Consider the following 288,358-nt stretch of genomic DNA (forward strand, 5'->3'; position numbering starts at 1 on the left):
AGAACCAATTTGAATGATTGGTTTACAAATCAGACTGATCCAGTTCTTGAGTTCAACTCTGAAACAATCCAGTTTGGATTATTTTCAATCTTTCAAGCTTTTAAATTTTATGAAATTCATCTGAAAAAGGTGCTTTACAGTGACTCCTCCTGTATCTTTCTGAAGGGCGCCTTCAGCAGACTGGATCCCACTGGTGCGTTTGAGAAGTTGATGCTAGAGAATATAGCTGTGGGTCGTCTGGGAACTCCTGCAGAGATCGCCAATCTTGCCGCCTACCTCTGCAGCGATTATGCCAGCTGGGTGTCAGGCGCGGTGAGTTACGGTGACCTTGTGTAAAAAGTGCTTTGTCTCTCTGGGCGAGAGCTCACCTAGCATCATCCCCACAGGGCCTCTCCATTTACAGCCAACTGGAAACGGAGCCAAAGGCACACAGTCCACCCCTCTTTCCCTCTCTGAGTATCTGAAGGAATTTTGTGAAGAATTGGAGAAAAAAATAGTGCTCTAGAGATCAATACGGAATTATATGGTCCGGCGCATTACTGTAATGGCCCTATACTTATAAAGTTAAGCAGCCCTGACAGGGCAGCTAATATGTTTTTTCACAGTGAAAGACAAATTTCCATCTCATATACCTCCTTTTTCTCACAGATCATTCGGATGGATGGCGGTGAATATGTCTCCATTGCTGGCGAGTTTAATGGCTTGAAAAAGGTGATTCCCCCCACCCACCGCCAGCCTTAAAGTCAATCAATTAGCAATTAACAATGGGGTGTTTTTATTACTTTATTAATTATATGTTTACCTTGATTTTATTTTCTAGGTCACACAGGAGCAATGGGCCATTATGGAAGCAATGATCAGAAACACAAAAGGATCATAAACATCTGAAACAGCAGAAAAACTAATGACAGTTCTAATCTCAATCTCCCATTGTAGCACAGAGGATCATCTATTTTGAAATATGATTTATAGATTGTGACTTAAATTGTCCTGGCACATACAAATATCCATCCAGTCACATGTTTATCACATTGAGGGCTATAATGAATTGTTGTGTGGAGTTTTTGAGATGTGCTGAAAATAGATATTGTGTACCTGTCTGCCATTTCTGCCTTAACAATCTATTGTAACAATCTCAGTTGCATAAACTGTAAACATGTAGGTTCAATTTTTACCTACACACTTCCCCTGTACTCTGGGATGGAATCCAGCATTCCTGCAATCCTAAGCATTTTAGAGAATAGATGGGTGGATAAATTGTTCCTGTCCGATTTGATAAATCCCACAAAAACATGTTTCGAGACGTTATTGTGTTTAAAAGGATATAAAAACACTCAGCCTGACCTTTTATGGCAACATGTGTTAGAAGTCTTACAGTATCGTTCAACAGCCTTATGATGTAATGATGAAGTAGATAAGATATTTTGGTATACATTAACTTGTTTCATGCTTAGAAATTCATTTTCATCTGTTTCTTCCTAGTGGTTTCCAATTCAGAATACATTACTGCTTGTGGTGGGAGCAAAATAAGTCTTTTTTGTCTTGGGCTCTTGACAGCATCTGAGAGTATATAAGAGAAATAAAAAACATGGTACCCTTAGGGAAAATGGTGTTTTCTTTTGACATGCTCTTGTTAATGGTATATAGTGAATTATAATGCTTGTATAATACAGATAATCACATATAAGTCTTACTCTTTGTTGAAAGTGCGACGTTCAATTTTATGTTTACACACACACTACCGTTCAAAAGTTTAAGGTCAGTGCGATTTATTTTTATTTTATATACATATATAAGTTAAACAGTAAAATTATGAAATTACTATTTAAAAGATCTCATTTCCATTTGATTTGGTGATGCAGATTTGGTACTCAAGTAGCGTTTCTATCAGTGTTGAAAACAGTTGTGATTCCTGTTATTTTTGTTACATTTTCTGGATTCTCTGATGAATAGAAAGTTCAAAAGAACTATTTATTTGAAATGGAAATCTATTGTACCAGTGTAAATGTATTTACTGAATAACATTTTTATTTTATTTAATAAAAACCTATAGACTTTTGAACGGTAGTGTAATCATTTAACATATTATGCAATAATAGATGTATTTAAATGTTTAATACAGTATGTAATGTAATATTTGCTGGGCAAATCCTGAGTCTTGATGGTTTTAGGCCTCAATATGTCCTTATAATCATAAGTGCTAAATATCAGTTAGCCTTAGTGGCATTTTCAGGTCAAGCCTAAATCACTGGATATTTCTGTCAGGGTGCTAAAATAGCTTATAAATTGGCATTGAAATCCTGGTATGAAAACAATTTTCTGTCTACAGCGCTTGAAGGGAAAAAGCATTTCTCTTGAATGCCATTCATCCTTGGTGTTCCAGTCCAAAGGTGTCTAATCGAAAATGCCATGCATAAAATCTTGATATAGATATGAAAAAATGTGAAAATCAAATGCATTTTCAATACGCCCCTATCCTAGTTGATTTAGTTTCTCTCAACATTCCAGCTAAATAAACCGCTTTAGCCAGAGTGTTTCTGTTTGTTCACAATGACACAAGTTTTACGTCTTGCGGTGTCCGCTTTGGGAAGGTCAACTGTTCAATTATAAGATAAGATCATGATCTGTTGAAACTTTAAATGGGAAGGAGAACTCTAATGAGAATTGCTTTGTGTTTTTTTGCTACAACTCTCCAAGCCCTGCTTTATGTGCACGTACTGTTTCAAAACCAAGCATTCATTTTGAGAATGATTTTATTGACTGAGCAAAATCACATTTGCATGTTGTGATTGTTGCAACACATCACACCATGAATTTCCTGAGATGTTCATCATTTACACATATTGTTCCAAACCTGACTTTCTTCTGCGAAACACACAAAAAATATTTTTTATCCATACAATAAAAGTCATTGGGGTCCAAAACAAATCAGCACTGGATCCCATTGACTTTCTTTGTATGGGAGAAAGATACCTGTCCACAGAAGAAAGAATCTCATGCATGTTTAGAATTAAAATTAGACCAATTTTTTAGGGAGTGAAGGATTCATGACACACAACTGGATGTGGGTAATCATTCAAGAAGTTTAATATTTTCTTACACAGTGTCTGTGGTGTTTAGCATAGAGGAGAATGTCCTTTTTTACAGTGCAAAATCTAACATTAGAGACAGGACTGGGGCGATGCATTACATTTGGCATGTGCTTGCAGTCAAAAATACCCCACTAGCAGGGCCTGCCGTCAGCTACAAACATGCATCGCAAAAGTAAATGCAGTCTTTTGGAGTTTTATACGATCGATCCCACCAAAAGCATTCTTTGAGGACATTATTGCTTTTGTCTATGATATTCAATACTTACTGAATAGGTATTTTGGTATTGAATTGAGATGGGGATACGGTAGTATGTTAGGGTTTCTTCTTTTGTTGAAGGAATTGTGTTTGTGTATGGAGTGTAGCTTGTAAGTATCGTATGTGTGCCATTGTTAAAAAAATCTGTACACTTAGAAACAGTATAGAAACAACAAATTGAAAAGTATGTACCACTGGGTTGCCTTTCTATGTGAAATACATATTCAAAATGAAAGAACGTAAGAGGGTTCTAGCTACTTTACGCATCACAGGTGTGCTGAGGACGGGGTTCTGGGATGGTGTGAGTACAGACGGAGCCGTTCACATCTCCTCTGCGCACAACACCAGCGCTAACTCTGTTCTGTAGAGCTTGCCTCCATCAGACAGAGCCATGATGGCGCTCTTATACGTCGGGATTTTGCTGACTTCAAGAACCTGTCAGAGATCAGAAGAATATCTTCAGTGATTCTTTAGAGCATCTGTCAATTTGGCATTAGTAATCAGTTTCCATGAGCCTCAAAGGCTTTTTTCAGACATACAGCATTTAAAAAAAAAAAAAAAAAACTGTATAAGTATATTGAATTGCATACTGTTTTTACTTTGCTACATTTATGAGTTGTGAACAAACCCTTGGTATGAAATGGCCTGAACAGTTGGTGTCAGTAAGATTTTTTTTTTTTACTTTTATTCAGCAAGGATACATTCCATTTATTTAAAGTGACAGAAATCTTTGTAACATTACAAATGGCTTTACCATTTTGCATAAATACTGTTCTTTGAACCTTATTAATCAAAGAAAAAAATATGAGAAAATATGCAGCATGAGTTTCAGCATTGATAATAAGAAGAAATGTTTCTCGAGCACCAAATCAATGGATGTAGAAGGATCATGTGACACTGAAGCAATGTAATGGCTGCTGAAAATTCAGCTTTGCCATCACAGGAATACATTACACAATATTACTGTTTTTTTCCCAGTCATTTTAATCAAATAAGATTAAAAAAAGAGATTAAATTATTTTTTGACAAAAATATCCAAGAGTCCAAACTTTTGAATGGTAGCAGATAGTTATTGAATTTAATTTATTTATGTAAGTTTTTTTTTTGTTTGTTTTTTTTTTTTTGGACAAAACTAAAAAGTATTTTCCAGGTTCAGGCTCTGTTGTTTCCCACAGAAAATTTAATAATTTTGTAAAAAAAAAAAAACAACAAATTGGATTACTAATACATGATTTTAAGTTAAGAGGTCATCTATACGCAGATTCACAATTTTCAACTTTAAAATGTAATTTTTCTCAGCTGGGAAAATGGACCCACATTACTGATGACTCATCCTGCACTACTTAGATTTTTGTCCAATCAGATGTTCTCTAGAATGAAAAAACCCCTCCCGCATTCACAGCTAGCAAGTTGCTAATCATGTCTCAGCTGTGATCTAACTGAAGCCAATTGGTTATTTAAAAAAAAAATGCTTTTCTATATGTATTAATTTTGTTTGTTTCTACTGTCTGAGGGACTAAAAATGTCATCTGTGGTAATCTACAGATTTCTAGCTAAAATCGCACTGATCTCAGACAATTCCCCGTTTTTTTTTTTTTTTTGGAATGATAGTTTCATGATGACAGTAGTTTCTTCTTTAACATCAAGTCTTTCTATCTTCTAAAGCTGAACATTTGCATGCAATCCACATGCATCAGCAGGAGATTAGATTTCTCACTATATTATCATTTATGAATCTGCTTCAGGAAAATAGTTTGTGCTCATCGTGGGCTTCAATTGAGAGTCAGAATACATCAACAGATCTCAGAAAATGAAAGCATGAAACCTCCAATCAGCTGTTTTTTTCTTTATAGATGTGTACCTTGTTATTTTTTTCACAAAGGTCTTTAAGGAGGGCGTCAAGCTCATTTTCGTCCATGTAACCATTCCTGTCCTGGGAGAGGTGGAGAGCACAGTCAACATTAACGAGCACAGATGTGTGACAGCCACTGAGGAAACTCAGTGTCATGCCACTTTACTATCATTTCCTGTATTCTCTATGCAGACATTAGGGACGCCTCATGCAATGTTCTCTAGGGAGAGATTGGAAATCAGGGCATTAAGGATCGGTTTTGCACACAGAGTCAATGCAATGACATGCTGGGTCTCGAGGTGCTCATTTGGTGCTTTGAAGAAATAAAAGCAAGAGAAAGTGGGCCTGTAAAATCCGTTAGATAGCTTGAGACATTTAGACATGCTCCTGAAAAGACAGTGTAGGTACTATATGTATTCGATTTGGTTTAAAAGAAAAATTCCCCCTCAAATTCATTTTTTAAAACCCCTTTTTTATTCACCACCATGCCCTACCAAATTTATCATTTAATCTTTTTTTTTTCTTTTATTGGTAATAAACAAAAGTAGATTTGATTTGTTTTGACTTCAAAATATTGGAAAAATATTTTATTGGAATTTTATTTTACTTTACGTTACACAGATCTTGATCATAAAATAACACTTCATAGCAACCTGGGGCTGAGAAGATGCTGCAGAACAAATAGTCACACATTGTAAAAATCTATTATATACTTATATAATGTTTTGAAGGTAAAATTAACTTTAAATAATTTTTGAGTGAACTAGTAACTACTGTATCAATAATAAACTTCATTATGACTTTCAGGAGGCATAGTCCCAGAGCCGATCCTACCTATATACAAAAAGTATGCAAGCTGCGTAAGGGACCCTGAAACACCAGGGGGTCCACTTGCTCTCAATGGTGATTCAATATTAGTTTTGTTTTTGAATTTGGCCAGCAGTTACGAAAACCGTTTATGTCATTTCTTTTAATGCATTGCGCTGTTGCACTTTCTACATAAAAATCAGTTAAATCATGTTGCGTGAATGTCATACAGTGTAACAAAAAAAAAGGGAAAGAGCAAACAATATGAGGCCAAACCACATGTCTGCTAAATGCAGACCATCAGTCAGTGTGTCTGTAATGGAATGCTTCAGAGCTTTGAGCACATGCTGTCACCTCTAATGTAGCATCATCACTCTGTGTTTTCTAATAGCCCAGAAGCAGGTATGTTTGCACTTGAGCAGGTTTCCATGTGAGTTCGGAACCCGAACCTGGCGATCAATAAAGATCAGGGATGCTGTCATCAGCAGTGAGGAACTTGCCCTATTCAGGGACACGGTAATACATCACAATGGAGCCAGGCCCAAAAGATTCAGTGGTGTTGGAGATGATATCCAGACTGAAAGAGACTATCTTTGAATACTAATGGCTGCTTTCCTCGGGTCTTATACAATTGGAGACACTTTGGCTGATCGATGCATGCTTGGTTATGTATAAAATCAACTTGTATTAAGTTTAGGCTTGAGGTATTTTAAGTCTGTCGGGCACAGAGGATTTTTATTATTAAATGATATGAAGGAGTGATTGATCAGTGCAAGAGACTTACCTGATCATATAACTCAAAGATCTTGTTGAACTCTTTTCTGGCCATTTTTACCCCCTGAAGAAAATATTTGTTCAGTTGTAGGTGGTTAAGGGTTAATCCGATCCATTTACAGGTTAATTCCTAATGCTGACATACCTGAAATTTTAGTAAAAAATTCTCCTGGTCCGGTAAAAGCCTGTTTAAAAAATAAGAGAGTGATTGAGTTAAAAGGCAGCGATAAATATTCATAATGAAATTGCAAGCTCACTTACCGTGCCATTTCTGACAGACACAATTTCCCATCTTTATTAGAATCAAATATTTTCAGCTGTAAAAAAAAACAAAACAACAACAACAAAAAAACAATATATTCCCTCAAAATCATAATTTCTGATGGGCTGTGCAGTTCACCCTGAACTTACCGTAGTTAGTGTGTACTCCTCTAGTTTCTTCTCATCATATGGTTTTTTAGCCCTCTGAAGCAGGTCTTTTAAAAAATTCTGAAAAACATTAGATTCGGAGTCATCAAGTAAGTTTGGGGTCAGTAAGATGATTTTTTTTACAGTTTATTTATTACTTTTGAGGATGCTTCAAATAGATTTTGAACAAAAACTTACAAACCTTTAATAACAGAAATACTGTGAGATATGAGGTTGTTAATTGATGCGATACACTTATATTGAAGACATCATCATGCATTATTTTTTACTTTTTTTTTTAATAATTGTGCAAAAATTCCTGGTGAAAAACCCATGACTCTGTAGAGAAATTTCCTCCAATCAGAGAAACACAACAAATAAATTGCACTTATGTGAAGCACTGCGAATGGTCAGTTTATCTACACACTCAGCTCCCTAAATATTTGTATGCATAATATGCAGATTTTGCAATAAAGGTAAAATTCTGGTCATTTTTAATTTGATTGTCATTTGCAATGCTTCATGGGATTGTAGTTCTTTTTCTCTTTAAAGCCTTGTACTTTTTGTCTTTTTGTCTGATTTTCAAATGGTAATGTTGTCATTCACCTTGTATCTACGAAACAAAGACTTATGGGAAAAAAAATTAATGAGAAAAATATTTCCATAACCAGCATTCATGACCGGAACTGTCCATATTATGTTTATAGTGGAGCTGCCTCCAAAATGCAATGTCCATATTTCACAAGAACTCTCAGAATTTGCTTTTCCTGCCATTACATTAGTGGGTTCAAAAGCAGTCCAGTGTTGACAGATTGCACTCATCAAATCACTGACTGTAATTCTGGCAGAAGTTTAAAGAAACCTCTCCCTATTTTAATTTAAATGCATAAATCCTCAGTGCTTACTTTACACAAGCTCCTTTGAACGGTGCATGTGGTTATTAGCATTGGGCCCAAAATCAAATCTTTTGTTCAGTTTGTTGTCATACCCTCCAGTCCACATGCTAGATTTGCTAGACTTCTTGAGAAGGAAACTCCAGAGCAGGTTATAATATGTCTTAAATAACAATCTTAACTTAAACTTGAGGAATAGTTCACCAAAAAAATAAAAAAATAAAAAGTGGATGGGTTTGTTGAAATTCACCAGTGGATCCTCTGCAGTTAATGGGTGCCATCAGAATGAGAGTTCAAATTGCTGATTAAAAACATCCACAAATAATCCACATGACGGTGTGTTTATTAGAAAAAAAAACTCTTTTAAAAATTTTAAACGGTCACTTCTGGCCAAAATACCAATCCAGAATGACCCTTCCTCCAGTGAAAAAGTCCATCCCTGTTGCCCTCTTACATTAAAATCCACCAACCATTTTTGTTTAGAATAATTTTGCTTGTAAACAGTGCTTCATCTATGTATATTTCTCACCCATTTTAAACAAGATGACATTTTCACTGATTTTAGTTTGCAGCAACACATAAGGGTTAAAATATCTTGATGGATTTATGACAAACACAGATTTTGACTTTACAAGATGTTAATTGATGGTGTGAAGTCATGTGGATTAGTAGTGGATTGTTTTTATCAGCTGTTTAGACTCATATTCTTATTCACTGCAGAGGATCCACTGGTGAACAAGCTACATTTCTCCAAATCTGTTCCAGTGGAGAAAAAAAACAAAAAAACTCTACAGTACATCTTGGATGGTCCAGGGGTGAATACATTTTTTCAGTAAATTTACAATTTTTTGGTGAACTCTTCCTTTAAGTAACTTGATACTTCATGATTTTTTTCCAAACATATGTGAACAGATTATGAACTCCAAAAATGAATCACGCGAAGTATTTTTAAATATTAAGACTGCAGTACACTTTTTTTTTTGCTTTATTGCATTTTTTGGTTTTGCTGAAAGTCAAACTGACCCCAAATAGAACCAGAAATGTTACTGTAGTCACATTTCTGAAAAGTACATGTTGACTTGTTTGTAAAATACAGAGTTAAAGCTGTAGTGTGTCAGTTAAGTCAGAGCATCATACATATTTTAAGGGACAATAACAGGTTTAAAATGCCTATTATTATTTTTACACCTACAGCACTGGGGTCTCTATGGGTCATACATAAAGAACATAAAAAGTAAATCTCAGCAGACAAAAACATGAAGTTACTCAACAAAGAAGACTTTGAAAGATCAAAAGGTCATTACCTTGAGTTCGTCAGCTTCGATGTATCCACTGTGATCAGCATCATAATTTCTCCAAGCCTGGTGGAAAAATGAATCAATTTAACTTTTGGAATTGTTACAGAAAGCTGACGCTGATCTTAAAAATTTGCATTTATATTTTTTAAATGTCTTAAATCTCTTATGCTCACCAAGGCTGTATTTATTTGAAAAAATACAGCAATATCAGGACCTATTATTACAATTAAACATAACCATTTTCTATTTTAAAATGTTGTTTATTCCTGTAATGATAAAACTAACATTTTAGCACTTCATATAACTGCAGTTCTCAGTGTCATATGATCGTTCAGAAATCATTCTAATATGCTGATTTAGTGCTGTAATCACTGTAATTGTATACTTCAAATCCATGCAGTGGTATCATCTATTTCTAGTTTGTTTAAACTGTGTAAATTTCAGACTTACCTCCATAAATTCTGCACAGGATTTCAGCTGTTGCCTGAAAAATAGCAAGAAGTTTTCCTCTGTAGGTAGTATTTGAACCAGCTGTGAAAGATGTAAAGACAAAAATCAGATAAAAAAAAATGTATGCACTTTTTGATTAATGTAATGCGCATAAATTCCTATGGGAAAGACAAGTTGACTGTCAGCTATCAATGGATGACAGTTTGAGGTGTCAAGGGCTGCTGGATATCTGCTAAGTGATAGTATTTCTGAAATGATGCTCTCAGAGAGCCGCTGACAGCTGCATTGATTGCTGAAACTCCACATGCTTTCACTACGGAGCCCCGCACATGACATGCAAGAAAAAATAAATAAATTGTGCGCACGATTTACTAATACGTTCCCTCAATGTACAAAAACGTGCACACGATTACTATTGCGTTCCCTCGATTTACTATTGCGTTCACTCGAATTGCTAAATCGTGCACACAATTTATAAATTGCAGAATTTTGTGCTTTACTAACATGTCAAAGCTTTTTAATTTTGGAGTCTAAACACGGCAGTTTGTACCAGGCATTTGAACAGTCAGAAAATCTCATTATATTATTTATTTAAATAAAAACATATGTATTATTTGAACACCCTAACACAGGGTTTTAACTTTCTTACCTCAATGATACCTATTTTCCCGTCAGCATTTTGTTCATATTTCTCCACAAAGGCTTTCATCTTGTCTGTTAGTTCCTGAAAAAAAAATTCTAATAATCATGCATTCTAAAGAACTCATTCTGTAATTCTTAGGCATTTTAACAAAAAATACAGTTTGCTACAGACTTCAGTGGCTATAATCAAGCTTTCGGCTGTTACAATCCATTTCTTCTGCCTTCTAAAAGCCACTGATGTGTAAAAACAAATACACACAGACAGATGGGATGTGCTGCTATCTTCAGCCCTCATTGCACAATGCTGATTGTGTTTTCTTACTGCTTTTGATGCAGATGAGAGGAGTTCTCATTCCTCAAAAAAAATCTGCCCATCTCGGCATAGGACACTTTGCAAAAATCACTAAAATGTGAAACACTTCAATTCATTCACATGATGGGGTAAGGGTTTTGATGACAGTTAGGCCCCAGACTCCAGAGTTGACTACATCCACTAAGATGCAACCCACCAAGTTTGCAAAACTTTTGCCTGTTATTTGTCTTACTACAGGTTCAGTGAGAATCAATAGGTTGGCTGAGACAAATGAAGGCATATCCTCAGACAGTCATCTCTGAGAGGGCATTGCTCTGCTGCAGGGCAGACGTCTAAATTGAGTATACTGGAATAAAACGCTTTCAATGTGCTTAAGCATTAGATACAGAAGATGTGGGTCATTAAATAATATGAAATATTATTCATTATATTTTGTGTATATGTACAGTATATTGTTTTGTGTAAGTGTGTGTGTGTGTGTGTGTGTATAAATCCATCTAGCTTATAATTATATTATACATTTAAAAAATTAATAATAACTTGTATATTTTTATACAGTATTTGTATTTCCTTCAACACAAAATTCCAAATACAGGCAAAATACCAGTAAAAAAAAAATTGTTGCACAGTTGGTATATATATATATATATATATATATATATATATATATATATATATATATATATATATATAAATAGTCACATTTTGTTGAAGACCGACCTGAAATGAAGACCGACTCCGATTTTTTTTTTTAAATGTGCCATTGAGAAGGTGATAAGCTACAGCTTATTGACTTTATAAGTCATTTTTAGGAGGGGATGATTTTTCTCAGGTTTTTTTTATTGTTTTATTTTTGCATATATCTTTCACTTGGATGTTAAGTAGCACTGAGTAAATACAGCTGAATAAAACAAAAACTGTTTCTGTCTTCATTTCAGGCTGAAAAGCAACAAACTCTCTTTCGTTTAATACGCAGAGGGTTCTGTGTGATTGGTTGAAAAGCCATTGATTGAAGAACCATAGTGAAGTCCTTGTCCTCTGTGGTTTCTGTCCGGAAAAGTGATCAAAAGGATTTAATCCAAATATGCCTGCTTTAGCTGACATAACAGTGAGGGAGGGATAAAATCTAAACAATTTAAAGGAACTGAAAAAAAATGAAAACGAAATTTAGTTTAGTCGAACTGCCCTCTTTCAGATAATGATAAACCAAGTCAGTTTGCAATTTTAGTGATGATTAGTAGTAAAAGAAAAAGTTAAAAACATAAAACCATGTATTAGTTTCATACTGAGTCATGTTGTTGATTTGTTCATTGTCAGCTCCCAGGATGCATTGCAGCATGAATACATTATGCGGTTCCTGATCAAGGATTATTGTTTGGCTGCTTGCTGTCTTCATGCTGATGTTGTTGTTTTTGTCATCTCGTGTTAGCTATTTGATGGATCTTTTTACTCATTTGATGTTTGTAGATTGTCACCATTATCAGGGTTTGTGTGTTCAGATCCATGTATGTCTATAAAGACATTTTCTTCGTGAGTATTAGGCAAACTGACTTGAAGTATAGTGGGCACATATTTAATCTTGTACATGAAACCTGGAAACATGCACTGTCTACAAGTCTGAATAAATTAAATTGTTATATGCACAGGCCCATGAGAGACATTTAGGGTGCAGTAAAGCACAGCACAATATCATTAGAGGTGTGAAATGACCCAGTGGCTGCTTTTCCTCAGTGCTGTCACAGTCCATCACTTCTTTTTTATTCCTAATAGGGCTGTAACTCAAAGACATGGGAATCTCAGTAAAGTACATCCACTGGACACCACCTCAGAAACAACAGGGAGGACATGAAAGTCACTGCTTTACAATGTCAGACCAGCTGCACACCTTGGATCTTGCAGTTATAACATAAATATGGTGTTGTTGTAGAGGTTTATTATCAGTACTGGTAACCTGACGGTTACTTGCTTGTGTAGAAGTGTAAGGTTTACATGGTTAGCCCCTGGTGATTGATACTGTAACTATACCAATTTGGTTCAAAAAGCCTCTTTTATCATAATGGACATTTAAAACGAGCATTTTTTACGAACAGATTTTATTGAAGGCAACATATATTGGTAATATTTTATATTAATATATTTTATTTGAACTTTCTTAGTGCATTTTATTTATGCAGTATTTTGTTTCGTTTTGTTTAGTATTAAAGAAGCCCTATTGTTGTGCCATCAGCCAATCAACTTCATCAATGTGTCTTATTATTATTAGTAGTAGTATATTACTATTTTTATCATTTTACTATTATCTTATTTTTTGTTTTTTATTACCCGATTTATTCTCTATGAAGCAAATGAGAGGAGGAGCCAGCAGCAGATGTGCATGGACCCAGATGGACCCAGACTCTAACGTGCTGACTGAGACAAACTGGAACAAAGTCTCTGTCCTCTGTCAGAGCTTTTAACAGGTTTGTTAACAAGCCACTCCATCATATGATACAGCAAATGCAGAATTCATAATTTAATTTAAATGCTAGGAAACAAATGTGTAATGCTACTAAAATTACATATTATGCATATTTAATATTACATTACATACCAACTTTATGAAATAAGCATATTTTACATATTGTAAATTTTTTTGCTTTTTACTCTGAATCTTTATGTACTTAGAATACATTTTCCACCACTTTAAGGATTAGCTTCCTAGTTAGTTTAATTTGCATGATATTTACTAGCATCAACATATTCTACACATTTCTCTAAAGAACTTCAATGTGGAAAAGCAGTTCAAAAACACAAACCAGTAACATTTTATGAGCGTGACCCATATTGACTTACTGACATATCTTCTGAATTCATATTCTAAATGAAACTGGACTAACGCAGGAGTTTTGTCCAGTTCTGCCCATATCAGTCATGCAAATCAAACAAAAATGACCACCAAGAGCCAATAAGATTCAAACAAAATGTGTGTGTGTCTATATTTATAACTTAATTTTACATTTTAAGAGATTTTTTAAACCTGTGCAAAATGCTTAAAAAAAGGAAAAGATTTGGCAATTTTGTCATTTTATCCTAAAGTATTTTATTCTTGGTACCCAATAATTGATACTGACAGCTTTACTTATGACAGCTTTATTTAGTTATACTACTTCTATTATTATTACTATTATTGTATTGTGTTATCAACATAATATCTTCTTGGGATGTGTCTCATAAATTCCAACCAATATGCAGCAGAAAATTGAAGAAAACCGTATGACTTACCAGTCCTGCTTGTTTTCGAGCTTGTTGAAGTTCTCTGATAAAATTCTGCAACTCCTTCCCCTCGATATATCCATTACCTGAGAGCATTTACACCCCAAGTCAATGACACAACACAGTTTCAATTCAGATGAAATTAGTCTGTCAAAATGCATATTTTAAAACCATCTGAAATTATTAACAATGTTTTTTTTTTGTTTGTTTGTTTTTTTGGTCAGATTTTTATATCCTCAAAGGAAAAAAAAATGGTAGATAAATAAGACAAATAATTTTAACCAAACTTTTGGAAACCAGTTGCAAAGCAGGTGGCAAGAATTATCCCAATATTTTTTTTCTTCCCCCAAAAAAATTTAAATCATGGAATCCACAAAATGAGGAAATAAATTACCATCGATGTCATAATGATGGAATATATCCAGGAACTGAGATGCTGAAATCTCTACTCCTTGCAGGTACGCGTTTGCCATGTTTTCTCCGTGTGTCAGGCTGATGCTGTGAGTCCGGATGCTGTGAGAATGACACTGTGATGTCTCCAGTATTTAAGTGAAGTTCCGCCCCCCTCCCCTCCCCTCCGCGGACGCCTAGCGCACCTCTTGTCTCCGCACACCGCAGGTAGCGCACGGCGAGCACTGGTGCCTGCTGCTGAGCTACACAGATGTGAGACGCATTTAAATCAGGACTTCTTTCTGCTCGTATGTCACAGACTCCAACAGAGCCCACTGACACTAATAAAATAATAATAATAAAAAAATTGCTGTTTCACAACCTGACGTGCATGAAGTTAGCTTTATGGAAACGGTGACCGTGCGCTCACAATGAATACAAATGTGCGGATAATTCGCTACTTGCCTCGACTTATTTTGAGCAGGAGGTCTTTAGAAAAATTGGGCTATTTTTTTTAAACCAAAAATATAAGATTTCCCATATTAGTTAACAGCCGCAGCGCGCATATTTATGTCTCAAAATTACTTTCACCGAAATGACAATTTCTATAACAATAATTTTGCGTGCCCTACTGCGATAAAGCATGACGTTCGTTATTTATAGAGTTGCACATTACAAAAAAAAAAAAAAAAAAAAAAAAAAAGGTTCAGAAAAGGTTTTGTGGTTTATCAAAAAAGACTTTTACTGTGCTAGTGATAGCCTATACCAAATAATTTGTTTTCTGAGGCCTGTCTGAAGTTTCCTTCGTATGTGCATGTAATAATCTCTAAAATGTTTAACAGTGATTAACATTTTTTACCTATATATATATATATATATATATATATATATATATATATATATATATATATATATATATATATATATATATATATAGTATATATATATATATAGTATATATATATATATATATATATATGTGTGTGTGTGTGTGTGTATATAATTTTTTCCCCCTGAAAGTTCTACATGTAGCCTAGTATTCTCACACTAATCCTTGCATCTAGTTGGACATTTATTTGCATATTGTTCCTAATCTTGCAAATGGATTCCAAAAATCAAGATGCAAAAGGAAAAGTGAATTTACCTGGGTGGAAAATTGAGTCTAGATTTTTACTTAACTGATTTAGCTTGGGTGGACATGGAGGTTTGGTTTAGTGAGTTTAGTCTCCATCTTTTTTTGTTTTATATTTGTTTGTTAATGTTTTAATGGTGACAGAGCTTTTCTTTAGATATACAGTAGTTCATTTTTTTGTTCAGAATCAAAAGTAAACTTGTCATGGGATTGCAGTTCTCAGACACTTGTCTTTGTATTATACCGAAAGCACTATCGATAGCTTGGACTTCACAATTCAGAGATGTCTTTATCCAGGAGGACAAACTTTTTTGTATGCTCTTGGATGTATTTTGTGTTTTTACTGATCCTAGCACTGAATTTATGGAATTAAGTTTCCTCTTGGCTCTAAGGACATCATTCCCTGGTTCAGTTTTGTTGTTAGTTTTCTCTAATTTTCAGAACATTAATTCATAAAATTGAGCAACGACCAATAAGATAATTGCTCTCCATATGCCAATTAATGAGGCTCTCCCCAGTAAAACGATGGCTGGGGCTCTAGTCCTCTGTCATGGCATCCTGCCTGGCAGGTAGGCAGGCAGACTGACAAATAGATGAACAGTTCACCACACACAGCCACCCTCATGCAATTATTCACTTCCCTACTAGTCTGGCAGAGTGAGTGAAATGATCTTAAATGATCTTAAATTAGACAACATGATGCTAATGGTGCTTCCAGATGTTATCACAACACAACATTAGTGTTTCTTAGCACTTACTGAGCGAGAGGCATGACAATGTGGCATATGTTTGTGGTGTTGGTCACTATTTGCTCTATAGACACACAGATGCATTGGCTGACAGTTGTAGTGTGAACCGAAGCCATTATGAAACACTCCTGCAGAGAATTGTTATGAGGAGCTTACATCACACCTTAGCAAGTAAACAGTGGCACCTGCACAAGTAAACAACTCGTCTACACCTCAGATGCTGAGATGCTGCAATCAGAGTTAGATTCATTGTAAACTGATTTCAAAAGTTCAGCTTCACTAAATTGTGTTAATCTGGCCGATATGCCTACTGTAGAATCAATAGAGAACGGGAACCGGACGTCACACTGCGGGATTTTAGTACATGGGACCTACAGAGACTTATCAAAATCATTTATTCATTTTATATTATTTTATGTTTATAGTATTCAACTTTAGATCAAGAAAGCTGAAAAAGCACACATATTCCAAGTCGGCAACATCTGTGTAACTCAGCGGCAGATTTGAATCAGTGGTGGAAGAAAGTAATTCCTCAAATGTGGGTTTCGTAAAAGACACTCTGTGGTTGTTTCTTATTTATTTACACTTGTACCATAACTGTGGTATATAAGCAGTATAATAAGAAAACAAGTGTGATATGGTTCTATATCATAATCCTGCTTGTGTGATATTGCCCATATAATAACTTAAGGTCACACTATAACTTTTGCCTCAATTAATTCCTTATTTGATGCTTACTTATAGTTTATAAGGTAGTTGTTAAGTTTAGGGAATTGGGTAGGATTATGGATGTCATGCATTATATGTACTTTATAAGCACTAATAAACAGCCAATATGTTAATAATAGACATGCTAATAAGCAGCTAGTTATCACAGTGAATTGGACCTAATATTTTTGCTTTTTTAAACCCAAAGGGAGGCTTTGCCATTCCTGTTAGTTTTAACACAGCTGTATATTGGTATGATCTGCATAACTTATAATTAATGTAGAAGCAGATCTTGAAAACTCTCTTCATAAAAATATGCCTCAGTGTGTGTTATTCATAGAAGAAAATTTGATCTATTAAGCAGATCACTTGTTGAGGAGCAAGTGGGAAATGGGAACCATTTTTGTTATTATTATTTATTTATTTTTGCTTGTCTTGATCATACGCCTATTTTAAATTATCTCTTACTTGCGAAATTTACCATGTTTTTCATAATAGAAATGTCTCACAAAATTATTGTGACATGAAAACTGCTTACATTCATATTTTCCAATCATTTGTGTCTCACTCAGCCGTTTACAAAGTATTTCAACATTGCTCCCAAGTTAATTGCCAGCTATTTTTAGGCAGTTTGATTGCAGCAACATAAAGAAGGTACTTTTTGACTCTCAGATCCCAAAGATGCAGCAAGTAGCCTTGTGCACTATCAAATCAGTGACAGCTGAGGTCTATAAGCAACCCCACAGACATTTTGTCCTGGGTATTTTGGAACACCTTCTAACCGTGCTGGCATTTGAGGAATAAGTAGAATCTCTGATTTCTCTGATTATGCCACAATAAGCAGTTTCGTCGTTGCTAATAATGTATGTGTGAGCTTAAATGGTCGAACTTCAGCCTAGTGAGAGATTTAACAGTCTGAGAAGAGTTTTAAGATCCGCCTTTCTAGCAGAACATTCAAAGACTGTTCAGAAGGGACCTGTATTTCATGCTGACTCCAATACACAGGAATGCGAATGTCTGCATTCAAATGAATTTGGGCCCGGCGAACTTTTGGTTTCTGTTCTTGACATTCAAAGAAAATCAAAGAAGGTTATGCCGGCAACACCAACACCGTCAAAACTCCTGATTAGGTAAAAATCCATTTTATTGATATATGAATACTCAATATAAGATGGTGCTAATTAGAGGAATGAGTTTTTGACCCTCAGAGTTATACATTAGAAGAGCAAAAATGAAAGTTTTTGTCAGTAAATGAGTCATTCAAAATATTTTGCCCTAAACTGGTATTTTTTCAGAGACATGAATAACGCAACACCTGCATATAAACCACTCATCGACAGTTCAAATATTGAGATAAATGAGATTTGCTGTTTTATTGGAAAATTGATTTCAAAACATTCAAGTCCACCAGTGTTTAACGTGGTCAACAATGCTTCCTCTCAAGTTTTATCATCTCATTCTGCTAATTTGAACATTAGTCATTGATATTTAGATTTTGATAAATTTCTTATTAATGTTAGGAATCTGTCAAAATAGAAGCATAATATGAATAAACTGATCAGTTACTTCTAAATCGTTTTATTATATTATATTATATTATTATTATTAGTTGTTTGGTTCATGATGCATTGAAAATGATAAATCTATGTCCATTCGCTTATGATAATGAAAACTCAATTGTGCTAAAACAAATGGGGATAAGAATGGTTTAAATGGTAAACAGTTTTGAAAAGGGTAAATGCTTATGAAAACTTTTGGAATGGATCATTTACTCACACTCATATGTTTAACACACCTTTCTTCTGTAGAACAGAAACACAAAAAATATTTGTAAATTTTTTAAATCCATGAAAAAAGTCAAAGGGGTCCAGTGTTGGTTTTTGGACCCCAATGACTTTCATTGTATGGACAAAAACTGTTGAAACATTCTTCAAAATCATGCTTAATAAAATAATATTGAATAGCAAATATAGATATCGGTGTAGTTACTGCATCTAGTAGCAGCAAGGGGTAACTGCTGATGCTAACCAACTAAATATTATTACACAGGGCGTAATACAATCATTGATCTTGTCACATATACAAAATTTATCACCACTAGCTATTTTTTGCAGTGCCTTTTTAAAAATATACAGAGAATGCCCTGGCAGAAAATTACCAGTACCTTTTCCGTTATTGCATTATACAGCATACAGACATTTTCTTCAAGTCTGGCCTTCCTGTATAAAGCAATAGAGCATGTCTGACAACACCAAGATTATTGGTTTCATTTTCAGGAAAAGCAAGGACTTTTTTTTTTTAAGGTTAACTCTGAATACAGTTTTAGTCACTTTGAATAAAATGAATAAAAGCATAGCTGTTAATGTAAACCTTAAAACACGACACAATACCTAACCCAAAACGCCTGTGAAAATTAAATATAGAAAATTTCCTTATATCAACATGGTCCTTTTCTTAAAGTGTAGATTTTTCAGTTTCCAGACCCTTAAATACATGTTCCACGTGAGCTGTCAAATGTTTTAAAACTCATCTGGTCATTTCAAGGGAGATTTATTAACAATGTAAATAAAAGGTACAGTGAGGAGTTAACACTGGAAGTTTTCAACCATCCAGATAAAAAAGGCTAAGCATAACATGGAGCCTTTAAGATCTGTAGTGTACATTCACATGACTTCCAGAGCCTTAATTTCAGCTGAACTGATTGAAACTACATGGCATTTGAGTAGATGCTGTTGCTGTTGTTGATGGTCTCCACTTGGTCAGAGCGAGCGATGAAGGTAATGAGCATGTTCTGGAGCATCTCAGCTCTCATCTTGCTGATATGCAGGACCTCCTCATGATTCACTTTCTCCTCATGACTGTAGTCCAGAGAAACCTTGTTGGTGATGAGTGAGAGACCCAGGACCCGCAGTCCGCAATGCTTGGCTACAGTCACCTCAGGAACCGTGCTCATGCCTGAGAGGGCAGCAGGAGGAAAGGAGAAAGAGAAAAAGACTCTTAATTAAATGGCAGTCATCTCTGTTATGGCACAGTAGGTGATTCATTAATAAAGCAGACCGGGTCTGGGTCTCACGTAATACTTAATGAGGACTATTGGGGTCTTGTTGGATACACAGGAAGAAGGACTCACAAAGTAACCGAAATGGGCCAGTCACTGACCGTTCTAGCCAGGGGGGCCCACTTAGCATGTACCCCACGGTGCTGCTGTTTGGTAATCAAAGCCTAATTATCTAAGACATCATTCAGCTCACCGAAGGCCAGCAGTGAGTATAGTTTATGCCAATTATATGGTTAAGAGAGTTATTAAGATCACTGATTAACCTAATCACACTGATTGAAGTGGGTTACTCTGGCCCTTCAGGTGGACCTAACCTCCATTAGTTAACATTGCAGGTCCCCTCTGCTAATATGGCACATTATTATTAACCAGCTATAATTTTCATGAAAGACCAATTAAAGGAGAAGCACTACACACAGATTAGAAAAAAAGCAAGTTAAGAGAGGACATCTGATACAGCAATGAGGAACTGACTATACACTGCTGTGATTCATTTATTTATTGTACATACTGCTATAGAATTTACTGATTTATATATGAAATTTTAGTTTCTGTAATTTTTTTGTTTTATTTTTTGTGCTTTTGTCATTTTATTTCTTAATTTCTTTTTTTATTTACTTATTTCAGTTATTGAATTATTAGGCACATTGTCTAATTAAACATTTTCACATTTTGTTTGTTTTCATCACCAACTTTATTTCAATTAAAGAAAATGCTTAGTAAAATGCTAATTTAATAACAACACTGCATCACACTGCAGCGGAAGTGTTTCAGTCTATTTCATGTATCCAGTTAAATAATCAAATTAAAACAATTAACACACAATCCTGTTCCTCTTTAATTTTTTTTATGTGTTTTTTCCTTGTGTACTGATTGTCCATACCAACAGAGTCACTCCCCAAGATGTGTAGCATGCGTGCCTCAGCGATGGTCTCAAAGTTGGGTCCACTAACCATACAGTAGACACCCTCACGCACAAAATTAGAGTAGCCCAGCTCAGCAGTGATGTCCAAAACAAGTTTCCTCAGGTCTTTGCTGTATGCGTCAGACATGCAAGGAAACCGGATCCCAAATCTGAGGAAGAGATTATAAAACAGAAAATAGTACTGTCAAATATTTCATACTTTTAATCACATTTTATTCTGCTGTTTTCTGACCCTTATCTGCATACCGTTCATCATTGGGTCCACACAGTGGGTGCTGTCCAGCAAACCCTGGCAAGTTAATATGGTCTTTAATGACCATGATGTCTCCCACTTTGAAATCCTGACAAAGACCTCCCGAGGCATTTGTCACAGCGATGGTCTCCACACCCATCAGTTTAAAGATCCGTACGGGGAACGTGACCTGGAAAAATTCCCACAGAAAATACAAGATGTTACTTACAGCACAGAAAGTCTCTGACTAAAATTATTAAATTAATGATTTTTATTAAGCCTTTGCCTCTTAGGTTCAGACATATTTAATGGAATATATGGAAGATAAAGATGTAAAAATAGCATGTGGTATGTGCGGTTTGTTTCTGCATCTTCTCAAATTTGGACAAGAAAAGAATCAAAAGTACATAAATAAAGCAAAACAAGGGGCCAACACGGGGTCATTGACAAGGTGAACTAAGCAGTCACCACGGGGCACCACCATCTGAAGGGGGCGCCAATTAGTGTCCAAAGGGTTAGTTAACCCAAATTTTACATTTTGTCATCATTTGCTCATTCTCAAGTTATTCCAAACGACCAAAACCCCTATGAGATTCTGTTCTGTTGGCACCAAAGATATTTTGAAACGTTTTGGCCAGGAATATTTTGAATAATCGTGTCATTATTCATAAATATACTAGAAACTTTATAAACATTTTGACTTAGTTCACATAATGAATGATTGAATATGGGTGTGTTTTATTAATTCTTAAACATATTCATCTAATTGACTTCAAAATGTATTTACTTCTCAGTTAAGATCTAAATTATAGTGTCAAAATGGTCTTAAATGGCCCTGGACCAACATTTATTTATGTGTTTAGACATTTGTTTGTAACTAAATATGACAACATGCACAGGCCTAATTGTGCAATGGGTTTCCACTCAAAGTTTTAGGCAGGTATTAAATAAGCTTTGGTGATTCTTAATGGGATAAATATAGGATTGTAAAGCAGAGAGCCATTAAGGGAGGTGTCAGTGCAGGCAGGAGATGAATAATGAACTTGCGGTCTCAGTACAGCACAGCTCAATGTCACAGTCTGTCAGCTTGCTCTCCAGCTGATGAACCAGGGTGGACGTGCCTTGAGCAACATGCCCATTACAGCTATACACAGATGGGTCACCACCGGGGTGGACCCAAGAAAATACACCCCAATTTGATACCCTCTAAATCAAAGCTGACTTCTTTGCGGAACTCTCAGAGATCATATCGCTTCAGTCTTTAACTCCCCTGGAAGAATTGGTCTAGGTGTTGCATTATAGGTCTATAGATGGTCCGTTGATTACCTGTCACCAGCAGCCTGATAAATGTGCACAATTAAGGAGTAATGAAAATATGTCTATAAGACAATTTTGTATGTCTTGGCACTGTGTCATGAATTGGCATACATTTCAATTTCATACAGACAAGAAGGGAGGAATTCACTAAGAATGAATTGCGCTTGCTCACTGATAGCATCTGTAGTCTTTTAGCACTTGATTCACTGATTTATGCACATTAGATATGAGAAAATTACAGAAATTCTGTTATGCCTGATTTCTGCAAGCAATGTAAATTGTGCCAAAAATAGAGCTGAAATAAATAGCAATCCCACAACTAGAATAATCCCAATGAATTACATTTAAATAATCATCGTCTGCTTAAACTGAACATGGTTTAGTGAACAATAAGCAAGAATATTTCACAATCATACATTATTAAATAAATAAATATACACATTGTGTACACATTAAATATTGATGAGTTGAAATTATAATTTTTTTACTTGTATAACTGAAATTCTTTTAACTTACACTGCATTTTTAGAACGAGACATGAGAGATGAGACCCGATTGTGACGTTTAAATATGTGTCTGCGTTTTTTGTGTGAACGTCCCTTTAACAGTTTAAACAAGTCCTCTAAATGCATCTGAACCCCATAAAGCTGCTTTACTTGCTGCAGAGAAACAGAGGTCATTGAAAGACCTAAACAAGCTCGACTGTCCAATTACCCTCCACGGCACATCTCTCCATAACAAAGAGTTCACTGAAGCAAGCCATAATAACTGTTTGTGTTACCAAGGGCAAACGTGAAAGCAAGTTAAACTGTAAATGAAATGAGTCGGGTGCACTTTTAGGGCACGGGGAGTTGGCATAGAATTGCACAGTGACTCACAGATATGAGTCAGCTAAAGGGAAATGAACAGTGGACTGAAGGTACATTTACAAACAGGCTGTCACAGTTTGACAAAGGATTGAAAAACCAGATTGGTCGAGCTCCTGCTTATTATATGAGGAGCTTCAAAATTTCAGCTTTTGCGCAAACAAGATGTGGGGCTTTTTCTTTTAACGAGCCGTTTTAGGAGGGTGTGAACAAGTCTTAACTTTTATAAAGAATATCTCTTTGGATTTGACACTTAATCTTTGCAACTTTACAGATCTTCTTTATGCACAAAGAGCTTGAAACACTCCAAAGAGAAAGGAAAAACTGAAATCACATCATAATTTCTAACAATAAATACATGAATTGTTTTTTTAAATGAATAAATGAATATTACAAAAGCTCATAACAAAATTGCTAAAGACTGAACTATATATTAAACATAATTAGCAACTATATAAAATATAATAACTGGGAATATGAAAGATAAAGCTAATTCAAAATATGAATGAACATAAACAGTTCTAAAATGCGTATTATTATCAGCATCAAGCTAAATTCATAACCTTTCAGCACTTTACTTTTAGGTTCACAATTAAATAAAATATTGGGCTGGTTCGTCCACACAATATTTGTCTTTTTAAATGCAAAAAGGTAAATTAAAAACGCATGTACTTGTCAGACAAATGTTAGGAAGTTGCACTAGCTATGCTAATTACTCATTTATTAATGGGTGAAAATATAACAAAAAATACTATTTTCAACATTTGCCTGTTAAGATCTGAGAATCACTAAGTGTATTCTTGCATCCTGTTTAGGACGGGTAATGGGATGCAGTGTCAGTGTGTTTTATATGCCACAGCTATTAAGACATTAAATACAAAATAGTGTTTTGAAAGGCTGGAGTTTGCTAATGCAGGGTGTTTATGGATTTAATGCCCTAGCAGCATATTAAGAGTGAAAAGCTCTTGACTGGCTGAAGAGGGCATGTGGCCATGACAACTGATTGTAATGCATTGTCTCATGTTGACAGGGCTGCAATTACAGTGCCAGTCTCACCCCAGGGCAAGAGGTTGTAGATTCCTCTGTAATTCATTAAAAAATGGCTTTCTGGCCCCATGTGCAACAGATAAATTATTCCCCTGGACAGACTTTGATGGAGAGAAAGCCAAGAGCTCACATAATTCATGCTGCTTAGTTGAAACATACAGCACTATACGTTGAAACACCGATGCCCCCGAAATGGGGTTTGTGAAATAGATTTTACTTCAAGTAAAGAAGCCACTAAGTTTGTTGCAATTGAAGCTGTGGTATTACCTGCAACAGAGGCATCAAACCGTTTATTTGAGCTCACCTTACACAATGAGTAACCCTCGTAGAGATGAAACCTTCCTTGCATGAAGACACATGACTTGCCTTTGATTTGACCAAACACCAGGCACCCTTCATGACCAGGAACTATAAATAAAAAGACAAACATATAAGTAAGTAAATAAACAATAGGTAAAAATTTTTGCAGGTATTTTTATATTATAATATATAAATATTGTAATTCAAGTACATGATTAAGTCCTAAGATACCACCATGAGGAAAGAATTTCACGAGTAACACGAATACCAAGTAACACTAATACATTTAGTCTGTAAATATTTCCCTGTGACACTTTTATATTGATTTGCTTTATAGCATCATGTGATGTATGAATCGGTTTGATGATAAAATGCACTGTATCGGGCTCTAAAGCTGTCTTTACCTGATTAAGAACCTGCTGCTGTAAAGCATTTAGTCTTTGCTGTCTCCCTAATATATTGAGTCTACCTAAGGGGTTACTCATCTAATCCATAACCTCTCCGTAATGAGTAAAAAAGGGTCAGATGCTGCCATTGATAACAGAAGCCATCTAATGCTTTTCCATAATGTAACGTTAAATGACTAATGACTGATCCCAAGTCTCAGAGGTCCTGCTGGCTTGGCTGTATTTCAAAGTTCATCAATTTGCATTTGCATGTTCACTTTGCTCATTCAACATCGGAAAAGTTGATATCTGCTGCTTTGGGATGACTGCTGATGTCATCAAGGATGGCATTAGTGTGACTGATTGAGTATCATTAGTGTGCAAACAGGTGGAGAAAACATTGTTTTCTACATTGATGAGCAAATAGGAGGCTGCAGTTTGTTAGTGGCTTCACGAACTTACTTTGACATGGAAACGAGCCGCCTGAGCCAAGTGAATTGGAGCTTATGTAAATATAACCTTGAATTTTGGCTGATGCGATTTGTTTGGCCCTAAAACCTGCAGCGTAATGAGGTTCTACTGGAATAATGGCTCTGTTTTTCCAGGGGCCGATTCCTCTTTTCTTGCATGAGCATTGATGAATGACTCTGAGAAAAAAAAAACTCACTCAGAGAGGTAGGTTATTACACTCACCGTGAAATTTATTTCCTGCAACATTGTAAAAATGAATGAGACGTTTCAGTGCATGCTGCCTGGGCAGATTGTCTATCTATCTATCTAATATATAATATATAATTCTAATATACATATAATTATATACAAAAATATGCACTAAAATAATATTATTAACCATGTATACATATTAATATTATATCTGTATAATCACGTTAAAATTAAAAAAGATTTTTTACCTGTAACAGTTACACGTGAGTATATATTCTATTCTGTACATCTTTAAACTGTCTTAAACTGTCACTACATAAGTTAATTTGTTGATAGGCCACATTTTCAAGAATTTAAGTTTTTACATCTATATGGTGTATAGTGACACTAAAGTGATTTGATTTTTGATTTGACACTTGGTGATTTATATGAATGATGCAATGGGCAATGTGAAGAATTTATTATTTAAAAAATGAGCACTGAGCACAGAGCATCCATAGTTCTCATTATTCAACCTGTCAGTCATTTCTCTGTTGGTCTCCATAAACCAGCTAATTTAAATTATGAAGTGGATTAGAAAAAGAAGGACAACACAAATGGATTCTAAGACCCTTATTATACTTTCCTTTAATTACAAGTGCTCTTATTCTTCAGCCATCATTCAAGTACACACACACACACACACACACACACCTGCTACAGGTGGTGCAAATATCATGTGATTCTTCAGAATGCTTCTCAAGATTATTCACCTCGCTGTATAAATATTTAAACCTGTCCAAGATATCATAGCATGAACTCCCTGTGGCAGATATTAGAGCCTATTTTTGCTCCAGTCATGATATTTTATTCATAGGCAATAGTTATTCATTTTATAGCTCACATTAGCAGGAGCTGGACATAATTTGTTAACCATACAATACAATGAGGGACAGAATGAAAACCTCTTGCTTTCAGATTCGCTCCCTGCATGAGCAACAACTCTTGTATCAGCTAGCAGCTTTTTTAACGACCTAACATGCTGACTGAAATGACCACACTGTGTAAATTACCAACTACACAAAACAAGAAAGAAAGAAAGAAAGAAAGAAAGAAAGAAAGAAAGAAAGAAAGAAAGAAAGAAAAGAAAGAAAGAAAGTGGTGTAAACTGTTCCTCCGGTTCGGCTCTGATACGTTTCCATGGATCCATTACCTGTGCTGACTGGGAAATTGGGAATGTCCTCATAGCGGAAGGTCTGTTTATTTGAGACACTGTCTGCGAGAAGTCCCAGTCCAGAGCCGCACACGATAGCTATCTTTGGTCTGTGTCTCGTCCTGCTCAGCAGCCATTCTGTAGTCAGTTTGCAGTCATCAAAGGAACAGCAGCTGAGTCAGGAGAAAGAAAGAATGATGGCCAGATACATTAGAACAGGTCACATTGATAACTGCTCAAATGATGTCAGATAAGAGGCTAAGTGGCAATAGTCTTCTAGAGTCTTCTGATTATTAGTCAGTGCTTACAATGAGAAACATGACAATCTTTCAGAATGCAAACTCAACATCACAATAAGTTCAAAGCATCAAGATAAAAAAAAATTATTGACTGGTTTATTTTGAAATGTTAAAACAAACAAAAGCAATATATTCATATTGTATTCATATTATATTTAATTTGTGGAATCCCAGATCATTTGAAAACCATTCATTTGTTAATGTTGTTTTTAGAATAAATAAATAAATATTCATTAGAACAAGATACAAATCCAAGTTTACTTTAAAAGCATTTAACAATATTAATATTAAAATATGATAGTTTTTTAAAGATCATTATCTTGTGTATTTGATGTAACAGAATATGCTGACATGCTTTAATGTTAGAAAAACACATAATTTTTCAAATACTATACATTATTGTAGGTCCTCTATGCCACAGCTCTCTCAAAAACATCGCTTTCTATCTAAAGTCCCTCCTTCTGACAAGTGCAGTCTGCTCTGATTGGCCAACTGACCCAGTGCATTGTGATTGGCCGATCACCACAAGCACTTGTCGGAAATGTAACGCCCCTTTTCATAACCGCGAGCTTCATCTTTCAAAATAAATGTAAGGAAAGTTAATAATGTCCATAGTTTTACCATCAGTTCAAGCCAGAAAGGGGAACAAAGTCATGTGACAGACACAGTGATGAAGCTCGTATGTGTTTGCAGTACACAAGCCTCAGATGGGTAAGACATCTGACTCCACTGTGAGTGACCTTGTCTCTTTCTCTCTCTCTCTCTCTCTGTCTCTCTCTCTCACTCTCTCTCTCTCTCAATCACACACACACATGCGCTCTCACACACCCACACACACACGCAACGCACAAAACTCCGCATTTGAACATTCAATAGCAAATACTTAAACTAATAATAATTCATACTGACAGTAGCTGATTCAGAAGTGCCAGATTGTCTTAGTAAAGTCAGAATTACCCCCTCTCCTAGGTTCATGAAACGGTCATCCATAAAATGCGTTGCTGTTCTCTGGTACGTAATCTTAAAGATTCCTAAATGCAATTACTTTAGGAAGGCTAAATAAAGTGCTTTGCCTAAATACACACAGCATCTCCCTGACATTGCTGCTTCAACACTAACTGCGGTTTCTGAAATCATGCCTTTTTTCTTTGTTTGACCATTTTAGCGGCATTACACAAATATTTCCATATAGTGACGTAGACATATATATATATATATATGTATATATATATATATATATACATACTGGAAAACAAGAAAAATACAGATTAATAATAATAATAATTATTATTATTATTCTTTTATATAAAAAATTTGATTTGTGATCAGATATCAGTACACAATACAAAATACAGAAAAGACCTTCACATTAATATATAAACAATCAAGCTCTACTTTGACAGCTCACAATAACTGTGCTGTAGAAGACCACATCATTTTTATTATGTCTCAAGATTTCCAGTCAGTTATGAAAATCTAATGCCATATAATTCACACCGGAAATTAACTAATATGAATGAAACCTCAGAGACTCTATTGATATTTGAAAACTGGCTGGTTGCAAAAATCTGAAAATATAAACCTGACATATTTGTGGTTGAATAGATACAGCTGAATAAGTAAAAGCTAAGAAGACAGTGAAAATGCAAATAGTGGACACATTCAGAGTTTCTGAATGGAGTTTTGAAGAGTCCAAAATGCAAATTTACAGCATGCGATTTTCAAGGCTCCATGTAATTTGCATCTCATTTAAAGATAATTCTGCTCAATATTGTGACTCAGCTGTGTTTGTCAGGCCTGATATATTTTTATTGACCATTACAGATTTGATTAAATGCATAAGAGATCTAAGATAACAGCTGTGAATTAAAATTACATTATCTATACTGACTCTTTTAGCTCAGTAGTAAATGTAAAAATACTTTTTCATCTGTTAAGTTTTTAATAATAATTGCTTTATACATTAACTTTTTATGTAAATTATAACAATGACATAAAACTAAAATTTACCATGAGTTTTCCTTGGTGTGCATGATCTCAGTCAAAGGTGGTCACTGGCTGATAGCACCTGGAAAACGTGTGTACTTGTCTTATCAGAACAGATAAGAGACAGAAAGAGAGAGAGAGAGAGAGAGAATAACCTCTCAAAGGACTTTAAGGTCTTGTCTCATTGGCTGCGTAAATGTATAGTGGGAATTCTCCATATTTTTCTAAGAAATTATATGACTCCCCTTTGAAACTTTACCTTCAGACACACACACACACACACACACACACACACACAAATAAGAATACATTTTCCAGTAAGTTTTCATTTTCTGCTACATCAATAGAATTACATTTTCCATTCTAAATCAATAGAATAGATTTTTTCCCCAATGAATTGTCAAATATTTTGCTTTGTAGAAGCTGTACAATGACCATAGCTTGAAAAAAAAATAATGAAAACACATAGTCTACCCACACCAGTCAATAAGACTGTCAGAAGGGGCAGAGTGACTTATAGTATGGTAAATATGAAACATGTTTACATGTTTGTGCACTTTGCTGAGCTGTGCCATTACTGAATACATAATAGCTTAGAGCCTCAGGGTCCATTATAAATCGCCAATGCTTTTATACTGGCTTGGAAAAGTATTGGCACACTCAGTACTGGAGCAGTGCAACTCGAAATCTTTATACTCTGATGCATTTACAGCAGTGTCTGAGACATCATTTCTACACAGAGATATTGAGCTGATAACTTACTGTAATACAGAAAATAACCTAACCTGAACATTATATCAGAAAGCACAGTTAAGCAAAATACCTAACTTGTTTTTCACAAAATTACTAAATAATGACTGTTTTTGTAAATGTATTTACAGCTCAGTATCAGGGCTCTTTTTGTTCCAGGGGTCCAAGGTAGTTGCTGTCAATGAGTAACATACCCAGATGTTAAATTATGTAACAGTTAAATGATGTCCACATCACACATAGCATAGATTGACCACAGGGACAGAAAAGTGATTACTCATTCATTCAACTTCACTGAGTTCAGATGGTTCAAATGTTATCTTGCTCTTTGTCAAGCATATTTCCAGCTGAAAACAAACATAGGAAACGGAACAGATCTGTGTGAGCTTAGCATACACACATAAGCTAACTATTAACCTAACTCTGTTAGCAAGGTCAACTCACTAGCAAGTGAACTCAAGTTTCAACTCACAATTATGAGAAACAAATTCCCAATTACCTTTTTTTTATTTTTTTATTCCATTGCAGAAACAAACTTCCATAAATTAGGGTTGTTTTAAATATAAATAATATTTCAATATTTTCATCATATGTCTTGGTGAGATAAGACTATCTCTCTGTTGATTGATATGGTCAGATTTGTCAAGCAAACACAATCTGACCCTCTGTGTTGCTATTCGGCTGGTGGCCCTGTGGGGAGGATGGGTGAGACTGGTCGTGACAGTTTGTCCAGACGTACAGTCTGCCAGCTGTCTCACCAACATGTGCTGGCAGCGCAGTGGGGTCCCACCCAAACAAGCTTCTACCAATCCAACAGGAGAAGGGAGTGTGAGCATGAAGTCAAGGTAAATCAATGCATAACAGTATATGTTGTGTTGCACGGGTGTGTGTTGTGTAAAGGATGATTTGGTGTTGATACCAAACATGCCATCTGTTCACTCATCACCACATAGCTGGTTAGTTGGCACTGCAAGTGAGAAAGGCTCTATATTAAGTAACTTGACAGTGTCTATTAGCATGCAACAATAAAAAGTCACTCCAAACACAACAAAACAATGTTTGAATAAATATGAATTTCAAAACACAATTTTACCCAACACTAACTTTTCTCCATGAAAGTGATTCTTCTACCATGCTGTGAACCACATTATTTCTATTAGATTTTAATAATAATGCATGCTTTTTAAAAACAATAAATTATATGATACATTCCACAAGTAAAATTAAATCTCTTTTGGACATCGCGTAATATTGTGCTACATGAGTGCATTAATCTGCGCTCACAGAAGGAAGTAATACAGGTTTGGAACAACATGAGCGTGAGTAACCGGTGACAGAACTTTTTGAGGTGAATTATTCTTTATCCTTTGTTCCTTTTATCTGCTGGGCAGCCCTGGCTGATGTCAAGTCTGAAAACTCTGGACTGTCCTTGCTGATTTTTCCACATAAAAAAGCAATTTGTAACTTAAGATAACTACTAATAATGACAGTTTACTAAGTGTCAATAGATTCTTACTTTTGAATCAATATTTGATATATTCTCCCTCTATTCCTCTTTCCTCCACCTCTCCTCAGACTTTGGTGCTTGTTTAACTGCAAAAATCTCTGGGGGGCATTTTAAACAATAATATTTCGGCTTTTCACTCATATTGTATTTAGATCTTCTGCCGATATAGTGCATCCTGAAATCAAGGCCACAGTGTGGGCACATGCAAAATCAGATATTGCATATCCAACCCAGTTCAGAATAAAAAACAAACATGAGTAAAAGTCAAATTTCCTTTGTTGTCCATAGATTAATCATCAAGAAGTTTCTTTACCAATGAACTTGACAAATCAAGACTCAATTACATTTCAATAGTGCAAACTGCTAATGCAAACAGGGAAGCACATCCAGATCCATAATTCTGTGCATCACATCAGGAATTTCTCAGCTGAGAGCTCAGGACTAATATAATCATTTATTAATAATGATCTTACAGCCATTGTTAGACTGTACATGATTCTGATATTATTTATTACTGATTTAAAAATGTGGACATTTTCTATAGATCTTAGTCAAATTCTGACACGAATGAAAAAGAAGCTGTGGATTAAAATACAGTGTTTCAATGGATTATATTGTTGTTTAACAACACACCGATTGTTCAGCTGACGAAACGTCTTTCAAGAAAGAAATTTCATTAGACAAGAGCTCCACAAAGAAGTTTCAAAGATTTGAGTTGTAAAAAAATTATGTGCCATTTGTAAAGACCATAAGATTACCTCCACATCTTTGTTTTCATCCGAACAAAATTCAAAATGGTTTCTAACCTGATTAAGATATATCAAAAAAACAAAAATGCATGGAACCTTTACATTTACATCATAAATAAGATTGAAAATAGCCTGTAATATTAATTTAATGTAGGATCTAGAAAAAATCTTGTCGTGATCAAACCAGAAAAATGTAAAATAAATTAACAAAAAAAAATTTTTACGTTTGGGCTCATAAATATGAGATCAATATTAGATCTACTGCTAGGCTATATGATGGTGTCATATTTAAAGCCAGGACTGAAATCTTTGATGCTAAGCAGTTTTGTATAGTCAAAGGTTATATGAGAGGAGAAGGAATCAGATTGTGGATTTGTCATTTCATTATTGTCCTCCTTATGCACTGACACACAAACGCACACACACAGAAGTGCTTGAGAACAGCAACTCCAAACTTCAATCATGGAAACATATTTATACTACTCAAACGCTAGACACCCATTTTTTGTGACACAGAAAATGTCTTGTGTAATGTCAAGGAACACATTTTCCCCCAAAATGCTTAATGTTCCTTGAATTGATTTTTCTCCTGGTAAATCAGACAGGGAAATAGGGAAATTACTTTTTGACAAGTTACATGTGAAACACCACTTTCTATTCATCTCTGATTACATTCAGTTGCAAATGAATTCAGATGTTCACCTCATCTCATCCAGTTTAAATATTTTTAATGCAATTAAAATGTAATAGGGCTGCTGCAGTCTACCAAATTATATTTTACAATAAGCACTATAAATATCAGATAGTTATAGACAGATAATATTTTCATAGTTATAGACAGTGTTGTGTGTGATTCATATGCTGTAAATAAGTTTGGTAAAAGGGAATTTGGGCACTGGCAACAGTCTTGATCCATGAATTATATGTTTGTCATGCAACGTAATTGTCAAATCTGTCAAAAAGCACCTCGCCATCATGAAATATGCATGAGAGTGAAGAAAACGTGATAACATTTCCAGTAAGTGAAAGCTTGTTATTTACGTTTCTGTGGGGTTTAGGGAAAGAACATTTTAATGAACTGACAACAAGACAGCCCTATAAATCCTTACAAGTATTAAGAAATAATAGTGTTTTAGAGATCTGTCTTAAGGTTTTCTGAAGAAAATGTGAGTGATTCTCGCCAAGGTCTTCTGATAGGTTGCTAGGGTGTTGCTAAGGTATTCTGAGTAGCCTAATTGATAGGACTTTGCTAGAATGTCAAAAGTCTTAAAGGTCCCATGACATGGATTATTTCCTTTTCTTTAAATGCTTTTTAATGTTTTCTTAGGTGTACTTATATTGTTAGTATGATTTTTACATTTAAAATTTAGAAATAAAAACATTTTCATATCCTGATATTAGCCCCCTGGCTTGAATGCTCTGTTTGAAGGGGCGTGTCTGCTGTGATCTCGTCATTATTGCAACACGTTTTTTCTCACAAACTGCTTTCACCACAACTAACAGCAAACACATGAATACAGTCAGAGCTTTGTTGTGCGGCATAACAGCGTCATTCATTGTAACGGCAGTTTGGGCAAGTGTGCAGATATACTCGCGGTGTGTGACAGCTCCGAAAAAAAACGGGAGCGTTTTTAATCGCTCTCTGTAGTTAAATCACAATTTAAATAACAGATTTGTTTCATGCTACAAAGAGTAACAAACGTGAAGTTGATCGTATAGTCACTGGCTTGATTCACTGATGCATAAACAGTATTAAACGATTTAGAAAGAAAGTCTGTGTGAACTTGAATGATTAGCTACACATCAGAAACCACTGATCACAGATCAAGCATTAATGAACACTGTTACTCACTGTTTGTGGCGGTGCTGTCGAATCCATATCATAAAAGTCTGTTTGTAATGCCTGTGCTGACATTGCGACTTAATTGGATGCAAATATTTGGGCGGACAATGCAGGGAAAGGGGAGGTAACATTTCTCCGGTTGCACTTTATTTTACAGTACATGTACTAACATACTTATAGTGTACTTACAGTGTATTTATCTAAGAAAGTTCTGGTAATACAAGGCAACTACATGGGGTAGGGTTAGGTTTAGGGGTAGGTTCAGGGTTAGTACCTAGTTATTAGTTATTGTAATTACTATAACTATAAGTACATAGTATGTACATGAGGAACAGGACTGTAAAATAAAGTGCTACTATTTCTCCTTATAACGTCACAAGGAGGAGATTCAAGATCAGTCCTGTTGAGCTTCCATTTTCTCAAAGGCAGAGAAAGATAACAAAATCTCGATTTACACCGATTAAAATTTCTAGAAACTTGGGGGCCAATATACAGGCTAGGGGAACTCATATTAATGTTAAAAAAAACCTCAGAAAGTGAAATTTTCATGTCATAGGACCTTAAAAAATGTTAATGAGGAACTCATAGTGTAAAGGCATGTAATGAAAGTTCACCCTATTGTCTAAATGTATTTTATAGAAATTATTTTTGAACAGGAGTTCTGACCTTGTAATGTTTCAGAATATTGAATATCCAATGCATAGAAGCAAGTACCCGCTTTAAAATTTTTTGATAATCTGTTACACTAGGATGTACGTCATAATAATACGGAATGGAAGATGTGTTTTTACTTCTGTTTTATAGGGACTTTAAGATTTACAAGAGCTTTCTCCCAAGCACTTCTTCTCATTAACAGTTTTATAACATCAGCCTTCAAATAAGAGGAATAAAATGCCAGGATGTAATAAGAAAACAGTGTTTGGGTGATTCTTCTTCCTGTATCCAAAGACAAAGACATTATATTCTTGGTTTTCACCACACTAATAAAGAAATTGGTCTCCTCCTCGCTCCAAAAGTGTGGTGCTGTGCTGCGTCTCACCATGTTAACCTCGACTTGTTTACTTCCGCTATACTGCACGCGGGTTTTTTTATGCGCCGTCTCTACTCAAAAGACCAATATTCCTTGCGAAAAGAACATGCGCAGAACACACATTTTGATGGGGATATGCCGAAACACGCTTACAAGACTAAATATTCGGGTTAAAAAAGGGTACCCCAGGTATAATATCCCGGTTTTTAAAAACCGGGATATGAGCATATCCGTGTTTTTGTCGGTGTTTACATGGCCATGCGCGACCGGATTATTGCTAATATTCCGGTTTTGATCAGGTTATTGGCTGCATGTAAACGTAGTCATAGATTGTTTCTAGAAGAGCTGCTGTTGAAAATGTGAATGAGATAATCTCCCTCCTTCATCCTACATAGCAGGGGTCACCAAACTCGGTTCTGGAGGGCCATGTTCTGCAATTTTTAGCTCCAACCCTAATCAAAAACACCTGAACAAGCTAATCAAGGTCTTAATAGGTATACTTGAAACTTCCAGGCAGGAGTGTCGAGGCAAGTTGGAGCTAAACTCTGCAGCACACCGGCCCTCCAAGACTGAGTTTGGTGACCCATGCTACAGAGCATCAAACTACTTCAGGAGGTTAAGTCTATTAGAGTGAGTTAAAGCCTGCTGATTGAAAACTCAACATGAAGAGTCACAGGGGCTTAGCTTGGGGAAAGTTCAAGAAAAGGCAAATGCTGTCCACTTAACTGGTTGGATATTGACAGTGATTGAAGAATGATATTTTACATTTGAGTACATAATCAGTTATTTTTATCCTATGCATGTCAATCGCATGCATTCTTAGAATGTTGAACAAAAAGAGCTTCTGTATTGCTAAAAAGTGGGGAGGGGGAATACATATGTAGAAATCCATTTGAAAAGTCACCATACATACCAAATATAATATCTATTATATTTATGATTTATGTAGAATGAATGAACCACTATCCATGATCTACTAACTAGGGGATGGAAACATTGATTTTAGCAGTCTTATTATGATATAAACACACTTAGTTTTGAGAATCCTCTTTTTCTCATAAAGAGATATTCTGGGGATATATACAGGAATTAATATATCAATAGGTTAAAATAGAATATATCAATTCTATTAAAAATAGAAGATTTTGACTCCTTGGCCTCATACAAAATGTTGCTTCTAGGCAGTTATTGAGTATTGCATGTTTTATACAATCAATGTTTCTCATTCTGAGCTCAACAAAGGTTTGAAATACAGTAAGGACAAGTGAGTGCAACAATCACAGGTTAAGGACCAGATGTGACTGCAGAGATCTTTTTAACTGAAAAATGTATTTCTGTGTAATCAGATCAGAAAATACCCACCAGCTTTAATGGTCCACTCAGACTTTCCCATCATTTTCTTGGTGGCAGATGGTTTTGGTATGCCTCAGGCAGATGGTTTTGGCACGCCTCAGGCATGTTTGTGCCGCAGGTGAGCATCACCTCCATCTTGAAGATGAGAGAATGCTCATTGTGGAGATGAAAGGGTTAGATTTTGAGTGTTGACATGCTGTCGGAGGATATCATTGGAGGGATGACAGTTCAGTGATGGGAGAATAGACGATCAAGCCTTCCTCATCTTGCTACCTGTTATCTGTCGCTGGTGTGTCATGAAAACATGTACTTCCATAATCTCTCTTCAGGGATTCCTCACTAAAATGTTCCTCCCTCTGCAACAGATCTGTACAGGGACATGTTTTTTTTACCTTCTCATTGTCCATATGGCTATAAACCTGAAAAGAAATCCCTGTGGCGACAAATTAGCAATTATTTTCTCATGATATGACCATTATGAGATATGGCCAATAAGATGTCAAGCTAGAAACATACATCAGATGGTCAGATGTGTGTGACACGTTACAAATTGTGAAAAACTGGCTCTTTTTCTGTCAGTGGTCTGGTGGTAGAAATTCATTTCGTCCCATCCCTTTTCGGTAAAAAAAGAAAGAAAAAGAAAAGAAAAATCTATAGTCATATTCTATAAAGAAACTGACATTTACTGTACTAAACCCACACTGAGAATATTCACTGGCATAGCAATGTGGTCTCCACTACATAGGTCATGAATATGGGCCTTTTTGTTTTTGTTTTTCAGTAACAATAGTAGTATTTTATTCCCAGTATAAATAACTGATATAAGTGTTAGGAAAATCAGAGAACATTTGGTCCTCAGGCAAAAAACAAATGCAAGTAATTTTGGTTCAAGCTTTTTCAAAAGGAAGTCCCTGCAGGCAGCTGAGGCACATGTCATCTTTTTGTACTTTTGACCTGAGAGAAATCGAGAAGTGTCATTCCTCTAATGCCTGACAAGCTGAGAAAGGTTAATGGTCATGTATTTCGGGAACATGATTCATTCTGTTTCACCTTATCTGAATGAGAGACTCACGTGGGTTTGCATATCTTTGAATTCATTAGAGCCCATTAGCGACAGGGCTTGTTATAGGCTGATCCATTGCTATATTCGGGATGTGGGGGGCTTTTGTTCTTCAAATGCCAAACGCTTAACGAGTGTGCACCACAGCTACACTACCTTGAACAGAAATCAGGTTTTTAGAGAAAATAAAATGAGACAGAGGATAGACAAGACCAGAAAGTAAAGAGGAAACTTTCAGATGTTTGACAGAATTACTAAATGACAGGAGAATATGATTTGGTAAATAGATGAATATATTTACCATCATTTAAATTATTTAAATTGGAGGATGATAATTTAGGCCAACTCATCAGTATAAAACAAAGCATTTGAGTAACAGTGTAATGCACTGCATAGATGGGTCTAAAAGGCAGTCAAAGTTGTTTTGCATCTATGACAGTGTGTAGTTTCCCCTCAGTCATACAGTGAGTTGTGCTATTGGGAGTGCATTGCTATTCTAATATCGGTGGTGTTTGCAGTGCTGACTTTCCACAAGCAGATGCTCTCTCCTGCCACATCTGCTAAGAACAAATACAGAAGTGATGATAAAATAGCATACTTTGCTTTTCATAAGCCTACATAAATTAGTTATTATATTATATCGACTCAGTGAAGTCAAGTCAGCTGGACATATATATTAAAAAAAACACCAATTCACATTCCTTCACCTTTTGACCCAATACTTTTAAAGCACTGGTTTCATTGCTGATGAAAAATTCAGATATTAAATTTAACCCTGATATAAAGGCTTAAACCAGTGAAAGCAACTATTACAAGTACATCACATGAACCTGTCAATTTTCGAACTTTATGACTCCTATTAATCTTGCCATCTGCCTCCCCAGCCTTGTGTTTTCATGAGTGGTTCGCTTCAGATGGGAAAAGGCCTACACAGTGGCATCATTATGCCCGCTCATCCCAACTGCTTTTTATAGGTTATTGATTTTATAATAATGTACGTTGTAAATCTTGTGAGATTATAACAGTGGTTTATCTGGCACTATCTCTGAATTTATTACTTGCAGGACCTAAGAGCAAAATGAAAACTGAAAACAGGGAGCCAACGAAAGGGTAACAACCAGTCTAATTATCTTTCTTTCAAGGCATCAGTTATGGCAACTAAGCTTTAGCTTTCATTTACACCTCTTTTACACCTAAACACTTTATATTCTTTATAAAACTTAAGACTCGTCCACGCCCCCCTAAAACGCCTAGTTTAAACATGCCCCCACACGTCTATATCACGAGGTGAGAAGATTTGCATAACGCTGCCCAAATGTTCATGCAGAGAAAGAATGCATAACCTTTGATTCTCGCTGAAGTATTGTTGTCACCGGCATCATGTCGTGGAGACGCTGTTTCATTGTGAAAGCGAACAGTATGGCGGGGGGGGGGGGGGGTAACATTTCCATCACACGCTTGAGGTATTCGGCCAATCACAACGCACACCTCACTGTTCAGACCGATGCGCTTTGTAAAAAAAAAACTACGTGTTTCAGAAGGCGGGGCATAGAGGGGAAACAATAATGTACAGTATGTGGAAAATAATGTGTTTAATAACTTTAAACCGCATAAACACATTTGGCATATTTTTTTACATTCATATTTGTATAAATAAACATAACAAGATAAAGTCTTCATTTAATGTTCATATATACAAATATGAGCATTAAAATACATTTGTATTTGTACTCAAATTAATTAGTGATGCCTGAAGCATTTTCACAGCACCCATAGCAAGATATATTTTTATTTTATATTTATTTTATTCATGCTATTTTAAGGATTTAATGTGCACCTGTCATGGACTAATCACTACCGATTTTTTACAATTTCCATTCAGTAGGTTCAAACGTTAGCGAGAGCATTCATAATCTGTTTTTCCCTACCATCTTGTCGTACAGAGACGTCATTTATTTTTCAGGGAGCCAAGACAATAGGAAGGCAAATAATCAAATCAGTTTCCCTGAGGTTCCAATCAGACTCTAAGCGATGGTGGGGTGGGGGAGGATCCAGATGATGCTGATGATAATAACTGCATGATTTTTGACTAAAGGTTTTTACAGGGAAATTATGGAATGATTTGATTTCCATGCTACATTTCCGCATGGTACAAAAAAGATGGGCCTTAATAAATCCTACCCTGTGGTGAATTATAATTGGTAAGCAATAATTTGGAGAGTTTTTTCTTTTGGGTAATCAAAATCAGACAACCACTTGGAATATTAAGTGCAAATTGGAGCTAAAAACCAGTTTTGTTTTTAACAATCAACTTCATTGTCCTCTACCCACAAGTTGATTGAAGGTGCATTTACTAATTTCCTCTTGAAAAAAAACAAAAAAACAAAAATGGAAGCCTGTCTGAGGGAGCATCAGACGAACACGAGCAGTATGGCAAAAGCAGCAGGTGAATGTTTTAAGTGACAACATCTACCAGCCGGAGAAGGTGTGTGAGGCCATCCGCCAACCTTTTCTCCACAGGTCACTGCCATGTCAGACGCCACCGACGAGGTGTTCATGGCAACCGCAGCCTAGGAGAACAATAGACGCACCACAGAGCACAGTGGATTGGTTTCCAAAAATAGGCAAATGTGCCACAAGCTGATAATTGTGTGTGTTCAGCTTCATCCTATTCAAGCCTTAGATCTCTCATCTTTCAACAAGAGAATGCTCATTTGACACAAAGCCAAATACACTACAGAGGACAGGATGAGAGATGGAGAGCCCTTTGTGTCTAATTCAGAAGATCAAGCTAGACGAAGAGACAGGAGAATTAAATGAAGCAGTCCAAACTAATACCTCAGGTTTCTGAAGGTGAAACATGTGTGTTTACTGTGTCCAGCACGTCAAATTATTGAGCTGCCACACTTCATCAAGAGCCTCCTTAATCACTTGTTATTTGACTAATGATATGTTGTAGGATTGTCTCCTTCACAATGTCCCGGTATCGGGGGGATGAAGTTGGAAAAGAACTGTGAGATTATTACGATGTTTGTTTTTGAAAATGGCAGTGCATTGGTGCATCATCCGTCACCAGGATTTGTGAGCATCACATCACGGTTAATTGATCATGGAGTATGTCTCAAATTTATTCTTGATTACGGATAGAGGAGAGGGAATAATTGTAATGATGCAACCACGGAACAATGCAACTCACACATTCTATTTCTTTCTTTGTCTGGTTAGAAAATTCGCAGAACAACAGTAAATGTGACTGCACCTTTAGTCAGTGTGTGAAATTCTGTGAATTATACAAAAGACATACATTTCGCAGAGGGTCCAAGTTGGTTACTCAGATTAGTGAGCATTAAAAGGCCATCGTCTATTATCAATAGTGCCTACAGAATTTATAGAGTAAACCCTGGCTAAACTGGTGAGCTCTTTACTTCAGCAAATGAATTTCATGAGAATCCAGGAATAGACATTAATGCAAGTAATTACATATAGTACATTGCCACCTGCTCTGGATTATGCAATCACAATAAATTTGTGTTCCATTCTATCTGACCTGTTGTATTGCATTAATCAGTAATCTGTAATATTACTTTGTTTACAGTGTGACATTCAGATGTATGATAAAATAGTCTACCATTGTAAAGTAATGACAAATAGTTACCAATTATGTGAGACATCTATTATTTGCTGTATTTACTTGGTTTTATGTTTTGAAAATAGTAGATGTACTGTATGTGGAAAAGGTGTATGTGTGTATTTAGGCATAATGGCTGAATATGGAACATTTATATCACAGTGCGATGTTAATTAAAGTGTTCTGTTCTAAATAAATAAATAAATCATCTTTCTCATAATTAAATCTGTTAAATCAACTATCTGTCTATCTATAAGCTTGTTGTTCATTTTCACTGTATTATCTTCCTGCCTTGTTCTTATCCTTACTGACAGCTCAGGCTTATCATGTCTGAAAAATGTCCAGTGTAAAGTGGAGGAAGCCTTCTGATCTAATTATTTCCCCTGCTAATCTGAGCATGCACAGGTGGGCTGCTGACCGTTATGCCATTAGTTCATCTCCATGCATTCAAGTGACTTGAATTGTCACCCACTTTAATAGGGGGCATGCAGGACACCCAGATAGTGTCAGTCATTTGTCATAATTTGGTTTAACTTTGGACTGTGAATTGTGTTCGTTGGGTCATCAGCATTTGCCTGATATAGACATTGATGAATTAATGAGCTGGCATGTGCATCAGAAAATCATCTAGTTTGCAAGAGAGATGGAGTATTTAGAGTGTTTTTCAGAATAATAACAGTCAGAAATATTAATATTTTAGGGTTTATCTAAAAGGGTCTAGTAAACAACCCACTGTGCTACTACCTTGCCGTGGTAGGGTTGCTTGTGTGTCCCAGTGACTCTTGGCAGCTATGCCGGGAGATATTGATAAGCTGAAATAACCAAAAGTTATCAAAGTATTAAGAAACCGATTTGCTGTCCTGACCGAAGACCACCAAAATACCAAATTGGAAACCATCAAGATGGTGTTTCTAGAGACAGCTACCAGTGTCCTGGGCTACAAAAAGAAAAAGTTCAAGCAATGGAGAACACCTGGCAAAAGATAGAAAAGCCACAAAGCTGGCCATAAAATCACCAAGACTTCTTAAAAGGGAAGCATACAAGGCCAAAGATAAAGAGGCCAAGAGAAGTGCCAGAAATGTCAACAGGGCCTTTGTAGAGGAGCTAGCTGGAGAAGCTGAACTGGCTGCTGCAAGAGGTGAGATGAGTGTTGTGTACAAGATCACCAAACAACTTACTGCTATCGACCAATAAAAAGCTGGTACAGACGTGTTTCATGTTGTTAATCTAATTTAAATTGTTCCACTGAACAACACAAGGGTGAGTAAACGACAGAAGAACTTCCCATTTAAAGTTAAAAAGAAAAAGGTCTGATAACACTTTTTACAGCAGCATGCTTAATGTTTTTCTGGTTACACACTGTGTTTTGCAATAATGACGCTTTACAAACTGTGACCACTTTTGAAAATATTTGTAATATATTCACTCTCATTGCAAGTATTTTAAAATAAATGTATGCTGATATGTCCATTGATGTCAGGCTAGCTATTATTTGCCATGACCCCTGCTGTTGAGTCACTGAACTGGGAAAACCCCCTGAAAAGGCCTTTATTTAAATGAACTCAGCACAACCTGGTGTTTAGGCTATACAAGTTAAATGTGGAGGATAAGTCATGCAAAAAGGTTCAAGAAGTGATAAATATGATCAATCGCTTCAAAAGAAGATATATATATATTCTATTATGAGGCTTTATTGACACTGTTATGAAACCAAATGTTCAGAAAAGATTGTTGTGTGAAAATTTGGAGTTTTAAGAGACTGCACGCAAACTACATTCAAACGGACTTTTGGTATGACCCAATTTAAAAACAGCATCAAATATTCCAAAAGGATTAATGCGGGTATATTTTTAGTTCGTTGTAGTAAAATGACTAAGGGTTTCCTGTAACAGTGGGAGCTAATGATCTTTCACAACCTTCATGATGGTCTTTATTAAATAATGCCTTCTAGTTAGGCTGATGGAAATTTTCAACATGTGATTAAATACCTTATATGGAGATGATACGGCAATTAATTCATCTTATTCTGTGATGCATTAAAATGAAGCGAAATAGATTAGCATGACAGAACGTTGAGCCATTTACTGCATTAACTATTTGATTAATGATATTGAATTCAATTTAATGATTTTTTCAAGGTTTTTGCATCAAATCCTGTACTGTGTGTTCATTGGGGTAATGCTGATATAATCTCTCTATAGACTATTAACATAATATGTTTAAAATAAAGAGGATGGGTAAAACACTTAAGAAAATAGAAGCAGTAGTAGATTCGTGGCACATTCTGCATACAGTAAATTTCTAAACCCTGCTGGCCATGATGAGGATTGTCCTGGTAAATGGCTCTTTGTTAATCCAATTCCTGACACCATGCCAAAAAAATAATTCTTGTCGTCAGCCTGCCACCTCTCTAAATTTGCATCTGACTGTGCTGGCACATTTCAATTCTGTTTAGCATTAGTAGGAGAGAAAATGTGTTGTTACTCATTTCTCCAAATTAAAACTAGGCCATGTTTGCCAGTTCCTCTCCAAAACAATATATTCCTATCAATTTATTTGGATCACCCAAAATATTTAGTCAAGATCTTTTAGCAGTTACTGTATGTGCTTTCAATCAAAATGCACAAATTCTTAACCAGCCACACTGTTTTAGTCTACAGTGTTTTTGCCATTTAACCTATGTGTGGCAATGATGCTGAATTATAATGGTTTAAAAAAATCTGTGGTTGATGAACACATTGTATGTAAACCATTATAAGTAATCATATATGTTATGAAGTAACATTACGTACTATGTTCCAGAATACTATTAATTAAAATAATTGAGAACAATCACAAACTGTCCATCGAGCTCCCTCTAGTGGAAGAATAAGAGAAGAATATTGTAGATTTAAAAGTAATGTTTATTATTTACATTAGTCATATACAGAGGACACCAGAATTGTCACAAGATCAAAAGTCCAATTACACAAATGTGTTTTCTTGAGCAGTAATTGTGTTCATGACAAACGTTCCAGCTATGTAATAAAGATATATTTAAACTTTTTTAACACTAGCTCAGATTTTATTCATCAAGAGTGATTTGTTGGTAAAAACACTGTGACTCATTTAGTTGTATAATCACATGCAGGCCATAAAAATTCAAATCAATCATTGACACGCTGCTCTTCTGACGCCTCAAACTTGAAGGTACAAAGGATGCCCCAGTGATCGCTGATGAAATAGTCACACTTCAGCTTCTCTAGACCAATCAGGGTCATGCTTTCTGGCCGTAGCTGGGCACCCTCGGCGGCTGCTCTGAGGAACAGTCTGTCAAAACGCAGGCGTATAGAATGAGGGATTTCTTTGTTATCATTAATGGATGTGTCCCAGGTGTATTTGCTTTCCTCTGGTTCCCCCAGCATCTCCCACACATCAAAGATACCATCCGGCAGCCCCCCGAGCTTCTTCACCTGTCATAAAACACAGAAAAACAAACAAACACACCATATTTTGACATAATATTGCAAAGGTTTATGTAAGAGGACGTTTAAGAGGAGAGTGGCAAACATGCTAGGATCATGCACAACCTCCCAATCTCTAAGGTTGGTATCTCCTCCAAATATAACTGTGTGGTCCTCTGGAGCTTCTTTGATCCATTTCCAGACTCTCCGCAGCTGATTCAAGCGTTCTTGAGAGTTGGACTTACAGCTCTCCAAATGAGATGTCATAATGCACAGTGGATGCCCTAAAAAACTCACCTAAACGATTGTGCAAATGAGTAGCAGAAACAGGATAAAATTTTTACGATTTAAATCACATTGTGACCTTTATGATCTCAACGGCTCGCAACAAGTTTCTTACGTGTGCTATCAGCAGGTTCCTACCCATCTCTGTGGTGGGGTACTTCACTATGTTGCTCTGGAGCAACTGCACTCTGTCCTTTCTGAGCAAAATGGCAGTGAAATAGCCATCCTCACTTCCTGAAACACAAAGTGATCAAATATTCATACCAGAAGAACTGCATTTATAAAACTGAGTTTGTATGCAACATTAGGCATACCTTGCAGAACCTGATAGTCTTTCATAATGTTCTGTAGTATCGTCAAACAACCAGGAACAAGCTCTTGTAACAGTACTACATCTGCACGGTACCTGTATTAAGATGATAATTCATCCATTAAATGATTTTGTAAACTGATTAGAGCATTTAACGGTTAAATGCTCAAAAGTTTAAGTGGGTTATATTTTCAAAGTTAAATTCTTATTGTGTTCTTTGCATATTAGGTTAAAACAATAAACACATTTGTAGGTCAAAACATTATTTGTTTGAGCATCTCATGCTTTTAAGCAGTCATTGTTTTTAAAATTATGTTATGTGCTGCTAATAGTGCAGAAATCAAACACTTCATTTTTAAATGCAAATCTAAATTATTAATTAATCAATTTGTTTACAACTATAGATTCTCTAAAGCTGATCAGTTTTTGGTAGTTAAGTGAAGTGACATTCAGCTAAGTATGGTGACCCATACTCAGAATTTAAGCTCTGCATTTAACCCATCCAAAGAGCACACACACAGCAGTGAACACACAAACCATGAACACACACCAGGAGCAGTTTGTGGTTCGGTGCCTTGTTCAAGGGCACCTAAGTGATGGTATTGACGGCCCAAGATTCGAACCCACAACCCTAGGGTTAGGAGTCAAACTCTCTAACCACTAGGCCATGACTTCCCCACTACTTAATTTATTCACCTCTATGAATGTGCAAGAGAAATCTATCATTTTTAATGTTTGATCTGCATTCTTAAAATATCTGCACGAAAAACATAATGGTGAGTAACACTTACTTTCCAAATTGTGACAGTAGGCCTTTGACCCGGTGAGAGATATTCTCTGAATCGAGGCAATCTATATTCCAGGATAACACAGTTAGATGACTGTTTCTGGAGCTGGACTGGGTTTCCTGTTCATCAGTCGACTGATCTGTGAAAGATCTTCCCCAGTATGCCTGTTGTAAGGGAAAACTAGAATGTTTTGTCTGGGTTGACTTGGATTCTGTTGGTGGAGAGTGTATACCCTGGATTGGAGGGGTTTGTGTTGACAGCGTTTGGAAAGACTGGAGTTGAGGAGACTCAGTCTGGGTTGACTGGTCGCAGGCAGACTGAGCTGATGCTTTCTGTGAACCGCTGGGCTCTTCTCGATGAGCGGAGCTTGCCTGTGAAGTTGCAGGCAAAATGATTCTTGTTTTTTGGCTCTTCTTTTTGTTCTTCGATCCTGCAGAACTTTTTTCAAGGTGCTCAGGCAGGTGTTGTGAGGGTGATAACTGTTCAGCAGTGACTAGAGTGCACTCACTGTCTGTTTTCATTTGACATGCAGCACTCTGTCTCTTTTTACCCTTTTTGTTCTTCTTCCTAGTTTTCCCCTTAACTATGGTATCCACAAGACATGGTGCAGTGTCACTACAGTACACAGGGAGCTCTCTTGAGCAGGTATGACTGTATCAGGAAAGTAGGTCAACGTCAAATGTTTTGCTTATACACAAGACATGGTGCATAAGCAAACAGTTAACAGTAATTGGCACTGTGGCATTAATAACAGATAATAAAAACTCTTAATTCTTCTTGTTGATACTGAATAATAGCACACATTCAAACAGTTCTTACCTTGAGCAGGTTGTTTCATCCATTTTAATAGGGAAAATCTTCAATACAGGTTTGTGTTCTTCTTGAATATTTTCTGGCCTCTTCTGGATTCAGTTCGTCTTCTAGGGTTTGGTCCTTTGCAAACAGTGACTATTGTGCAGTCAAATTTAATCTGACATGAACAAGTTTTTTTCAGCATATGCTTATGAAAAGCATAGTTAACCCATTACAAAGCATGCATTATGCCCAATATAACAATAGCATGAAAATTATGCAACAGGTTACGCCTAGGTTTATAGATAAAGGCTGGCTATGTGATCGTCTCATTTCTTAACAAAAATTTGATTTACCTCGGTCGAATTAATACGTTCACGGAACACGGAATCGGTGTAAACGAAAAATATAATTCTATACAGAATTGGCCTACAGTAAAATATTTTAGAAGTTATTAACTAACAATTGTGAGATATAAAGAAGCAATTAAGAGATGAGGAGATGAGGAGATGAGATATATTTCACACTTACTGTCAGCTGTTCTTGCATGAAATATTATCCCTTTCTCTAGTCTGAATTCTGCAGAGAACAGCTGTTTTTGCGTTTCGATTTCGTCCAATCCGTGTCACGTGATGGTGAAGTTTGTCCTTTTAAACCACAGCGCTGCAATGGCAAAACAATCAAATATCAGATCATTAATATCATAACTTACGGTATAAACAAATTAATGTATATTAATTTTTATTAATTATATCTTATTAGGGAGGCTAGGAAAATAAACATCGAATTATTTGGTCCAAGTGTCAAGTATAAGTCTACCAAGTGTACACGAAACCTATCGTAACGGACCAATCAGAGAAAACCCGCCCCTTTCAGCTACAGATACCATAGACATATATAGGTCTATGATAGATACAGTCGGCATCTAGTCATAGCTGGGGGCGTGGCGAGGGCGGAGTCGGCGTGGGGGAAAACACTGCGAGCATCGTGTGTCAATGGCAAAATGCACATATTGAGCACTCATTCCCAGAGACACGTAGAACAATTGTTGTCTCTTTTAACTTTAATATTCATATACACTAGTCCATATCGATATTTGATTCATTTTACAGTCCTAATATAGATGTATTCATTTCATTAAAAAATAGCCAAATCCCGTGACGTTCTGCTTTATACAGCAAGCTTTTTTTGACTGGATTCCGCGATTCAATCGTTTCGCAAACACAGACGGGGTGAATTTATGAATGAAAGTGTACACGTTCTGACACAAAACTAAGTTGTTACGTGTCCACATGCTTTTTTAAGTGGGTTTATGTTCGACACAAGGCTAACGTTACAAAGTTTTGCTTCAGGTAGAATGATAAGGCTAATTATATATGCATTCCACTTTCTGAAACAACCTTACACAGTTTTGATAGCGTTAATAATGACCATGATGTTAATATAGCCTGTCTGTGATGAATGCCGACTCTACTCATACACATGCTTAGTCTTGGGATTGCAAAACTTCCCTTGATCATCCTCAAAACGTATTGCTTGTAGCCATTTTGTCATCCTTTCCGGCTCTGTATGTTATTAGGAAGGATGTAGAATTTCAATTCATAATTTGTTAGTTTATTGGAGGTACAGAAAACGACACAGCAACTCTTCGGCGTGATTGTCCCGTTTATTTCAATTGTCGCCAAGGCAAATGTCTTCCCCCACGGGGTAAATTCACATCACGTGACGGGGCGTTCCCGGGGGCGTTCCCAGACAACCGTCTGTATCTATGGTTTGAATGATGACTATGATGATTATTACTGTTATTGTTGTTTGTGTGGCTAGATGTTTATGTGATATAATAATACTGATGTATTATAATGAAACTATAATAATATAATAATAATAACTATCATAAAATTAAAATAATAAACATTCTTAAATTCTTTAATCTGGTTGTTTGGGGTTGTGGTCGTTATAATATTGTTAATATATTATAATTAATAATTCTTATAGAATAAACGTAGTTTTAACAATAGTATAATTGTGTAAAATCCGTAAATACGAAACAACAACAACAACTACACGACGCTTGGATGAGATGTGTGTTTCTGCAACATCCCAGAAATCCCGTCACGTGTCTCCCTCCGCCCTGCTCGTCTCCTACACACTCCTCCGCGCAAACATACTCACTCAAAATCTCTCTAGCAGTATCAGACCTCTACCTCAACATCACTGGTGCGGTACCAGACCTTCATCCCAACATAACTCCAGCAGCGTGTATCCAGCGCGAGTTCGCTATGGAGTAGCAGAACGGAAGCTGATTCTCGATGTCATGGAAACAGATGCTTGGATGAGAGCGTCACATCCCACTGGTACAGCTACAGACGACAATAGCGCACCCTCTTTCTGTTGACTTTCTATTTTGGCCCATTGTGTATGGTGATTTGCTTGTTTTATGAAACTAAGTGTGGCAGTTGTGCTAGATAATGTAAAATAAATAACATCGCAGATAATATAATGTATTTCAGAAACACATGTAGATCTGTCCAGAGGTATCTAAGCCCTCGTGGCTGGTTGCTATGATGGGTGGAAGTCAAATCACAAAAGGCCCAGCCACAAATAGGATTTAGAACTGCTTTGAATGTTTATTAATTGATTATTGCTGCTGTTGCATTGTTATTTTGTCCTGTTTGTTTGTGATACCCTAACATGTGTTGTCTCCTCTGTCTTTAACTTAAGTTTGAAGAAGGAATGACTGTCAGAAGCCTTTGCTGTAAAAAGGCAGCAGTGGCATAATGAATTTCTCACCAATTCTCTTGCTCGCGTTGCTCTTCTGTATCAGAGGAATGTATATATTTCTGCAGTAACACCAAGACAAGGCTGCACTGCCATTCTAGATTATATTTGGAATCCATAAATAGTATTTATTTTTTTAAAGAGCTGCAGTTCTGAAGTATGTTGATGTTGATACATGTAACATAACATAACGTGTATATATATATGATTTTTTTTAAATGGCATGGTTGAACCTTTAGAAAAATTCTATATAATTTTATTTAATTTTTTTAAGTTTGCATATGTGTTTATGTGTTTTTTTTTGTATCATATTTGATACATCAGACTTTTATGGGTAATATAGTATTATAGAGGGGACAAAAACATTTTACAATTTAGTTTTAGTCCAGTAGCTTTAGATCAGTAAATGCTCATCCTGAAAGATTTGTAATAATATTAAAGTTGATAATACTATTGACTGTGAATTAGAGGGCAGAAGGCATATACTTTTTTCTGCAGTCTGCCATCTAGCTTGTGCACGTTTTTTTTATAAGCATTTGAGCACACAAAAAACACTTGGAAAATAAAAGTTTATTGGAACTCAGCTCGTTTTTTTTTCCAGATTTTGGTTGTTATGGTGCAGTGGCTGTATAAAGGGGGTTTTGTTGTGTTTTATGTTGTTATATCAGAATTTAAAATTACAAACCCAAATATTTATTTCATTGTGTATTTGTTGAGCTTCGTTGATACAGTATCGGGACAGTGCTGGCAGGCCGCAATCTACTCTGAGAGCGTAGTGTCTCCGGAGCTGAGGAGCAGCAGTATTCTGAGGGTTCCAGATGTGTTATCTCTGGCCCAGTGTGCAGGGGCCTGTTGTGATCTCCCAGGCTGTAACCTGGCCTGGTTTTTTGAGCGCCGCTGCTATGTCCTCAGTTGTCAACACAAAGAGAACTGCCAGCTGCCAACTATCACAGTTTCCTTAAAGTGGTGATATGATGCTTTTTTAAAGATCATTATTTTTTGTATTTGGTGGAACAGAATCTGTTGACATGCAAAAAACATAATTTTTCAGATACTGTACATTATTGTATAGGTCTTCTATGCCCCGCCTCTCTCAAACGCATAGTTTTCTACAAAGTCCCTCCTTCCGAGAACGCAGTCTGCTCTGATTGGCCAACTGACCCAGTGCATTGTTATTGGCCGAACACCCCGAGCACTCGTCGGACATGTAACACCCCTTTCCATAATCGCGAGCTGAGCTTCTTCTTTCAAAATTAATGTAAAGACAGTTAATAATGTACTTAGTTTTACCATCAGTTCAAGTACACAAGCTATGGAAAGTTAAGACAGCTAACTCCACTGTGAGTAACCTTCTCTCTCTCTGTCTCACTGATGCAAGCGTGCACACGCACGCACACACACACACACACACACACATAGCAGAGTCTTAACTTTGATAAAGAATATCTCTTTGGTTTTGAGACTTTAGTTTTTGCAACTTCAGGGATCTTATCTATGCACAATCAGCTTGTAACACTCCAGAGAGAAAGGAAAACTTTAAATTGCATCATATGACCCCTTTAAGCAGTGCAACGGTTTTCAATATTACTGTAATAATAAGAAGAATTTGTTCTTAAGCACGAAATCAGCAAATTATTATTTTTTTAAATATCAACATAAAATTGGCAAGGCTGTTGGCAGGGTTATCAGCTATGAAAGGAACTGGTTTTCATGATCAATTCATTATCAGAGCTTAAAAATGTCATGATTCTATTTTAATGTTGTGGCGTCATTTGGAAACATGGTGTCTTAAATGTACTCTCACTCCAAGCCAAGTGCTTAATCAGTCTTTCATGCCTCATCTGCTGTGTGAAATCTGGAAATAACACATCATTATCCTCTTGGAGTCACTTTTTTCTTAACTCTTTATTCACTTTTACCTTTTATTGCTTTGTCCTGGTGTAAGGTATTCATTCACAATGCATGTATTAAAATGGTTGAAAATTTTCAAAAAGCAATTTTCTCTTATCATTAAAGGTTGAAGAAGTCCCACTGAACATCTCATCTGCAACTGTTGCACCTAACGACCTGCAGGATATCAGCACAGAGCAGGGCTGGACTGGGACAAAAAAAGGGCCCTGGCATTTTTGCTCAGACTGGCCCACCACAATCGGTCGGACACAACCAACCAGTACACCATCCTTGCGGTCGCTGTAGATATGAATTTCTACCGTTCTATCCCCAAAAACCCTTACAAAGCTGAGAACTAAGTGCCGTGGACCAGTGTCCCAGAGCAAGTGGACCAGTGTACTCATTCTCTCTTGACTGACTCCCTGGTGATCAAAGGTGCTCTCCTACACTGCTAACTAAACCTGGCTTGACTATAGAGAAGGACAGAGAGACAGAGATAATTAAATTGTTGGAAGAGATATTAATAGTACACTTAGTAAGAATCCATTTTGGCTATATAGTCCTGTATTCTTGAAGAGCAGGATTTCTAGATGGACAATGTGCTCCATGTTATAAAAGCTAGTTAATCCTTTAGAACACAATAGAATGTGGATGTAGAATTCTGCTAATTCTAAAAAGAAATGTTTTTTCCCCCAATGAACCAGACAGCAGAAAAACTAGTTTACAATTGCAAGTATAGGCTACTTTGTTTTAAAGAGCACAAACCCCTCTTTAATATGACACCAAACAACAATACCTCTCATTGTTGACATACTTCCCATAAAAAAAAAGAAAATGAAACTATACTACCAAATTACTAACACAAAACGTCCTAATAATATATATGATATTCATATTATTCACTCAACATTAATATTGCATATTAATGATATTGTAAATTAATTAGAAACATGAGAAAATATCTACTTCGTTGAATATACAGCGAAACAAAAATATACAGCTTTCAAAATGCAAGGCGAGTTTTATTCCCCAAATATCATGTGTTAGCTACCTCTCTTCCAACGTGTAACTCGTCGTGGGCGACTCTCTCTCTCAGCCATACGCAGCCATTTTGATTAATAATTAAAATAATCAAATGGCATCATTTTAAGTTTTTCTAGAGAAGGACTGAACGGCCGTTATGTGGTTTAAAGGGTTAACATTAGAATAGTCAGCCGAAGTTCAATTGAATAAGTTAACTCTCCAAACCTAGCTACTACATCACACTATCCTCCTGCACCCGCCCTGATTAACACTCCCTCCCTGTTAATCATGTAGCTACCATGCTTACCGTTTCTATTACACTCTCCTGTTCACTCTGTCTCTCCTTGACTTCACTATTAGACACCTGCTCCTCCTGCTGCCATGGCTAGTCACCTCCATGTGCTATATTCAGCTGTTTTTGTAAAATGTCGTCAGCTACTGTAGGCTTGGAAACTGAAGCTACAGCAGTAAACATGTCGGTTATTTTTGCAGATGTTGAATTTTTATTTTTTTGGCCCGCTACTTCTCCGCACCCCCCTAGCTTTTGCTTCTCAATCCTAAAGATTTCTGTCTCTGAGCCACTGACTGCATCTGACACAAGATACAGAGGGGGAGGGGTGGAGCCTGTTAAGAGATGATTGGGCCAGCCCAGTGTCATTATGGAAAATGAACCAATGGGCCGCTGTCCCTGATTTATGGGCCGGTCGTTGGCCAATTAAAAAAAAAAAAAATTATATCATATCGATATATATATATATATATATATATATATATATATATATATATATATATATATATATATATATATATATATATATATATATATATATTTTATATCTATGTGCGTCGGCCCACCGGGAATTTGCCCGGTATTCCAGATTACCAGTCCAGCCCTGCCTGTGGTACGAGTGTCTAAACTTGTGTGTTTTGTTTTGGAATGTTGTAGAGGGAGACGCACAAAAGTGAGGAAGAAAACCAAGTACACAATACTAGACAATATGGATGAGCAGGAGAGGATGGAGCTGCAGCCAAAGTACAGTAAGTTTCAGACCCGATTTATTTTATGCCACAGTATTTTTTGCTGTGAGGTAAAAAGACAAACACTCTTGAAGTAGTTTACATGACCCTGGTCATCATAGACAGACCATTAGATTCGTAATTGCAGTCACTGCATTCACTTATCTCAATTTGTCATCTTCAGACATTAAACACAGGAGCACAGAACACAACTCCAGCCTGCTGATGTCAGAATCAGAGCTGGACAGTGAGCAGGACAACCTTTTTAACAACGGGAAATCTCGAAACAGAGCAAATGGAGCTGTCAGAAATGGAGACACTCTCAGCCTTTGTCCTGTGGAAGGTTGAGTCTCACATGGACATTTCTTTATAGTGGATATTTACAATGCAATGGTATTGTTGAATACTCCACAAATACAGATTTAGACCGGCTGAATGAATGGGCTGCTAAACTTATCGACTATTGAATGCAGTTAGTCTTGTAATGGAATATTCCCCTTTTCTGAATGATACTGTCAATTACCAATCGTATATTCATTTTGAATATAAAAAGATCTTGCATTCAACTCACATAATCGCAGTTGATCTCACTATGTTCTTAATAATGCTTGTATGTTCAGAGACGCAGTGCAAGCAATTGGTTATTTTGTTATTTATATGATGCTTCTATAATAGAATTTGGGGAGAAGTTGTAAATAACTGATGCATAGAATGGCAAAATCATAAAAGTAAGAAAATGCCATTCTTCTTTATGCACAACATTTGTATAGAATTTTCTGAATGTTAATGTGCCTGATTGAAATGCATTATTTTATTATTTTTGTTAAAGTTTGTTGTTATACTGATACTGTACACTGGTCTTTGTCTTAATAGCATTTTGGATTTTGAACCTTTTAAAAATGTCTGCTTTAGTTAGAATTGCAATAGATGCCAGTTGTACCAAAGCCACTGATCTATATTATAGATCAGTGATCAAAGCACATTTTGACAAGGAGATGCATTTCTCCTATTTTCTTTTTTGTTTTAATGCAGCTGGTGATGCAAAAAATTCAAGACATATGGCCCTTTACAGAGGTTAGACTGTTTTATAACCAAAACAACCATTCAATATTTATAGTATCCGTGGCAGAAATCCAATGAATCTGAATTCACATAAACAACAGTGTGCATATTAATGAAAAGGGCACAACTATACGATCAGCAGAAATTGAAATGTCCAGATTTGAAGTTTCTTTACCAAGGCTTTCAGCTGTATATTTAGTCATTGTACTTTCATGTGCTTTTATCTGCAAAAATGTCACTCCTAAAGTAAGAAAATGAATATACTTTTAAACATATTTTCATACATATTACAGTTCAAAATACAATTAGGTATATCAATATAGAAATAATATTTTCAACAATTAAAAAAATAAAAATTAAATCATTTAAAACAGAACAGTTGTTGTTGTTTTTTAAATACACTTGCAATTACAACATTTGGCCACAGACAAAACTTGTTAACTTGCTTGACTAATCTCTATGATTTAATTCCTCAAATAAGAACTGTCTATCCAGAAGCATGAGCACCCAAAAACATCCCATCACAGTCAATGATTCAATGGTTCATTACAAAAATAGAACACTCAGTAAGTTTCCCCCTCACTTAATTGTGAATTGGGATTTCTCTTTCTCTTTTTCTTTTCAATCTAAAATTAAAGGGTTGGTTCACCCAAAAATGAAAATGATGTCAGTTCGATTTGGTGAACTGGTTCAAAAAGATCCGGTTACATCGAATGATTCGTTCACGAACCGGATATCACAAACTGCTTTGTTTTGAACTCTCTCTCACAACTTCACGGAAGAGAAGACAATGCTGAATAAAGTCGTAGTTTTTGTTATTTTTAGACCAAAATGTATTTTCGATGCTTTAAAAAATTCTAAATGACCCTCTGATGTCACATGGACTACTTTGATGATGTTTTTCTTACCTTTCTGGACATGGACAGTATATCGTACACACAGCTTCAATGGAGGGACAGAAAGCTCTCGGACTAAATCTAAAATATCTTAAACTGTGTTCCAAAAATAAACGGAGCTGTCACAGGTTTGGAACGACATGAGGGTGAGTTATTAATGACAACATTTTCATTTTTGGGTGAACTAACGCTTTAAATGTAGTAAGAAAAATAAACTATTATCTAAAAAAAAATCTCATCTTACCCAAATACACAAAACTAAATATATCTTGCTTCAAGGATGTTTACATATTTTTACATAAAAAAATAAGCTTTTTTTTCAGTGTAAGCCAATCTTATTTTAGAGCAACTAGGTTACATTAGTAACTTATGATGGAAGGACAATTTGTACACATTTTTGCAGCAAATATCCAAATGATCCTGACAGTGAAATGTCTCTCCATAGTCATTATTCAGTTAAATCTGATTAAAAAGGAGAATGTTACATGAGTTTTATAGATTAATGTTTGTATGATTGTCCTGAATAAAGACATAGTTCCTGCCAGTAACCCTAGTCTTTAAAGCGAGAGTCCCCCCAAACACATGTACTTTATTTCTAGATACTCATCAATGCCATATTTGGATCCTTCTCTGCCCAGTCCAGACTGTTTGATTCCACCAAAAGAGGCTTCTGTGGTGGAGATCAGACCTTCGTTGACCCCAACCATGCCCACCTCCATCTGCTCAGCCACCCGCCAGATCTGACTGATGTCTCTGGAGTAAAAGTAACCTGATAAAAGAAAACAGTTTGGAATGTAATTCCATAGAAAGAGCCAAGTGATAAAAGTTATGTAGCTCCCTTTGCTTTACTTGACCCTTCAGACACATAAGGGTACAGTGGAGCTAAAGGACAATAGGATTTTTCTGGTCCAAAAAAACAAAAAACAAAAAGTATATAAACCAGATGATTATATGATACACTCCTGAACAAAATCTTAAGACCATGGGATGCATCGCAATTTTTACACATTTTGCACTAGTGGATCATAACCGGGTTGTAAGTGCTGCTTCAAAATGCCAAAAGAAAGAACAGGATCAAGAGACAAAAAATAGAGAGTAGGCAATTTATTGAAAACTGCATTTAAAGTCAAACAGGCTGTTCATCAGCTGATCAAAAATGTAAGACCATTGCCCAAAAATAAACTCACAACAAAACTAAAAGTGTCAAAAAAGGACTCAGTAGTGAGTAGCCCCACCGTTCTTGTTGATCACTTCAAACACTCGTTTCGGCATGCTTGATGTGACTGTTTCCAGGAGGCTGGTGGGAACGTTGGTCCATGTGGTGAAGATGGCTTCACGAAGGGCATCCACGGTCTGGAACTGACGTCCGTTTTTGTAAACTTCCCTTGCCATCCATCCCCAAATGTTCTCAATGGGATTTAGATCAGGGGAACACGCAGGATGGTCCAAAAGAGCAACGTTATTCTCCTGGAAGAAGTCCTTCGTCAGGCGGGCGTTGTGAATTGCAGCGTTGTCCTGTTGAAAGACCCAGTCATTACCACACAGACGGGGCCCCTCGGTCAAGAGGGATGCCCGCTGCAACAGATCCACATAGCCAGTCGCCGTTTGACGCCCTTGCACAACCTGAAGCTCCATTTTCCCATTGAAGGAAAAAGCACCCCAGATCATGATGGAGCCTCCTCCACTGTGCCGCGTAGAAAACATCTCAGGTGGGATCTCCTTGTCATGCCAGTAACGTTGGAAACCATCAGGACCATCCAGGTTAAATTTTTTCTCGTCAGAGAATAAAACTTTATTCCACCTTTCAATGTCCCATGTTTGGTACTCCCTTGCAAATTCCAAACGGGCAAGTTTGTGTCGTGGGAGGAGACGTGGCCTTTGAAGACGTTTTTTGTTCTTGAAGCCCTTCTCTAGCAGATGACGTCTTATGGTTATTGGGCTGCAGTCAGCATCAGTAAGGGCCTTAATTTGGGTCGAGGATCGACCTGTGTCTTCACGGACAACCCGTCGGATCCTGCGGCTCAGTGCAGGTGAAATCTTTTTGGGTCTACCACTTGACTTTTTTGTCCCATAACTCTCAGGATTTTTTAAGAAATGTAAAATGACTGTCTTACTGCGTCCAACCTCGGCAGCGATGGCGCGTTGTGTGTGACCTTGCTTGTGCAGCTCAACAATCCTGCCACGTTCAAAAAGAGAAAGCCTTTTTGCCTTTGCCATCAGAAGATCTTGACAGTATGACTGCTTGAAAAACAAAGACATGAAAGCCATGTTTTTGTGCAGATTTGACCTTTTTATGGCTATGGTCTTAAACTTTTGATCAGCTGATGAACAGCCTGTTTGACCTTAAATGCAGTTTTCAATAAATTGCCTACTCTCTATTTTTTATCTCTTGCTCCTGTTTCTTCTTATGGCATTTTGAAGCAGCACTTACAACCCGGTTATGATGCACTAGTGCGAAATGTGTAAAATTTGCAAGCATCCCCTGGTCTTAAGATTTTGTTCAGGAGTGTATATGCAATCATATATCAGATATCTGCAAACCATATATATATATATATATATATATATATATATATATATATTAAAAAAAAGGTTTCTTATGCTCACCAAGGTTACACTTATTTGAAAATATTGTAAAAACAATAACATTGTCAAATATTATTAAAGCTGCGGTAGGTAACTTTTGACGCTCTAGCAGTTAATAAACAGAACTGTTTGCGTCTTGCGGAAGAACATCGTAGCCGGAACTACTTCTCTCTGTTTATGTCTATGAAGAATCACAGAGGTACTGGGTTACTCCGCCGCGGTATCCCAGAAGCAATCTAAAATAGCTGAATATAAACACTTATTATACGTGCACCCTAGTGATTCAGGACAAGCTAAAAACACGGTTTGGAAAATAGATTCATGGTGTACTCGCTTATTATATACATTTTTCTACATTTTGAACACAAACAAAGTTACGGACCGCAGCTCTGATTGGTTGTTTCTTACCGGGAGCGGATGAATTTCTGCAAATGGCAATAAGACCAGTGGGAGGAGCCAGAGGAGCCAGAGGAGCTTGATTTTTTTCACAGATTATCTGTCTCATATTCTACTGTCAGGACATAATGACAGGTTTAATAAATATGTAAAAAATATATTTTTACAAAAGTTACCTACTGCAGCTTTAAATACAATTATAATATATTTGTTTTTGTTTTTTTGTCAACCATCACCAAGTGATTGAGATAATACATATGTAAAGTATTAATTTGATATATAATAGAATGGAGCACACACACATATACATTGATTATATATATATATATATATATATATATATATATATATATATATATATATATATATATATATATATATATATATATAATCAAAGACTTTTTCATGTAGAATAATATTTTAGTATCATAAATACATAATCAAAATAACCCCTTTGTTTTCGTTGTTTTATAGTGTTTAGGATGTAAACTAAATTAAAAGTCTTTTAACTCCCCTTTACCCTCCAGTATTTCAAGATTGGTTAATTCGCATTGTTGTCAAATGATTGTGTAGTGTAATGTAGTCTGTTGTAAATGTTTTCAAGAAGGAAAAAGTGGGCAAACTCAAAACTGTCCAACAAAACTTGGTTAATTTGCAAAGACGGACAAACCTGCTAAACCAACAGGAGAAGCATTGGCAATGGCAAGTGCCTCCTGTTCTGTGTTGAACCTGGTGAAGAAACCGAAATCAGCAGCAGACACAACCAGACATCATCAGCCAAAAAATTTAAATGAAATAAGAAATATTTTACATTTTTAATAATCAAAATGAAACCAAATTTTTTTTTAAACAACTGAAATTAAACTCAAATATTTTATGCTGATAATATATGATGAAATCGTTAGATAAATATATAAATATAAAATGTTTTAAATTACTAAATTTGAGGTTATCATGAAGTCATGTAACACAATAAATAATAAAAACTCACTTAACAACAGGAATAAGGGGTCCAAAGGTCTCCTCTCGCATGCAGAGCATGTCAGTGTTGACACTGGACAGCAGGGTGGGCTGCATAAAGGAGCCCTCCAGTCTCTTCCCACCTCGAACTATGACTGCTCCCAGTGACACAGCATCTGCAATCTGGTTCTCCACCTGAAAGAAACAACAGCTGATCAACACCATTAAACTCATCATCTTAACCACATGATATGTATGTGTGCTTGTTGACAGTGACATTAGTGTTTGCATCCAACAGAATCATCAGTTGCTGTATTTGCTTTGGGCATGAGGCACCTTCTCTGCAGCACGAGTGTTGATGAGTGGCCCCTGAGTGGTGGTGGGCTCTGAGCCGTGGCCAACCTTCAGTTCGGCATCCATAGCCTTCGCCAGCTTCTCCATGAAAGCATCATGGATGCCACTCTGGACCAAAAAGCGGTTGGAGCACACGCAGGTCTACAGCAGAGAGACACATTACAGGTGAGACATGGAAAACAGCTGTTTACAGTTACAAACATGTCAAATACACCCTAGTATTTACACGGTACTTAAAAGGTACTTCAAAGAGTACCATGGTTCTGAAACCTTACGAGTACCTGGAGTACACTACTTCACTCACTATTTATGAAAAACATTCACTTTTCTTTCTTGAAAATTGTGCAAAGGGTCAATGTATGCGGGTCAAATTTCTCCCCAAAATAAACAGAAAAAAATAAGCAATATTTTGCATAAAATAAATTTATTTGAAGGGAAAGTTCATCCAAAAATTAAAATTCTGTCATGAATTACTCACCCTTATGTTGTTCCAAACCCATATGACCATCAATACTTTCTCTACCGTTCAGTCTCCACCATCATTTACAAGTGTACAACAAAGCATGCGTGTGCATTCCTCTGCTTGTGAACAATGTTGTTCGGCGTCAGAACGCCTGCGTCAGCAGCATCATCATACGCATGCATTGTGGTTCTCCCGTGAATGGTGTTGCTGTGGCGTTGCTGTCTATTCAGGGTCAGAATGCTCTCGGATTATATCACAAATATCTTAATTTGTGTTCCGAAGATGAACCCTAAGATGATGGTCTTATGGGTTTTGAACGACATGAGGAATTGTGACAGAATTTTCATTTTGGGTGAACTACCGCTTTAAGAGTGAAATACACTAACCTGGCCTGAGTTCCTGAATTTGGAAGCCATCGCTCCAGCAACGGCTTTATCTACATCAGCACTGTCAAATACAATAAAGGGGGCGTGTCCTCCCAACTCCATGGACACCCTTTTAACAGTTCCTGCAGCGTGTCTTAGTAGTATCTGCAAAAGGATTCACTTAAGTGAGTGTAAAATTATAGTGAACATTAAATACTGACTGCACAAAGAAATTTTTACCTTGCCAGTGGCTGTGGAGCCAGTAAATGAGATTTTGGCCACGAGAGGGTCTGTGCAGAGCAGCTCCCCAACAGCAGGGGTCTTTTCTCTTGAACAGGGCACCACATTAAACACCCCAGGAGGAATGCCAGCCTGAACTGACAGCTAGATAAGAATACAATGCATTATGCACTCTTTCATACACATTACTGTTCAAGAGATCATTCTAATATGAAGATTTGGTTCTCATTATCAATGTTGAAAACAGCCATGCTTTGTTAAATACAAAATAATAAAACAGTATCACAATGTGTTTTACAAAGTATTTTTCACTTTAGAAAAATGTAAGGCATCCTCGAATAATTAATTTATTTCAAAAATGTTTTTCAAACATTTTAATCTTACAAACCCCCAAACTAGTTAATCTATAAAGTTTGCCTATCTTGCAGACTGGTAAATGTCAAATCAAGCAGGCTTTCATGGAAACAGACAGACCTCAGCAAGGGCCAGCGCAGAGAGAGGCGTGTCCTCAGCCGGCTTCACCACCACAGTGCAGCCCACCGCAAGCGCTGCGCCTACCTTCCTGGTGATCATGGCACTAGGGAAATTCCACTGTGAAATTGGAACATTAAAAATAACAACTGCGAGCTGACAGTTTTAATTTAGCTCATTGACCCTATGGTCTGATGGTGTTCTGTTGTCAGAATGAAGGAGGAAGTCTCACAGGTGTAATGATGGAAGCCACTCCCACCGGCTGCTTGAGTAACAGGATCTTGCGGTCCTTGGCTGGAGGTGCGACAATATCTCCATACACACGCCTGGCCTCTTCAGAAAACCACTCCAGAAAGGAGGCAGAATATGTCATCTCACCAACAGACTCCTTCATAGGCTTCCCCTGCACACACATTTGAGTGAACCAATACTAATATCTGAATCCTGGTTAATAGAAACGTTAGATGTGCAGAATACCTACAGACTCGGCTGTGATCAACTTGGCAAGATCTTCCTTGTGCTGATTGATCAGATCAAACCACTTCCGCAGCAAAATGCTTCTCTCCTGCAAAGAGCATGCATCATCCCATTCATTTAAATCTTAATTTTTTTTTATTATTCAAATAGTTTTTTCACATTACAATAATGAGAGGTGTGAAGGAAAATTTGCTTAATTGTCATGAAAATAATCACAATAGTCACAATGCAAAACATAGCACTAAGTAAATGGTCTTTTTACCCCTAGGCGCCTTTGAGTGCCATGTTCTGAAAATACCAAGGTATTATCATTCGTTATCAGGTGTACTACCCCAGTACATTTTTGAAACTGTAGTAAACAAGGTATTTTGTAATTTTTAACTTCGTACGTTCCTTTAATTAATTAGATCTAATGAGCTATATACTACTGTCGTGCATTTCCCACAAATCACCTTGGCTGTGTGACTCTTCCACGGGTGAAACGCTTTGTACGCAGCATAGACAGCGTCTTGAGCTTCCTTTGTACCGCAGTCTGACACCTTCACGATCTCTTCTCCCGTGGCTGGATCTAACACGGGGAACGTGGATGCAGCGGAGACCCAGCGCCCTTCTATGAAGGCTTGAGTCCGCAGGAGCTGCGCTGACACACCGAGGCTGTAGGGCCGCTGCAGCATCATGGGTAAGCCAGAGAACACCTGCCGGAGAATACACCGACCTCTTGAGAGATATAAACTGCCCATGGTAAGAACTGACAGGTCTTAAAAAAAAAACCGTATATGTTCGTCAGTCAGCAGGTTGAGGCTTGCAGGAGTCTAAAATCAAGCTCAGTCCAGTACAGAAAAGAGGGTGGTTGCTGTAAACACGCGATTTTAAGCGCTTTATCAATTTTCTCCTTATTTAGATTATACTATCGACTGTAGCATGCACTACACACACACATATACAATTTTATCTTAATTAATTTCGGCTGTCACTCCAAAAATACAGATTAAAAATATATATATATATATATCAAGTAATAATTGTCCAGTGGATTGCGTGTTGCAAATCTCTTTGCATTTCACTCACTGCGAGTGTAAAGCAGGAAGTACAATCCGACTTCGACAGACGGTAGTTCCTTTCTTTTACTGTCTATGGTAGCGACGTCCGATTCATGAACGAATCATTATTGAGTCGGATCTTTTCAAACCATCGAAACGATTCGTTCAATAATCAGTCCGGAATGAACCATGTGTTATATGTCCGATTCATAATGAGCCATGAACCGAACTATTAACATAGACAGTAAAAGAAAAAACTTTTAACGGATTAAGACAGGGATGACGAGCCCTTCCGAGAATGCAACGCAGGGTTGTTACAATCAGCAGATGCACAGCTGATCCCTCTGTGACAACTTTACTTACGCGACATATTTATTTATTATACATATTTTACATTTACATATTCTTAACATTTATTTCAAGTTCCTTTACATATAATAAACAACTGTTTATCCTACACAGAATCTCATAATTTAAAGAAACTATCATGTCCTAAGATCCTCATGGTCTCCTCAAGGGAGGAGAACAAAAACGTTATTCGATTATTATTTTTTTTTTTTTTGCTCTTCTTTTTTCGTGTTCCTTTAAACAACGACATCAACATGCATTATTGTTCTAGATCTTGACATATGTTACAAGCACTCACTATATTAGTACACTAAATTGCATACAAGTGAACAAATCAACAGCAACTGGTGATGTATTAAATATATGTATTTATATAAAACATCTACATAATGACAGTATTTCAATAAGAGTTTGTCTGAAAACTTATGTATTCATTTGAAAATTTAGAGAACAGCACTAGAAGTCCCTCGAGCGAAAAACGAGGCTCCTTTATCATGGAGTTTAAAATGAAATATTTTTCGTTGGTTGTAGATGGTCTCTCCTCCCTGTCGCCACCAAACTGACATCTAAAAAGAAGAAAAACCCAACATCAAAAGAGTTAGCTCACTTCAAAGCCATTTAATACAGTGATCTTTAACATGAAAATGCACCTGTCCATGTATGTCCCTGCAGTAGCCTGTTGGTAACCCCTCTACATGTAAAGCCAAGTTACACTGATGAACTAGTCCCCTCTGCAGCAGGTTTGATCCCTCTTCATCATCATCTGCATCCTCCTCACATCTCACCAGAATAACCATATTTCCCTGGATATCATTAGACACATATAGTTAATTTATCATAATACAGTATGAAACCAACTGCATCTGACATTATTTTAGGCCCTCACACAAAAAACACTGACTCACCTGTAACTCAGAGCACACGGTGGCTTGGCAGTAGAGGGTAAAGTCTAGTATTGCTCCAACACTAACTCCTAAACTCAGGAGCACACTGAGATCATCTATGAGTAACACTGGAGGACCCCATGATTCACCAGCATCACCATCTCCTCTCTGACGCACACAACGGTCCACAAATCTGAACAGACCTTCCAGTCCAGCACCTGGGGTCCTAGAAAAAAAAAGGCACATAACACTAAAGGGAAAAAAATAATTGAGATCGAATGTATTTAAAATAGATTTTCATAAATTATATGTGCCTGAGATAACTCAAGGGTTGCGTCTCCTGACTGGTGTCCTCCTGTAATACAACTCCGATAGAATTCTTCAGTCCTTCAAGAAACACCAACTGGCCCTTCTCTCTTGCCTGGGCCAGACTCACTCCCTGCCCAGAAACATTACGATCAAGACATGTGAATGTCATCAACAAAATGTCTAAACAGAGCAAGGTGATATAAACTTACCAGCCTCTGACCGACAGCACTGTAATGACTAAAGGACTGCACAAGACCCAGAAAACACACCTTACAGCCAGCTGGAAATATACAAGTTTAAAATTAAAGGAAATAAAACAAATTAATACATTCATTTTTCTCACTATAAACAATAGGTCCCTTACCACGTAAATAGAAAGACAGATGGTGATGAATGAGGAATGATGCATCAGCTCGTCTGTCTGACACCAGGATAAAGTCACTCTACAAGTGCAAAGAACAACGGTTAGAGTCAGTGACATTGTATATGTTTCTCCAAGCTTGTGATGAGATGTAATTATTACCGATTTGAAACTGTCTGGAGTGGCATTGAGAATACTGTTCAATTCTGGGAACATGTTTGTGATATAGAAATTAACTTGACAACAGTTGAGCAGGATATGCTGCTGTCCCCTCTCTACTACTCCAGATCTTCTTCAGTATTTCTCATGCTGGCAAGAAAAACAATTGTAAACAAAAGCAAAGCATGTAGCTTTAAAGGCGCACGCATTCTTGTGTTTAATGTTACATGCTAATTTAATATTAACGTTGCGTAAGTATTTAAAGTTTCGAAAATAAGAAGAGAATATGTACCTGTAGAGTAACGTACCTGCACCGCCTGCAATAACATCGTTTTTTTTTTTATATATATATATATATATATATATATATATACAAATAAATATGAAGAGGTATCCTTTACTGTCTATGGAGGTATCTCGCGTTTGCCTATTATGCTAGTCAACGTGGGTACGGAAGCCGCATGAAGACAATCTTTCCGAAAATGCGTTTTGGTAGTAACCCATGAGGAAAACGAATGAATAATTAATTTTAATTAGTGAAATAATATTCTTTTCCCCCTTAAAGAACAAACAAACTAGTAGATATACCAAACCTTAAAAATATTTATTTTGACCAGAGATAAAAATGTAGCTGCAAGTGCACTAAAGACAGGCCCAGATAGTGTTTCATTACAAAAATATATATGTAAAAATATACAAACAAGAAAACTCGGAAACAAACTGTTGATCTTTATGTATCATGTGCCTGGGTCTGCTTTTAGTTAGAACTCTAAGCATTTGCTTCCAACACACTGAAATACAATTAATTATGCTCGTCAAATTTTACAACAAAATAAAAGTGTAAACATAACTTGTTTAGGCCTAAAAACGAATTTCAACACATCAATGTTTTAACCTATAAAGCACTGTTAATGAAATCCTATACAACAGACATCCTTAATGTATAAAAAGCAAGAAAAAAACGGGGAAAACATTGTCTTGACCAAATTAATCACCCATCATTCAATAAATAGTATAATTTCGGTTTAGAAATTTGCATATGTACAGAGCAAAAATAAGTTTTGCAAAATAATGGTAATGCAAGCCCTTAAAATTCAATTCATGGAATGTTAATCATCAGCTGTGTACCTCGAAAACATCAAAGATAATGCAAAAATTTTTTCTATGAGAAGAAAATCTATAGAACATTTTAAACCTTGATATACAAGCATGGACGCAACTGATGATATAACTTTACTTAAGGACTGACTGTACAAGCTGCTAACATCTATAAAGCAGCTGGGAAAATTTACAGGGAAAGTCAGATCAGGCACATGGACCAGACCATGAAATGCAAGCAAAGACATGTTGCATATTTTTTAGAGCACAAAACACTGAAATGCAAATCGTGATTTAGTGTCAGAACAAAACAGAACAAAGGAAATGATGCAAGATAAAAAATAAAAAAAATGTAACAACCATTGAGCTCTGAAAGTAGTCACTTATCTTTATAAACAGCTAAAAGTATTCTAATACATGAGTCTGTTACTAAGTAAATACATAGCTAGCTACGGATTATCACACCACCCAATGCCGACTGCATCAATAAGACATGTCTCACCCTGTATGAGCAGGTCAATGTTGCACAAAGCCATAACGTAAGTCAACTTATCTTGAAAAATGTCTAATATTGTTCGTTATATAATCTATTGTTAACCTTCATTCTAAATGTCTTATATCACTATTTTAGGAATGTTCCGAGTTCAAGTTAACCTCTACCTCTAACCTCTAATTGCATTTGCGATTACAATTTTGACTTGACCTTCAGTTTTGTTTTTTAAGACAAATCGTGGTTATAATAATTCTCAACACTCCACCAGGCAATCAGCATTAAGCTAGTAAACCCAGTCATTTTTGCACAATATTTCCATGGTTCAATGACCTTGAATATCTTTTAAAAAGGCCAATTTTGCATCTCAAATAAAACATTTCATATTAATTCCTTAATGCAGGTGATTTTACAAAAATATCAGCTTCACCTCCAGAAAACTGTCCCAGTTTATTTTTTATCAAAGTGCAAAGTAACTTGAATGTTTTTTTTTTTTATAGATAAAACTTTACTAGTCAAAATTGTGTGTACCCAGAACATTCTTTTAAGTACAATATGGTTTTGACTTCTAGTACAGTATGCATTAGAGGTGCATAACAGGGCTTGATTGAAAAGCATTATCACTAAAACTTCCATAACTTGCACTGCTGTATATTAAAAAGACACGTCTGGTCTTCCTATTTAGTCAATCTGAGCTACTCCGCATCGCTGAAGCCACCTAAATACAACTCAGGCTACATCTTTGTAGAGGTTTGTACAGAAACTGAATGCAATGAGGAAAAAAGAAGTATAAAAACAAAAGGTTATGATTTACAATAAATAAATACAAATGTCACACTCCAGGCACACAGATTAGAGTGTATGTAATTCCTGAGTGTTTGCTCCTATGGCATACTCTCTGAGCTGGCTGTAATATCTGCAGTCTCCACTAGCGTTACTGTTTCTCCTGCTGTTGAGTCAAGGGGCTCCTCTTTAATGATGATGGCCCCTTCTGGCAACATGACAACTTCCTCTTCGCCAACCACCTCCTCCTCTTCCTCTTCCTCTTCCTGGAGCACCACTTCCTCTTGGGGCTCTGTGCTGGTGCCATTGGTCTGCCCGTTGGCAATAGCCTCTAGTTTAAGCCTGTACTCCTCAGCTTCCTGTTCCTTTCTTATTAACTGCTGTCTGTACTCCTGGGCTTTTCTGTTTGCTTCTTTCAGCTGCCGTTCCAGTAGTTCCCGACTGTCCTTCTCAGTGGGCTCCTACAGAAAACACCAAATGGTTAACTTTCAAATTGATTTTGCATTCCAAAGAGTATGATTTAAATCAGAATCTCTGCTCGTCAGACCTTGTGTTTAACATCTGTGTGGTTGACGGTTGATTCAAATTTCCGCTTCCGTGTTGGGACTGGTTTGGTGTCCTCTGTTATGATCTCCTCTGCAATCTGACCCGCTGGCACTGCAACCACTAAATATATACAACAGGTATGTTACAATACAAATACTGCATCGATGTCTGTAAACTATAAATCTACTCACTTTGCTGCCCCTGCATTGTGACAAAGAATTTCTGTCCCAAGTTGCCAGTCTGCAGGTTTCCCTGTTGGTCGGTTACTATGGTGATGACTCTCTGGCCATCCTCCCCTACAAGATGCTGGATGGCAGAATCTACCGAATCAGCAGCAATCCCAGTCTCTGCAGCTCCTGCTGGGATATAGCAGCAGTTTGTTAACAAAAGAGAAATACACAAATATAGCATAATAGCGGTCAATTAAATACTGCTGCAAAATGAATATTCACCAAGCATGAAATGCAAGAAAAATTGTTTTTAGTGGGTAAATAAAATGCCAGTTGGTTGGTAATTTTGTTATGAATTGCGGACCAATTTTAAGCGCAATTTAAGTCAAAGTCACACGAACCTTTGCATTTTCTAATACTGTATCCCAAGGAAAAATGAATCGTCATAGGTTTACAAAGTACGCCTAAAGTTTTGTTTTTGTTTTTCAAACATGTGGTAATAATTACACTACTGTTCAAAAGTATGAGGTCGGTTTTTCATGTAGTTGAAATAAGTGTCTAATGCTCACCAAAGCTACATTTATTTGACAAATAAAATACATACAAATAAATAAACTGTTTTATTGTGAAATATTATTACAATTTTAAATAACTTTTCTATTTTAATATATTTTATATTTATATATTTAATTGTTAATGTATTCTGGTGATGGCAAAGCTGAATTGTAAAGCTGAGTCTTTAGTGGGTACGTTTACATTCAATTGGACTGAATTCATTCCGACTGATGAATCTGAATGTAGTGTTTACATGAATGCTAAATAAAGTGATCAGGTTGATGTGTGCATTTATATGTCACAAGTTTCAAATGGGAAAATATTTTTTTTTTTCTACATGCGCGCACACACATAATTTCTCACTGTTTGCACATAATAAACACTCTCCAACACAGTTTCTTAATTTGTTTTTAAAAGCAGAATTAATATTTACCACCCCCTTCAATCAGATCAAAATCTCATTCCGATCAATCTCAATCGGATCGATTAAGGTGTTTATATGAAGGCTTTTTAATCGGATTGAGCCATCAATCCAATTACAAACAGATTATTTGGTTGCATGTAAATGTAGCCAGTGTCACATGAGCCACCAGAACATTCTCTAGTATGCTGATATGGTGCTCAAGAAATATTAGTTTTTAATATCAATGGTGAAAACTGTTTTGCTGCTTATAATTTTTGTGTGACTGGTAATAATATTTTAAGGGTTCTTTGATTTAGAGAAAGTTTTAGTGTATGTGGGAAAACTTCTTGCACTAAGCCAACACATTGAATATACTAGGGGCAAAATTACAATTTATATGGAAAGAACAGACGGAAAGAACAGGATGGCACAGCCATTGTCATATTGACAATAACTTTTTTTTTAATAAAAAAATATGTAAACCAATTTCAATAATGTTGTCATTCATTCACTATTGACAAGCATGGAAACAAAACTGAACTAAACCCATACCTGCGTTAGCCTTAGCATTAGTGAGAACAATATCAGAGAGATTGACGACTCCAGAGGAAGAGATGATGAACTGAGGGCTGGATGTGGCGGGTGATGTGCTGCCTAGGATAGTCCTCTCTGGATTCATATTAACTTGGTTCTGCATTCCCTCCTAGAACAATGATAAAAAAACATTGAGGTTTAAGACTGCAGCCTGATTTTGCCTATAAACTCTAATTACACAACAGCTGGTGCATTTTACTTTGTGCCATGATATCAGATGATTTTACCTGTAACAATAGCATCATCTCTGTGTTTCCTCGGTCCACTGCAATGTTAAAAGGCGTCTTCTCAAACTTGCTGAGGGCATGAGTATCAGCGCCGTATTTGATCAACAGCTCCACGACTCCCCTGTGCCCATGTTCTGTAGCCCAGTGCAGGGCGGTCATTTTCAGCATGTCTTTGGCATTGATGTCTGCTCCACTCTGTTCAGGTATAACAATTATGATAACTCAACAAAAAGTACGAAAAAAATCCAATACTATTCTCCATTCATCTGTTCTTACCTTGACCAACAGCTCAACGATGCTTGAGTGGCCCTCTGCCGCAGCCATGTGGAGGGGGGTCCGATCCACTTTAGTGCGGGCATCTCTACTCACACCGGCACGGAGAAGCACCTCAGCAGTGGAGTAGTGCCCGTACTGCGCTGCTAAATGAAGCGGTGAGGTTCCCAGCTAAAACATATTACCATAGTCACATTATATTTAAATCTTGGTTATAAATGGCAGACAATAAGCAACAAGCAGTAAACACGACTCACCCAGTCTGTAGTAAAAGGAGCTCCATTGGCCATAAGTGACCTCACTTCATCATCCTGTCCTTTGCGTGCTGCCTCCAACAAACGCTTTCCCAAATCCACAAGCGACATCTAATCATGCAATCAGAAGCATCAGAATATAGTGAATGTTGAGACTGAAAATGTGCTTCCATTCGTGGGGTGTTTAACCAAGGTGCAGTGTTTCAAAGAAAATGCCCAAAAGATGTAAAGCAGGAAATGGGTTCCAGTTATACAAACTGTATGCTGAATGACACTGTGGTTATATTAGTCATAAGACTGTGTTCCATAAGGACAGAGTGTTTTTAAGCGCCAGGAAGCGGATGTGTACATTAACGTTAGACAGAATACATTATCAGTGACAGGACGGGAAATGGTAATCATTTTATAATAAGGCAAGTTCCAGTGAAAGGTTTCATGCTTTTGTTGACAAAATTACTGGACGCACATTTTCACGCACAGCCAGGTTTATTTACTTTATGCAGTGTTATTATTTAATATTTAAATAACAGTTTAGTAATCTGTTTCACAATAATTATAACAATAAATATATTATCCTTAGTTATACCTAACGAGATTTTAGTAACATAATACAGTAAATATGTATTATTTTCATGAGCACGCTAATAATCTGGCAAGTTAAAAACATATGACTAAATTTATCATCTACAACAAGTTGTGTTTAATTTTCGCTTAAGTTTTTAAGTTAAAAAATAACTCTTCATATTGTCATGTGATCGTCTAGAGTTCCTATATCGCCAATATCCTATACAATATTTAATTAAAATATCTTTTTACTGACAGTTATCAAACTCCTGCAGTCAGTTGCTAGTAAACAGAATAAAGCAAAACTTCTGCTGCTCACCTCGCCACAAATGTCTCCCGAAGACTTTTAATGTATAATAACACGTTAGATACGGTGGAGACCAGGCGTATGCTTCGGCTATTTAATGCGATTTAGTGTTCTATCATACTTTTCAATACTTTTTGAAAACAAACATAACATAGATGGGGATTTTTGTCGTCAAAGATGGCGCACGAACGGTACCGGAAATACAAATATTTGATTGGTTCTTCTTTGGTGGTGTTTAAAAGTTGAGGTGTTTGTAGTGCCCCCTACTGCATAACCAGTGGGAGATAACTTTTCTATGCTTTTGAAAATTAAGAGATTTAAGCAAATACGTTTCCTCCAATTTGTTATTTTACAATTTAAATATCTTTCTTCACGACAGGAATCCTGAGATTGCTAACTTTTCCAACGATTAAGTTTAAAAACCACAATCTGTTATGTGCAATTTTGCATTAGATGATAATGCATTGTGTCACTTCAGAGAAATTGTTATTATTTTGCAATTGTAATATTTATATTTCTGGAAAAATAGATTAAATATTTTTAATGAATATAACATTTTGCATTAAAATATATTCTGTTGTTGTTGTTTTTCTCATCAGTATATACACTAATAATAATAATAATACAAAATAAATAATCATCATCATCATCATTTTCCAAATGAGGTAACGTTACACTGGATTATGTTTAATACACAATTTACTGCAAAAGTGCACACTGATTTGCTTTTAAATCTTCAGCACTGAAACCTAAGGGAGAAATTTAGATGGAGTAAAATAAAAAAAATTGGAGTAAATTCGTTCGCATAAACCGCTCTATTTTCATCAACAAAGCTATGAAAGAAAGACAGATATTATATTGTTATGCCCACGCCGTTCATCAGATATATTGTATATATCTCTGTAGACCGTTGGTGGCGCTGATGGTCTCTGGTTTGGAGGATTTTCTCATTAATGGGGGAACTTCAACCACACCTCAGGGATCTGGAAACACAGAGTCATTTCACCCTCAGCTCTCCACCGCACAAGAGTCGCTTCACTCCAGCTGATCACTGGGACTCTCGTTTACCTCAAGGTAACGTTTTTTCTTTCAATTTCAATGTATTCTTGAAAATAGAATAACTTTCCGAGTCTCCATTGAACTTTATCAATTCATTTGAGCCGCTAACATGGCCCGGGATCGATCGAGCAGGGTTGTTGTGCCAAACTTTCAGTTATAGTTGAGTTTGAATAGGACCAGCGCCTATGTGCTTGAGTAATAAAGACTAGAAAGATAAGAAAGATAAAGTCTAGTTCACTTCAGTCGGATGACTCTCTCTGACAACTTAACCGTCGAGCTGCTGCTGCTGACTGGTCGATGAGAGGGGAAAAAACGTTTTTAAACTTTTACACACTGTTTTCCTGAAAACTCCCTCTGGAGCTGTGCTTGCGACTGAGTGGTTGGTTTCTCTGTAACGTTTGTCAACCGTGTTTACGCGTTTACTGAATTCTTTATTCTAGGTTTGTTTTAGTAGCTGTCAATTTAACGGGATGGTTAACTGATTTTCCGTTTATTTCACTTGGTTGGAACGGTTTAGCACTATGAAGTGTACTCCTTGTCCAAGAAACGAGTGAACTGCCTTCCTAGACAGCATAAAGAGCCTTTTTATTACTGTCTAGTTAGGGAGTTCAGCTCACTTTAAGACGACTCCAAAGATTAGTTTGTGTAATTAATTTTTATTCATTAAAAGAAACGTCCATGGTACTTCTTTTTTACGATATGCCATCTTAATATTAATATATTTTTTTAATTAATTGGGGTGTCGTGTTAATACCAGTATGAATATTTTAATAATTCAGCATAATAGTATATATCAGTATTACCATGGTGTTACAATATGATAAGGTAATATCATATCACTTCATGATGGTGCTGCTATAGTGCATTTTCTTTTACAAAAAAAAAAATCACTTTTTAAAAAAAAAAAAAGTTATATGGAGTACCACAATGTAAATGAATAAGATAACTGTTCAGTTCCATATTAGCCAGATAACACCCATACGTCTGTTAAAGATCGCTTAATCTGGAAAGCATCGACTGTGTACAAACATCTGAGAGATATCTTTTAAGATGTCATCTTAACATGCATTCTAAATCTTAAACATCTTAATATCATTTTCTAAACGTCTATTTGACATCTGATAGGAAACGTCCCAGAGACAGGCGGCATGTGAGCAAAGACACGTGCTATCGTGGTATTTATCACAGTGCCAAAGAAAGAAATTACAAGATTATAAAATGGCAGTCCGTATCTTTAATTTATGATTAGATATTAATCATTCGTAATCCGTGTCATTCAGTGTTTTGTATGTAGTATGTTAAATGTATGATTTATGGAGTGCTTGTGTGATGGATTCAGGTCTACTTCACTGAAATTCATTTTTCTTTCTTTCTTTCATTAAACAGACTCATCTGTAACCGCTCTGCCTCATATAAACCCCACAGTCCTACAGAATCAACTCGAAATAAGGGGCCTTGAATAACTGAAGGAATAAGCGGTCTTGTATATAGACTTAAAGCAAAGACATCAACAAGGATTCTGTCAGTGATCAGGACAGAGGTTCTTGGACGAGCCACAGCTTCTATCGCTGGGTGTTGAGGATTAGATTCTCTCTCTATCTCGTCTGTAACCGGCCTGCAGGGTGGCGAGAGAGAGGGGGGAACCCAACCGGTGCTTGCCGGAGATGAGTGCATTCTGGCATAAGATCGGCTGCTGCGTGGTAGCCAAACCTCCTCCGGTAAGTGTCTCATTTGGAGAGATTTATAGTTTTGTTTCCCAGGCTTCCACCATAAGCCGTTTTTAATACAATAAAGCCTAGTTTTCAAGAATCTACATGAATCACAGGTACTGTGACATCAGGCTCCCTTTGAGAACAACATCTGGACTAATTTCGTCAATTAGGCATTCCCCGTGGCTCATGCGAGTTTTGTGTTCGCTAATCACGCGAAGAATTACTCCCGCTGGTCTACCATAGAAAAGAAACCTTTCAGCTGGTGTGAATGTGACCCAGATAGTCTTAAGAGTTTGTGTTTTTGAGAGTGAAGCCAGACGTGAAACAAAGATGGACAAAGAATTCTCTGTCATTGAATGGATGAACATGTAGAATTATGGATCCAAACCACTGCATATTTGACTTCTATCAAGAATATAGACCACAGTTAAAAAGCTCATTGGGAGTACATAAAAAAATAATAAAATAAAAAGTATATATTTTTTATTTGGCAAGGATGCATCAAATTAATCAAACGCAACAATGGGGACATTTACAATGTTGCAAAAGATTTCGGTTTCAAATAAATGCTGTTCTTTCAACTATTTTTTTCTAAGAAAAATTAATAATAAAAATTGTTTCTTGATTTCTGAAGGATTATGTGACACTTAAGACTGGAGTGATGGCTGCTGAAAATTTAGCTTCGCCACCAAATAAATACATTTAAAATATATTAAAATGCAAAACAGTTGTTTCAAATGCTAATAAAATGTAGCAATATTACTTTTTTTTTTTTTTTTTTTTTTTACTGTTTTTAAATAATTGCAGCATTGATGAGCATAAGAGACGTCTTTAGAAAATATAAAAAAAAATTGTACAGACCCCAAAACTTTGAATAGTGGTGTTTCATGTGCTATTGTTTTTTTTAAGTTCACAAAAATGAAAGTTTTATCATCATTTACTCCCAATCATTTCTAACTTTCTTAAGTGGAAGCTTAACATGTTGACTCTTCAACTTCATCCAATGAAAATACGGTGACCACTATCTGTCAGACTCCAAAACAAACAAAAAGCACTATAAAAGTACTGCATATGACTCAGACACTATATATGCCTATACTGTATTACACATACTGTTAGTCTTCTAAAGCCATATGATTGTTTGATATAGGTTGCTATTCTCTGTTGCTATTGTTTTAGCTCTTAAACCTTACTCACGGTCGTGCATATTCAAACGTGGCACCACAAAATTCATTGTACCAGGCTTGACCTCAAAAGTTACTGTTTCTGAAGTTCTGATCACGATGTGGCAAGTTTTAAAAGCAGTTTAATGTAAATAACGACTTAAATACCAGTCTGTTCCTCACACAAAACAATTGAATGGCTTTAAAAGACTTTGAATGTAGAGCATGAGTCATATGGAGCTCTTTATGGTGCTTTTATGATCCTTTTTGGCACACAACAGTCCATGGCGGTCTACTTTCATTTCATTGCAAAAGAGCAAGTTTGGATGTTCAGACATTCTGCTAAACATCTCCTTTGGTATTGTATGAGCAAAAGAAAGTCAGAATTTGGAGGAAAAGACTAAATGATCGCAAAAATGTATTTTGGGAGTGGACTATCCCTTTAATATTTCTGTAAGTAAAAGAGTGGTGTTTATTTTTCTAGTACAGTTTTGCATATTTGACGGATTACTTGGCTTAATTCAGTCTTTGTTAGTCCGTCTGTTTTTATCTGGATTGGGATTCTGAAGCAATGATGAGTGACCCAGGTTTACCGTGGTCTCCTGTAACAATGACAGGGGGTTCTGAAGGGAAGCTGGCTCCTCAGAGCTGGGAGTGCTCATTCTTTTCCTCCCTCCTTCCTCTTTTTATTTTTAGGTTCTTGTTTGTTCTATTGTTGGGTGGGGGGTGAGGTAAGACAGCAGTGGGCATCTGTAACAGACCAATGCTACGTCCCAGTTGCAAGAGCTAGTTTCTCAGACTGATTTAGATAAAATGATTACATTTAAAGTGCCCCCTTACATCAGAGAAAGTGATAAGGACTCAAGCATGTGGCAAGGGTTTGCTTTGATATGGGCCATTGACGATATAAAGATTCTGAAAGTAAACACCTTTCAAGGATGTCTGGGGTTACGTAAGACATGTTGCCGGTACTGAGTCAAAGCGTCAGTTTAAGAATGAATATCACTATTATTTAGAAAAAAAATAACTTTGGATATAATAAAGTAAAAAATCTTTTTATGTTCTTCTCATTTGTTATAATCTTCATCATCATGCATAAACTAAAACTAAAAATTGATAGTGCTGTTTTATTCAGAATTGTATTTTAAAGCGTTTATTAGATGTGGCATATTGACGAATATTTAATTAGAAATCTTATTGCTGTTGTTTAGAAAGAAAGAACAATTCATGTGATAAGAATGTTGAAATGGAAAAGTGTTGTTATTATTATGCAAATTCATAAATATGTAATGATTAGTGACTCACTGCGAGTAAGGATGGTTCATACAAATTGTGATTGATACTAGAGTTCAATGTACATGGGTTCGGTTTGCATATCTGCCTTTACACTAACCAAATGATGACATCGAACAAACTCTGGTCTGTTTCAAAAACTGGAATGCGAGATTTCAGTTAAGTCTAGAAGATGTATTTTGTGATTGTCAGTATTAATCCAGTGCTGTATTTTCTGTAAAATGCACTTTGTTCACTCTGGACAGACAAGTAAGGGCACGTATGCCAACACCCCTTACTATGGCACATGATCTCATCAAATAATTATTCAGGTTGTTGATACAAGGTTTTTTTTTAGATATACTTATATAATCTCTGACTAACTCTCCCGCAAAGTTATGGGAAACACAGAAAAGAAACTATAAACTGTATAACACTTGAGGATTTTTAGGAGCTCAGTGAATCCTGCTCATCTTCAGGAATGGATTCCATAGGGAAACATTAGTGTAATGTCACCCAGACACTGGTGTGGTCACACGACAGGCTTCGTTGACCACTCACTACACTTATATTTTCAACTCTTTGGGTTTATGTCATGCTGTTTTACCAATTTGCAGATCAAGTGCTTTGTATTTTTATGCTTGACCTTTGTTAATTTAAGCACCTATGTTCACAGAAGAAGAAACGAAGGAGAATTGACCGGAGCATGATCGGAGAGCCCACAAACTTCATTCATCTGACACACATAGGCTCTGGTGAAATGGCAGATGGCATGCAACCGGTAAGACATGCTTTATTCTGTTGGTACATTGAGACTCTCATTTTAACATTAGGGCATGGCTATAATTAATTTACAGTGACAGAATCCTTCTAAATGGATTCTTTACTGAAACACTTGCTCATACCAGATTGGATCTTTGTACATATATACCTGGCACCCACTACCTTTTCGATTTTTTTTTTTTTTTTGCCTTTTTCTCTTTTATTTTTCCCTCAAATATGAACATGTCATGTATAAATGCTTGATGTTGGGGGTTCCCTGATAAAGTGGTCAGCCTGTGCTGCCAAGTTTTTCAGTTTGTCTTTATAATAATAAATAATTACAATTACACAATAATAATGACATTTGGTAGTAGCACTAATATATATTTTTATGTAAGGACATCATAGATGTCAAGAATTCTGATGAGCTTGGGAGTAGTAATATTTAAGATTAAATTTAAATAAATTTAAATTCATGCATTTAGCAGACACTTTTATCCAAAGCGACTTACAGTGCATTCAGGCTATCAATTTTTACCTATAATGTGTTCCCGGGGAATCAAACCCCCAACCTTGTGCTAGCTTGCTTGCTAACGCAATGCTCTACCAGTTGAGCTACAGGAACACTAAGATATATTTTATTATAGTTACTATTTTTATGTAAAGATTTAATGAGTTATGCAATACAATTTCAATGTTTTTTGTTACACAGAGCCGCAGAGAACGGTTCATTATTGAAGATGAATCGCCTATTTACATTTTTTTTTTAAGTTGTCCAAATGAATTGTTAGCAATGCACATTACTAATCAAAAATGATGTTTTAATATATTCACGGTAGGAAATTTACAAAATATCTTTATGGAACATGATCTTTACTTAATATCCTAATGATTTTTGGCATAAAGGAAAAATCTACAAATTTGACTCATACAATGTATTTTCGGCTGTTGCTAAAAATATACCCCAGTGACTTAAGACTTGCTTTGTGGTCCAGGGTCATATATACGTACACACACACACACACACACATATATATATATATATATATATATATATATATAATTGCTTAGGTGTCAGATCCGTTTAATTCACAGATCAACTGAATATGGTAGACATGCTGCATGTGTAACTTGTGTTCCTGAAGTGGGACGTTCATTGGGCTGTTGTGTTGTCAAATAAGAAGGTGAGGTGTTACCTAATCCTGCAGCTCACACAGGGTCTGAATACCTGGGCAGAATCGAGCAGACTGCAACTTGCTCAGAGGAATGTTGGCGGGCGTCCCGTCAGGCTCTTTAAATGAGGAAATGTTAGTCAAGGTCTTTGCAGTGGTCACTGATTGATTGATTTTTTTTATTTTTTTTATTTTATGTTGATGTTTGCCAATCTATAGCTTCATGTGTGGTTTGCAAAAGGTATAGCTCTTAGTGGAGTCAACACCTTTTAAGAAATTAGCTTTATATTCAATGGCGGCTTTAGCACTTTTATCAAAGAAAGGCTGGATCTGTTAACAATACAGCACTGATAGCTGAAACTTCTAGTGATAAGCGATATTGTTTGATATGAACCTTTCACAGTCCATGTGCTGAACACAGGTGACTGACCCGCTGGCTTTTCCCTTGTGGTTCTGTTCTTTTGTGTTGCATTGAGAAATTACGCATGAAACAACCCAGTGAAATGGACTTCCTCCTCGTTCTGCTGTGAGATCCTGAGACGCATGATGTAACAATGGGTGTGACGCTGTGAAGAGCTCTGTGTGTGTGTGTGTGTGTGTGTGTGTGTGTGTGTGTGTGTGTGTGTGTAAAACAGGCTTGTTGTTGCATGAAGGATGTTTTTTTTCTTCAGCTCCACCTTTTGAAGTGTGAATTTATTTTACTGTTTGTTTCTATCTATATGAACACTATGCCATATAAAAAAATATTCATTTGCAGAGATGACACTCATTATTTTCAAGTTTTATTATTATAATATATAATATAGTAAAATGATATTATTATTATTTGTTATTTTTGCTGTATAAAGTATTTGTGTATATAGTATAAACTAATTAAATTTTTAATTTGTATTACATTAATAATATTTATTATTAATAAATAGTTTGTAGTTGTTGTATTAATATTATTATAATTTAAGTATGAGTAAAAAATATTTATAATTATGGTAATGATATTAGTATTCATTGTAGTACTATTAATTTTTCTACGTAAAGTATTGTGTATATAGTACTAAAATTTGGTTGACATTCAAATTGGATTTGTTTTCATTATAAATAATAGCAATAATATTAAAATAATATTGTCATTATTATCACTTTAATGGTTTTATTTATTTATTTTTTTACTTGTGTGTGTGTGTGTGTGTGTGTGCTTCTTTAATAGCAGTAACATTCAATAAATTATATTTTGTTTGACTCAGAAGAAAGTTGTTTTTTTTGTGTGTGTGTGTGTATCACATTCTTTAACCTCACTTGAAGATAAAAATTTTCACTTGATGACCACTTACTGTGCTACTAAAAGTATAGCTGTGTTTGTTAAACTGGATTTAATATAAATAATTATGCATGTTTTCCATGCCAATAGCGTGATTGTGTCACTTCCTTTTGCAGTCTGGCCCGATACAGGAACAAATGAGATCCAAAGTGCCTCATGCTAATGGACGAAACAGCTTGTTATAGCCCTTCACCTGTGAGTATGAACACACACACTTTCCTTCTCCTCTCCATCCTCTCTCATTCACTCCGTTTTAACCACAGACCCTCATCTGTTCCCCAGGCGTCTTTGTTTTTTTACCCGAAGCCCCGTTAAGTGTCCTCAGCAGAGCCTGTGCAGCTAGCAGCACTGCACCGGTGACGAGGAGATCAAGCGCACATCCTGGTCACAAAATCGACAACCTCCTTGCTGCAGCTACCAACATGCAGGTTTTTATGCTTTGGATCCTCAGGAATGTCTCAGATGAGATGTTTCAACACCCCCCCCCCTCCCCTCCCGCCACCTCACTCTAAGACTGTTGTTAAATTTGGACCGGATTATATGAGAAGAGTGTGAATGTGTGCCGTGTGCATTTGAGGCACTGGCTGTGCTTGCTGTGGAAGAGGAGAGGCACTTATCGCTTTAACACAGGGGACTATTTGACTGCCTTCCCAAAGTTACAACTGGCATGTTTGTCATAGACTGTCATTGATAAGGGTGTGCGCAAGTGTGTGTTTGCTTTTGTTTTGTAATGGAAATGTATGTGCACCAATACCATTATCGTGTGCATTATACAAAACAATCCGGTATGTGTATTGAAGATTAATATAATATGAAAATATGGAATATTTTTTTTATTTCCACGTCTGATATTGCATTAACAAATAATGGCCTTTATGACTATAAACAAAATTAATTTTCAAGTCATTCCAAACCCATATAAGTTTCTATAAGTTTTCATACAGTGATTTTCAGTTTAACATCAATGTGGAGTAACACAACAATGTTTAAGTTGTTTCTAAAAGTGCCCGTATTCCAAGTTTTCCAATTGATTTATTTGAGTAACAGACCAAATGTGCCGTTATTCATTGATTATCGTCCTCTCAAGTGAAATGTTAATGTGAGAATTACATGCTACAGAAACATTGAGTCGATAATTTGGCAAGTGATCATAGGGCTTCAGGTGACAGGAGTATAAAATGATTTTGGTGGACCATATTTTGCGCTTATTTTATTTTTGGGGGTAGGGGAGCAACTAACAGGCTTCTAAAATTCTCCACTGTCAAAAGAATAACTGCGTTTAAGTTTGGAATGATGTAAGGATGAGTATCATTTTTTTTTATGTCTTTAATCCTTAAGTATTATAAAAAAGCTATTATCTGTTAATGTGAGTGGAGACTTTGAACGGTTTCTTCCTGCCGGTAGCGAGCCACTGCCCTTTGTCATTTAAACCACACTCTCATTTTCACACATCAGGCTCCACCCCACACAAGCTCAAACGCACACTTTCTGTGTTTCCAGTCCTCACACGGCACCACGATTAAATCACTGGTTCACACACACACACACTTTGTATACTTTCTCTGTACTTTGTTTTTGAATGCAGCTCAATGAAGCACAATGTCGGGCTGAGATTTTAAACACAATGTTTTTGCTTGTAATTGTGATGTTTTATTTTGAATGCATTGCTTTGCAAGATCCCAAACTGTAATTTACTTTAAGTGTTTGCTGTAATTTGTTAGGGTATGTCATAGGACAAAAATGTGCGTAGCGAAAGCTTTCAGAATGTGCATGTTGCTTTAGAAATCTAGAGTTTAAGCCTATTTTTAGTGGAAATGCATTTCATTCTGAGCTGACAGTGTAGTGAAACATGCAGATGTCTGCATCTCAGCCAAAGACCTCGACAGCTCCCTTAACTTAATTATACATGTTGCTTGCAGATTCTCTCACTTTTTGGTTTTGTTTGTGTGACTGTTTGGGCTTTTTTATTATTTTTTATAAGTATCTGTATTTTTAAAGCCATAATGTTTGTGCAAAGCACTCATTAGGCTTTTTTTTTTTGTCTTTAATACTTTTATTCTTTTATATAAACATCTTTTAGTCTATTAGTCCAACAGATTGATTTTGTGATCAGATGTGAGCAGTAACAATGTTCTGTTCATATGGCATGATGTTATGTTTTTATTGTGCTTTGGTTTGTAACAATACAATTGTACAAAGTGCAGTCTGTTGGGTTTTTATTGAGATATGCAAAGTAATATTATCTAATGTGTATTTTTTTTAAGTGCATTTTTAAATGACATTATTTTACTTTGTGTCTGCATGACTTTAATAAAAACTAGTTTTCTAATTCAATTCTGAAGAAAAAAAGTCACTTGTAAGATGTAAACTCCGAATTCAGCTTTTTTTTTTCTTCCCAATTCCTTGTTTGCATCTTGCAGTTCAGACTTTTTTCCTCTGAATTCTGAGTTTACATATCGCAGTTCTGTTTTTTTCTTCCGGCCACGGAGAGAAAAAAACAAAAGAATGCAACTTTTCATCTAACAATTGTCATTTTCTCAGAATTGCAAGAAAAAGGCACAATTACCTTAATTTTTTTACTCCACGGCAGAAACAGACTTCCATATTGGCTGCAAAAAGGAGTACAGGTGCCTTTACATTTGTTTTCAAACACTCATAACTAATCCAATAAATATAGATTTAAACAGGATTTTCTTATTACTGTAAATATATGAAGGGCATTTAGTGAGGGCTCATGGACTTGGTGTTTTGTTTTCCTTGCCATACATGTTCGTACAAATGTAAGATTTAAATTTAAGAGCGAAGAAATCAAAGCTGATCCCTAAATTATGTTTTAACATCTGCTGTAACAGTCATTAGTAAAGCAGCTCATGGAACACCGCGTGAAAGTTTGCATAAGACACCCACAAAAACAATGGACCCTTGGCACAAAGCTTGTTTAGGTCTCAAGCCTAACAAAGCACATTGCATTTTAATTTCCTTTTTCTCACAATGGCTTGAAGAACAGTAAAGCAGACTGTGGGGGACTGATTGTGTACACCTTTTGAGATCTTTCAGGTGCTTACATTTACTAAACATGCCTCCTTATTCAGAAATTCAACATTTTTATTAAAAAGATAGGATACAATGTTTCACAGCAAACAATATCAGTTTTTAACAGGGTTGAAATGGCTAGGGTTTTAGTATATAATGGTTTATTTTTGTAATCAAGATTTAAAATATATATTAGATTAAAAAAGAAAAATATAAGAAAAAGTGTGTTTTTTTTGCATTGAATACTAATGCATCGATTCAGTGAATTATTTGCTTAGACAAATCCAAGACATGAACTTTAATTTTTACTAAACATTATTGACTTGCATTACCCAACATCTGGCACATAAAGCGTTACAACGGGAATCTGTTATTTAACCTTCCAGTAGTTCTCGCTCTGTTCCTGTTTGTGACTTCAGAGGAAAAAAAAAAAAAAAAGTTTCACCTCTCAGCTACCTCACTTCCTCCCTCTGCCAGAGCCGGTTTCCTGAAAGGTGAAGGAATATTTCCATAGCGACTCTCAAAAAATACAAAAAATTCGCTTCCCACTATTTCCTCATTACAATTAACAGTGAAATCACAACAGTAAATCACAGCAGGTGTTTTAATATAACCCTTTATTTCCTTAAATATCATAGACGAGACATACATGTAGTATGTGCAGTTTGAAAGCTCAGGTTGTTCAGGTGTGGCCTTGTATAAATATTTGCACATAAGAGTCTATTAAATGAGAGCACATTCAATGGGCCACTTTACAGGCAGCAGCAGCTGAATATTAGAGAGCATTTCCCTTCCATATTCCAGAAGAAAACCAAGCACGGTTATATTTGCAACAAGTATGTACAAATATAAACTGAACAATGCGGCTTCTTACAGCAATATTACACACTCCGTTTCTAATAGCGTTCTGATTTTGCAATAAGTTTGAGCATTGCTGCATCTGTGCTAAAAACTTTCACACGTGATTAAACCCTCAACTACAATGCATTTTACAGAATATATAAAAACAATTTCAATAAAATAAAATCAGTACCACTTTACAAGACTTATAAAAACAGCCAGATAGTAGTTTGAACCATATACATTTGTTGGTTTCTACAGGTTTCAGATAACGTACAATATTTTGGATCCATTTAGTGCAAATATTCAAACTAATATTTATCCTAATTTGGGTATGTTCGCTGTAAGGCAAAAATGAAATGTTTAAATAGAAGTATTTCTCATGCCTAAACATAATAAGTTTTGTGAAAATTAATTATTATCAATTAATGTGATTCTCTACAGTTTGCGAAACATAACAAGTTTGTCTGTTTTTGTGTAACAGTCTAAAAGCCATGACGTCAAACAGAACTGTCCTGACCCACCTTGCAGCATGACACAGCTGTGTCTCTCTGAAGCACAACACTGTCTTTGTATTTCATCAAAGAGCCGTGTGGCAGGAAGCTGTTTTTCTGTCATTAGGGCATTTGCCCTAAAGCTTGACCTTTAACCCCAGCCAGCTCCAAATCTCACATGCATGTCAGTCACCCCAGTCCAGTGTGAAGTCTGTACAGTATGTACACCTCTGCTCTCCTTCCATCACAAACCTTCACCTGTTCATCTGCTCATCATACCTGCAGAACAAATCAAATCATCTCCATCACCGGTAGCACTTTCTATTTAGTCAAAACAATTAAGAATTAAAAGTAGATCTAATTTATTTAGAAAATATTTCAATCTCAATGGATACTTTTTGATGTCATTTATTTACAGATGATACAGAAGGTATAAAGCATTCATTGTATTGATAATATTTATGAAATACACATTTAATGGTACATTTCATGTCCGTTATTTACAGAGAAAAAACGAGATATGATACGGAAATAGTGAGGTGGTCAGGAAATTCTACAAGTCTCATAAAACCAACATCACTTTCACTGGTATAATTTTAGTATTTATTTAAAATAGTAATACAATCAAATGTTTTCCAGAAACGTATTCATTTAAATGATCGAGAAATCTTTATTTTATGAAAACATCTAATGAATATATTTTTGAAATGGAATAATTAGGATCTATTCATAAATGTTTTATTTTAAAAGGTTCAACAAATATTTAACGAATAAATTTTATCAGGAAATGTAATTGTTTAATGAAAAACATGATTACCAGTGAATGTAATATGAGTCAAACTTTTATAATTCCCTTACCCTATTTCTTCCTCTTTCCCCTCAACACTTCTGGTCATTTATCATTAATTAATTGACATTTCATAATAGACATTTCTTTAATAGAGAAATGACTAGATTGTATTATAGAAGCTGGACTCAAATATAAAACAAGCCTTTATGGAAAGAATGTATGTGTTTAGTGCAGGTTTAGATTAATGACAGCGCACTACTGTGGCTTGACGTGGACACTCACTGTCTGATGCAGTCTGGGATTTGCAGCTGGGCCACAGGAACAAACTCTGCCAGTTCCTGCAAGCTGTGGATGAAGCGCATCTTCCTGCTGAATTTCTCACTGCAAGAGAGAGGAAACGGGTCAGTCTGAGAGCGTTAGGTATTGATAATGATAATGACATTTTGAGCTGTGTTTGCTGAACTAATGTTCATCCACGCTCACCTGATGAAGGGTTTGATGACGGTGATTAACGCTCTCACGTACCAGGCTGGGTGAACCACGAAAAGCCCTTTCAAGTCTTTTCTTAACCTGCAGAGGGTTTATCATAAAAGAAAATATATTTAATACCTCAATCAGAAAAGCAAAGGCAAATACCTATGTACTGGCACATTAAACTATTTTGTTTCCAGTGACTGGTTGGTTCTCCCACTGGAGAAGCACGATGCCAGCAGAACATGACGACACGAGGGAGCAATCGCTGACTGGCACCAGCACCACCCTGACCCGTGTGAAACCACGTTGAATCATGGAACACAGACAGGCAGAAACTTGGGGACGACAGTCTGTTTAGAACATATTCCACTGATTTAAAAAATCATCGCACATTGAACCTTTTTTCTGTTTGTTTTTTGTGCATATGTTATTTAAGGGTTAGGGGTTGTAAGGCTCAAAGAGATTATTCTGATTGCTACAAAATAATTTATTCTGATCTACTGTGGGGTCCAAAAGTCTGAGACTGTTAGTAAAAAATAATCTATGAATCTTTAAATCAAATAAAAAAAAATTCCAAACAGTCTCTCTCTCTCTCTCTCTCTCTCTCTCTCTCTCTCTCTCTATATATATATATATATATATATATATATACATTGGTTTTGTTTTATCCCCCTTTTTTGCTTAAAAAATTTCAAAGTGCATCTTTGTATACCAGTGGAAGCCATACGGAAACAACCATTCACTTATCTGATATTTGGTAAATACTTCAGTATTTATAGCCATTTTTGTTAGAATACGAAATGCTAAATGTTTATTCCAATGTGATTTTGATCTCAGATTTTAAATGTGATGTAAGAAAAGGTCAGCGTTTCCTCTGAAACTGTGAAGAGTGTAGCTTAATTGGCTTTATCGCAGGAGTTTCCCTTTAGATTCACTGGCATTTCACATTGAGTTAATTTTTCTCCTCGCAGTTCCTCTTTGATTGTGTGAAGTCATGCTTGACTGTTTGTTTCTGTGGTTTTTTGTTGCCGTCTGTACAGTCAGCAGCTTATGAGTGATCGCAGAGGAAAATTCATCCAGTGACGCAACAGAGCCAGCAGGGATGACAAATCGCGTCCCACACTCCTCAGTTCCTCATTTCCCAAATTGATCTCACATGATAAGCAGACCTTGAATTTCCAGAGTTTACGAATTCCTCACATAAAACATTTATGAGACTGACCTTCACCTGGAGGAATGAAATACATCTGCGAGACAGCTATGCCAGAAAGTATAGAGAAATTAAACATTAATTTACTATGGAAATTCTTTTGCTGGTCAATAATAGCAAAACAGACCCTTTTAGGATCAACCTGATTCTAATCACCCCGTCGGGTTTATTTTAGGATAATGACTGGCTGACTGTACATAAACAAAGTAAATAGAGATTTTATAAATAACACTGACGTCCATTGAGAACTGCCACACTGGCCTTGAAGAGCCGACACAAGAGTTTTAAACCTTAAGCAACTAATCCGCAATGAAGCATGCAATCTAAAAATATAGCAACAACAGCAAAAACACATGACAGCTGAGAAGAGGTCAAAGGTTATCTGAGGAATGTCTGGAAGAACTCCGATAACATGGCCTTCTATGTATGAGTCCACAGCATTCCTATCATATTTCATAAGAGGGGCATTAAGAAAGAGAGTGGAGGTGGGTTCTCATGTTCAACAGGAACTAAACTAAAGCGAGACTGGCACAGGCAGAGCTTACACACAAGCTCCCTCTTCTGGAACTGATGGGAAGTGCCACTGTTGTTTCATAAGACGTCAAAAAACTGTTTTGTGGCTTGTTTTAGTGCTTGTTTTTTTGTCTACACTAGAGTTCAGAAATACAGTAAAACAGCAATTGTGTGAAATATTATTACAATTATAAGAAATTGTTTACTGTTGCAATATATTTTAAAATGTAATTTATTTCTGTAACTGAATTTCAAGGGTCCGTTACTCCAGAATTCAGTGTCACATGATCGTTCAGATATTTGTATTATGCCGATTTGGTTAAGAAAACATCTTATTATAAAAAAATGTTAAAAACAGTTATTCTGCTTAATATTTTTGTGGCAACGGTGATACGTTGTTGTTTTTTTCCCCCTCCCAGATATACACATTTAAAAATTAGTCTTGCTCTTGAAAGTGAACCAAACAGGGGTGCTCAGGGGTGCATACATATTTTTGACACAATCTAGAATGAGAACATCCCATCCCCAAATTTTAAAAGAAAGTAGCTTTGTTTTGTTTTGTATTCCAGGCAGCGTCTCAAAATCTGCCCTGTCACAGCTTCCTGTTTCCAAAGTAAATATGTCAAAATAAGAAACATCATTCGTCAAACCATTCCGTGGAGTCTTTAAAAACCATATGAAATCAAAATTTAACCAATTGATTTTTTTTCCCATCACAAAGTTTGGTTTCATAATCATAATCAAAGAGAAAATAAATTAATCAATAATATCATTATATAACACCGGAAATAAAATCCTGATGGATAAAATTAAGTCTCGCCCTACATAAGTTGCCTGCTAAATATTGTGCATTACTCAGAAACACATCACATTACAGAAGTTGAATGTGTAATTTGTTGTTGTCTTCGGTTATAAAACTGATGATACATCATAATAACTACTAGTATAGCTCACCGTCTGTCGATGGACATGTAACACTGTCGAAGCCACTTAATCCCAGGCATCTTATTGCGAGGGGCCATTCCACACAAATACACCAATATGTAGTTCTCAGACACCATCAAGTCCAACGTGCCAATAATGTACCTAAATCCAAATAAATCATTAATAAACATTTAAGTCATTGCAATATAAATTCATACCAAATCAACCAGGTTTTACCTGAAGAGATTGTCCATTACATATTCATAGTGTTCTGTTGTATTTTCTGGAAGGTAGCAGGAGGTGAACATAATGATGGCTGTCGATCCGTCCCCAAAATATCCTAAAAAAGAAGGTCTAATTTAGTTGGTAATTTCATTAAAGCGTGTTCCTCTCAGCTTGTTCCACGAAAGCTCACCTCCGTGGGAAAGAACCTGAAGGTATGGCTCCAGAACGCTCATGTTGACTTGGTAGTCTTGGCCGCCAACATGAAATCGTCTCCATCGTCGCCCATTGCTGTCCACCTGATCCAAGTCCAGGTGTCCCATCTCTGCGTGCTCCAGTAAACTGGCTTTTCTGATTGCTGCTTTGCCCATCCTGGGAAGATCATCTGCAACGACCACAGTACTAGTGGTAAACCAGTGCTCTGTGTAGATTTCTCTGTCTCACATTTGTGAAACCAAGACATGACACAACCCTAATCAAAATAACTGAATACCTTCCCACTCTAAGTCGTGCATGCTGTCTGGAAAGTTGTAAGACTCGCTGTCTGAGGGTGTCTCTAAGGCCTCCAGGTTAATGTCTATCTCTAGGTCATCATCAGGAGATGGTGAAAGGGCAGAAGCATCAAACTCATCAGATTTCATGCTCCGGTCAGTAGAGGTTTTGTCCAGTGTTAAACTAAGAGTTGGCGCCACTAGTCGTTTCTTCCTGACGGTATTACCAGTAAGAGCCAGGCTAGTTGGAGGGACTAGAGGAAAGAAAGAAAAAGAGAGGTCAGGCATTACAAAGACAGTACAGTACTGTATATTCAATACCATTCAAAAGTTTAAGATTAGCAAAAAAAAAAAAGAAAAGAAAATCTACCTCAAATAAACTATTTATATTCATCAAAAACTATGAATTTGTTTTTAGAATGGTTTACAAAAATTCTTTTTGTGATTAAATGATTTTAACTGATGAAAATAAGGAATATTTTTTGATCCGCATATTTGACTGATTTTTGAAGGATCATGTGACACTCAAGACTGGGGAAATGGCTGCTGAAAATGCAGTTTTGATTTTAAGAATTCAATATATACAGAATATAATAAATAGAATAAATCACTTTTTGTTTTTTCAAAATTGTAATAACATTTCACAATATTAGTTTTTAATGGATTTTTCATAAAAACAGCCTTGAAGAGTATAAGAGGCTTCTTTCAGAACATTAAAAAAATCTTAATAACCCTAAGCTGAACTGTGGCGTGCGTCTCATATATATATATATATATATATATATATATATATATATATATATATATATATATATATATATATATGAGACACATTTTTATAAGAAATATTTTGGCTAGTAACTAAATGGAGAAATTAGGTTACCAGGCCTGTTTCCCTCAGTTCCAGGGCTTTCCTCTTCATCTCCAGGACTCTGTGTGTCTTCAGGAAGAGGTCTACAAAGATCACATTATTTATTCCCATGTGCATTCGAGATGAACATAAATAAGGTGCATGAATCTGTTAACACAGTTTACCTGGGGAACTCCTCATCCTGCCATTCCTCCCGGAGCTCCATGTCAGGGAAAGCAGAGGTCTTCCCGTTTTCTGAATGCCTTCAGGAATAAATAGAAAATTTAAAGAAAGGCAATGGCACTTCTTGGTCAACATGTATTATTTGTTATTAACAATGAAATTCTTGGCAGGACAGTAACTTACTCCTCAGTTTTGTCAAAACAACATTCCAGGTTTGTTTGCTTTAATCACGGAACAGGTCAACACAAGATCAATGTATAGAAAAGATTTAACCTCCAGCAATTTGGAAATGTTTCCAAATATATTACTGCCGTAAATGACAGAGATTGATTTAGTCTTTGATGTTCTATTAATGCTTAAAACTGCACCTCATGCAATCCTTTTAAACTCATGCATGAATTTTAGATGTCCAAAAATCAACAGTAAATCTGTATGTTAAAATATATCATTTTGTTTTTAACTATTTTAAATAAGCATTCATTTTATATCGCCTAATTTACATTTCACTGCCTTTTTTTCATTGTCATCAATTAAACTCATCTCTTCATTAGAGCATAAGTGAGACAAGTTCCAGGATTTGGAAACAATTTTGACATGTAATAATGTATAATATTGACCTATACATATCCGGTATAGAATAAGTTACCTGATTGATTGACACTAATAAGTATAGAATGATGTTAAAGACAGATAAACCACACTACTAGTAAATGGATTACTAGATTAAATAGTAGATAGATAGATAGATAGATAGATAGATAGATAGATAGATAGATAGATAGATAGATAGATAGATAGATAGATAGATAGATAGATTTAAAACTGAACAAATTCGTGTTGGATTAGACTGCACGTACAAACAGGGCTGTGTACACTTGAAACCTCGCTAACGCCCATCACATAGCTCTTTATGGACATAATATGTAAATAATGACAATGTAAACATGCTAAACTCACCTTTCCACTAACCTGTGCGTCAAAAACAAGCTATTTAATTTGATTTAAAAAAAGAAAAGAAAAGTACTACGAACATTACAAACGCTATAGTTAAACTTATCATAGGATACTGAATCTCGACATCTACCTTTACGACGAAAAGAGATATTGTTTTTTTTTTCTCTACCTGACCAAAGCAAATTAACCTTCATTCCAAACACAGAATTCAGCCAATCAGGGCGCATCACACCTGATGACGCAGCCTTCACTCCTGAGAGAGCCTCAACGCCCCGCCCACATCCCTACAGCTGCTGTACGTGCAGAGGCAACCCAAGACATCAAGGCATCATAGCTGCGGGATTTAGATCCAGCAATACCAAATGGTTTCTGCTAAATAAAAATAAAATGACCAGTTTGTAACAAAACTTTAACTTTAGTTGTTATTAGTTTACCATTAGTCTGTCATTAGTTTTTAAAACCGAAACATTAATTAATTCTTTCAAAATCAAAGTCTTAAGCCTGAAGGTTATCTTATACTTCAGCTGCTACGAGTTCAACAGCTTCACACAAGCTCTGGTGAGTTTTAAAATAGTTTAAAGCTTTTAAAAATTGGGACTTTTTTTCTGAGACACATCTACATTGTCAGTTGTGACACAAACAGTAAAGAAATTGCTTGGGATTTTACACTAGTTATTTATTTTTCATATTAGTTAGGTCCTAAAAACCATTAATAAATGGCTGCATTTACATGTGTGATGTGCAAAATTAACAACACTAACATTTTCTGATTATGACAATTTATTGAACTGAGAATCATTTTGAAGCCATCAAGTAGTTGCAGTTCTTTTATTCTTTGAAGTGGTTGCAAGGTTTCTCAGTATTTGTCATTAATATTTGACATTCATTTTGAGTCTGACAGTGCAATATAGAGATATATTTCCATTCAAAGTGCATTTTTTGAGAATGGAAACAGCAGCATACTGTATGCACGCAAACATGATGAATACCTCTTTACACGCTGAACAGATTTATCCAAAACATGCACTGTATCTACATGTTAATTTTTTTTTTTTTTACAAGATTGTATCTTATAATTTCTATTCTGTACTATACTATTCAAATATATTCTGAAATATTTGTGTCAAACATGTGAAATGCAAACTCAAACATAAAATTTGTTCCTGTTTCTTCCTCAAGTATTTCTTCAGCGTCATGTGGTAATTACACGTGGCACAAATGACCAGAAAATCTAGTTTTGTTTTCAGCTGATTCTGGTCAGGTAATGAGCCGGTGTGCTGTCAACAGATCTTGATGGTATTGTCTTCGCTTCAAACCTGTAAACTTGATACATACACTATACACTATTATCCATCAGGATTGCTCAGAGACTACATTATTTCAAACATGAAATGCTCTGAAACAGTAGGCTGTATGTTTTTAGTTACTGACTAACTCTCTGTAAGTCAATACAGCACCAAAACTGTTCCATGTAATCTCATGCCCAGTGTTGACTGAGACCTTATCAGATGTTCAAATGTATTTTAAGAAATATGAAGGGCATTTTTTAGAACAATGTATAAAGTTGCGGCAGACAACAAGATACATTCATTGCAAAGCATTGAGGTGTGTACTGTTTTAGCAATTGTTCTTGATGTAACTCTTACAAGATTTAGTAAAGTAATCGCCTGTTGTGAAAACCTTTGTCTTAATTGGTAAAATACTTCAGTAACTTACTGTTTTAAGGATGTATTATTAGTCATATCACATAAACACTGAGGGTTTTTATGACACTAAGTTTCAAGCATTCTCTTCTTGTCTGGACATGAACTTGGAATTTGGTATGGAACGTATTAATATTGTGTAACAGTTTTAATATCATTGCAATTTTAGAGTCTAAAACCATCAAAAGTTATAATGACATATTTATATATATATATTAGTGGTGCCAATGGAGAAGATTGGAGTAGAAGTATTTCCCCCTTTTAAAACATTTTATAAACTTACATTTTTTGTCACGTTTTCCCATCTAGATTTGCATTTTTAACTCATGACAGCAGTGACGTCCTTATTATTGTGTGAAATATGAAAGAAAATCTCATGGTCTGTCAGATGACAGGATATGAGAGGAGATGTCTTTCTGCGGTTGTTAGGTCTTGAATATTAGTCAAGAAGATTGGCAAAAGTACCGGAAATCAGTTCAACAGCAACTTCCTTTTTCTGAAATCCTCTTTCTAAATAACTAGAGACATAAGTGGTACAAGGATTTCTCTCGTGTCCTTCTGCTGTACGCTTCAGAGTGCACCAGAACGTTAAAAACAACTCATCCAGTATGTGCTCATGACCTCTTATGTTACTTGTTTTGATCTTAGAAATATGTTTTGTCCAGTTAGTAACTGAAACTTTTATGAACAGAGGCCAGTTGAACTTAATCATTACACTGCAAACAAATGCATTAATTTATTATTTGTTACTTCAGTCTTGAGGGACAGATTTCTGATGACAATAGGAAATAAAAAAAAATTTGTCTTACCCATTTTGCATGTACCTTTCCCTCTGGTCCGAGTAAGTCCCCATGTCTAAAGTCATTTAATAGAAAGTGTCTAAATTAGAAATGCGTTGATGAGCATGATCTGAGGTGTTCCATGAGCGTCGCCACAGTGGGAGCCAGTTTCAGTGTCTGTATCTTGTGTCTTGTGTAAGGGAACTCGCCCTGACTGTCAGTACAGGTTTTTCAGCATTTCTGACTTCTGCTGACTGAATTGTCTGTCTCCCATTGGCTCAGCTGCTCTGAGAACTTCTGCTCCCCCACAGGGAAGGCTGGGAAGGTGGAGGAAGATGCCACAGGCAGGCATGGCTTCATGGTCCTAATACCCTTGAGGTTACAGGCCTCTTTAAAAGACTATTAGCTATTCCATAGATTGAGTGGTTTGTATTCTGTTCAAAAGGTTGAGGTCAGTAACATTAATACTTCTATTCAGCAAGGATTCATTAAACGGATAAAAAGTGACAGTAAAAACATTTACATTATTAAAATAAAAGCTATTCCAAAAAAGTTTTTATTCAAAGAATCTTAAAAAGAGGAATCTCATTTTCCACAAAAATATTATGCAGCACATGCAGCTTCAACATTGATAATAAGAAGTTATTTGAGCACTAAATTAGCATATTAGAATGATTTATAAAGGATCATGTGACACTGAAAACTACAGCAATGTATGTATATATATATATATATATATATATATTTGTATTTGAATATTACATTGTAGTATTTTTTTCATCAAATAAATGGAGCCTTGATAAGAAACTTCTTTAAGAAACATAAAATATTACTGTTGGATGCCTCTTTAAAAATGAAACCGCAATGAAATTGTGTCTTTGCATGGAAAAAGCTCACAAACTACACATTGAACTATTTGAAAATGTTTTATTCATACTCATTTCATATTCATAAAAAAAAAGTCCTTGGCAATAAAATACTTGACAGAGGATGTGCTCTCGAATATTAACCTGTTTCACAACCATAGCACAGTAGTACATTTACATTAAATCAATAACATTATCATGATATTGGGGTTATAGTTTGGTGGAATCGATTAGTAATAATGTGCTTAGTTCTCCTGAGGCAGCATGCAGCAATCCTCTGCTGTCACCATGTACAGTCTCACCAAACTATTGGCCAGGGTTCATTCACAGGGTACACAACACCTCAAAACACCAACATACCATATTATATGTTTCAAGTCATTTAAACGTCTTTATATAACTGTCCGATAAAACATATTATATAAGATTTGCCAATTATGCCTTTAAAATGCCTTGGACTGAGCCTTTGTGTTTATGAATACTATAATTATGATGATAGTGCAGTTAAATTAATCTGCTAATAAGCTACAGACCATATAACAAATCAAACTGACTGTTCATGAAAAAAAATGTTTGTTTAACATAAAATAATATTAATTAACAGAATACCGAAGCTCTAAATCTCAAATGATCACACGTTTAACATACCTCACACACAAATAAAATGGCGGTCTTTGGTAGTTAATGGTAAAATCTCAATGACTAAAATGCAGGTGTCCTGATTCGAAGCGGGAGCGGGTCAGTTAACACCTATAACATGCAAAAGGCCACAGAGAGGGTTACTGGTAGTTTAGCTCAGTATCCACGAGATTAAAAAATTGCTTGCCTGCTAGGATAATACTGTGAGAGTGATACTGTAAATGCAATTTCCATTAGCTTTTACAAATCAAGGGAGAAGTAATAGATTTTCTAGGCAAATCAATGCCATGCCCCAGAGGTGATCTGCAGACAAGCTGAAAATAACTCTACGAAGAATGAAGAATATTATTGGCATCAAAAGCAACGATAGCTACCATGTTATAATTAAATGTATAATACCAGAAATTCATTATGCACTGTCAGTAGCTAGCTTGCACTGGGTGCTGATTGTCAATTTTAGATAATGTGTTTATATGTCTTAATGAGACTTCTGATTAATTTAGAAGATCAAACATGAATATGACTGTGAACAATAAATAAACAGCCTAAAGCAGAATTTTGTTTTTACAGTAGCCCAACTTTGAACATTGTACATATAATGCATTTATGTAATGCTCCATTCGATCATGATCATCAACCAGTCCTTAGGAAGTCAACAGAATGGTCTCTTCAGACTATCGTACCTTTGTGAGTCAGTTCTCATCCCCTAATGCAGCACTGTTGGATATGCACTTCATCCTCTTGAAGATGCAGAAGAACTTTCCTTCTCCAGCTCTTATTCAAGACTCTCTTGGACAACAGATTCTCATCATTGGTCCTCAGGAGACGTGTCCTCCATGCTGGCAATCTTGCTAACTTTCTCCACCAAAACCTCAGGACTGATTTTTGGTAGGCCATTGTCTAAGGGACAACCCTCCACCAGACTGTTCATTGGCGTTGGAGGAAATTGGGTATCGTCCTCAATCCCAGCGTCCTCGGGACATTGTTGTGATTCACTCTGGTCCTGATTGGAATCATCGTCCAGCTCTAGGTCCTCTATGTTCCCACTTTGATACGCTTTCTTTTCCCTCTCCTTCAGGAAGTCTGTGATTATGGGCATTACTGTCTTGCGGGAAGCTAATGTGTTACAATGTATAAAGGCCTTCACATCTGGATATGGACTGCTCATTGGCTTAAGGTCCAGAATATTATTTTTGGCTTTTTCTAGTGCTCTACTCATCTATGAAAAAAGAAAATACAGATATCAATTATTCAATTCATTTATTGACCGTTTAAGATTGGATTCATCCATCAAAATTACAGTTAATAATTGTTAAATATTTTTCTGTTTTAATATATTTAAAATGAAATGTTATGTAAAGGTGATTTTTTTTTTTTTTAGCAGCCATTACTCAAGGCTTCAGTTTCACATGATCCTTCAGAAATCAATCTGTTGTGAAAATTGTTGTGCAAACCGTGATACATTTTTTCCAGAATTCTTTGATTAATAGAATGTTCGAATAAATTATATATTTTGTAATATTATAACATGTCATACACTGTCACTTTTGATTCATGTAATGCATCCTTGAATTAAAAAAAAAAATCTTACTTTTGAACAGTGTATTTCCAAGTAAAAAATTATATTCAGTGATCAGGAACTGAGCGGATCAAGCAATTGTTGCCATTTTTTACATTTCAAAATAAAAAGACAAACTGGGAAACCCTGTAAATTTACTCCTAATCTGGTCAAATATACAGAGCCAGTTATAGGTAAGCCATCTGAACATTCATTCCCAGTAAGGTATTAAGCACTGAATACCTCTTCCCTGTAGACAGTGCTGGAACTGTAGACGGCTAGCTGTCGGAAGGGCTCCTTGTTGTCATTGAAAGAGATTGTCATGCAAACCACCAGGTTGTATTTGTGATTGTGGCAGAACTCACAGAGGTCCTGCTGTAGTCCACGCCGCTGAAGAAAAGCCTAAATATTAATAAAATTGATCAGTGCAGGGTATTTACACCTGAAAAATGTAATCTTTTTAAATACACAATTTCATCTTATGACACATCTCTGATCTCTTCTGAATCATTTGACTGATATTTCTGATTAACTTCTTTGGCAATTTGACATTTAAAATGGTTGCGTAAATAAACATTAAATAAGTGGCATTATTACTTTGAAGTAATAATTGAGATTATGTGGGTAATATATATATATATATATATATATATATATATATATATATATTTATTTATTTTTTTAATCAGGGACTTATTTTTTGTCTACAATGTAGTGTGAACAAAGAAAGTTTTGATACTTCTCACATCTGATTCAGCAACAGCATGTCTTAATATTGTATATGTACTAACAAGAGACGAGTAGAGTCTGTCACGGGGGATAACGTCTGGTGTAATCAGTGGTGTGCAAGACAGGCCGCCCAGCCCTGCGGTGAGTCTGGGTGTGTCTGACTTGGAATCAGTTGTGCTTTGGTATTAATGAGGAATTCACAGTCACGAGGATGGACACATGAGCACACTTTGTGGCCACAACAGTAGCTCCTTACATTTCAGAATCTACATTTCCTCTTTCTCTTTGTGGAACCAAGTACTGAGGCTAAATGCATAGCACAAACACAAGATTCACTTCATTTAGGATAAAAAGTCATTTGCATGTGATCTTCTAAATTTAAAATCAGAATCAGAAACAGCATCAGAAATAGCCCTGCTAGAGTTCAAGTTTGCAAGGAGATTCCATACATAACATAGTTTATAGAGATGCACCAATACAATCACACACACACACACACATACATATATATATATATATATATATCTCCAACTGTAAAATATATTACGGCTGTCAAATCGATTTATCGCATACAAAATAAAAGTTTGTCTTTACGTAATACAAACATGATTCCAATAAAGTTGGGACACTGTACAAATTGTGAGTAAAAAAGGTAATGGAATAATTTACAAATCTCATAAACTTATATTTAATTCACAATAGAATATAGATAACATATCAAATGTTGAAAGTGAGACATTTTGAAACATCATGCCAAATATTGGCTCATTTTGGATTTCATGAAAGCTACACATTCCAAAAAAAGGTGGGACAGGTACTCAGGTAGCAATTAGAGGCCGGAAAAGTTAAATGTACATGTAAGGAACAGCTGGAGGACCAATTTGCAACTTTTAAGGTAAATTGGCAACATGATTGGGTATAAAAAGAGCCTCTCAGAGTGGCAGTGTCTCTCAAAAGTCAAGATGTGCAGAGGATCCCCAATTCCCCCAATGCTGCGGCAAAAAATAGTCAGGGGCGTCGGACTGGGGGTAAAACCAGTACTGATTACCAGGGCCCCAAAGGAAGAGAGGGCCCCTGAAAAGTCTGCAATATATATTTTCAAGGGGGGGGGGTCCATTAGGACTGCCTATGCATAGGGCCGTTGCCAGCTAAAACTCTATAGGTCAAAAAAAGAAGCCATATCTAAACATGATCAAGTAGCGTTCTGTGGTCAGACAAATCAAAATTTGAAGTTCTTTTTGGAAAACTGGGACGCCATGTCATCCAGGTTAAAGAGGACAAGGACAACCCAAGTTGTTATCAGCGCTCAGTTCAGAAGCCTGCATCTCTGATGGTATGGGGTTGCATGAGTGCATGTGGCATGAGCAGCTTACACATCTGGAAAGGGACCATCAATGCTGAAAGGTATATCCAAGTTGTAGAACAACATATGCTCCCATCCAGACGTCGTCTCTTTCAGGGAAGACCTTGCATTTTCCAACATGACAATGCCAGACCACATACTGCATCAATTACAACATCATGGCTGCGTAGAAGAAGGATCCGGGTACTGAAATGGCCAGCCTGCAGTCCAGACCTTACATCCATAAAAACATTTGCCGCATCATAAAGAGGACGATGCGACAAAGAAGACCTAAGACAGTTGAGCAACTAGAAGCCTAGACAAGAATGGGACAACATTCCTTTTCCTAAACTTGAGCAACTTGTCTCCTCAGTCCCCAGACGTCTGCAGACTGTTATAAAAAGAAGAGGGGATGCCACACAGCTGTAAACATGGCCTTGTCCCAACTTTGTTGAGATGTGTTGATGCCATGAAATTTAAACTTATTTTCCCCTTAAAATTATACATTTTCTTAGTTTAAACATTTGATATATCATCTATGTTGTATTCTGAATAAAATATTGAAATTTGAAACTTCCACATCTTTGCATTCTGTTTTTATTCACAATTTGTACAGTGTCCCAACTTTTTGGGAATCGGGTTTATATATATATATATATATATATATATATATATATATATATATATATATATATATATATATATATATATATATATATATATATATATATATATATATATATATTATTGTAATCAGCATTTTTATTCCCATAATTTATCTTAGTTAAATCTCTTAACTACCTACCTGCCCAAATATTTATACATAAATACACACACATGTAAATATTTTTTAATATATATATATGTATGTGTGTATATTTGCATTTATATATAAATCTACGCAATACACACATATATTATGTAAATACAAACTTTTATATTTTGGATGAGATTAATCAACTTGACAGCCCTATATATAACAATGTTATTAATTTATCCCATAATTTTTCTTCTCTTTACTAGCAACCTGCCCAAATGAATAAAACCTAAATATTCGATATGAAACTAATATGAAACAATCTATGTACCTATGTAATATTGCAATAAAAAAAACACACATTGTGTCTGTTTGAAAGAAAAGCAATAAAAGAAAAAATTCAATGACATTATAGCATTTTGCTATACAACAATTAAAAAAAATACTTTGTACATCTTAAGAGTGTGATTAAATCCTTTAAAAACACAATTCAAACACACAACACTGGTCAGGTGACAAAAATTCAATGCAATAAAGGGACAAAATATCAGCATTTGCATATATCTGCATAAATATTTTTAGTTAGAAGTGATATCAGTCAAATCAAGACATTGCAAGCTTCAGAGATTGCAGCAGCTATTAAAGGTCAAGTGAAATATGTCAAATAACAGCACTGACCTCTAGTGACATGTAAATGACACTGACGGCTAATTTTAGATCCCCGCCAGACACTGCCTTCATGTCTTTCAACAGCATCTGTTCCGTGGTGAGGCCTGGAATCCAGAACAGTACAATGACAATTACTTTTGATGATTGCATGCTTTCAGATTATACTGTTTGTTATGTCTGCATCAAGTGGTTTGTTTAATTAACCTACACAGTAAAAGATCCTCTCACCTGACACATCAAACTTGGCATTCTGTAGCGACTGAAAGAGAGCACCCCTCTGAGGCAGTTTGGGAAAACGGTTCTCCAGATAGACGGCGTACTGGCTGTCCTTAGGGGTGACTTGGCCTGCCTCAGGTGCCATGTTAACACAGTCTCGGATAATGGCACCTGTCAAAACATACATTATGTAAGTTAACAAGCTTTTGTCTTTCTGCGGACATCTCACATCTCTATCAAGTCAAATCTAGAGGGTACTATGAACAAACTGACTATCTCCTCCGGCTAAATGCCACTGAAGAGCATGCTGAGCCCATCTGATGTCTAACAGACTGAATAGCAGTCATGCTGTGAGAGCTCGCATTCCTCTCTGTGTTTATCACATCACCATGACACTCACTGTATAAAAGCTGAGCCACTTGTTGGTCGAGCACCTCAGGTGCTTTTTGGGCAATGCGCTCTGTCACCAAGGTGGCACAGGAGCCCACGGGCTCCACAGTGACGGGACAGGAAGGGGATGTGGGCCTCAGGAGGAGGTGATGGTCAATCACTTCCACAACTGCGTCTTCCAGTTCACTGTCAGCACTACAGAATAATACAGATTTATTATAAAAAAAAGAACTGACCAAATCTCCTGATATTCACTTCAGAACTTTATTTCACAGATTTAATAATAACAACAATATTTCTATATTATTGAATATTCTATCATTTATTTAATATACGAATATTAATATATTAAAATGTCTCATTTCAGCACGAATTCTGCTTCTGTGGTCATTCATTTTTAAAGAGACCCTTTTAGCACACATTTACATACATTTAGGCATATGGTGCAGTAAAACGCTTTATAATTCTATTGCAATTATTATTAATGTATCATATTAAACATAACTACTACTGTTTAGAAGTTGGCAGATGTGATTATGTAATTTTTTGAAAGTCTCTCATATTCTAATATTACAATTTAAAAGAACAGAAGTTTGATTTATTCCTGTGATTGCAAAGCTAAGTTTTCAACAGTCATTACTCCAGTCTCTGTGTCACACGATCCTTCAGAAATCATTTTAATACAATGACTTAGTGCATAAGAAACATTTCCGATTATTATCAATGAAAATAGTTGTGCCGGTGCTTAATATTTTGGGGTTTTCAGCATCCTTGATGAAATGAATGCTCAGTTGATGAATTGAAAGCACAAAGAATGGCATTTATTTAATGATAAAAGTCTTTACTGTCACTTTTAATGAATTTAATCCATCCTTGCTGAATAAACATATTAATTCCTTTCAAAAACAACAAATCTTACTCACCCCAAACTCTATAAAACTGTATTCTTTTTTGATGCGAAGATGGAACAAGGTGCATATGTGCTACAGTACAGAAGACTGACCTGGGCAGAATATTGTGGTCGACCAGCGTCAGCATCAGTTGTTTGTTCTTGTGCAGGCCGTGGAGGTCCACCTCGTCCCTGAACAGCAGGCAGTCCTGCGACAGACCGCTCTCTCTCAGCAGAAAGCTGCTGTCAGAGCGCAAGGGGAACTCAGCCCGTGGGATGTTGAGCACAGGGACCGGCATCTTCTCACAATCCAGACTCTACGAGAGGAAAACAATAATGAAGAACAAAACAATAATCCAGAATTATCACGTCTATTATCTCTCTGCCATTATTCTCAAGATTTCCAAGAACAGTGGTTTATTGGGTTGGGGATAGCATACCTTTGAAAGAAAGTAGGCAAAGGTCAGGGCTGATACCATGGAGTCCATATCACAAGCCTCATTTCCCAATACGACATGCAGCCCTGGGCTGTTCTTACTACAACCCTGAGAATGAAAGAGAACAATGTCAGTTAAGTTAAATATTTGTTCTTAAAGGTATAGTTAACCCAAAAATGAAAATTCCGTCATCATTACTCAACTTCCAAGCATTTTTTCCCCTGTTTGACATAAAAGGAGATGTTTTGAATGCTGACACTGCTCTTGTTCATACAACAAAACAACACAGTGACCAGGGGTTATCAAAAAAAAAACAGCTCCTTAAAATTAGGCCACAGAACTTATGCCCTATATAGTCAAAATATGTATTTGTGAGAAATAGATCTGTTCTTGTAAGCTGTAAATCTTCTCTGCTGCAGCTCAAATCTCATCCACACCTATTCAAATATTGTGTGAAAGCGTTTAATGTTAACAATAATGGCTATTGTATAATTTTGCATGTCTTGTAAATTATTTCACAGTGAGGAACAATGCACAGAAAGTGAAAATTATGAAAATGACATTTTAGATAGCTATGATGAAGGGCACCTCAGATTTTCATATTAAAATAACTTACATTTCAGTGTTGCTCTGAACATGATAAATAATAGTACAGCTTCAGAAGACTTGGAATATACACTACTGTAAAAAAAATAAATAAAAAAATACTTTTTAATGTTTCTGATGAATTTTTCACTCACCAAGGTTGCATTTTTTTAAATAAGTAAAAACGGTAATCTTGTTAAATATTATTACAATTTAAAATAAATCTTTCTTTTAAAATATATTATTTTTGTGAAAACACAGTTTTTTATTATTATCAATTTTGAAAACGGTTTGGAATATTTTTATTTTATTTTCTGGATTCTTTGACGAACAGAAATTTCAAAAGAACAGCATTTATTTGAAAAAGAAATCTTCTGTAACATTCTAAATGTCTTAACTGACATTTTTGGTCAATTTCATGGATCCTTGCTGAATAAAAATATCACTTTCTTTATAAAAAGACTGACCAACACTTTGTGTTTTGACCAACACAGAAGTGCAGTTATGGACTATATGTTTCTTAAAATGTGCTTTTCTATCTCTCTCTCTCTTTTTTGGAGCTTAAGAATGCACAACTCTATTTTGAAGCCTATTTGCGAGATGAAGAGCTCTTTTAATAGAATAACACCGAACACATCGCCCTGGATTCAATAAAACCTTTTATCCCTCCACATGATGACTCCTCGTCCAGCGTTAATTAGCATTTGGCCTGCTCCATTACTCCAGCCGAAATCAGAAGCCATCTGTGACGTCAGCTTTAAATGATGTACTCTGATCTGGGCAGCCAGCTGGGGTTTGTTTGAAATGCTGGACGACGGACTGTCAACACAGAGTCACTGAGCTCACAACAGACACAGACCAGGGGTGAGGCTCATTTCGGGTGAGGTTAGATCCCTGTTTCTCATGTGATAATCGTCACCAAAATCTCTATTAGATGGGGAAGTGCAGGAAAAACATGCTTATTCATGTCCGTATGTGCATGGGCTGAAGACAGCACAGGAAGTTAGTCACTGCAATGTGAAATGGACCACGGGATGGTGAGTAAACAGTACAGAACCTGCGGGTCTCGGTTCAGGGTGGAAAGAGCAGGGTGTGCGCTCTGTTTGCAAGCTCACCCTCTGATGCAGACAAAAAGCACTTTGACCACAAGTGCAACCGTATAATTTCTTCAATCATTGACTGAATTAGTTAAAGAACCCTTCTCTGCTTGCTTCCATGAGCTGAGAGTCTCAAAGTAAACACGGGGCTTCAGTATATCCGCCCGGGCATGGCTGAGTGCAGGTGTCAGGGTGTTTGGGTTTAAAACAAAAGTGTTTTGGGTAGAGAGATGCACTGCTGTTGGACAGATGCCGTCAGGAGGATGTGCAGCAGGTGTTATTGTCTCTGCAAATATGGCCACCTTTAGTTTCATTAAGCTGAAAAACTAGAAAAGCGGGAACGGATTTTATTGGCTTAACACACTTACAGCACTTTTCAAAAACAGTCTCCAAAAGATGGAGGCATTGACACCAAACAGCTCAAGCTCATTCAATTTGTTGAGTTTTCTTTGTTGTGGTTTTAATTGCACACGTGTATAATTTAAAAAATTAAGTTTGTACATTTATAAATGTAACATTCATATATATATATATATATATATATATATATATATATATATATATGATCATTTACACAATTATACAATATAGTCATACTTGTGCCAAATATATTATGTCATTTGCTTGTGCCACATATACTTTTTTTTATTATAAAATGATACACGTATAAATAATATTATGATAGAAGTACCGTAAAAACACATACACAAGCATACTTGCGTAGTTTCTCTCAAGGCATGTGGTTGTTTCTATCTTTGGCGCATGCGGCCAGTCTCTTCATGCGGGTCGTACCATATGATTTGTGTCAATTTCAAGTGTATATTAAACAAAGCATAAATTTTTTATCACACCAAGTCATCATACACAGCAATCATGCTTATGAATTTCTCAACATGCACAGTGCAAACACTGGTCACATTTACACTTTAGGGGTGTAAAATGGTAGAAACAAACATAACACGCGCAACCCGATCTCTTTTAGCGTTACAGTAACGTTACCATAGTCTTACCTTAAGCACGTCACGACAGCTCCGTAAATATGCTTCCATTGTTACACGGAGCCCGAGAGTTTTCACGTAGCGGAATATCCTGAAATGCCCTTCAGTGCCTTAGTAATGTGTACAGGGTCTCTCAGTGTGGTTCATTCACTGTGTAAGTTGAGCCACTCAGGAATTCAGAGCGCACACGTGACCTACGTCGCGACGTCACATGGAGTGTCAGGAAATGTAGTTCTGTTGTGGACTCACAAAAGACCTTAATATGAAAGGGCCTCGTGTTACCTTTAAGACTCATCATCTCTATGCTAGTGTTCTCCCAAATAGTGACTAAATAAAAATTACCCAGTATTTTATAAATATACACGTTGGAAAATTTAAATATTTCTCTTTGAGAGGAAATGAAACAAAATAATTTCTTTGACTCATGCACTTCTCACATATATTCCAATCAAAGGCTAACTGGAATGAGAAGTCCCTCAATGAACACTTTAAAACGTCTCATGCCATTTTGCGGTTTCGTTCTAAATTTGTCTATAAAGTAAAGGAAAATTGTGCTTGTCAGATGAATTAACAGTCCTTCAAAACATTATTTTATAATTGAAAAATTAACCACAAATGGTTCCATTTCGTTTTATTTTTTTTTGTCTGAGTAACTGAAAACAGCTTCTCTGATTTTATACAATTGTACAATATCAGCAAAAAAGTAGAAAATTATCTTTAAAATACAACTTTAGTAAAGTACAGTACATTAAAATACTGACGTCTCCATTCTATTTTCCAAAAACACATTTTTAAACAACTAGTGTTTTACACTGGGTAACATGGTGAGCATTATAGTTTTTCTTTTACATTTACGTCTAACATTACTTTCTATTAAAAACATCCTAAAATTTCATCTGATTTATGTAGGTGGTTTAATGTAGGATCCTACTGAATATTAGCACACTTTTGTCATGGTGGCACGTTGTGTAGTAAACATCAATGCACTTGGGGATATGATTCGGCGCTTAGTGTCTCTGACATAATGCTGATGCTTTGTTCTTCTTGACTGAATTTCTGTTATGAATCACATTTTGTCAAATAGCATGCCGGTTTAGATCTTCTCAACATAGTTGCCAGGAAACATGCCTTCCTTTCCTCGAAGACGGCCTTGCCACCAACCTGAGGGATCTGGGCAGACAGCACAACCCTGGTTAATGCAGTATTCGCTTACCCAATATAATCTGTATAAAGTTCACTTTTAATATTATAAAAATAGATTACCTTCACATATGATTTCTATGATTTCATCTGTTTGAAAGCTGAGCTCATCTGTGTCCTGAGCATCATAAGCGTAGATTGCTCTGCACTGTGGGATGCGGGGTCTGGGTCTGGGTTTGGGTTTGGGTCCCCCTGAACCTGGAAGAGGCTTGTACTCTTTCGAACGTCTGCGGTGCATTCTGAAAGAAAACACAGAATATTTTCTTTGAAAGACTGAAATAAACTGAAATAATATTTGAAATTAAGATACAAACTAACATTGCTGGTAAAAACTGAAACTCAATTTCTATCATTATCTATTCTGTTTCTATAAATTAACTTAAATTATACAAAATTTTACTTTTTTGTTTTGTTTTAGTATCTCTAATAAAATTAATAATGATAGAGTATTTATTCCTTATATACATTATTTATGACATCGAAAACAAAATACTATAACCTGAATGACAGAATAATTTTGCCATTTCAAATATTGCCTTTCATGCAGTCTGTAATGTGGCTTCATGTGAATGTATATGATCTGTTGTAAAGCTGAAAGTGCATGATAAATTAAGTTATTGTCTCCCAAAAGAAGGAATCCACTCTAAACGAGTCATCAGTAATTCAAATCCTACTTCCGGGATGGCTACAGATCACGGGGGGAACACATTTGCATAATGCACGCCTATGTTCTAAATTGGTCGTCCGTGAACAATTTAACCCGCCCTCAAACACCGTAGCTTTGTGTGGTTAACATCTCGTCGAGAAGACACTGTCGAGTAAATTCATTTTATTTTCACTTCCAAAAGATAAGGCTGCAAAGAATCAGTGGTTAAAATTCATTTGTTTTTCACCGTACCAAAGTAGTACAACCCAAATCTTTTTTTGTGTTCCTGTAATTTTACTGACGACTAATTCTCTAATTCACAAATTTCTTGCTCTTGAAAAATGGCTCTGTATCCAGTTTATTTGGAGCAGCTGGCTCCACTGAATCGCTACCTGTTATTATGATAAATAACAGATGTTTGTATTTCTATCGAGTGTCCAAAATACGGAACTATGGCAATGGGCTTGCGGTAGACCAATCACAACAGAGTCATCTGACCAATCAGAGCAGAGTAGGCTCATGGAAAGGAGGGGTTTACAGAGACTGAATCTTAGAACTGCTTAAAAAAAAATCGTGTGAGAATCGTTGGAAAATTAGGTGATATTAAACTAATATTTTGATAAACAAAAGCATTTTTTGACCTTTCATGATGGTAACCCTAATGTAGGAGGCTTCCAAAACTATATTAGGAACCTTAAAAATTTTACAGTTATTAACATACTGATCTGTGATCTAGTTTCAGTCAAACAGGTTTTTAGATTGTAATTCTTCGGTCAGTATGGCTTGGAGGATAGAATACATTTAATTGCATTTATCTGGGATTCTGTCATATAATCCATCATCTTACCCTGCCACGCCCTGATCAGGAACGTTCATGAAGCCCATATCAGTGTAGATCTGGTTCTCTTGTTGACTGCGGCGAGATCCCTGGAGTCTGGGAAGGGTAGGCTGATCCATACTGGACTGCTGACGGAGCAGAGATTTCCTAACGGCGGGCTGCCCTTGGGTTCCTCTTCCTCGACTATCAGACTTAGGAGGTTCTGAAATCACAGGCCATATGAACATTTTAAAACTATCTCTAGAACAGTTTAGTGGCAACTTTGGTGAAATATGTAAAATTGTGGTCTTACCACGTGAAGACTGGCCTACATTGCGATTTTGGTTCCCCATGTACCTGCTTTTTCGGTTGTCACGGCGAGTGGGTCCTACAGAAATTATAATTGTGACTTATTAAATATATATATAGATAGATAAAATACACACACCCAACGCATACATTATCATTCAAATGTTTGACACTTAATAAATTATTTTAAATAATCAATGATGCATTACAATGATCAAAATAACAGCATTTTTAAATAGACATTTTTTGTAACAATAAACTGCTCTTTTTACTTCCACTTTTGAGCTTTATATCCTGAAAAAAATATATATATTTTCAGAAAAACATTAAGCAGCACAACTGTTTTCAACACTGATAATAATATGAATGTTTCAATGTATTATATAATAATAAGTACATTTCTTCCAAATGAGCATCTCAGAAAGATTTCTGCTGAAAATTCAGCATTTCATCACAGGAATAAATTCCATTTCAGAATATGTTTGAAAAAAAACTGTTATTTTAAATGGTATTAATATTAGGGCTGTCAAACAATGAATCGCGTCCAAAATAAAAGTTTATGTTTACATAATATGTGTGTGTGTATATTTATCATGTATTTACAAATACACACACATATGTGTATAAATTTTTTATATGTATTTATTTTGGATGAGATTACTTACAATTAAGCGTTTGACAGCCCTTATTAATATATCACAATATTTTGGTTTTTGATCAAATACATGCAGCCTTGGTGAGCATAAGATCTCACCAGCCCAATCTTTTGAACTTATGTGTCTCCGTAATCTAAAAAAAATTATTCAGAAGGGGTGTCAAGACCACTAAATAGTGATTATATAGCCCATAAAGGTATTACAAAAGTTTTACAAATTCAACTGTAAACAGACACACAATCTATAAGAGTTTTCTATATGAATAAAACACCGTATTCTAAGCATTTCAAATATTTTTACTAAAACTCTCAATTTCAATGGACTCACTTGCGTTCTTAGGCAGACCGGGTCCAATACTGACAGTCAGGGCCTTGCTGCTGGGCTTCACAACTGCTTCATCACCCTGACCCATCTGAAACTGGATCTGTCGAGAGCCAGCAGATGAAAATGGACCCCATCCTCCTTTCTTCACCTTAAATTCAAGTCTGATAGAGAAAAATGTTGAAATGACAAGACCAACAAATCATACTTTTTTTTCTAAATAATACAGCACATGGTAAATTTCTCGGTGAGGGAAACATTGCTCACAGGTTGTTAAACTTAAGAGGCAGCTTTTTCCGCGTTTTTTCCTCGTAACGCTTGTACAGAAGACTGAGGAACTCTGTTTTAAAGACAGACTGCAGCACACTGTCATACTGATCCTCGTGCACTATGAAGAGGTCGTCCTGTAGTGTGCTGAGGAAAGAGAGGTACAATAACTGATCAGCCCACCATCTACATTCAATTTAGAAAATTATGAAAACCTGCTTGAAGGCATCATTCACTCGCCCGCAAGTTGTTCCAAACCTGTATGAGTTTCTTTCTTCTCTTGAGAACATAAAAAAAGATATTGTTACAAATGACAGTATGGGAAAAAAGTATTATGGAACATTCTACAAAATATTTTCTTTTGTGTTCAGCAGAAGAAAGAAATTCATACAAGTTTGGAACAACTTGAGGGTGAACAAATGATGATACAATTTTCATTTTTGGCTTAACTATCCCTTTAATAACTTATTGGTTAGAAAACCCTTTATTTTAATTCTTATTTAAATGTATGATTTATTAATTAATTTGAAGCTTTAATGTACAGTAGGAGTACCTAAGAGAGACAGATTGGATCTTTTCCACCTCGATCTTTCTCTTCAAGACCTCCCGAATCTGGCCTTTCTCAGGACCCTGCTTCACCTTCTCACGTCCAATCAAATAGAGGAACTTAGGGGTGAGAATGAGGTCACGCTTGACAGTCTGTGGGTGTAGAAACAGCATGTGAGTGTGTGGCCATATGAAATATGTCAGATGAACTACATGTGCAGAATGAAACGTCTGCTGGTTCAGTAAACTAGCACAAAAATACTACTAAACAGTTGCTCAGGAAGTGAGCTATAAGTTTCCCACCTTAAATCTGCGGTCATATTTGACCACCACGTCAGCAAAATCAACCCTCTCCCTACGACCCACGAACTGCCGAATCTCTGGATGGTTGTCCATGCCAATATAGTCTCCCATGAAATTGCGGTTCAGACTGTTCTTTCGTCTCTCCTTCTTGTTCAGCAGAACGTCAGAGGCTGAAGTCATTACAGAATTTAAAAAAAAAGGGGATCCAGACACAATTTTAGCAGTATAAACCAAAAAAAGTGTTTTTAAATTATTTTTCCTGCATGTATAAAAGAGAGCAATCTGAATGAAGTCTTACCTTCCTCTCGCATTCGGACATACTTGCGCACAGCAATGTGTTTGCGCCAGGCTTGCTGGATTACCCGAGCATATCCGTTGTATTTTCTTTCCCTCATCTCCTCCAGCAGGAACAACTAAAGATTGACATAATCATACCTATTTTTCATACGCATCACTATTGCATATCAACAAAATATTTCAGAATATCAACAAAATGCTATCACAAAATGGCCAAAGCCACTTAGTTCACAAGACAACAGCCTGAACATAAGGTGTGTAACGACTGATGCACTACACTTATTCTATCCACTATGTTCTCAATTGTCTGGTATACAAATTTTACATGGTTATTTAGTCATCCAACATTGAAGTCAAATAGCCAAACGAAAAAAAGCAATTTAATTTGTCTATGACTAAAATAAACTGTCCCATCTCTAAGAAAATGAGTTACAGCTGCAAAAAAGGAAGACAAATAGGTCCCAAAATAGGTAATTTGATTTAAAAAAACCAACAACATCACATTAAATCACAACTGTAATATATCGGTTCACAGCACTACCTTCAAGTAAAAAAAAAAAGTACATACAGATTCTGGGGCCTTGATGAAGATCTTGGTCTTGCCCAGCTGGTACTGGTCTGAGTCCATATTGACAGATTTTAAAAGGTGCAGGACACCCTGTTTCTCATCTCCACGCCACTGAGGCCATGTTTCTCTGGTCAAGATGGCATATCTGAGCAAATATAAAAGAAAAGTTACTTATATTATGTCACATTTTATAAGTATTCTGCAATTTAGCAAATCAAGTTATCAGAAAGTCCATATATAGTGTTTGGTATCTTGACAGGCATTGGGAAGTGGCGATTGTACCTTTGCAGGAATTTCTTGAAGACACGTCGGAAGGCGTAGCCGGCCCTACGAACACGGATGTTCTCCCGCAGTCCCAGATATTCGACTTGGTGTTTGACGCGGCTTTCCTCCCAGTCGCGAGGCTTTTTGGTCTCGTTGGGCTTGATGCATCGAATATAGTGAGGGGTGCATTTCATTAATGTCTGGACCAGATTATTTGCCTGTTTCTGTAAGAGGGGAAGGGAGAAAAAGACAGAAAAATTAACAATAGCATAACACAAATCTAAAAGCATAACATTACATTCACTGTAACTTCACACAGCATCCACCACACTCGCCAGGCACTAAATGCAGGTTGGGCAGTAACTTTGTTAGGAACTGAAACATGATACATTGTTTAAATCAAATTGTAGGAATATTTCTGGTTAAGTGTGCATTTCTCTGTTCTGTAAATCAGTTATTTTACCTTAATCTTTGAACCTGCAGTGGTGGGACGGCCCCTCTTCTCAGCCTCCAGGTTCTCTGGGAACAAATCTTTGATGAAGGCACTGTGGATATGACCAGAAAATAAGAGATCAATCATTTCAAACATCTCTGAAGCCCTAAAACCATTTATTCTTTACCAGCACATGGAAGGCATAATCATACAGCTGCCTGTAGTGAAGTAATACACCACAGAATATCTCACAAGAAGAAAACTATTTACCATCCTCCGAAAAAATGCTACACCATATTGATTTTATGATTTATTTATGTGATTTATTATTTCATTAAGGAGTTACAGCTGAACTGCAGATGTTGTGGATCGGTGCATGAGTGCATTAAGGGGCTTTTAAAAACCTTCGGCTAAAACAGCAGTAAAAATAGCCAAATAACCACTTACAACTCGCTGCTCTGCATGAGCTCGATGATGTCATTGAACAGCACATCCCTGTTTCTCTCACAGAAGCCGCTCACATCATATGACACCTGGAAATAAGGGCTCTTATTACTCTCACTAAGAAGTTAATCAATATCAGAGAGACTCTGTTTGCTGGAAGCAGACTAAAACATTCAGGGCAACTAAATTCAGAGGATTAATTTAAGTATAATACTCATGTTGCCAACGCTGGGCACACTGAACTCTTAAAGAAGAATTAATACACCCTCATTTACAAAGTTTGTTTATCAGGTATTATGGCAGATCTGATTTTTAGCTCTGTTTAAAATTATATTTAAGTCCATTTTGTAAAATATCCCCCCAAAAAGTCATTACAAAAAATGTGAAAATTCAAACCAAACAGTGAGTAGTGGAAGGAAAACACAGTTCTTCAACAGTAGGAGTCAGTGTTGCACCCACACTACTGCCAACCATCCAGGTGCATTTTATAAAATGTGATTTTTTTTATCATTTATTGTTTATTTTATATATATTTTAAGTGTCTCTTACCTTGCCTGCATAGTGGTGCACTATGAAACCTTTGTTCCAGCTGTTGAAGTGCTCATGAGTGCCAATTTGCGACTGGAGTTTTTGCAGCAGAGTCTGGTCTGCACCCTCTCCTTTTGCATGCATGGTGGCGCACACATCATCCAGGATGCTCATGATGCCAGGAGGATTCTGGGTAATTAAGGTGCCAATTAGATGCCATTAGATTAGAAACGGTGTCGTCATGCATTTGACAACCTTTTTGATGCAGAATGTCTACAAAGTGTAAACTCACCACTTTGGACTCGATTAAATCACAAACAACTTTGTTGTTAAAGTACTCAATAGGGGTCCATTTGATTCCTTCCTGTACATACTCTTCCTGCAAATGAGATAGATAACGTCAGCAAACCCTTCCCTAGAGACGTCTGTTTGTGTATATGTTTATTAAAAATTATTCTCAGTTCTTTCTCATAAATGATTCATTATTCCCACCTGCTCTGCTTTTAGTGTGAGCTCAATAAAAATCTGCTGCAGTTTTTCATTCACAAAGTTAATGCAGAATTGCTCAAATCCATTTTTCTAGAGAGGTAAAGGCATGTGGTTACTTATAAAATTTATATGATGAGCACAAAGAAGAGATGCATGTAGAAAAATATAAATTAACTCACCTGAAAGATTTCAAAACCATAGATGTCCAGAACGCCGATGTTTAACTCTTCGCGGTCTTTCTGCATTGCCTTGTTTATGGCCTTCAAATACAAGCACAAACTAATTCAATTGACTTTTCTTTTGATTTTTGAGACATATACTAACGTATAAAAGTTTAGGGTCAGTAAGAAGATTTTACACTCACTAGGGGTGCTCCGATCACGATCGGCAGATCGTTATGCGCATCTCGTTAGTAAAGCCGGTTATTTAATCAGCGGTGAATTCCATCAGGTGCGTGATTTTCACATAGAGCAGCTGTTACTACACAGAGCCGGTGTTAATAGAGAAGATGCGCAAATCCACTTCATTTTCAGCGTTTTTTGGCGCATCTTCTCAGTTAACAACGGCTCTGTGTAGTAACAGCTGCTCTATGTGAAATCACGCACCTGATGGAATTAACCGCTGATTAGAAAACCGGCTTTACTGACGAGATGCGCATTAACGATCGGCCGATCGTGATCGGAGCACCCCTACCACTCACCAAGGCTGCATTTATTTAATCGAAATACAGGAAATATAGTGAAATATCTTTAGTTAGTTCTGTATTGTAAAATGTAATTTACTCCTGTGATATAAAACTGATATTATTCTAATATGCTAACTGGTCACAATGAAAATGGCCACTGATAATATTATTTGTGCATTACATTTTTTATTATTATCAAAGTGGAAAACATTGATGTGTTGCTTAATATTTTTGTAGAAACTTTGATAATTTTATTTTTTTTGTCAGGATTCTTTGAGTAATAGGAAGTTCAAAATAACAGGATTTATTTAGAATAGAAGTCTTTTGTAACATTAGAAATGGCTTTATTGTCAATTTAACGCTTCCTTGAAAAATAGAACATACTGACCCAAAGCTTTTGAATGCTGCAATACACCATAGGGACACAAAAACATATTTTTAGACAATTCAAATTGTAAAAATTCTAATTGACTCACATCAACCAAGTAGTCAAAGAGTCTAGAATACAGGGCTTTGGACAGGGCGTCCCGGGTGAAGGAGGCCTGCTCCGTGTTCAAGGTGACAGAGATAGTCTCAGTTTTGCCACCCCACTTGCTGTCCATGATGCGACTGGTTAGTTTGCTCTTTAGACCGTCCTGATTGATTCCCAACAGGTATGACGGGAATGCCAGGACTGCAGCAGAGTGAGAAAGTGAATATGTAGCTCAGATAAATATCCATACACAAGCTCCTCAAAAGAATGGCTTGTTCTGAATCGGATCTACACACTGGTAAATTAATAAAAATGTAAGCATAAACTCACAGTCTTCACTCTCCACCACAGCATAGTTGCCCTCCTCTCTAAAAGCGATGTTGCCGAGATGGAGGATACCTGCCACAATCTGCAGCACGGTGTCCTGTGCTTCCAAAGACAGGCCGACCACAGACATGGCAGCCTAAAAATGCAATATTTATAATTTTATTTTCATTATGAGAGTGTTTATACTGAATGGCAGGAACACAGCCATAAGGTTTCTATTAGGGGGTTCAATGCTTCACACCCACCATTGTGTCTTTAAACTCCTTTTTGTCATTAACATCCTCCACGGTGTAGGTGTCGGACTGGTTTAAGTACAAGTAGTAATCAGGGGTTGTGACGCCTAAATTCTCTCTCTGCTCCTTGGTGGCTCCTTGCAAGAGCTGATACAGAAAAACAGTGGTATCAACAACATACAGGACTTTTATCCTAATTCAATAATCCTCCATACTGACCTGATTTAGCAAACTACTAATATGACACAATGCAATCCACAATTGGTCTTAACTGGATTAAATCCCACTGCCGTAACATGACACACAACTATTTGCCAGCTTACACAACACATCGCACCCTGTTTCCATGAGTTTACAGCTTTACCTGGTAATATATATGGAAACTCCTTTCCCCATGGTTCTGAGACACTACTCTGGATTTTTCCAAAAGGAAGTTGGAGATCTTTCCACCATCAGGTTCTCCCCCTCGGCTGAACTGAATTTCAAAGTATTTTCCCTGAGGTATGAAATAAACATATTACGGTATGCAGGGAACTTAAAAGCTTGTGCACTGACATTATCGCATGTGCATGTTTTGGCATACTGCTGCAGAAAAGAAAGCCTAATGAACTACAACTTCACAGCCTACACACACACAAACACACACACACAAACTGCACTCCTACAATCAAATCCAACAAGCCATAACATGCTAAGAACCAGCATGCTCCAGATGACATTCTTAGAACTGGATAGCACACCGATTCTAGAGATTAAACAGCAGACAGACTTACGTTCCTTTTAATAATACTAATAATAAAAATTTCACTAATAATTAAAATTTCAATATTATCTTATCAGTTACAAGATATATCTGTAAGTTACAAATTTCATTAAAAAATAATGTGTGTACAATCATTATTTCTGACTCTAAATAATGGGATACAATTATTAGACATAAAATAATAATAAAAGGATTTCTAAAATACTTTTCTTTTAAGGCAAATCATTGCAGCAAGACTTACAAAGCGACTGGAGTTGTTGTTGCGGACAGTCTTTGCATTCCCAAAAGCCTCCAGTAGGGGGTTAGACTGGAGAATGATGTCTTTGACATGCTAAAAGAGGAAAGAGGAAACAACAGTACATCACAGACGATTCAAGTATGTCCAGTAAGAAATGTACGGTAAACTTACACTAAACACTTTATTTTGTTAAACTATATATATATATATATATATATATATATATATATATATATATATATATATATATATATAAACGTTTAAATCATTAAATGTCTTTAGTTACTGATGGCAATGAATTGTTCAGTGTCACAGAGGAACAAAGAGATCATCGTCAGATATTTGTCTAGGTGATTTCAAAGGCACCACATCTCACAAACAATGAGAACAGAATATGGGCAATATTAACAAAAGACACAACCACACCCATGAATCCACATGAATTTTGAGTTGAGCTCAATCGGGCTCTCATTAAGCAAGGCCTTCCAACAAAGTATTCCCAAACCTGTCTGACCTAAAATATTTACTTGAAGAACCCCCTAAAATTTTAAGTGAATATTTCAGCAACAAATTTGCATGTTCGCGGTTTTCCGATGTTTGCTTAATAGTCACATAACATCCAAACAGACCAACAAATAAAATTTTGCATCTTTTTTTAGTAATTAATTTGATTGTTTTTATTTTATATTACATTTTTATTTATTATTACATTTATTCTTTATACATTTTTATTACGTTGTTATATTTTATTATATAATATTCTATTTATTTATTTTATTATATTTAATTATTAATCAATTAATATATTTAAATTAATTACTGGCTTTTTTATCAAACCCTCCTTCATGAACCCCCAGGCATTTGCAAACCCCCGTTTAGGAAACCCTGATCTAGCAGATGATAACCTCACCTGAACTTTAGTTCCACCTCCTGAGACTTTGGAGATGTAGCTCATAATGTACTTGGCTGCCACGGTCTTCCCCGCTCCACTCTCTCCGCTATAATACAAACACATTCAGATCACATATAATGCAAAGCTTTGATGCGGTACAAATACTTTAAAGGTGTCTCAGTGTGCGGGCGCCAGATCCTTGATCCCTGACCTGATAATGACACACTGGTTCTCTGAGTCAATCATCATGTTGCGGTACATATTGTCGGCCAGAGCGTAGATGTGGGGGGGGTTCTCATACTGCGCCTGTGAAAGACAGAATACACACACACCGCGGGGTCTAATACAACTGTCCTGGAAAATTAAACGTCACATTTGCATGAAATCGCATCTTGATTTGCATATGCACTTTCTATGATTCGGCCATCCAGGGGAAGATGTTAACAAATACAGATCCGTAGGCAGTCTTTGGAAGCACATCAGCAAGACCGGACTTGCTCTGCTCCATCTGTCCATGACTTAAATGACTTATCCTGTTGGAATGATTACTCATCTGAACTTTAACTCCATTTATTAGTATCCATGTATTTAGGGCATTGCACAGTAAAGCATTATGTACTGGACTCTAACAGGAAATGTATATTGTACTTACAGCTCCCTGATACAGTTCAATCTCACGGTCTGTGAAATACGGCAGCTGTTTAAAAGGGTTCACTGAGATCAGCACGGCACCAATGTATGTCTGAAGAGATGTGGTTATGGCAAAAACAAATGCTGGTAGGTGGACAAAAAGAGATTTTTTTTTGCTCTTAAACATGTTAATGACATTTGGAGAGCAGGTAAAAGGGGCACCATTATCTAAATCTGATATTGGCACACATGTTTGACTGTAATAGTAGATTCAAAATAAATGTTTTTCTTTTTGACTATATTTAAAAAAGTTCTCTTTCTGGTGCAATTCAAATCAGCGCATCCCAACTATATGTAATATGATATAATCTCTTATGCTCAAAATTGTATAAATATAAAATATAAAAATTTTATAAAATTGTATAATATAAAAAAAATAAAACCAAAACAGTAATATGGTGAAATATATTGTACAATGTAACTGCTTTCGTTTTGAATACATATTTTTAAATGTGTTTTATTCCTATGACGGCAGTCTTCAGTTTCTCACGATCCTTCAAAATCCTTCTATTATGATGATTAGTTTATCAAGAAACACTTCAAATTATTATCGAAGTTGAAAGTGGTGCGGCTTAATGTTTCTGTGGAAACAAAATATTCTTAAAAAGTAAAAACTAAATATATTTGAAATACATATCTCTCGTAACACTATGTCTTTACGGTTTCTTTTGATCACTTTAATGCATCATTTCTGGAAAAAAAGCATTCATTCCTTTAAAAAAAGATTTACCGACCCCGAACATTTATACCATAGTGTATATTTAAGTATGCCAGACCAAATAACTGAACACTTATTGTTCATTACAGACATAAGGATACGAAAATGAAGTCATCCATGTATCGTTTCTTGAGGTTATCTGTGATGGCATCTTCACTGATCTTGGGGAGGAGGACCATGTCATCCACACCACTGACCTTCACATTCTGGGTCTGCCAGTGATATTTCTCTTTGCTTCCCTTTATGAGAGAGAAAAATGATTTATTTAAACATATCTCTATGTTCACCTGTGCTGACACACTATTTGGGTTAAATAAAGATATTTATGCTTTATACAGTTGGCAGCACTGTGTTAGACAAGAGGGCTAGTGTTCAGCAGAATTAATAAGTAACAAGCTGATTAAAGGGTTAATAAGTGTAAGAATATACGCATTAACGAAACGAAAAGAGCCAGCAACTGCGCACAGAGGAGGGAATGACATTTATAAAATACTTTATGAGCACTTTCATTAGATTTGTGAAGCGTTAAAACCTCTGACACTTTGTCAGGACTGGACTATGACAGGAACAAAACTACTCATGTAGTTATACCTTAAAGTTGCACAGCTTTACAAGCATTTCAGTGCAGGTGTACAACAAAACAAAGAAATGTGAGCCATATTTCTCACCCTCAAGCCATAAACAATGCAAATGGTTAGTCGGGTGATTAAGAATCAAGTATGGCCAATTAAATCTTTGATTAATATAATAAGAGTATTTACTCCTTGCATAAGTCCTTATAACAATATTTCTGAGGAAAACTTGGGCTCCCTCCCAGATCATACATAGAAGTGAAAAACGACTCTGAATTCAAATTACTGTTATGTTCTTTCACTGAAAATAAATCGGACACATTTCCATTATCCTCTCATGAATTTGAGTTTGATGGGAGTGTTTGACAAGCAAAACACCGTCCACCTAAATATCTACAATGTTTTTTTTTTTAGAAGTTATTGCTGTTTTTTAAGAACAATACTAATGTGTGATTTACTTTGCTAGACAGATAAACAATGTCTAAAATTCTAATAATTATTTTGATACATTCATTTGTTTAGTCGACAGTGCAAACTCAACTTCTATGTTAGATTGGTCTATAGAAAGCGTTGAAAGCAGGATTTACCGTCAGTTGCAACTCTTAATTTTTTAACTCAACTTAAAATGTAATTTTAATAGGTTATTTCAGGTTTTAAAAGCACTTACCATGATGGATTAAAAGCACTTCCTGTATCACACCCTTGATAACTTTCAGTCCTGCGTGGACTCTTCGAGGAAATCTTGCAAGTTTCAGGTGAAACTCCAGGATTTATCTAGTCGTCCATTTGATATTCCACCTATAAACTCCTAAACGATTTCTTAATTGTATCCAAAAGCGTAAACGAGCCTGGATATAGAGTTGCATGTATCGAGAATACTCATGAAACGTTTAAATAATGGTTGTACGGGTGTTGTCCATGCATCGGCAAGTGTAGGCAGGTAGTCTACTGGAGTTTTTCCTTCTTTCTGTTGCGGAAGGAAACGTAGATACTTGCACATAACGGCGCCACCCCACGATCCTGAACAGATTTACCTGTTCCACAGGTAATCACAGCACAATACAAACGCAGGAAAATGAGCCTCTGGGCCTCGGCTGGAGAAAGTGTGGTGAAACCATTTTAGTGCCTCACAACAATTTTGAATTATTTATAAACGTACAAAAATAAAATAAATAATATTTAGAAAATTTCTAAACACTACTATGGTGCAAATTATTTGTCTTAAATTTTTTTCAAACCATTTAGTACTATAAAAAATATATTTTGTACAATAGTAAAAGAGTAATAAGTATAGCATTTTGAAAATTTTACTAAAAACTATTTATCAATAATTAAATTTTTATAAGTGTCCACGCACACATACACTACACTAGAAATTATACAGGTATGTAGGATTGTGATATTCACAAAAAAATTAAATAAAAATAAAGAAAAATATCAATTACAGGGTCTTAATTTTTTTGTAAAAATATACAGATTGTGGAACGGGAACATTTAATTTATTATACAAAGCAACATTCACAAGGAAGGTTATTCACATGATCGTAAAAGCTGGTCCGTTTTACAAGTAAAAAAAAAAAGAAGTTTGATGCTGAAACAATAGAAGTATAAAAGAGAAAAGATAAGCTTGTTGAAAACATACACAACGTCTAAACTGCCCTCGCTCAGGCAAAAAATGGAAAGAAATTGTGGCTCCCGCTAAGAGAATCTATTAAAACTGTTAAGACAAGAACTGATATCACAGGGAAATAAGACGAGGCTCAACACATGCCCAATTTCTACGAAAACAAAGAAAAATAATAATAAAAAACTAGACATTTTAGGCAGGGAATTGTATACCTGTACATTGTGTAGGAAATAAAAACAAAGAAAGACTGTGTTGATTTAATGTGCTGATTTCGCTCACTTTTTCATAGCCCTTTCCGTTTCTCCTGTGCAACAGATTCTGAACACCTCCTCTCGATAAAAAAAAAAAAAAAAACTCCAGTGCTCACAGTCACACATTTATACATGGCTGCACACCTCAGATTGAGATAAGCTGTAAAAATGCACATTATAAATTCAGGAAAGCAGTACAAACTAGCACAAATAGGATTATAACGTGCTAAACAAAATGACAAAATGAAATGAAATCCACAGTGAGCGTTGAGAGTGTATTTCCGTAAGTGTCATTATATGAAATATCTCTAAAAGGGCAATAAATAGTGTTCATATCTCTCAGTCCACCATATTTCAGTCCAGACCTTTGGAAACTCAAAATAGTTTCTTTATACGTTTATTCTGACCTAGAAAACAGACCAGGTTATTTGAATTAAGTCCTAATTATTTTATGTCACCTTTTACATGTATTTGAAGATTAAACCTCTCATTTGATTAGTGGAGTCACTGATCTGTGTCTTTGGTGTTTTGACGTTTAACACATCCATATTGAATTAAAAAGCTTCATTAACCCAATCACGGTTTACCAGGTCAAATGAGAACACTTTAAGCAAACGTTCCATGGCTTAACGGTCTCTTACTTGTGCGGCACTGAGCTGAAGATCTCTTAAACAGTTCATGTAACACTGACTTCACAGATCTGAACAATACAGCAATGCTTACCATCCGATTCCCTCATTTCACAATGCAATGTACAGGCTTTGATACAGCATCTCCTGTTTTCACCCTGCTGTATGAGTGCGTGTTGAAATTCTGATATCATTACTGGTTAAGAAACAAAAAACTCTGATGATGATAATATGGGGTGTTGAAGTCAGTCACACAGGTGGGTCATAGAGCAGCGTAGTGTTTAAATGAGGCACTGGAAAGCTGGATAAAACTCAACTCTGGGTATCCAGAGTACTGCGAGATGTTGTGACAAAAAAGGGAGGGTTTAAACTAGGGGTGCTCCGATCACGATAGGCCGATCGTTAATGCGCATCTCGTCAGTAAAGCCGGTTTTCTAATCAGCGGTTAATTCCATCAGGTGCGTGATTTCACATAGAGCAGCTGTTACTACACAGAGCCGTTGTTAACTGAGAAGATGCGCCAATAAACGCTGAAAATTAACGTGATTTGCGCATCTTCTCTATTAACAACTGCTCTGTGTAGTAACAGCTGCTCTATGAGAAATCACGCACCTGATGGAATTAACCGCTGATTAGAAAACCGGCTTTACTGAGGAGATACGCATAACGATCGGCCGATCGTGATCGGAGCACCTCTAGTTTAAACAAAAGGAAAGGACGTTGTAAAAAGACGACAAACAGTTACTTCACAGCTCAAGACCTCTTCAGTCAGGGTGTAAAAAAAAAATCCATATTTTATCAGTCTGAAGGTAGGTTTTGGGAAGCGGGCATTAGGAGTGGTTTTTAAAGCGGTGCAGTGTTTGTTTGTTTTAGTTTTAGCGCTCTAGTCAGTGTGCTCCCTGGCCACCTCTCACATGATGCCGTTGGTGAGATACTGAAAGCCGTCGTACAGCTTGGTAGTGATGGAACGCATGGAGCCGTCCACCATCTGCTCCACCAACACCTGCAGCTGCTCCTCCGTCAGGTTCATGTGGAAACGCTCCTTCAGGTTACGGATGGTGCTGGAGCCGTGGAAGCAGGGAAGCTGAGAACCTGCAGAACATATAAAAACTGGAATGATAAAGTGTCCTCAGATGAATATAGAAAGACATAGATGCTCCACCCCCTGAAGTTTCAGACAAACAATACCTTGGTGCATGATTTCTACAATCTGGATGACCTTCTCCATGTGCTTGCGTGCAGCGATTAGGCCTTGGAGCATAAGCATTTTATAATAATTGAACATGTCTCCATCCAGACCTCCCATTACCTATGAGATGCACAGATTAGAAAATTCTGTCCGATACTGAGAAGCAGATCATTATTTTTACATCCTTCTCTTCATCCAATATAAAGTTTTACTTACATCAACAAATTCACTGGTTAGTTTAAAGGCAGATGTCTCGAAGCCCAAGTTACGTGGAGAGCTGGAAAGGATGAAGCCGAAGTCGATGTGAATGATGTGGCCCTCAGAGTCTAGCAGGATATTTCCATTGTGCCTGTAAAACAAGAGAAAATGGTGATTAGAAATAATAAAAATTATTTTCTTCGGATATGATTCAAGCATGGTCTCTCTCACCTGTCCTTGACCTGCAGCAGATAGCAGATGAGACAGTAGCCAGCGCAGCTCTGAACAAAGTTGCGCTGAGCGGTAAGGAACTCCTCTGTATTGAAGTCCCCATGCTCTTGCCGGAAGTAGTCGAGCAATGAAAGCTGACTCTGTTTCTTCACCTGGTGAATGGACACAGCGTTGACCACCGGCTCAATCATACCACTGTCTGAGGAGATGACCAGGATCTTGTATGGTTTGATCCACAAGGGAACCCGTTCTTGTTCCCAGATAATCTGGAAGACCACAGATGGTGAGAAGATCCAGTATAGCAACATATTATGCCTGAGGAGGCCTTGCTTCAAAAAACACATTGTGAACTACTGTTCAAAAGTTAGGGGTCGGTAAAAAAAAAAAAAAAAAAAAAGTTATTATTTTTTATTAAGGATTCATTGATCAAAGGTGACCGTAAAGACTTTTTAATTTATTACGTTTTCTATTTCAAATAAATGCTGTCATTTTCAACTTTCTAATCATCTTAGGATCCTTAAAAGAACAAATCAGTTGTGTAGTTTCTTTATACATTTATTTTGACCTAGAAAACAGCTCTATATTAAACCACAAAACTGTTATCAACATTGATAATAATAAGAAATGTTTCTTGCGTACCAAATCGGCAGTTAATGTAGCCTCTTTGAGCATAGGAAACTTAATTCCAAAACATTTTAAAACTCCTACAAACCCTAAACTTCTCAACGGTAATGTACAATAATATTTTAAAAACGGTATATCCTGTAATTTAATATATATTTTAAAAGTATATCCTACAATAAAGGATGAGATATAACTAGGGTGAACCAATATTTTAAAAATAAAATAAACTGTTAATAAAAAAAAGCTGATAATAGGCTAAGATTTATCCTAAAAACCTATCATTATAAAGTCTACAAGTGATTTTGGCATCATGACAATATAATGAATAGTGTGAAAAATTGGGGAAATGAGCAAGCACAATGAAATAAACAATACTGGCCTATATCCAATTTGGTACCGATATATTATGCATCCCAAGAATTAGCCCCATTTTTAAAGACAAAATATAAAGAGTGTAACCTGTAGCTGTTTCAGCACTTGATAGGCGAGAAGCTCCTGTCTCAGGTCATCGCCACATTTCACAATAACAGACAGAAGACGCCAGTAGGGCAGGTGGCCATAGGGGGAGCCCTCCCTTATCCGTCTATTCAACAACACAGGAATGATTGAATCAGACTTAACAAATGATTGAAAATACCAACCATGGTGAAGACAGTCATACACATACCTGACTTTCTCCTCCCATGGTTCCTTTAAGGCTACGGCTGAGGGATCCTCTGGGTCCCTCTTAAATGTGGTGGGGGTGTGGGCGAGTTGCTCGGACAGGCGTCGTCTGAAATAACAAACATTCCAGTTAAATTAGTATTCTCTTTCTTACAGTTTGCAATTATTAAATGCATTGTCTCCAAGTCTACCTGATATCTCCAGCTGCAATAAAAATAGGTTCCTTGCTCTCCTGACTGGTGATGCTATCTACTGAGAACTGGGAAATGTTGTCACAACTGTTGGTGTGGATCTCTGGAAACTTGAGAACAAAAAAAAAAAAACAATGGTCAGCTCTCTTACAATAGCAAATCTGTAGATGTTGCCCTTATAGACGCTCTGTCCGAGTACCTCCACTTGAAGCTCTCCGATGTCGTCCACAGACCATGCCTCGTCATCGTTGTCATAATTGGGAACTGTGGAGAAGCTGCTGGCACGCTGGTCGGGCGTGATGCCACAATCGGGAAGATTCTCTACGGATCGCGTGCTGCGAATCCGTGTTTCCGGGATTCTCACTGGAACACTCGACGTCTCAAAGTTCTCACATTCCAGAACTTCTACGTAGATTAAGTAAGGTGCCTGGAAAAGCACAAAAGGTAGTTTTTTCTTTTTTTCATATTCTTTATAAATTAAAAAAGGCAGTTTAACAATGTTTAGAAATCAAATAAGGAAAGAAAGAGTATTTCAAACCCCATTAGAAGAAACTAATGGATTCTTATCTCAGCACCTTACCTTATCCTTCGAATTGAGCACGACGGCCTGTGTGTGGGGCACACGCACCACGTGGTGGTCAAAAGCAGCCGTGGACAGCCAGACCCGGGCAGGCAGCTTGTGGTTGAGTAGGGACAGCTCTGAGATGAGCCTCTGGGTCTTCTGTTCTTTAGTGGGCAGAGTGGCCAGTCTCTTCCCGATCCCCATTAGAGACTTAATGAACTCCCTCTGAGGGGTCAGTCGCACAGGCTGAGAGCAGAATGAAGATTGAGAGAGGAAATGAAGATGATGGGGAAAAGAGAGAGAAAAAAAAAAAGTCATTTTAACACAAACTCACGTCTATGCAAACCAATTTAGGCATTTGCAGAGGAATTGTTTAACAAAAAAGGTTGCATGATAAACAAAATCTAAAAAATGATTGATAAAAGTACCACTGATTTAAAATGGTACGATACGATATGCAAATTTTGTTACCTGAAAACAATGTGCTGATATTCAGCACAGTTCAGATATTCAGGCAGTGTGACGACGCATAAAGAGCAAAGTGTCATTTTTTCCAATGTTAAAACACATATCCCAGCTAAAAGGCAATTACGAATATATTATATTATATATATATAATTGTTTTTTGCATGTTTAATCTATCACTGTCTTATTTAATATTGATATTAGTCAGAGAGTAATATTGAGTAGTACCAAAGCCTAAAATTTTTGAACCGACTGTACATCCAAACTAAACCAATCACTGAATATCAATGGATGTATGAGTAATTGCACATTATTTTTTTGTTATTCAGCATTGGAATATGTGGAGCAGTGCTCAAAATTTGCATGCATGATCGGCACAGCATGCTAAACTCAAAGTGAAGCATGGACATAAAAAAGAAATGGTAAGAGAGGGTTTTAGCAGCAGCTGACCACAGGGTGGAGCAAGTGAGTCATGAATGAATAGCATCACCTGAAATGAGGAAAAAGTATTAACACAAATACATAAAGTCATCCAAGAACAGGAAAATGTGGAGAAAGACTCATCAAACTCCTCCACATGTGCAACCAATGGTTCATAGATGTCAAAGGATACATGGATATATGTAATCAGTGTAGAAGGGGTTACAGAAACAGGACATAAATTAACTTATTTTCCAAAGAACTAAAAGTACCACTTAATCCTTTGCAAATATGAAAAAGAACACCCAAAACACCAATAGAAAGAATTCATTCCACCAAATTAACACTCTTTCCAGAGAATTCTCCTTTGCCAAGATTTGCAAACTCTCTGTAAGAAACCAAAGGTCTTGATCACCCAAGCCAAAACAAATCTGCCCCATCTTTATTAAAATTAATAAGCCAAAAACTCTTACACTTAGACACTGATTGATTAAATAGGAGAATGAGAGGAAAACGACACATCCAAATAATTAGGCTACTACAGCTAAAACTGAAAAGAAAAACCACACAAAGAACAAGTGTTTGCAAGCATGCCATCAGTTCACTGATGAAGACTTGTATTGTTCATATCAATATGCAACATGCAATAGACATTTTTCACAAATAAGGTAAAAATTGGTGTCTCGTAACTTAAATTTATTTAAAATAAAGGCCCAATTCCTACATCCACTGGAGGACTATTAGATATGCTACATAAAATAAAAAATTTAAAGTTGTTCATTTTTTATTATTATTATTATTAAATTATAAAAATGTATATTATTATTATTTTTTTTAGTCATATATAGACATTTATGATTAAGCCTTTCATACCCTATTTGTGAATGTAAATACCCTACCATACCCTATTTTCATGTAAAGTGCCAATGTTATGCCCAATTTGTGACATTTGAAAGCATGATTGCAAATCTTGAAGGCAACATTTGAAGGAATCTGTGGAGTCAACCCCGCCTGCAAACAGACACAGCCATCATCCCACCAAGCACAGAGGAGCGTTATTAGACGTGAGAGACTTACTGTACCAGCCTCTAGCTCGAGACTGTCGGAGCTGGAGCTCAGATCCTGGGAAAAGGAAGAGGAGGGTGGGGGGAGTTATAGTGCAAGAGCAGAGGAGGGTGGAGGGGGTCAGAACAAGACAAAAACACATCACAACGTTACACTCATCCCATCTGTTAGAGCAGCAGGCCCTGGCCGTGGCTCCACAGGCCTGAAAATTGTCATGTTTATCTCTGGCTGCTGATGGTGACTTGGCCTAATCTCTGAGAGCTGCTCTGATCAAACCCATGTAAAGCACTGTGCTGGTGGTGAGATGAGGGATTACAGGAGACACACACACACGCACACACACACCTATACATACTCCTCCGGCAAGGCCACGTCTAACCATTGGATTCGTTTTATCATCTACATATTAAAGTAAAATGGCTATGATTTAAAGAAGTCCAAACATAAACCCTTATCAGAAAACGAATAAAATGTTTACAGCATTAGCCAGTATTTACTGTAATAATACACAGAACATTCAACCAATGAGCTTTCACATTTGGAGTGGAAATGCCTCAGAAATAATGGTCACTCGTGAGTCGTGACAGCTGGTTAGGACATGAAACAGGTTTAATTACCAAGGTTGCTTGAGACGCAGCACAAAGCACGAAAACTTATACATACATTAAAACTCCTATTATCATGTTGTTAATTATCCACATAATAGTACTACTGTGTTATTCCCAATCCTGGTCCTGGAGAACCCCCAAAACGGCAAATTTTAGTCAGTATGCCACCAATGTATCAGCCACTGAGATATATTGGCGACCAGTATTTATCGACCAATTTTTCCATAATTTGCATCATTTGCATATCTGCTATAGGAAAAAGGCTGTTATAACAAACCAATGGTTTATTAATTACCTGCGTGAAGGCACTGAGCTGTATGTCTGTTGCATAATCCTACCACAGCTGTCTGCAGTTTAATGCTAATCAAATAACAAGAGACCACATACTTTTTATATACTAAATAACTTCTGTAACTTTCATAAGTGTGGTGGACCTCATCTGAATGATGATCAAAACTTTACTGATGTTTTATTTTTTCACTCCAGAAAAATCATCATAAGAGCTAAAACAAAACACAGCATGAGAAGTGCATCAATTACACAAAACTCTTATAACAACTAACAGTAAACAAATATATACAGATCTCATGGGGGGGTGCTTAATAAACTGACAAACTTTAAATCCGAAGAATAGCGTGCTCCATAGGAGCACTGGAAAACCTGTCAAAATAAGAGTCCCATCTTAGTAAAGGAGATCTCATACATATTTAAACTTACAAATAAAGATTAAAAATGTAGACAAAAACAAATTAGAAGATTAATCATAATAAAGACTGTTACAATAAAGAAAGATTAATATGTATATAATTTATACAGTGAAGTGTTATTTTACATCTGTTTACTTTATTTTTGAACCTGAAAACTGTTAAACCTACCTAAAAATCACTGCTTATTTAACCCTCTGAGGTCTAAGGGTATTGTGGGGGCCTGGAGAAGTTTTGTCATGCCCTGACATTTGTGCTTTCTCCAGTTGCTTATAAACATCTAAATGGCTAAAGTCTAATATCACTGTAATCAGCACAAACTGGGCTATAATAATAATAATATGTGAGCGGCATGTATGTACATGATTGTGTTTTTAAGAAAACAATGTTTATGCGTGGTTAGTGAAAAACAAAAAAAATTTAAATCACTTGAATAAGACAATAAAAAACATACAGAAAATTGGTTTCCAGGACTTTTGAGAACTGGAGCTTGTAGGCTACAATTTTTCTTTTTTTAAAAATGTGAAAATCATCTTGTTCACTCACTCATAGAAAACAATATATTGTAACATTAAAAAAACAAAACAACACAATAGTTTCTGCAAGGGCCAAAAAAAGGAACTATGGAAACATCCTGATTGTTGAGCCATGGTCTATGATGTACTAGTTGTTTATGCAAATAAACAAATCCACACAGCCCACCTGGCTGCACCAACTAAAGTGCAAGCACAGTGAGCAGTGGAGCCTGACTAGCCCCTAAATCAGAAAGCTGCCCCTTAACATCCTGCAACTTAGAAAAGCAAGACTCGACCCTTCCCCTCTGACATCTGGCAAAGATAGCAGCGCATCCAAGCCAAGTTCTGCCAGGCTTCTTCCTCAGCAGCATATGATCAGTGGCTACCTAAGCTGCTTGCCACCCACCTGAAACTCAACAGATTGGCACTTGTCATTACAACCCTGCATTGGCCACTAATAAACATACTTTGCATCCAATTTGCACGGACCTAACGTTGTTCTCCAGGGCTGTGTAACAGCTGTTGAACAGCTGTCATGTCTCAGTTCTCAGGGAGTGTCATACATCGGTCTTGCTTCAATTTTCAGGGAATATCAAGCAGCTGTCATGTTTACTTGTGCCTCATCCAGCAAACAGTCACTTTATAATTCAGTCTTGTTTACAAGATCCTGTGGAAGCAACTCTAGCACAGGCAACTCTTGAACAGACAAGCACCACTTAGAAAATTTATAATAATAACCATAATAATAACTGACTCATCCCTTGTTTTCTTTTTTCCCCCTCCTTTTCTTAAAAAGAAGAATCAAGGTTACAGTGGCTTTTGATCAAAAATTGGCCCCATTCATTTCCACCGTATGCTCTGATTTAATTGGCATGATGGGGTGAAACAGGGGTCCATATTCCACATAATAACACCGTGGTCCTTCTCTCATGGCAAACCTCTATCCTGACAGACTTTCAAAAAAAAAAAAAAAAACCCTAGGGAGATGATATGCTTGGTTTTATCTTTCTAGAATAAATCTAAAATCTTCACTTCGAGGAAGGAAGAAAAAACAACACGCTGAAATATTTACACAGTTAGCTTGAAAAACTGCAGCATAGTGTGTAAATAAATCACAGTGGATCCGTTAATTTATCAGTGCTGTTTGTGTGGGATATAAAATGAGGCTCTACACCTGTTCCACCAATAGAAAGGTGAGCATGACACAATGCCCAAAGCTATACAAACAAGAAAAGATAGATAATTTCTTTTTATAATGCACATTCATGCCCAATATAGAGTTTATGGATTTTCATTTACATTATACAACTGTTCTTCCTTAAATAAAGGCCATCAAGGCTTTGAGCAAACCTTTAAAGGCTAATGTTTGTTCCGGCTTAATGCAATTCACAGTAGACACCTACACTGTACTTCACAAGGTGGAGTTATTTAAACACAAAGTGGCATTCCTACGTTACCACCTTTAGTTCTCAAAAGAAGTTTTCTAGTGTGTAAATGGCGTGGAGGAGTTGTGGAGCAATGCATTTCATAATAGCTGATCTTTATTCTATTTACCAATGGAGTGGCTCACTGCCATGTTAATGGTGACATCACTGTTGCTATAGCAGCACATGCTGCACCAAGATCACGTTCAGAGGAAGAAAGAAGGGAAGAAAGTATGCTGCAGGAAGATAAAAGAGGAAGGCAAGTGATCATGTCCACATGCCTGAATGTCAGAACAAAGGGTGTGTGCTGTGCGACGAGGTTAAAATGAAGAAAATCTGAAGTGAGCTCTAAAGTTCCACATCACAGTAGAACTTGATCCATGATAAGTTATTGCAAAACGTTCTGCCCTGCAGCTTCACTGATACACTATAATGATCTGAACACAGAAAAGACAAGGGGCAGGTCAATATGCGCTATTCTAATATCCAGGCTGTTGAAAAGCTGTTACATAAACTCTTAATAACAAAGCTTAATATGAATTAAGACATATTTGCCTGGCCAATTAAACTAACTGGATAAGACAAGCTGTGGACAGACATCTGTAAGAATCACACTGACACCCACAAATGAATAAATTTTCTTATTAAAACATTTACTTAATACTGTCATGACAATGATTCCAAACCATAAAGCCTTATTAAAAAATAAATACAGCATGTATTATGGTAAATTGTAACTACTCTCCAATCCCCTTGACCACACAAATTAGCCTGCTATAAAAGGGAACAAAGATAAATGGACAATTTACACTTCCATTTGGAGTCAGTTATTAATTCAATTAAATTAAATATTTTATTCAGAAAGGGTGCATTAAATTATCAAATCTTATATCTTATACAAAATAATATGGTACTTTTGAACTTTCTCATTTGGAAAAAAGTATCCTGAAAAAAAATGTACCGTGGTTTCCAAAGAAATATTAAGCAACACTGTTTTTTTTTTTTTTTTTAAATAAACATTGTTAATAATATAAAATATTTCCTGAGCCACCAACTCAGCATATTTGAAGGATTTCTGAAGGATCATGTGATCCAGAAGACTGGAGTAATAATTAACTCCTGAAAATTTGATTTTACCATCAGATGAATAAATTACATTGTAAAATTTATTACAATGAAACAGTAATAGTAAATTGTGAAAATAGTATTTGTTCATACATGTGCAGTCTTTGCGAGCATAAAAGCATCTTAAAAAAAACATTAAAAAAAATCTTACCATTCCAAATCTCACTTCTAAATGGTGTATATGTACATTGGTCAATATTTGTTAATTTGGTCCAATTAAAGTGCTTGTTAAAGTCATTTAACAGTTCCAAATTAACTGAATAATAATTGTTAAATTTCTGCAAATAAATTGTGTAGGTGTCATCTGCTGTGATTAAATCTCATCTGCTGTGTAATTTCAGCCACCAGGAAACTCCCGTAATGAGTAATCTGATTTATGTGGTATAAACAGGATCTGATCTGTCTGTCACACTGACCTCGGATCTAATCCTGGAGCTGTGAATCACAAAGTGCCACTTATTAGAAGCATGAGAGGTGACTTAGTGGCATGGCAATTAGTCCTGAGAACTATCATCATGACTGTGCAAATGAACACAAACAAAGAGGGGCTGTCTTAACAGAAGAGCTGCAAAGCATCATTCTTCTGGAATCAGTCAGCATGGGTAGTTAATTATTTTCTGAGAGCAAAAAAACTCAAATTTATTCATCCCCCTGCTGGCTTCTGCCTTCACTGTGATTAAAGCTGAAAAAATGTAAATTCATAAGTGACATGGCAGACCAACTCAAACACGCTAAAGCACCTTTCACACTGAGATTCTGGATAATACATGGGTAATGTGTCCCGGCAATTGTTCCATGATCGTTTGATTTTGGTTAATTCACACTGCCAGTGATTTCCCGTGATATGTGCGTGCGTTCACACATAACCTGTAAAGGTCCTGTAATGACACGTGACCTCAGAATGTAACGTGTAATGTACGAAGTGAAAAGGACAGGCACGTAAAATTTTTACTTAAGCTGGCGAACGATCTCAGCTTCAGCACAGATAGTGAGGAACTACCTGATCTCGGTTTCATTATAGTTTGCACTTATTTAATGGTTGTGAACGTTGATCTGCCTTAAAAAAGAAAAAAAAAATAGTAAAAGAGTCGCACAATAATGTGCGTCATCACTACAAAAAACACCCTTTACGCAATTGGTTCTGGCTTTTGTTCACACAGAGCTCATTCCGGAACTGAACCTGGCAATGTTACTAGGACCCCAACCTGGGATCGATCCCAGAATCAATCCTAGGACGTGTTTGCGTTCACACTGAAGGCAATCCGGCAATGTTCCGGCAATTTCCCGGGTCCAACGTGCAGTCTGAAAGGGGCTTAAGACGATACATCTCTGTTCCAAAACCTAGATAGCTAACCCATCTAGACAGCATTTTAAAATCTTGAAACGGAAACAGCAACACATGTGTTCTTCCATATTGTGATTTAAAATAAAATAAATGTAGGGTGGGTACTTGGTTCTATTCGTTGGTTGTTGATTGACAGATTTTAAAGTCGATTGTAAAAAAAAAAAAGAAAAAAAAAAAAAGTTGGAGTTAAGCAGACTAAATTATTAATAAATCTGTTGTTTCAATGGAAAATCAAGTTATGACATTCTGATTAAAAATTATGAGGTCTACAGTTTAAAAACATATGCATAGATGAATCGCTCATAATGAGATCAATAACCTGCATTTAGAACATAGAAAAACATGCATTTCATGTCAAAATCAAGGAAAAATCTGTTCTTAGATGCCTTGTTTGGGCTGAATTGTAAAGCACCATTACAAATATACAAGTTAAAAAGTTAATCGAAAAAAAGGCAATATTTCATTCAATTAAGATGAGAGCTAAAAAAATCTAACATTTCTAATGATGCTTATTAGATTAGTCAATATTAATTTAGCAGCATTGTAATATGGCCTAAATGTTTATCAGAATCATTTGTAAGTTGACTCTCCCATTCTTTTTCCTTATGGGTGCTCCGATTCATTGGCTACCAATCACGATGGCAGTCTCTATATCTCTATAACAGTCTCTATAAAGGCTGATTTCATAAACTGTCCTCAAGCTCCTAACGTGCCTGTTGTGAGAGGTTTAGCATGATATGCACCAGCACCGTCTCAACCTTTCTCCAGTGCAGGTAAAATAATTATAATGCTGAAGATGAGGTGCAATTTATATTTCTTTAGTGAAACAGCGTGAGTGAATCACCGTGCGCTCTTTCTCTCTCCCTCTCAAAATGCACAAATGGATTCATATCACCACATCGCATCTGAACTATAAGCAAACTGCACACTGCACAGTTGACACAGGAATTGTCACTTGCACAATTGAGGCAGTGTCACATTGTCACTAATGTTTATAATTTGCCTTTCTTTTTGTCTTGCCAGTGTTTAAACTATCCAGCACTTGCACGCTCTTCAGAGATACATGCACACTCAAAGTGCGCACACATAAGGCTGCCTCACATAAAGCTCACAAAATCAGGCTTGTGCTGTGTGTAAGCTATTGCCAGTTGCCCCACTGTAAAAACAAAAATGCACTGCATAAGCAAACATTTTGTTGAGAAAAATATTATTTTTAAATGTCTAAACCCACCCCATTTTCAAAAATTAATGAGTTTTTATAAAATTAAATGAATGTTTATAAAAATCCTGATTTGAGCATCACTATAAATAAATTTACATGATAAAGACAAAGCTTCAAAAAGATCTGTATCGGTGATCGTATTGGCAGAAACTGCTTCTGGTGATTGGCTCCAAAAAGCACCCTTACTTTTTCCATAAAAGAGCACTATTTTATGTAGTTGTTACATATGGTAAATCAGTCACTTTTTAGGTTCGATTTCAGTAAGCAACTACATGAATATTTATTTGACAGAGCTTGTCTGAGTGTCAGCACCACATCAAGTGGAACATCGAATGGCCTTTTCCAGCGCAGCCATAGAAACCACACAAATCGGAGTTGTTTGCCTTCCGCATTTGCATGAAACAGCTGAGAAACAACATCCGTGGGAGGTGGAAGCGATGGCCAGAAATGGTTAATCTAAAAGCAGCTTTCATGTAACTAACTAGGTAAGCATGCATGTGAGTAACAAGTGTCTCACCTCATCCTGGCAGGCCTCTACTTTAGGATTGCTGGCAGTTCTCTTCAGGTTGCTGCTGAGGCTGATACTGAGGGTGGCATCTGATTTGGAGCGTTGGTGAGTGCGTTTGGAGGGTGAGAGGCTGTGTCCGCTCATGCCCTGACAGTGATGGAGGGGTGGGGGGCAGGAAGGGGGAGGCTGTGGCATCTCCCTGCGGATGCGCTGGCTGGAGGGCTTGAGTTCATCTGACAGGATGAGTTTACGCAGTTTGGTGCCACGGGAGTGGCGCTGCGTGGAGATGTGCATGTCAGAAGAGTAGGCCCCAGCAGCCAGGCGCACTGCAGGGAGAAACTGATGCTTTGCCGGCAGCGGTGCACCACATAGGGCTTGATGGCGTCACCCACATCCTCATCCATGTGGATGTACATATTGAGCAACTGGGGCAAATAGAAGTCAACGTCTTCGTTCCGGAAGCTAAAGAGTCGATTGCCAATGTAGGCTTGCACGCCAGGCTCCTTGGAATTATAAAGATAGGAGATGGCCATGGAGATGTCAAACAGCTTGGACTCAAAGAGACGCAAGAGCAAGGACTGCTTAGATGAGTTGTTCTTTTGACGGCACCGCACATTCTTCAGAGGCTCTGCTTCCTCCTCGCTGATCTTGGGAGGTTTTCTTCCATTGGTGGACTCAGGGTGTGATGTACTATTCACCAAAACTGGTTCTGAGCTGGCTGAAGATACCTCTCCATCGGCCTTTAGGAACTTCACCTTTTGAAGCACCTCCTGGCAGGCTTTCTTAGCCACCTCAGTATCGATGACCAGGATGGGTTCGCCCACTCCCTCGGATATGACATCTAGAGGGGGGCTGGAGGTGGGCAGGCCTTCACTGGTGCTCGGGCTGGAGCTGGGACGAGGGCCAGAGGAAGGAGACGAGGGCAGGGACAGCGAGGAGGTGGTGGAGGTAGAGGAAGCAGATGGGCTCTTCTGTAGCTCCTCAAGCTGGGCAGGGGAGATCTCCAGCTCTGTGTCACCCATGGCCACACACTGCTAGGCCACTGCAGAACACAGAGAGACAACAAAACACAGATTTAGTAAAAACAACAGGATGGCAATCACAATGCATATAAAATGCTGTAATGTGAAATTTATGAGTAAATAGACAATTTAGCAGGACAAATGTGGGGTGGGACTTTTCAGTGGTAGAGCAATTACCTACACTACCATTCAAAAGTTTGGGGTCAATCATTGGTTTTTGTTTTTTTAAGAAATAAGTACTCTTATTCAGCAAGGTCACATTAAATGAATAAAAAGTGACAGTAAAGACGTTTACAAATGAAATCCTTTTCTTTTGAGCTTTCTGTCCATCAAATAATCATATGCAGCCCAATTGCTTTCAACATTGATAATAATAATAAGAAATGCATATTAGAATGATTTCTGAAGGATCATGTGACACTGAAGACTTGAATAATGGCTGATGAAAATGTTGCTTTGCAATCACAGAAATAAATGATATTTTAAAATGTATGAAACTTTGAAATCATTGTAATATTTCACAATATGAATGTTTTACTGTATTAATGATTAAATACATTATGCTTGGTGAGCATAAGATACTTCTTTCAAAAACATTTTTTACAAATCTAAGTGATCCCCATATTTTGAATGGTGATGATGAAAACTTCTTGCTTAAATAACTCTGATGAGTTATGCACAATATGAACAGGAACAGTCATTAAGACCGTAAACAGGGAAAGTCTGATTTCATTTTGCCTTGAAAATATCAACTTACATATAAAAGTCCGAGAAATCAGAGAACAAAAAGATGTTTTGACCAACATGTGACCAAAACATTCAAATATAAAATTCACAATAAACCAGAGGAACAGGCTTTTTTAAGAGCCACTTCCCCAGGGTCACGCTGTCCCACTGATCCACAGCTACGCAGAACAGCGAAATAATCCGCCTCCAGCAGATTACCTCACCATTACCAGCAGGCCAATATCAGATAAAGCAAAGCATCAGTGTCAGATTCCACAAAGCTGCTACATTAAAAACCTATTGTACGTTAAAACAGATCATGTTGTCAGAAAGAGGTAGTTCACCACATAAAGTCACTTCTAGAAGTACCCATGGTTCTACTGTGATGGAAAGTCCTCAAGTTACAATGGAAAGTAAGATAAGTCAGACCTGAATAGTTTAGTTAAATGAAAGACAAATCAGCATGAAAAGTGTTTGTTCTTAGATGACTGAAATTTAAGAGCAGGAACAGAAACTGCAACAGATGAAATCAAAACCGATTCTGAAAGCAGCACACGTCAAATGGTAGAGACTGAGTCAGGTCTCCTCTCACATATCACATGCTGAATGCATCTCTGGTGGATGGTTAAATCTAAACTGACAGTTTATATGCTGTTCTAGCTTGCCAGCTCTTTCTTCAAGTTAAATCCTGTGAAACTGGAAAAACATTGCTCTACAACAAGCCTAAACTGATAACAGGAAGAGTTGCAACACTGATCCAGACTAACCACAAGCACAGGCCTATTTCTATTGTTCGGTATCAAAATGTTTCACGGAACTTCTCCGATTGCAATGGAAAGAGTAAATTCAATCAGCCTTTACCCGGAAACGTGAGAGGAAGACATGTAGATCATGAACGATCAGTCTCAAGAGACTCCTTCTGTCAACACTTTATTATCCCAAACCATTATTATCTAACTGTTTGATGAAACCCTTGAGTTAGATTACAAAACTGCTACAGTATAGATATATAAACCACGAAATCCAATAATCTTGAAATCAAACTCACTGAAACAGAATCAACAAACTTAATGCCAGGTATATAACGTTAATGGCTATCGGTATCTATAATTTTGATTTATGTGACGCATCAGCTGGTTTGATCAGGACATTATTATCTAGATTAGCTAAAATAACAATGCTTAACTAGTTAATCAACTTGCCATAAAAACACACTGTCAATTTTATTTATTTTTATGTCACGTAACGTTGAGTTAGTTGAAAGTCTACAGACAATTGACAGTACAAGCACATCATGCTAAGTATTTCCATTTATGGCTGCCAAAACTCGTAATAACATCCATATTTCTTCTCTGATCTGCTTTATAATCAAAACATTAATTGTTTTGTCCTACTTCATACGTTAAAAAGTAAGCAGTCTATCAGTCAGATGACTTTTGCACTCGTTAGCATCCGAGCTGTTTAGCTGAGACCACGTCGACTACTTTTCTCTGGTAGGGCTCAAATAAATGCTTGCCTTAAAAACAGTATAATAGTATGTGTAATGAAAAAGAGCATAATTTAATTAACAATAGATATTATTAAATGTGCAACTGTTATGAAGGCCTGAAAGGATAAGCTCATAAAAACAAACGGATGCTATACCTAGCCAAGCCGCTAACGCAACTTCTCTACTTTATAACGTTCTTCTACTTTTGAACCGGAATCATCTTTATAAATGACTTACCTTAAAATAAACCCGGTGAAAGCTTAAATAATCGGTTTATCTGTGTTCTAACTGCCCCATTTGGGAGCCGGGGTTCTCCTGTTGCTGAATAGCCGGTGTGGTTCACTAGGAAAGTGAATGGAGAGATGACAGACACGCCGGGGCTGCCCACATCAACTGCCTGATTCCGGCATACAACCATAGACAGTAAAAGAAATGGACACAGCGACCCCATTGGAACTCAATTGAGACAAATGAAGCCCAGTTTTAGCGTTTTTTTAGCACTTCCGTTTCTGACGCGCAGACTCAAAGGAAGCTTGACGACGTCAGCAACCTGTCTGACAGATGTAAATCTTCTAAGTGGCTGTGCGTGAAAACTGCCATCGTTAATCTTGCAGAGACGGCGAGCTTGAGCGGGGAGTTTTTTGTCATGAGTGAGCAGGAGTAAGTATTCTGATTAATTATTTTGTATAGTATTTTAAACTGTAACGCCAGTACGCCATATTAAGTTAATTGTCTGCGAGCTTCTCCTCCTGTCTGTACGGTAATGCGACAGAGAGCCGAGTGGTTATGACGCAATCGTTAGCCTATTTTTTACAAAAACTGTTTATACGGGGCCATAATGTAACATAGAAGGTAATGGAGCACTTTATACATTGTCGTGTATCTTTAGAAATAAATAATGGACAAACAGAGTCTTTAAACGCCTCAGATGTAAAGTTATTCGCTGTCAAAGTGACGCCAAAATGAATGGGAGTCAATGGGAATGCTAACGCAAGTGAAGTTCTGCTAAAAGATGGCAGCCCCCACCCGACTTCAACTTCCGGTCGAGTTCCTTGCCCCTTGCATACAACACGTAACGTTACTGCCTGTCTCTCAAAAAACAAAAGTGCTGCCTACCAAGACAGCATTCTGGGGCGTTTAGGCAATGGCTACAAATGCTGTCTAGATAGGAAGCTCGCTAGACTTTGAGACACAGCTAAAGAGGGTGATAATAAACATTAGGTTATAAAAGGTTAAACACATTAGCTGTTGAAAACGAGTCGTTTTGATTCTCATTTATAAGAATAATAGTAAGAATTATTTTATTACACACACACGCACACAATCATTACAGCTTCCGATTTAATAAGTCAAAAGATGACATTTAATTTAATACATGTTAGTTTTTATTAACCATTTGACATATTTCTTATTTTTATAGTTGTACTGTAGTTATTTATTATTACAGGGGGAAAAAAAATTAAACCTTTTTATAAATACTTCTCATAAAATAATATTTGTCCCTGTCTTCAGACTTGGAAAGAACATTTCATACTTGTGTACTACAATGGCAATAAACAAAACTACCTTTCTTTAGTGGTGTAACTCCTGGAAAAGTGTTTGTTTTTTATTCTTTTAGGGGTTTGAAGCACTGTAATACAAAATAACTAACTGCTTTATTTCAGAACGTATACCTAATAGAATTCTTTCAAATATGTTCACTTACAGTGATGGTGATTGTGTGCACTCACTCTGTGCACTTGCACCATGTGTTCAAAATCTACTTTGCAATGCTAATGATTCGGAAAGCCCTTACAACAACAAATGAGAAAGCCTTTGAGTTCACTGGAATACAAAGTATCTATAAAAAAAAAATGCAGAAAGCATATAAAGACAGCAAAAATATATTTTTATATTTGGAGAAGTGATTTACTATTGTAATCACTAATTGCCACAATATAATTAAGGATTTAGTCCATATGTAGATTAAACATGATCCTCATACTGATTATCTATTGTATCTCCACTCAGTTGTGAAAATATGGGAATGATAATTCTCCCACTTGGAACGTAATGGCTTGGCCCCAATTTCATAACCAGATATCAGAAGTGCAGTCTCCACCAGGATATCTGAGCTCATGGGCAAGTGCAGGACCATGTGGTTCTGCTCCGAAATCCACAAGGAAATTCTCGTTGAGCTTCAGGCCGCCTTTATCTGTGTCCACGTCAATCTGCATCATGACTGACCCCTCCCTCAAGAGAAATAAGATGCACGTTCCAGCATAACAAACAAATCAGAGGTAACTTCTAAAACCATTTATACAGCCTCATTTCATAATCTTTAATATACAAAACTTAAGAAACATTACAAATGAAGATTTTTTGACTCACTTGACGAGGTCAGGGTAGAACTGCTTGTCCCAGGCACTGTATAAAGAGGTGGTGACGTACAGTCGTCTTCCATCCAAACTAAGCTGAAGCATCTGAGGGCCTCCCTGCACACGCTTTCCCTGATAAGGAAATGGATGTTTTAACCTCCAACAAATGATGTGATCTAATTGGTCTGGTTAGGTCTGCATGACCTGATGATCATCTGTCAATTAGTTAATGAACAACAGAGGTGGGTAGAGTACCCAAAAACTTTACTCAAGTAAAAGAACTTCTAGAAATATTTACTCAAGTAAAAGTAAAAGTTCTAGTCTGAATAGTTACTTGAGTAAGAGTAAAAGAGTATCGGATAAAAAATCTACTCAAGTAGTTAGTTACTATTTACTTTGGGACATATATACTGAGCCTATTTTTATTTAGATATGTAGATAAAATGTATGTAATGTGTGTGTGTGTATAAATGTATATATTTCATCGGCCTTTACTCCAATTTATGTAATTTATTATAAAACCATGTTTACTTAAGTAACAGATATAGGTTTCATGACATAACATATTTTTAATACGACTAACTTTATATTAAATGTGAATTTAACATTGAAAGTTAATGTGATATCAAAATTGCTACTAATCTTTCATTGTTCATAAAGAGAGCAAATAACATTTACATTATTAAAAGATCATTTTCACTGACAGTCTAGAGTTCGATCACTCTCAGAAACTCCCATTAAAATCACTGAAACTGTTAACACTGTGAAATCAATATCTTATTTACAGATTAATACACACATCTGCACTTTGTTGTTTCTGATGAGAGAATTCCCCAGAAAGATGTATTCAGTCAGGAGCGAGTGAAGGAAGCACCGGGATTTTAGCGATGACTCATCTGAACGCCTCTGATTGGCCATTGCATTCAAAAGCTCAACAGAATCGTGTGTGATTGGTTATAATGCACAGCGATGTAAAAACGCATTTATCTCTGGCTTAGCACCAGCAAGGGATCACAGATCTGAATTTAGAAGCTGATGATATGACTTGCTGAACGTACTCGCACCGGTGTGATTGTATTCAAATTAATAAAATCTTAATCAGCTATTTTTTGTCTTTTGGAAGCTGCATTCAACTTGACTCCCCTCTGTTATAAGACACACACGTACAACAAACTAATGTCACAGTGGTATCGTGTACTGTAATCGAATGTAGCCCAAGTTATTACCTGTTGAACAGCGCATGTGGTGTTCATCTAATAAGGATCTCCATCACAAGCAAATAATAGCCTTTGCAGATTTGCTTTCTATTCAGTGCAGTTCCATAGCCTCGTTTTCAACGCTGCTGATGTTCTTAAACATTACAACTCCGAGTGAACCACTTCAGACGCTCATCGCGTGCGGCAGGGAACTGAACGAATCATTCAAACTGATTCATGAACCAGTTCACTCGTTTGCCAATTGGTTTGATCAAGCCTTTGAAAAAAATTGACTCGAAAGAACGAATCATTAGCGAATGGGCTTCGCTCATTGTCCAGAGAAAAGCAGACGGCGTGTTTGGAATAAACTGAAGCATTTATAACATTTATTGCATTAAGATAAAGAGATAAAGATCTCACATGAAGCACCCTTGGAAAATAAAAAGTACCTTCAGTATCCGTGGGGTTGGCTGGCTTTTCAGTTCTTTGTCCTGCAATACTTTCACTGGTCCATCTTTCAAAATGCTGCCCCCAAGAAAGACCTTAAAATATTAAATGCAAGTTCTATTGTACTGACACTTTATTAGTCTTTGACATGACTTTAGAAATGTAGACAAAGGTGTCTTGATCCTGCTAATCCAAGCGGTTTTACCTGACCGACCATACGTGGATTCTTCCTGTCAGTGATGTCATACTGTCGAATGTCTCCATGCAACCAGTTACTGAAGTACAGGAAACGATCATCCAGTGAGATCAAGATATCAGTAATGAGACCTATGCCAAAAATACACCAATAAATGAGTGTTATCATTTATTTTAAAAATATAGAATTTCATTATAGCAGATTGTCCAGGAAAAAATTAAAAGGGGAAAACGTAAAATTGTATTCATTACATAACTTATTATTCAGACAATTTTTTTTAATTTTTTTTTTACTTTTTTTATATTAATGCAGATTTTCAAATTGGAGTTCAGGGAAAATTTGAGAGAAAACCTCTCAAAATTATAGATATCTATTTCAACCCAGTTATGTATAACAGCCCTAGTTTTGTTGTTGTTTTTTTATATAACACTAACAGTATTTAAAAAAATATATAGCAACATTTATGTTTTAGAATGAGGGTCCTTTGCTAAAGGGATCATTATATTTAGTTGGGTTACTGTTGTCAAAAAGTCTCAAAACTATACTATAGAACTTTTTATTCCATTTGGTTATTACCATTTGTGAAATTTGTGAAATTAAATTGCACATAATAATTATTGTTTGTTCATTCCCCGAGTTTTTCCATTAAAGGGAATGTCTAATGCTATTTCATGCATTCTGACTTTTTTTACACTGTTAAAGAGATGGATTCTCATGCTAAACATGGCCAAAGTTTCAAAAAACTAGTTGGACGTATGATGGAGTATTTCTGTTCCCAATACTCTCCCTCAGGGTTCGCATAAGTTTCAGAAAGTTTTTTTTTTTTTTTTTTTTTTAAGTATAGCCTTGTAAGACATCATAACGGGCGGAATTTCTTGTATGGGAACTCGTGCACGCACACATCAACCAGAGCCAAAGCGAGAGCATGCCCATCATCATGCGTCGTTCAGGTTATGGAAGTCATCGGCAGCGCTAAAAATAAAATATTTAAAAAGGATTTGCCATTTTGTTTTCAGACCACGAAATAAACCATATCACCTAATAGTGTGTTTTTGGTTGTGAAGGAAAGATAACCTTGTTCAAAACCCAGCTTTAAGGGAACAGTGCAATTTTTTTCTCTGGGGCAGCAATGGAGTTGTCCAAGTGTGTTTGTTTGATCCCAGCATTTTAGTGACAAATGCTTTATAAACAAATTAAATCAAATTTAAGTAAAATTTTGGTTCCTGTCTTATGTCAATGTCACAACTTGAGGTCGATCACCATGCGAAAGCTTTGGATGCTCGTGACTCTTTAGCTCCGCCCACTGCACACCTCCAGGAGCTCGACTGGTTTCGGAGAGAAATGGTACAGCTGTATCTGTCTTTTATAAATCTGACAAATCTGAAGACTCTTCAGAGATATGAAGGATGCAGTACTATTCTATGGGTACTCAAGATTACACTACATTGGCAGAAACTGTGTTATGCCCCCTGTAATAATTAGAAAAAAAAATTTAACTACACAAAAATTAAACTTAAATACAGTGGTGGACGAAGTACACAAATCAAGTACTTGAGTAAAAGTACAGATACATATGGTAAAATATTACTCCAGTAAAAGTAAAAGTACTCCTTTTTCAATTTTACTCAAGTAAAAGTACAAAAGTACTAAATTTTTTATGTACTTAAGTAAAAAAGTACTGAAAGATAGATGTTTGCAATTTTACATAGGCTACTTAATTTAATTTTATATTAGCACATTTTTTTATAATCCTACTGCTCAAAATACCTGGGATTTTTTCCAAAATAACCACTATATGGAGTCAAAATATATTTTTGTTGTTGATATGGACTACGTTGATGAGAGTAATGCTCACTGTGAGGCTTACACTATGATTTTAGCCGAGAGAAAACAGAGATGACCATCTGATTTTCACCAGTAAGAAAAAAGTATTTTAAAGTTAGTTGTTTTACAGAACATCAAAGTTACAGCACAGACCAAAAGTTTGGACACACCTTCTCATTCAAAGAGGTTTCTTTATTTTCATGACTATTAAAATTGTAGATTCACACTGAAGGCATCGAAACTATGAATTAACACATGTGGAATTATATATGGAATTATATACATAACAAAAAAGTGTGAAACAATAAAGATAATAAAGAATAAAATAAAGAAAACTCTTTGAATGAGAAGGTGTGTCCAAACTTTTGGTCTGTACTGTATATATGACATGATAATAAGGCCTGAAGTTAGGAAGAACATTTTAAGGAAAAAAATTTCATAATGATTTTTTCCTTCTCAAATCTTGTCTGTGGTTTAAAAACACCCCTGGCCAAACGGGGTGCATCTCTTCCCACTGATAATTACTGTAGTTACCATGTTCTGAACATCACATCCTTTCTTTTCTAACCAGATGTAATCTATCTATCTATCTATCTATCTATCTATCTATCTATCTATCTATATATATATATATATATATGTGGCTGAATAAAAATATTTGGACATTTATAAAAATTACATCAACTTAGCACCAACAAGCTTGTTAGCTAGACAGTTAGCATCAGCAGTATTTACTTATTTTCAGTACGATGAACATTCATGTCTGTCTACTCGTCTAGTTAATCCAAACAATATACATATGTATAACGTTACTGTCGATACAATAATATAAAAACAGACGTCACATAGGACATTTTACCGACTGTTAGGACTGTTAACATTACGGCAGCGGTGAATTTGAACATGCATGAGTTATTGTATTTAATATGTGTTGTTTTAAGGTTTTTGTTGTTGTTGTTTTTTTACCTAAAATTGATGTGTCTGCATCGTCTGCACTCGAGCATTTGAGTGGGCTTAAATAGATCTCTCTTTACAACGGATTTATTTCCCAAACAACTGACAGTTTTGACCTAAATATGATTTTCAGTTACAATAATTAATCCAAAATTTCGACATAACTTACTTTTCCCAGACAGCAAGCCAACATTGAATAAACATTGTTTTTCCATCTGAATCATCATTATGGTTGATATTGAAATTTCAATGCAAAATAAATGTTGAATCACCATTACCATATCGATGAAAACCTGATGTTATTAATGTTGATGGCAACAATATTGGAACAACATTGATCTATAGTTATCTTTATGATTGATTAAGCATTGATATTTGGTTACCGCGGGTGATCCCTGAATGTGTTGAAAAGTTATTGATTTATAGTGGACAGAGAAACGATGCGGTTGTTGAAAAGTCATCGAAATATAGTTGACCGGGAAATATGATTGAAAAAGCATCGAAATATAGTTGACCGGGAAATATGATTGAAAATCCATCGATTTTTGGTTGACCGGGAGATCAACGGGTGGTATACCCAACGTACTGCACTGGACACAGCTCATTTCTGGACCCTTGGCACAAGCGTACAGGTAAGCTTGCTTAATTTTCTATATGAACCCAGACAGCACAGGCACGCGGTGTGTTTTTATACAGTCTGTGGGCAGCTGAAGAGACTGGCTCATTTTCAAATAATGTTACCGTTAACTTGTTTAGACAACGGTCACGGTAAATTAATGTTAAAGCCTTGCGTTTCCAGCAGTTTCTCGGAGGGAAAATGTAAAAGCGGTTTATTAAAGAGAAGTCCTGACTGCTTTATCGTCGTGTTTTTCACTGTTTTACAGGCTGCCAGAAAGAATCCGTCTCTATAGTGAGTGATTATTGAATGAGGCTGTACATTATAAATGTAATGTTTTAACTCGAGATGTTTGTTTGTGTGAATGCTGTGTGTGCGGTGAGTTCTGCGCGAGCGGGGAGCAGAGTTGCCATGGAAACGGGGCGTCAACACAAAAACCGTTACTGGCAAGCAGTAATCTCCTTCTCTCGCTGCGGTTTACACTGTTTTAGGTAAGTTTAGTCGCTAAAATCATACAAATATGATATACAAATGTTCCTGACACGTTTCTTACTTGTTATTGACATATTTCAACTAAATTTATTTTATAGAAATGGTTTAGTGTCTTCGAAAAAGTCTGTTAGCGTCTTAGCAGTTTTCAGGTAGGCTAACTCTATAGATTTAGCTCTTGTTGATGAAACTCTGGGCTTTAAATCAAATCTTCGTGTGTGTATGAGATATTTTGATGGCTCTGAATGTTTTGCTGTTGATTTGTCAGTGTATTTTTTTTTGAAAAGGCTGATTTACTGAATCGATGACGTCACTTACACTGAGAGTGTAACGTTAATCGGCTGAAAACAAGTTCACATGAGTTTTGATATTTCATGATAAACAGATATTAATACAAATTGTTCTGTGATTTCAGGATGACAGAAAGAAACTCTACAGAACAAAGTAAAACTCCAAGATTTTTGAAAAGAAAATTGGTGAAATATATTCTGAAAAAGGCATATTAATGTATTTCATGAGCTTCTTCAGTTCACCTGTATTTCTAAGTCAGTATCTCCCTTCAGAAATGTGGCTGACGGGAGATACTGACTTAGAAATACAGGTGAACTCAAAAAGCTCATGAAATACTCATGAAAGAAGCTCATGAAATACATTAATATGCCTTTTTCAGAATATATTTCACCAATTTTAAGAAGTCCCTGACATCAAAACGTAAGTCACACTCAACCTAAAATTAAAAATATAGATTCCGTTATTTTAAGATTATGTTATTAGTAGTAGAATTTGTATATCACATATGTTGTTGTTATATATATTATTCTGTCTTTTATCTGCATTTTACCTCTGCTTTATCTTGTTTCCTTCTAATGAACCTGGAACTGCAGAGTAAATATTGTTGTCTCTGTGTCAGATGGCTTATTTTGTTCCTGGACTCTTCAGTGATGATGAGCAGAGTCTGAGTGAACCTGCTGTCAGACAGTGAGTACCCTGAGTACCCTGGGGTTTCAGTCAGGGCCTTCAATAAACAACTGAATCAAACAAAATCCTTAATGGTTAATAGTTACTAGTTAATATATTATTAATCACTTATAAATCATTGAAATGTCAACATTGTACTATTATCTCAATAAACATTATAAATCATTTACAAAGCTTTCTGCACCCCTAATCTAAAGTGTAAACTACTCATCAGTTGTACTCATCGGCTTTCATTTGCTTGTGGATGTTTGCATCGCAAGTGATACAGCATTGTACTTGCACAACTATTTTACTTCATTTTAATACCGCGCAACATATTTTGCAAGTAACTTCATTGCCCTTTGTCGAAATTGGTCTTTTCGCTCGCTTCATTTGGCTTGCTCAGCTAAATATGTCTGTAGGCGTGTGGTTGCGTGTGTCAATGCGCCCAGTTAACACACACGCACGTGCCTGAGGTGTCTGTCGTTGCTAGGCATCCATCAGCTGGGATCTCCGTTACAACAAGGACATTTCAGTAAAGGATTTCCACCACTGAAAAACCCTTGCTGTAACTCTGGTACAGGATTTATTTTCGAAGAAAAGTAAAACAAACCCTGCAGTGTTTTTGTGCACCCCGTTTTTCAAAAACAACGGGGAATTTCACCCCGAAGGAAGCTGATTGAGTCGGTTCTAGTCACATGACCTGGTGTGCTTGCTTTTTTTTCTTGGTGGAAGCTGTGCATTTGTTTAGCTAACAAATATTTAAAATGTATTCAAAATGGTGTACAATTGTTTAATTATGTCATCCTGGTTAGGGTTGGGCCGATAGACGATTCCATCGTCCATCGCCGATGGCTGATAGACATCACGATGCTGCGCCGGCAAACAGCGTCATGAGCTCCAGTATCTCGTGCGTGCATCCGTTGTCATGCAACAGAGAAGTTGCGTCTATGGACAGTTGTGAACGCGCTGACAGCTGGTTGCCCAGGCTTTGGGTTAAAGGTAATACTGTTGTAAGTAGTGTTCATTTTCTTGTACAGACCAATAATTTCTCTTCATTAGATCTCAATGTGTCACCAGGAGCCACCGGTATTTGGTCCTGTTGTTTTTTTCTCAAAAACCAGCAGCCGCTGACTTGCATTTAAGAATCACCAAGGGCAACGGTTTCACCTAAAACACCTTTACTGTTCTACTGCAAAAACCTTGGATGACCTGAGGGTGAGTAAATTAACAGCAAATTTTCATTTTGGGGTGAACCATCCCTTTAAATGCAGAGTAAATTTCCCTACATGCTCAGTAAAAGTAATCAGCCAATACACTGGTGACGGGAATGACGACGCCCAAAGCAGCAGAACTGTACAAATGCTGGACATTCACACACCGCACCACAGTATTATCAACTAGAGATTGACCAATAGTGGATTTTACCGATACTGATAGCTAGGTTGGACCACACTGGCCAATATACCAAATTTGTCAACCAATAGTTTTTAAAATGGATACTGAATGAAAACTAAAATAGAGCTTTACTATAAAAAAAAAAAATCAGTAAAAGTACTGAATCATACTTTGTAAATGAATAAAATTTAATATTAATATTAATTATTATATTGATCATTAAAGTTATTTCATAGATTACCAATGTTAAAAAAAAAACTTTAAAATGTAAAAAGGAAACCTATTAGTAATAGTAATGAACACACTCTAACAAGGAACAATACTTCTGCCAAATCGAACTGAATCGTTTTAAACGGTTCGCATCTCCAATACGCGTTAATCCACAAATGACTTAAACTGTTAGCTTTTTTAATGTGGCTGACACTCCCTCTGAGTTAAAACAAACCAATATCCCGGAGTAATTCATTTACGCTAACAGTACACTGACTGAACTGCTGTGAAGAGAGAACTGAAGATGAACACCAAGCCGAGACAGATAAGAAGAATCGAGGAGCTGATGATACTGCGCATGTGTGATTCAGCGTGAAGCAGACTGACACACAGAGTGCCTGAACCGAACTGATTCTTTTGGTGATTGATTCTGAACTGATTCTGTGCTAGTGTTATGAGCGCAGGTAAACCGAAGGCCATTACGTCGAGGGCAAAAGAACCGGTGAATCGTTTTCTTCAACCGGTTTATTGAATCGAACTGTCCGAAAGAACTACTGGTGATCCGAAAACCGATGCAACCGGTTCTTCACTTGTGAACGAGTCAGTCTATTGTTCGTTATCTGTCTCGGCTCTGTGTTCATCTTCAGTTCTCTCTTCATAGCAGTTCAGTCAGTGTACTGTTTGAGTTGGTTAACCAACGCAGTGCTGCATTCACTGAAATTGATTTTCATTTTACCAATATGTCAAAATCTGCCAAAAGTACTTCGTGGTTGTCTTCTATGTTATAAAGTTAGCAAAAACTCAATTAGAGTCTTCCAGCCTTCATAATAGAAACATCTTGCGGCACGAATGTATCAATACAAATAAATATAACATCTCCAGTTATTTAGCTGAGCATCAATTGTACGTAAGTACAATAAGTTTAATTTAATAAGAGGCGATCTAGAGTTGAAATGTTTTATTTTTTATTATTTTTTTATCAAGTGATCAAAGTGTTTGTTGTCGCTGCGATCAGTGGCCCGGATGCTCTGTACAGTCTGTTGAAATTCCATTGAAATCACGTTGATCCTTAGTTCAGTTGAAATTTCAACATTGTTTCAATATTCCTGATAATTGAAATACCATTGAAATTCCGTTGATCTATGGACAGAATTTCAACATTGTTTCAATATTAAATCAGGGTGCAAAATGATGTTGAATCAACATCAGAGTTCGATGTTGATTCAATGACTTAACGTTGACAACGGAATGTTGATTCAGCATAGTTTCAATGACTGTTTGCTATCTGGGTTTAGCAACATCAGATGCACGCGCGCTCACAAGATCTCCCGGTTCTTACTTCTGGTGACTCGCACTAAACGGTTCATTTGAATCAGTGTGTGGTCGACTCCAGAACCATAGAGTCCAGAACAGCTGCAATCGGATCATTCTAATTCGTAAACGAATCGTTTGGTGCGATTCGCGATCCGATTTAAAAGTTTCTTTTGAAAAGACTCCGTTCGTTCATGATGAATCAGACACCGCTTCTGCGTGTCGGAGCACGTGATATATTATAGGGAGTAACGATATGTTTTATGAAATGTAGTGAAGTAAAAAGTACGATTTTATGCTTTGGAATGTAGTGAAGTAAAAGTAAAAGTTGCTCAAAATAAAACTACTCCAGTAAAGTACAGATACTTGAAAAATGTACTTAAGTACAGTAACGAAGTAAAGCTACTCCGTTACTGTCCACCACTGCTTAAATAAAAATGAACTTTAGAATGTTTCTAAAAGTACTCACCTGGCATTTCAGGAAGAGCCCAACCTTTCACCTTTTTGCTTGGAATTTGGATCACTTTCTCTGCTGCCCAGTCCCCTTTCTGTAAAATACAAAATGTGAAGCTAAAAACATGTCTCGTTTAAAAACTGGGGAGGGTGGGGTAGTGGGGCTATAAAACGGTCCTTTAAACCTTTTTTAAGCCTTTTTAAAAAAGATATTTTAATGCAAGTGCTTTTTATGTACTTACCCGTGTCTTGTAGAAGCGGAAGACTGTGCTCTGAAGAGCACAGCCCACAAATCCTTCAGCCGCATCAGGGTCATGCAGAAATCGGATCTCTAGAGGAACAGCACCCTCTTCCCCAAGATCCAGAGTCTGTATCCGCTTGTGTGTGGTCCAGTCCCACACATGGAGGCGCTGTCCATAATGACCTACAGAGAGATCTGATCATCACTGCCAGTCAGCTACAATGACTCTTGTACATACTTTTGAAAATGAACATACCAGCTTTGACATCTGCAGGGTTGAAGCCATGTCCCAATGCTTTTGGAGCTCCCCACTCAGTGCTGATCATGACATTGTGGCGAGGCTGGTACCAGAAGTCATAACCAAATGGTGCTGCTTCACCTGGTTGCTCCCAATTTCCAATGACTTCGAAAGTCTCGCCATCCAACAACACAAAACCACCTTAAAATGATTATAAATAAAAGGTAAGCATATATGTGTACTGAAAATACAGAGCTGTGAAAACAGCATCTTACCCTTGCCATTGCCAGAGGGATCACCCATGGTACTGATCATGATTTGGCCACTGCCTAAGCAATGAGAAGTGTGGGGGTTGGCAAGGCCACATTTCCAGAACAGATCTATGGGCTCGACCATCTGGAGGAGGAGAGAGATGGAAGGAATTCATAGGCTTGGTGAGAACAAAACATTCGACAGTCATGTATTAAGGGGCGGTCACCAGTGTTGGGGGTAATGCATTTCAAGTAACGCAAGTTATGTAATCAGATTACATTTTTCAAGTAACTAGTTTAGGAACCCATTACATTTTAATTTACAAGACAATATCCAAGTTACTTTTTAAACTGTTTTCCCATTTATTGACTGACAAGTCTTCTGTCCCCTTATTGGGAGAAATCGGAAGTACAGAGGTGTTGTGTGCGCTGTGTGAACATGATGTAGTTCTAAATGTGAATGTTAATTAATTCATCCCACTCGCAAAAAAACAACAACAACAACCTGATTTAGTATTCATCAAAATTAATTAAAATGTGAAATGCAAACTCAGAATATGATGCAAACTTGCAATAAATAAATGTTAAATAACACAAATGTACCTAATACCATTTTATGAACCAATGTCTTCGCTAATGACCTTTGAAGATACTTTGATACACACTAATAAGCAAAAAATACTTTAGATAAACTAACAATTGTGCTTCATGGTTTTTTTTATTGCTGAAGAGTGTTGAACCTTCTCCTGTTCTACTGTACACACATGAATTTACTTTTCCTTCAGGTTTATTCATTACACTTTTTGGTGTGAAAGGGCTTTTACATTTGCAAGCCCTGCTTGTATTTAAAAAGGAACACAAAGGAACGCAAAAGAAACGTAATGCATTACTTTCAAATAAAAAAGTAACTAAGTAACATAATTAGTTACTTTTATTTAGGAGTAAAGCAATATTGTAATACATTACTCTTAAAAGTAACTTTCCCCAACTCTGGTGGTCACACTTGATGTTAAGCATTATGTTGTAGATGTTAAACAAAATCAATATGGATAACAGGGCATGATGTCATGCTTCCGGGCTTTAAAAATAAATTCAAACTGCTAAAATAGGTCAGGTTCTCTGTGGCTTTTCTTAACAAAACCTGAAACAAGTATTTGGTACACATGACAAAATTTTTTTTATTGTGGCCATGAATTAAGAATTTTTTCCCACAACTTCTTAATTTGTTCCTTTATTCTAATAAATCGTTGCCATATTGTATTATTTAAAACATGGGCATGAATTTGTACTACTTGGCCATGCTTAAAATTTTTTGCCAATATATAAGTACAATGTGGCCACGAATTCATTCCTAATTCAATTTAACTGAAACATGGAAACTAATCAATACGCCGTTTTTTATCTATAGTATGCAGATGTCATTGACACAGCTTATTTATTGGAAAGAGTTGATAGAGCATATATTTCAACCAAAAGTATTGTGGTTTTGTTTGATTTTCAGTCAAGTGGTTCATCTTAGAAATTGTGACCTCCACTGGTCAAATGTCTTTCCATGATACACATTTGCTTGTTTGAGTTTAACACTTGTGGATATGAAGTATAGCATCTCAATAAATTAGAATGCCGTGGGAAAATTCACTTATTTCAGTAATTCAACTCAAATTGTGAAACTCATGTATTAAATAAATATTTTAAGTCTTTGGTTCTTTTAATTGTGATGATTTTGGCTCACATTTAAGAAAAACCCACCAATTCACTCAATCTCAGCAAAGTAGAATACTTCATTAGACCAATTAAAAAAAAATATTTAATGAATTATTGGCATTATGGAAAGTATGTTCATTTACTGTACATGTAATTAATACTTGGTAGGATCTCCTTTTGCATTGTGGCATGGCGTGGCATGGAGGTGATCAGTTTGTGGCACTGCTGAGGTGGTATGGAAGCCCAGGTTTCTTTGACAGTGGCCTTCAGCTCATCTGCATCTTTTGGTCCCTTGTTTCTCTTTTTCCTCTTTAGGTCTAATGAGTTTGCTAGCCAGTCAAGCACACCAACACCATGATTTTGAAGTGAAAGTCATGACATTTGCCAAGTATGGTTACCCATACTCTGAATTGGTGCTCTGCATTTAACCAATCCAAATGCTCACACACAGCAGTGAGAAGTGAACACACCGTGAACACACACCCGGAGCAGTGGGCAGCTATATATCCAGCACCCAGGGAGCAATTGGGGGGTTCAATACCTTGCTCAAGTTGACTTCAGCCATGGATATTGAGGGTGGAAAATAATGCTGTTCATTAACAGCACTATCAAAACTTGCTTGCATCTAAAAAGAGGACTTTGGACCACTGGGCAAAAGTCCAGTTCTTCTTCTCCTTAGCCCAGGTAAGATGCCTCTGATGTGTCTGTGGTTCAGGAGTGGCTTAACAAGAGGAATACGACAACTGTAGCCTTGACCCCAGCCTTAGTCCATTGCTTGAGAAGTTCACTCAAATTCTTGAATCGATTTTGCTTGACAATTCTCATAAGGCTGTGGTTCTCTCGGGTGGTTGTGGATCTTTTTCTTCCACTCAACTTTCTGCTAACATGCTTGGATACAGCACTCTGTGAACAGCCAGCTTCTTTGGCAATGAATGTTTGTAGCTTACCCTCCTTGTGAATTGTGTCAATTATTGTCTTCCGGAACAACTGTCAGATCAGCAGTCTTCTCCATGATTGTGTAGCCTAGTGAACCAAACTGAGAGACCATTTTGAAGGCTCAGGAAACCTTTTGTAGGTGTTTTGAATTGATTAGCTGTTTGGCAAGTCACCATATTTTAATTTGTTGAGATTGTGAATTGGTGAGTTTTTATTAAATATGATCCAAAATCATCACAATTAAAAGAACCAAAGACTTAAACTACTTCAGTCTGTGTGCATTTAATTTATTTAATTTAAATCACTATTTGAGTTGAATTACTGAAATAAATGAACTTTTCCACGACATTCTAATTTACTGAAATGCACCTGTACTATAGCATGCAGTTAAAATTAAAAATCATATGCATTCAAGTAGGAAAAGCCCTTTTGGAGCAACTAGAGCAAATCATTTAAGCAACTCCCTAGTTCATGAATTTCTCCTGGGTTTTTAAACTTCCTCAGATTACTAACCCTAATGTTCATTCACAAAGCTAACAGCATTACTATAAGGTTATTCATACAGATAGGCTCTTGTATAACTAAGTGTTTACTAAAATGAACCTTATGAAGCCGTGGGGCCAGTGGATCCGTCCCTACATCAACGACGTAGATACGGGAGGACATCAGAGAAGGCAGAATGAGACGATTGCGTCTTTTGGAAGGATCATCATAACAACTGCTACAAGCGTTCCAACCAGAATGGTGTAGCTCATCCTTTAGATTAGGCATGGGCAGCCTATGAATCACCTAGACCATTACAAGATGGTGTAAATAGATAAAATGCTTATAAAGAAATATAAAAAAAGAAATATGTTGCTGCAACATTCTAATTTAAAAAATTTTAAGTGTATATTTCATATTTGCTATTACCTTGCAAAAATTGGGAGATTGTGGATTGACATCAACGGTTGCAAGATAGTCAGGTTTCTGAATGTCTGTGTTGCGGTAAATGCATGGCAGGTAGACTATCTTTTCTCGAGGCCCTATAGGATGGATTTATGTTTAAGTTTAAAGTTTAAATCTATTCATCTTTGCTTCCTATAATTTATCACTAAATTCCATAAAGGGTGTAACATTTGTGTCCACATCATTGGATAAAATGCACTAAACAAAAATCTGCTATTAAGTTCTTAGCATTTTTAAATTAAAAAATAACAGATTTATTCCATTAAAAAATGCCAGTTATAATAGGGTTTTTATTTTTACATAGATTTTGCATGCTTATATATATATATATATATATATATATATATATATATATATATATATATATATATATATATATATATATATATATGTAATATGACTTTTTACATTTTGCAAAGACAAAATATACTGGTTTTCCCATTAGATTAATAATATTTATAAAAACAATCATAATTTTATCAAGATAATAATTTGGTATAATTAAAGGTATAATGCAATTTATCATGTTAAAAGTATTTTAGGTTAGGGTTTAAAATCACATAGAAATTGACTAGCTTTTACCAAATTCCAAAAAAAAAAAAAGTACAGAGAAACTTGAGCAAAGTTTATAGTGTATTTGTGAGATTTTTTTAAATGTATTTATTTTTTCAGGGAAAACAGTAGGCAAACCAAACAATGCAGAGTAAAGCCAATTCGCAAGTGAGGAGGACATCCGCTCATAGGGAGGAGGAGCTGCAAGATCAGAAGTTGTTCAGTGAGCACAGTGAGTCTCCAGTGCAAAGGTCACTGCTCCCTTATAATGACTTGCAACTATGTATTAACCAACTCACGTTAATATATATACTACCAGCTTATTGTTCAGACAATATGCTGTCTTAATCTTATAAAGTAACTCAACTTTCATGGCATCCAGAGGGGTTTTATATCCTGGTCCACATCCTGAACAGGTAGAAGCTGCAAGCAATGAGAGAGAGAGTATGTCACATCTCAAATATTTATATGTGAGCTAGTCAGTTATTCAATTACTGAATTAGGCCTGACTGATGCAGTCATACAGACATAATTCAGTCTGGGAAGTGCCGTATTATAAAATTAATTTTGCTTGATATTCATTTAATCCATAATAAAAATCTGAGAGATTAAATGAAGGCATAAAGTTTTTGCATATTATTTAAATGTGTGGTTTAGTAAAGTGCAGAGTGCAAAACGTAGTGTGTCCACTCTTGAAAGGCAAGAAAGATGAGTGAACTAGAAGTTATTAATAGATAACACATTGTTACTGCCTTGTAAATATTGGAAATAAGGAAAAACATGCATACAAGCACACAAACAACTTCAACATAAGGACAATGTCACTATCTAGGAGTCACTGTGTCTTGCCAAGAATTGTTCAACATCCTTCCCTTGAAAGCCATGTTTATGGGTAATGTGAAGGTCAGTCCCCTCACTGACCCAAATAAAAACGGTTGTGTAATCAAATCTTTTTTATTTATATATTGTAAGTCAACGATGAAAACACACACACACAAATAACTTTTTCTTGGTCTGCGTTCAATAATGTCAGTAAAGACTAATTCTACAAGCTAATGAGCCATATTGAGGTCAATAAGAAAAAATAAATAAATGTGTAAGCTTTTTAGCACTATTGTTGTGTTAATAACAATTATTATTATTATACTGTATTGCACGAGATTAATATTTAATACAAATGTTAAAATGTTAGCTTAGCTGCAATAACAGCACGTGTTCTTAACTGTAAATCAAATTCGATTACATGTAGATTCTGAATGCTTAAACATGCCTCAGAAAAAGTTAGTAAACATTGCACGAATTCTATATTTAAATAAATATTTCTTCCAAGTTGGATCAATTTCGTACTTAAAATTCGGAAGAAAATGTCGAATGCTTGCAAAAAAAAAAAAAAAAGTCTGAGCAACAATGGTCAAAAGTGCATTAGAAATGACTCACCCATACTGCCGCTGATACTGCTGCTGCTTTTACGTGCGGAAACTTACTGAACTAGCAACCCTTTGAGACGTGTGCTTTTGGGATTAACTCTGTTGGAGAGAGTACCACGTGGGACTGTAAAAAACACATCCAGGAGGTATTCAACTGGAGAATAAAAAATGGCGCCTCGATCCTAGGAAATCGATAAAGGCCCCGCATCCAGGGAAATGTTGTCAACTTCTTTGAATGGAAAGCATCTAAAAAGCCTGATCGAAAAGTCGCTAAATATCGCTAGATGGCCTCGTGTGTTAATTAACACATTCTTTACGTCATGGCGTCCTATTTCATGGAAGCAGATGGGTAGCAATATTCGATTTGGAATGCAATATGCAAAAGGACAATGCAATATGTAAAACGGCAATGCATTTCTGTATTTACATTTTCCAATACGAAACGTCTGGTGCAAAATGAAAATGAAATTACATAAATTTTCTTTGCCATTTTATACACTAGTTTTAATATGTAAAATGAATACTAATTTTAATGCTTCATAAGTTGCAAAATTAAAATGAAAATGTATTACAGAAATTATTAGACATGTATATCATGTTCAAGCTAAAACTGTGGCAAAATTATCATTCAAAGGCTATTTTTCTTAATTGCATTAACACTCACAGTCAAGACACTTACGATTGCATTTTCATTCAATGTTCCGCAACGAATGTAGCTAAATTCAATGTGCACATTGAAAACGAAACCGAAATGATCAAAACATACACGGACCAACTGTCTTGTCCATGTTCTCTCATGGTCAGAAAACATATGATCAAACCATAGTGCGAGATGAGATTTTTTCCGTTCCTAAATACTAAATCGACATCTTTTCAGGTTTGCACACAATTCAGAACTGAATTCTAAATGCGCTTAATGTTAAAATCAGTTTGTGAATTTGAATCAAGGTAGCAAGGGAGCAGAACTTCAATTCGAATTCGCAAAGCATTTTTACAGGATATTTTTTTTCTTAATCATTGAGTTACGGTAATAAACAATGTATGAAATGCCATCTGAAAATTTCTTTAAATGTATTAATTTTAATTCAACACAGTGGATGGCCATTACATTTCCCGGAATATATCGGTTTTCTTTGAAAGTTAGATTTCTATGTTAATTTCCAAGTTAACTGAAAACAATTTGATAGAAATTTTGTGGTGCTGCATCCCACAAAATGTGAAAAACGTAATCTGTTGTATTTATTCTTTGCATCATGGCAAATATATTTGTATGAGACAAATATAGTCATGATTCATCTAAATTATTTGTGTAAATATTCATTCTTCGTTACAAATCAACATTCTGCTCAGTGCTGCAGCTTCTGACTGTCCTATGAGAAATCATAGGTCCAAGTTTTCAGTAATCTAAATGCAGGTGCTGGTCTCTGGCAGGCAGTGTGGGAAACGTCCTGTCCTCATTAAAACAAAGCAGGGAAGCATGGGGGAAAAAAATGTGTTGGCTTTATGCACAAACTGAGTTTATTTACGTTTTATTCATGAGGAATAGTCAGAAATCCCAAGCCACACACATAACACTTTTACCTCTTAAATCATTATACATATATTTAGTCCTCTTTACAGTTTCATCAAAATAACATCCAAAAGACCCCCAGTGATTTCAACTCCCACTTACCTTCATAATCAGACCATTTACATTAAGCCCCAGTATTTAGTACATATAAAATATATACAAAATTGTTGCAGCAAACAGAAATTAAATCAAAGTAAGCACCTTTATAAAAACATGTAATGGCACTAATAATGTGCTACAGAAAGTCTTTGAATTGAATGTCAATGAATGACACCTGGAGTGTAGTTACACCATCCTGTGGTTGCTACAGTAAATTCAGATGCTGAAATCAATAATGAATACACATACTGATCCCACTCCATTCACTGCTGCTTCTGCAATACCAGCTGCATATCGTATTACGCTGCATATCGTGCTACGTAAACATAAAACCATGTCTGCACTTGTGATCGGAGAAATGACAAAACAACAAGCGTTACTCTACAGTGCTCAAAATTTGCATTTGAATCATCAGTGGCCAATTATTTAAATACGAAAATGTACTTACAGACTGTGAGTCACAAGTGCCAGACTGTCCTTGCAAAGTTGGAATCGCCCCACTTTATGGAAATAGATACCAGCATTGTAGGCTACTCTCAAAGAAAACAGTCCTCGTCTTTTGTCAAATGGACTGAACTGTTCTGAAACAGTGTTGTAAATACAACTAAACCACTGATTTCTAGTTGTGTCCTCTTTTGGAAGGAAAAACAAAGTAGTTTTGCTTTCAAAGCATCTCTAGAACATGGTTGCAGTGGCAACAGCAAGAATAAAAGGTATGCCTTCTTTCTTTGCATAAACATTTCGGCAGTGTTATGGAAATCTTCCCACATAATGACGTAGACGTGGGGAGGTGTTAAAATGAGGCGTTTTAGGTAGGGAAGATTGAACTTTTATAAAGAATATCTCTTTGGGTTTGAGACTGTGTTCTTTGCAATTTTACAAATCTTCTTTATGCACGAAGAGCTTGTAACACTCCAAAGAGAAAGTACAAATTGAAATCGCATCATTTGACCCTTTAAACAATTTTAAATAGCAATTATCGAAATAACATTTGAGTGATTCTTCATTTCAAGTGTTAGATTATTAAAAACAAAAAAAAACAAACAAAGCGAACCACTGTAAGCTTCAATTTGAGTTGATGAAAATGTTCTCAGTACAGCTTTAGAATGGCACAAAAATGATGATTTACTTTGAGGATATATAATTTAACCAAATAGTATCTGTCCTGTAAATCTTTACAGTATTTAGGATTAAAAAATATTTTTACATTTTCGCTTGACCCCACAATAGGTTGTAAATTAAATTATCCACAGTCACATACTGCCTAAATAGGTTTGTCTGGCCTAAAATCCTTCTATTCAGTGTCTCTGTAGTTACAAAAATCACCTGTTTGCCAAGTCTGTTCAGTAAGTGTTATCATCCTGACAAGATTCTGACAAATTTTCTTGTTCAGAGATGTGTGAAGGGGTCTCTGATTCAGGCGTTGAATGTGAGAAATCGGTGGATTCACTTGCTATTTCCAAACATTCATCAGTTCTTTCCTTTTGTTGCTCTGTCTTCTTTATTTCAATTGGCATTGCATCTCCATCTTTTGTTTCACTGACTTCTTTTTCAGTATCCACTGGCTCCAGTGTCAAATCAATTTTCTCAGTTACTTGGCTCACTTTGTCTACAGTATGTGTGTCCATTGGCTCTTCTTCTTCTTCTGCTGACTCAGGATCTACAACTTCAGGTCCAGTTGTGGCCTCAGACAGTTTATTTAACAGCTCCAAAGGTGTACCAGGCAAACTTGCATTTGCTTCCTGATCAGGAAGCAGGCGAGCCAAGCAGAACGAGTGCTGAATATATTCAGGCCTACTGGAGAAGCATGACATGGCCTCTTCCAACCAAGATACGAGAAGCTCCACCAGATCCTCATGCTGAACCCCAGATGCACCATCGCTGGGTTGTTGTGCCCAACGAGTTAGAAATAACCTTTGCAGCACAGGGCGTACACACATCTCTAGAGGTTGATGTCTGGCCGTACATCCAGCCGGAACTATGGCAGGGAAGGTTTTGGTGCTACTGACTGTAGATATGATGCTTTCATAAGTTTGGCTATGGTGGCTATCCATAACCAGTAGGGCATCAATTTCATTCTGTGAGTCGAGATGTTGCTTCCACACTTTGGTGGCCCAAATTTCTAATTCTTCCGCTGTGCTGAAACCTTCCTCTTTGGCCATAAGCAGGATTGAGTCAGATGGGCTTCTGCTTGCAGAGTAACTTGTGAAGAGCACTGCAGGTAGCATTGTACCATTTGCTAGCATTGAAAGGTAGATTTTTATGAAAGGCTTCCCAGACCCGGTAAATTGAAAAGCAGTCTCTCTGCTTATTCTGGTATCCTCATTCAGCATTTTGAGGTCCACAAAAACAGAAAGCTGGTCCATAGCACCAAAGACACACTGTGGAATGTTGTTTGCCTTTATTTTACTGTGCACCAACTCTGTGAAGTGATGGCAGTTTTGCTCCATGGCATTAGGGAGTTCCCGATATACTGTGAAAGGGGTATCCAAGCCCAATTGGTGCAGCATCATGAAGCTCACGGCCCACTCGTATGAAATACGGAAATAATTGTTCTCGTTGGTTTGGCTTTGGAGCTCCGAAGCTTTTTCAAATAGTTTCGCCTCACTGATAGGACGCTGCTGTTCCCGTTGAGTCAAAACCCACTCCACTAGACGATCAATGGCCTCTCCACAGCTCCTGCTGCTGCATTCATTTAATTGATTCTCTTTGTCCTGAAGCCAGGTTTTGATGAGCTGAGGTTTAGTGTCCATTTCTTTACCCGCTTTCTGGACCCCGGAGCACAGTGCAAGGAGTAGTATTCGACGTTGATGCATAGACAGAGTCTCCTCTCTGTTTTTCACAGGTTGTGAAAATGTATTGGTTACGGTTACCTCAAGCTTCTGTCTAGCCACTGTTTCCTGTGGCATGTCTTCATCACTTTCAGTCATCCCAGAGTCAGTGTCTTCATCTTCCAGAGGGGCCATTTCTTGGTCCACGTCTTCAACCAGACCAGCATTGGCGCTGCATGAGTTTTTGACATCCAGTGAAGAACTATGCAGGCCTCTTTCCAACATTTCAGTTCTAGACTTAAGTCCAGGCTCTATGCCTTCCCTGGAAGGGAAATAATGCACTATTTCAGGAATCTGTATAACATGAAAAATGTGGCAACTTTTGCTAACTTTTTTTACATTTAAATTTATTTTTAAAAAGTGCATGCAATAACTCTGAAATTAAATCTTAAATTAGGTCTAACTAAAATGTTTGTAAAAAACATTTTTGAATTTATCTACCACAGCCATTTTAAATCATACAATTGTCTGAGTGAGAAAGTATTTCTGAAACCGTTGGCTTCTAAAATATGTACTGTACCTCTTGGTGTCAATGAATCCAACTTTTGGGTTACCTGTAGAGGAAAAAAATTACATGAATTATAATAATCTAGAACAATGTAAACAATGTGTTGATGTTATATCTTTAATGTTAAAAATATATAATATAATGCATTATCATTTCAAGTGAATGCATGCCAATTAAAAAATTGTTACACTCTCATGACACGTTTTTAAGATTGCAAACTTTACATCCCCTTGTCTTACAAGTAATTTTGGATAATCGATGTCTGACCCCTTCTTGCGTCTCCAGATTTTCTTTTTTTAAAGTCTGCTGCTCAAACATGCTATCGTGGCCTTTGTCCTGGCAAGCATATCTTTCGCCACACTTGGCTAGCTGGTACCCAAGACGTTTACGGTAGATGGCCTGGGAGAAATGTCCCCCCGGAAACCACCCAGGTGGGTTGTCTTTGCGGGTTTCCCGTAGGACAATGAAAGAGTTGATGATGCTCAAATTGACAAGGAACCAAAAGAGACGGCGCCAATTGGTGTCGAGAACCAACCCACCGAGTTGGTTGCACGCCAGCAGCTGATTACAAATGTCCACACCACGCATGTTGTCCTGAAGTAGCTTAAAGGCCTGGGGTCTTTCAACAGCACAAAGCTCGCCTATCTTAGTGGGAGATCTCCTCCACACGACGTCTGGGTGGCCTGCATCAGCATTTGTGGAGAGACATACCAGCTGCTTGTTATCTCTCCATCTGGTGGCGAGAAGCGGGGCGAATTCATACTGTTGGAAATCACCTTGACTGTTCAGAGGAGGTTCATTCCAAAACTCCTTGGGCAAAATCGGACTTTGAGGGAGGACAGAGCTGGAGCAGTATATTCCAACGTCATACAGCTCCTTCACCAGTGGCACTGTCACAAGTGAGCTGGACAAGAAAATGTGGTGATGTTTACCCTCAAGTCCCTCTATGAGTTGAGGTACAACTGATTTTCCTAAGTCTTTGTGTGTCTCCTGTCGCGTTAAGACCAGCAGTTTATGGCAGTAGCCTGACTTTGAGTCACACAGTAGCCATATCCTCGGCTGGGAATTTTTACTCTCCTCCTGAGCGATTCCTTTGTCGTTGTTTGGTAGAAAAGCTTGATCAATTGTCAGACATTTATTTGGCTTGTAGGCCTCTCGCATACTTGTCTGCAGGATGCTCAGCATTGGGTGAAAAAAGGACAACTTGTCAGCATTCTGGTTTTCCTTCTCCACAAGCATGCTGCTCATTCGGATGTGAGCGCCCATTTGCTTGAAGCGTTTGACTGACATGGTCCTGTAAAAGAGCTCCCATGTCCTGGAGCCGTAGCGGCCATGGTGATGGTCCCAGGACCAGTATAACTCTGGGTCCCCCAAGCCCTGAATTCCCATGAGGATAGAGAGACCAAAGAAGCCTTTGACTTCCTCTATGGATACGGGTTTCCAGGAAGGGTCCCCCTGCCCCAAAGAGCAGCAGTAAGTGGCATAGGCATTGGTCTCAAAAACTATTTGTTCAAAAAGGATGTTGGGAAAAAGAAGCTGGAAGTATTCGAGGACATCACTATTCCTGGCCATTGTATGCTGTGGGCCACAGCTGTCCATGAATTCTGGCACAGTTCCTTCCTCTTTAGGCACACTCCACTGCTTCATGGACAACCAGTCAGGCTGTGTCCCAAAATCACTAGCTTCATCCCCTTGTGGGCCCTCCACCTCCTCCTCAACCTGGCAGAACTCAATATCTGTCTCCAAACACTCTGTAGGGGAGGGGAGGGATTATAGGAACATAGTTAGTCTCCTCCTTGGAGTCTCTACTATCACCAATAATCCATTTTATAACACCATGCTCAATGTATATGTGGTTTTGATAGGTCAGTTAGCTTTTGAAAACAGAAAACAATAAGCAGCTCAGAAGCAGCAGATAATTCCTCGATGGATAGTCCTTGTCGATCTTTATTTGTCATGTTTCTAAATTACTCCATTTAGTTTTTGGGTTTTTTTGTATTCCTTGTGATATTCTCCAGTTCAGGTGGTGTGCAGTAGGTTTTGTGTAAATATTCGTTCACTCATCCAGAATGCTCTTGCAAAGCCTTGCCTGTAAATCCTGTAGCGTCACACTAAGTTCAAAAGGCCAACATTTGTCCATTTTGACAATGGCCATCTTGAGATCATACCCCACACCTGTGATTGTTGTGTATCACTTACTGTGAGCTATTACTCAAGAGTGGCAACTTTGCAAATGTTGTAAGCATATATGTAATGTTTGAGTGTTGCTAAGAATGCATAGAAAAAATATTTATAAACAATATTCTTCTTTATTGTAGGTGCCTATCCTCACAATAAATAACATTCATGCTGTGAAAATACATACAGTGTGTAAGCCTTAACATTATCAAGCCTTAAGACAAACAGTTTCCATATGTACAGTGTTAAGACACTCTGATGTTAGAAATCTACTGTAAAAAGAGTTTAATCCAACGCAATTACAACACACTGTTTAATTAAGCCTGTAAAGATTGTTTAAAAACAAAAAGTTGTTGCGTGTATCAGTAGCACATGCCTTACATTTACTGAAAAAGGTAATCTGGCACTTATACGGTAACGTGTACTGTGAAAATTGCAAATTGTATATCTTCAGTATTTAATTTTTTTTATTATTATTCCCCAAAACGGTTTAACATCCATTTGGCACTTCAAGTCATTTTAGACCTTGTTGTTAAATAAAAGTAATTTACAGTGATAATCTGTACTGACAAGTTTCCAGTAGCAGTGTATGTCATAATACTATTAATTTAGTCTGAAGGTATTGTTACTTTGTGTCTACACTGTATTATTACTATAATCATACAACTAATGACACCTACAATAGAGTTGAACGCCCTGTATCTAAAGAAGACAGGAAGCAGAGACAGAAATTTGAGCATGCAGGTGAGGAGATCATGCAGTAAGACACAGTTTTTCATAATGAGTTTTAAAGACACGCTTTAATGTTCTACTGAGCTGGAGAACACCCACCTTTACGAGTGAAGATACAGCAGGAGTGAGTAGGGAACTTAATGAGATGTTTGGCCATCAAGTTCCCTAGAACAGTGGAGAATTCACAACCTGCACAGCTCAGCTTCACACCACTACAAAAGACCAACAAAACAGCCATAAGCAACAGTTTCAGACTGTATTAAAAAAAATACACCTTACCACCTTCCAAAATGGAAAATGATATATTACCTTGGTTGCCCTTTTTTAGATGCTTTTGGGACTCTTCCAGGAACGTGATTGCTGAAATAAATAAATGAACTGCAGTCAGTATTTTGTCACACTGATTATCTGCCATTCCAAACATAAAAAAAACTTTAACCTCCAGTTTCAAGTGGCACCATTTCTTATTTTACAGATTGATCATTTTAGTGCAAGAGGATGTATAGAAAGTCATATGACTTTACTTACTTGATCATGTGGTTTGCATAAGCACGGGAACAGCAAGTGCTATAGAAGCAGAGTGAGCAGTGAACATATGTAGGGTAGTGATTCGTAAAGTCTGGGATGTCAAAAGTGCACTCCACACACTTATGTCTGTCCTGCAGTGTCCTGGAGAGAGGAAGACTAAGAAGTACATACTTCAAATGTCTGATTTCCAATTGAAATGGATCAACATATATGTTAAAATGCTTAGAATGGGCTTACCTCTGCTCTTGGAACTTGGACAAGAAGTCAAACGTCTTGCTGACCTGTTTCTTCCGAGCTCCATGTCTTTGTGATTGCTGGTCACCACTACAGGTTTGTGAACTGCTATTACTATTCTTCTGAAAGTTAGTGGATGCTTTTGAAGATACCTGACCTGGTGACTTCTTAAGCCCAACATATGTCCTAATGGTCACCTGGGAATAATGACATGACATAAAACATTGATTAAATACATTGTTGCACCTGTTGAATTTGCTTTCAAACAAACAAACAGACTAATATTTTACTTTTGTCCCAGGCTGGAGCCCCTCCAATTCACAAGGTTTTCGGAAAGTCCTGTGGTGATTGACTTTATGCTCAACTTTGTCTTTCGTGAACAGGAACTGAAGACGGCATTTGTTACAGTGGTAAACTGTGGACTTCTGGAGAACACAAAAAATATCGGTTTTTGTCTAATGGGTCAGGCAATAAGAAATACAGGAGCATTAAATTATATTTTTTGGTCTCTATTTATCTTTCATGACCTTATGGTTTATGCTCACCTGGTGACAAACATAGTGCCGCAGGTAACTTCTGGAATGTTTGAAAACCTTAAGGCAGTACTGGCACAGGAGATGGCGGGTATCTTCATGCCATGTACGAAAGTGGTTAAACACATCCGAATAGAAGGATGACCGGTATTCACACACCTGAAAGTGTCAAGACATTAAGGACTCTGAGACACTATTATACTTTTAAAAGCCACCTTTCCACTGTTGGGCCGAACAGTTCCACAAAAAGGAAGGACTGGTTCCAGTTATACTTCCACTAGAGCTTGGTTCGGCACAGCAAAACCGTTCTCGGCATCGAATTCTGTGCTGGTGGAATGCGTTTAGTCACGTGACCATGCAGGATTGGTCACTTGTTTGTTGTCTGGCTACTAGTTTTTTTCTGCTGTTGGCCAAACACACTATTGGTGTGAAGTAAACTCCTCCATAACATGGTTGTTATTTACGTTGCACACTTAATGTAAACATTTAGGTTACCAAGACATCGATTGGCACATCTGTATTACAAGCTCTGTTATCAGCCCCACAGTGGATAACAATACTATATATGTATCGGCTGAGCTGGATCGGCATGGAATAAGAATAGTTTGGTACAATGGTGGAAAAGCAGCTATAGATGGAGACTGGTAGTAAGGTGATTTGCTCTCAACATACCTGGCACACATAAGGCATCTCTCCAGGTTTGTGGGTGTTCTTCATGTGCTGCAGGAACACTGGCTCACTCTCAAAGGACCACTCACATATCTTACACTTGGCTGAACAGAAAAGCAAAACCACTAAATCAATTGACAAATTAAACTTCACAGGTTCACAGTCACTATAGCAAACCAGGACAAAGCAGACGTGAAACATCTGTCAGTCAATAGATATTAAACATTTACTCTTACTATAGTAAACCATACAAAAGCTCAGGACATCATGCAACATCTGAATACAATAGGTGTTAAAGAGGCATTATGTGGCACTAAGAGCCTTGTGAAAAAAAAGATATGAAAGTTAGCTGTTACAAAACGTTTGTTGGACATTGGCCCAGTTGCACCTTTAAGTTTGAATTGAATCAAATAAACTAGTGAACATAGCAAAAGTGTGAAGATGCTATCAGCATATGCTCTTATCAGCATAACCATAGTCTTGCAAGCACATTGTTTTTTTAATCTGGCACAAGCTGGTTGCTAACAAAATACTGCACAATTTAATTTTTTGGGACAATGAGTGGACTGATGAACAACTTTATTTGTGCCTGTATGAACTGATTCTCTGTGAGGAAAGCTGCTAGTGTTGCTTGAGCACAAGAATATTACTGTATAGGGAAAAGAGAAAAGTGCTTGACAGAGATACTGGTTGGCAACTCTGTTGTGGGACGTACTACTGCAAAATCCAATGATTTGAGAGCAGTTGCATAAGGGCAAACTGTTTAAACAGGGATAATCTTGATTAAAACCATAATATATCAACAGACCCCTTACATTTGACCAGAAGTGTATGCTTCAAAGATTAAAGATTAAACTGGAAACTTGCTCTTACTAGATGACACAATAGAGGTGTGGACACTCTCCAGGTGGCATTGTAGACGAAATGGTGTGGGAAAACGACGGAAACAGTGCTGGCAGGACGTGTGCGTGTCCATCTCCCCATTTTGCTGCTCCAGCTCAACATGGTTCCTCATATGCTTCATAAGTCTGCAAGCACAACAAACACTTAATAACTGCAGCATTCTAGAATGAATCCTATCACTGCAACTAGACATATATACCAATAATTCACATCCTACCTTGCTTTCTATCAACGTACCTAATATTATTCTTTAGTCTCTTGTTACAGATGAGGCATTTGAATGATAATGGTTCTTTTGAGTTGTCCATTGGTGCATAGACTCGATTCCCCTCAAATGTACCATAGTAGAAATCATCGACCAGCATGACAAGTCTGTTCTGGGTTTCTCCGGCCTTTGTAGGTGGGCTATCCAGCTTGATACTGGGCACAACAGAGACGCTTTTAGGTGGTGTGGCTGGGGTGTTCACAGCAGTTGCAGTGCTGCTTGTGTCAGTCCGGACCAGACCTGGGCAGCAGAACTAAAGGGGAGAAGGAGATTAATTGACCACTTTTAAATGACCAAAACACAAACACATGTACGTATGTACGTATATAATATATATATATATATATATATATATATATAATAGGATCTTCAAAAAGTTTATACTTACACACATATGACTCCGTAGAGCCTCAATCATTTTGAACTGAGCTCCACAACGAGGACACAAATGATAGGTTGTGGATGTTGTTGTATGTGTAATAGGCATTGCTACAAAGAAAGGGGGGAGAAAAGACAGCGTGGCTGTACTCTAGTTTGAAACTATTACAGTAGCTATCAAAAATGCACAATAAGAACAGCCTACTTACTTTGGGCAACACTTTGTGTCATGACAGGTACAGCAGTGGAAGAAATAGGGCTGTTGTTGGTCTTTTGATTGCTCATGACAACAAATGTCTGTGCTTGAGCCCCACCAGGAAGATTCACGGATTTCACAAGGCTCATTAAATTTTGCATGTCCAAGGGTCCATTTCCTGGCTTTATTGTCACTGTAAATAGAAATAAATACAATTTTAAAACTGAAAATTGCAGTTCTTGATGCTGATTGTTCAATAAAGAGTGTTCAAGGTGTGATAGATACATGATATAGTAACAGTTACAATAGGAAATACCTGTTTACATGATTTTATCTTGTGAACAATGAATGTGCGAAATATTTTATAATGCAATTTTAATATAATTAATATTTAAATAATTTACTCCTATAACATCACTGTTTCTTGAAAATATAAACCATTATTAAAAAAAATAGATATCTGTAATAATTTAATCATTTTAATAACAGTAAGATAACTGTTCTCAACAGGAGCATCTTACCAATTTTAGTTGTGGTTCGTGTTGTGGAGGGCTGAGAAATGGTTGTGGAGGACATGTTGGGCAGAGAATTAGCTGCAGGCTGGGTGACTGCTGTTGTAGTATGAATAGTGAAAGTAGTAGGGATCTGCACAGTGCTAAAAGTGCTGGGTGTTTGGACCCTGTTTGCAACTGGAGCTCCAGTCCTTATTTGAGCTGGCTGGGTAATTATTTGGGGTGCTCCAACAGCTGGTTTGAAAATTTGTGTGCCAGGTTCTGAAAATAGATCAAAAAAAGACATTGCCAATCAATAAGAAAAAAAAAGAAAAAGAAAAAAAAAGTCTTGCAAAATAATCAAGTTCAGAGCAAGTTTATGAAGTACATTAACATACCTTGGACAAGTGTAATGGGTCGAACAGTTTGGCCTTGTTGGACATTCAGCACCAAACTCATTGGTCTCTGACCAGGCCGGACAGGATGGATATTCTGGACAGGAAAACCATGAATCATACACAATAGGAAGAATTTTGATTAAAAGAAGAAAAGTTGATATTGACCAGAAATGAGCAGGGAAATGGGGGATGGTGGCAGCACCTGTGTAGTAAAGTAAATCGGCTGGCTGTTGGCACCATTGGCAGTATGAGTTGTGCCAGGCAGGAGAACCTGTGACAGAGCCACAGTGCCAAGCCCTCCTCCTCCAGGCGCCAAGAAGACCTGCTGCCCTTGCACTGATTTAGGAATATCCGCCGGCACAGCAGCAGGAACTACACGTGGAGTCACTGAAGGAATAAATGACTGATTAAAGGAATAGTACAGAATAAAAATGTAAAATGCGGACATCAAGATAGTGGCGTTGGCACTGATGTACCATTTTTGTAATAAATAGTACTTTTGGTGCTCCCTTTCTATGTTTCAACATGGATTATGTGAAATAGCGAGTTACATTTCAGCCTGTCCCTTACACAAAGCACATGACTTCAAAACACTTGAAATTGAAAACTATTTGATATTTTTATGTTTTTGTCATTTTAGAGCTTGACAGCCCTGGTCCTATTTCTCTTTCATTAAATGAAAAAGAGCAGCCGAGACATTATTTCTCTGAACTGATAATCACTTAAACAGTGCAATAAGGAATAAATACTTACATGTGTTTGTGATCAGCGGTACCATGTCTGCTGTATTTACTACAGGTGGTAAGTTTGGGATCACCACAGTTTTAGGCTCAGCTGGAATATCAACCACCGTAGCTGGAGTGGAAGACACTAAACAGCGGAGAAGAACAGGTTTTATTCAGTATAATATTGAAATAAAGAATAATTATTAAAAGAAAATGTTTATTAGATACATTAAGTATCTACATATGTATAAATAAACGTAAATCTAACTACAAATGAAATGTCACAGAAAAACATATAAAATGACACACCAGTGGGAGAACTGTTTTCAGCATTTCTCACTGAATCATCCATTGAATGTTGCTGTTGCCATGGTTCCAGCTCCTCCTCCTCACACTCCATAAACAGATCCGAATCCATGTTTCTGAAATATAAAATGTTTATTGAGCTAAGAATTTGCGTAGTGAACGTGAAACAGCAAACATGTTTTTACAGACAATGTTGAAAAAATACAATAACATTTTATTATATATATGCTGCATTACAATGGGTTTGATATTCAGTGCGAAACCGTATCACTTCAGAAAAACCCTCAGTATCTTGTGTAAGTACGCGCAATGTGGTTTCATGGCAATGAGAAAAGTAGTTCCTGTGCCATACATCCAATGCGTCAGACTGGAACATTTGACAGATCTAAACGAAAGCATTAAGCCTTAGATACGTGTACTATTACACTTATAGAGGTTGAAAATCCAAAGTGGATCGGAAGGAGAGTCAGTGCGATGTTTATTACAAATACTCGGTCACAGATTCTGCAGTAACCCCCTCGCGCGGCGCCTACTAAGTGCGCACTCCGCGTACTGTCCTCTGCGCACATAATAAATGACGATCGTCTAATGCTTGAATTAAAGCGCGAATACAACGAATATGGCCGAATTTATAAATACTACTTACCGGATTCTAGTGTATATGGAAATATATTCAATGTGATATATTGAAAGAACACAAAGCCTGCCTGTTTGTCACAAACGAGACGAATAAGTGCGCTAAATGGGCAGAAGTTCTGCCCTTTCTGCGGCAGCGATTGGTTGATGCGCTCAAAACGTCACTTCCTGTTATGGATTCTGACCTCTGATTGGCTGTAATCTCTGAACTAAGGAGGAGTGGTTACTGGAACAAGAAAATGGCTTCCTTCCTTCAAACGACAACATTCTGCATTGTTTAACCAACTGCTGTATTAATAGAGAAAAGCAGCTAGTATTTTTTGATAAGATATTAAGGCCATCATAGACTGGTCTTTTTCTAACACAATTCTTGATGATTAATTATTGATTACTCAAAATATCCCCTATATGAAAATATTAGCCAAATATAATAATAAATACACCCCTTACATGCACAAAACATTAGGAAACAAACAATGTTAGGAAACAAAAACCCGTACTTTTTCATAACAGGTTAATTTTTTTTAAAACGTACTGGAACCAAATGATTTTTAAGAGCTTCTGTTCCATTAACAGTTCTATAACATGCGGCCTTCCGCCAATGTGGACGGAACATCACTTTTGTGTACATCACGTTTACTGCACTACTGTTCAGATTCTCTGCAAAGACATTACTGAATATATACAGCACGAAACATTTGACAAGACCACTGAGGTCCGATTCATCAAGAAACGACTCTTATGAATAGTTTTTTTTAATGAATCTGTACAGCTCAACCAGTGTACTACGAGTACCGAACAAATGAATCTTCTGGACCGATTCTTTTTCGTGACCCAGAAGGAGTGGTTATCGACTTCACCAAGAACTGTATGGCTCGTTTGAATTAAATCAATGCAGTTTCTGAATGGTTCTGTGAAAAAAAATGTGAACACATTAGCCTACCCTACAAAATAAACACCTTTTGAAAAACGTACAAAATATAGGCCTATATTACATTTATTTCTGATCTTTAATATGCAACAGATAACTGCTGATTTTAGTCTTAGTACATATGCGATACAAAAAAAAAGAATAAAAAAAAAGAAAGAAAAATCGGGATCGTTACGATAACTTACGGTTGAAATTAGATAATAAAACCAATTCTTTACAGTTTACAGAGTACGTGTGCGTTTAATTTAGATTTAAGCCATTATAATTGTTCTTGCGCCGATTGTTGCATTATTTATCAACATTCCCATTTTCATTACAAGGCCGTACTCTACCATATTCAATTAATAAAACTACCATCTGATCTGACCACTAGCCTAATATTCATGCGAGAAACTCATTTTCTTATTGTGATTCTGAGATACATGTCGTTTCATATCGTGGAGAAATCTGTTCTATATTTATGAGGCGCGGATTTATTTAGCCTTTTAGAGAAGCGTATACTAAGCTGTTAAATTGCTTAAGCTCTATAACATTCTGCATAAAGAAGATATAATGTGACCAGGTTTATTCTTTATTTTGTAAAAGTTCACGATAGATGAGTAATCAATTCACATCAATATAAATTCTTTTTTTTTTGTGGAAACGTAATTTTTTTTTTCAGGATTATTAAATCGCTGTCGCGCTCTTTTGTGTTTATTTTATTATTAAGGGGGGGGGGGGTGAAATGCATAAATTTGTTTACACTGTTTAAGAGTTGGATTCCCATGCTAAACATTGACAAAGTTTCAAAATTAAGTTGTACGTTTGAAGGAGATTTTTGTTCCAAAAATACCTCTTCCGGTTTGTCACAAGTTTCGGAAAGTTTTTTTCGAGTATGGGTCTGTGTGACGTTAGATGGAGCGGAATTTCCTTATATGGGTCCTAAGGGCACTTCTGCCGGAAGAGCGCGCGCTCCCGTAAAGCAGAGCACAGACATTCACTGATCAGAGCAAGAGACCGAATTCTCACAAAAGAAGTGTGTTTTTGGTTTCCAGGGCAAGACAACCCTGCACAGATTACCAAAAAAAAAAAAAAAACTGCATTAAGGGACCAGTGGATGGAGTTTATTTTTAAAGAGCATCAACGGAGTTTTGCAAGTGTTTTTGTTTGTTCCCTGCATTTCGAAGATGCTTGTTTTACAAACAAGGCCCAGTTTGACGTGGGATTTGCACATCGTTTATTTCTTAAGGATGATGCAGTCCCAACGAAAAAGGGTCACGATCGTGTGTTGGAACCGCAGGCGGTGAGTAAAACTGCTTCAAATATCTCTGTGTTGTTAACTTAGCTATCAGCGCGTAAGCACATCAAGTAAACAACATGCGATGTTGTCATCAAACTGCACTTTCCACATGTACAGCTTAAAAATAAAAAAAGACAACATAAAGTGGAACTTAGTCATTTTCCAAAACCGCTAAGCAAATATATACAGTTTCAGTACATACCACATAGAGACGTCGTTGCTGATGCTGCTCTTGTTAAATTTCAGCCTCTGGATCTGATTTTGGATCATAAATATACGCTGAATCTGACTGTTAGCCATGGTTTGTTTTGGATGTTTTTTTCCTCACGGTAATGTCACAGCTTCCAGACGCTCTCAACACAAAAGCCTACTCGCGCTCGTGATTCTTTAGCTCCGCCCACACGTCACGCCTCCAGTCGGTCGTGTTTTTCCGGGAAAAGTCGGTACAGACTATCTTTCTCTTATGAATATAATAAAACTAAAGACTTTTCGGAGTTATAAAGGATGCAGTACTACTCTATAAGTACTCAAGATTAACAGGATATTGAGTGAAAACGAGCATTTCACTCCCCCCCTTTAATTTTTTTGTTTAAATGTTAGCCGGTTCCCGCCTCCTCCTTCCCGTACTATGAACGTTACAGTGTTACAGTATTCTTTACAAAATAAAATCTTTCTGACCCTAAAATTTTTAACAAGACAGAACCTTATGGAAAGAAAACCTACAGGAGAGATTGAATTTGATGACCGGCTCTTTGAAAAATGGTCTTACAGTTCTTTGCTCATTTATAAACAGAGTAAGCTGGCCAATGTGTTTTTCTCTAGAGAGGGGACAATGCCAGAACATGGCGATTCAGCTCTGTTCGAATCACTCCTGGATGTAGGCAGTACACAGAGACTACTGTACCTGTGGGAGCATCCATTGAAATATAAAACAATACAAACAACAAAATGTATTCATGTAAATGCTTTATTTGTATATGAACTTGTAAAAGGATTGCACACAGCCTGTGGCACAGTATGAGACAAAATCACCCAAGACAGACAATAAAACAAAGATTAATTGTTTACTTTTTTGGCTCAAAATAAACTAAGAAACTTTGTTAGTTTATTAATTGTTTGCTATATCAAAACTGCAGTATATCTAACCTTTCATTCTCCATGCAAGTTCTCTATACTGTCTCTACCCTGTATGCAGCCGATGAAAACTCCCTGGCAGGGCGCACAGACCTCTATCTACAGCGCTGTCACTGAGGGCTTAAAAAGGAAGTCTGGCTGCTACTTCAGGTAAATGCAATCATTTGACACTTTGTCAATAGCTTATAAACTCAGATTGTCTTGTGTATGTGTTTTGTGCAGTGCTTGCAAAGAAAAAGACCCAACCGCCACTGACACATCATTCCTCTACACTCTTCCTGATTGTAAACACGATGATACCTGCAACCTCAAACTTACCAGTGCAGTGGCCGCAGATGTGAAGTCATGTCAGAGCTATTGCCAAATCAAATAACATGATTTGCATCAGAAGATTTATTTACCAGCCGTTTCTGTGTTCTTGGAAAAGGATTATCAAGAAAAAAGTATCGGAGGATATAGCTAAATTGCCTAGTGTTTTCTAAGAAATCGATCACATTCGTTTAATCTGAATATATGTCAGATATATTAAAGGTGGACAGATCTAGGGATAGAGCAGAAAGCAAATAGTGGTTTGTTTGTTAACCATCCAACAATAACGTTGTTTTTGTTGTTGTTTTTGTTTTTTTTCAGAAGCTTTGCTTTCAGGATTAATTCTTAATTATGTGATAGTGCCCATTCTAGCACATTAAACCATGTGCCTATATCTTATTAGAACAAACTCCCGTAAGAATCTTTAAAAAGAAGCTAGAGCAACAGTGTGTACAGTATGTGCATATTTATTAGAAAATATATATCATTTAACCGCTAGATGGCGAGATGGAAGAAGTTTTTTTTTGGAAGCACTTGCCCTACATAATTTATTTTTTTAAACAATTCAGCTTTGCGATCACAGGATTAAATTACATTTTACAATAATTAAAATAGAAAACAGTTATTTTAATTTGTAAAGATATTAAACAATATGACTGTTGGTGTAACCCAAATTTGGACCTCTGTCTTGAGGGCATTGGCTACGTGCTTAAAAGTACAGAACAGTCTGTTTCTGAAGGTCTCAGTTGAACTTTAGACCTTAGAAGACGTATGTGCATCATGTATTTAAATTTGAGGTTAATCTACAGTTTTCTGAGCAATGCTCAAAGTCCAGCAAGCAACAACTTATCTGCTGACTGATCTGAAATAGGGAACTGAAACCAGACTGCAGAGCTCATCTGATATTTTTGGATTAATGATTTAACACCTCTTGATATTTGCTGCATAGACGGTTTTTAGTTTTAATCACGAGTTCCTTTGTTTGGCAGAGCTATAAGAGGAGGCAATGTATCCCTCCTGGTTTTAGCTCAGGTTGAGTTCAGACTGGACCCTTCTAGCTGGACTTAGTCTTTGCTCACCTTCTTCTTTATCTTTGATTCCGGGCTCACTTGAATACTTCAACTTCTCTCAGGTTTTATTCATCTCAGATATGATTATTATTATATTATTTGTTATCATATGAATATTAGTATAACTTTTGACTTTTGATATACAGGTATTGTTGTATACTTTGTATTATTATTTTTAACATCTTGATTACTTTTGAACATTATAATGCATTTTGTATTACTCTTAATTGGGCAACACCCATCATATATGGATTGCTTTTAAAACTATATTAATATTGGGATTTGTATTTTCTATATTTGAAGCTGATTTTTAATACTTACTAAATCTGTTTGTAAGTTATGAGTTGTATTCTCATTTCCTATATTCTTTGAATAAATTTGCATACTAAATTACCACCCCCACCGTCTGACGTGGATTTAGAGTAAATTTTTTGCATCAGTTTATGGAGGCACCCGCTGGAGATCGTTGAAGTTTTCATTTCATTGAAGTTTTGATGCAACGCAAGGCGAAGTAAAGAGAGGTGAGTAGCTCATCTTTTTCTCTTTATGGGCTTCTGTGGTGTTGCCTGCCGGGTCTAGGAGACATATCCGTGAACCCATCTCGTTCAATATTCTTGAACTGCAGCAAGAGAACGAGTTTGGGGCAGCCGGTGGTTAACCGTAGACGGTGGATGTAACCGTATTTGAAAAAACAGTGCGCGCTGTGGGACGAGACGGTGATTCGCGGCATTAAATGTGTTGTTCACTATTGAGGGGTACTGGTAGTGAGGATAAATATCTGCGCAGTACATCCTGCGGGGTTACCGGGGGTGTATTGCGAGCACTTTTTGGGGTTACCGAAGGTGCAACAGTATTTTGAGACACGCGCTGTGAGGGGTACTTACAGCGTGCTGGTCGGACAGAGGGCCGTCTCTTGTTTTGGATATTTTTCTCCAGGATTGGACTCGGCAGTTTTTGACACGAACAGAACTCCACCTTGCGACTAAATTAAAATCAATAAATTGTCAGACGGTGCATTAAGTAAAAAAAAAATAATAAAAAAAAAATAAGTAGAAATTAAGTAAAATAAGTAAAGGAATTAAGTAAAATAAGTAAAGATAAATAAAAATAAGTAAAGATAAATAAAAATAAGTAAAGATAAGTAAAAATAAGTTAAGATAAATAAAAGAATTAATTTTAATTAAGTGTATCTGAATTGAATAAACCTTTTCCTTGTTGGATTTGTCAGCACATGAGATAATGGCACCTGTTCGAATAAAAGAAACTCCAAATGAATATGTAGGACAGGAAATAAGACAGAAAATGGTTAAAGATGGATTTAGAGAGATTTCGGGTCCACGAGTGAATGGGTTTTGACCCCTTAACTGTCACTCAGGTTTTTGAAGATAGACTTGAATTTGCATGATACAAACCTAAAATTTTATAATTCATGACTGAAAATATTTTGTAACAGGATTTTGATGTGCCATTTAAATGGTAATGTAATGTCTGATTTTAAAATGGGATATAAAGGATGAATTTTGAGATTTTATGTTTTCAAGTGATATATCACTTCTGATGATTTCTAAAATGTGATAGAGAAAAGGCAATGAGGAAATGTTTTTTTTTTTTTTGTAATGTAGATTTCTGAGGGTGTACTCTTGTCATAAATTAATTTTATTACTTTTCCTACATCATTTTCAACAAAAATATTGGAAAAATATATTTGGGAATCTTTGACCTTTCAAATGATACATAGTTTCTCCAAGATTAGATTGGATTTGATTGTAATATAGTATAGTCAACGTAGGCGTCCCGTATTCGGGACGGGGTGACAGTTAACAGGTTGAAGGAAATTACTGATCACAAAGAACAAAAGAAATAGGCACGTGTTGTTTATGGATAAGGAAAGTTAAAGGGTTTTTGACAGACAGAAATGGTAGAACTGTACAGGTTTATAATTTAGAGCAAGCAGCTAGAGATGATACAAGATATGTGGAATTTATTAAATCTTGTAATAAAGGAGCCGAGAGCCGATATGGGCAAAGCTCCTAAGATTGATGACATACATAACTGGCAGAAATGTAACAGATTTCTGAGAATTGTGAATATAGTTTGTTATTTCTTCTGGCAGTTTGGAAGAAGCTGAGGCTGAGTGGGGCAAATATGTGAAATTATATTCAAGATTACCATGCTATACGCAGGTGGCCAAGTGGGGGTCTATCGAACTATTGGTGTGCGTGATTTAACTAGCATTGTAAACACGCTGCCAATTATGAAATCTAACTGTACAAATTACAATCGCAAATGATTTTGATACGCACTTTAATGAACTGCGTACTGAAGTACTGTGGGTGACTGGATCAGTAATCCAAACATTTACTAATGTAACATTAATCAGACAGGGCACTAACGAGCCCTTTGTTAAATATACTGAGCATTTCACTCGAGCTTTGAAAGAGTTTGTTGCTACGAAAGAAGCTGTTGATTTGAAATCTTATATACTGCTACACACTGCACACGTGGGGAACCAGAGCTCAAGATATTGTTGACCAAACGAAAAGAGGTGATGCAGAGAAAGGAAGTCGACATGCAGGCACAGCTTAAGCTGCTGATGCCACAGGCTGACCAAAGCACTTGAGATCATAGCTACATATTTATTTAGCTACTCTAATTTACATTTTACAAATAAGCACATGACTCTTCGAGGATTATCTGATGGCAGTCTTTTCACACAGTCTCAATTAATTCCCTTAATAATTTATCCACTTAAGCAAACCCTTTCGGGTGCAATTCTGGGTTGGAGAAAAGTCAAGTTGGCACTGTAGTGGGAATGGATATATTGGAGAAATTGGAAGCAGATATTTTATTAACTAAATAAAATAGTTAGTCAAATTTTGCCAGTTCCCATTCCAGTCGTCAGAAAAATTTAACTCCTAAATTTAACATTGGAGCTGTTACAGCAAATGAGAAAGAGTCTACTGACTCTCCAATGATACAATATTTTTCTGAGAAATTTTCAAATTTGTGGTCAACTTCTAAACTTGATGTTGGTCTTTGCAGAATTAAACCTCTGAATGTTTCAGGTCCTGCACCTCCTCCAGTATTCCAGTATCCTCTTCGGAGAGAGAGAGAGAGCGGCACAGGCAATTGTGACCCAGCTCGAGAAAGGGATTGTGGTAAGATGTGCCTCTCAATGTGATTCACCTGTGGCCTGTAAGAAAGCCAGACGAGAGCTATAGGCTTACTATAGACTATACCGCATTGAATGCTGTGACCACCAATGCAACCCCATTGTTGTCAATCATTCAACCATTTTAAAAGAATCGTGCGTGCCGTCTGTTATAATTCAATATTGTGATGAACATTTTTCTTACATCTCCAAATAAGGTGCAGCATCTGAGTGTAATCACTCTACTGCTGAGAGCACTTCAAGAGGCTGGCTTCCTCCTGAACAAACGGGAAGTACAGCTGTTTCAACCATTATTACATTTTTTGGTCAGAGTGTTGGTCGTGAGGGAGAAAGACCTCTTCCAGATCGGGTCATAACAATTACAAAATTAAAGAAGCCAACCACAATTACTGGTTTAAAGATCATTAATGGGGCTATTTAATTTTAATCGGGTTTATATTCCTGATCTTTCTGATTTGGCTGAACCTCTAACAGAGGCTCTTAAGGAAGGCCTTCTGGGTGCTTCCCCTCTAGAGTGGACAGCAGACATGGCTGAGTCTTTCACTCTTCTCAAATCCGCACTAGCCTCTTTCCTGTTAAATGACCAAAACCGCTCCACATTTGGACCCATGTAGGCCGGGATGCTTACAACTGCGTGCTGGGACAGCATAAAGGTGACAAAAGTTTTGGAACTGTTGGATATTATTCAATTGTGATTCCTTCTTCTATGAAAGGACAGATGCCATGCTTGATGGCGTTGGACTGTGCAGAGTGAGCACTGAAGTTCACCGAGCACATCGTCGGATACAACCAGACTATTTTACATACCCCACATCGCTTTTTACATTTGCTACCTGAAACAAAGGTGAAATCGATCTCAAATCAGCAACCTGCTAAGTGGGAAACTGCTCTAATAAGTCCTCAGCTTACTGTTGTTACAGATAACCGGACGAACCCTGCCTCCCTGATGGAGAACGAAGGGAGTGCACATGACTGTGCTGTGGTGGTTATTTGTGACAGAGGACATTTCGTCAGAAATTAGACATTTGCAAATGTCATGGACATGTTCGTGGATGGCAGCAGCTTTTATGAGGGGGAAACACGCTACACAGGTTGGGCGGTAGTAGAGGGAGGAGGGGCGAAGTCTTGGCTGAAGGGTCGCTACGGGGAGGAAGTGCTCAGATCGCTGAACTGCATGCTTGAAAGCTGCTTTAAATTTTACACTTAAATTAACTGAAAGCGAAAATAGCTCCATCTATGTGAACATTTTTACTGACAGTGCCTACAGTTATCATGTAGTGCGGAGTTATGGCCCTGTCTGGAAACGTCGCGGTTATCTGACCACCGCCGGTACGCCAATAAGTCATCAAACCAGTATGAAAGAAATTCTTGAAACATGCAAGAACATTTCACCTAACAGTGTTGCGGTTTGCAAGGTTACAGGTCACAGTACTTTCAATGATTGGTGGGCAAAAGGAAACTCGCTAGCTGATAAGGCTGTGAGAGAGGCGGCCAAGGGTGCATCACTTGGAGAGGTAACTCGAATTTTCCCTGTTCATCCAAATTGTGCAGGATCAGAAACTCTATCTAAATTGTACACAAATGAAGATAATGAAATATGTCAAAAAGGTTAGGAGCTATTTTAACTGAAGAAGGAATTTATGCTCTAAATGAAAAGGGTGTTCCACCCAGCGGATATTAATTGATCTATACCACAGGATTGCACACCAAGGGGTTCCTAAAACTAATACTATGTTACAACAAACATGGTTTTGACCAGAGGTGTTACAAACTGTGAGGGACAGACTGTCCAGATATATCCATCATTTTCAAACAAAGCCACGATTATGAAGAGGTATGATATCAATAAGCCACAGTCCTCGCCCGCGAGGACCTTTTACACATTGACAGGTAGATTTTATTTTTGTACCCTCTGATCATGGGTACACATTATGCGCTTTTAAGGATGCCCATTCAGTGCCCTCAGCGTCCAAAATGCTGGAGACTTAAAGACTGCTGCATTTAATTCAACGGCTAAAATCCTGTACAAGTGGGGGACAAAGTAATGGTTCAGAAAATAGGGGATTTAGGTCTTCCAGGTATGAAGGTCCTTACTCAGTGTTGCTGACTATTCAACTTCTCTCTACTCATTGAAATCGAGCCAGGCTTGACTCGATGGAAGCATCTTGCACAAGTGAAGCCCCTGTTGCAGCTTGCTTATACTAACAATATCTCTCAATGCACAATAGATTTTCTTTTTATAGATTAAGGGTACCCTTTCTGAAATTAAGGTTGTAATCAATGTTTGTTTTCAACCTCTGTGAGGTGACTGAGGGTCTGACTGATGTCAGGAGTGAGATTAATTTTCACTTAGCCCCCATTACAAAAACTAAATTAATTTACTATCCATCATGCCTGTCCCCGTGAATTATGACTTGTGAATAATACCTTTTCTAATGAAAATTGGTTCAACAGGTGTGTACTTCATCAACAGAAATGCTGCTATGAACGTACAATGATTAATTGTTAACTTCTCTCCAGGTTTCCAGTGCTGAGTTCCCCTAGATCTGATGTGTTTATTTGTTTATAAAATGATGAAATGAAACTGAAAACCATGATGTTCACATGTGATAAATGTAATTAATGTGTTTACCTTTCTTGTTGTGTGTGTGTGTCAAAATGTTATATGTAATGTTTGTCGCTTCGCTTTGGCATTATATGTGTGTGTGTGTGTGTGTTTGTGTTTGTGTTCTTTTTGTTTCCACATATTTCTGTTCCTACTACTCTAAAACTAAACAGGTATGAGTGCATGCTGATACGGACCTATCCTGCGTACATTTACCACACGACTGGTTCTAAGGGTGACCCCTTTGGTGTGACTTCTGCAACAGTGCAGCTCATCGACGATTCGGGAGTGGTTGCTGTGCTCGTAGCTGGACATCAGTGTTGGATCCCAAGAACTGGACGCATCGTCATCACATCGCACGCTAACTCTACATCATCTGAGAGACTTGTGCTTTCATCTACCAGCTGATATATAGATTTACAAATCCCTACATCAAGATGCCTGACAAGATTATTGATCAAAAAGATTCTTTTACTCCTATTGCTACCAGCAGTGATGAAGAAATGTATGAATTAGAGGTGAAGGGTAAGGAAAGATACGAGATGTTGAAAAAGATCAACGAAAGTTTGGAAATTTGCGACATGATACCCCAATTTGATAAGGACAAATATCTTAAGAAACTACCCAGTAAGAAGAGAAAGTATGATGATAAGTTTAGAGATGGAAAGAAGGGTATGCTGTAGTAAGTCCTCGACCCAGCAAAAGTCCAGGTGAGGTCAGGGGTCGGATGCTTTTAGTGCTCCTCGTCTGATCAGCTTGGTGAAGAATTCCTGTCAACTTTAACGCGGCTGGGGTTAAAGAGGTATCTACAGTCTATCTGAAAAGATTTATTCACTTTTATATTTCCTAATAAGTGCTTATCTGAAATGTTTTACTTATTCGTTTTTCTGCATATGTATTTGTTTCTTTTGAATATTATGTATTTTATTTTTAGGGGAAAGAAATTTGGTTGCGAGTCTTTTGTTAAGACTCGAGTGGGGGACTGGTGTAACCCAAATTTGGACCTCTGTCTTGAGGGCATTGGCTACGTGCTTAAAAGTACAGAACAGTCTGTTTCTGAAGGTCTCAGTTGAACTTTAGACCTTAGAAGACGTATGTGCATCATGTATTTAAATTTGAGGTTAATCTACAGTTTTCTGAGCAATGCTCAAAGTCCAGCAAGCAACAACTTATCTGCTGACTGATCTGAAATAGGGAACTGAAACCAGACTGCAGAGCTCATCTGATATTTTTGGATTAATGATTTAACACCTCTTGATATTTGCTGCATAGACGGTTTTTAGTTTTAATCACGAGTTCCTTTGTTTGGCAGAGCTATAAGAGGAGGCAATGTATCCCTCCTGGTTTTAGCTCAGGTTGAGTTCAGACTGGACCCTTCTAGCTGGACTTAGTCTTTGCTCACCTTCTTCTTTATCTTTGATTCCGGGCTCACTTGAATACTTCAACTTCTCTCAGGTTTTATTCATCTCAGATATGATTATTATTATATTATTTGTTATCATATGAATATTAGTATAACTTTTGACTTTTGATATACAGGTATTGTTGTATACTTTGTATTATTATTTTTAACATCTTGATTACTTTTGAACATTATAATGCATTTTGTATTACTCTTAATTGGGCAACACCCATCATATATGGATTGCTTTTAAAACTATATTAATATTGGGATTTGTATTTTCTATATTTGAAGCTGATTTTTAATACTTACTAAATCTGTTTGTAAGTTATGAGTTGTATTCTCATTTCCTATATTCTTTGAATAAATTTGCATACTAAATTACCACCCCCACCGTCTGACGTGGATTTAGAGTAAATTTTTTGCATCAACTGTTTTTACAGCATTTTTGATCAGGTAAATGCAGACTTGGTTTACATAAGAGTGAGACTTTATATTACAGACCTGTAATTTAGTGCTGCACGATATTAGTCAACAGTTTTGAAAATAACTGTCTGATTAAGACTGCTAGCAAACAACAAATCTATTCAATGAAGCCTTTGTCCCTAAGAGTTTCCTCCAGGGAATCATTTGTGTGAAATTGGCTTCTAAACAGCTGAGTCATTTTCTTGTATTCACTTTTTGTATGCCAATTTCTGATAAGTCACTGGTGATAATGTGTATAGTATTACAAATATCGGTCACAGGACAAAGAGTTCACATAAACATAATTAGTCAAAAAAAAGTGATTAATCAAAGACTTCAAGACAATGCACAACACCCTCATTCATTTCTGAATGCTTTTCACCATTGAATAAAGATGAAATCCAATTAGAAACCCATTGCTGGGCCAATCAAACCATCAAGGCAATTTAGGTTGTAGCATTAGCACATCATTTATGGTCGACACAAAGCATAATTCACAAAACTAATTCCATCATATCCAGCACCATAATGCTTGTGAAGAGCTGAACCCAATCAATGAGCGCTCTGCATGTGTGGCCCCTGTGGGCGATGCCCGGCGCCTGCCTGTCTCCGCTGGCTTCACACAAGAGAAAGAACATTAAACAGAGATGTGCTGTTTCTCTTGCACATTATTACAAGAAAAAGCAGCATTGAACTAAAATCTACTGTTCATATAAACAAAATAACTAATGTTTCACAAATCGAATAGATTTGCATCTTCTTGAATATCGGTAATGTGCTGATATGATCAGAGCATGTGGATGTAGTACAACGTGACATCTGTGCAGGTTTCTCCGAGTACAATTTGCATTGTAACCAAGGTAATTTTGCATTCAAATGTTTGGTCTGACATTGACCTTTTTTTTTTTTTAGGTCATTTAAGAGACGAGTCATGCATCTGAAGTCAAGCTTATTTCCATCACGGAATAAAAATATAAAAAGGAAATTGCTATTTTTTTTATTTTTATAATTCTTCTATTCTGAGTTAAAATCTTGCAATTCTGACTTTTTTCTCTGGGTTCTGAGTTTACATCATACAAATCTTATTATTATAATTTTTCTTTTTTTATATACCTGAATTGACTGCATCCACATGCAAATGAAACAATCGCAGAATCACAAAATGTACACTCAGAATTCTGAGAATAAAGTCAGAATAAGTGAAATATAAACTCAGAACTCTTGAGAATTAAGTCATAAAATGTAAACTCAAGTCTAAGGAAAAAGTCAAAATCATGAAATGTAAATTCAGAATGAGAGAAGAAAAAGTCACATTTGCGAAATATAAACTCAGAATTATGGGAATTATTTTTTTTGTTTTTATTCCATAACCAAAATAAGCTTCCATAATACTGGTCATCAAAACACAAACAAATACAGATTTACACCTTAAAGGCATAGTTCACCCTCACAATGTTTCAAACCTGTATGACTATCCCTTTAAAAGTGAGTAAACTCTATGATGTACTTCATCAACCAACATGAGTAAGTCTATAAGTCTGAATTGTTTTTATAAAACAGTGCATTATGGCCATCTCTGCTTGTTTTGCCCCAGGGGTTAATGTTGTGCATTATGTCTTAATGATGCTTTTGGGAGGATTTGTGGGAAAGGGAGGGCCATAGTAGAACCTCGCGGAGACCAGTTGAGCTCTGAAAGGCTCATAAAAGCTTCATATTCCTGAGTCCCAGTGTGGTTGGCTCCAAGAGCCGAGGGGTCACGCCAACTGCTGACCCGTTCGGTTGACTTGACTGTTAGGGGCCCCATTAGAGTCAGCCCTTCACCAGCTCTGAGGGAATTTGATTCAGCTTAACTGTCGTGTTTTTCTGGCCAACTTAGTGTTGGAATGTAGCAGACCCGATAATAATTGTACATGGAAAGGTCTTTCATTTGAAAGAATGGACTAGTGTACAGGACTTCATTCCAGGAAAGCCGGTCTGATTTGCACTGTTTTAGGATTCATCAGTGGTCTCTCTGTTATTCATGAGTTTCCCACTACACACACACACACACACACACACACACACTACCTCTAAAGCTGTCTGAACCACAAAGGAGCTACTAATAAAAATAGCCTGTGGACACGGAGAGGGAGTCATATCAACATGAAGAATATCTCACTCTGTTACTCACAAGGGAAAAGTTTTAATCTCGGGAGATGATCCGTTTGGGTAGAATTGTCATGAATAACAGTCCATTGAAACCTGAGAGCTCAACTTCCTGATCTTGTACCGTAAACAGGCTGTGACCATGAGGGAAGGTGGAGGACATGTTGGGGCTGTGGGACAAGGGTGAGAACAGGTGAGAGAGAGTGAAATTTGAGAAGAATAACCGGTGAGTATCACCAACAGCTGATGGGATAGTCCACAAGCAGCCGTCCACAGGCTGCTCATTCAACACAACACACCCTGAAAATACACCTGCTTAGGGATTTTAAGATCTGTGAGGATACAAATGTGTGTGTGTGCGTCTGTCCCTGTTTTACTAAAGTTGTCAAAACCAAAATGTCTTCCGATTCTCAGACAGCAAGCCTTAAAATTTGAGGTTTTATGTTTTTTTTTTATTTTTCACTTTTAAAAGCAATGCAATGTAAGTAACTAAAATAAATAAAAATAAAAATAAAATAAAAATAAAAAATTGTTGTGGCTCGGTAAAAAGTAACAGTGCTATACCTTCTTCAGCATTATGATCAATATTGATGCATTTTCTAATCCTAGAAATAAGAAAACAATAGATGAAATAATCCTAAATAAAATAAAATAAAATTATTAATGTTTAATAAATTAAAACTAAAAACCATCAAATGCTGTTGGTTACTTACAGTAAAATAAACACCAACTGAAATGATTAAATTAACTGAAACTATTTCAAAAATGTATTTCCGCTAGTTGTCAAGGCATGAAAAAGAATACAGACATTTAAAACAAGATTAAATTACTAAATGATTTAACAAAATTAATAAAACTTTACATTTAAAATAAAAACTCTACAGTACAGTATTTCATTGACACCAAAATAACAGTGAAGCTGAATTGCTGATAAGGTGATGCTTTTCCACAGAACAAGAGCGTAATCGTACCCAGCACCCCAGCAGCTTCTCACATGCCCTCCATCTGTGGTGGAGTTTAAGCTGCACGGACTCTTTAGAGGAAGGGGGCAGATCAGGGCTACTATGTAATTAACGCTGATCTCGGACGGCAGCTTGCAGCTGCTTTGTACAATAATCACTGCAGACTGCTTTGTGCTATATAGACACATGTGGGCATACTCACAAACATTATGAGTGCTATAGAAACAGCTGGGTGCTTTTATAAATGCAGGTCAGTATATCTTGTCGGACACACACACACACACACATACACAGTAAGATTTTTTACTGTAGGCTGACTATCATTATATCAGAAGAGTGATATTCATTTATAGTGGCTTGGTAACGGTTTTCTTCCCGGCAGAATTTCTTCCCGGCATTATGATCAATACTGATGCATTTTTAATCCTATCCATTTAGATCTATAAACCTCTCAGTCTCAGACATATTTCAAATGGAACAGGAAGTAAAGCTCCTGAAAAGTTCCTTTTATTGTACTAGTGAACAATCCCGACAATAGTATGCTGAATCAAAATGATGCTGAATCTCATCCATCATTTTCCAGCTTCTTAAAACAAAAATCGATCTCAAATGTTATGTCTTGTTTCATTTCAAACTCAGATGTTGACTGAGACATCTAAACATGTGACTTTGCTGCATGATCACAGGCCTTGTAATGAGTGAGAGAAAAGGCTGTATTGATCACAAGAGCTTCGATTGCGTTATCTAACCTAATGTAGCCGGCGGACATTTTCAAGTAACCACACTGTGCTTTAAATGGAAAAACACAAAACTGTGTCCGTCTGTGATGGAGGACGATCACATGGCACACAACAGTGCTGTGCTGCAGTGGAGCAGGTCAATATCTCAAACTCAGTGACCTGGTTTGACCTGACTGGACAAGGTGGTTCCTGCATGTAACATTACTGTATAACTGCTCTGGCAGAGTCATCTCATGTTGAGTGAAAAAAAAATGGTTTTTATTACCTCTAGCCAATTGTAAAACACAGATGTCTAGCTAAATCAAATGTACTATGAGGGTCTGTGAAGATATAAAAATGTTAGAAAAGTTAGTGTTCCTGTGGCTCAAGTGGTAGAGCATTGTGTTAAGAGTGCAAGGTTGTGGGTTCGATTCCCAGGGAACACATGCAAGGTAAAAAAAACAAAAGTTTGGGGTCTCTTATGCACGTAAATGCTGCATTTATTTGATTAAAACACAGTGAAAACAGCAATATTGTGAAGTACTGTTGAAATTGTATTACTTAACAAAATTAATAAATTAATATTTATTTCTGTGTTGACAAGGGTGAATTTTCAGCATCCATTACTCCAGTCTTCTGTGTTACATGATCCTTTAGAAATAATTTTAATATGTTGAATTTTTTTTTTATTATTATTGTCTAAACCATGATACAGGTCCCCCCTACTCCAAGGATTTTATTTAGGATTATATACATTTTGCACTTAGAAATAATTTTCACTATAAAACATAAAATAATCCATAATTAATTTGGTAAGTGTTACCAAATCTAGCTTATTGATACTGGTTTGCTTAGAGTTCCTGGGTCTGTGAATCCTCAGCCCTAAATGGAATAGTTTTTCTTCTGGTATATGATGGATTGGTTTAATGACAAGACAGCATCTCTAAAAGATGAGTGAGAGGGCACATCTCCCTTTTTAAAGCTTATAAATAATGTCTAACCCAATAAAAGATGCTTAAATAATGAATGAGGGGGCTCTCAGATCACACAGAAACCTCAGACAACCTGCAATACTAAAATACACGACTAAAAAGCTTTTACAGAAAAAAAAAAGTTTTTTGTAAATTCACTGTGCCTGCGTGAAATGTGATATTGTCTCTAGAATATTACATGATTAGCAAAGGTTCAGTAATTCCTTGATGCTATGCGAGATGTAGAGATCTGGGTGGTAAGAGAGAGAAATAACAAACCTGTGTGCATTTCTGTTATTTCCTGAAACCACAGTGAGACTTGGAAAATGATACTGCCGCTATTCTTCTATTGTTCTGTATAGTGCTGAAATGTTTTCAAGAGAGATAGCAGACAGGACATCCCTGATGTTGGTCTACTTTATCATTGATGGGTCTCCATGAGTTGAATTTCATTGCTAGCATTATGAGACAGTAATGTCTTTCACAGAGACTAACAAACTGTGCAAAAAAAGTTTTAGTTACTGATTAACACAAAATAAAATAATAGCTTTTGTTATTTCATACAGCTTACAGGCCCAGGAGAATCAGCAATAAATTAATAAATAAATAAAAAGATAAATATTTATTACATTTATAATTTTAATTGGAAATTGAGATTTATATATTTATGCACATTTTATAAACAAGGTCAAAAGAGTACCAATGTTTAGTTTTTTTGTTCCTGGGCGCACAGATCAGTAAATATGATTGCATAACTGACTTGATATGTGAACCTAAGTCTAAGTCACATATGGAAAGAATGCTCTTTACCTTTGAAAGACAGCATCAGTTTTTATAGCACAGTAGCCTCTGCCACAACCTCCCAAATCCACCTGCTTTCCTTTATAATCCCAGTGAAGCTGGAACATTTGCTCAAGAGTCCATTCTCCATGAGATTAGCATTGAACTACTGAATGTATTACTGATGTCATGAATGGAGTGAAACAGCGTGATGTTGCGATACATTCTGGAACTAAATGTAGAAGCAGCTGCTCTTTTGTTTGCAGCATCAGTACATATTGTTTCTTTCTCTGTACAATTTTGAATCAATTCAAGTGCCTGTCAGGAGAAGAGAATGTATACCCTGAACCTGGTTATGTTTTTGATAGCAAAGTGCTCCTTTTGTTGCGAGGTATTTTGAAGTGGTGAAATCAGACCCTCCAAGTCTGATATTTCCTGGAAATGTCTAAAAAAGCAAACAGTTCCACAACTCACTCTTCACTAACATTTTACTACTGTACCTGGTCACTCAAAGGTTGATGAGTAGATTCCTCAGTGTGAAGGAGATGAGGTTTCACTGAATGTTTCATTGACTAGTGTAAGGTAACAATACAAATGACAGGGAGCCACCAGTATGTCTCTGAAGAGATGGGTATATTTAGCTTTATGTTTTCTGTGGTATTGCATCTTCTTAAAAAAATATGCAAATGCAAGAGCTATAAAGTTTACTGTTAAAAATACAAAGTAAGTCTTCCAACTTTATATTATTAAACAATAAATAAAGAATTAATAAATCATCACAAATAATTATTAGTGCACATACACTGCCTAAAAAAAGGGGTGGGGATACATATAGTAAAGATTTGAGGATTTAATCATTATTGCAGTCATTAATATATTTCTGGCATGTATGCTTGGCAACAATTCTTTTAACCCTAACTGATGCAGTGCATAGGTTATTATTATTATTATTATTTTTCATGTTGGAAGACGTATGTCCATATTATAAAGCCAAGATTCACCAGGCTCAAACTGTAAAAGAGTCCTGAACTTAACCCCATTGAATGTCTTTTGGATGTGCTGGAGTGAAGTTTAAAGATCCCAAAAAGATGCACACTATTACATTTTGTTGAACTGCCTTTAGCATAGCATTACATTTCTGTTTTGGCATTGTTTCAATAATGTAATGCAATATCACAACATTTATTTTAATGCAGAAATCGTATATTGATAATGGGAGAATTGACCCACTCTGTAAAGTCAAATCCAGTACATCCTAAAGACTTGCAATTCATACATGAGAATGAACCACATCTTCACAATCTGGGCCTGATGAATCTTGACATTGTCATCATTGAATATGGACATGGGCATGTCTTCCAATATGGTTGTCTAAAAAATTAAAAGCTACACTGCATCTGTTAGGGTTAAAAGAACTGATGCAAAACATACTGTACAACATGCCAAAAACATATTAATCACTGTACTAATGATCCAATTCTCTTCAGTATTGCACATTTAAATCCAAATGTTGGCTTTTTTTGGACCAGGTAGTGTATTTAGAGATATCATAGGGATTTGAACCATCTTAAAAATAAATATTCAGCTCATAACTGTTAGATGATAAAAAAAGAAATGTAACACTGTTAAGAAGGAGAAATACCAGAATTTAATACTCTTAAAAGAGTAAATGAAAATCCCTCAAGGCATACTGGAGGCAGCACATTGTCCTGTCCAAACTAAAACAACAAGCCAACTAGGGTGGAGCAACTTTTATTATTGTGGCTATAGTTTTCTGTCGAATCAGCCCCAGTGGTATGAGGAATTTTAAGGCTTTGTTTCACATTCCACATGTACTCTGGCCGCTATAAACCTCCTAAAAACTCTTGCCTTTTTACTTAAGTATATGTTTCTGTCATGTGCGAGTGGCCAATGAGACGTGGTTAGAGTTTCCAAACATTGATTTGGATGAAGATAACTTGAGAGAAGAACATAAACACTGGAAAGGAAGCCATCGTCTCCATATAAGCAACACAGCTAACATTCCAAATTGGAATTAATTCTATAATCCCAAGCGCTGACATTATAATTGGAATTGCCAATTATAATCTCAGCACTTGGGATTATAGAATTGAAGGGATAGTTCACCCAAAAATGAACATTGTTAAAATGTACTCACCCTAAAACCCAATCTCATGTCATTCTAGTGCCTTTAGCGGTATTTTGTGGAATTTAATTGGTATTTTCAGGAGACCAAAACATGTGATCATACTGGTCATAGCTTTTTGAATTCAGACAGCTTTGGCTGAGGCCTCTAAGCAGCATGGCAACATCTGTTTAGTCTGGTCATTATATAGTTGGCCGCTTGGATCAATTTCTTATCTGCATCTGTCACAAGATTCCACTAAGACTAATGTGCATTACTACACATGCAACTGTTTCTTCTCAAATCTGGAGACAAGATTGGATTCTTCTATTCTGGTCTATTCTTGATGCTCATCTGGAGTCTTATCTCCACCCAAAACTATCCAGCGGTGCAAATAATGGCCCATGTTGAGACCTGTCCCATCATCAGATGTGGTGGTAGTGCTCAATCTACTGCTGTCCTACAAATCAATATTAAAACCAGCTAATACACAAATATAACCTTGAATTCAATAGAGCTTTTAGCAGTCAGTGGTGAATGAGAATGGAATTCTGCAATACAAGCCTCTATAAAAATAGAAATCACCAGCATGAAATTATAATGGTGCTTTTTAGATAATGAACAGATGGCTATTTAAATAATACATATATTATATATAATTTCAAAAACTGGATTTAATTATATCTTAATTTGTTAAATATAGTAAGAATACTGCTTTCAGGTAAAATGGGACTATTCTAAATTATGCTTATCATACTCTGTATCATGCACTGTAATAAACAGTAAGAACTAACATTACTAATAGTTCATATCTGAGACAACTGTTTTAAAGATTGTGTAGTTCTTCAACTGCAGCGTATTACATATAAATTTTAATAAATATTGTTTAAATACATTCACCTTTAGGATGAATGAAGCATAAAATTAGCTGACATTAAAATTATTTTATCTGTGCTCCATCATGAAATTACTAAAATCTGTCATCAACTCCTACTTTGGAGCAGTTCACCTTATTTTGCATTTCCTATGCCATTACAAATGTTGCAATGCACTTTGTAACACAACTACACCAACCACTGACCTGAATCTGCTCAAAACAGATCTGTACAGATCCTATCAAATCATAAAATATTTTATAATCTTGGCCAATCTGTGGTGAGGAGCCAGGGCTAGCACACCTGGCATTGAGTTTGCCATCAGGTCCCTATAGGCCATGACAGACTGCTGATAACACAATGGCACCACGTTCTGACGCAGAGTGGTCTCTTTATACCGAATATGAATGACCTTTTAATCACAACAAAGTGGGCCTGAGAATTTATAAGATGGTCTGTTTGTTTCTTAGATGTTATGGTGCTTATGGGAACTCTTGAGCTGTATTATGAAATGAAATGACATTCATCTTAGGACAGAGATGATTAAAAAATATAAGATGACTGATTATATGTCTACCTCTTCACATGTTTAACCTGCTGAGAAAAGTGATCTTAAGTCTTGTGGCTGTTTATATTTCTTCTTTTTCTTCAACTGTTGAAAGCCTAATGAGAGGCAACTCTGTAAGCTGATTTCCGCTTCAGTTGCGCAAGAGCTCTGTTTAAACTGGGACAGCACCACTGCTTAATTCTACTTCAGTGCTGGATTAGAGCATGTCATTACAATGATGCTATGATTACCTAGGTTTCTAAAAACCAGCATTAGTTAAAAATTTGTATTTAAATGCAAGGACTAGAAAACTATTTCACAAAAAAGACTTACAATATATTTTTTGTGGTTTTATAAATCAATTTAAAGCATTGATTACATTTAACAAAACTTTGCACCAGTTTAGTTGTTTTAAATTTGCTAGATTGCACCATTTTGTTGTTTTTAGCCCATTCCTTTTATTAAAAATCTTTATGTCATATTATACCAAAAGAATATGTCAGGAGTGAGTGTCAGAAAGACAGACAGAGGTCTGGTTTTATCCAAATGTTTATGAGAGGGCCTTTCTGGACATAGAGGAGTTTCACTCTCTGGGCAGCTGTTACGTCGCATTTACCTTAGTTATATTTAAGTTTTAGCCATACCTTAACTTTTACACCTCCTCTTATGAATTTGCAGTGTTTCCTTTATGCATAAATTAAAAATCCATAAATTTTGAATTTATGCATAAAAACAACTGGATGGAAATATGAATAGGCCTACTGTTACATCATGTTTAGAATTTATATCATGCTAATTTAATTATGTTTTTATATTGTTCATTCCAACGCTATCTCACGACCAATTAGTAGGTATTTTACGAGGTGGCTTATTCGTACGAATTTGTACGACCTCACTCGTACGATTTTATACGACCCCAGTGACGGTTAGGTTTAGGGACGAGGTTAGGTGTAGGTCATTCGTACAAATTCATACGAATTGTGCAAATCGTAAAATATGTACGATTTGGCAACAATCTTATGAATTTGTACGAGCGTGGTTGTACAAATTCGTACGAATAAGCCAACTTGTGAAAAATGTACGAATTGCCATGAGATCGGGTTGTTCATTCTGTTGAAAAAATGTTTTATAAAAATACATTGAAATTGCCAATAAAAAATATTTTAAACAATTTAGGTTTGTACAGTCGAGTTTTGAGACATCTGATGAAACTTAAATTTAAAATGAAAATATGAAAATTTAATTTAATATTTTTTGGCAAAAAATAAAGGACAAAATATTTTTGGATTTACATATTAACAAGGTCATTTTTAGGTATACTTAATAAAAATAAGAGTAACAGAAATTTTTTTTTGCTTATATTGTTGTGTTACTTTTAACCCACCTGTGTGTTACTTTCGTCCCAAACGAAAAGGTCGAAAGTAACAATGTGCAGCTTATGTTCAAACTTTGTTGTAGACAGAGATATATTTCTGCTGTGGCCTTCAGTAGACTTCAGTATAATTTAACTTTGAACTTCAAAGTTAAATTATACTGAAGTCTACTGAAGGCCACAGCAGAAATATATCTCTGTCTACAACATTATCTTTTAAAAGAATGTTTTTCTGAAAAATGGTACTTTCGCCCCTGCTCTCCCCTACTGAACACTTACAGCAATGCAAACAAAAAGGCCATTCATTTCCTAGATGGCAAATGACAGCATTGAGAAACATTTCTTACCATTCAATAATAGAAGACCCTGCTAAATTGTTATACCTGACAGCTGCCTCTACTTCCTGGTGCTTTTAAATGCTCTTATATTTCTCACATTATATTTAGAATTTCTGTTAGTACTAACATAAATTGTCAGACTCATAACCAGCCGATCTCCCTGTGCCAAACAGCCACTCTGACTGACCCGTATTGAGCCCTTAAACTGTCAATTGTGATGTAATTCTAACCACCTTCTCAGCTTGAATTAAATTTTGCACAAAATCTCAGTCAATGATAATAAAGCTGCATAACGTATTTTGTGTTCACATTTGTAATTATATATAATACAATAACCCAGCTATAATGTTAACCTTGTAAGGTAACCTAATAATCTGCACCTGACTCAATGACAAACACATTTAGTCCGTTCCTTACTGCTGAAGTAATGCAAGGTAAGGGCCGTTTCAGACCAAAGCTTATCAAGGCTGTATGTATTACTATTTTTAAACACTTAAGAAAGACCATGATGGGTTTAAGGCAACAGGTGGACATGTTTATATTGCTGCTGAGTTACATCACTTTATGGGAGCATCATCTCAACACCACACAGACTGCCTGTCATGAGCTGTTGGTCTGTACGGAACTGCAAAATGTTCTTTTTAATCTGTATTCAAGAGTTCCCCAATTTATCAGATCACATTTATATATTTTTAACATTTATATATATATATATATATATATATATATATATATTTATATTCAGAAGGCGGCAGCAAGATACATTTTAAAAGAATACACATCACACCTCTGTTTATCAGTTTGCACTGGCTATAGCTGCTCACATAAAATTCAAGACATTGATGTTTGCAAAACTACAAAACTACCACTGGCTCTGCACCCATGTTGCTTCAGACTTATGTGCCCTCTAGAAGCTTGCGTTCTGCAAGTGAACGTCGCTTGATTGTGCCATCCCAAAGAATCACAAAGTCACTTTTATGGACTTCTAAATTAAATGTTCCCTCCTGTTGGAATGACCTCCCCAACTCAATCCGAGCAGCTGAGTCCTTAGCCATCTTCAAGAATCGCTTAAAATCCATCTCTTCCATCTTTATTTGAGTCTCTAACTTTATCACTCACTATTCTAATTCTATTCTTAAAAAAAAAAATCTAACTACCTTTCTAATCTTTTTGTATTCTATTTTCTTTTCATTTATTATGCAATTATGTGTGTGTGTGTGTGTGTGTGTGTGTGTGTGTGTGTGTGTGTATATATATTAGGGGTGTAACGATACGCGTATTCGTATTGAACCGTTCGGTACGACGCTTTCGGTTCGGTAAGCGGTACGCATTATGTATACCGAACGGTTCGTTGGAGTAATTAATTATATTTGAAAAAAAAAAAAAAAGAGAGAGAGAGAAATATAATGATATGCGTTCAACAAGGTAGCCCAATAACCCAAACAACGTAACAGGCAACGCCCCTGACACTCCCGAAGAAGAAAAAAACACCATCTTATATGTTTATGTTAGGCTACTCAGCAGGCGCTCGCTCACTCAGTACGCGCTGAAGGCTCGTTGCAAAATAGCCAATGCGTTTAACAGACTAGAAATGAGAAGATCCTCCAATAACCAACAGGTCTGGTGTTTGGGTGCACTTTGGATTCCCTTTAAGCTATAATGGTGATGGCAAGAGAGTGGTGGATAAAAAAACAACGGTATGTCGCATCTGCAACATGACAGGGTACACCAGCGGGAATAAAAAAAAAAAAAAAAAAACACCAGCGGGAATATCTGGGATATATGCGTCAGTACTATCTGGGAAAAGACGAAAAAAAGGAGAAACATGCACGCAGCAAACTATCCCTGCAGCATTTAGAAACTATAGCTTACAGGGAATCCAACCCAAACACCAGACCTGTTGGTTATTTTAGGATCTTATATTTCTGGTCTGTTAAAGGCATTCGACATTTTGCAACGAGCCTTCAGCGCGTGCTGAGTGAGCGAGTGCCTTAGGGGCCGTTCACATATCGTGCCTAAAAACGCATGGAAAACGCTAAGCGCGTCTTTCTCCTCCTTTCCAAAGCGCTCGGGCAGAAGCGCTCATGAGGCGTCTGTCTTTGCTAAGCAACAATGACGTGCTCTCTCCATGAGACGCGGAAATTTCAGCGAAGGATAAATGGATTTGCAGCTCTAAAAATCGCTTGCAGTAGCTCTGCTACTAAATTTATTTCGAAATTGGAATCCATATACAACTATGATCAGCTGATCCTTCATCTTGGCTGAGCTCTCAACGTTGTTACGGGAAAGGATGAAGCTGATTGGTTAGTTCTTGTCACATGACCCGCGGTGCGCTTGCGGCATTCTGAAAAGTTGAGATGTTTTTACATTTTGCTGTATCTAAAACGTATCGAACCGAACCGAACCGTGACATCAGTGTATCGTATCGAACCGAACCGTGAATTTTGTGAACCGTTACACCCCTAATATATATATATATATATATATATATATATATATATATATATATATATATATATATATATACTAGCTTGCTCTATTCTTTTTCTTTTCTATCCGTTTTCTTTTTATTTTTTATTATTTAAAATCCCATGCTACGTGTACTGTGTTGAGCTAACTGAGACTTATTATAGCACTTATATATCATTGCTCTTTTTGATTGCTTCCACTGTCCTCATCTGTAAACGTAAACGTTATATATTTATCATTTAATATTGAATATATGTATTTAACTGTAAAAACTGAAATCAGTCAGCCTTGAGATGCTATTTCTATTTCAACTGACATTAAATATTACTTCTGGCACGGGAAACTGAATACAATAAAGTTGATTCAGTCTAACTAAATAGTATTTGATAATAAAACTAGTTAATTCATATCTTACAGCACTACTAACCGATACTGCTAAATATGTCTGAAAACAGTACAGGACTAGTCATTAATTATTCATGCATTAAAATATAGCCTATTGCTGTGCACCAACCCTAACTGCTTATACTGAGAATTTCTTTTAATCATAAACCACAGTGTCACATTTTATTTTTAATTCATTATACAAATCCAGGGGGCAAATATTGCTCCCTAATAAAAAGTTTCATTTTTGACACTGTTGTTCAACTACATGTACTTAGTGTAATTAATTTTTAATTGCACATTATTCATATTTTTATTATAAAATTATGATATTATGCTATTATGCTATATTATAATATTTTAGCTAATAATATAGCCAAATACTGTTAGACAATGTAAAATGATAGCAACTACTGCACATTCCTTTCAGTACAACCCCCCCCCCCCCCCAGCCCCCCACCAGTGACATCATTGTGGTGTCCATAGGTGGAGCTGTGGAGGACAAAGAGAGAGGGACTATACTGCCTTAAGTTCTCCAGCTCACAGAACTCCACATGAGACACACATGAGGGCAGGACATCAACCCCTACGACACGATGGTAAAGATAATGATCCTGATGATGGCACCAGCACAGACTTATTTGCTGCTCTAAAGAGCACATTTCTTCGATCTGTCTGCGTGACCACAAAGAAGAAGCCATTGGATGATAATCTGCGCGGATCTGGAGGACACTGAATGGAAGTAAATTAGAGAAGAGGAGGCGTAAGAAACAAACGGAGGAGCGCCTCATTCAACACCCACCGAGCTTTCTTTGGGTGTAGAGTTTCACTTCAGGATTTTGTTTCGTTGGAGACAACACACTGTGGCACGAAAGGATCTGGATTTAACGGAGGGAGAGTCGGGAAGAAGCCGTTTTATTGAGTCATGAAGAAGAACGGTTCAACAAAGCGGGTAAGACATCGAGTCCACTCTTTTGTCAGAGAGGAGCGCCGCGAGCCTTCGTGCACTATGAAGTATGAAACTCTGCAGCATGTATTGTACACTCTTCTTAATTTACTAAAACGTTTCCAACGCACCAATGCAGTACACGAATTATAATTATTTTATTTTAGCTGTAAATTAAGTCGACGTGATATTATTTCGCACGCCTTATTTTGGGAGTAGTTGACAAGCTCTAAATAATGAAAGGATAGTCTAATGCTGACTTTATTTTATACGCATGTTTAATTCACACGGCAAGGTACAACTGAAAAAGTTTGCCTTGATTTATTTTCATATCACATCAAAAATAAACAGAACCTGAGTACTATAACAAGAAGCCAGTATTACAGTTTCTAGAAAACTGAATGAGACTGCTGTCATATGACTAGGCCTATATTTAACAGATTTTTTTTTCTTTTTAATTCAGACTGTAACTTCATATACACATTTTCTAACAATTTTTATTCATCTAAAACATAAATTCTAAAAACCCAAAAGGAAACTCTCAAGGGAAGGCACGGTTTGAAAAATTCTATTTATCTTCTGGGACTACAAGCTGAACACTTAACATGCAGTATTGATGAGACGATTAAATTACTGTCCAAAATGAATAAAAAGCATTATAAATGGGACTTCCGATATTTCCTGTCTCGTTTCATACAGAATATGATGATTACATGCATAAATAACTGAGGAAAGTCTTTTTCTGAATAATAAACAGATTATGGATATTGCTCACTCTGTCTTTGAGATCAGCATAGTAGAAATATTTTTTTCTTGTTATTATTTTGCATGTACACAGCCTTTTCTTATCACACTCAGTTCAGACTGCAAGATCCCAATGTCTGCAATGTCTCCCCCGCTCAAGAGACTACGATTGTGTCTCAAAACCTAGTGAACTGCCTTCCTTGACAGCATCATAGACCTACAAAGGCCTAGAAATGTTGTTAAGTCTTTGAAACAAATTAAGTTAGATCATAACCAACTGGAAACCTGAAGTCCCACAAGCATGTCTTTGTTTTTTCAGGGACCTCAGGACGCCAATCAACAGCCCATGCAGCCCGACAAAACTGGCTGGATTCGCAAGTTCTGTGGCAAAGGAATTTTCAGGGAAATTTGGAAAAGCAGATTTGTTATTCTGAAAGGAGAGCAACTCTACATTTCTGAAAAAGAGGTTAGTTTTGGAAAACCCTTTTTTTTCTCTTAATGCTTTTCTGCTTATCATTCGATTGATGAGATGCTACTTGTGTAACATGCTTACAATGATATAAGTAATGCCTTCAGTGTGAGAAAGGAATAAATGTGTTCCAGTTGTGTAAAGGCAAAGGCAACATAAGTGTACATGTCCAGTGTCCAAAAACGTCTGAAAAAAAATTATAACAGTTATTGTTTTCTGATTACTTATTACATAACTTTCATGTGTATAACTGTTCAATGACAAGTGATTTAAAAAATACAAATAAATAAATTAAGCAATGCAGTTTATCTTATGTGTAACATATGCAATATTTATTGCCCTGATTATACATAGTAATGGGTTTCAAAATACATGATGTAAGTAAATGATGACAGCCAAAAATAAACAAGTTGAGCTAAAAATACAAATTCTGTCATCATTTACTTATGTCATGTCTTTCAAAACCCACATGACTTTTTCTTCATTGGAAAGAAGTTTTGAGAGAATGAAAGTAGATGACAGCCAGGGAGTGTCAATCTCCAAAAACAACAACAAAAAAAGCTTCAAAAGATATTATAAAAGTAGTCCATACAACTCATTATTCTTCTTCATTTTATGAAAAAACAGCAGTTTGGATTTTTTTACACAAAAGAAAACTCAAGGAATAAATAAATAAACTATCCTTTTTTTATCCTGCTCTGCTCAGGTCAGGCTTGCTGTGGTACACAGAGCTGCGTTTTTCAGTGTTAACACCTTTATTCTGTTGCAGACATTGTTCTTCAATTAGAGGCGGATATGCTGAAATTCCAAACATGATGAGATAAACATGTAAACATACACTTGGCAGACTATCATTTCCAAGTCCAATGCAACACATACTGTCAAGCATGTGCCTGAAATTGTGGTTCCCTTCACTTCTGGATAAAAAAAAAGGTTTAAAGAGAGGTTAAACAAGTTTAGTATGCATGAAGGAATAGCAAAATAAAGGGCCTTTATTCAGTGGTGAGGCTGATTTACTGCAGTGTGGGAGGAAGAAGGGAAGGAAAGCAGGATTGAGGTTGAGTCATGGTCACGCAGAAGACTGTTTGCTGTGCTCAGCATCAGATCAAACAATGCCGAGGCAGCATATGGGCTCTGGCTCACAGCTCAGAGGGAGGATTGACCCTTTTAGTGCTTAACAGACTGAGGTTTCATCATGCTGTCGTCTAGATGTTTCTCTCCAGCTGTCTAGACAGACAACAGATTTTAATGATCCGATGCTGTTGTTTTGGTATCACGTTTCCTAATAGATGAATGCCAAAATGATACCTATATTTACTTAGTGGTCTGAAGATCCTAGCTTGAGGGGTTTAATGTAGTTCTACATCAGGTAACTGGGCTTAAACTTTTCAGATTCTTTTATGAATATTTTTTTACACAGTCTTTTTGGAATTAAAGGGACCGTTCACCCAATGCTTTCATCATTTACTCACCTTGATATTGTTCCAAACGCACATGACTTTCATCTGCAGAAACACAAAAGGAGAATATTTGAAAAATTGTTTGAAAGGCTTTCAAGCTTCAACAGTGTCAGAAAGCATCAAAGAGGATTAATTGTAGACTATTTTCAAAAATGTATTATGGAAACTAGTTTTTGCCAAAAATACCATTATCTACCTAGTTTAAAAGTATAAGCACACCTTTCTTTAACAAACTGCACATTTTGAAGTATCTGCTGAGTAAAGACTAAAGTATTAGCACTGGCTATAGCAAGCACCACTGATAACCCACTGGCCATTCATTGAATGTGATTCTGCTTGAATCAACTTAACATATTTGTGTCAGATGATAGTAGACCAAAGGGTGGAAGTAAACTGAGAATGTGTCCTGTTAAACTCTTCCAGAAAAGCTCACATGAGCAGATGTCATGGGAGTGTTGTTTGGGGTCAGATTCCTGGCCGCTGATGTGGCAGATGTAGGGAGAGTCCATAGACAGTAGAAAAACTTTTTCCCACTTGCCCAGGACTGTCTTCACATTCACACACTTATTCTTGGAGAGAGTTCTCTCATAAATGCTTGAAAAAAATCTAAATTTAGTCTTCTGTCTTTTTTGTCCCTAAATGGCATCTACCAGAACTTCAACATGAAAGTAGAAGAAGATAAGAGCTGTCTCTCTGTGTCGTCTTGCCCTCTCAAGCCCAAATAAGGAAGCTCTGGTCTTCATCTACTTTGAAAGTATCGTATATTGCTCTTCTGCTTTTTGGAGTCATATGTGAGAAGGTAGACATTGATCTAATAACCACAGCTTATTCTAGGCTCGATACTTCCTCTTCACGATGTTCTTTCCCCATTTGCTCATCTGGTTTGCCTTTCTAAAATGATGCCACTGAAACAGCACTGAAATCCTAGTCCTTCCATGTGGGCGATTCACAATCAGTATCCACACTAAATAGAAACAGTTGTAACAAATGAAATGTAGTTTTGCTAGTTTCATATGAACACTCCATTATATCACCTAATTTTTTTTTCACATCATAATCAGTCAAGTGCTTTAATTAGTTTATGCATCCCATTAATCTCACTCCAGTTTACTTGTCTTATTGGTGCATATGTATTGCATTTCTCAATAAAGAGATCTGCAGATGTCAGATGTGCTGAATTATTCTAGCTTTGTGAACTGGTGCAAATGGAAAATGTCATAAAATGAGATCATGCAGTGCAATAGTAAAAGTAACATGTCTACAGACTTTACTGTATAATATGTCATACATGTACAAAAACGCAAGGAAAGACATGTGATTTTTTTCTTTTTACAATTGCCGGCATCATCTCTTTGGGGGACGGCGTGCAGTTGTCCACCTACATTAACACAAGAAGAACAAATGAAATTGATGGATGAATCATTTCACACGTCAGGGCTTGGCACAGCTGTGACTCACTTGCTGGAAAGCGAGATCAACAGAGGTTGCCATGCCTTGTATAGTCATCAAACCATTTCTTCTCCTTCTGGTTTCTTTAGGTGTTTTCTTTTGTTTTCCGCAAAGTATCAAAAGGGATCTTGGTCACACTGTGCCAGATGATTATTACTGCAATTGCAAGTTGTTTGAAAGAATTTAAAAGGATGGAAGGGAGAAATTCCAGCAAGTTGTGGGCTGTTACAGTGTTACACTGTTACTCTGGAACAGCAAAATAGCTTCAGGAAGCTCGAAATGAGAAGCTTGTTGAACTGAAATGATAAACTCTACAATAGTGGTTCTTAAAGGGATAGTTCACCCAAAAAGGAAAATTTGATGTTTATCTGCTTCCCCCTAGGGCATCTGAGATGACTTTGGTAGGTGACTTTGTTTCTAGAGTAGAACACAAACCAAGATTTTTAACTCAAACTTTTGCAGTCTATCAGTCTTATAATGTAAGTGGATGGGAATCACTGCAAAAAAAAAAAAAAAAAAATGAAACCCTGTGGCCTGTGACAATACGTTGATGTGTAAAGACACAAAACAATCAATCTGTGCAAGAAACTGAACAGTATTTATATTGTTTTTTACCTCTGATTCAAGCAATGTCCGAGCTGTTAGAACTCTCCTGAATGCGTCCTCCTCAGGAGCAGGCATGTGAGGCATCTTATTCTTCTTTTGCTTTCTGGTGGATCACAGACTTATAAGTACATTAGCGCCACCTATCTCTCAAGTGGACAGTTGACATTTCTAATCGAGATTGTAGATAGAGTGTCAATGGTCCACTTCAGAAATAGGTGGAGGTAATGCACTTATAAGTCTGCGATCCACCATAAAGCAAGAAGGAGAAGATGCCTCACACGCCTGCTGCTGAGAACACGCATAGGCAGACACGCAATTACAATTTTAAGGGAATAATCAACAAATATGCAGTGCATAATCGTGCAGCTCTAACAAAAAGGCCAGGAAAGAAGGCAAAAACAGTTCCCATATCTTTTGTTGTTATTGTCAAAGGCCTTGTAGTTTTGTTGAATGTAGCTTGTGGTGATATGAATAAATTTTTAGCACTGTGTTTGGCCACAACTTGATGTCCAAAAGCACCACTTGAAAAGCAAAACCTGTTTTAAACCACTGTGCTAGAAGTCAAAGAGGAGACTCCTTCAAATTGTCTTCAGTTGGTTTGTAATTGCGGATGTCAACTTGTCAACACCCTTCATGAAGCGGCTCACCCTTTCTTCCCTCACCTGAGCAAGCAAACTTGCTGTATTTAACTCTACAAGATATCTCCGGCAGCTTTCACATCATAAAGCAGCATTAGTTGTATCATTCACAGATTTCTACTTAAACACTTTGCAATGATTTTTTTCAAATGTGGGCTGATAGGACACATTGCAGAGGAGTATTCATTTCAAATTCCTCTTTCATACACCCTCTCAACTGCAATGCTTTGTGACCGTAATGGACATTTATGAAAGGATAGACGGGTTAATAGAGAAAGCAAATATAAATTTGAATAGTGAAATTTCCTTTCATACAGAACTTGACCAGCCCTTTGAAAGACAGTGAAACATGAAACGATGTCTAATTGTCTCTAAATGATTCACCTGGCTTCAAACTGAAACAAAAGGACACCTGAACAGGAAATTCTCCATAATACAGTTGTGTTGAATAACATGAATATGAATACACACTGGAAACTGTGCATTTGAGCAACAAGAAAATGTGAACAAAAAACAGCAAACCTTAAAGGATTTTTTTTTTTCAGGCTAATACAAGTTGAGCTTTAAACTGCTGCCATGGGGTCAAAAATAATACTGAATTATATGACACAGAGTAAATTTATTAATCATCCACTTTTTCTTTGGAATTAGCCGATTTCTTTCTTAAAGCTTAAGTTTTCTGAACCTGAATCATTTCTGTAACCTCACACACAACAAAAATATTGTTTACAGCTCCAGACAGCTTTAGTTAGATAACAGACAGTATCTTGATTACAGAGTAGAAATCAGGCAGACCGGCAAAACTGTGCACTAATGATCATAGTAGTTCTTTGTCCCTTCAGTTTCTTTTGAGAGACAAGGCTTTGGCAAACGATTTTCTCTAGCTTTCTTTTGATTGTTCAAGACACTATTTTTGACTATTTACACTGTGTGTGTGTGTTTGCGTCTCCTCTGCAAAATGTGTCTGTTTAAAGCTTAATGTACACAAAATTAAATATAGATGATGCCCTTTATTTGCAGTTAAAAAGGTAATTAAGGCGAAAACTGGCTTTTTTTACCTCACTTAAATGCCTAATTTTCATTAATTATATAGTGCGTTATAAGTCATGACAGCATACTTCATTATTTTCTTGAATCTAATTGTATTGAGGAGTTCTCAGTGTCCGGTGTTGAGTGCAAATACTGTGTACTGTGCCCTGACTATCCTCTCCTGGAAAAAAGGATTGGATCAGATTGCCAGTTAATTGTTGCCATTGTACTGTGGGAACAGTAGATGTACTATTTGTACTGCCATTCCTTGTTGTGGCACCCCATTGTGCACTGGGTGTGATGCCAATCTCTTAAATACTGCACTGTAGAGCGACTCTGTAGTACAGGACACAACAAGATGTGTGCTTGCATGTATAGCCAGCTTTTTTGTCTTTAGTAGAGCGCTAATGGAAAAAGATGGTGACTTGATGAAAGCGTTTGGCAGGTGATGGCAAATCAAACCATGGTGTTCACTGCGAATCTGGGTTAAAAGGTTCTCTTCTGCCATAGTAGAAACACTTTTTGAGTATTGATGCACCTAAATGATAATTCTTGGCTGAAATTGAAAATTCTGGACACACTGGGCAGTAAAAACACTCATTTTAAATCAGCCTTTGTTTGGAATAATTAAGCAAATTCATATTTATATTTATTTCTTAATGACTTCTGAAACCTGTTTGGGATCTGAGTCAGTTTTCAGAAATGTACAATTATACATGTATTATTAATATTATATTATAAAAATACAAAAGTATTATTATAACAACAACTATTATGATGATTAATGATTAAATAAAAAATAAACTATTACTAGTATTAATCAATAGTTTTAGTCATTACATTAAACATTTTAAAACTACTAAAATTACCTCTTTAATTTATTTCAGAACATATACATAAATATTGAGATGTGTGTTATCAATTTTAAACCAGTTTAAAGCACAGTAATAAAACCAAATCTGTACTTTCTACAGGTCAAAGATGAGAAGAAAATCCAGGAGGTGGTGGATCTCACCGACTACGAGAGATCTGAAGAACTTCGAAAGGCCAAAAGCAGGAGCAAAAAGAATCACAGCAAGTTCACGCTTCTGCGTTCACGGCAGCCAGGCAACACGGTCAGTCTCTACAGGAAGTTGGGTTTCACGGCAGAGGATAATAGCTAATGGCTTTAGGTCTCAGTCAGCACTAGAGAACTGCTGGCATGCTTCATTAGTCAGTTTGCAGTCATGCTATAAGACAATGATCACCTGTTGCACAACTCAAAGTCTGTTTCACCTAAAGCATTCAAACAGATTGGAGCAAAAGGAAATAATAAGAAAATAAATAATTAAAAAGGTGTCTAGACTGGTTATTTGTTCATACAAACATTATTCAAACTGCTTCTGTAATCTGAACAGGACAATTCAAGAGTCACACCTGTTTGTAAACACTATTTTCTATACCAAACACTTTGTGAATGCAGCCATTTAAGGGTTAGTTCACCCAAAAATGAAAACTATATAATTAATGACGCACCCTCATGTCATTCCAAACCCGTAAGACCTCCATTCATCTACGGAACAGATATTTTAGATTTAGTCCGGTAATAGTTTTTTTCAATCGGTTTATTGAATCGGACTGTCCGAAAGAACCGGTTTGCGGAAAAGAACTGAACTTCCAATTACTACTGGTGATCCGAAAACGAAAACCGATGCAACCGAGAACGAGTCAATCTTTCGTTCATTATCTGGCTCGGCTCTGTGTTCATCCTCAGTTCTCTCTTCACAGCAGTTCAGTCAGTGTACTGTTTGAATACATAAATTACTCCGGGATATTGGTTTGTTTTTACTCAGAGGGAGTGTCAGCCACATTAAAAAAGTTTACAGCTTAAGTCATTTGTGGATTAATGCGTATTGGAGACACGAACCGTTTCAAACGATTGAGTTCGATTTGGTGAACCGGTTAAATCGAATGATTTGTTCGCGAACCAGACATCACTACACTGCAGTGAACGCACTCAGAACAGAACCGGAAGAGAAGACAATGCTGAATAAAGCCATAGTTTTTGTTATTTTTGGACCAAAATGTATTTTCGATGCCTCAAAAAATTCTAACTGACCCTCTGATGTCACATGGACTACTTTGATGATGTTTTTATTACCTTTCTGGACATGGACAGTATACCGTACACACAGTTTCAATGGAGGGATAGAAAGCTCTCGGACTAAATCTAAAATATCTTAAACTGTGTTCCCAAGATGAACAGAGGTCTTACGGGTTTGGAATGACATAAGGGTCATTAATGACATAATTTTCATTTTTGGGTGAACTTACCCTTTAAGTCTCAAGTCTAAGACAATATTAAACAATACATCGTACTCTAACATAGTTTGCATGCTGGTCTCTTAGCACAAACTTGGACCGACCTCTGTAGTCATCCTATCCTGAGTAATTGGCTTTCAGTAAGAATGGCTTAGCTTATTGCTTTCACCAGCACTCCACAGGCCACCACAAATATCCTTCATCCTTTAGACCAAGACAAATAGTACATCTCAACAATTTTGTTAAGGCTCCTTGTTTCTTAAAGGCGAAGTATTTGATGTTAATACTGTCTTCAATTAATGCAGAGACTATAGGTTAAATATCTCTCTATCCATCCATAAACCTACAAACATAAAGGCTTCTTGAATTCTGGAAGCCAGCATTCAAAGTTTTTGCTTTTCTATTTAAAATACAAATAAAAAAAATTAAATTAATTTTAACTCCTTGCTTCCTTACATACAATTCTAAATTTTGCCACCTCAGTTAAAAATCAGTACAATTTACAAGGCGTTTTCAAAATGGCTCAATGTATTGTGTGAGTATGGGGAAATCTAAAGAGAAAAAAATCATTTTCGCAATTCTGTTTGGTGGAAAATTAAACGTTTTAAAATATAATTCTCACCTCTCCAGAAATGCATTTTTTAAATTAGTATCAGTCCTTTTAGAAGTCTGCATTAGTTACGTGTAGATTTAAAGCTTTTCTGGTCATCTAGACTCTACAGCACACAGCACATTTGTAGGATTTCTGATGAAACATTAGGGGTTACGTCTGACCAATCCTTTAAAATCCAACACTGAGACAAGGGGTTAATCCACAGGAAACTAACATGGAGGGTCTTAGGAAAATCCCGCAGCAGCCACTCTCCCTCCCAAACACAGAAACACAGCACTATATGGTTAATAAGTCCCTCTGCCCCACATACAACAGCTGTTCCACATGCAGCTCAACAAGGGAGCCACCCTAATACATGACCTCATGAAAATCACCATCTTTCTGCTTTTCTCTTCCCCTGTTTTTTTGTGCACCTTTAAAAACATGCTTCCCTAACCTAATTTGAATTACCAAAGAACCCAAAAGCCTTACAGGAACCATCTTTGTAGCATTATATTTTCCCCTTGAGATCCACCTATGAAGCTAGTCAAGTTTTCTTGCACCCAGTTTGTTTTAAATCACATTTTCTGCCCTTCCGACTCCAAAAGATTAACAAAACTAATACACCAAGTGAATTAACAAAGCTATTTTTGCTGTTAAAAGCATTTCACCTAGCAACTAACCAAACACCCAAGCAACCCCAAACTCTTAGCAACACACTAAATGTTTTTTGAACATCTTCAAAATCTCACAATGCTTCAGCAACCACACACCAGCATGTACAAGTTTTGCACTGAACAAAACTCTTCAGTTTCACACAGTCCTTTCAAAATGATTCTAATAAGCTGATTTGGTGTCCAAGAAACATTTTATCAATGATTATTACCAATGTTGAAAATGGTTTAATATTCTTTCTAGACTGGAAACCATGATTTGTTTTTCCAGAATTCTTTGATGAATAGAAAGTTGATAAAAATGTTACAAGTGTGTTTGCTGTCACTTTTGATCAACTCAATGCATTCTTACGGAATAAAAGTATTAATGTCTTAAAAAATAAATAGCTTTGAGCCCAAATAGTTAAATACAGACTGCAGTAATTAGACTGACAAGGAGTTTTTCTGTTTCCCACGATATTTCTCCTTTATTGGATAAAGTGATTCATCAACAACAGTACAAATACGTAGCATAGGGCGCATAGCAGAGTCTTATCTACACAGCTGCAGCATCAACAGAAGGGCTTCAGCAGACTGTTTGGAAGGCTTGCAGTTTTCTTGCCTAATATGGTGTTTTCTGCCTCACTCTGTTGTTGCATCAGCTGTCCATAGACAGAGCCTTGGTACCTGCTTATTTATGCTTGGCTTACTACATGTTTGTGTCTGCCTAGAACAAGACTGAAGGACTTTTCACCACATGTGTAGGTGTAAAATGAAAAGCCAGCAGGGTTTAGGGTAACACTGGTCATACATAAGACTATGTTTGATCTATAACCTCCACTGGCTTATACGCTTGTACTTGGATAAATGAATGTTTCAAACAGCACACTATATTACATTTTCTCTCATCCGCCACATGTAGGTCCCAAATCTGGTGTTTTTGGCTGTCAGTCCAGAAGAGAAGGAGTCATGGATCAATGCTTTAAATGCAGCCATCACCAGGGCCAAGAATCACATATTGGATGAGGTAAGCTAGACATTTCCATATTTTTGCATTTACCAGTGCAGCTTGCTATTAATTATTTACAACCAGACTGCAAGTTAGCAATGTAGTGGCCAGGCAATCATACACTTCCATCAAGTATGTTTCTGAACATAGGGTCAAATCATCTTAGCAAACACATAGTAAACTGTTAAAAGCACTCTAAATACCTTTTCAACCACACAGCAATGTACAGGCAACCACACAGCATCCTAGCATGTTGGTTGGATGTTTTTTCTGACTTGGGCCAGTGTGCATTCACCTAGCAACCATCCAACACACCCTAGAAACTGCATAGCAGCATTTAAAAAACCCAGTAGTAATTAGCATAGGCAAGCACTGCTCCAATTTCATTAAAAAATGTGAAATGTAAAAAAACGGATGCAGATTGTCATTTGCAGGTCCTTGGAGAAACCCCTTTTATAAAAACTTCTAATCACAAAGTTTCCTGCCCTCTCATTCCCTGGTCTTTTCACAGTTTGTTTGCGAAGCGATTTGCTCAATTTAAAAGCGGGTCTATAATCACACTCGGCACAAAGTGGGAGAAAATGAATCACTCCACCAAAAATAGATGGCAGTCACGACTTTCAGCGTTAAAGCAGACAGATCAGAGACTATCTACACCTTCAGCTTCTGATAATGAACCAGATTAAATCTGACCTAACCATCCGTGCTATCTGAGTCCTCCAGATCAACACTTGACATGTTGTGGGGAACAGAAAAAGAAGAAGAAAGTGATGTGACATTCTGACCCATACTCAGAATTTGTGCTCTGCATTTAACCCATCCAAAGTGCACACACACAGAGCAGTGAACACACACACACTGTGAACACACACCCAGAGCAGTGGGCAGCCATTTATGCTGCGGTGCCCGTGAAGCAGTTGGGGGTTCAGTGCCTTGCTCAAGGGCACCTAAGTCATGGTATTGCTGGCCCGAGATTCAAACCCACAACCCTAGGGTTAGGAGTCAAACTCTCTAACCACTAGGCCACAACTTCCCCAATCATGTCACCCAATGTCATTGTGGTGTGATTCATTGCCTACATCTAGTTAAATAGGCAAGATCGCTCTATACCACTCAACAGGAGAGGAAACAGACGAGTCAGTACTCGATGACATTATTGAAGACACTCTTTTATATAAAAATATTAAATATTATCAAATGATAAAACTTAGTCTTCAAATATGGATCAAATCATTAAATAAATATTGCTAAAGAAGAATGCATTTGCATATTGTTTTGTATACTAGGTATTGATTCAAAATCAATTCAATTCCACTAGACCTTAGTCAGGGAAGCGCCATATTTCAGTTCCGACAGGAAATACAGAAACGTTCAATACAGTATGTTCAATAGATTGTACTGCTGTTCAGCTAAAGAAATGTCTTTCCAAAAATAACTCTCAGTAGACAAGGACTCCACAAAGCATTTTTGAATGTTTCTGCTAACAAAGATCTAGCTTTTAATTCTATTTGATTCTATAATGATTCATTTGGGATTATTTCACTAATGTCAACAGGTATGCTTCAATTAATTTGAATGATTGTGGAATTGACAGAGAAACAAGTTGCACACCAAGAGTGGCCACTGTCTCACCAACATCTATAGAGACAATTGGTGTTCTACAGTTCTGCTGCACAATTTTCCATCAGAGAAAGCAAACGATCGGCCATATTCTTTTTCTGATTTGCATGGTTTGGTTTTGCAAATAATTGTTTGTCAGTGTGCTCCTTATCTGTTGCCAAGCACTGCTGCATGTTACAAGGATCAGAAATGTGTGGGCAGGTTTAGTGACTAAAAACTGAAAAATATATGCACTCACTAGCCACAAACAACACCATGTACAAATACATACTAGATCTTTACATATTCTCATCTTACTTGTCTGAAACACACCACCACGAGTAGGGTAGGGGTAGGGTACAGGAAGCAGTCACCATGGTGTTGCTAGATGATTGGCATAGTGTTTTAAAGGTTAACTAGGTGCTTTCTTAGCAGTAGATCATTCCTGACTGTTGCACAAACAAAGCAATACGGGTAACATACAACATTTTAATACTTAGAATCAAGAGATTGGAACAGATCTTCTCTACCATTAATAAATCCAATTCTATATCATACAAAGTTAAATCAATTTGTCAAAAATGATAATCTTTAATCTTTCAAACCAGTATTTTGTTTTGTTGTTTACCACCCCTCCTTTAGTCCATAAACCCTGACCAAACTCAGTAAGATTAGCCATACACTCCTGGCCAACAAACAAAAGCCATCTCAGAACACCAAGTGTATGACTGTAGCATTTACAGTATAAGTTTTCTTGTATACACCAGGCTGTGCTTACACACTTGATTCAGTTTAATCAATTCTCAGATCATTCCCTCCTCCTTTGTACAACCCAGAACTCAGACATTCATCCACTCTGCCGAGCTGCTCGTGTCATTATTTGTACATCACATACTAATAATAAACTGACCCATTGATTAGTCAGTCAATATACCAGCTCTCCTCTTGCAGGCTTGCATGAAACATGTAGGCTTCATTCCAGTGCTCTTTGTCCGACCCCTTTAGGTGACAGTGGAAGAGGACAGCTTATTGGCCCATCCGACGCGTGACAGAGCTAAGATACCCCACACTCGCCGTCTGCCCACCCGCGGGCACCTCATGGCTGTGGTAAGCAGTCCATTTGCTCTGAACATCATCCCATTTAATGTGAATGTCTTTTTAAGTCCATTAAGGCATAGTGTATCAGTATTACTGATAAAATACCTTCTCCTTCATACTTTTAGTTTTAAGACAATTTAGGGTCCAACGAGTCCACTACTCAAGTTTGTAATTTTTAAACCCATTTTTAGTAATGCTACCATGACAATTCAGTGTTGAAATCTTAAGTTACCTCATCTATGTTGATCAGGTGGATAATTTTACATCCTTATCGTTGAGCCCTTTTTTTTAAAGCACACTTTAAGATCTTTGCATTTACCGTGCAGAAAGACTTTGGTCTAAAACCTCCTACACTTTTTAGGCTTCCACCACAAACTCGGATGGCATGCTGACACTTGACCTCATCCAGGAAGAAGACGTCCCTTTTGCGCAGGAGCAGGACTCTCATGAGGATACCCTCGATAAAGATGCTTCTCAGCATACCCCAGATACCCAGCGCTCCATCACAGACACCTCAAAGCTCTCAACCTGTAATGAGACCTCTGTTAAGTCCCAGAGTCTGCCGAGGAAAAGCGAGAGTGCCTTCGACTGGTCGGAGAACCATAGGACGCCGCAGCTCCGCAAAAAAATGCCTACATCCGACAAGAACCGCTGTGCTTCCATGGATGAGATCCTCACGCACTGTGAGACACGAGCCCTCCCTCACTGCTCAACTTCAGCGCCTGTGCAGCCCATCAGCCAGCTACAGGACCTCATCACCCAGAAGCTAGAAAGAACTCAAGAACTGCTAATGGAGGTCCGGGCGCAGGGCACAGGGAAGGGCTCACCGGCTGGGAAGAGCTCCAGCCCGGAGGGTCAGCGGATGGAGGCGGAGAGGCTTCTGGAGGAGGCGGCGTCCACTTGGGGACAGGCTCGTGACGTGCTGGAGGAAGTAAAAGAACTCAGAGCTTTATACAAGCAGCTTGACTCCGCCACTTCTGTCACACTCAGTCCTCCACAGAACGGCAAACTAAAAAGCCCGCAACAATCAAATCACCGGAAAAGCATGATGTGAGACTACAGAAAGTCCTCCATGGCATAATTTGTCAATGGACTCTTCCTGTTGACTGCTTTTGTATTGCTGGAATCAACAAAAAATGAATAACATGAGCTATATGTGTATGTGTGAATTGTTAAAGAGCAAATCTAGTTTCTTCCACTCCCTAATATCAGCAACAGAACAGAAATATGAAGTGCTGGTGGTTTTACAAAAACACAAGCTGTTGCTTTGTACCCTCCGGTGTCAATTTTCACAGTAATGTCGACAGGGAGAGTAAAAGCACCGAGTCATTGAGCGGCCCATCAGGGTAAGACAGGGTGATGTTGTTATCATCACCAGCCTGTCACAATGTGAATGTTTTCTTTCTGTTTCATAATACACTGGAGGAGCTAAGTTTCAAAACGATCGCTGACCCCTAGGTCTATTATATTCCCTGGGTCATTTTTGTACGTAATAATAATAACAATAATAATTCCCAGCACACTTGCTCTGCTGTTAACACAAACCAAGCTCATAGTAAGATGCTATCAGGGTGTAGCCAAAGGCGATTGGAGGAATGATCATGGATAGTACAGCGTGGTCTTTGTCTGGCAGTGCTCTGTATGCCATCACATGGGCTCTATTTGTGAACAAAGCCATGAACGTGAACACATATGACGTCTGGTGCCAGTGTTGCTGTGGAAAGTGGAGGACGAAACAGCTGCCATTAAAGACTAGACTCCATGCAGTAAAGGAAACTATTATTAATAATTACACATTTGCACTATGGAGAATGCTGTAAAACGAGAGTGACACTGGCAAGCCATCTTTTTAAACCTAAGAGGCAGAACAGACAATCTACTGTAGGCAGGGAAACATTGGTCGTGTAGCTCCAAATCTTTACACCTAAGTGGCATTTCCGAAAATGTTGGTGTCTCTCAAAATCAAAAGCTGCCTTAGTGTATTTTCAAAAGGGCGCATGCAACCTGCTTTTCAAACTCTTCAAAGACTCTGAATGCTTGTATATTTTAATAGTCCAAAAAAGTTTTTGCCTGCAAGTTGCCTGCACCTCAAAAGAAGCTTTTAAAGCGGGATTTTATTTTGCTTGCGCTTTGCTTCGCAGGAATTTGGGCTCTGGGGAACTATGCAAGATTGCATGGGTGAAACTCAAGAAAACGGTCAAGAACATGGACACGAGTCATATTTCACATCAAAATTTCTGTGAGAAAACAAAGAAACTGTATTTTGCCTAAAGTAAATGAAGCATATTTCTATTTTACTTTAGAGAATAATTTAATTTAATTTATTTCTTTATTTTTATGAAAATTAAGCACATTTACCCATCTTGTTCTCATTACCGTATTCAATTTATGAAGACACATAATGTTAAAAAATAATTATATTTTACTACTAAATATAATTTTATTGTATTACTTTGCTAAAAAAATCTGAAAATAGTAATTTACCAGTGCATACCAGTCATAAAAAAAATTATAGTCCTGTTTAATTCATTTCCTTTATGCAATATATAATTTCTAATATTATTATTATTTATTTTGGTGTAAAATGTGACCCAGACAAGTTTACTGAGATTCCCCCACCTATAAACTTGAAATAATCCACAGGTATCAGGATTTACTGGCAGTGTGCAGTACGGTATAGCGTTAAAACGACCAAACGGTACGTCTTGCCAGTATAAAACACCTTGTTTTACAGTTCGTAGCTAAATAATGTGTTTGCACAATTCTATGGGCACAGGTCAACCTGTTCTGTTACGAAGACTTGATTATAAACAGTGTTATATTTTTTTTACATTTTATTGTAAAGTGCTTTTTTGTAGAGAAAGACTTGTAGAGAAACGTTTGACTTAGAAAACCACTTTCCTGGAAACACAACTCAACCAGACATTCCTTGCATCTAGAATCGTGTCATTAAAAATAACTGTAAATTTCCGCTTCCAAAGGTAATAAAGCACAAAGCCTATGGCAGTCCTTAGCTTTTTTAAAATTTTTAATACAGTTAAATAATTGTTTTTATTCACTAGCCTCATATTTTAAGTTATATTCTTATCATATTATCGCTACACAGATGCCAAAGGTTTTCTTTACCTCGTACAACTCTTATCTCAATCAGAGCAATGTCGTGTGATCTTTTCTGAACTGGTTTTGTTTTTCAGCTGGCTGTGTTCTGATCTGATTTTTTTCTGACAGTGCCAGCGGTGGGTGAATCTAATTACCCGCGCATCTGTCAGGTAGCCAGGATCTTTCCTAACACACAGGTCTTATCACATGAAATAACAGAAACCGAGCCAATTTATTCCTGTAGTTTGATAGTCATACATAAGTCATTTAGGACACATTGTCGTTTACTTTAAGTTGACATCACAAACCACGTGAGCTGATGTTTCCTTAATGCTTTTTCAAATTATTTATGTATGCCATAAGATTGTTCACCTGTTGTCGCTATTTTCCTGAACTTCTACAGACCTTTGATAAAATGTGAATGAAGAGGGAAATCTCTCATTTAGATTTGACTGTGTTATTGTGTTCAGACTAGTAATTTTGCATAGGGATGTTGAATTTAGTGAGTCAGTGCTAGAATGCCACTGGGAAAAAAAAGTCTTATGCAATCAGAAAGGAACAAACAATTGGTTTTGCTTAATTCAAATGACAGAGTCTGGCTATTTGAAGGCTTAAGTTAGAGACATGCACATTAATACTGATGAAAACCTGAATGTTTTTGGAACATTCCATTATCCTCACAAACACAATCTCTCAGATGGACAGTTATTTAGAAGCTGCTGGTAAACAACTCAGATACTCAAATGTCTTTTCTGCTCTTGCTAATCACATTTATATGGACAACTGTAAATCTCTGTGTACATTCTTTTTAGCTAATTGTAAATGGGGGTCAGTTTGCAGTGCGGAGAGCAGAACCCTGTAAATGGGTGTTTGTAAGCTCAGGACCGGCTCATTTCTGATGTACTTGAGACACAACCACTTGTGCAATTAAAGTGATCCTCATTTAACATCCCTGAATTCTGAGTGTTCATATCTGAACTGCAAAATGTAGAACATTTTGTCTGTCTCATTAAATTGCATATGCTTAATTTACAAAATCTTACATTTATCTAAAAATACTTAAAATCACATGGGCAAATTAACCAGAATTGTTTATCAGAACAATATGCCTTGTTGACATATCGGTCTTTCACACTATATGCTATAAATTCACTCAACATACATATTATTATACCTCTAAATTGATTATTGATAATTATTCTTGTATTCAATCCAGCCTAGATATGACCTAAAATTTAAAATTAATGATATATTACCTGAAAATGAAATATTGAATATGAATATAATTTTTTCCAATATTAATCATTTCATTCAATTACTAATTATGACCACAGTTCTTGTGTGGTTTACACGTTAGTGAAAAAAAGCAATCAACAAGAAAAACCCAACTTGTACATATACTAATTATAAGAACAGAACAAAACTTAGCAGGTGTATGCGCCAAACGACATGTGGCTTGAAACCTAAGAAGCCTGACAGACAAGTGAAAGTAGAAGATTAGCTATATATGAGCCATATAGGGTGTTACCATGACAGGAACATTTCACCTAGTTAGGACTGTGTCGAGAGGTGTGCATTCTTCACACCCCACAGAGGTGAGAAGGCGTTACCAGGCTCTTCCTAATCACAGTGCCTGAAGCTGCAGGATGTTCCCCATGAGTGCTTTATCTCAGACATGAGATATTATAGTTGAAACCATAAAAAATAAAATAAAATAAAATAAAAAACCTGGCTAGGTCACAATTTAGTTTAGTTTAATCTGAATCAGAATTAGGTTTTTATTTGCCAACAAATTCCACACATATAATTTGTGTGTGTTTTTTTTTAAGAAATCATGGTGCATACATACTGTACATACATACATGATGTAATGATTAGGAGTACTAAAATTACTAAAACTAAAATTATTAAAAGCAAAATAAATAAATAAATAATAATAATTAATAATAAATAAAAAACTACAATAGTATCTCTATACTTTTATAACAAGACTGTTTCAGACAAATGAGACCATATCTCATGCTATACTGACTCAAGTTTTCCTTCTGCAAAGAATTGTAAAAGTTATTGGTTTATGATAGCAGTTTATTGTTGTTATATCCTGCTTAAACTGTTTTATTATTATTCTTTTTTTAAACATGGTAGTGATTAGCTAATTTCTAGTTGGTCTAAACTGATCATTAGCTGTTATTGGTTTGCTGACCACCCAGCATGTTCCAAAAACCAGCTGGGACCAGCTAATAACCAGTTAACATGTTCTAAAAATCACAGCTACTACATTAGATTTGACAACAGAGAGACAGAACTGGATATTTCTGATTATAGTATAAAAAAATCTTCAGTTATCAATCATTAATAGTACCAAGATAGTTAAAAATGATAGTAAAAATGAATGAACAAATTAATAGTATAAACCAATAGTATAAAAACATTTTCACAACCAAATCCCAGCACTCTTAAAGTGGTGAGAAGGGTTTCCATGGCAACTTCCATGGTAAGGGATACAATGTACCAAACAATAATTCATCTCAAAGGTTCAGTAGGGCGAAACCCCACAGCTGTTGAGCTTGTCCATATGTTCCCATAAGACACTACAGCGGGACTGATGGGGGCATCAACACACACTTAACAGAAAGGAGATAAAGTCCAAGTAATGTTTTAATGCTTTTTTGTACACATTTGAGGATGTTTATAATTACATGAATCTATAAAGAAATCATTTGCGATCTGGAAAGCTCCAATCTGGACAGTTGTCCACCAACCTGTGACCTCTGTATGACAGAATGATTTGCTGATGGAAACTGAGGGGGAGGAGTCAGTTCTGCAGTCCTGATTTTGACACTAGGAGACATGTAATATGCTTTATTGCGGGAGTAGGTCTGCAAATGAGCAACAGTCAGGCGAGAATAGAACAGACAGCCTCACACACACAATACCACTGTGTTCCCAAGATTCATTGCAGTCATTGAACCCTTATGTTGTTTTAATATTCTGCCGATTTCCACGTACATTTCATAAGAAAAAGCAGTGGTATCATCAAAGGATAAACATGAATGTCCTAATACTGAATCAGTTAGTCTTTATTGTAAAAAAAATAAATAAATCTACATTCCCAATTCAAAATTTTCCAGTGACTGGTCACATCTAAAAAACTGTATTAGTTTTTTTTACAGTGTTATATATGGCTCAGTCAGTACTCCTACTCCCATATATGAAATACAGGAAATACAATGGAATAGTGGATTGCAATAAGGTTAGTAGTATACAACCCTACCCTAATAGTCAAATAATATTTTTTAATCATACCCTTATTGGGGGCTGAGCCCCCCTAAAATGAAAATCTTAGAATCGCCCCTGCATACAATCACCCGATTTGCACCGCATCAGCGGCACAGGATTCGTTTTTAGGATAAATGAAGTGGTACGTCAGATGTCATCGGTAATGTTTATGGTGTTTTTGTGTACATAGGCTATGTAATGTTAAAAATAAATTATCTGTAATTTGCCTATTGAATTAAAACAGGAAAATAAACCAATGGTGTGTGTCCACTGTATTTACGAAATACTTCAACAATACCACACATGCGCATATATATATATATATATATATATATATATATATATATATATATATTTTTTTTTTTTTAATGCTGTACCAACCATATATTCTATCATACATACCTAAACCTACCCCTCACAGAAAACTTTCTGCATTTTTATATTCTCGAAAAAGAAAAAAAAATCGATTTGTAAGCTTGTTTTCTCGTGGGGACCTTAATAAGAGTCTGTGTGTTTATAAGACATTTGGTTCTGAAAGGCATGAAATTGTAGTAGACTATTTGGCGTCATCTTGTGGAAAGATTCAACCTCGACACAGTCCTTAATTTAGTTTGAACCAGAATGTTAGGCTCCAGGGCCTATGGTGTTAGAGCTGATTGTTTTTGATTAGCACATTGAACACTGGTTTTGAATACCATGCATAACATCACCCTGTCCTGGGGGTTAATGTACTCAGAACAACATGGACCATATGAAATCTGTTCAGTCAGCAGGCTGGATTTTTTTATTTTTGCATTATTAAAATAAAATCAATCACAACCTGAAGTTGATGTTGGCAAGGGAAAGTGGTGACTTCAAGATATTTGTCAGAACTTGTCCATTCTAATTTCTCGGATGATGCTGGCCTAAGGGTTTACCACAAATGCTCACAGCTACGAAACTCGAAGTGCAAAAACAATATTGCATCCAAATATTTATATAGTATTTGGAAAATTAAACAGAGATGTGGACGAAACTGACAATGAGAAAAATGACCTCATCTTTTTATGTTAAAAATATACAGAATACATTCAAGAAACAGAGTAGAAAAAAAAAGAAAAGAAAAACAGAAATGGCCTTAGAAGTAGTTATCTTATGTGAGACTGTGAAAACAATCCATACAAAGTAATATAATAAGACCCTTCTCATCTTCCTAGGATCCTTTGTTTTCATTTCATTCAAGCGAAGCTGATGTTTATGTTAAGAACATTCAATCCATGAAAGTGTGGAAGCTCATTTAAATCAAGTGATACATGTCAAGATGAAACTACCGTTGGACGGCTAGAGCGTGTTTGGATTTGTCAGTGTGCAAACCTCATGGTTTCATATTCTTTTAAAAAAGCTCCAGTGACTTTTAAAGGAAAATAAAGAGCATAAAAATGAAAGCAATGCAAAGTATTTGAACCTGCAAACAGCTTTAAATTATGACTAAATTAAAAAGGCTAATACAGTACTTTTGGGCATGAAATGTTACGCAACTGAAAATGAATGACCAGTTTAGCAATGCTCTCACAAGTTTACACATGACTGGTAAAAAAAAAAAAAACCTCCAGAGACTTTTCAAGAACAATAAAGAGCATAAGAACGGAAGCGATGGAAAGTATTTAAACCTTTAGACAGCTTTAAAGAATTTAAAGAATTACTAAATTAAAGGTTAATACATTTGGCTGGAAATGTTACGAACTGAACATGAATGACCAATCTAGCAATGCTATCACAAGTTTTCCCGAAACCTTTTCAAGCCCTCCCCAGTCATGTGTCCCACCCTTCACTTCAGCATGTGCTCATATAAAGATAGTCAGGACCACAGTCAGTTGTTCTGTCTCCTCCAGCATGTTCACACGGCTGCTCTCTCTCTGGGTGACTGGGGCTTTACTGCTGCCCCTGAACTGGGGTAAGTACAAAACTGTTCCCCTTAAGCTGTCACAGAGCTAGAGGACCTTCACACATGTCATAGGATGCCATTATGTCTGTACATTTCTTCTGCACAACAACATATTTTATGCCTTATATTTTATGTCTTGGAAATGGTTTTCCCTTCACAGTTCTTCAACTATATTTGTTTTCTTTTGAGAATGGATTTGCCTTAAGCTTACTTGGCTTTATTTAGCAGAAAAGTAGCCCACCAAATACATTTCAGAATGCTTTTGTGCTTGACTGACAACAAGTGGTCAGAGAACAATACTGTGTGTCAGTTATTACTGAGAAATATCAAATTTCAGGAACTTTGATTTGCTTACTTTGACTTTCAGGACACAGTCATTGAAATAGAAAAAAATTACCTTAAAAAATTTTTACTTTTTCTTTAAACTTTGTATTAATAAAAAATATTTTTCATGGTTTCCACAAAATTCTGAAGCAGCACAACCGGTTTCAACATTGATAATAATAGGAAACGTTTCTTGAGCACCAATTAGCATATTTGAGCAATTTCTGAAGGATCATGTGACATTGACGATTGTAGAAATGGCTGCTGAAAATTCAGCTTTTCCATCACAGGGATAAATTCCTAAGTTAGTAATAATAGATTTTAAATTGTAATAGTATATCACAATATTTCTCTTTTTACGGTATTTTTTATCAAATAAATGTAGCCTTTTGAGAATTCTTTCAAGTAATAATTTAAGACATCCTGTTTCTGATGTGACAGAAATGTGTTTTGCTGGTGCTGATGCCCATCTGAAGGGTGACAGAAATGAGCCAGCTTTGGTCCTTATCTGTGATGGAGGGGCATGACTGGCATTGTTCACATAGATGACATTTCCAGACCCTTATGACTTTCTGATGGAGAGGTTTTGTAAAACTAATATAAATTGGTCAATGGTGAAGTGAAAGTCAAACAGGTTTAGAGTGACATGAGTAAATGATGACAGAGTTGTTATTTTTATAAAGGTGAATCGGGGGTGAGTTTTGCAATGACAACTCTTTCAGTGCATGGCTGGGCCTGTGATTTAACCGAGAAAACATGAAGAAACATATCTGTACTGGCTTCATCTTTCACTCAACAAACTATCGCCCAAGGTAGTGTGTCTCCATTACAAAATAAAACAAAAAGGAGCGATGAAAGGATATTTCAGGAGGGGAAAAAAACTGGTTCTTCAATCTTACCTGAAGGTTAGAGCACGTCTAGATCATGTTTCTGCCTGTTGTAAAATGTAGGCAAGTGAGCCTGCCAATAATTTTTTTCTGGTGGGACAGATTCTATGAGGAGGTCTTTTCTATTGGACCATGTGAACGTCCAGTTCACCTGAGAATCTGACACAGTGGGCTTGCAATGGCATGCTTCATAGTACCAATGAATGAAAGAAAGAATGTTCAGATTAGAAGGCCACAGACGTTGATTCAAACAGAAAAGTCCATACAAATTGTAAGGTCCATTTTTTTCAGCTCTAAGGCTAAAACATGGGTTGCTGACCCATAAAATACAGACTCCACAGGGTGCTTTCCTGTAAATCTTTGACTCAGTCCTCTGGCCGTTTCCTCTCTTTGAGTGTATCATTTCTTGGAAAGCTGCAGAATAGAGAAATCATAACTTCTATATTCTTGGCTTAAGCTAAAGATGATATCAACACAATAAATAATAGTTACCCAACAGCCAAATAGTTTTACTTAAAAAAAAGTTATAATGGCAATAACACAATTCAAGGATGTATTTACATTTTATAGTACATTTTGTATTTTACAAATAAAGTCAATCTTGGCATTTTGTATTTAAATATGCATGAGAACTGACATGTCATTAAGAAATATATGACTGTTGAATCAAGAAAGTAAAATAGCTAAAACTAAACCTTAAATATCAAATTTATAAAAACAATATAGACATATTAATAATAATAATTAAAAAACTCCACTTAATATAAAAACACGTAAACTTTTAAATAAAATTGTAACAGTAAATAAAGAAAAACTAATATAAAAACTATAATAGTATTTCACACCCATTCAACTGATTCAGAGAAAAGTCTTTTTTTTTTTTTTTTTTTTTTTTTGCAATAATGGTTGGTTAACTGTACTTTATCACTTGCAAATAGTGGTTACTTTTGTATAAAAACTATAAAGCTCTTTTGATGAGCTTCAGAATCAATAAAAGAGAAATGTGTTTGTCAAATCTTCTCAGGTACCACATTAGGCGATGAAGATTATGAAGATGTGACACCAACACCAGATTTCGACTACAATGCTACATTCGAATACTATTTGTACAGTAAGTTACCATGTGATTCTAGAGCACCGTTGAGCACATATGCCAAACAGCAGTCCTGAAGTCTCCAGAGGTCATTTTAAATACAATCTGAAAGTGTCAGTCTGTGGTGTGACGAGATAAATAACATACTGGATGGAAGGTCCGACAAACAACTTTACAATGGAAAAATATGAATATGATGAAATACATGAACATTGAATGATGCTATTTTTGACCATTCAGAGTTGAGTATTCCAGAAATTCATGTAATAAAAATGGATAATGTTAACCAATGGCCATAGCTATTAAAATGCTGTTTTAGCAAACTAGTGTTCAGTCCGGCTCGATTTTGGAATGTAACACTTGGTTTTCACAATCCACTCAATTCCTGAGGGATAAAATTACTCCATTGTTCCCTAAATGTGTAGTGCTACCAAAATAAAATAGGTGTCAAATAATGGTAAAGTATGTGTATTACCATAAATGTAATTGTTTTTTATGGCTTGTTTTTCAGATGGCAGTGTTTATGAGTCCAAAGGTTCCTCCAATCAAGGGAATACGGTACAGTGGCATAAACTCTCTTTAGTGTTATCCACAGACATTTGATTACAAAAAGCCATCATGGCATAAAATAAAGGAATGAATAATTGAGCAGACACATAAAAGAAAGGATGACAGGAAAGATGCCCAGATTTGCCTAAAGCAAAACTGAGTCTGTAGAAACTTCAAGGAACATCTTTTGAACAAGCATTTGTTTGATGGCTTTGTTTTATCAAGAACGCTGCAGGCCAAACAGCAAATCAAAAACCAAACTTTCTCAACATTTGACTGGGAGAAAATATCTATACTGACGTCTTAATGAACTCTTGCTGCTTTACAGGATTCGGTGTCAGTGTACAGACTCTACGGAATATTAGCAGGACTGCTGGTGCTGCACATCTGCCAGCAAACATGAAAATGAAAGTCAACAATGGACCAAACAAAAGTGAGTTGAACCAACTAGACACAAGCTTTAAAAGATCATCAAGTAACATTTCATTGGCTCTCATTCAGCTTTCCTCTATGATGGTTTACAGTACATCCCCAGCCTGGAGTGATTCTCATAGAAATGCATTGTTCTTGCATAAATCTATATTTAGTCAGCTGTCTATCACAGGGGTTGATGAAATCTCTATTGAGTGCACCGTTCTGCACTGTTAGTATATCATATTAACTACAGCAGTGTGATACTTTATTGTTGTGTTACATGTCAGATAACAGTGCTACACTCATTTCATGCATGTTTTATATTTCAAAGATACTGAGCTGCTGATGTCATCGGAGAGGACCGGCACATCCTCGTTCTTTGCACACAGTGACATCAATACTGACATTTTCACTTGATTGAAGTCTGGAGCTTTCATATTTCTGCTAAATGTGTGTGTTGTTCAAGGCAGTTGAACATTTTATGTGATTATTTGAAATGATCACATATTTTATGCTGGTTTAAATGCTTTATTGGGTCTATTAATTATCCGAAGATTATTATGTGGGAAGCTTTCATGAAACTGTAACCATCTTTCACACTTTTTTCAAAAAAAGGATGAAAAAAATAAATAAAAGTTTCAGTATATGGTAGTAGTTTTTATTAATTGCTTTCTCAGCTCGCCATGTCTGATAAACATCTTGTTCATTATATATTTTTACTAATTCGTAATGAGGTACTAATATAATAAAAAATAATAATAACTGATTCAAATAAGCAAATAAACAAACTATTAGAAAACATATTACAAAAATGATAAGGCTAAAAGCACTGAATAGCATGGTTATTTAAGTATCATAGTTCTTGTTTATTTTAAATGTCTAGATTTCATTAATCTTTTAGTTGTAGTTATTTTATTAAGAAAAACTAAATTAAATGAGAAATGTTGTCAACTATCTGAAATAAAATACATGTTATGTTTTTAAATATTTCTGTTAAAAGTTATTTTTATTAGATCAGATATTTAGTTTATAATCTCCAATCATTATTGATTATTGGTGCAGATTATTAAATACAACTAAAAATCTGACCTCTGACCTTTTTTACAGATGAAACTAGTCAGACATGCTGCTTTAATTAGCATGCATCATAAATAACATGTGTCTCATTTACTGTGAGACGAGTCCCAAGGGCTGAAGCTTAGCTCCCCATTAAGCATCTGTGCATGTTGCACAAATAGCAAATAGGCACTAACATATCTGACAGTTTCCGTTTCCTGAGCATGCTGCAGTATTCTGTAGTTCTTGTCTCAACAACATAAGACAGTCTATACAATCAATAACTAACCCACTCAAATTAAAGAGATAAAGTGTTCATTATCCAATTAAAATATGTTGGTATTGACACTAGTGTTTGAAATCTGAAACTTGTCATAAGCCTATGCAAAAAAGTTGTCAAGTGTTTAGAAAATGAGTATTTATTAGCAGAGCCGGATTAACGCAAAGGCAAACTAGGCACGTGCCTAGGGCCCGATTGGCGGGATGGGTCCCAGACAGATGGACAAAAAAAAATAAAAAAAATAATAAAAAAATAAAATAAAATAAAATAAAATGTACAAATGTCCTATCTACAATTTATATCAATATTTATTAATTAACTAAAAATAGTGACGATGTTTATCTTAATCATAGACTGTTACATTACGTCACATTAACGCCAGCCCATGACTGTATTTAAGAGGCGCCAGCCAGTTAAGTCCGAGGAGACGTCAGAGGTTAGAGCGGGACAACAAAGCTAGCAGGCAGGTGTTTTATTGAGTAGGCTAACATTCAAGATGCTTTCGGGTGCGGCGAAACATAAAAAGAAAAAAAAAATGAAGAGAAATAAAAGAAGAGACAGCGGGGGGCTTTACAGAAGTTTCTGTCGGGCAGCCGTCCGACAGCTGTGAACCTGCTCGAGTCAGCAGAGCCAGAGGCCGAGCCAGGCCCGGAGACACGGCCCGAAAACGCGGTGAAAGATGCAATACATTGTTCATAGAGCTCATTAATTGTAGCGGTGCCGGTAACGCGAAAGCACATCAAAATAATGCACGAGCGCGAATCTCTCTGTTCGCACGCAGATTTCCTTTTCCTCTGTCACAAAACCAGACGTGCTTGCTCAGATAGGGGAGACCGGGGATGGTTGTAACACTTTTTTCTTCAACGCCTAGAATTACCTTTTTCTTTTGGCTACAAGTCTAAAACTTCTAGGCAAAGTACCCACATGTTTATACTACAAATGGCAACAATTTAAATGTATTCAACTATATCACAGACTTTGTGAGATGATGACAAATACAAGGTGGTCCTTTGTTACAACCTACCCCACTACTGGGGTAGGTTGTAACACATACTGGGGTAAGTTGTAACAGGTAGACAAAATATACAAAAACTAAGGGTACTCCAAGTGATTTGACACAAAAACAGTTTTATTTTAAATGAATGACTGCAACAATAAATATGTGTGAATATGGGGAGTGTATGAGCATATTGTGTGTTTTTGTGCATGTGTGCCTTTGTGTGTGTGCATGTCTGTACGTGCACATTCATGTGTGTGTGTGTGTGTGTGTGTGTGTGTGTTCTTGTTTTTGTGTCATATCAGGACATAACTCTGTATAATGACATGGGTATGACACAGGTATTACAAGGAGAGGGTGACTTATGAGCACATAACCCATGTCCCCATTTTTCAAAACACTTATAAATCATACAGAAAGAGTTTTTTTGAGAAAGTAAAAATGCACAAAGTTTCCTGTGAGGCTTAGGGTTAGGTGTAGGGTTGGTGAAAGGCCATAGAATATACAGTTTGCACAGTATAAAAACCAATACACCTATGGGATGTCCCCACTTTTCACAAAATGTGTGTGTGTGTGTGTGTGTGTGTGAGAGCAAATTAACAGATGTATGTTTATCCCCACTCCAGAGAATGAACAAATGAAATGCATTCTTTATCAGTCACAAGTTCTAGTAATTCTGTAGAATTGTTAAAATCACAAAAATGTTCTTGGTTGTATGTAAGGGGATGGTTGTAACACTTTCAAAACACGTGTTACAACCTACCCCTTCACTGTCACCCATTGTTAAGCAAGCTTTATTAGCATGGTGCTTTGAAATTGGCAAAAGGTTGATACACCATTCTTTACTAGAGAAACTACAGTTTGACCTGATATAACTCATACAACATTATCTGCAACGGTAGAAGTACTAAACAAAATATTATCTTGTTAATTTTTTTTTACTTTCTGACCTCAGAATTAGATTTTCTGCTGTAGCTTAAGGAGAGATTGCAACACAGACTGGAAAACCTCCATGTGGGATTGTAAAGGAAGCCTGATGAAACTGAAATTGTCACATGACTCCTATCTTGCCCCTGATTCATGGAATTGGTAGTGTTACAACTCTCCCCGTGTTACAACCATCCCCGGTCTCCCCTACACTCTGCTATCGCCCGGAGAGAGTTTGCGCACTTAAAACATGTCTCCTGTCACTCAAACTGCGTCCTGTGCACTCACAACTCTATCTACGCTCATGTGCTAGATATTAATTATTTTATTTCTAGCCTTTTACCGCGTGCAGTGTGAACGCTCTGATCCGTTTACATGGGCTCGGAAAAAAGGCGCATCACAGACAATGTGAACCTGGAGTTAGGCATATGACCAGTCTGTTCTGTTCTATTTTGTTGCATTCTGATTGGTTCTGATTTTATGATTTTATGACTATTTCTATTAATCGAACAGCCCTAGAATGAACTGGCAACGAACAGAAAATAACTCTGGCTGCACCGCTCAGCAAAACTGGAAAACCAGATCCAGGCAGAGCTCGGCAGCGGTAGACAGTCAGCAGAGCAAGTGGTCAAGAGGAAACATGTTGACAGCTATTTATTCATGTCTGAATTAGTTGTTCTGTAGCATATGCAGGAAAAATATAAATTGGTGGTTTATTCTTAAACTAATCAGCCAGCTCGAATAGTGGAAGCAAAGTTACAGTTTTATATTTATTTTTGTTATTTAATTATATATATGAAATGATGTTATTATGTTATGACTTAGACATTTTTATATATGTTAACAATATTATAATTGGCGCCCCCCCCTGCAATACCACCGCGACCCACAGGTTGAAAACCACTGTTGTAAGCTATTTTGCAGAAAATCTTAATTGAATGTGTTGATTAAATGTAAACAGAGCAAATAAGATAATCTTTATTTATAAAGGTAAAGTTTATCTTATTTGCTCTGTTTACATAGTTTACTGACACCTATTGGTTATTTACTGGTACTACTGCCTTAACAATGACACTCCCAATGGATGAGTGAATGTGAAAGTGAAGTGACATTCAGCCAAGTATGGTGACCCATACTCAGAATTTGTGCTCTGCATTTAACCCATCCGAAGTGCACACACCCGGAGCAGTGAACACACACACACACACACACTGTGAACACACACCCGGAGCAGTGGGCAGCCATTTATGCTGCGGCGCCTATTAGGCCACGACTTCCCTATAATTTAATAGCATTTAATAGAGCCTTGTAATGGCGTATAAATAATGAATATCAAAAAATAGTCTGATAGACTGATTAATATACAACACAACCAATTTGTAACCAAAGACTAGGCCATGTAAAATGTGAATTAACTTTTATTAGTAACTTTGGCAAGTTTCAGATTTCAATTCATAAATAACATCGATGGAGGGGGGCCCAAAAAATGCAGCCTGCCTAGTGTAGTCCATTTATTTAATCCGGCTCTGTTTATTAGCCTAATGTCTTGTTCTTTTGCAAAAAAAAAAAAATAATAAAATAAAAATAAATAAAAAAATAAATTGATATTTATATTACCCTATTAATTGCTTTTCCTGTTTGATATTTCTTTAAAAAGGAAATGTTGCTGAAACGCCTAAAATAGTTTAACTGTGCCAACTCCACATCCATCTTGTTTGTGGCAATTAACTTATCCCACATTCACTTGTTTTTAATGTTAGACAAGAGCAGGCAGTCTATTTGTAACGTGATTTGTATTTCGTCACCGGTTATTTTTAGCGTACAGTAGCCTATCCTAACCAATTATTTAGTGTATTTTTTATTATAAACACACTAATTCGTAACGCAAATAGTTTTGCACTTTACTGCACTTTGTTATTCTTCTAACTATGGCGGCCATGAATCGGAAGTCAGGAACCGTTTGAATATTTTTCTGTTTTTAAGGTACACTGATTTCGCACATTCAGATACAATAGCTTTCTTTTGAGATAAAAACTGAATGGATAGTGTAACACAACGGGGCATGTTGTCACAAACTAAAGTATGCTCAATGAACTGTATTTTTTCAAAATACAATATTAGTGTAAATGCAATAGATATTGTCTTTCCAACCAAGACTGTTAGTGCCCACACAGTAGGAGTAGAAAAAATACAGTAAAAACTATAGGCTACCGAAAATGATTAAAAAGTGTGACAAATGCTAAGCTATTATAAATGTCAAATAATAATAATAATAATAATTATTATTATTTGTAAATTACTGAAAGAAAGAGGCTCGTGAAATCTCTCCATTCACACGCGAGCTGATGGATGACTGTTATAGATGCGTGATCTCATTATATATTCAGTGCATTCTCTCGAGACCACTGAAGACCTCACGAGTAACCGTGATACTTAGAGAACGCCCACCTACACCACATCTGTGTCTTTGTCTTTTGCCTTGGAGCACGCAGACGTGAGATGATCGCAGGATAAGGATGAATTCATTGGCAGTATCGGTGTTAAAACAGCCGCTTGTGTTCTCAGCTCTTAATGCAGCAGATGATTGTGTTGCGTGGACCGCGCGCACTGACTTCTGTCAGAAACTGTGATGTTTCTTTCCCCTAAGCGCTGGGATCAGTTTTGATCTGTGATTTAAGATGCCGAGGTTCCAGCATTTAAACAGCACTAGTATGCCAAATCACAATTATGAATGGAGCTACGAATACTACGACGACGAAGATCCAGTGTCTTTTGAGGGACTCAAAGCACATCGATGTAAGTCTGTTTGCTGCATTTAATCCATTATAGCTTCATGTGTTTTATCCAGTTTGTCATCTTTGTGTTAACTGTGGGACAATGGTAAAATACTATAAGAAGCATACTTACATTAAAAACTTTATCCGGCACACAGCACGGTAATCGACAATCATGCAAATGTTTATGAAAATATATTTTAAAATGTATGCGTAAATATAATAGTTTATAGCTACAATGTATATATTAAGACATTAAAACAGCATTGTCATCTCTAGCATGCTATATTTATATATATATTTGTTTATAGATTTTTAACTGACAAGGTTGCATGTTGCATGCTAGAGACGTCACTGCTGTTTCAATGTCATAATATACAGTACAGTGTAGCTATAGACTATTATATTTACACATACATTTTTTTATATATTTTCATAAACATTTGCATGATTGTCTATTACAGTGCTGTGTGCTGTAATGTGAGTAGAGACAGCAAAAAAATAAAAAAAATAATAATAATAATTCCTGTTTCAATGTCATAATATATACAGTACAGTGTAGCTATAAACTATTATATTTACATATACATTTTTCAAATATATTTTCATTAACATTTGCATGATTGTCTATTGTGCGCCGTAATGTAAGTAGAGACAGCAAAAACAACCCAAACAAAAACAAAATCTGTTGCATTTTTACATCACTCAGATTTGTTTCTTCCTGCAGATTCCATCGTGATCGGCTTTTGGGTGGGTCTAGCAGTTTTTGTCATTTTTATGTTTTTTGTTCTGACTCTTCTGACCAAAACAGGAGCTCCACACCCAGAGTAAGTATATATTCTAAAATCTGTGAAATACCAGTTGTTTATCAGGCTTTGTAACAAGGACAGAACAGACTAAACTAAAGTACAGACAGTGTAAATTCCCAATAGGTTAGTTCACCTCTCTCACATCTGCACCACAATCACAATGTACTGTACCGAACCAGCATGGTTTTTCTGTTTCCCGCTGCCTGCACTTTGGCCGCCTAGATGTCTCATTATCCTTGGCTTCAGAGAGAGCTCTGTGTGTGAGTGTTTGTGCGTGTTTGCGGCCTCCCTCACTCTCATTAGTTCTCTGCTAGGTCGGTGTCTCTGATTTAACACTCCTTTAGACCAACAAAGAATCTTTTCAGGAAACTTTGATTAAACCAACAACAGTCTGAAATCTTGGTCCAATCAGCAGGAAAAGTCTGGCAACTTTAACCTTCATAAAAATATAGGCACTGCTATAATCATGTTCATGTTTATTAATGTGCACAAATGCACCCAATATGCATGCACATGCACAAAAACACCAATTATCTCTGTCTGTGTTCTGGTAGCTAGCCAGAATTAATTTCAAAGCAAATTAGTCTTCAGTAATGCCCTCTTTGTACATTCAAATGTATTGGACAAATAATTTTAACTGCGTTTATTGTTTATTGTATATAATTACACTCAGTTAAATTAGTAAAGCACTATTAGTCCCCATCCTCTGGTCTAATGGAGCAGGTGCGTATCTCAGGGGCCGGGCTGACAGTCTGTTTAGTGCTCTTTTAATTAAACTGCTCTATAGATGTGAGTCATCCATTAACACAGACCAGCAGAAACCTCTTACACTCAAGATCATTGAAAAGAGAGGATAGGAATATGTCTCACACACACACACACACACACACACACACACAGATGGAGGATGTAATATAAGATGAGGGTACTCCCACACACCAGAAGCAACGATGCTCATTTCACCTCTGTTAGAAAAGGGAAATAAAGCTGTTTTAACCTGCTGATGAGGTTTTGAGTTCAACGCTCCTGTCTCAATCCCACAGGGCTGCGGAGCCTTACGAGAAGCGAATACGTCTCACAAGCTGCGCCGAGGGTCTGGGTCGCCGATGTGAGGTGGATGCCCGGACAGGTCTCTCTCGCCCATTGCTGGAAGAATCCCGGTCTTTTTTTCAGTGTTACATTAATGAAGAAGAGCGAGAAGGAGGCAGGGCCACTGCTGGTGCTGGCCACGGATGTACAGGCAGCAGCACCTCCAGAGACCAGGTGGAAACGGTCGGGCTAGTCGTGCAAAGCATGGTCATGGAGACCAGAGCAGAAAGAGAGGCGGCGCTCCTGGCGCATTTTAACATCCCCAACTTTGTGAACTCAGAACTGAGCTCTGCATTGGGGGATGAAGATTTACTACTGGGCGATCCACCGATCATAATGGAGGAGGACCGCCCACGCTGTACCCATCATATCATTGACTAAACCTCCAGTTTGAAGATGGCCTTTATGCACTCATCATGGCATCATTATTGTTTTCGACTCAGCCCATGATCTCTGAAAATGGAGAGTGGTGGTGTCTTGCTTCAAAAGCTCTGCTTTCGCAGTCTGAGCTTTAAGGCTGAGCTATTTTCTGACATGGGGTCTATAGTGATGCATGATGTCAGTCTTAGAGATAAAAGAAAGATGGGAATGCACGAATGGGATTTGGCGAATGTGTTCTTGACAGCAGTGACAGCAAGCTGAAAGACTGTTGGGAAGTCTGTGTTTAGAAAAAGCTAAATATTTATAGAAAAAACTACAACAATGAAATCAAGGATGTTGTTTCTGGTTGTGGGAACTATGTCTTGATGACATACTTCATTTCTACTATCAGCATGATTAAAGAAAATCTCTTGATGTGCAGTTGGAGGATGTTTTTTTTTTTTTCAAATCCAGCATTGTACTTATGTAGCCTAATGGCAAAATTGCAGCAATTTGGTATTGCACTGCCTGGTTCTCTAGGCCTGTCCTGTGAGCAAATGCCTGAGTAGAAAATAGTTCGCTGTCTGCACTTGAAAGCTGAATCAGTGGCTTTCTGCAGAATATCTGCAGTATACTTGCATACTAACTCTCTGTAATTGTCACAGCTGCCTGAACTGCCAGAGCAATCAAATATTCAGTTCTGTCTCATGTTTATTTGAACACCTTTATGCCAATAAAATTGAGTGCAAATCTCCTTGTGGTGAAACTTTCATATAAATCTCCAACCCTAAGAATAAATCTCAATGAAAGCATGTGTTATTACTTTTTGATCTGACATTTGACAGGTGAAAAACCAAATAGACGTACGTTGATGGACCATACGTAGAGTCCAGAACATTATAGAGACTTTTTCAGAATGTTGCTCCCTAGCAACTACTCAGAAAACCTTAGTGACCTCTTAGCAATGTCCTGGCAACCACTGAGAACACTCAGGAGATACATTTAGCACGAGAAAGCACCACTTATCTCTTTATGAAATATATATATATATATATATAAAAAGGTTAAAAATACTATTGTAGTATATAGTGTGGAATTTTGTTGATCCCATACAATGTTTTAATACTTTAAAAACTCAGGACATTATTATTATTACTACATTACCCATAATTATTCACTAATCACTAATAGGATCACTAATACACTTTCTATTTTGTGATTTTACAAATGTAAGTAAATTTGCCGCTTAAAATGCATTATACTCCACGAACTCTCCTCAAACGTATAATATGTGCTCAAATAAATTCTATTATGTCAGGACCCTTGGTGTTTATAAACAGTGATGCATGCTGGTCAGCTCTTATCAATCACACAACACAGCAGCACCATCTCCAGCCACTCATGTAATTTATGTTCTTTTAGTAGTTTATTAGCATTCAGACCATGTCCTTTGAGCCCAGCACTAAGGCGGGCAATAAATAATGACGTCTGCAGTATTTGTTGTGTAAACGTACTTTTACGTTGAGCTTTTTAATCCAACATTTTTTATAACTCTTATGTGGGTGGTGTATCAACAACAATTTTACTGCTGTTTGTTCAGGTTTTCTGGATTCTGCTCAAGCGGATGGTGTAAAATCAATGAAGCAGGAAAACGAGACCTAATGTCCAAATAATAATTAACTTTAATACAAAATAACATTGGGATATGTGCTGCAATTACTAACGCCAAATTTGATGTTACACACCCTGCATGTTCCTTGACAATAATGAAATAATCTTTACAATATATAATTATAAATATTTCCACAAAATTAGCCGAACAATGATTAGTGCTGTCACAGGAATTCTGCCAGCCAGAGTCATAGAAATATGTATGCGCACATCCTGGACTGTTCTGAGAGGGGCAAACACAGCTCAGGATCGGAGGGGCAGGTATGTGTGGCTGTGTTCATGGACGGGACTGACTACAGCGAGTCTCTTCCAGCGCTTCACCTCACCCGGCTGCTCCTGTTCCACCACTCGCCTTGTGTCTGCAATAACCTGGAAACGGCACATGACAGCAGTGTACTCGATAATAGTGCAGAGGATGTCAATCAACAGACTGCCGTTGAGATCCATTATAAACAACTATATATACTGTACATCACCAGAAAACTAGACGTGTGCTTACTGTTTACAGTCCATGTGTGTGAAACTATAAGATACTGTATTAGTACACATTAAGAAGTTTCGGGTCAGACAGAATTTTTAGTTTTTTTCTTCTTTTCTTCTTTTACAGAAATCACTCATGTGCATCAAGGCTGCATTTATTTACCTAAAATACAGTAATATTGTAAAATGTTGTATGTTTTGATATGTTATTTATTGCTGTGATGACAAAGCTGAATCTTCTGCTTCAGGCTAGTGAAGTGTCTAAGTTCAGGACTGTGAGCTTCTTTGGCCTGTTTCACCTCTTCCAGAAGCTTAGAGAGCTATTGGCATACACATAACAGGAAATAATAGAGAGAAAGATGGAAACAAAGTGATCACTACAAAGTCTCACTACCTGATTTTGCAGGGTTTCCTCTCTGATCTTAGACACAGCCAGAGCATCTTTGGCTCTCTGGAGCTCCTTTACTAGCCCCTGTAAATGCTGCACTGTGATCTGCATAGAGAAATTCAGAATTCAAAGATTCATTACATACAGCCTTTATCCAAAGCGACTTAGAATTATGCAAATTTATTCTTAGCAAACAAACCCGTGGCCTGATGTTTCGAGTACCATGCCAAGGCAACAATTAGCACCAAATTGATGTGCAAAGCCATATAAACAGAACTGTTGGAGTGACCGACCTCCTGTGTGTTCACTTGATTGGTGAGTTCAGTGACAGAGGAGGAGGAATGCTCAAGGGCATGGCAAGCCAAAAGGTGTTCAATCTCTTTATGATGCCAAGCCTTGACCGAAGTTAGCTGCTCAGAATTCTGCTTCTGAATTGAGACATTTTGGTAGTCTTACTCATCTTGGGTAGCCGGGAAAGTTTTTTTGGCTGTGCCCAAATGCCGCTTGGGTAATGTCCCTGAACCTTTGAACAGTAGTTTAAATCAGCAGATACATAGTAATTATGCAATTTATCGCCAAGTCTTATATGCCGTTCTCATGGCAGTTTCTATTTCCACCATTCATATGGACAAACAGCGGGAAATGATGCCATTCTTACAGCACACTCAAAGCCCTGTCCACTTGGGACTTTAAATAGAAACCTAATTTTCTCTGCAAACTTATTTGCCAGAAATAGATTGATCCACCTGTGAGCTCTGGTAAAAAAACATGCTTGGAAAAAAGAGAAGTAGTTTGAGTGTTTTTTTCCATTACTAATTAAGAACGGAAACAGTGTCCTTCAGTCCGTGGGCTCTGGGGCACCATGTCCCAATAGTTCAAACTTGTTTTGATCCTATATATTGTACTATTGACTGAACAGTCAGTGCTTTTAAACTAAATTCCTTTTGCTCTATTCAATACTGAATCTGAAATGAGCACTTTGATTCTGTGATACTGTTGTTCCATGGTTCTGAGCCTGTGTGTGGCTGCTTCATTGCAGCCTTCTAGCTCCGCCACCAATTGATGGACATGTCTCTCCACAGAGCTGCTGTCTGGTTGGAATGAGGGGCAGTTGGGGGACAAACATCTCATCCATTATTTTCTGTGGCGGTAGATGAAGCGGCCAAGATCAGGGATGGCAGGGAGTTTGGATGACTGCGTCTCAAGAGCTCTTCCATCTGCTTGAGCTCAGACAGGAAATGGGAACATGAGTGAAATCAATTCATGATTATTTATAGTATTATTTAATTATTGGATAGATACAGTAGACAGAAACAGGAACATTTGAATGGTTTGGGAAATATTGCAAGCCAGGCTCGAAACCTACATGAACAACACGACTCAAAGAGAATAGTGAGAGTACACTAACCGTTGAGCCAGTTGTATACAAAGCTACTAATTTAGTCATCCAGATGATCCATATCTGTCTAAGAAAGGAGTTGTAACATGAAGAGGATGTGGCAAGCAGAAAGTGCTTGGAAAGCTGACTATTCAGGCAGATGGTCTGTTACTCACAGACACGGTTGGATAATTCCACCTCAGGAAATAGAGCACAAAAAGAACGTGCCCCGAATGAGCAGTACCTGCAGAATGAGACAACAAAAATATGTGGAGAGGCTGTGTTTGACCTGTCGTTCCAGGTCTGGATTCTTTTAGCTTCGCTCGCTCTCTCTTTTGCCTTTCTTTGTTGCTCATTGGCTCTCCTGCTGACCTCCATTTTTAGCTTTTCCACCTTCTCAGCGGTGGCAGCTCAGAGTCTGGCTGCATCTTTGTCTAGTAGTTCCTGGTTCTCAGCATACCACTACAGTCTCTTCTTCAGCTCTGTGACTTCCTCCCGATGTTTCTCCTGGAGCATCTTTAGTTCGAAACCTTTATCACCTGGCAGATACATCCAGATGATTGTTGGCATCAAGATGACAATTACATCACTGAAAATGGACTACCGCATAACACTTCCAAAACTGAAGTTCTACTTGATGTAGAGTCTCGCCCTTTCCTCACCATCTCCATGTCTACATGCAGGGCTTGTTTTAGCCAGCGGATCTTGTCTTGCAGTCGCTGCTCCTTTTTCTACATTCAAAAACTTTTGTATCAGGAGATGAGTGCATTTAAAATGTGGCTTATTAGATTTTGGGAACAGAACTGATAATTTTATGTACTGCTGACTGGTCAACTCTGCAATGTTGAAGCTTTGGTCAGAAATGCTTCTCCCTCCGATGGTTCTTTGAATAATCTTCATGTTCAGTTGGTCCCTGGGAATTGAGTATGCATTGCTTTTATAACAGCTGCTGCAAAGAACAGCATGAATAGTAAAACCCCGCTGTGATATGTATTATATCACTCTACCAACACACTTTTAGAGCACTGACCTGGTGAAGGCCAGCTCAGTGAGAAGTCTCTGGTTCTCCATGAACAAAGCCTCCTCGTTTTGTTTGCTTTGAGCTTGGAGCGCTTTCATTTGCAGATAAAGCTTCTCATTCTCCTTTATTGTTAAAATCATCAGAAAGAAGTTTCAGATGTGTTTTTACGCCGAACCTATTTGGAGCATATGAATACTAATGACCAAAATGCAAATATATTCAGTGCATGTATTACACTGAATATAGTTCCAGATAAGAATTAATTGGATTTGGTTTCTGGAAAGGCCATGAGTTCTTCTGTAATTACAGGAAATGAGAGAAGTAATGATCATCGTTATTCTAAATTCCAGTAATAGAGGTAATAGTGTCATTTTAAAAGAAGTGTGTTTAATTACATGCCTCATTATACTGAAATGCCATAAAATGATTCTAAAAAATGAGAGAATGATTGAGTTTTGTATTGTACCATTCACTGACATTTGTAAGACCTCACCATAAGAAAAATCCAGGAAAAGGGATAAGAAAATGAAACCTATATATAATGAATGCATGTCACAAGGGCCTTGTTTCAGCATGCTTCATTCTAATGGATGTGAAAAAATGAGCAGAGACAGAGAGAGAGTGACTTACCTGATGGTAACCCTGAATCAGAATCTCCTGTTTCTTCATCTCTTTCTCTATCAGCTTGAGTTTCACTTAAGTCACAGGGTCCCAAGCTTCACCAAAAGTCCACTTTCATTTGTTACTGGCCTCCTCAGCATGGTGTAGCTATAGAATTAACACTGAACAGTTCAGAACTGTGATGAATTGCTTGCTCAGATTTTAGGCAGAGTCTGCAAAGGTTTCTGGATGCAGTAACTACATACCAATACTACTAACTAAAATTTATTTTTCAAAGCATGGAAATGGTTACGTTTTTTTCTTCTTCTATTCAACGCAATTTTTCTTTTTTTCCTACATTGCTACATATATGCTATCTTCCTCTCAGTCTATCTCAAATAGCTTTGGTAAGTTCAATTCATTAAGCCGGTTCATTTAGACAGGTTCATGTAAATGAACTGCTTACAAAACAAACAGTCATCATGTGTTTGTGCAACAACTGTTTTTGTAGTGAAAAAACATTTTGTTACAGTTTAATATGGCTGTATATCGCAATGATTTCACTATGGCAGCTAACTGTAATGAAAATAATTATGATTAATGATTTAAGTGTATTTTTTTTGTTTATGTCAGTAAAAAATGTCAGGTTTATTTCACACAAAGAAAGATGAAAACATTTATACTCTCCTTATTCTAAATCTGGAGGAACAATTTCATCACCTCCTTTGAAGCTGGTAACCTGCCAAAAAACATTTTGAGTTATATGAACATAGCTTTTGGTTCTCTCAGATCATATTCAGAAAACCTCCCAAGAGAGATAACTTGTAAAGTATGGAGCATTTATATAATGCACTACTGCATTAGAAAGTGAATTTCTGTATCTTAAACAGTAGAGTAATGCACTGGCAATACCAAGGTTGTGGGGAAAATGGCCTTTAAGTTCATGCTTTAAGTTTTTTTTTTATTCTGAATTACAATTATGTAAAGTGAACAATTAAAGTAAATAATGGTTATGATTATCTTAAATAAGCCTGATTAGATTAAAAAAAATTACTAGGTGGTTATTTAACAATTTAAGGTCGCATGGTGTAGTTTAAGTGGCTCAGTAAGGAGTGAGCTGTGAATCATAACCATTGTGCCCTTAACCTCATACATTTATGGTAGCATTTGACAACAACACATATAAGTCACAAATCAACTCTTTCTTATATCTGTTGTCAATAATCATTGTCAACATATTTCACCAGATGGGGCAATAAAATGCTGCGTGCCCCCATGTCCTGTTTTAAGTTAATTTACTGATGAATCCAAGGGTCATTATTTGCTAGTGCAACAAAAACACCAAATATAGTGAAGTGTGAAGTGACCCATACTCTGAATTTGTGCTCTGCATTTAACCCATTTAAATGCAAACACATACAGCAGTGAACACACACACACCATAGGCAGAGCAGCCACATATATATGTTTGCTGTAGACATTATGATTGATTTATCAAAGCATACACCCGCAAGGAGCTTTCCTTTTTACCAAACGCACTTATTGTGGCAAACATACAAATTTCCCCACATTCACATAAAGGAGAGGTATTGACTTTTAACAAGAAATAAGTTCATATGTGCTTTAAGGCTGGATAAATAGGCCATGAAAATAGATGAACTTGAGTGTTTTTTAAGTTCTCTGTCAGCAGCATTTATAAAGTAGTAAAATGGACAGATCCCTAGGGTCGTACAAAGTCTGAACACACAAAATTACCCACCGGTGATGTAGAGCCTAGGAAAATGATTCCCCAAAGAACAAAACTTTCTTATATATATATTTTACATTTCTGAATATATTATGTAAGTTTTACAGATAAACAGGGACTCACCTCTTTAACACTCTGTGAGTGCTGCAAGGTCTTGATTTTGCACCTCTCGTAATTGTTCTTCCCTTAGATGCAGCTCTCTCTCTTTTTGCGCGAGCTGCAGAAGGAAGCGCTCCAGTGATGAGCGCTCCTGCTGAAAGGTCAAACCACCATCCATCTTCGCTTGAATCACCTGATGCTGACAGACGAACAGAACAGGAAGTTAGTGAGCCTGGGGATTTGAACCAATGCTCTGATTCCTGTCATTGCTATGGGTGTGTTCCTGTCTGCTCGAGGAGTGATGTTATCCTGTAGACTGCTAGCTTCAACCCGATGCTGTGGGAATGTAACAAAGGACTGCAAGGATGCAACCAGTTCACTGCTTAGTCTTAAACTTGTGTCTTAACCTGCAATACATGCAAAAAAGTAAAGAGGACCATTTATTACCAACCAAGCAAATATGGCTGTGAATTAAAAAGTCATCTTTACCCGAAAAAAATTCAAGAAAAAAGAAAATCCATTTAATATAATTTTTTCATTAAATGTTTTATAACAATTGAGAATATTTATTAGATTATCTTTTATATTAATTCCCCCCTAAATTCTCATTACTGTAATATATAATAATAAATGTAATAATTGAATAATTATTTATTTTGGTGATTGAATTTATTAATGCATCTAAATTTGAGGTACAGTAATTAACTGGCTAAATGACTGACAGCCTTAGTATATACTTATATATAAATGTTTGCATTTAATTAACAAGTTTTTCTTTTCTTTTCTGTATTTAAGCTATGTCACCTGTCATGAACATTTAATATAATTTTATCAAATAAATGATAATAAAAAATAAAAGTAATTTCACATATGCAGAATTTAGTTTGGATTAAATTATTATTTATATACATTTTTTTGTATCTTTTAAGTTTGGGGTAGAACATGACAGTTTTGGTGAAGTTAACCCAGGTACCTTTGACTGTTTGACTGCCTTTATGTTTTGTTTTAGTTCTGAGCTTTCCTCTGTGTTGGAGGAGATGGGGAGTTCTGCTGGGTGCGGTTGCTCTGGGTAATGGCCTGCTCTCAGGTATTCTGTCCTTTGCTGATGGAACAGGAGTAAGATGTGAATCATCACCATTGTACAAGAGTAAGCTGATGCAATCATATTGGTTCTGGCAGGAACCCGAGAAAGAGAGGTTAATATTCCATTATAATCTTCATTATGTGATTATTAAATTTTATGTGAATAAAGAAGCCAAGTAGTTAAATTATACGTCATTTACTTTGCAGAGTAGGTGCATCTATTTTTCTATTTTCATTTCTCAAAACCCCAGAAATTACAGGATCTAATTTATGGATTAAATTCATGAGGCAAATGACTCATAATAGCAGTGTCTCTAACCTGGTGCTTCTTGGGTTTGACAGGAGGTAGTTCCACAGAGGAGCTGTCCTGTTCCTGCATTAGCCATTTGATCTCCTCAGCGATGCTCTTCTGAGTGTATTGAAGAGAGGCTGGATGTTTCTGTCCTTTAAGACTAGCTGCATTTCCCCCTCCACAGCCCTCATTCGCAAAACTGAAAGGGATCTCGTCTGAAGTCATCCTTAATGGACTATGATTCTCACTGCCTTGAGGCAGAGCCTCACTGTATGACAAATAGTTCTAAAGCTGCTGAAATGAGAATATGTGACTCATAGTGTGTGAAGGTAACTAGTTAAGGGCTAGAGAGAGAAGCCATGTGTGAATCCAGAGTCTGGTCCAATCGACCGCATCAATTCCTCAACATTGGATAAATCGTGGTTGCATAAATGAGTGACAAGAGCCTGGTGACCAAAAATGTCAATATGGCTGAAGTCACACTCTAGCCAGTTTTCCGTTGTAGGCTTTATTTAGAATGTGTTTATGTGGTTTAAGGTAAAAAACAAACACATTATTTTCCACATACTGTACATTATTGTTTCTCCACTATTCCACCGCCTTTCTGAAACACGTTGAGTTTTACAAAGCTTATCGTTCTAAAAAAGCAAGGTGTACACTGATTGGCCAGCTATCAAGTGCGTGGTGATTGGCAGAACACCTCAAGCGTGTGACGGAAATGTTACGACCATTGCTATACTGGGATTGGTGTCCCAGTCAGAACACAGGCGCTACAAGACAAAAACAATAAAACCCATTGCAAACGAGCCATTTGTTGCATCCAGTGGGGACATAATTATGGAATAAAATGATTTATACGTTGTTATTACGCGTTGCATGCATCGCGCTGCGTAAACAGAAAACCATGTCTGCATTTGTGATTGGAGAAACGACAAACAACAAGCATTGCAGTGTAGTCTTGTCTACCAGGATCAGGAAACAGTCCTCCATAAAATGTGCAGCACACTTCTCAATATTTGGGTTGAACTGTTCTGAAACAGTGTTGTAAATACCACTTAAACACTGATTCTAGTTATATCCTCTTTTGGAAGGCCAAACACAAAACAGTGCCTCCACGACTATGGCGCCAAAGGCAACAGCGAGAATCAAAGGTTATGCATCGTTTCTTTGCGTGAACATTTGGTTGGTCTTATGCAAATCTTCCCACATCGTTACGTAAACATGTGGGGGCGTGTTTAAATGAGCTGTTTTAGGGGGCATGGATGAGTCTTAACTTTCATAAAGAATATCTATTTGGGTTTGAGACTTTAGGTTTTGCAACTTTAAAGATCTTCTTTATGTACCAAAAGCTTGTAACCCTCCAAGGAGAAAGGAAAATTTGAATTGAAATCACATCATATGACCCCTTCAAATAACTAACAAAATGAGAAAGAGTCATAGCAGGGATGAAGTTATTATATGTTACAATAAAAAATTGGATGACGTTATGAATCCATCCTACTCTGTCTGGAATTTCAGCAGCCATTACTCCAGTTTTCAATGTCACATCATTGTTTACAAATCCTTTTAATGCACTGAATTGGTGCTCAAAAATATAATTTCTTATTATTAATGTTGAAAACAGTTGTGCTGCTTAATGTTTTTGTACAATCCATGATACTCATTTTAGGATTAAGAAATTAAAAGTTCAAAAGAACAGCATTTATTTGATGTTTTCTAATATTGCAAATATCTTTTCTCTCACTTTTAGATCAATGAAACAGAGATGCTCACAAGTCTCTGAGCTAGAGTCCAAGTCAAGTCTCAAGTCTCTGAGCTAGAGTCCAAGTCAAGTCTCAAGTCTCTGAGTTAGAGTCCAAGTCAAGTCTCAAGTCTCTGAGCTAGAGTCCAAGTCAAGTCTCAAGTCTCTTTATTATATTAAGTCTCTGGTTATAATAAATGTTGCATCACGTACAGCGACCCATCCAAGCTGCTTAGAACACTGCATAGATATATATAAGGAATTCAAAGCATGTAATATGTTATTATGACAGCTCTATCTATTAGCATACAATATCAACTTTGATTTTGGTATATAATCAGTGTAAACAGGCTATTGCAACATGACAAAAACACCAAGAATGCTATACTTTTAAGTTAATATCTGTATTTTGCATTTATGAATTCAGTAATGGCCTTCTGTCTGTCCTGGCTGTATAGCCGCACACCTCTTGTCTGGCTTAAGAATGAACAAAGCTACGCTGACTTATGTTATTCATACAATACCTACTCACAAATAAACATCAAAAACAAAGCCGGCTGCAATGAATTTCTGTGCAAAACAGCTTTTACTACAAACACTTCAACACAAGAACATTGTTATCACACAAGAACATTTTGATAGAGAACCAAAAATATTTAAAGTAGATAAAATTAGAATAAATAAAATGGAAATGTCTACATACTATTACTACTGTAAACTTTGCAAATAGGACATCAGCCCCTTCAAGTCAATGAACAATAACAAAGTGGGCTGCAATGAATATCTGTGCAAAACGTCATGGCTCCGCTCCTACCCAATGACAGAGGCACGCAGGTTTTTTTCCACTGGAGTACTCACGTGAAGGATGCGTGCACAACTAATAACTAATATCATCACGCTATAAAGGGTTGGCCTGCGCTGGGTGCGCCCCTCCCCCTATAACTGTTCTGTCTCGCGGAGGAGCTCATTTGTGTGCATCTGTATGAAACACGCGCTCTGAAACACGCATAGGAAAAAAGAGCGACAGAAAGAACGGCTCCCCTCCAGCCGTGACTCGGCTCCCATCGTTCATGTTTATGAGCCGTTCAAAAGAATCGGTTCGTTCGCGAACGTCACAACTCTAACAGCGAGCTCATCTGACGTTTACTAAAAATTAACATTGTTCACGAGTCCCGGAGCTCGAGTCCGAGTCGAGTCTGAAGTCTTTCGAGGACGAGTCTCAAGTCGAGTCTGAAGTCACTAGGCTTGTTCGACTTCATGCAGTTTTGCGCAAACCGATCGTCTGCTGACTTGAAGCAGTGCATGCCGGTTAGAAATTTTGTCCGACTTGATACAGCGCTGACGCCACGTGACTGTGACGTGTGCCGTCAAAGTACCACGAGAGCGATTCGAGAGTAGCCGGAGAACTCAGCCAGCGCAGCTTCTGAAGAGCGGCTGCACAGGTTCTGATGACGACACAACTGATCCACGATTGGCTGGATTCACTGATGACACCGATGACGTGCGTTTCAAGTTTATTGCGAGTCGGCTTCAGTTTCAGAAATTCTCATATGGACTTTAAAAACAGTTCAATACGTTTTTATGTCGTCTTCATCTTATAAATCATATTTATTAAATATTGTTTTACTGTATTTACTTTATTGTTAATATAAAGTTTGTGTATGTTTATTTTGCATGACTTTCTTTTTTATACAGACCTTTTACAGTATTCAGCAGCATAACCTATTCAAATGAGCATTTTTAAGAACTAAAATGTTAATCTAAAAAGCATACAATCTAATGTGGTCATAAATGCTCCTATACAAATGATACATAATACATTATGTTCCTCCATTTGTTTGGTTTCTTCATATTCTCTAGTTTATTTAGCTGTGTTTATACTTCACCTGCATGTGGTTAGCAAACTGCTAACAACTTGCTGTAACTTCAACTTAACAACTTGACAACACTGTTCACTTTCAAATAGTTGGTCTAAATCACAATATAAATCCAACAGAATTGTGCTTTTCTGTATATGAAAATCAGTGGTGTTATGTTTAAAATGTTAAAAAGCTCAGCAGGAGGGCACTGTAAATCTTGTTGCTGAAACCTTCTTGAAAAACACATACCCACCAGGGAATTTTTTTATAGGTTACTTTTATCATTTTGTATAAGCAGAAACACCCATGTCATACTGATAAAGTATATATCCAATATGGTATCTTGTTTTGGAAGGCACCCTTCCAAAACACCACTTTTTTTTTTTTTTTTTTTTCAAAACACCACTTATACACACATTTAAACGCGATCAAGTAAGCAATCGCCACGTGATCTGCCATGACTGACGTAATTGCAGCAAACTACGGGAGCCACAACGTGTCCGGCTTCATATCTCCGCTTGCAGCTCCTCCCCACCTGCACGCGGCTACTCTCGCCGATCGGTTGCATCCAGCCGCAGCCGATGTCGAACACACCTACTGTTTGTGCGACTTAAGTCGCACTCGAGTCCGAGTCTCAAACTCGAGTCCCCATCTCTGCAATGAAATGCTTTCCTTTCTGAATAAAAGTATTAATGTGATCTTAAATTTAGAAATAGTGCTTCTAATGTCGCTGATCTTAATAATGCCATAATTTATAGCTCTTTCGCGCTAAATATTTACAAAAAGAACACAACTGTTCTTACTTTGGCAAGCTTTACATGGATTTTCTACCAAAAGCGAGGCACACCAAAACTTGTGAGAGGAAAAAAGAAAGAAATGCCAGAGTTAGGAGTTTAGTCTGTCACCTCCTACATTCAGTGACAGACCTATAGCGAGATTTCAGGAAAAATAGTCGTTGTGACATCCTCGCCCAAAATAGATTTGTTTAGAGCCAGCTAGCCGGACACATTCTTCAATTTCCAGCCCAACTTGAAACATTTGTGGTGGAAAAGCAGCAAATCAAAAGGTTTAAAGTGCAGACATGCTCACAGTGACTGGCAACAATGAGCTAGGTGCTGAGTCTGACCTGACTCCACTGTGGAGGCAGGTTGAAGTGTAGAGAGAGAGAGAGAGGAGTCCTGCTGCCCTCCGCTTGTTTGTCCTCACACTCCCCTGCTGAGCTGCTGAGCTGCCTGACGCCTCCTGCAGCGTCTCAGTCTCACTCCCTCCACTCTGAACGTACCACTGAACTTTCAAGATATGGAGGAGAGAATGTGTCAAATCACTTGTTGGAAGTTTACCTTAACAATATAAACAGGCTCTCAAACCTGTAGGTTCCAGTGCAGTTGTCTCTGTTTGCTTGGTGTTGGGTCACTTTTCTTTCCTCGTTGCCACACTGGGAACTGCAGAAGGCAATGCTCCATCCGTGGAATTTAGAGAGTCATGCAGTGACACTGGGACATACAGTAAGAACAGCATTTCACCTCCTGATCTGAACATTCAAAAAATTATGCATTTAAATTGTAATCTGCTGTTTACCTTTGGCCAGCATCTGATGTCTTTCAGGTTTCTGAAAAGAAGAAGACCAGGAAATTTCTAAAATTAGGGCCTTAGATATTTATGTTTATTTTATTTTTTTACAGGTTTAGGTTTAGGGCACACCTTTTAAGGTGTGCAAATTAGTTTGAATATTTGATTCCTAAAACCAGGACCTGAAATTCAAAATAGCATGTGCTATATATATATATATATATATATATAATTTTTGTAATTTTTTTTCTCTACCTAAAACTTTAAATGTAGTAATAAAAAAAATCACATTTTTTTTCTACTAAAGTCCCCAGCAGCCCCCAATGAGACTGATCCAATGTAGAATACACTTTTTTTCATAGTTTGGCTGGTCCTGCGACTTATAGTCAGGTGCGACTTATTTATCAAAATTAATTTGACATGAACAAAGAGAATTGAACCAAGAAAAAAATCACCGGCTGTTTTTCTCTTGGTTCTTGGGTCTAAATAAATGCGACTTATAGTCCAGTGCGACTTATATATGTTTTTTTTCCACGTCATGACGTAATTTTGGACTGATGCGACTTATACTCAGGTGCAACTTTTAGTCCGAAAAATATGTTATATAATTTACTTATTGCACCATTAAATTGTGTTCTTTTGCGGGTTTTATTGTTGAAAAGCAATTTTGTCATAGTTGAAAATATTTGTTTTGTTTATATTTTAATTAACTGTCCAGCACTCTTTAAATATTGCTTAATATTAACTCTATATTTTTCACCCAGCATATGATGCAAAATACAGATAGACCTGCATTTGTTTCCATGCATTATTAAATTCACCAGTTTTTAAGGCAGGGCACATTAAGTGCATTGAAAATTTATATTCACCTTCTTTTGAAGCACCTCTTCACTTTTCTCACTGGCCTATTTCTCAAAATCTTCACTATGTGCAGGAGATGCTGACATAGAAGCAATATACGGGTGTTTTAGTGCTTTAGAAAGCAATAACAACAAAACACAACCCTTTCAAATTCTTATTCTCTATGCTCTTACCAGCAGAGTCTTTATTCTTTCCCTGTTCTTCCTCATGTATTGAATCCATTTCTTCTCCTCTGAAAAGAACACAGTGAAACTAAATCTAAAGAAGGGACATATGCAAATACTCCTTCACTAAAAGCATTCATGCAATCCATTAGGCTCTAAGTCACAGCTTTCTTCAGGTTGGATAAAACCTGGCATTCTCATCCTCATCCAATGTGTCCAGCCCTAGAGCACCTGCACTTGGTACCATACCAGACATCATCACAGAATCTTTAAAGAAGCAATTACAGATGGTGCAGTTCAAACAAAGAGAGTGATGATAAATGTTATGAAATAGTTAAAGAGACTGACCTTCAGTCTCAAGACTGTCTCTACTAAATATGACTTGGTCTCTATTCCCTTCATCCTCCAAGAATAGCTCCTTCGGCTGTTCTTCGTCCACTTAATGGATGGCGTCTTCCTCAGAGACTACAGGAACGACTTTCCAGTTAATGACATCTCTACGAGTCAATGAATGTTGTAAGTATTAAATAGGCCATTTATCCACACCAGGCTTTGTTTAAAAAGTGCTTACTTCTTTACCTTTTGGGGCATAGGCCGCCAATTAGGGATCTCCAAGAGTCTCTGTCCTGGGGTCTCTTCTCTAGTTGGTTCCAGGTAATATTCATGTTCTTTATATCTGCCTCCAGTTCTCGACGCCATGTGTTTCTTGGCCTGCCTCTTTTCCGCTTGCCCTGCGGGTTTCATGTTAAGGCTTGCCTGGCAAAAAGTGCCACATACCATAAATGTTATTGTCTTTTCGTTACACTTCAGATAAATCAAACTATCCAGAACAGCCTTTTGTATCACTAGCCACTGAATAGATGCAACTCAGTGACGTGCATTTCGGAGAATTCCAAATGGCCAAAACATATAAAAGAATGTCTACACAGTTTATCAGACTTCTTTAAAAATAGAAGGACATTATTATGGCTAAATCCGCTGTTTGATATACTGGCCCTCTGCGTGGCACATTATCATTCTGAGCAGCACATATTCAATTAACTAGAGTTCATAGAAATTACTAACTGGCACAGTACATGTTCTACAAACAGGCAAAATTCAAAGGATATGTTTACAGCAACAACTGGTGCTGTAAACACTGCAGCTACAATTACATATAACCAAAACAACACCCCTGGTCTGCTGTGCTTTATTATTGCACAGAATGATGCATTCGACTAAATTATGAATAAAAACAAATAACAACAATGTTAAGTACACCTCCACAAAACATGTTAGAAATCTAAATAACAATCTAAAGACACCAAAAGATACCATCTTATCTGTTTACTGAATCACTAGCATTGCTTTCCACAGACAACTCATCGTAACCAGTGCGAATGGGACTCTTGTGTTCTGATGTACTGGAATAGTTATCAGGTGCTGGAGTTGGTGCACAGTGAGGGTCTTCCTCTGAGATCCTTTGCTCTTCTAAAGAGTAGCTACGATCTCATCTACTGCATCATGTTCAGGACTTATGTTAGGGGATGACCTCTGATTGGACAGCTGGCTCACCCTATCAAGGGCTTGTAGGGACGAACAAAGGAAGAAAAAACAAACACGAAAGAAGTTCATAAAACAGGTAGATGCTACCAAATAAGACTTTAAAAGTCATACAACAATCAGTAAAATCAAAATGACACTTGAGGCTTTAGCTTGCTAATCTAGATTAGTTGTTTTCAGGTGTGAATAAAATGCACGACATATATACATATATATATATATATATATATATATATATATATATATATATATATATATATGAATTGCAATTATGTTATTTGCGACAAAAATCACACAAAAAACACACTCCACCTTAATGTACATCACTGATTTATGATTAATAAAATGTACGCAATTGAGGGCTTTTTCTCTGTCTGGATGTTCATAGCTTGTGATTTTTTAATTTTAGCAAAATGGCATTTAGTGGCTTTTTCTGCAGAAGTGATGAAAAAAGAAAAAAGCAGGATAAAAAAAGAGAAAGCACAGACAGGATGATTATGTCAGATACAAAGAAAGAGAGGATTACTACAGCTTGATGTCCCTGCGGGACAGACGTTTTCATCCATTGAAACGCTGAACAGTAATAACAGCAAATTACACTGTGAACAGCACTTCAGAAGTTAAAGGAAAAGTGAACTAAAACTAAATATTGCTATTCATCAGACAATACTTGCTGTTTACTGCTGAGACAGAACATTGTCTATACAAAACTTGTGTAACAGAAAACTAGATGCATTGGGAGGATATACAAAGCTATTGCTGAGCCTCAAAATATCAGGACTCATCAAATTCAGGATAACAGAATAATTTATAATTAATAAGAAACAAATAATGTGTTCATGTAGTAAACAACACCTTAGTCACTGGAATTGGCGGAATTGATGGCAGAACAATTTATAATAATTAGTTTAGGTATATTTCTATTATGCCACGCTGATTTACTGTTGTTTAGATATAAATGCACTTGTGACATTCAATATACTTTCCAACAATATTTTGTGTTAGGTGTTGATAGCACCTATGATAAATTGCTTTATGTTCCTCATTTGTAAGTCAGTTTAGATATAAACATCTGCTAAATGACTAAATTCAAAGTTAATTTAACATGCAAGCAAATGCAAAGGCGCTGGGAATCCCAAATCCGCCCAAAAACAAAACAAGCCTGTTAAGAGCTGAGAATAATGAGAAAACAGCAACTCCACCATCGCTGAAGCAATTAGGCTGCCAATATGACTAACAACAGGTGCAGATTATATCAGGTCTAAACATATATTAAAAAAAACACATGCATCAGTTCATATCTAGAATTTTGAGTTATATAATACCCTTTATATAACAGCAACATAAAACAACAACAGATCTAATTAACTATTCAATTCAGAAAACTAAAATTAATAAATTGAACAAGTTCTTTAGAAACCAATGCAGTGCAGTTCATAGCTGCATTTGGGAATCCCTGATGTGATGACACATCCGAGTCTTCAGCTGATTTTGCATAAATTATTTTGTCTACTGCTTTGTGCTTGCTGCCCTCAAGTGGACAAATGCTAAATTACAATATTTGTTGCTTAAACCCCCAGTATTATTGTTAGACACTTTTGTGAGTGAAGTGAAGTGAAGTGACATTCAGCCAAGTATGAATTTGTGCTCTGCATTTAACCCATCCGAAATGCACACACACAGAGCAGTGAACACACACACACACAGTGAGCACACACCCAGAGCAGTGGGCAGCCATTTATGCTGCGGCGCCCGGGGAGCAGTTGGGGGTTCGATTCCTTGCTCAAGGGCACCTAAGTCATGGTATTGAAGGTGGAGAGAGAGCTGTTCATGCACTCCCCCCACCCACAATTCCATCCGGCCCGAGACTAGAACTCACAACCCTTCGATTGGGAGTCCAACCCTCTAACCATTAGGCCACGACTTCCCCCATTAAAAGATACTCACAATAAACAATACAAGAAGAGCATGCATCCCCTGGAAATCTGGAATAAGGAGACTTGCTCAAAGGCAAAAAGTTGTTAGTGGATCTCAGAAACTTTGCAAGGCGTGAACTGTAAACTTTTGGGTTTCAAACCCAGACCAAAGAGAATTCAGCTAAGCTCCTTTTTGACCGAGGTAACAGCAGCACTCACCTGGTGCCTCTTCAATGTCATTATCATCCTGCCACCAGGGCACAGACGCTGAGACCGTCTTCAGAGGCTTGACAGGTGCTTTTCCCAAGCTGTCAAGAACACTAGGGCGCCTGACGCTGGTGCCCAAATCGACAAGAGTCATTAGTGACAGACTGGAAAAAAAGTTAATAAACACACAACAGCATAGGGTTTAATACTGACCTCAACAATATTTTACTGTATGTTGTCTTTCAATTAATGCACAGTATATAGAAGATTTATACAATAATTTGCAATATAAACATATTTAAAACAATCTTAAACATAATTAAAACAGTAAACTGTCAATAGTAGAGACTGTCAACAATAGCTCTTTCAAGAACTGCTGAAACTGCTGATCTAGCTCCACTTAAGTCAGTCTAAGAGACATAATTCACTGTGAGACAAACATATTAACATTAGTGCTATTTCAAGAACAATGGCTGTCAAACAAATAAATAAAAATTAAATGAGAAAATGTCTGGAAGAGAGTCAGAAAAGTCTGGTTGCGCTGCATTATAAACAAACAAGCTGTTATTGAAGAAAGTGTTATATTGTTGTTCGATGTTGCCAGGTTGGCGAAAATGCCTCATTACTGGATGATATGTTTAAGGTCAATGATTAATCATTGCCTTACTTACCCAGCTGATTTATTACATTGATAATTGCAAAAAAATTTTTTGTATAACAAGTTTTCTGAAATGTTAGGTTTAGAAATATGTACTAATTGTATACATTTCTGGGACAAAAATCAAAACACTGGAGGATGTTAGTTTCAAAATTCTTGTTTACATTTTTTGACATATTAGACATATTATAAAAAAAGCTTTTACAGAGTTTTTCATTTTTTGTCACTCCAAAATTAAGAAAATGCTTAGAACAGACATAAAACTATATTTTCACAATTTCGGAGTGATTCAGATGTTGTACAATCAAGTAAAGTATATATGAACAAATCCCTCTGTAAAAACCTTGAGGATATAGACAGGAATAAAAATGTAAAGCTTGGTGTGTCCTACAGAAGCTGAGATTTATGGCTTAGTTTAGGAGAAAAACTCATTTTGAGAAAATGGCCTTTGAAAATATGCATTGTAATTGAAATCTGTTGGCACAAATAGATAAAGTGCTATAAAATAAACAGTGTCTTTTGGATGTTTTTTTTACTCCACTAGTCTGAAAAAACTGTATGGAAAATCAAAAAGCCCCAAATCTCAAACTTAGTGTCTCCCCTTAAGAGTCTTGGGTCTTCACAATTTTTTTTTAATGCCTAAATAAAATTAAATCAAATGTATTATTTATGTTTTTATAAAAAATTTTTTAAAAGTGGTAGATATTCGGTTTTAACAGGTTTTTAATCAGCAACAACAACAAAAAAATGAAATACAAATATTTAACTAAAATTACAAATATTTTTTATTTACAAATTAAAATTACTATTATTAATTAATAAATTAATTACATTTTTTTTTTTTTTTTTTACATTTGTATATAAAACAGCAAAGATATAGCAAATACGCCAAAGGAAAGGCACATGCATAAGGGGCAACTTCTCAGAAATAAAGGTACAAAAGCCATCACTGGGGCAGTACCTTTTCAAAAGGTACATATTTGTACCTAAAGGGTCCATTTTGGTACCTTTAAGGTGCATGTTAGTACTTAAAGTGTACATATTAGAACCTAATACTAAACAACCAAAACATTATCAATATCTATATTATTTATCAGTCATAATGTAAATATAATTCAAATGAATAATTAATAATATTTTTAACAAAGACTTTTTAATTTTTTGGGGGGGGGTTAATGGGACATGGGGTTAAGTGATTAATGACAAAATTTTCATTTTAGGGTGGAGTATCCCTTTAGGAGAGTGAAATTATAAAATCCTTTTAAAAAATCATAAAATTCCCCCATTTATCGAACATCATTTGCCTTGTCATTTCTGTTGCATTAGCCCCCTGATGGGTGCCCGAATGGTACAATCAGCAAATCACTGCCGGGAAAATAGAACAACTAGCATATACGAGTGTGATTCGCACACATCTCTGTCTCTGATTTTTCTAAATGAATGCTTAATGCATTCTAATCATGACCCTGGTCTCATCAGAGCTCTATCTCACTCTGTCTGAATGAGATAAGTGAACGAGTGATTAGGATGTAAATGCTTCCCTCCTCTCTCATTTCTCATGTAAATGCGCCCCATCGTCCACCAAACGCACCCTATAACTTAATGAAGACAGTGTCCTCTCCCCTCGACTTGACATTGGGATGCTTGTGTGCGCTCTGATAGGAACTGGACAGGATCACCCTGTCCAACCCACCCTCACTGTAATTCATATTCATGCAAGGGCCTGTTAATATTTTGGAGAGGTGGGCATCTCGCAAAGGAGGGGCTCCATTACAGATAATTGGACTGACCTTCAGTTGTATTTCAGCATCATACAGTACACTGACATTGACTGTCCTTTGCCATCCTTATACATTTAAAAGCCACATGGGAAACATTTCATCAGGCTCAGCTGTTTTGGAGATTGCAATGTCTCTGAGTTTATTTTGTCAGGTAACTTTGAATACTTCCATCAGATTGATAACCAGTTCTTTAGATTCTATAGTGATATAAAGTGCCATCCTTCTAATGAGGTATATGAAATTTTTGGTTCTAGACTTATAGTAGAAACAGGCAAATTATTATTATTATAGTTACATAACAAACTAAAACATAAATAAAATAAATGTTAACACACACACACACACACACACACACACACACACACACACACATATATATATATATATATACACACACTTTTTATTTAATTAATTGTAATATAATTTAGATTCATGTACTAAAAAAAAAAAAACTATAAAAAAGACAAAAAACTAAAAATTACAAACTAAAATTAACCATAATTAAACAGAAAATATAAAAATAAAAACTTAAAATAAAATAGCTTCAAAACAGTAATAAAAAATAATAGTATCTCGATTATACTAAAATAACACTGCTATCTATTTTGTTATTCATGTGAGCATAATTTATAGCGATTATTAATAATTTTATATTAAAATATTTTAACATTTATTAGATTATTAATGTATTTACATTTTTAAATCATTGTAAAATAATAAAAAAAATAAGTCATAGTCAATTAATTTCCTCTCCAGTCTCGATTTTAAAGAAAAAAGGATATAAACATAGATTCCTCTTTAAATGTGGTTTAGATAGACAGAGAGATGGTGAAGAAAAATGAGCCTGCACGTGTGAGAAGAGATGAGGCCCATTAGACAGTATCTCAGACATCATTTCTTCACTCGTGCTCTTCTCCCGGCCGATCAATTACTACTGCCTCCTGAAACTCAAGTCCGGCAGCCTGCTTCATCACCAGCTTTCTGGGCTCGTTGCCTCAGGCTCATTTCTGCCACAGAGAGGAGGAGTAGAAGCTGTTTATGATAGCAATAGCATGAGTGGGTGTGTCTGCTCCTGACGTGACACTGAGGTCTTGAAATAGAGAACACACACACACTCACACACACACGCACACAATCTCAGGTCAGCTATCCTTGTGGGGACTCTCCATAGGCGTAATGGTTTTTATACTATGGCCCTACACCAACCCTACACCCAAACCTAACCCTCACAGGAAACGTTCTGCATTTTTTGATTTTCAAGAAACGAGTGCCCATGAGTCTGTGTGTATTCAGGTCTAAGTCCCCACCAGGATAGAACAACAAGTACACACACACACACACACACACACACACACGTAGAGCTTCTTCACTGCAAGTCCTACCTGAATAGACTCATTATCTATAAGTGTGATTCATGATCTACATTTCAGTAGGTTTCAGGCCTTCTGTTCAATTTGGCTGACCTGTCATAACATCAGTTGATAAAAAACCAAGAGTATGGGGAGATATAGTAGAATAAATGGAGGATTATGAAGACTGGGCAGGGAGAACCTTAACTTTTAATATCCAGAGATGTCTGAAGTCATGTTTAAGAGCACTTGCCATTGCATTTCTATATAATACAAAATGTAAGCATTAATATTTAATACCAGCTCTCTACCTCCAACAAATGGCTACAATTTAAAAAGACCTGTCTAAGGTCAAGGACCCCAGGGGATGCAAGAGAGTGGTGGTCCAAAGAAAGGTTTAAAGAGTAAACAGTGTAATTTTTAAATTAAATACACGAGTAAATGAAAATAATTATTGTAAAATAAATAATTAAATAAATAAAAATAAAGAAAGAAGGATACAGGATACAGCATAATAACATAATAAAATTAGATATTTTCCAAATAATATTTTACACATATTTATAAGACTCATTTTTGCACAGTGTAAACTGTGTATTTTTCTGTACATAAAAACAAATTGGTGTGAGAAAAAAAAAATCTAAATTGCATACTTCTTTTAAATCACTAATTACTTTGTTACTGTTATGAAGGCATGTCATATGTTACATGAATGTAATGTTGCCACTGTCATGTGACCTAGCAGCATTAATTTTGTCGCTTCACTGTCATTCACAAATCCTCTCCTGTGGCCTCATATGATAGAAAAGCGTTCACTGGATGCACACTTCAGAGTTTCATCAGAAGTTGTACTGTACGTCATCTGCGTGCTTTTCACAAGCTGTTTTATTCTGGCATTTCAGACATACTGGGGTTTTCAGATAATAACAAATATGTATACATATTAAGATGTAGCCTTTGTTTAGTCTGCATGTGAGGGAAAACTGCACATCCAACATGTTCCAGAAGGGGGCAGGATTGCTCTATGCGAGTGTTTTCAGCTGCGACAACCCTCACCACTAGAAACAGTCACACTTGGCTTCTGTTCATCTTTCTGTCCTTCTCTATCTATGGGTTTTAGGTGTAATCCCCTGAGCATACAAACCTGCCCTCCAAACTACTCCTTAACTGACCAAAGCCCATTGATCACTAAGAATATCTATCTCAAAACCACCACAAAGACGTCCACACTCTCTCAAAACAGCATACAACGAGAAAATAGAACTGCAATATTCAGTACTGCTCATTATCTTTGCAGAATCACTTCATCTCTCAGAGGCCCTTCACCTAAAACCTGGTCTCCACTGAGCTATCCTGCCCTCGACGTTTCACTAGCAGTGTATTTTCAGATCACACATTATCATGTCTTCCCATTGACCAGCTCACCGTCCCATCATCCCTCAGTTAAGAGCGAGATGGGCTGCGAGACGCAGAGCTGGAGGGTGGCCATGACGCGGGGGACAGGAGGGAGGGACTCTGCGTAACTCTGGAGAGGAGGGTGCAAGAGGCACAGACGCACTGCTCTTCAGATGAGAGGAAGAGAGGCACATTAATCATCCCAAGACATCTGTTCTTTCTGCTGCTTTAGAATTCTGTCAAAATGCTCCTGACTTCCCCATATAACTGCACAGAAAAATGGAGAAAAAAAGAAGAAAAAAAGAAAGTGGTGACAGGAAAAAAGGCCCAAAAATGTCATCTTTTTGCCCTGGACAGACTGAGTGAAACGTTAGATCTAATTCTATGATCTTCGCTTCTCATTAAATTCCCTTTCATGTGAGTCATTGACAGGTAGAGGCTGTAGCGAACTTTTAAAGAAGGTGGACTGATAAAAAAATGTAATAACTTAAATTTAACATACAAAGCTATCATATGGATTCAGAAGGTCTGGAATTAGTTGCACGGTTGTTTGGAACAACAAAAGGCTATACAAATAAAAAAAAGGATTTACAATTTACATTGACTGTAAATAAAATATTAAAAAGTCTTTAAATTGAATGAAGTGATTAATATGACAAACTGTATACAGATATACATAATTTTATTCTACAATAATAATAAAGAAACAAAACAAAGAACAACAACAACAACTAAAAAAGTGATCATGTTTAAGTGTTTTTGGACATATTTCATGTACATTAGTGCGTCAAACATAGACAGCAGTTGAAAGGTCCCCTAGAATGACTTGTCTTGTCCATTACGTCTTCTTCAACTGTAATGTATTTATGCAAATAATGCCATACATACAGCACTACATCTAATCATAACACGATGAAATACTTAAATAACCGCAAGGCAATGAAGCGTGTCATTTGCTTGTCTGTTGTGCTAGTAAAAGTTATAAAGATTCTGTCAAAGATATGGGCTATGATGTGTTTTGACAGTTAATATTAGTTTTCCTCTTACTAAATGTTTGAAAAACTCTAAAATGTTTTGGTAACTAAACTTATTGCCATTGTATGTCAATCTGCCTATAACATTTTTTATATGGTTGAGAAGTGATCAGGATAGGGGCTCAAATATATATATATGATATAATATATAATATAATATATATAAAAGTGTTCCTGTAGCTCAAGCGGTAGAACATTGGGAGGTAGGGGGTTCGATTCCCTGGGAACAAATGATGGGTAAAAAATCGTACTAATACTGTCACTTTTTGTTACTATGTAAATATGTTTATGTTTAAGAGGCTGTTTGTTTATTCGTATCGTATTTTTCAGTGTATATCCAAACATACAAAATGAGCCCGGGCTACATATTGATGGGGTACAAGAAACTGCACACTTCACCTTAAAAATAAACATATTTATAAGTACAACCAAATGTAGGCAACAATTAAATCACATTGCCGTAAACAGTAAACCCAGGTCTAAAGTCCACATTAAGCTTCATAAGAAAGTTAATAAAATTGTGTCGTGGTATGTGATGGAGAGAATGAAAATAGGAGGTGGAATAAAGTGGGCTAGTACAAGTTAAAGCTGGATCAATAAAATCTCTAGTAAACTGAAAGTGCAAATGAGCTCAGCTGTGGGGAACATCTTATGTAAAAATGTTTTGAGAGATTATTGGAAAGACTTTCTGCATTGAGTTCTGGCATCATCTTAAGTCACTGATGAGAGGGGCTCCTAACTGAAAAGTTTTGAGAGTATTATAGTGCTCTGATATGTAGATCTCCTCAATTTTGTTCTTGTTACTATAGAGCTTCACAATGAATCTGTCCATGTTGCTCATTTTGTTATGTGGATCATTATATTTCCTCACTTCATAGGGAACATCTTAGAGTGCCGGTAGTGAAGGTTCCCTATGGTGAAGCACTGTAACTGCTGTCCCAGTTTCCTTCAGCTCCTCTTCAGTGTTTAATGTTTTATTGACAATGACCAAGATGGCAAGCAAAAGACTGAGATGTTTTGTCATCGCTCTATGCAGTCTGCAGGAAGAATGAGAGCAATTTAAGATCAAAACAGCTGGAAAAGATGACTGAAACATGACATCATAATTCACCTTTTTTACTAAATGCACAACCACATATTGAATAAATACTGTTCTTGACATTTATACTGTGAGCAATCTTTTTGTTCTTTTCTATCACCTATTTATATCACATTGGCATGAAGAGAATGTCTTGTACCTGCATTTCCTGTAGGTACATATCCAGACACATTTTGATGATCTGATAACTTTTTACTACTTATTACTTTTTAGGAATGTACTGATACTAAAATCAATAAAAGGTGCAATATTAAAATGCAAAACTATTTCCGTCTAAATAAAAATGAACTAAAATACAAGCAAATAAAACCATTAAAAAGTTTATTTAGACTTTTTAAAAGTTGATTTAGACTATTTCTTCATACTGAAAAATTTATATTATGAGAATTGCTAAATATACTAACAATGTTATTAAATTATTAAGATTTTTAAAGATCAGCTTGTAAGCAGCAAAGCTAATTTAAATAAAAAAGAACAACAATTAAATATCTAATATAATAATAACTTACAATTACTGATAAATTACAAAATTCTAAAATAATCTGATAATAGATATAGTACCTATAAATGAGTATCCCTAATTTTTCATGGTTTAATTTGCTGCTTCAATCTGAAATATGTCATAATTTGGAAATAGAATGATTTGTGAATATTGTTTCTTGTTGACTTTAATTGTTTTAAAAGCTCTTGATATTTATACTTTCAGCAATACTTTTGTTCTTTTCTATCACCTATTTTTATCATGTTGGTAAGAAAATACACTTCTTTTAAAATTCTTGGTGACTAAAACATGCATCTTATTCACAGTTTTTTGAAACCTGTGCAGAGCTTTTTAAAGCAAAGAATAACTAACAGCATTCTCAATGAAGCATTACTCATGTTAATTTCCCTGAATGAGTCAGCCGAACGTGGATGTGGAATGTCTTGAGGAGGCTGTGGATATTTTGGGCCTCAATGTGCGTATAGAGTCAGTTCAGAGTATGTGGGCCCTTAGATTGAGAGCTGCATTTTCTGGCACATTTATTCACCCTATCTAAAAGGAAGTGGTTAAATATGAGAAGCCTACATGACAGATGCGTTCTGCCCTGTTGCCCAGTCTCATTACTGGATTATGAATTATCAAAATGCATTCATCTTAATCCTAACAGCTCTGATTCAGTTCAAAACATGACAGCTGTGAAATGAAAACACATAATGTGCTGACTGAAAAGAGAGAAAACACATTTCTCCTTCTTACAGTAAAGCAAATATGGCCTGCAATAGTCTACAGGTGATCTGTGCTTTGACTCTTTCTCAAAGAATATTTGCAGGTGTAAAGTACATCTTCATCAATAAAACAGCAATGGTATTAGATTCTTCATCTTAAAAACTGCATTTCATTCAAGCAGGTCTGGACTAAACAAACTATTCAAAATGTGAATGTCTGATATTTTTCCATATGGAGTTCATCTTTATGACATGAATAGCATATTCTATAGTATATTATTTCCCTTCACTTTCACCATATTTTTTTTTTTACAAATGAATATGTATAGCGTGTGTCTTGAGGTGGGCAGAGAAATGTAAACACATTGTAGTACAGAAATGTGTTGTTTCTCTTCACTGTTCCCTGGTTTCAACTCACAGTGCCACATAAAAGCTTCCCGGCTTCATTACAAATAAATTATACTTTTAAATGATCCCAGCATGGCAAACAAGCCCAGCTTTTAGAGGAAGGTATGAATAAAAAACAGAGACAGGAAAGTAGAGAGATAGAGCAGGCATTAGCATTTCATTTTTACAGACTTAACACCAAATAATGTTCCATTTTGTGGCTTTTATTTATTTATTTTGCCATCTTCATGCTTACACTGTTGCACACATAAAAGCCCGCTGTGCTAATCTCCCTGGCAATGTGACCGCTCTCACTTTTGGGTAGTTTCTTTAATTCTTCTGGTGAATGTATACATGACTTTAGGGTCACACTGTATTAGTTCCCCCTGCCTCTGGGTGCTATGAGCTATCCAGAGCTGTGCTGAGTATAAAAATCAGTTTCTTCCATTCTGTGCTGAGTGTGACCTGAAGTTAACTTACTGAGAAAGAACGAAACGACATTGTGGAACACAAACTATAGGGCTTGTGTGTATTGTTTGTGTGCTGTCTGTATTGTTTTAGTTGCCAAATCACTAATGAAATAATGGGTAAATATTAGGTAGAAAAAAATAATAATCATTTGAGTGCTATAGGTTGAATTAAATGCATACAGGCTACTATGATCTAGTGCACTTTGTTATACTCTTAAAAATGAATTTAATTAATGTTTTAACTGTGAAATATATCATTTAAAAGGTCTAAGACTCAAAATTAAATTTTCCGAAGATAATTTACAATCGCAAAGATACAGCAATTATATTATGTCAGGTGTGAACATTATAACACTGGACTTTTATTGCAGATTAATGATGTTTAGAAAATGGTCTAGTAAATAAAATCCATTTGACATTTTATGTCCAAAAATACGCATTTATAAAAATCTATACATTTACAGAAATATTAATTCATCATCAGTTGTATACATGTACTGTTGTATTCAGTTGTATACGTGTATATTAGGGATGTCAAATTTCGATTATTTCCATGATCGATCGTCGTTTAAATTAACGATCAATTAATCGATTAATCGTTAACCATAATACTGCAAAATGCGTCTATTGCAGGCACGCAGTCAGCGGTATGACAGGATGTGCAAAAGCCACACACACACACAAAACGCTTTCTCACTTGAATTAAAGAGGTTTTAGTCTGAATAAAATGCTAGTAGCAGGATTATAAAATGAATAGATGCGATTATGATCATTTGATAAAATGAAGAGAGCGCGCCATACTTTTGAGGTCATTTTACTTTGTTGACAGTTTCCAATCCTGCACGGAGAACGCTGAACGCGCCTCTTTAAATGGTTTTGTGGTGCTCGTTGTTGTATTTTAAAGCACAATTGCAATGTTTTCAACTGACATTATTGTATAAAATTATCCGAAATGTGGAGCGCGTGTGACTGCGCTGCACATTAAGTGAACTACATCGGCGCTGCTGCACCAAAACACAGTTGCTCACATTAATTTGATCCTGCTGGATTCTGTCCTAGAAAATGTCAGATTTTTTAAAATCCGGCATACAGCGCATTAGATCGTGACAGTGCATGCGTGCACACGAGGATGAGCGAGCGCGGTTTTAGCTAGATTTATTTGGAGGTTATTGCTCATGTCTCATTCGGCACAAATCGAAATGTTTCCATATTCGCAATGTATTTGAATGTTAAACTATTATTTATAATGTAAACTAGGCTTGTACTTAACACGCATTCGCATATAGACGGAAAAGATGATCCTCTTCATATGAGCAAAAACGTCCTTGGCATAACAGCAGAGTGGACCGGTATACTACGGTCTATTTCCCAGGTTTATTTTATTATCTTTCGCTTTTAATAACCGTTTTCGCATCTCTTACTGTGGTAAACATGGGAAGGGAAATTAAAGATTTCATGAATTAAAAATTCGTTCGATTTATTAATTTGTTCCCTTATTTCACTTAAATCATGGGTTATTTAGGGAACAAAATTAATGAAACATGGACAATTGCCACATTAATAATTCGTAGGAATGAATTAACAAGTTGTAGGAATGAATAGACTACCTGTCCTGTGACTGTGTCCCGCAGCCCTGCAAAGCGCACGATATAAAACAGTTATCTGATGAAATGATTAGTAACTACATTTCTATTGCATTTAATGTTGAAGAACTTTTATGTTGTTTCTATTTTAATGTACTTTAAAGTTTAAATCACATTAAAAGCTTAATTTGTACATTGTGAATGAATGATGATGCTTTTATATATCGTCACCGTCACTCACAGCCGCTGGCACCTGTTGAGTGCGCATGAGCCGCACGCAGCCCAACATTGAAGCGGTTAACCGACCATCGATAGCCTTAATCGATTGCATCTCTTATCGACAATTAATCGATCATCGATTAATCGTTGACATCCCTAGTGTATATATATTATAATTTTTTTTTTTTTTTTTAGGTCATAGAACATTCATTTACTTGGGTACTTTGGTCATTTTTTAAAAGCACAACTAGAAAAAAAATAAAATAAAAAGATGTTATTAGTTGTATAATTAACAATTTTATAATTATACATAATAATTTTATCATCTATTTTCTATTATTAATTTAAAATATTTGCTGGACACTTTTCCGCGTTTGTGAACTCATCGCACAGTACTTTATTCATTTTAACTAATTAATCAAGAACTGCAACCATTTTGCATTGAATGTGAATTACACTTTAAAAGGCTGCGGGTGTTACTGCTTCTTCATCGTTTGAAACAGCTGGAGGACACTTCACAAAGAATAGATCACTGTGTAGCTGAAGAGTTTGATACAGCGGTAATGAAGTGATATTAGGAAGACGTATGTTGTGGACTCAGCCACCTAAAGTATTTCCAACCAGCTACGCCTTCATCTGATGAACCTACAGAAGAGTGAGCAGGGGCCACTTCTTGTTGCACTTTTGTGAACCTATATTTATATCTCTGATGAATTGACAGCCAAGTCCCACTGGGGCACAATAGGAACACAAGCTGGTGAATCCTTTAGTGTCTGTCTGTATTGACTGCGGGGGCTAGAGAGGCAGTAAAACTCTCTCATAAGCGTGTTTGACACTTCTATTGCAGCGTTGCCAAGCGCTCCAGGGTCCGCTTTATATTTTATCCTCTCACTGCAGTGTCAGCCTGCACGAGAAGGCACTTTTTAAATTGCTCTGCACACTCGATTTACACTGTGTTTCTCCCCAATGAAACGGGTCTCCATCAAACTCACAGCAGAAGCCATGTATAATCACTCTACATGTAGTCACATATAATGAATCTTGAGTGCATCATCATATTGCATGTCTGATGTTTTCTTATGCAGTCTTGTTTGTGGATATATAATGAGTCTAGGTGACTACAGAGACAAATTTGACAAGTTTCAACTCAGGTTGGGGTCAAAAAAGATCTATGAAGTAAGGTATCTGTTAACAATCCCATTTTGTCATTTATTATTTTAAGGAGAACAGATAACCTGATATAGAAAACACTCTAAAATAAATAAATAGTCAGGGCTTGTGAGAATCTGTGGGTTTTATGTGGTGATTTGTTATGCATTCGTATAATGTACTTCTTTTAAGAACTAATGAAAGCAGATCATATGAACAGGTACAAATGAGAATGTAGAATTTAGCCACCAATTTCCTAAAACTTAATATAGTTAGCATCTCGCATGAACCTGTATTTTCCAATTGACAATATTTAGCTAAAATTGAATGTGTGTTATGATTGTGGGCCATTTATGATGGGAAATATCTACCCTGCACATTAGAGGTTGTATGACTATTGCAGTATAGTAGTTTTATCTTAAAATAACGGTATACACAGGCATTATGCACATTTTCCTAGTTTTGCATAAATTATCTATTTACATAAAGCTTTGTCACCTGTGAACATCGAGTGATTAATAATTTCTTGTGCAAACTCTTGCCTTTTAAGCAGCAAGACAACAACTTCAGTGAAATGTACTCAGTCTGATCTGTTTAATTGTCCTTCTGTTCTTCTTCTTCACTTTTTTTTCAACTTGAGCAGAAGCCATAAATCAGTAATAAGTGTCACTTGCAGATTGGAAAAAAGTAAATCCTCAAGACGGCTAGTTTTACACCCAACTGAAGCACAAAGACAGAAAACGAACTTTAACATTCCGGGGCTGTTCGATTAGTTTGAATGAAGCCAGGTGCGCTGCCCAAAAACAATCATCTTGAAAACATCTTTGTCACATGGCAGCTCATTTTTAGGGACGAAAAAGATGTTTTGCAATCATTTAATTCAAATGAGAGCTCAACTGATATGTGATTTCTATTCATCAAACCGTGCTGTGCAACAGGCCAGGATGCCATTTGAACAATCTCGCCATCATCTGTGTAATCAAAGGAATACTGTAATCAGTGCCATTTGGCAAATAACAATTAAAGCACATAAAGCTGAAGCCCAATTAAAGCACATGAACACGAGTTAGCAAAATAAAGTCACAGCAAAATAAATAAAATATATGGATAACACATGCCAATTACAGTATATACCTTTATATGGTGGGAGTGTATCAGTCCGTGTTTGTGCATTCCTGTGCAAGCAGACCATTAATTTATGAGCTTTTAGTGTGTGTGTTGTTGAGAGAGAGATGTGGTGGAGTGGCAGGTTGCCAAGCATGTCGATGTGGGCAGACAAAAACAATGAGAGGAAGATGGGAGCGAGACCTCCCTGAGGCCAAGAGGGAGTAAGCTATAAAGAGATAAATGAATACTAATGGAAAGATGATTGGCAACCAAGATGGGACACAAATAGAAGGGCACGAGGACAGGGCAGGCGAGTGATCATATTAAAAAAAATGCTTCAGCACTGCCCTTGTAGAGGTCATTGTAAAAACACTACACATTTTGACTCTGATTGGCCATGGTAGCTTGAATAACAAGGTGTTTTAAGCATAAGAGTAAGAAACCCTGTAGGACTTGGATTTTAGCTTACCTACCTGGAAACATACCGAGCCTTACCTGACAAGTGTCATTTTAAAATTACCTCAATTCTCAGAGATCCCCAAACGGTTCGCACGAACCTGTTCACAAGATTCAGTTTCCTTAAACCCCACCTTTCGGTAGCATACTGTGTTCTGATTGGTCAACTAACATGCAAGCAGATTGGATTGGTTGTTCGCACACACCTCCACGGTAAACTGTGCGTCAGCATCTGTTTGGGGTGAATTATGTCTTATTCCTCTCACCGCGAAGCAAACAGTAAAATAAAAAACTTGAACAGTCTCGCTGCTGTTTCTTCTGTGTGGGTGTATTCAAGCCGCGTGCTTCAGTTTGAATCTGAATAAAACGTTCAGCGCGGGGGCGTGGTCACATATAACTAAGGGAGACATGAAAAACAGACATCGCGTTGTTTTCATATGGATTACTTTATCACAGAATATCTGTTTTCGGCAGCACTTGTTTAGTTTTAAAATAGACATGTCAAGCTTTCTATAGATATCTCTCTCATGTCTCTTTGTTGAGTATTCACGGAGTTAATTCATTTTAATGACGTGTTTGTACATGACGATCAGCGCAGACGGAGATGCTCGTTGTTCTAAATAAAGTTGGTAATGAACCATCTTTTATGGCCAAACGTTTTGAAAATCCCGCTGTACTCACCGAGATTAGAAAAGCAGTCATCAGTGAAATGTTGTGAACACAACAAAAGAGATTTGTTGTACTGCTCTGTTATTGTGGTAAAAAATAAATTTTAGCCATTGGTTCTTCTGATCTTTATTCGTTGGCAGTGAAAAAAAAAAGAACTTGCCTTTACAATTAAAAACACACTGTCTCCTCGACATGATGCTATCACACCAACCAGAGCGTCTGTGTGTGTGGTGGGGGGGCAGGTCAGAGTTCTCCAAGACATTAGGCGGAGATTATTATGCAAAGTGTTCCTAGTGACGTACATAGAGATGGGCAAAAGATTTGAAATCTATAACGACTCGTTTCAGCGATTCAGAGTCGACTCCTTACTTTAGAAGCCAATAACTTTATAAATCGTGTACTTTTTGGTTTAATTATTTGCACATTGTTTACACAGATGGACAGCTACATCATACTCTGTAATACAGGTAATTTTTGATTTCCCATCTGTGTGGCTCTTTAATCAAAATTTGAAATGTTGCCATGGCAACCGGCTGATATAAGATACGTTTGCTTAAGTTTACTTTTTCATGTTTTGCAATAATTTTTTTTATTGCTTTAGTTAACCAAACCAATACAGATAAAACTTAAAAATGAAATAATACTTCATAATACTTTAAAAAATACAAAAATAATGTTCATATTTACTTTAAAATATCAAGCAATAAATAGTGTACAGTTTATATAGTGTAGTGTAAGTTAGTCTTCCATTCTGAACATAGCAATACTCGTCATTACTATAAAGCAAAAACTGTATAGCGTGGTGACCCAAATAAACTAATTAAATTAATTGATGATAACTTTCATTATCTTTTTTATCGATTAGCCATAGCAGTCTTAATCTATTCACAATAGACCTATTAGAAATCCACTGTGCAATTATATTTTTTGTTCATGTTACATGCGAGATGGTGTAATTCTGAATCTCTAATTTCATAGCAGTTATATTAAATCATTTTTCCTCTATTCACTCCAAGGGTCATCTAAACTGTGGGGTCATTTTTAATGGCCATCTGAATGCTGGGGCTTTTCTGAGCACTTCGTTGTGATGGCTTGAGCAGCCATTTTATTATTTCTTTAAGGGGAAATTTATTACAGTGGATAAAGGGGTCACACATAAGAACTCGAGTGCCTGTTCAAGTGGCACTTGGCTTATATTTATACATTTTATCCCCTCAAAATTTATTAGTTAATTTATGAGCTCTTAAAAATTCCCATTTTTTTACTATGAATTGGCAGTAGGATTTAAAATTAATTATGGCACTGACAAGTCTAATGAAAATGTAATCTGCCACATCAATTAATAGTATAGTCACCTGGTCAAAATGAATAAAGCTGGTAAAACTTGAGGTTTGTAATAGGAATTTGTGGTGTAATGGTGATTTTACAACCTGGACATTTTTATGCAAACATAAGAAGATCAATGAAATGTGTCATCTTTTACCTGCAGGTCTTTCCAAATCTGAGCCTTTTTACAGCTTGTAAATGTTTAATTCAACTGAATAATACAAACTCAACAGCAAAGATGTGAAGCAGTAAGTGATTATTTAATTGTGGACTTTGTCAGTTTGGTCTAAACGACCATGCAAATTCTAAGTGACCGAATCATTCTAACCCAGTTGTCAATGTTAATTACATTCAGTGTTTGTAACAATAGTGGATAACACAGCATGAAATAGCCGAACCATAACTCAAACCAATCAAGAGTCTAGAGGTTTTTCCATAAACTGTGACAGATGGTCTGAACTAGGATCAGGACTGCAGGTGCTGAGAGTTTGTGCAATAAAGCAACATATTTACATCATTCAAAAACATTTAGGTATTAATATTAAATATAATTTTATTAGCTTATTAAATAGCAAAACATTTTTAAATTGTTGTTGTAAATATGTTGTTACTTTAGAGCATAAGCCACAATTTTTTTTTTTTTTACTTATAGAATATAACATTATGCACAAGTAGTTTCTGATAAGATAATTTTCGATTTTAAGGACATTTTTGCTTACTTTTGTAAGTTGTTGTTATTGGGTTCTGAAATCTGGGTCTTGAAGCAAAACCAGTTGAGATCCACTGCACTAAACTATGACAAACTCAAAATTTATTAAAAACTTAAAACTGAACTTTTACTTAAATTAAATGGCATTTCCAGAATTTCCAGCTAAATTACAAGAGTCTATTTTACACTCATGTTGGGGGCGAATATCAAAGGCGAGGATGGTAGCAGATGAAAGGGAGATGAGTTCAGTCCCTCTCACCCAATGAAATCCAGCACAATTTAATGATCTAAGACTCCCATCAAAACTGAACGGCCTCATCCATCACCTGCTCTTTCAACACATTCCACGCACTTTTTAACATTAGATTAAGTGATAGATTTCTGAACAAAGTCTGAATTTACGGTCCAAAATGATAAATAGGTTGATTTGTTTCTGTCGCTGAGCCTGGGCTTTGAGTTGAATTTATTTTTGGAGAGAACAGAAGCAATGATGGAAAATATGAAAGTGCATGAACAAGCGAAAAGATAATAAATTGTGTCTATCAGGGGGCTAAGACCACAGACGAGGGCTTCTATCTTCTGATTCAAGGTTAAATGAAGATAAGGAAATTGTGAAGAGGAAGTGGGGAGATAGTCTTTGCCGCTAGGGCAACTTATCTGGACCACTGAACACCGAACTTCATCTTTATATTTCGCTTCTGGACCATGTTTGGTCAGAAGTGACCAAACATGGTTAAGATTGGAATTAAAAAAAACAAAAATGAAGCAAAGCAATGGATGAGGAAATAGTGTGGTGTATAGTAATTGACTATAATGAAAATTCTGGTTTCCAGGACCAATGCTAGACTATTTATTATGGCTTTGTGTGCTAACTTTGTTCTCGTCTTCCACTCGTGGCCAATTCGGGATATTTTAGGCTGGAGATCTGCTGTTAATATTATCTGAATGTCTGCAGAAGAACAATGCAGAAACTCCTTGGTTTTAAAAGGAAAATAAGCAAATATCAGAATAGTTTATTATCCGCTGTTACGATTAGATGCAACATTCAATCTGCATTCCCGACTTTAAAAAGCAGAGAGCAAATCATAAATGAAGAACTGGACACACATATTATTGAAGATCTGTCCTTTTCATCATTATTTTTCATGCAGAATGTGTCATTATGAGTATAAAACTACACTAGGAATAAAAGCGCTTATATTATAATAATACAATTCCAACATCGCAGAAGTAATAAAATACTTCATAGAGAGAAAAATAATTTAAGTGTTTTATGTGATACAGCACAAAACCCTCTAGAGCTCATGCCTGGGTACATAACGACACAGATTTTTTATTATTTCTATTATTATTATTATTTTTTTTTGTATATGCATTTGAAGTATGAAAAGTAAAAATGAAAATGCAATGCCTGATGAATGAAAAGTGCTTCTCACCACTCGAAAAGTCTCCAGTGTTTTGTTGAACTTTGCACAAAATCAGTTTGGCCAGTGTTCCAAGCTGGTTTGAAGTGAGGAGTAGGAGAGAGGAGTTTGAGCAATGGTTGATGAAAGACATATGTGGGCTAAATTTCAGATCAAGTCTGTTTATCAGAGCAACATAATGTACCATAAATTCCACCTCCACTTTCTGGTTCTTAGATAACGTTTTATTCAATTTACATGTGCTTCTTTCTTTTGATTAAAAGCTACTCAGCACAGTTTGACTTGAGGAAAACACCTCTCTGTCTCATATTGTCTATAAAGTTTGATTTGTCTCGCATCCTCCTGTAGAATTAGAAGCAATTTAAACTGTGGCTTGGCAAATTGCCTGTCTGTAGACTTCATTATGGTTAGTTTAACCTCACATGACAGGGTATCTCTCAGAGGTAATATAGCGAAATTAAAATCAACTTTAGTAGATGTCAACAAACTGTGAATGCAAGCTGTCTCTAAGAAAGTACATTTTACAGCACTTTGTGGAGGTGTCTGATAAAGTTGAAGACAAATGGTAAAGTTGGGCTAAATCAATTCACACCTTTTGCAGATGTTTGAATTCTGTCAAAAGTAGACTAGCTCTCATTTTTAACAGTTGTGTATAATAAATTGCTAGATAGAACTTAATAGGAATACAAAAAAAGTGTTATAGAAATTACTTTTGTATTGTAACAGAAAGGCAAACGCTATAACATTTTCTCCTCTTTCATTTGCACTCAACATAAAACGCATTTACTTTAACAAATATAAAATATTTAATAAACATTTAATTTCACAAACTTGCATCAGTTTACCCCTACTTATTGTTTTATTGATTGACTGATTGTTCATAATGATGTAATTTAATACTTATTCTCAACTGAGATTTGTTGTATAAATTAATAATGGTATTGTGTAATAATTTAACAATGTGGCTTATTAATTCAATAGCTTGAGTTTTTTTTTTTTTTGTGAATTTAACATTTTAGAATAAAAATAAAAACTGATGAGATGAAACATATTGAATATGATTTTGAGTGGTTTTGATTTGTGCAAAGCAAAATTTCACATGCTAATTTGATATCTTTTTATAGCTAATTCTGGTCCACACCGTGGAAAACGAGAGCGCACAAAGTCAAAGACATAAAGGAAAGTAGCGATTTTCCTTCTGCAAAGTCGCAGTGTTATAATTAGTGGAAATAATTAACTGGTGCAGCTATAGATGAGAAACATTCACATTTATCATGACACACACCTGGTAAAATTAAACACGTTATTAAAGCTTCAATGGAATGAATGAGTAGCGGAGAAAAGTGTTCAGGAAGAACAGACTCAATGAAAGGGTGCAGATATAAGTGGCTCTGGATGTATTCCAACCCAAGGACCACAATGATTATTTCAAATAGTAGCTCATTTTTTAAGAAGTTAAATTAAACAAGGAATGTTCTTGCTGTGAAGTTAACAAGCCAGGTGTCTGCAGGCTGATTTGTGAGACAGAGAAAAGTACAACGGAGAAAAAGCAGTGAATTAAGCTCAAATTTGGTGGGTGTTTATGCTTGAACCCTTTTAACAACCTGAAGTGCCCTCAATCAGCTCATAAAGAGTCAGAATTGGCATCATGTGAGCCTGGCGCAGGTGTTCCCGTCAGACTCTCATGCTATCCTGCCATCATTACAGAGCACACACTTCCAGAGTAGACAGTCTCAGCAACTTTATGAGGGTCTCAACAAACCCCCACAACAGCAGGTAAATAATTGAGTTCCTCTTAAGGGACAAAATATCACAGAGTCTCTCTCTCTCTCTCTCTCTCTCACTCTGTCTATCTATCATTTGTCTGTCTGGGCTATAAAACCTTCACATTTCTCACTATTTAAACTAATTTGAATATTGGCATATTAAAAAACTCGGTTTCTTTTAGTTAAAAGTTGAAAATTCAGTCAAAAATGTCTTTACATTTCAGCTGCCTTGTGGGTCCAGTATTACTCTGTTATGAAATAAACTTAATCTGTGTATTTGGTTGATGCCAAACAGGAGTTTTTAATCTGCAGTGTCTAAAATAGTTTCGCAGTCTAACTTAAATGGAGAGACTGATTAAAATGGGCAATAAAACCTCTCCCCGACCACATGTACTGTAATCTACAGGTACACATGAAACTTGAGGCCGAGAACTAGATAAGAATCTCTAAGGGTTTATCGATCCATCCATGACAGGCAATCAAGACAGATATAATTCACTATGTATTTAGTGATATACTAAAAGACCATTAAGCAGTTTTAAGATGTGATGAGCCAACAGCAAGTGTCAGCATTAGTTTCTGAAATGGCCTTTTCAGACTTATCACTTAATGCAATCGATGAACTGAATAAGAGGAGATTAATTGGCTTTTCTATGCACTAAGAAACTCAAATAACCTCACTCATTCACAGTCATCACAGCAGGCCTGTTAAATACAGGCAGTGATGGCTATTACAAATGTGTTTGGGCTGAAAGTGGACCTCTGGGATGCACCACCTATTGGTCACAATTAGGAGAGAATGGAAATCAAAGCATTATGCATGCTGTGGGGTCTGAGGTTTCGCTTTTCTTTTATTATTATTATTTCACACTGTAATTTTTCTTTGCTCTTAAATTTGTCCAAATCAATTAACTTTTTTTAGATTAAATTATATAACACTTATTATAATAATAATTATAGTAAAATATAATTTAGAAATATGATTAAAAAATACAGAAATAATAATAATGATAATAAGGTTTAAATTAGTGTTTTAATCACAGATCTTTTCATGTGGTCTCAGACTTTTAGACCCCACTGTCTGTAGATATACACGGGTGTAAAGTGCGAGAGTGTGCCTTTATACTCATTTATAAAGAGAAGCTTCATTTAATCAACTTTCACAAAGGTCCACATTTCAACTATCTAAAATTTTTCCTCATGGCTGATTCCCCTCTGTGCATGGCAGATCATTTGAATAAAACTTCCATCTGAGCTCTCCATGAAGGCCATCATCACTTTGAATGCAGGCAGGATGTGGTGATGTCACAGTAATGATAGATTTGCTCTGTTTCTATGGCACTCTGGAAAGGGAAGGAAGCTGTTTGTGTCTCAGGCCTTGGCCGTTCTCTTGGATCGTCATTTGAGGCCATGCCGATCTGCTTATTAATAAGGAAAGGAGTGCACTTAACAAGTGCAATCAGTGCTCATGGGCGGAGTTGAATGGTTGTAAATAGAGGGTCAAGTATCTTTAAAAGACCTCTGATTCATCTGGCAATTATTTAATCTCCTATTATTTAAACTCAAAGAAATATTACCTAGCATTACTGTAAAATTAATCAACAGCCGGGCCACTTACTAAGGAGGTCATGTAGGGTCACAAATGTACGGTAATGGGAGCAGAGACAAATAAATATGGCATATTTCAACATGGTAAAAAGACCTTTCTATTTTTATTTCCAAAACCCACTAAGGCTAGGTGATATAGCCAACAATTTTATTACAATATTTTCCCCCATGCCATACAGTATTATAATATTCATTTGGTGAAGGAAATGCTTTTCACGGTTTAGACCTTGTGAATTAATTTAAATGAAATTTAAATAACTTGTTTTTCAACAATTGAACTCCACAGAGTAAGCTCCATTTTAATTTAGGTCCCCATGAAATCATCCCCCAACAAACATTTTATTATAAAATAGTCAAATATTTCTTAATTTCTTCAACTTAAACCAAACTTTTATGTCCTCATATTGAGACGGCAGACACTGAAAAGACTGTGAGAATGAGTTTGTGTAGTAGACAAACTAAACCACTCATTCACACAGATAGACTCAGAAGAACATAACAGTTGTCACATTTATTTGATAGGTTGTTAGATTAATCCATTGAGTAAATTGAGTTAAAAATTGTTCAGATCCTATCGTTGCTATTGACTTAAATTTGATCAAAATCTTGGTATGATATTGTTTATCGCCCAGTCCTACCTACTGTATCACTTTCCTCACTTATTTGCCAAAATTGTTATAATTAAAGAGTTTCTTATTCAATCATCTTAAAATGTTGCAGATTTATGTACTTGTATCTATAGACAGTTGGTTCAAGGTTTAACCATTTTTTTTGCGTGTGTGTTTTGGTTTTTTTCAGAGAAACTGACATTGTTGAGGTGTCCAAACTATTTAGGAAATCCAAGTGTTGATGTAAAAGCAGACAATCTTGTTGGGACTGACAAGTCATCAAAAAAATACATTTCTGTGGTCCTAAACAATTAAAAAGAAACATATCCGTCATTGTTTATCATGGGGAAAAAGATATTTTTATTGTGCTATATGACAGATAGGAGGCACAAATGCTGTGCAAGTCTCTGTTGCTCCAGACATGCTGACAGGATAAAACTTTGGGATTTTGAGTTTTTGTCATGTGGACTATCGGGACTTTCAATGCTTTGAGCTGCTGGATAGGAAAAGAAGGTCTGTCTGAACTAGCTGTTTGATAGATTCACAAGAGTAACAGCAGAATGTTTTCTCTTACAGATGCTGTTCTCTGTGGAGATATATTGTTCATCATTTGCTTCCATATAATAAGCATTTGCTCAACCCTCCTGTAAATGTTTTTATTGGCACTTTGTTTCTGTTTTCATCCTGATCTACCTGCCACGGAAATGTCATCAGCTTCAGTTTGGTAAGAAGCCATGAGAATAAATGCAAATAAATATGAATATTTACCAGTAGGGAGTATCTCAATAAAAGACCCATGCTGTCTGTCAGTGTTACTGCGTCCCAGATCACACTGGTGGTGGTTGGGAGCTTCGTCTTTCATTCTAATCTCTTTTAAGGACTAATCATTTTAGTTTTTAATTTAGACTTGAGGTGAGTGTAGTCATCAATCACAGAAGCCTCCTTGTTCTCAGAGCCACTTTCAGCTTTTGAGGAAAGACACAAGATATTCACAGCTGACTGGCCAAGCCAAATATGCACTGTCTCAACTGACAATGATAAATGCAGAAAATACAGAACTAGTCCAGATCAAAGCCATCACAGCAGTTATAAGTGACAAAAAAAGATGCAGTAGTTTAACTGGGTAGGAATCTCATATCTGAGGGTTAGTACAGTTAACTAAAACTAGAACTATAAAGAGATTTATAAAAGTGACAAAATATTATTAATTCACACATTATTGATTCATAAATTACTTAAACTGTAACTCAATGTCATGAAAATAACACTGACCTGACCTGAACCTGAAAAAGATTCAACAAACTATTGGGTATTGGATTCATGTTGTTTTTAAATGTAAAGGAAGTTTTGATGTTTTATGATTTTTATATTAATATTATATTTATATTATATTAATTCAATATTACATTAATTGTTATTTACCACCCATTATGTCATTATTATTATTATATTATTCTAAAACTTATGAAAAACACATGCATAATAATAATAATAAAAAAATGTTACAGAAACATAGTTTCAGGTAGTTTATGTTTTGTAATTATTTTTGAAACTTTTTTGTTATTTTTAATATACTCAAACTGTTAAAATAAAGCTATACATAAAAAAATAAAATAAAATAATAAAAACCACAGGTCAAACTACAATATTTGTTTGATAGGTTCTACAGATCACATTATATATTTTTTACGTTTATTTAGGGAAAATTAAAAATAAAATAAAACAAGGCAAAAAAAAATATATAAATTGGCTGTTTATATTTGATCTCTGTTCCTCTCACTAATTTTTCTCTCACTAATACTGATTTATATTATGGTAAACAATTTATTTTAAAATATTTAAATGAAAATAACCTGACTTCGGTAGTATTAAGTACACAGGCCAAATTTAATTTCACGTTCATGACTTTTACAAGCTTGTTTGCACCTTTGAGATCTTCTGGGTTGAATGCCAAATCTTACACTGGGATAAGTGCTGCCTTGTGCCACTCATCCATGTAAATAGACAAAATGCGCACTTAATATGTAAAAGAGTTAGACCTTCCTGGGCAACGTTGCTTGATCTCATTTGCCTCAGAGAAAGCAAATTAAATGACAAGCCTGTTTTAATCCTAAAATAACCTCTTTAATCCTCTTTCAGTAACCCACTGAATCCAGCCAACAAATCTCCTTGAAATCAAATCAAAGCGGTCTCTGTAGGGACCTCAGGGGCACTGCTATGCCATGCTCATTTGATAGGCAATTAGGGAAAAGTAATGTTATGATTGTAAGGTTTTGAAAAATAATACCCATGTGAGCAAAGATTTAAGATGCAATCTCGCACCATTATATTTCACAGCCGAAACTGGCCTTTTAAAATTACTTGTGCTGACAGTATGATTTGTTTTCTTTTCTTTTTTTCAACCCATTAGGAGTAACTTTAAAGCTTGAAGGAATGTCCACATTTATTTGCAAAATGACACCTTAGACATCACGACTGAACTGACAGCAGTGTAAAGAGCCTGAGACCAAATGAAGAAAAATGGCAAGGAGTTTAAAAGAGGGGGAGAGAGGAATGGGAATGACACTGTAGGGGAGTGAAGGCATTGGAGAGACTGCAGGGATGTCAAAATGCTCTTATTTGTAGTATCAGATGTGAATAATAGTTGGGGGCTGACATGAATCAAGAGAAATGCATGTGTATGTGTGTGTGTGTGTGAGAGAGACACCAAAAGTAATAGTGACAGAGAGAGAGAGAGAGAGAGAGAGAGAGAGAGAGAGAGAGAGAGAGAGAGAGAGCACACCTGATGAACAACAGGTTGAAGAAGAGTTTTTACATATACTGTTTAAATTCACTGTAATAATGATAATAATAAAGTTTTATTTGTCTTACCTTTACAACATTTAGTTTTGGTTATTAAATTTGATTGGTCGAGAGGTATTCCAAAGAGTCTCTCTGTATATAGTTAAAGGGTACATGACATACACAGTTTCACCTAATCTCATGTTAATCTTGAGTACCTATAGAGTAGTACTGTATCCTTAATATATCCAAAAAGTCTCTAGTTTCATAATATTTTAAAAGAAAAATACAGCTTTCCGAATCTTTCCGGAAAAAGCAGAGCTCCTGGAGGCGTGCAGTGAGCGGAGCTATAATACTGATGTTTCGTGTTGTTTCCATTAACATATATTCACTTATGTGTTGATAAAAAAAAAAAAAAAATACAGAAATCTGATGCAATTGTACTTACATGAATGGGGTCTTTTGTCACAGGGTCAGCTCCATGTTTAATAGCAAACGATGTGCAAATACAGCGTCGACTTGGGCCTTGTTTATAAAACTTTCGTGACCAGAACACACAAATGCACTTGATACACTCCATTGCTTCCCAGAAAAAAACTAAAAACTGCATCCACTGTTCATGTAACGCTGGGTTCTTTGGGGAGCTGTACACAGTAAACTTTCCCTCACATCCAAAAACGCACTTATTTGGAGGCATTCTCGAACAAATCCTACGCAGCGCTGCCGACGATTTTGAAGCGCGTTGATGTGCGTGGTCTCGCTCTCCCCTGTCCAACGTGTGCGCGGGCGCGCTTTTCCGACAGAAATGCTCATGTAAGGACTTCCGTTCTAGTCTACGTCATTAGATACACGATTGAAAAAAAAAAAACAGCCGACACCGGAAGAAAAAATAAAAATAAAAAAAAAATAAAAAAACAGCCGACAACGGAAGTAAGATTTTTGGCATTCTTCTACATTATTTTTTAAAACTTTGGCCATGTTTAGCATGAGAATCCATCTCTTTAACACTGTGAACAACTCTGAATAAACGAAATACCATTGTACCCCCCTTTAAAGAAATACTTCAACTAAAAAATAAAAATAAATAAATAAAGTGCTGCATGTAGATTAGAGTTTATTTCTTTATTTGGACCTATTTGGAGAAATGTTGCATTGCATCACATGCTCACCAATGGATCCTCTGCAGTGAATCGGTGCCATCAGAATGAGAGTTTAAAAAGCTGATAAAACATCATCATAATCCCCAAGTAATCAACACGACTCCAGTCCATCTATTAAAGGGGGGGGGGGGGGGGGGGGTGAAATGCTATTTCATGCATACTGAGTTTTTTACACTGTTAAAGAGTTGGATCCAGCCGGTCGTGTTTTTCTGGGAAAAATCGGTACAGACTATCTTTCTCTTATGAATATAATAAAACTAAAGACTTTTTGGAGTTATGAAGGATGCAGTACTACTCTATAGGTACTCAAGATTAACAGGATATTGAGTGAAAACGAGCATTTCACCCCCCCTTTAATGTCTTGTGAAGTAAAAAAAGCTTAGAACTGTTGCTTCCAACTAAAATTAAAATGACGTGGAATGTGGCGGAAAGCCCAATGAGATCATGCAGTTTTTCTTCATGTATTGATGTGTTTCCTTTGTACTGCATATGCATATGAGTGCAAGATGTGTCATCAGTGTTTTTGCGCTGTTTTCCCAGAGGCAGAAGACTGTAAATTTTAAATCTGTATATCTGGTAAATATGACATTTGTCAGCTTTGACAACATTTGAAAACACTAGCACATCCAGCATAAGCATTTGCTCAACCCTCCTGTAAATGTTTTTATTGGCACTTTGTTTCTGTTTTCATCCTGATCTACCTGCCACGGAAATGTCATCAGCTTCAGTTTGGTAAGAAGCCATGAGAATAAATGCAAATAAATATGAATATTTACCAGTAGGGAGTATCTCAATAAAAGACCCATGCTGTCTGTCAGTGTTACTGCGTCCCAGATCACACTGGTGGTGGTTGGGAGCTTCGTCTTTCATTCTAATCTCTTTTAAGGACTAATCATTTTAGTTTTTAATTTAGACTTGAGGTGAGTGTAGTCATCAATCACAGAAGCCTCCTTGTTCTCAGAGCCACTTTCAGCTTTTGAGGAAAGACACAAGATATTCACAGCTGACTGGCCAAGCCAAATATGCACTGTCTCAACTGACAATGATAAATGCAGAAAATACAGAACTAGTCCAGATCAAAGCCATCACAGCAGTTATAAGTGACAAAAAAAGATGCAGTAGTTTAACTGGGTAGGAATCTCATATCTGAGGGTTAGTACAGTTAACTAAAACTAGAACTATAAAGAGATTTATAAAAGTGACAAAATATTATTAATTCACACATTATTGATTCATAAATTACTTAAACTGTAACTCAATGTCATGAAAATAACACTGACCTGACCTGAACCTGAAAAAGATTCAACAAACTATTGGGTATTGGATTCATGTTGTTTTTAAATGTAAAGGAAGTTTTGATGTTTTATGATTTTTATATTAATATTATATTTATATTATATTAATTCAATATTACATTAATTGTTATTTACCACCCATTATGTCATTATTATTATTTATAACAGTTGACTAACAAGACCTCTATGCTAGATGTACAAAAAAAAAAAATGTTTTTTAGTGTCTGATTATTATTATTAATTGTTCCACCCAATAATGTTAGTGCTTAAAATGCAATAGCTATCTTAACTTTTTAGCATTTATGCATTTGTGTGCTCAACAACCACATAAAAATCACTAGGGGAAACAGGACAATATGATGGAACATATCAAAGGGGCTTTTTAAAAATATCTATAAGGCTTTAATTTTTATGTGGAGCACCACACAAGCTATACAGATAATTAAAGAAAGAAAGAAAGAAAGAAAGAAAGAAAGAAAGAAAGAAAGAAAGAAAGAAAGAAAGAAAGAAAGAAAGAAAGAAAGAAAGAACGAAAGAAAGAAAGAAAGACTTGACATACTTTGATAATCGTGAGCTATGATTTTCTACTTGCTAATCAGTTGGAGCTGGCTTCATAGTGAGGGTCATTGTCATTGTTGAAAGCATTTAATTGCATGTAGTGCATGATGAGTCATCAATATTTACGTCTTTGTTTACTGGATAAGAGAGACTGTTCATTTGTGTATACAGTAGATGCTTAAAAATAAATAGTCATTGTTAGGAGTACACTGGCATATAAATGACCTCAAAGCTAACACTCATGTACTAAATGGCATAAAACACTGACATAGCATTCAGTGAATTTAAACAATCCTGAGAGCAAACAGGCAAATATATGTAAATGCATTCTGGCTACACTGTGAGAACATAACAGATTCTCCACCAAGATCGTCTAGATTGCTGAGAGGTCATGATGAGCACCGCCACGCGTGAAATAAACAAAGACCGGATCAGCTCGAAAAGATTTTTTCCCCTCATACCACTGCCCTTCTGTTCATAACCATTCAGCTTGTCTGCATGTACTCTTATTTTCATGCTTGTGGATTCTGCGGTATCCCAGAGCCTCCAGCAGCTTGTCTAACTCCTCTGAAGTGTGAACAACCGCTTTGAAAGATGAGGCATGAATTTACTCCATGGAAAGGGCCACAGACCGCTGGACTATGATTGCTGTGGGCCTGCTTTACCACACTTTGCTACTGCAAAAACAAACTCAGAGGCCTTCAGCAATGGAAATAGAGCAGAAAACAAGTGCTTTGAGGGCAGAATAGCATAAGATCTATGCTTTTACTTCACAAATTTTTGAAAAGGCTAAATAAGATTAACTCCCAGTATATTTATATTTATATGACTTTGATAATCCACCAAAATTCGATCTGATCTTGACAGCCAGTGATAACTATGCATTTTCATATACATTTTTAGATATATATTTTTTTCATTTTAGTTAAACTGTAGAACATGATTTTTAAGCTTAGAGCACAATCATTGGACTGATGAACAAGTAGGTGATTTGTGCACTGCATTTCAGAAAAAAACCTACATAATTTTCAAATACTAAGTTGCATTCAGAATCCATTCAGCTCAAACATTTGTGTGGACACACTAATTTTTAAAATCTTGAGCATTTTTGTCATTTTGTAAACAGATTTTTTTAGTTGTTTGTTATCTTTTCAATGAATGATGTCTGAGATTTTCAGGCAGGCAAGGACACAATGTCTTCAGTTCATTAATGAAGACAAGAAATAGGCATACGCTGGTTTGCAGTGCTTTATTGTTTAAGATAAGCACTGCTAAGAGAGGGAAAATGGTAAATACAGAGATGTTGTTAAAGAGTCTTTAACCCTCTCTAATTCAAATCGTCAGGTCTATGCCTACTCAAATGGTTTCTATTGTCCTCTATGTTAGTTAATAGTTTGTTTTGCAGTATAATTGTTTAATATTTGAGTTGTTTTGTTTTACTCCCAGCACTGCAGCAGGCTGAATCAGCTCAGAGTAATTTCTTTGTTTTACTTTTGGTCAATGCCTCAAGGGAGGAGGATTAGTTCTATTCTGCAAAGAAAACCCCTTATCTGATCTGCTCACTACACTCTCACACTGAGCTGCTGTTATTGTAAGGAGACCCCTCCAAATTTTCATCCCTATGGTTGGTGTTGTGTCACGGCGCAGTCTGAAAATAAACAATAAAAATGAGCTTATTATAACAACCTGACAATGCAGGGGATTTGAAATTGTGTTTCCATGACATTTTATGAAACTGTCAGGTTGCTTTTGACATCAAAATGCAAACAGACTGCCAGAACGCCAGTACAAGTATTTTACATACAGAATTAAATCAGGGTAATGGAAGTAAATCATGACTGTATTTCAGTCATGTTTTAACTGATATACACTGAAAGAATTGGTAACCTAAAAGAAGTACCATCTATATGAAGTATATATATATATGTTCCTGTAGCTCAAGTGGTAGAGCATTGCTGATTGAATATTATTTAAATCAGGTAAAAATAGCTTGTTAACATTTGTTACCACTTTTTACAGTATACACCAGTACCAATTTATACTTGGGCAGTGAACTGATAACACCATGCTGCCAAAACAATCACTGCTGATAGACACTATCCCTGCTGAGCCCTGCCCACAGAGCCCCTCACAGACTGACTGTGATGTATCAAAACAGCTACAAGATTTAGCACCCAGGGATGACTTTCTGGAAAACAGCATGTGCATGGACCCACACACAAAGGTGGACGCACTCTAGACTTAATCATTAGTAGGGGTCTAAACATTTCATCCATTGTTATTAAGGATGTAGCACTATCTGATCACTTCTGTATTTTCTTTGATATACTGATCTCTGCTACCACTGAATCTAGATCTGTCTCTGTCAGAAGGAGATGCAAAAACGAGAACACACGTGTACTATTTACGGAGGCTATATCTTTAACACCAAGCATTTCTGCAGACTTTGTTGATATTCTCCTTGATTCCTTCAACTCAAAAGTTAAGAATGTTATTGATGATATTGCTCCAATAATAGTCAGTAAGAAAACAAACAGACAGAAATCAGTTTGGAGAAGATCAACAGCAGTTCAGACTATTAAAAGACAATGCAGAAAAGCAGAGAGGATGTGGCGGAAGACAAAACTTGAAATTCACTATAGCATCTATGAAGACAGCCTTCATGCTTATAATGTTAAACTAGCCACAGATAGACAGAATTTCTTCTCAAACCTTATAAACAGTAACTTAAATAACACTCGTACTCTTTTTGTCACTGTTGAGAGACCGACAAACCCCCCAAGTCAGATTCCCAGTGAAATGCTATCAGACAGCAAATGCAATGAGTTTGCTTCCTTCTTTTCCGAGAAGATCATCAATATCAGGAAGGCGATTAGCACATCCTCAAGTAATGCAGAGGTCAGACAGATTCGGCCACAATATCAAAAAGATACTATGTCTATTTTTGAAACAATTGATAGCAAAATTCTGGAAGACATAGTGCAGCACCTAAAATCATCAACCTGCTGTCTTGACACACTTCCCACATCTTTTTTCAAAAGTGTGCTTAACTGCTTAGAAGCAGATCTTTTAGAAGTGGTGAACGCCTTACTTCTTTCTGGGACATTCCAAACTCCCTAAAATCTGCAGTTGTTAAGCCCCTCCTGAAAAAGAGCAATCTTGATAACACAATTTTTAGCAATTTCAGACCAATATCTAATCTTCCTTTTATAGACAAAATTATAGAAAAGGTAGTTTTTAATCAGATGAACAAATACTTAAACTCAAATGGATACCTGGACAATTTTCAATCTGGTTTTCGACCGCATCACAGCACAGAGACAGCACTCATTAAGATAATAAATGATATTCGCTTAAATTGCAACTCTGGCAAAATATCGGTGCTGGTATTGCTAGATCTCAGTGCTGCGTTTGACACTGTCGATCATAACATACTACTAGAGAGACTGGAAAACTGGGTCGGGCTTTCTGGGATGGTATTCAAATGGTTCAGGTCATACTTAGAAGGGAGAGGCTATTATGTGTGTATCGGAGAGCATAAGTCTAAGTGGACGTCCATGACATGCGGAGTCCCACAAGGCTCAATTCTTGCACCGCTCTTGTTTAGCCTGTATATGCTTCCACTGAGTCAAATAATGAGAAAGAACCAAATTGCCTATCACAGCTATGCTGATGATACCCAGATTTACCTAGCCTTATCTCCAAATGACTACATCCCCATTGACTCCCTCTGCAAATGCATTGATGAAATTAATAGTTGGATGTGCCAGAACTTTCTTCAGTTAAACAAGGAAAAAACTGAATTCATTGCATTTGGAAACAAAGATGAAGTTCTCAAGGTGAATGCATACCTTGACTCTAGGGGTCATACAACTAAAAAACAAGTCAGGAATCTTGGTGTGATTCTGGACACAGACCTGAGTTTCAGTAGTCATGTCAAAGCAGTAACTAAATCAGCATACTATCATTTAAAAAACATTGCAAGAATTAGATGTTTTGTTTCCAGCCAAGACTTGGAGAAACTAGTACATGCCTTTATCACCAGCAGGACTATTGTAATGGGCTCCTCACTGGCCTTCCCAAAAACACCATTAGACAGCTGCAGCTCATCCAGAACACTGCCAGGATTCTGACTAGAACCAGAAAATCTGAGCATATCACACCAGTCCTCAGGTCCTTACACTGGCTTCGTTACATTTAGGATTGATTTTAAAATAATTTTACTCGTATATAAGTCACTGCATGACCTAGGACCGAAAATATATTTCAGATATGCTCACTGAATATAAACCTAACAGAGCACTCAGATCACTAGGATCGAGTCAGTTAGAAATACCAAAGGTTCACACAAAACAAGGGGAGTCCGCCTTTAGTTACTATGCTGCCCGCAGTTGGAATCAGCTTCCAGAAGAGATCAGATGTGCTAAAACACTAGTCACATTTAAATCTAGACTTAAAACCCATCTGTTTAGTTGTGCATTTATTGAATGAGCACTTGTGCTATGTCCGAACTGATTGCACTATATCTTCAGTTTTATTTTATATAAAATCAATTTCTAACTGTTTTTAAATTGATTTTAAGTAAACATTTTAATCATTTTAAAAGTTTTAAAATTGCTTGTTTTATTTTTTTTTTCTTATTTTTCATGATTATTTTACTTTCTTTGATGTAAAGCACTTTGAATTACCATTGTGTATGAAATGTGCTATATAAATAAACTTGCCTTGCCTTGAACTGTGTCCATAATTTAAGGCTTTTGCTTGTCTTGAAAAAATGTGGTTGCTAACAAGTGCTTAAATTGGACTGCAGAAGATGCCTGTGGCATTAAACAACATCAAGCTAGTTCACTATTTCATTTTCAGAGTCTTACTGTGTTCATAATCACACTCTTGCAAACTATTCAAACTCAGACTTTCAGGGAAAATGTTTTTAAATATAGACTAAAAGAGTTGATGTCATGCAATCGTGGTCCAGTACATCACTTCTGGCAATTGTATTTAGGCTTCAGAATTCACAGAAGTTGTGTTCATTTATGAAGATTATCATGATGAATAAATCATGTAAGAATCATGTTTTGTTGAAACATTCAGGTCAGCTGTAAAACTTATCAAGGTAACCAAGTAAATCTGAAAATACTGGTTGCTTTAGAAGATATTTATCCAGGCTCAACAATATAGCAGCATTACAATAAACCAATGAACCTGATGCGACTCCAGCTCAACAACACAAATGTGTATTTCCTCACATAAGAATGCTTAAGTCTCTCAGCAGCCTGCGTTTCAGTGAGAGTAGCTGTGTTTTTCTTCTTCTCTTTCTGCTGAAGGCACTCAGTCCTGTTTCGATTATACAGATTATAGAGCAAAAAAGAGACCAGGAGATGAGGGCTCTGGAGATGAGTTCTTCACTCCACAATTCATCTGGTCACGTCGATTAGGACGTAAACTTTTAGACTTCCAGCAGTTCACATTCAGCTCAGGGGACCTTATCTGAAATTAAAAAAACCCTCCCTTTTTCTTCCACTTTGAAGTCTCTCCGAGCCACTCAAACAGTTTCAATCAGAGGATTGGAAAGCTGAATGAAGACTTTGATTTCTGGAGCTGGTTTTGGTCATCACTTTGAGTTATGCACTGGATGATCTGACGAGGAGAAACACGCATTTAACCAATGCTTTAGCAGCCCCATCTCTTTATTACTGTCCACAGCCTCATCTATTTATTGGATAAATAGGCACAGGCTAGTTAAAAAGTTTACTGTAGTTCAGATGTCAGAGCTGTATCTTCATGAAGAGACAAATCTCATGAAGTTGGATTTCAGTCAAGAACCTGATCAGTTGTTCTTCTCAGAAATGTTATGTCACTGATGGACTACATGCCAATGGCATGTATTCATGGTCCAAAATGAACTTTTAATACATGTAGTAATGGTAAGAAAAATTATATTGTATTGTATTGTATTGTATTGCATTATATTATATTATATTATATTATATTATATTATATTATATTATATTATATTATATTATATTATATTATATTATATTATATTATATTTTATTGTATTGTATTATATAAAAAAAATCCTATTTTGTAGAGCAGATATTAATAAACGTCTTTTTGCGGTACCATTAAACATTCTGTTGTGGTCTGTGCGTATTTACAGAGTTTTTCTGTATTTGGCAGGGGTGGATTTAGTGAACTGGGGACCCCAGGCAAAATATAGGAATGGGGCCCTATAGATTTTCACACTTTTTTTAGATCAACCTTGAGGTTCCTTTTTTTGTTTTGATGCTTGCTGCTGCACAATGGTGCACCATAGTTGTGTCCAATGTTTCTACATTTTTCATGTACATGTTAAATGGCAAATGGCAAATACATTTAGAAAAATGTTTGGAGCTTTGAGTTTTTTTTTTTTTTTTAAACAGCCAGCTGAATTGATCATAGTCTATATGTTGGATCAATCTAGCCTTCTCAAATCATCATGACTTGCCTAAAATAAAATCTATAGATATAAAACAGTTCAAGCATATCAAAATGTTAGTTTAAATGTTTGACGAGTGGGGCGAGGCCGAGAGCCGTGGAAACGGGTCGGGGGAGGTGGATTAATTGGAAATGAGTGACACCTGCACCTCTCACCAGTCTTGAGCCCGACGGAGGAGCTCCGGTAGGATAAAAAGAGGAGTTACGACAGTGAAGGATGATAGAGGACCCTGGTATGCAAAAGACTGATAAATTCATAAAAAATAGGGTGGCCACATGCACCGTTCATATGGGACACGTCCCGGCCAGGATTTTAATATTACCTAAAATATCCATGTTTTGTGACATTCATGAGCTATAGAGAGCTGAGCAGACAGCTCCTAATGCTTTCGATTCGCTCTCACAAACTTACTTTGGTGTCTTTTTTTGTTATGAAAAATACCTGCATGTTATTGGTCAAACTTCTTTGAATGTTTTCGCCAAAATCCTGTCCGGGACGTGTCCCATATGAACGGCGCATATATTAGGGCCACCCTAATAATAAATGGCATGCATGATTCAGTCGACAGAAATATGGGACACACACAGGCCTATAATAACAGCTGAAATGTTTGCAGGGTAAATCGGAGTTCAGTCTGAGTGCTCATTATAATCACAGTGTGTACAGCCATACACCTGCAGGCGCCAAGGACTCGGACGCTTGTCATGGTAATAAACACCGTAAATAGCAACCATTCATTTGTCAAGACTTAACGTGCAACTCCTCTATGAAAAGCATTTTAGGGGGCCCCCTGGCTTTAGGGGGCCAAAAGCAGTTGACTACCTTTGCCTAATGGGTCTGCTCCTGGTATTTGGTTGTGTTGTGCAAATTTGCAGCATGTTTCTTTATTTGGTTGTGTTGCGAGTTTTTGCATTGCATTTTTTCTATTTGCAGAATGTTTCTTTATTTGGTTGTGTTGCGAGTTTTTGCATTGCACTTTTTTATTTGCAGAATGTTTCTTTATTTGGTCGCATTGTGCATATTTGCAGCTCATTTCTATATTTGGATGTGTTGTTAGTATTCGCAGCGCATTTGTTTTCAAAGAGATGTTTTCTCAATGTTTGGTGTTTTTTTCTATTTTTTGTTTTTCTTTCATTGTGTTGAGCTCTCTGTAGAATTTCTTTGAATTTCAATTAATTTTAATTCTACATCTGACTTGAAAATTCAAATTCAGGAAGTGAGTTAAAATGTACCAGGCATTCTCAATTAATTTCTGAATGGTGAACAATCTTGCTGTTCTGAACCGATTTTGATTTCACCTTTCTCCCCTTGCTTGTCTCTTTTCACATTATACTTTTGAGTTGAAACCAGTATGTTCACACCACCATAAGTACAACCTATGTGCCACCAAACTAGGTACATCCTGATTATCCTAGAGTCTTATACAGCAGGGAGTAGGAGATCAACACACAGACAGCAATATTGCCTCTATCACAGCAGCATTGCAGGCCTTGGCAGAGAAATTGTATCCTAGTGGAAAACCTCAGTGTGTGAATGTTCAGAAAACAGATTCTTTTCCAATTTCATATTTTCTATATCATCACCTCTTTCAAAGATACCGATCCATCTGGAATGGTGCGAAATGCTATTTTGAGAAACAGGAGAGAGAAATTGGACAGATTGGTTTAAGTAATTCTGTCATAGCCTGGAGGATGGGGAAAAGAAGCATACCAGGCAACTGGAAACCATGCAAGATGGTGCAAGATTTTTGGCCGGCGTTTATGAGTTGTACAGTGCATGTGATTTGTTGGGGACTATTGGAAAGAAACATCCACATCTCAAGGACATGGAGCTCGCTAATTACAGTTAACCATTGCATCTGCCACCATCCAATGCCTCCCAGACAACAGGAGGCACCGGTCTCTGAATGGCTGATGTCTCAGTGTTCAAAGGGGGAGTAAGTTTGGCTTGGGAATGTCTGCTGGGACCTTCTTTAATTATGAGCAGGCTGCCCTTCATTGGTGGTGGTATGCTGGCTGTCCTTGCTTTGATAGCTTGGCTGGGTGAACTCTTAGTAAACCAGGCCAAATCCAAATGTCCAGCTGTGCTTGTAAGAGGATATTAGCATTATCAGTAGCTTGTTTTCTTTGGGGATGTCTGTTGGATTTCATGCTTTGTGTGGAGGTGTGTACAATGATGGACACAGCACCTGCAAGCAAATGGCTAGAGCTAATCAAATGTGACAAATGCCATTTACACATTATATGAACTAAATAAAAATGCAGCTACCAAGAGCATGCATGCATAAGGCAGAAGACAACAATTAAAGCATGTCCTTAAGAAGGTTGTCTAGTCTGTTCTCACAATGCATCTCCAAAGACATCATGTTGTTAGGAGTGTTTCAACTGCATTTATCACAATACCTGGGTTATTGGCATAAGAATGTCTATGATCAAATTAATACATTTGTAATATAGCTGCGCCATGTTCCTAGAATTGTAACATTTGTATTTATGCTGGTTTCATTTTTTTTATTTTATTTTTTTTTATTTAAAATGTATTGAATGTAAAAATGTCATGGGGTGCAATGATCAATAAAAATATTATAATTTTTTTGCACTTTGAATACATTTGAGTATACACATCTCAATGACTATTTTTATAATATACTTTTTAAATATGATGAATATGATAAATAATTTATGTATTTATTTCTACAAATATATTTAATCAATGATAAGTTTGTGGGAAATTGCCCTACCACGTGGCAACATTCAATGAACCTTGCCTTGTCATAAAAAGGTAAAATTATTATTATTATTTTTTTTTTATTGCTCTAGACACACACACAAGGGTCTTCAATAGTGCTCTTTATGATTTTTCCTGTTTTACTTTTGTCTATGTTTTTCCAAGAAATTATAAGATAACATAAGATAAACTTAAGGTTTTCTTTTTTGTTAATGAGGCTTTTTTTTCTACATTATGATATGACATGTATTACCCTGACATTTTTTACTTTTTAAACATTTTATTAAAAAAATGAATAACATGCCCATCATAGAAGATATGTTTTCAAGTCATTATACTAATATTTTTTTTTTTTTATAAATTAACAGGTAGGACAGAAAAATGAGCATCACTTCACTGTCCCTTTCACTTTTTTTTAACTTCCACTTCCATGGATGTCTAAACACTGAGAGCACATTATTTGATTAGTTTTCTAACTCTGCGTCAGAGATTTTAACAGGCAGATGAGATCCAATGAATATTAATAAATGTCTGTGGCACCTACCTACGCCAATTCCAAACTGAAGCATCATGGGGAAGTGCTGGTGGTCCATAGCAGATGGAGACACTGTCTGTTTGTATAGCAGATTTCATGAATAATGGGAGGGACATAAACAACTCCAGTTTGCCCAGTATTTAATGCAGCCAGAGGCACATTGGTCGAGACTATCCAAACTCTGCAGACCAACTAGTCATTAAAGAAAGGGAGTTTATAGGCACTCACCATCGAGGAAGTGTAAGAGGGGAGAGCATCTAGAAAGTAGGCGTCTTAACCCTCTAATCAGACCCCGAGTCAAACGCACACACTCGCTCATGTTTATCGGACACACCGTGAGCATGCCTGGGCCCCCTGGACATGTAGATATGCTCAGGTAATTAAAGAAGCGGGGGGCTGTGGGCTCCAACTTAGCCTTCATTAACATTCTCCCATACCATCCTCCGATCTCGGAGCCTCTCCAGCCAGAACAATCAATCCCTAATCACTCCTCCCCCCTCTGCCCGCCAGCCAGACAGCTCAATCCATGCTAAGATATGCTAATGGCATTCGCGGCGATGATTACACTGTGCAGTCAACATCGATTTTCAGTGACCTCCCAAAATGATATATCTTCAAAAGCAAAGCTAAAGGATACAGTGGTCTCTCTACTAAGCAGTCAGATTTAAACTGTGTGCTATTGTCATGCATGTGAGCTTCCCTCTTAAATAGTCACTTTTCAGACTGTTTTATGCAAAGCAACTTACAGTACACTTAAGAGACAATCTCAGAGTAAAATGATGTTAAGAGGCTTGTAAAAGAGTGCAATTACTTGCTTCTTGTAGGAATCAAACCAGCAACCTTGTTTCCATTGAGGAGCTTTAGCCAAGCTACTTCATGTCATGATCACTTGTTGGGTTCCTCTGCTGTTGGTCTAAATGAATGTTTCATTCTTCTTGGTAAACTGACGATTGTAATCTTAAATGTATAGTTCACCATAAAAAAGCTAATTTTGACAGTTTAGTTGTAAATTGTACCCTCATGTTGTTTGAAACTTATTGACGTTCATTATTCTGTGGAATTCAAAAGAAGATCTTTTGAAAATGTCTCTAAGTGTTTTTTGTCCATACAATGAAAGTTAAGTGGAGTAGTTGTTGCATTTGTACAAAAATTGTTTAACTGTTCTTCAGCATATCTTCTTTTTCACAAAAACTCTCCTTTTTTCGTGTGAACTATCCCATTAAGCGTTAAACTTGTAGACTTGTTCTCTATAAACACGATGATTTAGAGAAGATAAGAGAAAACCCTTTCCAACTTTCAGCTTCCTCTCACCAATAGATGGCACTGTGTTGCCAATATTGTCAGCTCAGACCAGCTATAGAGAACAGAGGAGCCCATTAAATGAAATGTCAAGACATTGTAGTACCTCAGTGTGTTGTTTGAAATACACAATGCATCTCAGCAAAGCAGTTCTTAAAGAAAATCTGTGTTTTTGTCTTTTTTTTGCAAGCAGGAAGTTGAAGTAATCCAGTCTTTAATACATTGTGTGCCTGGATGAACTAAATGCTCTCTTTTGTCATTCAAAGTGTTTTAAATAAAGATGTGGCTCAACAAGGTTCCTACCCCGGGTTTGACAAGGATTCAACTTCATTCTGAGGGTGACTTCCTGCCTGTATGCGCTTTGACAGTATGAATGTACATACGTTTGTCTTGACTAGCTCATTAGCGCTAGGCTTTGGTCTCCTTGTGGGAAAGAGGTCAGTGCTAAATTGCCCTGACTGCCATTCAGCGTCTTTCCTGTCTTTTACGCACACACTCTCTCTCTCACACACTCTTAATGCCTAATCAAATGCCTGAATGTTCCTGTGTTCTACTTCAGTGTGCCAAAGACCTGGCTTCATTCCTCTTTTGACCTCAGTAATTGAGGTTATGTATGGATAAATATGTGTGTTTTGGAAATGGGGGAGTTTGTGTTGCTGTGCTATAATGCCAATGCGGGGTTCTGGAAGAAAAAAAAAATCCTATTAATTTTCTCAATAGAGAAATTGGTTGTTAATGATTCTCCATAAACCTTACAAGACCAATCTACCTTGAG

At 36.6% G+C, this 288,358-nt stretch overlaps 15 protein-coding genes, 4 long non-coding RNA genes and 2 pseudogenes across 38 annotated transcripts in view; 7 read left to right on the forward strand and 14 right to left on the reverse strand.

Annotated features, from left to right (window-relative positions):
* Positions 1 to 1,607, forward strand: part of LOC113059473 (2,4-dienoyl-CoA reductase, mitochondrial-like) — a 3,560-nt gene extending 1,953 nt beyond the window's left edge. Inside the window, exons 4-6 of the mRNA XM_026228005.1 lie at positions 166 to 312; positions 649 to 711; positions 821 to 1,607. Coding sequence (XP_026083790.1) covers positions 166 to 312; positions 649 to 711; positions 821 to 880 — 270 coding nt within the window. The 3' untranslated portion in view covers positions 881 to 1,607. The remainder of the gene's footprint in view (positions 1 to 165; positions 313 to 648; positions 712 to 820) is intronic.
* A 1,456-nt stretch (positions 1,608 to 3,063) lies between these two features.
* LOC113059750 (calbindin-like) lies at positions 3,064 to 14,573 on the reverse strand. 2 transcript variants are annotated; one of them, XM_026228313.1, is made up of 11 exons: positions 14,432 to 14,573; positions 14,047 to 14,123; positions 10,480 to 10,554; positions 9,831 to 9,911; positions 9,387 to 9,443; positions 7,193 to 7,270; positions 7,043 to 7,098; positions 6,927 to 6,966; positions 6,792 to 6,845; positions 5,210 to 5,281; positions 3,064 to 3,783 (listed from the first exon to the last, which is right to left on the reverse strand). In XM_026228313.1, exons 1-11 carry the CDS (start codon positions 14,508 to 14,510, stop codon positions 3,670 to 3,672), a joined length of 783 nt encoding a protein of 260 aa, XP_026084098.1. In that variant the 5' UTR covers positions 14,511 to 14,573; the 3' UTR covers positions 3,064 to 3,669. The 2 variants fall into 2 exon arrangements, with proteins under 2 accessions (XP_026084098.1, XP_026084099.1); XM_026228314.1 differs by lacking the exons at positions 14,047 to 14,123; positions 14,432 to 14,573 and adding an exon at positions 10,645 to 10,910.
* Positions 14,574 to 19,549: 4,976 nt separating this feature from the next.
* LOC113059751 (purine nucleoside phosphorylase-like) lies at positions 19,550 to 29,414 on the reverse strand. Its single transcript, XM_026228315.1, has 6 exons — positions 29,312 to 29,414; positions 27,003 to 27,175; positions 24,766 to 24,869; positions 21,246 to 21,421; positions 20,958 to 21,148; positions 19,550 to 19,971 (listed from the first exon to the last, which is right to left on the reverse strand). The coding sequence occupies exons 1-6, from the start codon at positions 29,332 to 29,334 to the stop codon at positions 19,724 to 19,726; spliced, it is 915 nt and encodes a 304-aa protein (XP_026084100.1). The 5' UTR covers positions 29,335 to 29,414; the 3' UTR covers positions 19,550 to 19,723.
* Positions 29,415 to 44,089: 14,675 nt separating this feature from the next.
* LOC113059753 (tyrosyl-DNA phosphodiesterase 2-like) lies at positions 44,090 to 49,141 on the reverse strand. 7 transcript variants are annotated; one of them, XM_026228320.1, is made up of 8 exons: positions 49,030 to 49,141; positions 47,357 to 47,488; positions 46,853 to 47,003; positions 46,037 to 46,684; positions 45,250 to 45,341; positions 45,051 to 45,169; positions 44,777 to 44,947; positions 44,090 to 44,659 (listed from the first exon to the last, which is right to left on the reverse strand). In XM_026228320.1, exons 3-8 carry the CDS (start codon positions 46,873 to 46,875, stop codon positions 44,354 to 44,356), a joined length of 1,359 nt encoding a protein of 452 aa, XP_026084105.1. In that variant the 5' UTR covers positions 46,876 to 47,003; positions 47,357 to 47,488; positions 49,030 to 49,141; the 3' UTR covers positions 44,090 to 44,353. The 7 variants fall into 7 exon arrangements, with proteins under 7 accessions (XP_026084105.1, XP_026084106.1, XP_026084104.1 ...); XM_026228321.1 differs by having other exon boundaries at positions 47,357 to 47,472; positions 49,030 to 49,113; XM_026228319.1 differs by having other exon boundaries at positions 47,357 to 47,472; positions 48,998 to 49,083.
* Positions 49,061 to 55,315, forward strand: LOC113059757 (uncharacterized). 2 transcript variants are annotated; one of them, XR_003278139.1, is made up of 3 exons: positions 49,061 to 49,179; positions 53,463 to 53,554; positions 53,718 to 55,315. It is a non-coding gene; the product is annotated as an uncharacterized LOC113059757 (long non-coding RNA). The 2 variants fall into 2 exon arrangements; XR_003278140.1 differs by lacking the exon at positions 49,061 to 49,179 and adding an exon at positions 51,194 to 51,928.
* A 157-nt stretch (positions 55,316 to 55,472) lies between these two features.
* On the reverse strand, positions 55,473 to 62,962 carry LOC113059752 (succinate-semialdehyde dehydrogenase, mitochondrial-like). Of its 2 annotated transcripts, none has more exons than XM_026228317.1 (11): positions 62,872 to 62,962; positions 62,256 to 62,498; positions 61,808 to 61,891; positions 61,559 to 61,729; positions 61,330 to 61,446; positions 60,856 to 60,999; positions 60,637 to 60,780; positions 59,770 to 59,928; positions 59,465 to 59,628; positions 59,144 to 59,202; positions 55,473 to 56,260 (listed from the first exon to the last, which is right to left on the reverse strand). In XM_026228317.1, exons 2-11 carry the CDS (start codon positions 62,478 to 62,480, stop codon positions 56,049 to 56,051), a joined length of 1,479 nt encoding a protein of 492 aa, XP_026084102.1. In that variant the 5' UTR covers positions 62,481 to 62,498; positions 62,872 to 62,962; the 3' UTR covers positions 55,473 to 56,048. The 2 variants fall into 2 exon arrangements, with proteins under 2 accessions (XP_026084102.1, XP_026084101.1); XM_026228316.1 differs by having other exon boundaries at positions 62,256 to 62,560; positions 62,872 to 62,956.
* Positions 62,963 to 63,408: 446 nt separating this feature from the next.
* LOC113059756 (elongator complex protein 6-like) lies at positions 63,409 to 65,350 on the reverse strand. 2 transcript variants are annotated; one of them, XM_026228329.1, is made up of 8 exons: positions 65,213 to 65,350; positions 64,908 to 65,054; positions 64,749 to 64,827; positions 64,594 to 64,664; positions 64,390 to 64,514; positions 64,097 to 64,301; positions 63,842 to 63,994; positions 63,409 to 63,757 (listed from the first exon to the last, which is right to left on the reverse strand). In XM_026228329.1, exons 2-8 carry the CDS (start codon positions 64,959 to 64,961, stop codon positions 63,635 to 63,637), a joined length of 810 nt encoding a protein of 269 aa, XP_026084114.1. In that variant the 5' UTR covers positions 64,962 to 65,054; positions 65,213 to 65,350; the 3' UTR covers positions 63,409 to 63,634. The 2 variants fall into 2 exon arrangements, with proteins under 2 accessions (XP_026084114.1, XP_026084113.1); XM_026228328.1 differs by having other exon boundaries at positions 65,197 to 65,346.
* A 137-nt stretch (positions 65,351 to 65,487) lies between these two features.
* LOC113059755 (GA-binding protein subunit beta-2-like) lies at positions 65,488 to 71,355 on the reverse strand. Of its 2 annotated transcripts, none has more exons than XM_026228327.1 (8): positions 71,181 to 71,355; positions 70,301 to 70,408; positions 70,047 to 70,214; positions 69,771 to 69,965; positions 69,502 to 69,652; positions 68,013 to 68,177; positions 67,823 to 67,941; positions 65,488 to 67,736 (listed from the first exon to the last, which is right to left on the reverse strand). In XM_026228327.1, exons 2-8 carry the CDS (start codon positions 70,406 to 70,408, stop codon positions 67,377 to 67,379), a joined length of 1,266 nt encoding a protein of 421 aa, XP_026084112.1. In that variant the 5' UTR covers positions 71,181 to 71,355; the 3' UTR covers positions 65,488 to 67,376. The 2 variants fall into 2 exon arrangements, with proteins under 2 accessions (XP_026084112.1, XP_026084110.1); XM_026228325.1 differs by having other exon boundaries at positions 68,013 to 68,180.
* Positions 71,356 to 72,089: 734 nt separating this feature from the next.
* Positions 72,090 to 81,957, forward strand: LOC113059759 (CDC42 small effector protein 1). Its single transcript, XM_026228331.1, has 5 exons — positions 72,090 to 72,242; positions 73,614 to 73,945; positions 77,051 to 77,155; positions 79,740 to 79,818; positions 79,906 to 81,957. Exons 2-4 carry the CDS (start codon positions 73,892 to 73,894, stop codon positions 79,806 to 79,808), a joined length of 228 nt encoding a protein of 75 aa, XP_026084116.1. The 5' UTR covers positions 72,090 to 72,242; positions 73,614 to 73,891; the 3' UTR covers positions 79,809 to 79,818; positions 79,906 to 81,957.
* On the reverse strand, positions 81,653 to 93,369 carry LOC113059758 (BCL2/adenovirus E1B 19 kDa protein-interacting protein 2-like). Its single transcript, XM_026228330.1, has 10 exons — positions 93,114 to 93,369; positions 89,650 to 89,727; positions 89,498 to 89,568; positions 88,617 to 88,868; positions 88,317 to 88,508; positions 88,139 to 88,241; positions 87,932 to 88,063; positions 85,264 to 85,350; positions 85,063 to 85,161; positions 81,653 to 84,269 (listed from the first exon to the last, which is right to left on the reverse strand). The coding sequence occupies exons 1-10, from the start codon at positions 93,167 to 93,169 to the stop codon at positions 84,245 to 84,247; spliced, it is 1,095 nt and encodes a 364-aa protein (XP_026084115.1). The 5' UTR covers positions 93,170 to 93,369; the 3' UTR covers positions 81,653 to 84,244.
* Positions 93,370 to 93,996: 627 nt separating this feature from the next.
* LOC113059764 (exopolyphosphatase PRUNE1-like) lies at positions 93,997 to 104,743 on the reverse strand. Its single transcript, XM_026228338.1, has 8 exons — positions 104,268 to 104,743; positions 101,579 to 101,683; positions 101,253 to 101,455; positions 100,260 to 100,444; positions 99,872 to 100,030; positions 99,653 to 99,747; positions 96,390 to 96,548; positions 93,997 to 95,807 (listed from the first exon to the last, which is right to left on the reverse strand). The coding sequence occupies exons 1-8, from the start codon at positions 104,304 to 104,306 to the stop codon at positions 95,397 to 95,399; spliced, it is 1,356 nt and encodes a 451-aa protein (XP_026084123.1). The 5' UTR covers positions 104,307 to 104,743; the 3' UTR covers positions 93,997 to 95,396.
* Positions 104,744 to 104,858: 115 nt separating this feature from the next.
* Positions 104,859 to 119,044, reverse strand: LOC113059760 (unconventional myosin-Ie-like). The gene is made up of 27 exons (XM_026228332.1): positions 118,601 to 119,044; positions 117,463 to 117,600; positions 116,606 to 116,695; positions 116,165 to 116,259; positions 115,972 to 116,059; positions 115,065 to 115,154; positions 114,425 to 114,556; positions 114,073 to 114,207; positions 113,831 to 113,963; positions 113,505 to 113,701; positions 112,523 to 112,603; positions 112,347 to 112,433; positions 112,147 to 112,233; positions 111,876 to 112,043; positions 111,330 to 111,415; positions 110,913 to 110,994; positions 110,468 to 110,673; positions 110,186 to 110,330; positions 109,619 to 109,733; positions 109,321 to 109,490; positions 109,025 to 109,170; positions 108,472 to 108,618; positions 108,211 to 108,368; positions 107,232 to 107,306; positions 106,949 to 107,141; positions 105,519 to 105,694; positions 104,859 to 105,425 (listed from the first exon to the last, which is right to left on the reverse strand). The coding sequence occupies exons 1-27, from the start codon at positions 118,601 to 118,603 to the stop codon at positions 105,349 to 105,351; spliced, it is 3,300 nt and encodes a 1,099-aa protein (XP_026084117.1). The 5' UTR covers positions 118,604 to 119,044; the 3' UTR covers positions 104,859 to 105,348.
* A 2,263-nt stretch (positions 119,045 to 121,307) lies between these two features.
* LOC113059762 (phosphatidylinositol 4-kinase beta-like) lies at positions 121,308 to 137,203 on the reverse strand (annotated as a pseudogene).
* A 1,142-nt stretch (positions 137,204 to 138,345) lies between these two features.
* On the reverse strand, positions 138,346 to 155,709 carry LOC113059763 (methanethiol oxidase). Of its 3 annotated transcripts, none has more exons than XM_026228334.1 (13): positions 155,452 to 155,704; positions 154,381 to 154,437; positions 154,153 to 154,215; positions 153,427 to 153,539; positions 153,118 to 153,303; positions 149,899 to 150,019; positions 149,642 to 149,824; positions 149,387 to 149,568; positions 149,161 to 149,239; positions 140,942 to 141,063; positions 140,739 to 140,831; positions 139,107 to 139,225; positions 138,346 to 138,968 (listed from the first exon to the last, which is right to left on the reverse strand). In XM_026228334.1, exons 1-13 carry the CDS (start codon positions 155,453 to 155,455, stop codon positions 138,806 to 138,808), a joined length of 1,485 nt encoding a protein of 494 aa, XP_026084119.1. In that variant the 5' UTR covers positions 155,456 to 155,704; the 3' UTR covers positions 138,346 to 138,805. The 3 variants fall into 3 exon arrangements, with proteins under 3 accessions (XP_026084119.1, XP_026084120.1, XP_026084121.1); XM_026228336.1 differs by having other exon boundaries at positions 138,794 to 138,993; positions 155,452 to 155,709; XM_026228335.1 differs by lacking the exon at positions 154,153 to 154,215 and having other exon boundaries at positions 155,452 to 155,700.
* On the forward strand, positions 143,903 to 147,284 carry LOC113059765 (uncharacterized). 4 transcript variants are annotated; one of them, XR_003278144.1, is made up of 7 exons: positions 143,903 to 144,342; positions 144,595 to 144,817; positions 144,917 to 144,967; positions 145,231 to 145,526; positions 145,726 to 145,793; positions 146,588 to 146,774; positions 146,853 to 147,284. It is a non-coding gene; the product is annotated as an uncharacterized LOC113059765 (long non-coding RNA). The 4 variants fall into 4 exon arrangements; XR_003278142.1 differs by having other exon boundaries at positions 143,904 to 144,817; positions 145,700 to 145,793; XR_003278141.1 differs by having other exon boundaries at positions 143,905 to 144,817.
* Positions 155,710 to 173,026: 17,317 nt separating the features above from the next.
* On the forward strand, positions 173,027 to 173,357 carry LOC113059613 (uncharacterized). Its single transcript, XR_003278106.1, has 2 exons — positions 173,027 to 173,115; positions 173,188 to 173,357. It is a non-coding gene; the product is annotated as an uncharacterized LOC113059613 (long non-coding RNA).
* Positions 173,358 to 196,175: 22,818 nt separating this feature from the next.
* Positions 196,176 to 214,314, forward strand: LOC113059766 (pleckstrin homology domain-containing family O member 1-like). The gene is made up of 6 exons (XM_026228339.1): positions 196,176 to 196,627; positions 197,685 to 197,831; positions 203,991 to 204,131; positions 207,485 to 207,589; positions 210,176 to 210,277; positions 210,630 to 214,314. The coding sequence occupies exons 1-6, from the start codon at positions 196,601 to 196,603 to the stop codon at positions 211,320 to 211,322; spliced, it is 1,215 nt and encodes a 404-aa protein (XP_026084124.1). The 5' UTR covers positions 196,176 to 196,600; the 3' UTR covers positions 211,323 to 214,314.
* A 13,186-nt stretch (positions 214,315 to 227,500) lies between these two features.
* LOC113059614 (melanocortin-2 receptor accessory protein 2A-like) lies at positions 227,501 to 230,881 on the forward strand. The gene is made up of 3 exons (XM_026228160.1): positions 227,501 to 227,893; positions 228,599 to 228,698; positions 229,724 to 230,881. The coding sequence occupies exons 1-3, from the start codon at positions 227,776 to 227,778 to the stop codon at positions 230,148 to 230,150; spliced, it is 645 nt and encodes a 214-aa protein (XP_026083945.1). The 5' UTR covers positions 227,501 to 227,775; the 3' UTR covers positions 230,151 to 230,881.
* Positions 230,882 to 231,793: 912 nt separating this feature from the next.
* On the reverse strand, positions 231,794 to 237,370 carry LOC113059769 (uncharacterized). 4 transcript variants are annotated; one of them, XR_003278146.1, is made up of 7 exons: positions 235,698 to 237,370; positions 235,077 to 235,242; positions 234,874 to 234,959; positions 234,077 to 234,777; positions 232,868 to 233,894; positions 232,675 to 232,773; positions 231,794 to 232,169 (listed from the first exon to the last, which is right to left on the reverse strand). It is a non-coding gene; the product is annotated as an uncharacterized LOC113059769 (long non-coding RNA). The 4 variants fall into 4 exon arrangements; XR_003278147.1 differs by having other exon boundaries at positions 234,223 to 234,777; positions 234,867 to 234,959; XR_003278145.1 differs by having other exon boundaries at positions 234,867 to 234,959.
* A 173-nt stretch (positions 237,371 to 237,543) lies between these two features.
* On the reverse strand, positions 237,544 to 239,601 carry LOC113059767 (centrosomal protein of 162 kDa-like). The gene is made up of 3 exons (XM_026228340.1): positions 238,916 to 239,601; positions 238,487 to 238,615; positions 237,544 to 237,920 (listed from the first exon to the last, which is right to left on the reverse strand). Exons 1-3 carry the CDS (start codon positions 239,111 to 239,113, stop codon positions 237,903 to 237,905), a joined length of 345 nt encoding a protein of 114 aa, XP_026084125.1. The 5' UTR covers positions 239,114 to 239,601; the 3' UTR covers positions 237,544 to 237,902.
* Positions 239,602 to 243,193: 3,592 nt separating this feature from the next.
* On the reverse strand, positions 243,194 to 245,826 carry LOC113059474 (centrosomal protein of 162 kDa-like; annotated as a pseudogene).
* Between the last annotated feature and the right edge of the window lie 42,532 nt (positions 245,827 to 288,358).

Source organism: Carassius auratus, chromosome 41 (assembly GCF_003368295.1).
Source record: "Carassius auratus strain Wakin chromosome 41, ASM336829v1, whole genome shotgun sequence".
NCBI classification, from domain to species: Eukaryota; Metazoa; Chordata; class Actinopteri; order Cypriniformes; family Cyprinidae; genus Carassius; species Carassius auratus.

What these genes read in the sequence shown, in the direction of transcription:
- LOC113059750 (XM_026228313.1), bottom strand. Translation starts at nt 14,510, where the DNA reads ATGGCAAACGCGTACCTGCAAGGAGTAGAGATTTCAGCATCTCAGTTC. An exon ending in TCGAAGCTGACGAACTCAAG is followed by an intron (nt 7,271 to 9,386) that starts GTAATGACCTTT and finishes AATGTTTTTCAG; the next exon opens with AATTTTTTAAAAGACCTGCT. An exon ending in TTTGTGAAAAAAATAACAAG is followed by an intron (nt 3,784 to 5,209) that starts GTACACATCTAT and finishes GATCTCTGACAG; the next exon opens with GTTCTTGAAGTCAGCAAAAT.
- LOC113059751 (XM_026228315.1), bottom strand. Translation starts at nt 29,334, where the DNA reads ATGCACACCAAGGAAAACTCATG. An exon ending in AGGGTTACTCATTGTGTAAG is followed by an intron (nt 21,422 to 24,765) that starts GTGAGCTCAAAT and finishes GAATTTTTCCAG; the next exon opens with GTCACGTTCCCCGTACGGAT. An exon ending in CTTGGGGAGTGACTCTGTTG is followed by an intron (nt 19,972 to 20,957) that starts GTATGGACAATC and finishes CTGCCCTCTCAG; the next exon opens with GCATGAGCACGGTTCCTGAG.
- LOC113059753 (XM_026228320.1), bottom strand. Translation starts at nt 46,875, where the DNA reads ATGGATGAAACAACCTGCTCAAG. An exon ending in GATGAAACAACCTGCTCAAG is followed by an intron (nt 46,685 to 46,852) that starts GTAAGAACTGTT and finishes TTCCTGATACAG; the next exon opens with TCATACCTGCTCAAGAGAGC. An exon ending in CCAACCTTAGAGATTGGGAG is followed by an intron (nt 44,660 to 44,776) that starts GTTGTGCATGAT and finishes GTTTTATGACAG; the next exon opens with GTGAAGAAGCTCGGGGGGCT.
- LOC113059752 (XM_026228316.1), bottom strand. Translation starts at nt 62,543, where the DNA reads ATGGGCAGTTTATATCTCTCAAGAGGTCGGTGTATTCTCCGGCAGGTG. An exon ending in AGTTGATCACAGCCGAGTCT is followed by an intron (nt 61,730 to 61,807) that starts GTAGGTATTCTG and finishes ATGTGTGTGCAG; the next exon opens with GGGAAGCCTATGAAGGAGTC. An exon ending in CCCCTTATTCCTGTTGTTAA is followed by an intron (nt 59,203 to 59,464) that starts GTGAGTTTTTAT and finishes TTTCTTCACCAG; the next exon opens with GTTCAACACAGAACAGGAGG.
- LOC113059756 (XM_026228329.1), bottom strand. Translation starts at nt 64,961, where the DNA reads ATGTTCCCAGAATTGAACAGTATTCTCAATGCCACTCCAGACAGTTTC. An exon ending in CTCCAGACAGTTTCAAATCG is followed by an intron (nt 64,828 to 64,907) that starts GTAATAATTACA and finishes TTGCACTTGTAG; the next exon opens with AGTGACTTTATCCTGGTGTC. An exon ending in CCGTGTGCTCTGAGTTACAG is followed by an intron (nt 63,995 to 64,096) that starts GTGAGTCAGTGT and finishes AATGATATCCAG; the next exon opens with GGAAATATGGTTATTCTGGT.
- LOC113059755 (XM_026228325.1), bottom strand. Translation starts at nt 70,408, where the DNA reads ATGTCGCTTGTGGATTTGGGAAAGCGTTTGTTGGAGGCAGCACGCAAA. An exon ending in TCGTTGAGCTGTTGGTCAAG is followed by an intron (nt 69,966 to 70,046) that starts GTAAGAACAGAT and finishes ATACCTGAACAG; the next exon opens with AGTGGAGCAGACATCAATGC. An exon ending in TAATGCTAAGGCTAACGCAG is followed by an intron (nt 68,181 to 69,501) that starts GTATGGGTTTAG and finishes GCTATATCCCAG; the next exon opens with CAGGAGCTGCAGAGACTGGG.
- LOC113059759 (XM_026228331.1), top strand. Translation starts at nt 73,892, where the DNA reads ATGAGTGCATTCTGGCATAAGATCGGCTGCTGCGTGGTAGCCAAACCT. An exon ending in TGGTAGCCAAACCTCCTCCG is followed by an intron (nt 73,946 to 77,050) that starts GTAAGTGTCTCA and finishes CTATGTTCACAG; the next exon opens with AAGAAGAAACGAAGGAGAAT. An exon ending in TGGCAGATGGCATGCAACCG is followed by an intron (nt 77,156 to 79,739) that starts GTAAGACATGCT and finishes TTCCTTTTGCAG; the next exon opens with TCTGGCCCGATACAGGAACA.
- LOC113059758 (XM_026228330.1), bottom strand. Translation starts at nt 93,169, where the DNA reads ATGACTTTAGACATGGGGACTTACTCGGACCAGAGGGAAAGGTACATG. An exon ending in GAAAGGTACATGCAAAATGG is followed by an intron (nt 89,728 to 93,113) that starts GTAAGACAAATT and finishes TTATTCCTGAAG; the next exon opens with GCATTCAGAAAACGGGAAGA. An exon ending in GTAATGGACAATCTCTTCAG is followed by an intron (nt 88,064 to 88,138) that starts GTAAAACCTGGT and finishes ATTTGGATTTAG; the next exon opens with GTACATTATTGGCACGTTGG.
- LOC113059764 (XM_026228338.1), bottom strand. Translation starts at nt 104,306, where the DNA reads ATGGAAGCATATTTACGGAGCTGTCGTGACGTGCTTAAG. An exon ending in AGTGGCTCAGCTTTTATACA is followed by an intron (nt 100,031 to 100,259) that starts GTGAGTGTCATG and finishes ATGTTTTGACAG; the next exon opens with GTGCCATTATCCGAGACTGT. An exon ending in TCATTTACATGTCACTAGAG is followed by an intron (nt 96,549 to 99,652) that starts GTCAGTGCTGTT and finishes ATTAATATTTAG; the next exon opens with GCTTTTCTTCAGCGGCGTGG.
- LOC113059760 (XM_026228332.1), bottom strand. An exon ending in AATATGACCGCAGATTTAAG is followed by an intron (nt 109,171 to 109,320) that starts GTGGGAAACTTA and finishes CTACACCCACAG; the next exon opens with ACTGTCAAGCGTGACCTCAT. An exon ending in CATAGAAATCATATGTGAAG is followed by an intron (nt 105,426 to 105,518) that starts GTAATCTATTTT and finishes CTGTCTGCCCAG; the next exon opens with ATCCCTCAGGTTGGTGGCAA.
- LOC113059763 (XM_026228334.1), bottom strand. An exon ending in CCCTGCAGATGTCAAAGCTG is followed by an intron (nt 149,569 to 149,641) that starts GTATGTTCATTT and finishes ATCTCTCTGTAG; the next exon opens with GTCATTATGGACAGCGCCTC. An exon ending in ATCCACGTATGGTCGGTCAG is followed by an intron (nt 140,832 to 140,941) that starts GTAAAACCGCTT and finishes TAATATTTTAAG; the next exon opens with GTCTTTCTTGGGGGCAGCAT.
- LOC113059766 (XM_026228339.1), top strand. Translation starts at nt 196,601, where the DNA reads ATGAAGAAGAACGGTTCAACAAAGCGG. An exon ending in AGAACGGTTCAACAAAGCGG is followed by an intron (nt 196,628 to 197,684) that starts GTAAGACATCGA and finishes TTGTTTTTTCAG; the next exon opens with GGACCTCAGGACGCCAATCA. An exon ending in GCGGGCACCTCATGGCTGTG is followed by an intron (nt 210,278 to 210,629) that starts GTAAGCAGTCCA and finishes TACACTTTTTAG; the next exon opens with GCTTCCACCACAAACTCGGA.
- LOC113059614 (XM_026228160.1), top strand. Translation starts at nt 227,776, where the DNA reads ATGCCGAGGTTCCAGCATTTAAACAGCACTAGTATGCCAAATCACAAT. An exon ending in GGGACTCAAAGCACATCGAT is followed by an intron (nt 227,894 to 228,598) that starts GTAAGTCTGTTT and finishes TTCTTCCTGCAG; the next exon opens with ATTCCATCGTGATCGGCTTT. An exon ending in ACAGGAGCTCCACACCCAGA is followed by an intron (nt 228,699 to 229,723) that starts GTAAGTATATAT and finishes TCAATCCCACAG; the next exon opens with GGCTGCGGAGCCTTACGAGA.
- LOC113059767 (XM_026228340.1), bottom strand. Translation starts at nt 239,113, where the DNA reads ATGACTTCAGACGAGATCCCTTTCAGTTTTGCGAATGAGGGCTGTGGA. An exon ending in TCAAACCCAAGAAGCACCAG is followed by an intron (nt 238,616 to 238,915) that starts GTTAGAGACACT and finishes CTGTTCCATCAG; the next exon opens with CAAAGGACAGAATACCTGAG.